General features: G+C 49.6%; 2 protein-coding genes and 1 pseudogene across 2 annotated transcripts; 1 reads left to right on the top strand and 2 right to left on the bottom strand.

Moving 5' to 3' along the window:
- Window positions 1–21,829: 21,829 nt before the first annotated feature.
- GALNT2 (polypeptide N-acetylgalactosaminyltransferase 2) lies at window positions 21,830–200,485 on the bottom strand. The gene is made up of 16 exons (XM_060107649.1): window positions 200,272–200,485; window positions 108,139–108,232; window positions 88,576–88,729; window positions 59,793–59,891; window positions 59,488–59,555; window positions 59,162–59,227; window positions 52,413–52,534; window positions 50,327–50,414; window positions 46,467–46,554; window positions 45,311–45,414; window positions 40,847–40,973; window positions 35,690–35,782; window positions 35,274–35,357; window positions 33,245–33,371; window positions 28,674–28,793; window positions 21,830–24,391 (listed from the first exon to the last, which is right to left on the bottom strand). Exons 1-16 carry the CDS (start codon window positions 200,395–200,397, stop codon window positions 24,236–24,238), a joined length of 1,716 nt encoding a protein of 571 aa, XP_059963632.1. The 5' UTR covers window positions 200,398–200,485; the 3' UTR covers window positions 21,830–24,235.
- On the bottom strand, window positions 179,518–179,815 carry LOC132483923 (mitochondrial import inner membrane translocase subunit TIM14-like; annotated as a pseudogene).
- Window positions 200,486–204,185: 3,700 nt separating the features above from the next.
- Window positions 204,186–205,393, top strand: LOC132483918 (actin-related protein 2/3 complex subunit 1A-like). The gene is given in 2 exon segments (XM_060089805.1): window positions 204,186–204,485; window positions 204,487–205,393. Coding segments are annotated over 2 exon segments (1,068 nt in total). The 5' UTR covers window positions 204,186–204,297; the 3' UTR covers window positions 205,367–205,393.
- The last annotated feature ends 49,619 nt before the right edge of the window (window positions 205,394–255,012 follow it).

Below are 255,012 nucleotides of genomic sequence, written 5' to 3'. Positions count from 1 at the left end.
TTCTGCAGAAGACGGGAATGTTCAGGTTTGGGGAGCGCCGAGGCAGCAGGTGGTCAGGTTAGGCTGAGAGGGTCTGTTCGGGGCAAGTCCCAAGGGGAGAGTCGGCCCAGCAGCTCCAGGGACCCACGACAGCCCCGTCTTCAGCCGGGCTGTGCGGGTCGCGAGGGCTGCTGGGCCCATCCCAGGCCGAGGTTGGGCGCTGTGGGTCTAGAGCAGCAGCGCCCGGTGCCCTTGGGGAAGAGCAGGACCTGAGGCCGGACAGGCTGCGGTGGGGGAGATGACCAGCCCAGCAGGCCAGGGGAGGCTCACTCAGGGAACCCGGAGGGTGTTGGAGCAGAAACTAGCGTCATGCTTTGCACGTAGCAGGCATTCAATGAATGTTAATAAAATATAAATGCACTCCTGCATTTGGGTTAGAAGAAACAACTGCACAGGATAGAGGAGACCGACTTCAACAGTTTCATGGCTCACTTGACTCTGCTGATCCACTGTCAAGAGGAAGTGGTTCCTGGATGTGGGGAGGGGAGGGGGGAGGGGAGGGAGGGAGGGGGGAGGGTGGGGGGACGGAGGGAGGGCTGCGGGCTGGGCCCCCTCGAACAAGCTGCCGTGGTCTCCGGGTGGTCTCAGCTTCCAGAACCGTCTCCTCCTCTGGGGTCCCCCCTGGGAGAGCCAGGTGAGCCTTGACTTCTGACTGGGAGTCTCCCTGCTTCCATTTTGGCCACAGCCCCAAAAGGCCAAGGAGAACATAGAGTCTGACCCCGCAGAGTTGGTGGGTTCAGCATGGGGCCCCGACGCCCTTTGGAAGTTTCCAGAGGGCGTCCTAGAGCTCTCTGCGTGTCCCCTTGTGTCCCTGCAGCCTCAGAGGGGCAGCCTGGAGCATCTCAGGAGCTTCCCCCCACCATCGTGGCAGTGGCCGAGTGGGAACGGAGGACAGGATGCTGCAGGGCCGGGCCGTCCGGGGCCCACAGGGAGGAGGGGCGGGAGGGAAGGTGTCTCCTGTGAAGCCCAGGTCCTGCCCACCTGTACAGCCTGGCCCTGCCGCGGGGGTCCCAGGGATCCCGTACTGGATGACCCCCTGCAGGGGGGATGCTCTCTGAGGCTTCGGAGCTTCCAGCCGAGCACAGGCTCCGCCCTGAACACGCCCACTGCCTCTCTGGGCCTCGGTTTCTGGGGATGAAATACCTGCCTGGCTTCCTTCCCAAGGTCACCCTGATGATGTGAGGGGTGTAGACACCCAGGCACTGCTGCCCCCATTAACGACCGCGAGCTTGGCCGGCTGAGTGACAAACCTGGTGACACTGGAGGTCAGCTCTGTCCCAGGCCTCCTGCTCTCAGGCCCTCCGGGGGCCTGGTGTGCAGCTACGCACACCCCCCATTCCCCCACCTCCCCACCCCCCGGTAATGGAAGGCCAAGTAAAGGATGGAACACTCAGGGCACGTTCCAGGAAGAGGCCGATTTTTCCAGGGTGAAAAGTTAGACCCCCTGAAAGATGAGATCCCGGCGGGGGGGTCATGGGGGATCTCGTGTCCCCTTTTTCTTCCAAGCCGTGCAACAGCAGAACCCGGTGGAGACACAGTCCGGCTCCAGCTGGGGTTAGGGGAGCCAAGGGGCCCCACGGGTCCAAGGGTTGTGGGCAGCGGGACGACGGCAACTGGCAGGGCGCCGTAGGGGGAGTTCCCTGTCCAGATATTAGGAGCGGGGAGGCCAGAACAGATTTCGGAAGCCTCCTAGGTCCCTCCACCCCCAGCCCTGTAGGGGTTCCTTTCTTCTAAATCTGTGTCTTTCACCAGCCGCCCCTGCTTTCAGAGTGCCCACCCTTCCTCCTGGTAACAGGCGACATTTGCTACTAAAAGGTTCACTAATGTGTGCACATCTCAGGGCACAAGAGAAGGTGCTCAAAATATAGGGATGGATAGAGGACACCCAGGGACCCAAAGCTGACTGTGGATGTCCAGGTGCTTTCAGAAGAGGGTCTGCCTCCAAGTCAAATCAAAAGGCTTTAATTAGGTATTAGGACTGCGCTCTCTTGACCAAGTACCACCAGAGTCCAAAGTAGAAAGGAGAGGAGTCTCCAGGCTGGTTTCTGCAGCCGCTGCACCATTTTTCATCCTCACAGAAGATGTCCAAGGCTCCCAATTTCTCCACATCCTTGACAACACCTGCTGTCTTTGTCTTTTTGATAATAGCCAGTCTAACAGGTGTGAGGTCTCACTGTGGTTTTGATTTGCATTTTGCTGATGATTGCAATGTTAGCTCCCCCCCACGCCCCATGTACCTGTTGGCTATTTGTATGTCTTCTTTGGAGAAATTAAAAATAGAACTGCCACATGATCCAGCAATTCCATTTCCGGGTGTGTATCCAACAGAATTGAAATCAGGATCTTGAAAAGACATTAGCACTCCCATGATGATTGCAGCACCATTCACCACAGCCAAGATGTGGAAACAACCTGACGTCCACCGACAGATGAATGGATTAAGAAAATGTGGAACATACATTGTTGATGAAAAGTTAATCAATGGTCAATCTAAGAAAGAAGTGGAAATTTTTATTCAAGCCAACATGAGGATTATAACCCAGGAGATAGTCATTCAGAAAGCTCTGAGGACAAAGCACAGTTGTATACATTTTTGAGACAAAGTATCCCACATCACGGTAACATATGGACAGAGTACATACTCCAGCAAGGTGAGTAGCGGGTCACTGTGACCCCTTACAGGATTGAGAAAGGAATGTTATCTCCTGAACACTTACTGTGATGGCGCCAGGAGGAAATTGCCTTTTTCTTTTGGCGAGCGGGCTTTCCTGTGTCCTCTAAGGGACGTGGTTAACATGTAATGCAGATGCACCACACACACTAAAGAGGGACAGGGCCCAAATGGACAGAGAGGATTTTATGTTTAAAACTTTTGCTTGTCCTGACTTCAAAATAATTTTTATTTCATCAACATAAGATGGAATGTTAGTCTTCGAAAAGAAGGATATTCCGCAAGAGTGACAATGTGGATGAACCTTGAGGACCTAAGGCTTAGTGACAGAAGCCAGACACAGCAAGACAAATATGGCAGGACTCTACTTACATAAGGTCCCTAAAATAGCCAAATTCACAGAATCAGGGAGGGGAATGGTGGTTGCTGGGGCTGGCGGTGGGGGGGGGGAATCGAGTCGCAGTCAGTGGGCATAAAGTCTCAGGGGGGCGGGAGGAGTGGGCGCTAGGATCTGCCGTACAACATCCTGTGTCACGTTGGGCGTGGTCAACAGCACCGTGCTGGACGCGTACAAACCCATCAGCTAGCAGGCTCGCGCTCCCGCTGTGCTCTTACCACAATAAGATAAAATGTAAAAACAGAAGACGCAGCAGCCAGACACCCAGCAGGGAGAAGCCATGCTCCCCACCCGTCTCCACTGTGTGCTGGGCTCCACCAGCTGAATCAGCAGGGCTTCCTTGCCACCCAGGGGGGCTGCGGCCTCCGGGATGTTGCAGGAAGGACTGGGTGTTCTTTCAAGATGTCTTTTGGGACAAGCGTAAACAAACATCGAGAATGAACAGCACAGACACAGGGACCTCGCTGGTCTCTGATTACCTGAGGATTGGCTCACTCAGCAGGGGTGCGTTAGAATAAACAAGTTCTCTGCTCCTGCAGACAGCGCCTGAGGGACAGTCACAGCTGACACCAAGCTCTATGCAAGGAGGCCGGCAGTGGTCAGTGGGCAGGGTGGGCCTCACCCCTATGATCTCATAGACCCTGCACTGTCCCCTGCCTCCCTCATTGCCCACCGTCTCCCATTTAAGATAAAAAGTCCCGGGCTTCCCTGGTGGCGCAGTGGTTAAGAATCTGCCTGCCAATGCAGGGGACACGGGTTCGAGCCCTGGTCCGGGAAGATCCCACATGCCGTGGAGCAACGACGCCCGTGCATCACAACTACTGAGCCTGCGCTCTAGAGCCCACGAGCCACAACTACTGAGCCCGCGTGCCACAACTACTGAAGCCCGCACGCTTAGAGCCCGTGCTCCGCGACAAGAGAAGCCACCGCAATGAGAAGCCCACACACCGCAATGAAGCGTAGCCACAAATAGAGAAAGCCCGTGCGCAGCAACAAAGCCCCAATGCAGTGAAAAAAATAAAAGAAAAGAAAAAAATTTTTAAAAAGAACAGCATATTAAAAAAATAAAGTAAAAAAAAAATGTCTTCCATTAACTGTTTAATGTGAATTAGTTCATTGCTATCATTCATTCAATGCATTCAAGCAGTCATTCAAGGAAGAACCTTGCACAAATAAAGGATTTTAACTATTTCCTAAATGCCAGCGACAACCCTCGGTGAGACCCAGATCCTCCACAGCAGCGGTCCTGCCAGGAGGGGACCTCCTGATGCAGAAGCGATGAGTACTTGCAGACTCAGGTGAGAGTTCTGTGCAAAGTGCCTTGAAACCTGAAAGCCTGCCCTAGGGAGAGCAGGTGACTGAGAGGAAGCTGGGGCTTCAGGGGAACGTGCTGCGCCACCAGGAGAGATGTCCACTGGACAGCCATTGTGGGGTGAGGGAGCGCTGAGAAAGGGACCTGGTGGTGATGGCAGGGGCAGGGAAGGGTTTGCTCGGCTCAGCTGTAGGGCAGGAGCAGGGCCTCCAAGGGTAAAGGAAAATAGTGTTTTGTGTATGCATATGTTTGTTTTTGTTTTCTGGAAAGAAGGTTGTAGAATTGATCCGATTTGCAAAGGAATCTGTAAGCACCCCTGCCTTGTGTGAGGGCAAGACTTTGGGAGCTTTTGAGTAGCGGTGTGTCTGTACAGAAACACACCACGCTCTAGAAGGCCCGGCAGACAGCTGTGTGGCCAGAGCAGGACGGCGGCAGTACCACGAGCATCCGGGCACAGACAGGCCTTTCCTCCTGGACCTCAAGACCCCTGGGCCCTGTGTGAGGGGAGGGCAACACTGACCTGGGTTGTTATGAAGTTGCTGCTGTTACAGCATCAGTGGAACCAGCTCTTTTGTTTTTATTTGTTTGTTTTTGATCGATTTTATTTGTTTGTTGTTAATCGATTCTTGCTCAGAGGCCCGAAAACCAATTTTTTTAAATGTAACTTTTTAAATTTTTTATGCAATTTTTAAAGATTACTTCCCATATACAGGAACCAGCTCCTTTGTAAGGAGAGGCACTCGTTCTCTCCTCGTGTCCTTGTCTATGTGCCTTTGGTGTAGCTTACTGTACCGGGCCTGGGCTACAGGGCAAGCAGGCATGGGATGGGCCTGTCTGAGGCTCTCGGCTCTTGGAGGAGAGACACGGGGAACACACACACAAGCAGGACCATCGTGGGAAGGGAGAGGGACCGGAGAGCCACCAGGAAGGGCTCTCCTGCGGGGGAGTGGGGGAGGAGGCAGGTACTAAGACCTTGGCAAAGAGCGTTCTCAGCGGAGGGAAGGCTAAGCAGGGTGACTGCAGAGAACACGGCCAGTGGTGGGTGGTCGGGATGCGGCCAGGAGGGGCCCTGAGCAGGAGGGAGGGTTGCAGGCTAACAGGATTGCGAAGCCATCGGGGGGCTTTCTTTTTGTTTTTTAAAGTTATCTGATGTCTTTTTAAAAATCATTTTTTTATTTTGAAATGGTTCAAGACTCACAGGAAGTTTCAGGACTAGGGCCAAGATTTCCCACGTACCTTTCACTCCTGGCCCAGTGAGAAGAGCAAACACAGCCACGGCGCACCGTCCAAAGCACGAGGCTGGCGTTGGTGCAGTGCTGCTAACTCAGGCACAGCCCCGATTTGGATTCTCTGTGTACAGCTCTGTGACGCTACATCACGTGTGCAGCCCCCAGATGCCACTGCCACTAGCAGGATAGTTCCATCTCCACAAAGAAATTGCTCATTGTTTTCTTTCTTCTTAAGATAGAAAACATGTATGGTAAGTTGTGTCAGTTGCACTAATCTTAAGAGTATAAGCTGTCAAATAAAAAAATAAATGGCTACAAAAATTCACGTTTAGTGTATAGCTGTATTAAGACGTAATTTAGATGCCCCAAATTCCCCCATCTGAAGTATATAGTCCAGTGGGTTTTTTGTTTTTTGTGTGTTTTTTTGCGGTATGCGGGCCTCTCACTGTTGTGGCCTCTCCTGCTGCAGAGCACAGGCTCCGGGCACGCAGGCTCAGCGGCCATGGCTCACGGGCCCAGCCGCTCCGCGGCATGTGGGATCTTCCCAGACCGGGGCATGAACCCGTGTCCCCTGCATCGGCAGGCAGACTCTCAAACACTGCGCCACCAGGGAAGCCCAGTCCAATGGTTTTTAGTATATTTATAGGGTTGCGCAGTCATCACCGTAATCTAATTTTAGAATGCTGTCATCATCCCCAAAAGAAACTCCCTACCCATTAGCAAACAGTCCCCTCTCCCACCCCCGTCTCACCCTCTAACCCTGGGCAACCACTCATCTACTTTCTGTCTCTTATAGATTTGCTTATCCTAGACATTTCATATGATGAATGGGATCAGACAATACGTGGTCTCTTGTGACTGGCTTCTTTCACACAGCATAATGTTAGTGAGGTACATCCATGTATCAGCACTTCATTCCTTTTTAGGGCTGAGTAATTCCTGTGTATGGATACACCACATTTTATTTATCTGTTCATCAGTTGATGGACATTTGGCTTATTTTCACTTTGACTATTTGAATAGTGCTGCTATGAACATTTGTGTACAAGTTTTTATGTAGACATATATTTTCATTTCTTTTGGGAAGATGCCTTGGAGTGGAATTGTTGGGTCATACGGTAACTCTATAGCTAACCTTTTGAGGACCTGCCAGACTGTTTTCCAAAGCAACTTTGCCACTTTACCTTTCCACCAGCAATGTGTAAGCGTTCCAATTTCTCCACATCTTTGCCAACACTTATTATTATTGTCTTTTATATTATAGCCACCCTAGTGGGTATGAAGTGGTGTCTTCTTATGGTTTCAGTTTGTACTTCCCTAGTGATTACTGAGGTCGAGTATATTTTCGCTTGTGGTCTCTTTCTAACAAACCCCTTTAGATGTTGGGGAAAGACAGTATTGAAGAAAGGCAAGCATAGATGCAAAGAGGCCCATCTCGGGGCTGCTGGCTGGCCAGAGAAGGTAGGGGCTTGGTCTGGGGTAGCTGAGGAAGATAAGCACCACCCCTGAATTGGGGTATGTTTTGGAGGAAAGAGTGATGAAGGCTGACTCCCAGGCCTTGGGGAGCATGTGTGGACTGGGGGTCAGAAGCAGAGCCTCTGTTTCTGGAGGTACATGAGCCTGGCTGAGGGGCCTTGAGTATGTTGCTTAACTTTTAGCGAAATCACTTATTCTTGACTTGTAACTTGGAGCACCACTGTGGACCCTTGAAGAGCTCCTAGTTGTCAAGTATTTGAAGTGCTGTCAGATGAAGAGCAAATGGACTAATTCAGTAAGCGTAGTGGTCAGAGTTAAGGGCAGAGTTGGGCTCCGTGTAAGAGAACTTGTTCTGATAATGTGAAGATCTGCTGTGGGTTGTGCCACCCTGGCAGCTGGGAGTCTGTTCACTGAATGGTGAGCTGCTGGCATGGTTCGGAAGGGCTTTTCTCAAAGAAAGTGAGGGTAGACTTGATGGAGGGTGAGGTCCACTATGACCCCAAGCTCTGGACTCTTCCTAGACTCCACTTTCACCATCCATAGACGGAGAACTGAGACCAGATGCTATGTAAAGTTATGCAGGTGCTTTCACACAAGTGTTCTTTCTGAATCATTAGTAATTACTGAGTGGAGACACTGGGTGCCTAGTATATTTCTGGGTGCTGCAGGGCTTATAGAAAAGTTTAATATAACAGCTGACATTGTTTTCATACCACTTATTAAGCACCACACACTATATTAAGGGCTGTACATAAATTAGTTCTTTTTAATCCTGCCCAGCAGCAGGCACTGTCATGGTCACTAATCTATAGATGAAGACACTGAAGCACAGAGAGGTTATGTACTTGGTCAAAAATCACACAGCCAGTCAGTGATGAAGCCAGGGTGTGAACTCAGGCAGCCTGACCTCACCTTCAGTTATCACACGGCATCATTAAGATGTGGCTTCAAGTCCGTTTTAGCCAGTTTGGGAAAATCAGATTTCACCGTATAAGACGATTTAGAAAACACACAAAGCAACACAAAATTCAGGTTGGTTGTTGTGGCTTCTTAAAAATGCAATTTAGGGACTTCCCTGGTGGTCTAGTGGGTAAGACTCGGTGCCCCTAATGCCCCGGGTTCCATCCCTGGTCGGGGAACTAGATCCCACATGCACGCCCCAACTAAGAAAGATCCTGACTGCGGCAACTAAGGCCCAGTGCAGCCAAAATAAAAATAACTAAATGAAAATGCAATTTACGTTGAGAGAAGCGAAGGTTCAGAGTAAGAGCCCCTGCCCCATATAGTGAGGGGTAAGGGGGCCTGGGAAGCTGCTTCCCTAAAGGAGGGGGGCTGCGGGAGCCCTGGCTCAGCTCCGGGGGGCGGGAGGCTCCAGAAGGGCATGGAGACAGGACCCCAGCCCCACGCCCCGGTCAGCTGGCTCACGCCGGGCATCTCAGGACAGGGGCCCAGTGGGTCTGACCGCACCACCTGACCCCGCATCCCGAGCAGCCTGGGAGCCAAGGAACCTCCGAGAGGCGCATGGGAGGCCTCCGCCCCTCGGGACAGAATCTGGCCCTTGGCCCCGGGGGTCGGGCCCGGGACACAGCATCGCCCAGCACCCTTGCCCCCGCCGAGCTGTGACCTGCACATGCGATTCTGTCACCAACCGGTGATGCTAAAGCTTCGCACTGAGCAAAACCTCCGCTGTTATTTTTCTTTTCTTTTTTTTTTTTTCTGGTGGAAGTTCAGAGGGTGGAAGCGGGGGCTTTGACCCCTGACTCTCCTGAGAGGTCAGCCATCGGCCAGCGCCTCCCTCTCCCCAGGCTCTGTGAGGGGAGGAGGTCTGTGGGGCTTCCTGACCCCGGAGAGGTGGGATGGGGGTGGGGAGATGGGAGGGTTCTGTTAATACAGCCCCAGGAGGCCGGAGCTGGTGCTTTTTCTTTCACAACAACAAATTTGAGAACATCCTCACCTGCACCTTTCTCGGGGCGTCTCTAAGCAGGGGTCTCCCGGATCCTCCCTGCACCACAGCTTCCCTCATACAGGAATCCGATCTCTCCATACCCAGAGGCTTCATTTCTCTTCCTAAAGTTGCAGGGATTTGTGAGCACAAATTTCTGCCTCTGTCTTCACATTGCCTTCTCTTCCTTGGTGGCAACTCTCCCCTGCCTCTCTCTTTTTTTTTTTTTTTCAGTACGCGGCGCTGTGGCCTCTCCCGTTGCAGAGCACAGGCTCCGGACGCGCAGGCTCAGCGGTCATGGCTCACGGGCCCAACCCGTGTCCCTTGCATCAGCAGGCGGACTCAACCACTGCGCCACCAGGGAAGCCCCTGCCTCTCTTTTATAAGGACATTTGCTATTGGATTTAGGGCCCTCTTGCACAATCTAGGGTCATCTCCCCATATCAAGACCCTTAAATTAATCACAACTGCAGAGACCTTTTTTCTTTATAAGGTAACATTTACAGGCTCCAGGAATTAGGAATTAGGACCTAATATCTTTGGGTGGCCATTATTCAGCCAACCTACAGCAGTCCATCCTCTGGCCCCTAAAGTTCATGTCCATTCCAATTACAAAATATATTCACCTCGTCCCAACATCCCCCAAAGTCTCAATCCATTATAGCATCAGTTCAAGTTGAAAATCTCATCTAAATCTCATCAGCTCAAGAGCCTCAAATCACAACATCTAAATCAGGTTTTGGTAAGACTCTGGATGTGAACCATCCTGGGGGCAATTTCTTCTCCACCTCTGGACCTATGAAACTAGAAAATAAATTATTTATTCCCAAAATACAAATGGTGGGACAGGCCTAGAATAACAGCTATAGAAATTCTCATTCCAAAAGGGGGAAAATGAAAGGGGAAAGGGGGCCACCAGTCCCAAGCCCTTTGGAAACCCAGCAGGGCAGATTCCATTAGGTTCAAGGTCTGGGAGTAATCCTTTGGGGCTTGAGGCTCCATCCTCTGGTCCCGTGGCTCAGGCACCAGGGATTAGGACCTACTATCTTTGGGTGGTTATTTGTTGACTCTGCTGCCAGCACTATGCTGGTGTCAGTTGATATTATTGTATCAAAGAGTATCTTTATTAAGAGTATGTTAGAATACATTTTAGCACAATTGTATCTTAGTTAATAATAGACAAGCCTGACTTGCCTAGACAAGTCTTGACTTGCATGATAGACAAGCCTATTCTGCAGGCCGCCTGGCCCTTACTGAACTAAACTTTCCAGCCCCTTTTTCTTTCTGGCCTGTGGGTCAGCTCTGGGGTAGCGGTCCACAGCAGTTTCTTTCCCTTCTGGGCAAGGGCCTCGGCAAATGTAGCCACCCCAGCCCTCCGCAGGCCCCCTTGGATGCTGAGGAGGAGGACAGGGGCAGGGGCGCCCGCCTCTCCTCAAGTGACCACCTGTTTGCTCACAGCAACCTGTGAGGCAAATCACTTTGCACAGGGAAGTGACCGCTGAGCTGGGCACCCAGCCCTGCCAGGCCAAGTCTGAGCTCTTCCGTCACCCTGGCCCCCAAATTTCTCAGGAGGAGCCCCACAGATTCCTACGTGAATGACAGACTCTTGTGAGGCCCCATCCACAGCCTCTCCCGGCACGTGGTGCCTTGGAAGGACCCAAACGTCACATGCTCTGAGGAAGCCAGCCGAGTCCAAGCAGGGCAGGAAGGAGGCAAGTTGGGACGTGGCCTTGTGGTGTGAACGCTCCTGGGAGCAATGGGCCCAATCACAGGTCCATCTCCTATTCAGCTACCATGAGACCAGGATGTCCCCAGTCCGCAGGGGTGCCCAGGGCTCTGCCCTGCAATAGTGTCCCCGCTGCCCTCTGCCTAGCATCTCACCTTTGCCTAGATTTCTCTCCAGGTGCCTTCATGCTGCCCTGTGTCCCCTCAGCCTCTTCTGGGTGCCTCCTCAGAACTCACCTGTCTGTGTCCTCAGAGCCCGCAGGCTAGTCTGGATGCCAGCATGGCATCTGGCTTAGCCTTGCGTGCAGTGAGAATCCGTGCGTCTTCTTAACAGGAAAATGCCTTAATATAAAATGTCTTAGGAAGAAGCTTTTATGAGCCTCCTGGAAGTGAGGGCTCTTCATTTCCATGATGACGGGTGACTCAGAGAAAGAGCCCTGGGCCAGGCATCGGGGCACAGGCAGCGTCTGTCAGGACCCCCATTGCCCCATCTTGTGATTGAACGGGGGTTCTGGCTCTCCTGCAGATGTCTGCCCACTCTCGCTGCCTGTGAGACTGTCATCTGGTTATCAGGGGAGCTCGGTCTGTGAGTAGTTGATGGTCAAGTTAAAAAGCACCGTGGTCCTCCCTTCTATAAGCCTCTTATATCCATTGAGGGACAACTGATTTTAATGATAATACTGCTGGTGGTGTGACAGATTGACAGGTAATGATAGTTTGAGGTGAGGGGATCTTTTAAAATCCCATCGCCCAGGCAACCTCTCTGTGTAAGAGCTGGCTTTAGACCCTGGCCACTGGAATGCAGACACGGACCTCGCCATCTGGTCCTTCTGCAGTGGTGTGACCACAGGCATGCTGGAGGCCCTCGCTGCCACAGTGGGCTTCTAACTATTGGAGACATGCCTCACAATCTGGATCCTCTGTCTCTTGGGTTGACTTGGCTAAAATAAAAGGATGCAGCAGTGAAAGACTGTGTTGGGAGGCAAAGTCTGAGTTTTCACTGAGTGAGAGAGAGAGATGCAGCTAATAAAATTCAGGTCCGGTATGTGAGACTCAAGCTGATGGTCTGAGTAGCTCTTTCCCCAAAACTATCGTCATGAAAAGAGACTTGACAGACGAGAGCATTTATCACTTTGGCAGCTCTGTTCCCGGCCCTCCCTGGGTGGGAGCCACCGGCCCTCTCAGGAGCCCTGCTGTCCCAGGAAGGAAGACAAGGACACGGTGGGTGTTTCTCGGAGGGAGGGGTCGGCTCGGCCAACATGCCCAGGGCCTCAGGAATGCATCTCCTCCCCTCTCCCACATGCTCCTTGCAGCCGAGAGCACGGGGTAAAGGCCAACCTTTATTACAGGGACAGAGGGACACGTGGTGAGTTCTGGCTGCAGGGCTTGTGAGAGCAGCCACCCAGAAAGAGGACCCGTGTCCCAATCGGATCCTCACTGCTTCCCCTAAAGAACTGGCCTGAAGTCCATATGCTTCCTTAAGGAGTTGATACCAAAAAAAACTGATTCAGCTATCAGCATAGACCAAAAGAAGAACCTGCACTAATGTGCTTTCTTTAAACACATTTCTCAGTTCTACTCCCTCCCCCTTTGAGAGAGGTGATGGGAGTGGTCCTGTCTATGTTAGTTTATTTATCACCTAAGTTCCCGATCCAGCAGGGCTGGTTAGAGGTGTCAGAGATACACAAAGACCTTCTCCCAGAGTCCAGGAATGAGCCGTTGGCCTCAGGCCTGAGCTCTGGAGCCACATGGAACTGGATTCTCTGGTCCCTGCTCCGATCAAGCTGTTCTTTTCCCCCAAGAAGCTCTCACTGTCTATATTTGAATGCTTTCTGCAACCCTCATTCATTTTATTGACTACTTTATCTTTATGATAAGTTCTGTCACTCAAAGTCCTCTGACCCTAAGGATACTGGCTTGCAGGATCTTAGTTCCCCAATCAGGGACTGAACCCGCGCTCTCGGAGCTCATCATGGGCTATGAGCTTAGAGGCCCTGTCCAGTGCTGTGGGCTGTCCCTGCAGATGTGTGCACCCTATGGACATCTGGTTTGGAGCTGGCAGGAGGCCAAGCTGAGCTGCGCATGTGGCTTTGGGGATTCATGAGAGCAACAGCCTGTATTAGCCAGTCAGGACTGCTATAACAAAGTGTAGTGGTGGGGCAGGCACAGGATAGACATTCCCATTCCAAAAGGGAGAAATTGGAAGGAAGAAAGGGGTGACAGTCCAAAGGAAGTCTGAAACCTACCAGGGCAAATTTAAGAATAATCCTCTTTGATACTGCAAAGAAAGAAGATTGCAGGTCAATATCTTTGATGAATATAGATGCAAAAATCCTCAACAAAGTATTAGCAAACAAATTCACCAATATATAAAAGGGATCATACACCATGATCAACTGGGATTTATTCCAGAGATGCAAGGATGGTTCAATATCCTCAAATCAATCAACGTGATACACCACAATAACAAAAGCAAGGATAAAGATCACATGATTATCTCAATAGACACAGAAAAAATATTTGACAAAATTCAACATCCATTCATGATAAAAATTCTCATCAAAGCTGGTATAGAGGGAACATATCTCAACATAATAAAAGTCCTCTATTAAAAACCCACAGCCAACATCATACTCAACAGTGAAAAGCTGAAAGCCTTTTCTCTAAAATCAGGAACAAGAAAAGGATGCCCACTCTCGCCACTTTTCTTTTTTCTTTTTTTTTTTTTTGCGGTACGCGGGCTTCTCACTGCTGTGGCCCCTCCCGTTGCGGAGCACAGGCTCCGGATGCACAGGCTCAGCGGCCATGGCTCACGGGCCCAGCCGCTCCGCGGCATGTGGGATCTTCCCAGACCGGGGCACGAACCCGCGTCCCCTGCATAGGCAGGCGGACTCTCAACCACTGCGCCACCAGGGAAGCCCTCGCCACTTTTCTTGAACATAGTATTGGAAGTCCTAGCCATAGCAATGAGACCAGAAAAAGAAATAAAATGTATCCAAATTGGAAGGGAAGAAGTAAAACTGTCCCTATTTGCAGATGATATGATACTATATAGAGAAAACCCTAAAGCCTTCACCAAAAAAATTTTTGAGCTACTAAGTGAATTTAGTAAAGTTGCAGGATACAAGATTAATATACAGAAATCTGTTGCTTTCCTATACATTATAATGAACTATAAGAAAGAGAATTCAAGAAAACAATCCCATTTACAATTGCAGCAAAAAGAATAAAATACCTAGGAATAAAATTAACCAAGGAGGTAAAAGATCTATACTCTAAAAACTATAAGATTTTGATGAAGGAAATTGAATGATACAAAGAAATGGAAAAATATCCCATGTCCATGAATTGAAATAATTAATATGGTTAAAATGTCCATACTACCCAAAGCAATCTACAGATTTAATGCAGTCCTTATCAAAGTACCTCTGACATTTTTCACAGAACTAGAATGAATAATCCTAAAATTTATATGGAAACTTAAAGACCCTGAATAGCCAAAGCAATCTTGAGAAAGAAAAACAGAGCTGGAGAAATCAGGCTCCCTGACTTCAGACTATACTACAAAGCTACAGTAATCAAGACAGTATGGTACTGGCACAAAAACAGAAATAGAGAGCAATGGAACAGGATAGAAAGCCCAGAAATAAACCCATGCACCTATGGTCAATTAATCTATGACAAAGAAGGCAAGACTATATAATGGAGGAAAAGACAGTCTCTTCAGTAAGTGGTGCTGGGAAAACTGGACAGCTACATCTAAAAGAATGAAATTAGAACATTTTTCTCACACCATATACAAAACAAAAACAAAAACAAAAAACCCTCAAAATGGGTTAAAGACCTAAATGTAAGACTGGAAACCATAAAACTCCTAGAAGAAAACATAAGCAGAACACTCTTTGAGAGATACTGTAGAAATATTTTTAAGGATCTGTCTCCTCAGGCAAAGGAAACAAAAGCAAAAATAAACAAATGTGACCTAATTAAACTTAAAAGCTTTTGCCCAGCAAAGGTAACTATGGACAAAATGAAAAGACAACCTACTGAATGGGAGAAAATATTTGCAAATGATATGATAAGGTGTTAATATCCAAAATATATAAACAGCTCATACAACTCAGTATCAGAAAAACAAACAACCTGATTAAACAAATGGGCAGAAGACCTGAATAGACATTTTTCCAGAAAAGATATACAGATGGCCAACAGGCACATGAAAAGATGCTCAACATCACTAATCATCAGAGAAATGCAAATCAAAACCACCATAAGATATCACCTCATACTTGTCAGAATGGCTATTGTCAAAAAGTTAAAAAATAACACACGTTGGCGAGGATCTGGAGAAAAGGGAACACTAGTACACTGTTGGGGGGAATGTAAATTGATGCAGCCACTATGGAAAACAGTATGGAGGTTCCACAAAAAACTAAAAATAGAACTACCATATAATCTAGCAATCCCATTCCTGGGTATATATCTGAAAAAAATGAAAACAGTAATTTGAAAAGATACAAGCACCCAATGTTCATAGCAGGATTATTTACAATTACCAAGATATGGAACCAAGCTAAGTGTCCATGAACAGATGAATGGATACATAAAATATGGTATATATATGTATATGTGGTATATATGTGTGTGTGTGTATAGAATAGAATACTACTCAGCCTTAAAAGAAAGAATAAAATTTTGCCATTTACAACAACATGGATGGACCTAGAGGGTATTATGTTTAGTGAAATAAGTCAGACAAAGGCAAATACTGTATGCTATCCCTTATATGTAGAATCTAAAAAAATAAAACAAATGAATATAACAAAACAGAAACAGACCCACAGATATAGAGAACAAACTAGTGGTTACCAGTGGAGAGAGGGAAGGAAGATGGGGCAAGATAGGGGGAGGGGATTAAAAGATACAAACTACTATGTATAAAATAAATAAGCTACCAGGAAATATTGTACAGCACAGGGAAACATAGCCATTATTTTATAATAACTTTAAATGAAGTGTAATCTATAAAAATACCAAATCCCTATGTTGTACAACTGAAACTAATATAATACTGTTAGCCAACTCTACTTAATAATTAAACGAAAATAATCCTCTTTGGCTCCATGCTCTTCTTTCTGGGTCCCCCAGGGTAGCAGCCATGACCCTTCAGCCCTGGAGTGAAATAGAGGACTCAGCTCTGCCCCCCAACAGTGCCCCGGGCCGTGTGACCGGCAACCTTAAACCACTCTTCAGGGTCATTCTTCCCTCTGCCTGGAGGATGAGGCATGTTTGCCGGGCTGGCACTATGGTCCTGTCCTATAGAATCCTGGACAGCCTTTCCTTCATCTCATCCTGTCTCGGTCTCCTTCGTCCAAGCTGGTGGCATTTCTGCTAATATAAAACTCTCAGAAACCTTGGGTCTGGTGGGTCTAAGCCACCAAACAAGAGGGTCTTCCACAGATCTCCCCTGGAGAAGTTCCCCTCTACCCTGGCTTCTGCTGAGATGGCTGATTGGATCCATCAGGCACATGCCCATAAGCTTCTTAGCAAACACTGCCCAGCATCACTCTCAGCGCTCTCTCCAGAGCACAAGCTTTCTCATTTTTTATAGTGTGGATCGGTTGGGAATTTTCCAAATCTACACGTTCTGGTTCCCTCTTCCATTTATCTCTTTCCTCTTGAATTTTACTATAGGCAGCAAGGAGAAAATAGGCTGCACCTTCAACACTTTGCTTGGAAACCTCCTCAGCGGGACTTCCCTGGTGGCTCAGTGGTTAAGAATCCACCTGCCAATTCAGGGGACACTGGTTCAAGCCCTGGTCTGGGAAGATCCCACATGCTGTGGAGCAACTAAGCCCGTGTGCCACAACTACTGAGGCTGCGCTCTAGAGCCCGCGAGCCACAACTACTGAAGCCCACATGCCTAGAGCCCATGTTCCACAACAAGAGAAGCCACTGCAATGAGAAGTCCACGCACTGCAACGAAGAGTAGCCCCTGCTCGCCGCAACTAGAGAAAGCCCGCTGCGCAGCAGCGAAGACCCAACACAGCCCCCCAAAAAAACAACAAAAACAAAACAAAACAAAGAAAAAGAAACCTCCTCAGCTGTCCATCCACGCTGGTCACTTGCAGGTTCTGCTTCCACAAAACGCTAGATGCAGCCGAGATCTCTGCCACTTTGACAGGGAGCACCTTCCTCCAGCTTCCTTTCCCCTTCCCATCTCTTGTTCCTCATTTCCGAGACCTCACTGGGGGCACCTTCAACATTCATGTTTGTACCACATCCTGTCTGTGATGGTGTGTGTGCTCCTCCAAGACAAGAGAGGCGGTCTCTGTAGGCCCCCTCTTCTCGATCACCTTTCACACGCACAGCTTCTTCAAGGCGACCCAGGCTTTATCTAACACGCTCCTCGAAACTCTTCCATTTCTGCCCACTATTAGTTCCAAAGCCCCTTCCATACTTCTTAGGTATTTGTTACAGTAGCACCTCACTTCCTGGTACCAAGGTTGGCATTAGTTTGTTAGGGCTGCCAAACCAAAGTACCACAGGCTGGGTGGCTTAGTCAACAGAAATCTATCTTCTCATGATTCTGGAGGCTAAAAGTCGGAGATCAAAGGGTTGGCAGGTTGGTCCCTTCCAAGCCCTCCCTCCTTGGCTATTAGACGACCGTCTTCTCCCGTGTCCTCCTGTTGGTCCTTCCTCTGTGCTTGTCTGCGTCTTAATCTCCTCTTCTTATAAGGACACCAGTCATACTGGATTAGGGCCACCCTGATGGCCTCATTTTAACTCCCGTCTTTAAAGACTGTCTCCAAATAGAGTCACATTCTGAGGTCCTGGGGGTTAGGATGCTGAGGTCCTAACTTCAACATATGGATTTGGGAGAGGACACAATTCAGTCCCTAACGAGCCTCCATACACTTTCTACTTCCGAAAAGCTGGCCCAGTGGCTTCGTGTCGTCACTTGTCAGCTGTGTCCCCCCGACCCCAGCTCTTCAGGTCCCTGTTGTCCCTGATGGTAGACACGTGGGCCACGTTCTCGCTGTGGTCGGTGGCGCGTGGCCACGGGGAGGGGAGCCCTGGAAACCCAGAGGCGCTTAGCCACCCTGAGTCCCGGCGGCCGTCCTGTCGGAGGGGCTGGAGGGCAGTGGGATCCATCCTCCCTCCCTCCCTTCTTCTGCAAAGCCTCCGGGCCGCCAGCCTGGCCCACAGACCCCAGCCTGACTGCGTGCGCGGCCTCTGTCCGCCCACCCCACGCGCCGTCACCCGCTGCCCGCTGGTCGTCGGCCCTGGTGGCGAGCCCACGCGCTTGTCCCTGCGCCCATGATCGCTGGGCAGCGGCCGGGCCTGGCTTGGCGTGCCCCTTCCCTGCCTCGCTTGGCCCTCGTCGGGGTCTCTCCTTCCCCGGCCGGGACTCAGCCTCCCCGTCGGGGCCCGTGCCTCCCGCCTCCTCTTCTGCGGCCGCTCAGGGGCGACGCGACAGCAGGCTCCACGCCCCCCAGTCAGGCAGTGACATGTCGCGGGCAACTCAGCACCTGTAACAAGCCTCCCGCGGGGCCCGTCCAGGCCCCTCCCTGTACGACCGCAGGCGCCCACCGTCGCCCGCCGTGAGGCCCGCCTCGCCGGGGGTGCTCTTCCATCTCACGGGCCGCATCTCGCCGTGACTGTGACCCTGTGAGGCGAGCAAACTGCCCCCCCCCCAGACCCGGTGAAGTGACTTTCCTGTGCTGACCCGGGGGGCTGGGAGGCAGGAACGGCGCTGAGGGCCCCTCGGCGCTCACCGCACACCCCGAGCTTCCCTCCCCACGCTGCCCCGCCCCCCACCAGCTTTCCCTGGCGCCAGCCCTCCCACCACGGGCGTCCTGCCCGGGCTCCTTGCCCTCCCGCTGGACCAGGAGTAGGACAGTCTCACTGCGAGTAACCTGGGAAACAGGCTTGTCCCACTTGGCCCTCAGAAAGAGGGCTGGAGCCAGGCCCAGGGTCAAGGTCAGCTCGGGCCCTGTGCAGCTCCCGACTGCCCTGCCCTGCGGTTCTCCCCTGCTTCGTGCTGCCCCACCTCCTTCTGTCCTGCAGGGAGAAGACGCGGCCGCCGAGGCGCAGAGCTGGTCCCAGAGCACAGCTGTGGGTCACAGGTGTTATCTACTCCGAGATTCTTAAGAGTTTTCCAGAAGCTTTATTTTGTTTTACCTCCAACTGAACGTACGTAGCCAATGAACTGGAAGCTTGGTCACACACACACACATCACAGATATCTTCACATCACATTAATTGTAGAGTTTTCAAACTACTGCTTACGCTAATCACTACTTGGAAATTATGGCAGCTATCAGACATGAGGCCTCGTTATTTAACGCATTCAGAAACACATATTTTGATAACCGTCTCAATATCATTCGTCTTTGCGACCCCAAGCCATACATCTCACTCATTTGAAAACGAAGAGGCCCCACGTGGCCAGCAGACACCAGAGGACCAGGGTGAAGCTGCCTTCCACCGAGGACGCAGGAACCTGTGACCGCGTGGCCGGCCCGGCCGTCCGGCCACTTCCAGCCGTCTTTCAGGGACGGCGAATGCGGCAGGTGCTGCGCCCGCCCGAGCGGCTGCCCCGCCCTGTCCTCTCCGCCAGCAGACCCCACCCCAGGACGCAGGGCGGTGGCGCTGGGAGGGGACTGCTGCCCTCTGCCCTGGCACCTGAGTGCTGGGTTCTGGGCAGTGGGGCCCGAGAGGTTCTGTGCAGGTGGGGTGATCACTGGGAAAGGGGTGTCTGCGCTGGCGGGAGGGCAGGAAAGAAGGAGAAAGACGCACAGGGCAGCAGGAAATGCTTCCTTCTCGCTGAGGGTTTTCCCGCGTCTAGGGGGGACGGGGGAGGGCACGGTCGTGCAGACGAGGGTAGTTGCTCATGATGAAGTCACGTCCCAGGACCAACCCAGAACCCTGTCACATTGGGCCTTCCTGTTATATGAGATAATAAATGTCTCTCAATTTATACTACATTCAGTTGGATTTCTGACACTCTTCACTGAAAGTGCTTCAGTGGAGAATTCTGCACACTTCAAGAGCACCATGGACAGTTAATTTCTGGAAGTTCTTCAGTGAGACTGCACCGGCCACTCTGAGTTCTCACATCTTGGCCCTCGACGGTGAACAAAACCGCCGCCCCTCAACACACCCCCTGCCCCCCCCCCCCGTCAACCCCGAGGATTCCTTCCATGACCTTCAGGAGGCCAGCACCTTTCTGTGACTCAGTCTATTTTCCTGTGTTCAAGATCTGGTTCAAAGTCGGACTCCCCTGGGGGTGTAACCTGTGGCAGGGACCATGACGATCTTTTCCGCAGCCCCTGCCCAGCACCCAGGGCCAGGCCCGCGGGTGCTCAGGTGGGAACTGCTGGAGGAATATTTCTCATTATTTCTTTGGGACCCCACAGATGCAAAGGCTTTTTGACACATGTTTATCACGTGAAGGCACACATAATACATAAAATCAAATACATAAATATTGTATTATTAGTAAGTTGCTCAGGAATATGTAAGAACATCTAGGAAGAAAATTTTCTTTTTTCTTTCAGGTAAGTATGTGGACAGAAGAGGACGTGCAAACATCTTATTTTTCTGGTTGAATATTTTTTAAAACGTGAAATATAGTGCAGAATCAAAGAGCCGAGGTGGGTTAAGTATTTTACTCTAAATATATTTTTAAAAATATTTATTTATTTATTTCGGCCACGCCGGGTCTTAGTTGTGGTGCGTGGGATCTTTAGTTGCGGCATGCGGGCTTCTTAGTTGCGGCATGCATGCCGGATCTAGTTCCCCGACCAGGGATCGAACTCAGGCCCCCTGCACTGGGAGTGCGGGGTCTTACCCACTGGACCGCCAGGGAAGTTCCTTACTCTAAATATTTTTGCAAATCTGATCCTCCCTGCTCTAGTCCAAGGCTCATATAGCTCCCCTCCCCCCAGAATCGGCCCAAAGTCTTTCCTCAGCATGCCGGACTCCACCTCTGGCCAGACTGACCCAATCCTGTCTCCAAACGCCCCACCCTGAGCCTGCCAGACACTCTGCTCATCCTCTTCTTCTGGCATTTAACACGTTCCCCCTGCTCTTAGGTCTCCAGGGCATCAGGGCAACATAGAGTTTCTCAGAAAATTCCTGTTGTCAAAGCAGGAAACACACACACACACACACACACACACAATTCCTAAAGGCCTCTGATGGGTACTGCACAATTATGCTAAGAGCTCTTCTTGTTTCTCAGATGGCAGTGGAGCAAATTTTGGTTGTCTCAAATAATGCAGAAAGGATGCAGAAACAGGGCCTCCAGAAGGTTCAAAACACTCATTGGGGCCATCTTTTCAGCCTCCCCAGTTGCAACCCAAATTGCTAAAGAATTGGTCAGTATTGTGTTTCCTTGACACACCTGTGGGGTTGACCAAAGGAAGGTATTTTTAAAGGCCCAGGAAGAGGGGCAAGGACTCAAGTTTGCCTGGGATGGAACTGGAGAGCCCGGGTAGCTGGTAAATAGTATAAGGATTTAAAATACTCTAAAAGCTGTGACGATATTGGCCCTTCAGCCTCTCCCCTGCCCTGGTTTGGAGGGCAGGCTTTGGCTCTCAGCGCCTGAGGCTGGCCAGGGGAGTACTTAGGAGTGGCGTGACCTTGGGCAGGTTAGCCTGTGACCCTGAGCAGGCCAGCAGCTTCAAGCACCAGCTTCCCCAGCCAACTGTAAAACTTCCCCAGCCAACTGTAAAATGCAGCCCATAATGCTATCTCCCAGGTTACTGTGAGAAGACAATGAGGATGTATTTAAGCGCTTGGAGTGCGGCCTGGCACATCATAAATACTCCACAGATGATAACGGCTATTATTCCAAATAAGAATAAACATCAAAAGGCGCAGCAGTAAAAGGTGAACCATTTTAAAAGTGTGATAAGATACGGTAATCGAGCAGCACCCCTCTCCCAAGAGAGACCATAATCACAGTCCCCAAACACCAGTCAAGTCCATCCTATGAAGACCAAGAGTGAGTGCAGCCGCCAGCAGAGCGTATCTATAAAGTATCTCCTCTTTATTTAAGTTAAACAATTTTCAAGGATGGTTTCCATCTATAAAATGGACGAAGTACAAGCTCTGTACAGCAGTTCTTTTTAAAAATCAACTGAAAAAAAAAATTACCAAACTATATTTTGAATTTGCAAAACATATCACAGATACCATCATTTTAGCTTTTATGAAGACATAAGAAAGACCAGCACAGAGAAGACAACTAACTTCGCCACGCTTTGCTCCAAGGGCTTTTAGGAAAGAATCTTTACTTGTAAAAACAAGAGTGGGAGAGGGGGACAGTCCCGATGACTAAAAAGTAATGCAGCCACAGTAAGTCACTTTGGCACACTGTGTCATGTAAACATAGCTCACCCAAGGGAGCCCTCCCAGCCCACCTCAGCTCACAACGCCCACACCATCCAAGGCCGCCAACCCTACCACCTCAGGGATGGGGAGCTGCCCCCCAAGGGCCCGGGGGGACCCATCTCAATGGTACAAAGGTTGGTAAGACTTCTGGGTGGGGTGGAGGTGTGTGGGCAAAAAATTTGTCAAGAACCTGATTAAAATTTGTGTTACTTTAAAGCCAAATTTGTTTTCCGTCCATGGGATTTTTTGCCTAACAGTAGAAGTTGCCTAACAACGGAACCCAGGGGCTTGGTGACTGCTTCCTGCCCCACCTGTGCTCAGCAGCCTTGCACAGGTGCCCAGGACTCTCCCTAAGGGCCTACTGGTGGCCATGATCAGCCTCTGAAGATAGAGTTGTGCCAAGTTAATCCAGCTATGGCCTCCCGGTCCACCGAAAATACACCTGGTTGGTCGGCAGGGGGCAAAAAACGCAGGACAAAGTCACCCAGCCATGCCTCCAGGCCCGAGCCCACCGTCATAAAGCAAACACATGGGGGGCTTCTGCAGTGGGGGAAGAAAGACCAACGTCCCCTTTCCTAGAAGAAACAGGCAGTTGAGAGCTGCACTTGGCCACTGTCAACCTGGCAGAACCTTCTGGGGCCACTTCTCTGTGACCTCCCAGGCCCTCCCAGAGGGACCTGAAGGTGTGCCCGTGTGACACCTCTTGGACACTGGGCATCTGTGTGACGAAGTGCTGGGTGAGGGGGGCGCAGGAAGGCAGTGACCACGAGAGTGACTGGGGCGCCCTGTGGGGTCTGCGGCTGGGCTACCCCTGCGTGGGGGCACCTCGGAGGCAAGGAGAGCTCTGCGGGGACACGCCTGGGTGTCAGGGCAGTGACCAGGCCTCTCTTCCTGCTTTGCTTTTAGTTCACGACAGTCTTGTGGTTTATACTGACATACGCCTCCTAAGCCACAAAGCTCCTGTTTTGTGCCCTGAATCCTAAGCATCATTGAGCGGGTGTTGTTTGGTTTTCACTTTTCCTAATTCTTGACCCAAAGCCCCTGAGGCAGGCAGGACTGGGCCCAGGTGGCCTTCACAGTGGTGCCAGCACACCAGGGTCCTCACCATGAGCCCAATGCTGCCTGTGACAGCTTCCCACCATCACTGGGAGCTGGCAAATTCTTTTTTACTCATTTTATCCTTAGAGAAAAGAAATGTAATTTACAAAGACCCAAAGCAATAATTTGTCAAATTAAGTAACCCATTCAGGGTTTACAGACACCAAGGGCACGAAAAGTGGATTCCGACACAGAGCATGACACGACTCCCAGCTGAAGCCAAACCGAGATGCCGCTGGGGTCCGGGCCTCGGGGCAGGGCTAGCCTCCCAGGGTGGCGGCCACAGCAGGACCTACCCACCTATAAGGCTCCGGGGGCAAAGGAGGCGCTTCCTCCCTCGGGCCCCGAAGGGCTCGGCCCCTCCTCCTCACGCTGTGATCTGCTTTGTGGACAACTTACAGGATGAGGGTGACCTACAGAAACCATAGGAACTGACCGTACGTTCTTTCTTCATACATGTCTGTGTGCAGTGTCCCACCACAGCAAAGTTCATATCCGAAGAGAGCAGGTACGCCACGTGGAAGGGGGTCTGCGCCGGGAAGACAGCTGGGAGGGCGGGGTAGGGCAAACGCCGTGACGTGACCGTGGCCGTGACCCGGATGTAAACCGGACGTGCTGTCGGCGGATCGAAGTAGAGGCTGGAGAGCTCCGCTAGCTGTGCTGCGGCCGCTGCCCCTTCCCTCCCGGTCCTGCCGCCCGCAGGCGTGGGGCTCCCGCATCCATCCGCGGGGCGCGGGGCGCGGGGCGGGCAGGGGCGGCGGGGCCCGGGGTCGGGGTGGGCCAGCTCCGCCTCCTCGCCGACCCGGTGCCGCCCGCCCCGCGCCGAGGTCCTCCGACCTTCAGACCGTGATGGAATACTGAGGTATATAGTTTCTCCAAAAGTTTAAGAAACAGAATCAATAACGTCGGGCCCGACGGCGCGGGCGGACGCGGGCGGCTTCCTCTACTGCTGCAGGTTGAGCGAGAACTTCCACTGCTGGGACAGCGCGGGGCCGCACACCTCCACGCTCAGGCCGCCGTTCTGGGCCCCGCGGCTGTCCAGGCACAGGTTGCTGCCCACGTGCCGCAGCTTGGAATTGCCCTCGATCTGCTCCCATTTCTGCAAAAGACAGGAGAATACCTTACAGCAGGGGCGCCGCCAGGAGAGGGCACAGTGGGGCTGCTCTCATAACAAGGTCTCTGACCAGGATGGACGGGCATCCGCAGCAGCCCGGGTGAAACCACGCACCTCAGATTGGGACGTGAACCCACGTGGCCGGGACTCGAACCCGGCCAAAACCCTGACTGGGACCTGAACCCATGCGGCTGGAACTCCAACCAGGCCAAAACCCACAGTCTTCCAACTGAGATCACACACCTTGTCTCAAGACTTCATGAAGCTCAGGTTCCTGATGTCTCATCGCAGAAAGAGTTCAGCGAGAGACAAAGTGATAGGTAAGAAGTGGATTTATTTAGAGAGGAACACACTCCACAGACAGAGTGTGGGCCATCTCAGAAGGCGAGAGTGGCACCAGGGTTTGGGGCTGTCAGCTTTTATAGGGGTGGGTAATTCCATAGGCTAATGAGTGGTAAGAGTATTCCAGATGTTTTGGGGAAGGGGCGGGGATTTCCAAGAATTGGGCCCCCGCCCTCTTTTTGACCCTTGTGGTCGCTCTTGGAACTGTCATGGCACCTGTGGGTGTGTCATTTAGCTTGCTGATGTGTTACAGTGAGCGTATACTGGGGCTCAAGGTCTAGTAGAAGTCGACTCGTCCGCCATCTTGGCCCCATTTGGTTCTTAGAGGTTTATGTCGTGTCCTCAGGCTATGTCATTCTTTCAAAGGTTGTGCCCTGCCCCCTTCCCTCCTGTTTCACGGGAACAAAACATTGTCCGCTGAGGGCCCAGGAAGAAACCAGCACTCTCAGCTTAGTTCGCAGCCCCAAACCTCCTCTCCCGGCCCTGATGGAGACCGCTTCCCTGCCCCATCCTTCCCCCTCTTCGGGCATCTCCTCGACCAAGCCCCATGCTTGGGCCCCTGCCCCTCCTCAGTCTTAAGGACTCGCCACATGGGGGAATTTCCTGCAGAGACTTGGCATTCTTTCACAAGAAGGCCTCATCTGAGGATATTTCCCCTCGAGGAAGCAGCCACAGGAACCAGGCCAGCTCCAGGAGGGCCCAGGCTGCCTGCCCCTGGCTGTTGAAAGCAGCCCTGCTGAGGCCGATGCAGGGCCCGGGCCCCTCAGCGTGCCCGCCTACACGTAGGACCTCGTGCTGTGCCAGAGGGATGGGGTGAGGCCAATGGGAGGGAAAGGGATGCCTGTGTGGACAGAATGCCCTGCTGCGGAGACCACCTCTCCACTGTCTGTCTCTCCACCCTCTCTACCTTGCTGGGTGTGTGGAAGCGTGTCTCAGCTAGCCTAAGTCCCCGAGTGCTACCTGCCGAGTTCTGCGTGTGCCACCTGTACAGTCCAGGGCGTAGCACCTTTGTACTCCTGTGGGTACGCACCTGTGCCCCACTAAACCCAAACCAGCCAGGCAAACCAGCGAACAAGCCCACAACCCAGCCGTGGGAAACCTGAGGGCCTCTCATGCTGTTATTTATCCCCATGTAACAATCTCCAATGTTTGTTCTTTACAAAAAAAAAAAGTAACATGCTTGTTTCTTAGAAAAGCTCTCCCTTCCTTAATGCAGTCTGTCATTATAGTTAATTTTTTACACTGTATGCACAGAAGCTCCTTTCTGTTGGTATTTTTGCAAATCCTTTGGACATCGTGGAATTACATTTTCTTACTCTTGCTTTCCTTTCCCCCTTGACTCTGCAAATGCACACCTAACACAGACGTGCCTGGAAAGCCAATGTTCCAACTGGCAAGAGGAGTGCAGCTTCGAGAGAGAACTAGCTGAGGAGCCTCCTCTCAAAGGGCAAGTGAATGAGGTGGGAAGGAGGCAAAGCAAGGCAGGGAGGGGCCCTGCAAGGATGCTCCCGTGGGGACCCTGGGATGCTTGCTAAGCCAGCCTGCCGGCCTGGAGTTTTTGCCAACAGTGAAACGCAGTGCAATCCGATGGGCACAGGGAGAGGGACCGCCCATCACCTGTCCATCACCTCCTCCTTCATTCCTGTTCCCTCTTTGCTGTCATTCCTCCTGCTCTGTCATGTGAAGCGTGTCTGTGCTGCCGACATCCGTGTGTCACTGAGTAGCCAGGGCTTGCTTGACAAAGAATCTGGAATGGGTGGACTTTGACTCCATTCCCTGGGGAGCTCTGCCTGTGTCACAGCATCAGCCAGATGGAAGGCCTCAAAAACGCCCAAATCCCAGCTCCGTGCGTGGGAGGCGGCCTCGGCAGCCTGGAGCCCTGGGCCCAGAGGGCTGTGGTGGGGTGGACAGATTCCCAGATGCAGAGGCTCTACTGAAAGGGCCACACCTTCTCTACCGGGCAATGAAGGGCTCTGGGTTGACAGTTTAAGAGATCTCCACTTACGTACGCCACACGCCCAGAAGAGCTCATTGTTTGCAGGCCTTTCTCCCTCTTATGACGTGAGCCTTTCGGGGTGAGAACCAGATGGTGGCAGGAACATTTCAGCCCTTGACGTACAGCAAGCTCTCACTAAAGGAGACCCCTCCAGAGATGGAGCATCTGTCTGTTCTTAACAAAGGTTTGGAGCCCAGATAAAGTCATCACTTTATCCCTCCTTTACCCTAGACGCCCCTGCCCTTACAGCCAGGGCAGGACACCTGGCCCAGCACCATGCTCACCCGACGCAGGTCCCAGGAGGCTGGGGCTGGAGACAGTGGCCTCCGTGTTTACCAGCCCCTCCTTCTCACTCAGGTGCCACAGCCGTCAACATAGATGGGCATTTAGGGACCTGCTGGGGTTCCGCAGAGCAGGGCGGGGGGCACCCGGAACCAGGCGGGGGGGACAGAGGAGAGACGGCCCTTTTCAAGTGTTTCCTGACAACTGGGCTCCAAGCAGGGGACCTTGGTGTGGGCCTCAGTGCTCCTGGGGGACCCTGGAGAGGACCCCAGGCTCTGGGCCTCAGCTTCCCTTCTGTGAAAGGAGTGGTGGGTGGGAAGCCCACGTGGGCTCCTGGCTCCAGCCAGCCCCAGGCCTCAGTTTCTCCAGACCCGTGTGTCTCGTGAGGAGGGACAGAAGATGACAAGCCCAGCTCCCGTGTGGGCACATGGGAAAGTCCTTTGGGGGTTGCACTAGCCACTCCCCCTAGGCCCAAGAAAGGCTCTGCCCCCAAGGTACCCCCAGGGCGCAGGTCAGAGAAAACCAGCCAAAGAGGTAAACATACGTTCTGAACCGTTTGGAAAAAAGTAACATGAGTGTGCGTGTAACGTCTCATCCAGTTGCACCTTAATCATTTACAATTTGTAAACTTAAAAAGGAAAAATACTTAATGAACAAACAAAAACACGCGGAATTTCTCTTTAAAATGGCCAGTGGTGTGGGGAGGAGAATGAGAACATAATCGGAAATAAGCCACAGCAGGCCTCTGGCTTCAGAAATAAAGGCCTCTTTATATATATTTTTATAAAATATAGGTCTTCCTTTCGGGCTTGGGGGTTCATCAGCAATGGAAGGGAACCAGGGTGAAACACTCCCTCTGGAGACATTATCGTGAACCTCAGTACCTTTTCTAGGCTGGTTTGTAGGTCAGTGTTTCATTAGCTTCTCGTGAGTAAAGTCATACATTTTCATTTTTAAAGCAAAGCTGAACTCTCGCTGGTTCGGGCCAGCACCGCTCCTGGCGGGGTGCACTGGCTGGGCTGCTCCAGCTACAGAGAAGCCAGGGGCCAGTGACACCGCTGGGCACCGCCCCCCATCCTGGACCAGGGGTCTGTGCCTCCGTGCATGGGTCGGTGGCGTGCTGACCCACGCACACTGGCCACCAGCATCCCCGTCCCTTGGGTGTTCTTGGGCATCACCAGACAGAGCCTTTCTGGGCGCAGTACCCACGCCCGGGCACAAGGGCCACGTCTGAGGAAGGGCCCCGCCCGGCTCAGCTGGCTGCCAGGGTGAGGGGAGCCGCCTCTGGTGTTGGGACGCCCCCTGCCCCAGTGCCCAGCCTGGGGAGGCCCTTACAGACCCGCGCAGGAGCTGAACACGCAGCCTCAAAGCACAGCCCTGCCTCTACAGCCTGTTAGAGGACAGACCAAACATAAACAGATGGATGCAGAGGGGGAGGAATAACCAGGACGGTGACCTCCCGGCAGAAGGACCAGCCCGCGCCCTGCGCCCCTCAGGCATCCCAGCGCTCGCCAGGGGCTCCACGCGGGGACGCAGAACAGCACGAGTCAGAAGGTGCCACCTGTGAACACCCAGCGTCCCCGCTTGATCCAGGCCCTGGGGGGGACGGGCAAGCTGGGCCTGGGCTGGTCCCCGGTTGGCACCTACCTGCCGGCTGTCGTTCTCCCGGCAGCCCTGCAGCTTTATGAGGGAGCCAGGCGCCCGGTCCACCACGGTCAGGCACAAGTCCATGTGCTTCACCGACTTCTCCTTTGTCAGGGCCCATTCCTGCAACACAAAGCCAAGGTCAGGGCTCGGCCTGCGGGGCTGCGGGGTGAAGGATGCAACAAGGAAGGGCCCCAGAGGGGACGGCACGCGGGGAACAGGCTTCAGAAGCCCTGACCAGCTCAGGGCCAACAAAGGACTTTGTGCCTAAGAGCAAGTCTCCAACCAGGGGTGTCGGGGAGCCTCATAACTAACTGAACACTAGGCCAACAGCAGGAAGAACTTAAGCCCAAACGCAGGTTAGAGCTCCACACCCCGTCTTCCATCATTAACTGTGGGCTGCAAATGCTGCAGCTCCAGCTTGGTCACCCACAAGGTGGACAGTTCAGGGTCAACATTTCCTTGGAATGACTCTGCCCCAACACGGGTGTGGTTTGGAAACAGCATTTATGACTGTGGCTTGTCACATGTGAAATTATAAACCACGTGCGGCACACTTAGCCTCATCACTGAGCACTAAGCTGGCCTACTGATGCTCGGGAAGATCTGTGAGGTCCCTAGGAATGGATCCAGGTATTTGTACCCTGGGTGCCTATGATGTGCCTGGCACTGTTTTAAGCCCTTTCAACAACAGCCCTATGAGAAGCTATTATTATCCCCATTTTACAGATGAGAAAACTGAGCCAGAGTGCTGAAATAACTTGCCTATCATCTTAAAAAATAGACACACATCCCTTAAGAGCTGAGAGCAGAACTACTTATTCTGAACACTAAACAAGAGCGTCTGAAAGGGCAGGAGGCTGGGGAGGGGACACGATGGGCGAGTGGGATAACAGGGTGGAAGGTGGGAGAGGAGGTAGGGAGGCTGCTCTTGGCAGGGCTATGGCGGAGACAGGAGGGTGAGGCTTCTGACCGTCACTCGAGGACTTGACACTTGCAAAGGGATAAAATCCACATGAGACCTCAGGATCTAGAAGCAGCGAGGCCTCTTCCAACTCAGAATCCCACAGGGGGTGCCCTCCCCATGCCCCGCTTCTGCTGTACGCCCAGGAAAGCTTCTGCAAGTCATCTGTCCATCTGTCCGTTCATCCACCCAGTGACTGTCCGCCGAGTGCCTGCAATGACTCAGACTCCTGGCAGTGAACACACAGGCCAGGCCCTGCCCTCTGGAGGCTTCCTCCCCCGTGGGAGAGCAGGTATCACACTAGTGCTTGTGTCATGTAACTTTAGGCACGATTAAGTGCTAGGGAGAGGTTGTTTTTCTTTTTTCTGTCCTCAGGGGACAGAGCTAAGGGAAGGAATACAGAACGTTCTGAGAAGCCTCACTGCTCAGTACCTGAATCACCTTGGAGCAGATGCTCTGTTACCAAGAAAGCATTAACTGCAGGTTCTTATTAGTCATCAATTTTACACACATCAGTGCATACGTGTCAAAAAAACAACTAATACTAAACTTTCTTTCGGTTATTTGTATGGAAATATGTTAATATAAATGTTTCAGACATTGCATGAAATTTCTAAAAATCTTATATGTTCTGTTCTGGTATAATGTTAGAAGTCATAATTCTAGTTATTACTTTAAAATGTATATCTCAGAAATAACTAAATTTCCTTGTCAATGGCATCATTATGAACTTTCATCAAATCTTAAAAAAAGAAAGCATTAACACCTGGAGGCCACACGTGCACCCCTCCCCCAGCCAGTGGTGAGACACAGGTCCAGCTGGGAGGGGTGGGCTCGGGCCACTGTCCAGGAGAGGAAGGGCAAGCCCCTTGGCCTGTGGGCGGGCTTCCTTGTCCCCTAACAGGGAGTCAGACTGGGCAGTCCCCTCATCTTCAACTTTCTCACCTTTTTTTTTTTTTTTGCGGTACGCGGGCCTCTCACTGTTGTGGCCTCTCCCGTTGTGGAGCACAGGCTCTGGACGCGCAGGCTCAGCGGCCATGGCTCACGGGCCCAGCCGCTCCACAGCATGTGGGATCTTCCCAGACCGGGGCACGAACCCGCGTCCCCTGCATCGGCAGGCGGACTCTCAACCACCGCGCCACCAGGGAAGCCCTCTCACCTTTTAATTAGGGTTTCTCCAAGAGTACTCTGTGAGGAATTCTATGAAAAGTTTATTCTAGGTCAAGTAAATTTGGGAAACACTGCATTTGGACCCTGTGTCTCTCTTGCAGATTCACTAGTAGCCCGTCAAAGGCTCTGAAAGATCCTGGGGTAGAAGAACCTGCCTGGTCTGTTTTCCACCGTTGCTCAAACTTGGAAGCCCTGTGCACACCTGTGCCCACCTGTCCCCGGGGGGCTCTTGGATCTGAGTCTGCAGAGCCTTCTCAGAAGGGCCACATGCCGGGCCCTGAGGGTTGGTTCCAATCTTCCACGATGTTGTCCTTCCACAGGGGGGTGGGGCGGAATGGGGTGCTTTCAAAGCACCACCAGGTACCACAGAGGTCCCAGGAAGCAGCAGACCATCTGTGTGATCCAGTGACAAAAAGACCCCGTCCCCACTTGGGTTAAGAGGAGTGATGGGTGGGATGACTGTACGGAGAGGGGTTTTCGGTTGTTCTTGGAAGCAGGTGTTGGAAGGTACTGGGGGCTTTGCTGATCCCCAGTGAAAGCTCACGTTTGAAGGTTTCTACAACCTTCTTGCTATGGCGTGCTTCATTATTTTAAAGCAGGTTTTACACTGAATTCCAGAAAAACTAACTCAGCTCTGCAGACAGCAGAGACAGCTGCCACTTTCTTCTTCTGGCGCATTTCAGTTATCTGAATTTGCAAAATAAAGTGCATGAATATTTAGAAACACTTTTTTGAGCTGCCACTCTTAAATTTCCCCGTTTCCTGTGTGTCTGCTGAGGCCCAGCCAGAAACCAGATGACACACCTTATTCTTCCGGAGCACGGGCCCGATTTTCCATAAGAAAATGCCGTTTACCCCTTGTTTCTCATCCCCGGGGCCCACTTGCCCTCGGTTCAGACGGGACTCGCTCTGGAAGGTTCGCAAGGGGACCACCTGAGGCAGCCACTGCGGCCCTGGCTTCTGACCTCCACAGGATGCTTCCCCGGGGCCCCAGCCGCGCATGGCTAAGCGAATTACAGTTAAACAAAGTGAGAACTGTACATCCCGTCACACTCGCCACCCACAGGTGGCTGGTGGCTGCTGTGCTGGGTGGTGCAGATCTAGAACATTCTCGTCAGCCACACAAAGGACTACTGGGCGGCCTGATCTTGGAAGCGGCTCGCTGGCCCAGACTGGTCATCGGGGGACGGCAGGGCTGGAAGCGGCGCACCGCCTTGCTGTGACCTGCCCCTGCATCCTTCCTGCTCGGAAGCCCTCCCTGCCCAGCGCTCACGTGGGGTCACCCACCCTGGGGGCTTTCAAATACCCTGATGCTCTCTGACCCCAGACTCATGAAATTAGGCTATGCGGGCGGGGGACCTGAGACCCATGTTTCCCAAAAGCTCTTCGGCTCGAGAGCCAGGGAGGTCATCTGCCTGGGACAGTGGCCAGAGCCAGATGGGGGCTGCCCCCTCCCCATGCCTTGCTTGTCTAATCTACCAGGCCTGGGCCATGCCGGGCAGCTGCGAAGACAGCACCACCAAGAAGAGACAGGAGGCCAAGAGTCTGGGGCTGCCGTCTGCCCAGACGCTCCTCGGGAGGATGGGAAACAGCCAACTTCACACAAAGGCAGGCGCCCTCTTTTGAAACAGTTCTATTTAAAGGAGGCTCTGGGATACACTGAGTTAAAGTGCCTTTGTTTAAAACGGCAGGCCCGGGCTTCCCGGGTGGCGCAGTGGTTGGGAGTCCACCTGCCGATGCAGGGGACACGGGTTCGTGCCCTGGTCCGGGAGGATCCCGCGTGCCGCGGAGCGGCTGGACCTGTGAGCCATCGCCGCTGAGCCTGCGCGTCCGGAGTCTGTGCTCCGCAATGGGAGAGACCACAGCCGTGAGAGGCCCGCGTACCTCAAAAACAAACAAACAAACAAACAAAAAAACGGCAGGCCCCCCAGAGTAGGAGACGAGCGTACCCAGCATCGCCCGGCCATTTTTGTGTACGAGGCCCTCATTTTAACAAACACCTGTTACTGTCTCATGGGAAAAGCACCTTCTAGAGCCCTGTTCTTCTGGGACACACAGGCCATGGCTGGGCCTGTCAAGCCCTCACTTACCTCCCTCCTTTTCCACGAGGACCGAGGGGGTGGGCGTTTCAGATCTAAGCTTCTATCATCTAATAGGCAGCCCTGGCGGCCATGGTTAAGCGTCTGTGAGCAGGGACATGGGCAGGTGCTGACGCAGACAGGGGCCCTGGGATGAGCACACGGCCAGGCAGGACGGCAATGGGGAGGGGAGGCCACGTGGCCCTGCAGCCGCAGCCCAGCCCGCCCGAGGCGGAAGGCAGCTCCAGGAGATGTCCCCTCTGGCCCCGAGGCCAGCTGTGAGGGGGCAGCCATCGCAGGAGGAGGGTGGCAGCGGGACATGTGGCCTCGGGCCCCCTTCCCTGGTGCCCCCGTGCACATACCTGGTTCCCTCCAGCGTTGTGACACTCATAAACTCCGACAACACCGTCAGCAAAGTGTCCCAAAGTGTCCAGGCAGTTGGTCCCCTGCTGCAAGGCCCCAAAAGCTATATCCTGGTGGTCGGGAACCCTGAAACCAAGGAGACAGTCACTTGCTGGGCTTGAGGGCCGCGGGCTGCGTGCCTGCCCCCCACCCCCCCGTGCTCAGAGCCCTTGTCTCACAATGGGGCCGGGCGGCAAGAAGGCTGCCACCAGGCCACGTACCCCCAGTGCAGGCCTGGCCGTGCCCCCGAGACAGCATGGCTCTGAGCCTCTCGACTCCTAACCCTAAGTGCAGGTTTTAAGTCTAAGCATTCTTTCTATCTTGTACCAGGGACAGTTTTCGGGAAAGAAAAAGCCCCTTGTCTCTTCAGGGTTAGTTGCTGACAGTCATTTAGGAAAGCAGTTAATGTGGTCAGATCCCACTGCCTCGAACTTTCCAGTAGACTTAGGATTGGCCTTTACCTAATAGACGGGAGACCACAGGTGGGTCTGTCAGGTGGCCTGGTACAGACAGAGCAAGGCAGCACAATGCAGGACGGGGCAGGCTTCGAGCCCGAGCCCCGCCTTGGCTGCGGACCAGCCGTGCGCCGGTCAGACTCATCCTCTCCAGCCCCGTGCCCTCTCTACACTGTCCTTCTCCGCAGGGCCGCCGCGAGAGCCATGGAGCACCGCACCCTGGCACTCAGCGCAGGGCCGGGCCTATGGGAAGCAGGCGGTGGATGGCAGCAAGTGTCACTGACACATGCGAACATCAGGCTGGCATCCCCCTTGCCCGGCATGGACAGGGCAGCAGGTGCACCCACCGCCGTGGTGTGAACGCTTGAGATGTGGTCTCAGGTGGTGCAGGGCCCAAAGTCGCCCCAAATCACAGGGACCTCAGGGCGAAACTGTGCTTTAATGTCACTGCATCAGGCATCTCGTCACCAAGTCACAGGCCACCGTGACAGCAAAAGTGAAGTGAGCGCCATTAGGGGCTACAGCCCACTGCTGTGAAGCCTCTGGTCGACCAGGGGAGAGGCAATGACCAGGGGCGTCCCACTGGTGATGTCCTTCCCAGAGGGGACAGAGAGAGGATGTTCTGCTCCCTCCCCTTCCCCTCGGGGCATGGGGGGCACGGCTTCCCTTTAAAAGCAAAGGGAGCCAAAGAGCGATGGGAGTGAACAGCAGGGGACAGGCCGCGGGACCTGACTCTCAAATCTCTGCGACAAGAGCTCTGAAGGGCCCGTCAGCACACAAGAGGATGGTGGTGACTCCTGCAGTCACAGTCCCTGTGCTCGAGATACGTGACCTGCTATAAAGTGCATGGAATATTCGGGAAAAGGAATGTGCCACTTCGAGGCAAAACCCATCTGGCAAGCCCTTTAAGAAGATGGAGTTCAGGTGCGGCCAGAAGCCCACAGACCGTCAGGTCCTCTGATGAGCATCAGCGCTCCCTCAGGCCTCGAGTGGGCAGCCGTTTAAAAGGGCAGGCCAGGTGTAGAGGGCAGCTCAGGAGTATTTCTGTGTCATCAGTCCTCGTGGAGGGAAGCAGGGGGCCAGCGTGGTTACTCCCGTGACATGAGGTCAAAACCAGCCTGGAGGAGGGGGCACCCCGGGCAGGCCATCCTCTGGGCCTCTGCTGGGCATCGTTACCTGCTGGCCCACAGGCGGGGAGGGGATGGAGCTGGTTTAGCCTGGGGTCTCCAGGGCAAGAGGAGCCGGGAGGATGAGGCCCGTGCAGGGAGGGCCTGAGGGCTGCCCCTCTGGCCACTCACAGAGCCCCGTCATCTCGCCAGGGGGACGAGCTGCATGAAGTGACACCTGGGAGGGTTTCTAGGTCTGTGAGGAACAGGAGGGGAAGCCCCAGAGAGCGGCAGTTCAGGGAGCCCATCTCGGGGGGCCTGGGGACAGCGCTGGGGCCCCGCTCCCAGCCTCTCGCCCCGAGCACGGTCTGCACTCCACCACCTCCAGGCCCCGCGCCCGCTGGCAGAGCCCGGCCCCGGGACCTCACCTTAGCTCTGGGTAGACATTTTCCAGGTACCATTTGAAAGGTTTGCAGCTAAGTTTCTTCCTGAGCTCCAATCGGCTCTGAATACTGCAGAAGGGAACAAGATTTCTTTATAAATGTAAAGAACAGACGGGCTCTACGTCAAAGCCAGAGATCTGCCGATGAGACAAGAGCTGGGGCAGGCGGTGGAGACCGGACCGTCCACACTTCTGTCCCCAGGACCCCGCTGTCTCCCACGCACCTCCCGAGAGGGCCCTCGCCGGCCTTGGGTAGGGTCCCCCTTTAACACCTGGTGGCTCTTCTCAACTCTGGCCACAGAATGCTGCTTGGGGTGTGGGCTGACCACCCTGCCGACACACACACACACACACACACGGATCCCAGGCAAAGCAGCAAGAGAGGGCACGAGTCACACTTACTTTCCATACGGGACATTTCTGGCAGAAGGCACTGCTGCGTAATAGAAGTTTTTGTATTCGTCCATCCAGACCTCTGCTGCCCGGCGGGTGTTCCTAGAAACAAAACACATCTCCTTGAGCTGTGCGTTGCCATCTTTCTGTCAGTGGCGTCCCGTCTGCACCGAGGAAGTGCTGCTAAGGAGGGTGCTTTGGCGGGGAGGGGGGCCTGATGGCCCAGCGGTGGTGCTCGTGGAGCAGAGAGCAGGCTGCTCCCCAGCCCCCGGGTTGTATATCAGGGTAGCTGGCGTTCTGCAGACGCTCACTGAGCAACAGAAACCGCGTCCTCGTCTTTCACAGAACACAGATTGTCACAGAGCCCAAGTCCAAGTCAGAACTACAGCACAGGCAGGTATTTTACAGCAGGGACTGCTGCGGCTGTACCATCGAGAATGACAAAAGTGAATCACTCTGCAATAACTCTTACTGTGCATCCCCAGAAGGCTGGTGCCAGGGAGCACGGCCAAGAAATCCTTGGCCTCTTCTCTGCAGCCTTTCTCATGTGGCTGCGATAGAGAGCTACTACTAGACAGCTCACACCACGGTTACTCCTAAAATTACTTTTGGCAGAGCTGAGCTGAGTGAGTGTCCCGTTTGGACCAGGAATGGTGGGGGACAGTAGTGTGTGCCCCACATCTGGGGTTCTTACTGCCCTGCGCCGGAAGGGGAAAGACGGAACAGGCTCCTCTAGAAGGCCCGAAGCATCCGTGCTTACATTTCACAACTGTGGACAGTACCATGGCCCACGATCAACAAGGCCACCGGGACAAGCTGCCTTCGAACGTGTGACATGTATTAAAGGCTGCCACACACACATGGCATCAGTATCTTCTCCTGCCGGAGTTCTCTTTAGAGCATCTGTGAAGCAGCGTTACAACAGTGAGTCTCTGTGCTCCGTACCCCGGACTCTGGTCCAAAGTAGACTCACACCTTAGGTTTAGATAGAGCCAATGCTTTTTCAGAACCTGTATAGAAGGTGTTCTCTTCTTCCAAGATAAACACGTTAGGAGGCAACGTTCACCTTTTACAAGAATACCTTCCCTCTATTAGAAAGGTCTCTTTTAAATGGTGAGCCTTTCAAATCATCTGAGTTACAATTACTAAAATAATTTGTTTGGGGCATATATCCCTCGTATAAAGTGACATATGTACCTAGATGGATTGCTGTTTAGAAAGCCCTGTAAGAGGCAGACAATTTGAGAGCACCTGTCCTCTGATCCAGCAGTTCCCACTTCTAGAAATTTACCTCAAGGAAATAATCAACCAGCAATGAAAATACGCTCAATTTAGCACAGTTTATATAATGGCAGAAAAAACAGAAACTATATGACCGTTAACAGTAAAGTGGTCAAACACATGGACTCCTCCGTGGCCATGAAAGATACTGGTGTACATGCTGCCTGTTGCCATGGACTGATGGCCCTGACTTGATGGGTGAAATTACAATAGATCACAGAACGGTACAGAGTCGATACGTGTGTGGAGGGAAATGAACGGTGGGGCAGAGAGGGATGGAGGGAGAGGGAGACTGAAGGATGTTTTCACCAAATTATAAGGTTTTATGAATTGCAATCACACAGTGGTTTTAAGTCACCTAAGTCATTAAGTGATTAAGTCATTTCTCAACTCCTAAATGCAAAACCACCTTTTCTCTGTCTACTTAATAAAAAAAGATACGTAGGTAGCTTCAGAGAATGAGCTTCGTGTGCCGCTCGGCACTAGTTTCAAGTCATGTATTCAAATGTTTCTTAGGCGCCTCCTCTACGCTACGCGGTCTTCCAGGGGCTGCAGGTACTGGGCACCTGGGCCCACTCTCGTCTATCCGGGTTCTTCCCGCCTTTGCTCCCTTCCTGCCCCCACTAGGTGCAGGTAAGGTAGCTCTAGCGGGAAGCAAGCAGGAGACAGAGAGGGTGGAACTGGCCAGTTACACTGCCTGGTGGTAACAACAGAAAAAAGTCTAGTAAGAGAGTAAGTTTAAACCGCTGTTGCCTGTATTTAATTTATTTGTAGTTTCCCTCGCCATGAATTAGTCTCACCATTAACTACTCAACATGAACCCAAATATCCTTCTAAGGCACCTGCCCCACGGCTATTCTGACTGGGAGCTCCCCTGGCCCTTGGGTAAACTCTAATCCACGTGCACACGCAAGCACACACACGACACTCTCCAAACAGTCTATTTAAGAGGCTTGTAAGGGGCTAACTGGAAACGTAGCTGTGTAAACAACAGAGGCAGGAACCGCCCAATGGTTCTCTCTCAACTGGTCTCCAGGGACGTGAGGTGATGTAAGAGCCTGCATGTGTGTCATCACCTGGGTCTCCCTAAAGCAACAGGCGCCCAGGGCACACCCAGGGTTGGGGGGCAGACAAGGCAGCACCCCATGAGGCCACTTCTCCATTCATTCTTTCTTTCCTGCTTCTCTTACACAGTGACCCTACACAAATGAGATGGTCCTCTACCTGCTACGCTAGAATGCATTTTAGAACCTGTACCTCATCCCTGAATTCCAGCAGCCTCAGGCACTAACTGTGCTTAGGGATCCAGATAAAACCTAACATGGACTCCAGAGCCAAGGGGCCGGAGATGAATCTCACTTTCCACCTGCGTGAACTTAAGACAAAGGAACCAAACCTTTTTGTGCCTCAGTCTCCCTTGCCCCTAAAGTGCAAATTAATAATAGTACTTAATTCATAAGGTTTTTTTTTTTTTTTTTTTTTTTTTTTTTTTGCGGTACGCAGGCCTCTCACTGTTGTGGCCTCTCCCGTTGCGGAGCACAGGCTCTGGACGCGCAGGCTCAGCGGCCATGGCTCACGGGCCCAGCCGCTCCGCGGCATGTGGGATCTTCCCGGACCGGGGCACGAACCCGTGTCCCCTGCATCGGCAGGCGGACTCTCTACCACTGCGCCACCAGGGAAGCCCTCATAAGGTTTTATAATGAGTACGTAAGTGAATATTTGTAAAGCACTCAACAGCCTGGCACACATGAAATACTCTATAAATATTAGCTATTGCTGCTATGTCCCAATTTTTAGTGGCGAAATACTTATATTATACATTGAATGCCACATATTAGAGGAAATTAAAGAGAACTGGAAAGGGACCTCGGAAATAACACATTCCACCTCTTTATCTTTTAGGTGAGTCAACTGAGAGAGAGAGAGAGGGAGAGGGAGGGAGGGAGGGAGGAAGGAAGGAAGGGAGGGAGGGAGAGAGAGAGAGAGAGAGGGCGCAGGGGCCGCAACGGCCTTGCTGAAGGCCTAACAGACTCACACTGCCCCCTAGTTCTGAAGCCTGGGTCCCTTTCCTCCCCACATCTCCAGTGTATGGGACTCCCGGGCTGTAAAATACAAAGGAAAAGTTTTCTTTCTAAAAACGAGTGCCTCTTTTTTTCCTTTAAAAAAAAAGTGCATAAAGCAATGTTTTGTGCATTTTAACGGACTGTTTTCTGAAATCCCACGCTTTGCTGGTAGATCTCAGTGCTTTGATTCCAAGTATTTGATATGTTTCTACGAGAGGTTTCTGGGAAGTATCTCATGCTGCCCCAGGGGAAAACGTACATTATCACTGCTTGTTTGATTTTGTAGAGTTCTTCCTATAAGAGCATATTTTTGTTTCTAACAGAGCAGAAATGATGTTTAGACAACATTCGGGAAAGGATACACTTTTGGGGAGAAGGTAATTTGGTCAGAAGCATCATTTGATATTTGGCTTCTATTAAGGTTCCCTAGAAAGTTGATACGCTACGCTAAGAATCCAGCTTCTGTACAAGACAGGTATACTTATAATCTGTACTTAATAGAAGTTTTCAAATGCCACATGAAAGATAAGCTGGCCATCCTCCCCCCATGCACGCCCACCCTGCTCTGAGGTTTCCCTGTGTCCATAGGGGCATCCCGTTAGCAAAGTGTGTGACCGGCAGCCTGGGGGTCACCCTTGAGTCCCCCCCGGCCCCCTCCCGTCCATTGGTAAACACGCCTGCCTGGGGTCGCAGCTGGCACCTGGCCCTGGCCACCCGGCTCAGCCCGGCCCTGCAGTGGAGGGGGGACACGTCACTCGCACCATCGTTTCCTCCTGGCATCATCCTCGCGGCCCTCCGCCCAGGGGCCAGAAGGACCCCCTTAAAGTTCAAAACAGAGAAGTCGAGCATCTGCGTAAAACCCACAGGAGCTGCCCCTCCTCCTGCATCGAAAGACACCCAGTTTCCCTCAAAGCGCAGGGTGCACACCTGGCTGGTCTAGTCTCCTTCGGTGCCTACCGTGCCTTCGTTCTCTGGGCTCCAGCCATACTGGGCAGGCTTCTGTTCTGCAGGCTCATCTCAGCACTGAGGACCTGCTCCCCACGGGCTCCTGTGGCTCTGGGACAAGCGCCCGCCCACCCTGCTGGCCTGTCCTCCTGCCCCAGCATGTCGGCTGCGTGACCACATTCTGCCTAGCTCGCAGCATCTCTCGGAGTCTGAAGCCATCTTTTCAGCTGAGCGCCCCTGTCTCCCTGGGCCAGGCTGGCTGGCCTGTGCATGGTTCTGTCTTTCGCATCTGAAAGAATTCCTGAGGAAAAAACGTCATCCCCCACACTGGTAATTTGCTGTCTTCTTCTTCAGAAAATTCTTCATTTGGTGTCTTCGTGTTTGTAAAAATCTACCTATTATCTATTGTGTATTATCTGCCTCTATAGCCCAGTGAGTCTTGGGCTTGAATTTGTGTGGCTGCCTTTAGCGCTGTTCATATACTGCACCTTGAAGGGTAATGTGATTTAAAAAGTCCAAGCACTCCTCTCTCCTATCTCCCCATTACATGTTTTGGGCACACGGTTCGGTGACCAGTCCCACTGGCCCGACCCTGGCCTGCGCCCCACCCTCACCCCCAGCCACCCCAGTTTGCTCTCCATCAGGACAGCTGTGTCCCTCTGAGGCTGTCCTGCATGTGACCTCGTGCCCCATGGAACCTGCTGAGACCAGCATCTGTCACTAGCAGGATGCCGCTGTCCTCAGTCTCCACAGTTGCCCTCGTCACTGCCGAGCGGCGGGCCCCTTGGAGGACACGTTTCCACACAGCCCACGGTCAGCCCTGTGTGTGGGGTGGTCAGCGGTGCTCTGGGCCCTCCTCGGCCTCTCAGTCACTTACCGGGCAAAGACGGTGCCACTGCCGCCGGGGAAGGTGTAGGGGTGCTGCTTCCGGAACACGTGTCCCACGCGGCTGCAGGGGATGATCTCCAGGCTGCCGCCACACTGCCACACGCGGAACGAGATCTCTGAGGTGGTGAATGACACGGGGTGACCGAAAGCCCGGGCCACCCCCATGGGGTGTGGATGCCCGCCCTACCCCCGTGGCCTCAGGTGATGATGAGGGAGCACCCCCTTTCCAGAGGGTCCTGAATGTCCCACGTGGGGACCTCTGACACCACATCTCTAGGCTCCAGGGCACAATCAAGAAAGTATGTGTGAGGGGTATGGGACAGGGCGTGCCTAGGCACGTCAAACCATCCAGCTGTATACCGGAAGTATGTACGATTTTAAGTTGTCACTGAAACCTCGATAAAGGTGGAGGGAAAAAAAAGATTGAATGAAAGGTCCTATTTCAGTTCACTAAGAGGGTGTCTGCACAGCACAGTGTCGTTTTACAGACAATGTAAAGTAGTGGAGACAAAAAGAAATAATTCATGCCAAACAAACTACCCACACTGGGACATGTACTCCCTTAGATTTTAGCACTGATCAGAATTACAGATGCCAGCTCTACCTGTGTCACCAAATCCCATGTTTTCATGAAAGAATTCTATCTGAAATTTAAAAAGAAGTAGGAGTGAGCCTACAGAAACATTTTTCAAATTCAGACTAGAAGCTCTGAGACAAGAGTGATTCCCTGGTCTACTGTCCCTGTAACGTCACAAACACCGTGCATGAGACATGGCCCGGAACTCCTCTCTGATCATGGAGCATTACACGTGCCTTCTGGGGATCAGCACTGAGTTAGAAAAGGCAACGGACAAACCACGCATCAAAAGGCATGAAATCCCACAATCAGCCCTAAGGCAGATGTAACAGGCAATCATATACGCCATCTTCCTCTAAAACTTATTTTAAGGGCCCCGAGCACCAGCACGCACCTGGGCTTTCTCCATCCAGGACAAAAACAACCTCTTCCCTTAAATTGCAAAACTTATGTCATCCCTGCACACCAGCAGGCGTCCAGCCAGCCGGCCAAGTCCAGTGACCAAGGGTACTCGAGGAACTGCCAGGCCTCACAGCCAGCCCGGCTCTCAGCAGCCGGTAACCAGCAGGCTGGCAAAGGCTGCTCTTCACCTGCGTCAACATAAATTCTACCCGCTGAGTCAGGACACGCGCAGAGCAGGCGCTGGTCACGACAACATGCGTACACGTGCGGCCCAGAGCATCCACGCTTGGGAGAAGCCTGGACAGGCAGGCACCCAGTCAGGCTCCTGTCCTGATTGCCAGCCATTCCGAGGCTGCAGCCTGAGCCAGAGGCCCGACTGAAGGCGAGAAACAGGTTAAATAAGAAAATCAAGATAGAATATTCTGGAGGGTTAGATGTCTTTTTTTTTTGGAAAGACTTCACGAGGTTGGTATGGAAGTGCCTTTCCTCTACATCACCCTGCCTTCCTGACAACATGCTGGGGAGTGAGACAGAACGGCAGAGTCAGCAGTCACGGCAGACAGTGCAGACGGAGCAGAATCAGGCGCGATTCGTGTGGACCACAAGGCCTCATGTGGTAGCAGGTGCCGGGCTGCGGCAGAAGCCCCGTGACACCCACTCAGGCGCCAAACAGCATGAACTTCTACTTGGATCTGGTGAGCCAAAGCCAGAAACACCTCCCCAATAGGAATGAGTAAGATACGCAGCAGTTCTGGGACTTTAATGGCCATTTCCCTTGTCGTATTGAAAACACGTGGTCATAACCACCAAGGCTGAGCAGAGTGTCAAACAGAACTTGACTAGGAGGCTCTCTGTATCTAAGGAAATAAAATTCAAAGATACAGTTGCCTACCTGGAAAATTCAAAATCGGGGCCCATGAAGGCCCCCTGGCTTCTGTATGGGGAGCCTATTAAACCAGTAGGGAGCCATTCAGAGACTTGGTGGGAGAGTTTTAAGGCCAAGGACAACTACAGTTATATTCAACTGATTTCTTTTTTTTTTTTTTAATGTATTATTTTTTAAATATTTATTTATTTATTTTATTATTTATTTATTTTGGCTGCACTGGGTCTTAGTTGCAGCATGTGGGATCTTCAGTTGCAGCATGCAGACTTCTTAGTTGCAGCATGCAGGCTTCTCAGTTGTGGCATGCATGCGGGATCTAGTTCCCTGACCAGGGATCAAACCTGGGCCCCCTGCATTGGGAGTGGGGAGTCTTACCCACTGGACCACCAGGGAAGTCCCCAGCTTGGTGGCTTTTTAATTAGGCCGTTTGTGTTTGCATTTGGCTCTGCTAACAACCAGCTCTGAGACCTCAGTCCTTCCAGAAAGCATGAAATGAGATGATGCAATGGGGGCAGTCAGCATTCTTCCTAACGCTGCAGGGACGTGCTGAAAAGGACAAATAATGTTCCCAAGTAGCCTAACCCCTGCAGTTCACAAGCGCCAGGGATCGGGTTCTTCGTCCTTTTAAAATTTTTATTTATTTATTTTCTTTTCTGGCCACGCTGCGCACCTTGCGGGATCTTAGTTCCCCGACCAGGGATTGAACCTGGGGCCAAGGCAGTGAAAGCGCCGAGTCCTAACCGCTGGACCACCAGGGCTCTTTGTCCTTTTTAATTGCTTCAATTAGACTTACACTGTTGGTCAGGAAGTCTGGGAGCACTAGTGGATTTGGTGGGGCACACCTGGAGGGGGTGTTTGGATTTGACTTGGGCATCCCTGTCCCCTGCCTCTCCTAACTCGGGCCCACACAAGCCCTCAGGCTGGACAACTGCTGGGGGTGTGCAGGCAGCACCCAGAAAATCAAGTCTGAGCAGTACCAAGAAGACTCACATCACAGACTCTTTCTGCTGAAACCCTTGTGCCTGTTTAACCCTGATGAGAGAAGACCCTCCAGAGCGGCCGTGTCAGAGCCTGTCACAGGAGGAGGTGCCAGGATGCTCAGGCCGGGTGGCCCCAGCCCCTCCTCCCCGCCCACCGTGTGTCACCCTACCTGAGCCCCTTGAGCCCTTCCAGGGAACCTCGCACACGGCACAGCTACATAAACATACAAACCAAACCAACAATAAACTAGGTAACAGAAAAGATTATTTCCCCTCCCGCTGGTCTCTCGGTGCAAGGTCTCCTTTGATATGTAAATCAACACTCTCTCTACAGCCTGACACAAAAGGCCACCTGCCCTCCAACCACGTAAGCCTAATGGCACACACTGTTGCAAACCCCACCGCGTTTTGGTCCTCCCAGTGGTGGTCCTGGCTGGCTGGGCTTCCCCAGGGATGTCTGCAGGGCGAGGGTGACTCAGAATTCCCGTCAGAAGGTTAACAATCCTTCTGAAGCCTTACGTGCTCCACAGCCTTCAATCAAGCCCTGCCTAACTGTCAGTGTACTGTTAAAAAAACCAAAAGGCATCTGACTCTGATCCTTCATCCTGGTGTAGTTACTGAGTCTAAAGAAGCTTTCAGAATCAACCAAGGCAACAAGCTCTCTCCACAGATGAGATGCTATCACTAACATTAATATCATAAAATGAGAGAAAAATAATGGGCTTGTCTAGTCTCTTAAACTTAAAAAAAAATGTCTCTGTTACAAGTAAAAACTACTAAAAGTGACAGTGGCATCCTTTTTACCTCCTTTCCTCGCCCCCCTCCCCTCCTCCCAGGGTACCGTCTACCCAGGGCAGAATGTCATTCATCAGCATCCAATAGCCAAGGAGACAGCTCAAAAGCTTCAAGTGAAACAAACAAAAACCCCTAAACAAACAAACAAATTAAGAGTCTTTTTATCTTTATGGAGTAAATACAATGCAGCTACCAATAAAGACCAAAGTCTATAAAATTTCAATGTCCCTAAACATAGGTAAAATGATGTGTATGCATGATTACAAAAAACAAAACGAAACAAAACAACACGAAAACAAATTAGAACCATTCACAAAGTAGTCAAGAAGGGACGAGGTGCCACGGCCTCTCCACCCCATCTGATTCCCGTGACTACAATTCAGCCAGTCCGACAGGCTTCGCCAGGGCTCACTTTCCACCCTATGTGGCTAAAAATGAATCTTAGAACCTGAAATACTCCCCCTATTTTTGTCAGCTTGCTTTCCAGACCTTGGACTCAGATGACATCAAAAAGTGTGCATTTTCCTTCAAAGACTTAATATGTATCTAGCATAATGCCCAACCCAAGACACTTTTAAGAATAAAAAGGGTGCTATTTATACCTTATGGGGGACTAATTATGTTCAGTAAACGGTCACTTTAATGTCTTTACAAACCTTTTCCAAGTGGCACCCTGCGTACCACAAACTCTTGCTTAACAGTCTTTCCAAAGCTTCCACTTTATTTCTACCCCTCTTGGTGGGCAGGAAAAGACCACGGTTTCAGCAGAATTGGAAACGCTTTGGTGTCCGAAGACACAAGGCTCATACGTACCCAGGTTTTCTCCTCCCCACACATCCATCATCATGTCGTATTTCCCCAGTTCTTCAAAATAGAACTTATCCATCACGAACAACCCTCCAGCAATCATAGGGGTTCTAAAGAGGCAGAGAGGGTAGAAGGGAAGAGAGGGAGAGGTCGAAGGTCAAGGTTAGATGGCCAGCATTCTAATGCCAAGGTCAAGCCTACAGGCCGACCTTAAAAACAATAGCACAGCCATGGTCTTTGGCTCAGAGCTCTGGGTGCCCCTCTGCTTAACCCCTGCTGTCTTCAAGCGCCCCCTACTCGCCCTGCTCAGATGCTCCCAAGAGCGAGGGGCTGCGCGGAGCCTTCCTAGAGAGAGCAGCCGCTGGGGCTGGGACACTCGCTGACAGCGCCCTAGGCCCGTGCTCGGCTTTTCTGTGCCGCGGTCTCCTTGGAGGATTACAAACAGTAAGACGCTAAAGCGCCCAGCGCATGTAGGGAAAGCTTGATGATGGCAGCTACCCGCGTCCTCATCCTCATCCCGGGGCAGCTTCCTCCTCTGTTGGACGGGACCGTCATCTTCTCACGTCCCCATCAGCCTGGGGACAGGCCAGCGACAGGACCCCAGCCCTGTGCCTGTGGAGTCACCGTGAGAAGTCAGGGCCCTGGGCCACACATCTGGAGCTCACTGCCGACGGGGGACAATCACCACAGTGCAGACGGCACTGGCATCCGCAGGGTTCCCCGTAACCACGGGTCCCTGGGGAGGCGTCCTCACCCAACCCGGGCGCGGCTCAAGGCCAGCTGGTAGTGATACCAGTGCTTCCTCCGGGGGACAGGAGGGTGGAGCCCACCGAGGAAGCGGAGCCCACCGGGGGCAGACAGGAGGCTCCCACTCGCTGCCCACCGCCTCCCCAGTCCCCGAGGGCAGCCCGAGACCCCACCCTGTGCGGGAAAACGCGGACGTGGAACTGGCAGATTTGATACACGTACATAGAAAAAAAAAATCTCAAAATACTTTACCCTGTAATCTGGAGGCAGAGACTCTCCCCTGAGCTAACAGGAGGGGAAGTGGGGGTGTGGCTGGAAGGTGAGCGCTCGACTAGGTCCCTAGGGAACATGGGGCCTGCTGTCCCATCTTCCACCCCAGAGAAGGGCACCCGAAGGACGCCTGCCTGGCACTTACTTTATGGGGGCGACCGGGTTCCCCTGCCGCGACCGTCTCTGCTCAGGCGTCATGTAATCCCATTTGAACACCAAGTTCCAGTCAAAGCCTGCTGGTCACAGAAGAGAGAGGAAACACAGGACGCTGTGAGAACAGGCTGTCTGCTCCCTGCCCCACTGTTCCTCACAGCTTAAAAATATGTGGGGGCTTCCCTGGTGGCGCAGTGGTTGAGAGTCTGCCTGCTGATGCAGGGGACACGGGTTCGTGCCCCGGTCCGGGAAGATCCCACGTGCCGCGGAGCAGCTGGGCCCGTGAGTCATGGCCGCTGAGCCTGCACGTCCGAAGCCTGTGCTCCGCAACGGGAGAGGCCACAGCAGTGAGAGGCCAGCGTAGCGCAAAAAAAAAAAAAAAATTGGTATTTGGAATGGACTCACTGTAACCCAAACAAAGGAAAAACAAACAAACAAAAACGATGCAGAGGGAAGAGAGTGACTGGGGGGGGGGGCAGGGAGCTCAGCGGGGAGGACGCACACTGAAATCTTCTTTCCCCAAGAAGCTTACCCAAAACAGAAGATGTGGGTCAGACTTTTCTAAAACCAAAATGCATAAGAATAAATGTGAAATAAGAGAACTGGAGTCTGTGAGGGCATATCCAAGGGCTGTAAAGAGGCGAGAAAGAAGAGGGATGGATTTAAGAAAAAATCTGCCAGGTGCCCCCTGGAGGCAGGGAGGGTCAAGAGTAGGTGGAAACGAAGGGGCAAGCGAGCTTCATTTCTGATAACATGGCACCTGCCCCAGGTCACTTCTAGAATCCACAGGCCGTGCCGGGTGGCAGAGCCTGGGCCTGGCCCCTGGACATGGTTTCTGGCTTCCGCAGGCCCCTGGTCCACAGCTATCAGGTCTTGTCCTTACTCAGAAGGTACCCGGCACACCCCACCTGCGGACGCTCTCCACAGCATGGGCCGCGTTGCCCAGGGTCTGACAGCCAAGCCTCACTGCTCCAGGGCCATCCATCCCTCAGCCCTCTGCCATCAGGCTTTCTGTCCGCAGGGCTGGTGCAATGCCTAAGTTCAGACTTTCCGTCTGTGTGCTCTGAATCCAGCATTTATCTGCCCTGACAGCCCCGGTGCCTGCAGCCTGAACAGGGTAGGATGGCACAGGGGCTCGGGGGCTCCTAGGCCAGCGTGGCACACATCATGGCTCAATCAGAGGACAGAAAGGTGCCCCAGCTGTCCCTGTAGAGCGCAGCGGGCTGGCAAATGGGGGCGAGGGGCTGGAGGGCCAGGCACCAGTAACGCACGGAGAGGAAACAGACACAGACCGATTGTCTGAGGAGCCCGGCTCTCCCCAGACACAGCCTGCCGCGCACACAAGCACCGCCAGCCAGGGAAACACAGACGTCCAGGCTGCACTGTTGACAGAACACAAAGGCCTCGACTGGCCAGCTGATGTAACATTACCTGCATTTTGGGGGGAATGTTCATTATTATTTAGTTTATCAATTTGGTCCGAAGAGCCAAAGGTATATTAGATTTTTAAAAATCTGCTAAAAACATCATCCTTGATTTTTCTTTTTTCCTAAAAGGGGTTTGGTAAAATGCTCTTAGAGTGAATCTGGCCTGGCGCCGGGGCAGCGGGAGGCCGCTCCCACGCAGGGCGTCTCACTGTCCCGCACGGGCTCCGCCGTACGCGGCTGCCACGGGAGAAGGAGAACTGTCACATCTCAGCTCCAGCAGATCCTCGGGGGGGACACACTGTGGACACTGACGGTTTCTTGACAGCTGAGGCTCCGAATTCTTTACAGCCCCAGCGTGCTCACCATCTTCTAAGACTCTTCTGACTCTTGTTTCCCAACCTAAGTGCGTCCTCCCAGCATAACGGCCCGGTCAGAGGCCTCTGGGGAGCTGCCTGGTCACAGCCCTGCCCTCTTCCGGCCGCCCTGTGCGGCTGCACGATTATCAACCTGTTTCTCAGACAGGGACGCCGAGGGGCAGAGGGAAAACAGCTCCCGTGGCGACACAGCCTGGAAGAGGCACCAGAGCCCAGGCCTCCCTGGCCGGTCCCAGCGTTCTGCTTTCTGAGGTTCCATCCAAGGCCACGGTTCTACTGTCTTCTTTTTTGGATGTCAGTTGACCCTCAGTCTGTGTGTCTGTCTGGAACAGTCCATCTCCTAATCAGCTCAAAATGTTGGAGATGGGAAAAGAAGCCCCTCATTTTACAGAAAGAAACAGCAGTGCTAGGATGCTGGAAGAAGAGTTCACTCATCTCAGGTGTGAAAAATCAGTAGTGAATAAATTACACACGGAAGGCAAAGGCTCTGACATCTCTTTTATACCTCTCTACAGCAGGCTATGCTGAATTCTTGGCTCTCAGCCGAGGTCTGAGAGGCAAGGCTGCCGGCCAGCTGAGATTCAGAGCATGAAGCATTTACTGGGCTGTGTGGGAGCCCTGGGGCCACAGGTCACCCCCACATACACACAGTCCTGGGGTCACAGGGGACCCTGGTGCCACAGGTCACCCCCATACACACACAGTCCCTGGGACACAGGGGAACCTGGGGCTACAGGTCACCCCCATGTACACACAGTCCCCGGGAAACAGGTCACCCCCACATACACACATTCCCTGGGACACAGGTCACCCCTCATATACACACAGTCCTTGGGACACAGGGGAGTCTGGGGCTACAGGTCACCCCCATGTACACACAGTCCCCAGGACACAGGTCACCCCCATGTACACACAGTCCCCGGGACACAGGTCACCCCCATATACACACAGTCCCCGGGACACAGGTCACCCCTCATATACACACAGTCCAGGGACACAGGGGAGCCTGGGGCTACAGGTCACCCCATGTACACACAGTCCTGGGGACACAGGTCACCCCCATGTACACACAGTCTCGGGGACAGGTCACCCCCATGTACACACAGTCCCGGGCACACAGGTCACCCCCATGTACACACAGTCCTGGGGACCCAGGGACAACAATAGGATCCTGCTCCTCAGGCGGGGCTAGTGTGACTCCCGTACACCCATCAGCTTCGTGAAGCTCCTCACGAGAACAGGGTTTCCCCAGGTGGGGTTCAGGAGCCCCTGGGGTCCTCAGGCCCTTTCAGGGGGTGTGTGACGTCAAAACTGCCTTCAGATTTATGCTAAGGCCCTACAGGCCCCTTTCAATCTAATTTTTCCAAAGTGCAGGAAGGAGTGTTCCGGAAGCTGCAGGACAGGCAGTGCCCGTGTGGCTATATCACCTGGTGTTCTCACCGTTTCTCAGCCTTACCTTCTAACACAGCAAACACTAATCGGTACGGCCTGATCGGTACGTGAACAAAGCCCTTTGGGGCCTTCACTATGAATTTTTAAGAAGGTAAAGAGAGTATCAGACAACTCACTGTGGGACCCTGTGGCAGGAGGGTTTGAGGGGTCACACTTGAGCCGCGAGGACCCCCAGGAAACCGGCAGGTCATTCAGGTAAAGTTTCCCCAGAAAGTTCCAACACGGCGGGACGTGGGTGGCCCGCGGGCAGGAGAGGCTGACGGCCAGGCCGCGGGGCCCAGGAGTCATGGGTGAGCGGGGCAGATGGGTTTCCAGCAGGCGATGGACGCTGCGGTGAGGGGGAGGGTGGGCAGGGCAGACCCCCATCGGCCTGGCGTCTCCACACCGGCTCCCACGGGGCCGGCTCTGTACGCCAAGCCGGTGCCAGGGACGGGAACCACGCCTACTGTCTAGGGGAGGCAAGGCCGTTTCTGTCCCCCGGTGAGCCCCGCCAGCTGAACACAGGGGCGCTCTTGGTCGCAGCCCGGCTCAGCCGCGTGCAGGCGCCATCGCTGTCCCTGGAACCCGCACGGACAGGCTGGGCACCGCGCAGCACCTACCGCCTTTTAAGTCCGCAGATGCGCCCACGTACTGAAAGTTGTCCATGTTGATGACGTCGATGATGGGGGACACGACGCGGGTCCTGTCCTGCAAGGCAGCAAAGGCAACAGCAGGTGTCAGAGGCAGCCGGGACCCGCACAGGCGGAGGCCTGAGTGTCACCGCTCACGGGGAGACTGCCGCGCCGGTCCCCAGCCACCCCATACCCTGGGGTGCCCGGCTGGGCACCTGCAGCCCTGAGCTGCACTGGGTGTCAGGGGCACAGAGGACGCTGCCCCCCCGGAGGCGCCCGAGTGCACAGGGCCGCCCTGCGGGTGTTCACTGGCTGAGGGCAAGCCTCTCCCGGGACCGTTCCTGAGTTTTTTTTTTTTTCCCCCTAACAGCTAGGAGCAAATGTCAATGTTTATTAATTCCAAAGAAGGAGTTCTCAGAGGGAGCCAGCGTGAGGCTATAGTGTATTATTTAGTGTTTTCCCAAATGTCAAACCTCAACCATGGAGTAACTTTCATTCTAACAGGATCTAAGCTCGGCTGTACTTAAACATCAGTAATCTGCGAGCTGCAGGAAACCTCAGGAAAGGACTCACGGCTGAGATGCCCACACAGATGTGACCACGGGCCTGGGAGCCGAGTGTGGCGTAGAGGCTCCAACCTCATCTCAGCAGACGGTGACCGAACTGACTAGAGAACCTGGAGCCCGAGTCTGTCTTACCCGTGATTCCACCAAACACAAAATATTCCCTTAGGCTGAGGCCTTTCTTTATGCCACACTGTCACTGCTCTGGTTAGTTTGTGAACACAAGACCTTTGAACTCTCCTGCCCTCTGACGCTTCCCTGAGCCATGGGAAGAACCTGAATCAGCCAGAGAAAGCCTTCGAAAAACAAATTAGTAACAGGGCAAGCAGAGCTAAGAACATAACACATCAGAGGACTACGCTCAGAGAACAGAGGGAAGTTCCACCACCACCACGAGCAGGTTTACAGTGTGGAGCCCCAAGCGCAGAGGGTGACGTCCTCCATGCCTGGCTCAGCCCGGGGATGGCGCCACAGGTCGTAAACTGCTCCACGTCTAAGTCCACTCCCTTTATTTTGATTAATTTTGATAGGACTAGAATGAGGGAGAATGACCATTCTCAACTCTTCCCATTCTTTCTTTAGGAGGTGGGGGGCTGTTTAAATAACCCTGACAGTCTGACCACGAAGCACGCAGCCTCCACGTGCCTGGATATCTTGTGCAGCTTTCATTTTGCCTCTGCGTCCCTGGAACACACAGCCTGGTGGAGTGAGCAGCCGGGGACGGGGCCCCCAGGATGGGCATGCGTGTGTGTGTGAGGGGACTCAGGGAGGGACTCAGCGAAACCCGCTTTGCAGCCTGGGCTCTGCCCCCTGTATGAGTTTTGGTTAAGTGATTAAAGTTCACTGAACCCCAGTTCCCTCAACTGTCAAATGGGGGTGAAACCCTGGATTAAGGTGACGTGTTAGCGCTCAGTAAACGGCAGTGAACATGAGGGTCACAGCACTAGTAGTTTGTCTTATTCATGTCTCAGGACTCACTGTCCAACCGCGATCCCTGCTATGGTGCAAAAAGAATGACTTTACTATTTCTCTAGTACTTTCATCACATCTACTTTACTGTCTCAGGGAAGTGCTTTCTTAGTAGGGAGGAAAGAAATTCGATAAAACAAGCAGAAGGCAAGAGAGATATCACAAGAGGCCAAAGGTAATACGAGTGATGATGTTTCTAGAAGGCGAAGGTGCAGTCTCGGGTCAACTGACAGCCTCATGCCTCCCTGTGTGGTTGGGACTGCCCCTCCCCACGAGCCACAGCCTGGGTCTCAGGGCAGCACGGCCGGGCTGGGGACCCTGTGGCCTCTGTCCTCAGCTCTCTGCCCCCTCTGAGCTCAGAGAGTCAGTGCAAAGCTTCAGGCAGGGAAGGAAGACCCCCCTAGGGGAAGGGTTGTCTTAGCCTCTGCTGACCCTGGCCTCCTCCCTGACAAATGAATTTCCCCTATTGATAGATTCCTGCGGTGGATAAAATCCTCGTAGGACAATGTCGCGGAGGGCCCTCCCCTGGGCCGCATCCTCACCTCGGCCACCCTCTCCAGGAGGGGCTCCAGCCAGTGCTCGTTGCACTCGCAGTGGCTGTCCAGGAACGTCAGGACCTTGGCCTGGGCCGCGTCGGCCCCCCGCACCCGCGAGCGCATCAGGCCTGTGGAGTGAGTTCAAAAACACGTCAGTGGGGAATGCCCAGGGAACGCGAGAAAAAGAAACAAGAACTGTACCCCCAGCACCTGCACTGACACCTCCTCACACAGCCCTCTTGCTGGGCACAGAGTTTATCGCCAACATGCGTGGAGGAATCAATACCGCTTTGCAGTTACCCAGGTAACAGTTCTGCCAGGACCTTTTTTTTTTTTTTTTTTTTTTGCATTACGCGGCCCTCTCACTGTTGTGGCCTCTCCCGTTGTGGAGCACAGGCTCCGGACGCGCAGGCTCAGCGGCCATGGCTCACGGGCCCAGCCACTCCGCGGCATGTGAGATCTTCCCGGACCAGGGCACGAACCCGCGTCCCCTGCATCGGCAGGCGGACTCTCAACCACTGCGCCACCAGGGAAGCCCTGGGACCTTTTTTTTTTAAAGTAAATTGGATGACTGAGAAAACAACTTGGAACTACTGCCTTAGGAGGAAGGCTTTTCCATAACTGAAGTCTCCTTTATCAAGCAATTGAAATGTGGAACTTCTAAAACTACTGTCCTCTGACACAGCACCAGAGTTTTCTAATTAACTGGGCTAAGGCACGTGTCACCCAGACACTTCAAGTGCTAATGGGGCAAAATTTAATAGTGATAATTTAATGATAACAGTGTTGTGAATATCTGTGTGTTCTAAGCCTCGTCACAAGCCAAATTTACATAAATGATGATAAAGCCCAGTTGTTTGGCTTTTACACAAAATTAGTTACACTGTTGGTCAAATTACACAATTTATATAGCTGTGATCTGTTAGTAATATCATTTTTTATTATCACACATAGTAATATTCATCCCTAGATGGTGTGGTCATAAGTGGCTTCCGCTATGTACGATGGCCTTTTATCTATCCATGGAGATGTGAGATTATTCACAACCGGTAAGGACAGGGCTGTGAGTTCTTTATGCAGCACAGTGGTCAGAAAGGGTTTTCCATGATTCTTAAAGAGCTGCATGCTAGAGTAGGAAAAAGGGCAACGATTTCTAGTTCTGGTATTATGGAGCAGCTTGTAATAGGAAAACCCTCCCTCAGAGAACAAGTATAAACTGAGCAAAGTAAAAAATGCAACTATAGGAAAGGGCTAGAGTAGCCAAGGGCAGGCAGAAACTAGAGGGCAGTCAACCCTTAAAAGAAGAAAATCACACAGAGCGAAATCCCTGTAAACATGGTATTTGCCCCCGATGTTACTCTCCAATCCACTGCAGTGCAGCCTTTTTTGGCTCGAGGTGTCAGAGGGTAGAGTTTGGGGCTGGAGAGTGGCTGGAAACAGAAGGAGGAGATCCTGGGAAGGAGCTAAGTCCCAAATCTGGTGATAACTGCCCTTAAATCCTTGGCTGATGCCTGAACCTGCAGGCACAGGGGAGACCCCAAGGAGTCCATGAAGAGAAACAATTAGAAGACAGAAAGAACTAAGATTTCAGCTGGAATCAGGGACACAATTTTTGGCAATTGAGTTGTGCCTAGAAGGACTTGGCAAACATCTCATTTCTACAGAAACTCCAGAGGGAACACATTTAGGAATACAGACTATGTCTCAGGAATAAGGGATTCATCCAAGATACACTTATGCTAGCAAAGTACAAAGACAAGCCTACACAGGTTCAAAGTCATGAGCTAGTAATTTAATTGCCCAGTATAACAAAGATCAACACCCTAGAGAAAGATAACAGAATCTAGTGTCTCTACAACATACCATGCACAATATCCAATATAAAAATTTAAAAATTAGTAGACAAGAGAAGAGAAAAATGTGATCCATATCCAAGAGAAAAAAAGTCAATAGAAACTCACTCTGAGATGACTCAGATGTTGAAATTAACAGATGAGGATTTTAAAGCAACTATTACGATAACTATACCCAAGAACTCCAAGGAAATGATCATTGGAATGAGCAAACATGGAGAATCTCAGCAGAGAAATGAAAACCACAAGAATTAAATGGATATTCCAAAACTGAAAACTGCAATTTTCTGAAATGAAAGAATTCACTGACTGCCCGTAACAGCAGATTAGAGATGTCAGAAGGACCAGTGAACTTGAAGATGGATCAATAGAGATTGATCTATCTGGTGAACAGAGAAAAAATACTGAAAGAGAAAAAAAGCCTGAGTAACCTATGGACAATATCAAGTGGTATATCATATGTGCGCATAGAGTCCAAGAATGAGGCATAAAAAAATATATGAAGAAATAAAAGGCCAAAAATTTCCCAAATTTGGTGAAAACTTCAACTTACATATTTGAAGGGATCAGCAAACCTGGAGCAGGATAAATAAAAAGCAAATCAAATCTAGGCAAGTCACAGTCAAACTGCTAAAAACCAAAGATAAAGAGACAATCTGGAAATCAGCGAGAGGAAACAACCCATAACATACAAGGAATCAACAATAAGCTGACAGCTACATTCTAAACAGAAAAACAGAGGCCAGAAGACATTGGAATGACATTTTCAGAGTGCTGAAAGAAAAACTAACGGTCAACTCAGAATTCTATTCAGAGAAAATACTCTTCAGCAATAAAGGAGAAAGAAAGACTTTTCAGATAAACAGAAATTGAGAGATTTTATTGCCTACAAGAAAAAATAAAGTTCTAAACGTTCTCCAGGCTGAAGGGAAATGACACTAGATGGAAACCTGAATCTATGGGAAAAAATGAAGTTACTAGAAATGAAAAATACGAGGATAAATTTTAGAGTTCATTTATACATTCTAATTTCTTTATAACTGATTATTTAAAGCAAACATTTTAACACTGCACTGTGTGGTTTAAAACATCATTAACAACATATGAAGGAAACCACATGACAACAGCAGTACACAGGACAGGGAACAGAAATGGAATTAAACTGTTGCAAGGTTCTTACATTTAAGGTAAAGTTGTATGGACTCTAAATAGACTGTTATAAGTTAAAGATGCATGTTGTAATCCTCAGAGAAACCACTAAAAGAAATGTATAGCTAAAAAGCTATGAGAAAAATTAAAATAGAACAGTAAAAAAAACAAAACAAAACACAAAACATCACTTCAAACTACATTACAAAGCTATAGTAAGCAAAACAGTATGGCCTTGGCATAAAAACAGGCACATAGATCAATGGGATAAATGGAGAGCCCAGAAATAAACACACACACATATGGCCATTAATTTACAACAAAGGAACCAAGGATACACAATGGGGAAAGGACAGTCTATTCAATAAATGGTGTTGGGAAACTGGACACATGCAAAAAAATGAAACTGGACCCCATCTTACAACACACACAAAAGTCAACTCAAAATGGATTAGAGACTTGAACGTTAAGACCTGAAACCATAAAACTCCTAGAAGAAAATATAGGTAAGCTCCTTGACATCAGTGGTGGCAATAATTTTTTAAATTTGACACCAAAGCAAAGGCAGCAAAAGCAAAAGTAAACAAACAGGATTACATCAAACTAAAAAGCTTCTGCAGAGCAAAAAAAAGTATTTACAAAATGAAAAGGCAACCTATGGAATGGGAGAAAGTATTTGCAAATCATATAACTGATAAGGGATTAATATCCAAAATATATAAAGAACTCATACAACTCAACAGCAAAGACAAAAACAAAAGCAAAATAATCGGATTAAAAATGGGCAGAGGAATTTAGAGACTTTTCTTTCCAAAGAAGACATATAAATGGACAACAGGTCCATGAAAAGGTGTTCAACATCACTAATCATCAGGGGCTTCAAACCGAAACTACAATAAGATATCACCTCACACTTGTCAGAATGGCTGTCATCAAAAAGACAAGAGATATCAAGTGTTGGTGAGGATGTGGAGAAAGGGGAACCCTTGTGCACTGTTGGTGGGAATGTAAATTGGTGCAGCCACTGTGGAGAACAGTATGGAGGGTCTTCAAAAATTAAAAGTAAAACTACCATATGATCCAGCAATTCCAAGGAAATAAAACCACTATCTTGAAGAGATGTCTGCACACCCATGTTCACTGCAGCATTATTTACAATAGCCAAAACACGGAAGTGTATTCAAAAGCTGCTAAGAGAGTAGATCTTAAAAAGTTCTCATCACAAGAAAAAATATTTGTCACTGTGTGAGGTGATGGGTGTTAACTAAACTTAGCGTGGTGGGGCTTCCCTGGTGGCGCAGTGGTTGAGAGTCCGCCTGCCGATGCAGGGGACACGGGTTCGTGCCCCGGTCCGAGAAGATCCCACGTGCCACGGAGCAGCTGGGCCCGTGAGCCATGGCCACTGAGCCTGCGCGTCCGGAGCCTGTGCTCCGCAACTGGAGAGGCCACAACAGTAAGAGGCCTGTGTACCACAAAAGAAAAAAAAAAAACTTAGTGTGGTGATCTCTTCACAATATATACATATATCAAATCATTATGTTGTACATCTCACACAGTGTTATATGTCAATTATATCTCAATAAACTGGAAAAAAATAAATTAATCAGGCAGAACAGTGGGAATGGAGGAATAAAAAGCACACAGGACAAATAGAGAACTTGGCCTATGAACACGGTTTTGGCTCCACTACCATTATTAAATAGCTGGATGACCTTGAAAAAGACACTTAACCTCTTTCAGCTTTAATATTTCCATCTGCACAACAAGAAGGACTAGGTTTTCAACCTTCAAAGTACATCAGTATTATTGAAATGCAGATGTCCAGGCCCCACCCCTAGAAAAACAAAAATTTTTATTCAATTGTGGGTAGGGTCAAGGCATGGCCTTCTTTTATTTTTTTAAAATTATTTTTATTTACTTATTTTTTTGCAGTACGTGGGCCTCTCACCATTGTGGCCTCTCCCGTTGCGGAGCACAGGCTCCGGACGTGCAGGCTCAGCGGCCATGGCTCACGGGCCCAGCCGCTTCACGGCATGTGGGATCTTCCCGGACCAGGGCATGAACCCATGTCCCCTGCATTGGCAGGCGGACTCTCAACCACTGCGCCACCAGGGAAGCCCCATGGTCTTCTTTTAAATTCCCCAAGTGATTGTAATGAATAGCCAGATTAAGAATTGCTGGCACAATTAAATCCCCAGCACTAAATGAACCCAAGGCCATGATTTTATGCAACGGATTTTCTCTGTCACCTAGTAGCATTGCTATGAGCATTTGTGTATACGTTTAACTGTTTGGGATATACACACACACAAGCACACATACATTTGTGTGTGTGCATTTTCTCACTCGACTGTCACATTCCTCACTTGTTCCATATAGTTCTACCATAATCTGGCTTCCCACAGCTGCCTCTCTTCATTCCTTCCCAAAACAATGCCTCCCTCAATGTGGGTTCTTACCCACAAGAACAGCCTCACGTAAAGCAAATGCACAATTTATATTTAGAAGGACTGCTTTTGCTTTCTAAGCAGGTTAAAGGCCCTCTCTGAAAGCTAGCACATGGTTTGTCAGTTACAAAATGCCCACATGACAGCTAATTTCTTTCTTTTATTCCCTCCTCCCGCCTCATCTTCTTTTTTTCCCCTGTGCCAGCAGACACTGGGTTTGAATTCAACAAGTTATCATGTAGTTTCTTTAGGGGCAAATACAATGCAAGATTCTGGTTTAATCTCAGCTTGGGGGGCAGATGTGAGTCCAGCAAACAGCTTGCTTAGGGGCAATGCTGACCCCATTGTCTATGCATCTTGAACATCTGGATTGATGACCTTAGTTGGTTAAAATACGGTGTTAATGACCTCGCCCTAACGGGCTCACCCACTTTATTGGCTGATGAGATTCTTGCTAAGAAAAACTGTATTTCCCGACTCTAGCTGGATTGCACAGGGGACCAGAAGATAGACAATGTTCGCTGACCAAAAGGCATAGCCACCACTCCAGGATCAACAGTCATCCTCAAACAGCAAAAACGGCACATGTTTTAAAGCTCTGCCATTTTCCTACAGAGAGATTTCTCAGGACCGTGGAGGCGCTGAGAATCCAGCCACCAGCTCTGTACCAGCATGGATGCGCTGGATGTTAATTACATTATGAGTCTGGCTTCCTTTCCAGACCCTTGAAAGTAATGCTTTCCTCTCTGGAGCTTCTCTTATAACTACCAATAAAGTGGACTCGATGAGCCCAGTTCCAGCAAAGACAAGATTGACAGCAGGTTTCGAGGCTGGCATTTGCCAAATCCAGTAAGCACGTAATGCTGGTGCTCTTTCCCTTGTTTTGGATGGTTCACCTTGGGCAGGCTGTCAAACTGGAACCCCAGTTATTTTATCAGATGCCTGCACCATGGAGTCATTAAAGTTCTCATTGCTAAATCTCTGTTTTTCTTCTAAATTCTAGTACTCAAGGGACTGATAAGACTTGTAGGTTGTGAAAGAAAGAGAGAAGCCAGTTTTCTAAATACATAAATAAAAGCGTAAGCTGAACTCTTGCCCTGGTGCACAAACAATTTCAATTAGTTAAGCTTTCGATATCCTTCCTAGGTTTGCTGGGAGAGGCTCCCAAGAGGCTCTGTTGGAGGAAGGCAGACAAAACACGAGACAGTTCATTGTTCTTGGAGCTGAAACGCTTCTTCACATTATTACTGGGCTCAGGAAAAGTCAGAATTCAACTGTCTTGGTACTGAACTGAGAAAAGTCTTACCTTCTCGCCGATCATTTCTGAGAACCCGCACTTTCTCAATTTTCCCCAAGAGTGCCCCGTCTTCCGCTAGGAAAAGAAAAGAAGCAAAGCTTTTGAACCTCAAGTTAACTAGCGGAGGGCCCGGTGGGCAGGGACGGTGATTGTCCATCACCTTCGGGCTGGTGAGCCCCTCGGGGCATCAGGGAGGCACCCTCTTTCTGCGGCCCCTACTTCCGGCCTTTTCTTGAAACTTGTGCTTAGCACCCACAGCCCAGGAAGGCTGGCACCCAAGAGAAGGGCCAGACGGAGGGGGATGCTGGGGCGGGGGGAAATCGGTCTCTACTTACGGTCATTGCTGTAGTCGTCCACCAAAATGATTTCTTTTATCAGGCGGGGTGGGCTTTTCTTAAGCACGCTGAGAAAAGGCAGAAAGATAAAGCTGCAGGCATTTCAGGCTGTGACTGGGGTGTGCAATTCTCATCCCTTGGCCCCTGCGGGGCTGCACAGTCAGGTGACCTGTCTGCACCCCCAAAGACAGCCCCGGCCCAGCTGCGCTGGGGACCTGGCCCTTGTTCAGCGTCCCTGCTGGGGGACATCCCCTGCCCACATGAGCGGCAGCGGGTGGGCAACGGATGGTAGCTGCTGGCCTCACCTGACCACTGTCCTCAGCAAGGCCGACCTGGCTTCATTGTGAAACGTGATCACCACGCTGGTGGCTGGCAGATCTACCCGCCACTGCTTCCGCTGACACCTGAAGGAGGAGAAAGAGCGACCTGAACGATGAGCCCGGACCAGCCCCGGCCAGGCGCGCCCCCAACAGTGCGGGCAGGTGGCCCTGCAGGACGGGCACTCGGGGTGGACCTGTCGTCTGCAGGGGGCCCTGGCCTATTCCGAGATACAGTGACAACGGGACATAAGGACACAGAAAAACACAACCAGAGCAACATTTTAAAAGATGAGAGATTTCAGTGAAAAGTAACATATTGAGAACATCTTTCTAACATGTTGAAAAAAAAAGTGTGTTTCAAAACAGTGAAATCCCATTTAGTCTCACATGCAGATACACCTCTATAGATGTGCTTTTCACAGTTCACAGTGGTTATTTCTGAGGGGTGGAACCAACTGTGCACCGCTGCTCTTTTCTCATTTCCTACTTTGCCTGCAGCAAGCACGTGGACCGTTGGGATTCTTCCCAAAGTTGTATGTGGAACCTGGCACTAACCCACTGACGGCTCCCCCGATCCTGGAATGCAGGACACATGCCCCTCACCTCGCCAGACTGCCTCCACACGACGTAGGTGACAGCGGTGCAGGCTGCCGCGAGCGAAGGAAGGATGGGTGGGCGTCAGAGCCCGTCGGCTCCCCCTTCCATTTGCGGCAGTACTGAAAGAACCCAGGACCGCTCTGAATAAAGTCGATTCAGGCCTGCAAACTATGGGCAGATTACAACAGGCACTTGTCACGTCTGGTCCCTGCAGACAGACACAAGGCTGCCACGGCCCTGAATGGCTGCTTGAAAACACAGGACGCTATAGCCCTAGGTTGAAGATGCTGAGGCATCACCCACTAGGCGACAGAAAGGACTCATAAAGGGAGACTGGGCTCTGCAGAACCCATCATTAAGGGACCCTTCAATCCCCTGAAGGCTCCATGAACTTGAAGAACATCCCAGTGTAGAGGTGATGCTTCCATGAGACAACAAGACCCTTGGGCGGGCTTACAGCTCACGAGGACGTCTGTGAACAGTCAAATCGTGGCGTGAGTGCATTCAGGGAGTTACCAGGCTGGTGGTACTACTGAAGCCGGGAGGGGGAAGGGGTGGGACGGACAGCTAAAGTATCTTTGGCCTCTGGAAGCAGTTCTCAACCAGTAATTTTGTACCCAAGGTGGAGAGGGTGACGGTCTTGCCTGCAGTAGGGTAGGGAACACCAGCCGGCGCCCAGGACGTGGTCCCTCCAGGCTGCGCTCACCATCTGGGGGTCCCTGCACTGGTGTCACTCCAGTGGTTTCCACTGGAGAAGCTGGAAAACCTTTCATGGGGCCAATACATCTTCAAGAACTTGTTTTACTCCTTAGCTCTTAATGGAATTGACCACAGCTATAAGTGACCTGCTCCCAGAATTAAAGGTATCTACCTTAACTGCGAAATCAGTAGGAAAAGGAGAAAGAGTTAAAAAAAAAATCTTTGGTGCTCAGCTGCGCCTCAGAGGAAAAGTCAACAGACGCTGATTTTCCCTCGTGACTGGTAAAACTACCTCAGAGAGCAAATTCTGAAAATGAGCAAGAAAAGCAGCAAAATTAAAAAGCAATTAGGTCAGATCACAAAATGGGCTTCTTTTGTTTATGTTAGTTATGTAGATAGCTGGATTTTAATTAACCATGAGAAAACAACATAATATACCAGTCGCTGTTGTTTGGGAAAAGAATGAATTCTGGAATTACTGTTGTTGATCATTATAGCTCCTGACGGCTAAGTATTTAATGACAAGTAGATTGATAAGGCTGGGGTTTTGTTGTTGTTGTTGTTGTTGTTTAATTTCAAGAATTCGCCAACTGTTAGATTAAGGAAGTAATAAGTAAGACTCTGCAAGGTTCAACTGTAAACAAATTACCAATGAATGTCATTCCCAAGAACCCAATCTGTAATGCTAATGAAATAAGAACCCCAGAATAGGACGCCCTCTGCAATCAGGCCCCAACCCACCCAGTGGCGAGGGCTGAGCTGAGCAGACAGCGCTGAATGACTTGCTGAGCTCGGGCTGGAGCAGCCACGTGAGAATCAAAAGGAGAGAAGGAAGCATTTTTCAGGCTCAAATCATAGTAAACTCAGCCGATCCAATCAGGTCCTATTCTCTCATTTTCTGTTTCTCTGCAGGAAGCCTCGTCTCCCAAGAGCACTTGGAATTCTCAAGGGGCTCTGGAAACAGTTTTCAGAACACACAGGGCTGCTGCATTCACATCGTTTTATTAAAATTCCATAACATAGGGCATCAGGCACCTAGTTTTGCTAGGAACTGGCGATCAGGAAATTTCAGAGGTATATCCCATTTCTAAGGTAAAGAGGGATGACAAGTAAAGACTGAGGAGTATCTTATACCCCGTGAGTCTGAGTGTTATAGCTTAGTATATGAATTCAGATCCTAAGTCCATACACTGTGCCAAGATAAAAGGGGGTGGTGGTATTTGAAGAATTTCTTTAAAAAGAAACAGAATAAATCTTGCATGTAAAGAGCGCTGTCCCTGCCAAGCAGAATTCTCTGCTCCGGAGCTGGGGGAAGAACACCCGCCTGATATAGAAACCTGCCAGGAGAGCTGGCTGCCGGGGGCACCTTCATCCTTGAGCTTCTTTGGGAACTGATAGAAGCTGGGGTTTATTTGGAGTCAGCATCAAGGAGAGTCTGCAGTCAGTTCTGTTCTCCCTCCCGGACGATGCAGCTGAAGCAGCGTGATGCTGAAGATGGGCTTTGGGTCAAGTTCACTTGGGTTTCCAAGGGTCATTCTGGTAACTCCCTGTCCAGTAAAATGGGGACTTGAAAAAACTGGACACAGTGATTTTTTAAAATCTCTAATTTAGCTTTAAATTTCTCTGAGACTAGATGGCCATCAAATCTGAATTCTGCATCAGCTGAGGTCAAGTGCAGGGGGCTCCTGAGCCCTCGGGGTGCAGAACGAACCCGGGGAGGCTTGTCTCTGACGCAGATGCTACACTTGCAGTTGGTCAAGACACTGATGAAACCATCAAACACACGTCCTCAGACTGGGAAGCTAGAGGCTCTGTTTAATACGGTGGAAGGCTGCTCCGTGGTGTGGAGAGGGGCACAGAAACACACCCTCTACCCCACGCCCCCAGGGTGCCTCCCCAGCTCCTCTGGCCTGTGGTAGCCTTGGTAACTGAGTGATCTGAGACACTTCATCCCTGTAAATCATTTCTTTTTAATATGTTATTATTCTTTTTTTTTTTAATTAAAAAAATTTTTTTGACTGCACTGTGTGGCATGTGGGATCTTAGTTCCCGACCAGGGATCGAACCCGTGCCCCCTGCAGTGGAAGCGCAGAGTCTTAACCACTGGACCACCGGGGAAGCCTGGCCCTTACAATCTTGCCTGGTTGTTGGGACAATCAAATAGCAAAGAAGGACTCTGAATACTGGAAAGGTCCCTGTCGTCCTAATGAGGGTTACCATATGCACGTGGCAGCTGTGTGCCAACAGTGCCTGTGGGGATTACCTAGGCATCTTTCCCACCCCTCTGAAGCCAGCAGGGTCCCCAGAGAGGGATGTGTAGACCCCACGACCCTAAGCATTCAATACTCAGCCTGTGTTCTGATCATGCTCTGGAGGCCCCCGTAGGAGGAAACCTCTGGCAAATGGGGACCCTAAGTGTCAGTCTCCATGGCAGCGACTTCTTACTGTGTATCCACAGCAGGTCTTCCCACCATGTCTCAGCTTCCCAGGAGACACCTCAAGGGGAGACACCAGGATCAGTCACGGTATTTCAAGGTTCCGGTTGTTGTCATATGCATTTCTCTTTACAAATTATTAAACAGGCATTCTGGATTCATTCAGCCTATGATTTTAGTCTGAGTGTGCCCCTGAGAGAAAATTTAGCTTTGATTTGTTGACAACAAAGCAAAGCAAAGCAAAGCATGGGGGAAAAAAATAAACAAGCAAAAAAAAAAATGTATTTCCCTGGGTTCACAAAGCTAAGGATCAAGTCTTGGATCGTGATCAACTCAGTGTGGTAACGAATGTCCTGTGGCCTGTTGGGGAGAGAGGCAGCTGGCCTGTTTTTCCCCGGTCGTCACCCCCATCATTGTGGTTATGTGTGCAAGATATTTCAAACATAAAACCTAGAAGATGGGGCTTCCCTGGTGGCGCAGTGGTTGAGAGTATGCCTGCTGATGCAGGGGACACGGGTTCGTGCCCCGGTCCGGGAAGATCCAACATGCCGCAGAGCGGCTGGGTCCATGAGCCATGGCCACTGAGCCTGCGCGTCCGGAGCCTGTGCTCCGCAGCGGGAGAGGCCACAACAGTGAGAGGCCCGCATACCACAAAAAAAACCCCCAAAAACAAAAAACCTAGATGTCATACAAGTGCCCATGCACCCTCCACTCAGCTTTTTCAAATCTTAATATTTTGCATCCTTGGCATTTGATGCAGATTTTTCTTTTAGCATGTTTCAAAGTTTTATTTTACTGTTATTGAGAGTGCCACAAAGAACTGTTTTTTTTGTTTTTGTTTTTTTTTTGGCTGCGCTGGGTCTTCGTTGCGGCACGTGGGGCTCTTCATTGCAGTCTTCTCTCTAGTTGAGGCGTGCATGCAGGCTCAGCAGTCGTGGCACGTGGGCTCAGTTGCCCTGCGGCATGTGGGATCTTAGTCTGAACCGGCGCCCCCTGCATTGGAAGGCAGATTCTTAACCACTGGACCACCAGGGAAGTCCCTGATTCAGATTTTAAAATGAAACAAAACCTGACATGTAATAGTTGTAGTCCTGGTATGTCCTTCCCACCTCAAATCCCATCTTCACCAGCAGTAACCACTACCCTAAATTTGATACATCAGTATTCCTATGTGTGTTTTCAACGAACTACATGTGTACATCTGCACAAATAACATAGAGTGGTGTTCTGCATATATTCAAAACGTGTATGGGTGACACTGCACTGTGGTTTGCTTTCTCCGCCTTTGGGAACGTACCTGTTTTGACACGCACGGCTCTATTTCATTCACACCCACTGCTGCACAGCTGTCCCTTGTAGGAACACACCACATCCAATCCCTTTCTGCTGATGACCAATTTCTCTCCGTTAGGAGTAATGCAGCCATGGACACTGTCTTTTTACATATGTGAGAAAGTTTCTCTGCATCATTTGCCCACAGGTAGGACTACTAGATTTACTTGATTCAGCAAGCTGATCTCCAAAGACTGTTCCCAGCTTCATCTCATCCACAAGGGTACACACGGCTCCATATTCCCACCATCTCTTGATAGCATCAGATTTTTACATTTTGCCCACCAGGTTGGTATGAAATAGCCTCTTATTATTCTAATTTTCATTTCCCTGATTACTAGCGAGGGCACACATCTTTTCATATGTTTATGAGCTGATTAGATAGTTTCTGCTGTTAATTGCCTGCTCATACCCTTGTCCACTTTCTGTTAGGTTTTTAATCATTATTATTATTTTAATAAATTTATTTATTTCATTTTTTGGCTGTGTTGGGCCTTCATTTCTGTGCGAGGGCTTTCTCTAGTTGAGGCGAGCGGGGGCCACTCTTCATCGTGGTGAGCGGGACTCTCACTATCGCGGCCTCTCTTGTTGCGGAGCACAGGCTCCAGACGCGCAGGCTCAGTAGCTGTGGCTCACGGGCTCAGTTGCTCCGCGGCATGTGGGATCTTCCCAGACCAGGGCTGGAACCCGTGTCCCCTGCACTAGCAGGCAGACTCTCAACCACTGCGCCACCAGGGAAGCCCCATCATTATTATTTGATGATAGGAATTTATATATTCTGGATAGTATCCTTTGTCAGCCATATGCACTGCAAAAATCTTCAAGTCTGTGGCAGATCCTGTAATTCTGTTTAAGATGTCTTCTGTCAAACATATTTTTAAATTTTGATTTCTCAAACTGTGGCCCTGGGGCAATGTTCAGAAAAAGGGTTTCTAACCTAAGGTCTCTAATATAATTTAGTAGATTTTCTTCCAAATAGTTTAACTTTTACAAATGCTTTTAACATTGAGGTTACCCATCTACCTGCCTAGACATATTTTTATGAATGATATGACTAAGTAATCTCATTTTTTCCCGTATGGTTAGTCTGTTGTCCCAGGTGTCATTGAATGGTTTACTACGTCATTGCCGACTTGTGCTGTCACACCACATTTTATGCGTGTACACTGACCCCTGGTCCACTTCTGCTCTGTGCATCTCTGTACTCATCCCCCACTGCTGCCTGGCTGTGGCTCTGAAGTAGGCCTTCACATCTGACAGGTAAGCTGATCCCCATGTGCTGCTCCTCAAGACTTTACTGGCTATTTGTGGCCACCTGCTTTTCCTTACGAATTTAAGGATCAGGTCTTTAAGCACTGTATGATACTGCACTGAATTTATAGATTAATTGGAAGGGAATTATTATAATAATTTCTTTATAATATTGAGGGTTTTTTTAACGTCCTTCAGTTATGTTTCGTAATTATCTAATTTTCTCCATAAAAGCCTTACACATCTTGTGTTGCATTTGCTCTTAAGAGCCTCACAGTTCTGTTGCTACAGTGCACGGGGTCTCTCCTCTTACATTTGCTCACAGGCCACTGCTGGCCCTGGTTTGTGTCTGTGGACCCTGCACTCAGCAACCTCACTGAGCTCTCTTAGTTCTGAGAATTTGTAGGTTCTCTTGGATTTTTTCATTCATCAATTCATCCACATTTTGTCCTTTTCTTTACACTTCTTCTACATCTGCGGTTCTTGTCTTAATAAGGCACTGCTCATGGCGTGCAACACAACATGCAATAAAAAAGGTGGTAGAGAACACCCTTGTCCTGGTCCCATCTTCAAGGTGAATGCAATTAGGTTTTCATGAAGTGTAATGTTTGCCATAGATGTTTTATAGACACCTTTAATCAGGTTAAGGAAATTCCCTTACCAGTGCTAAATTTTATGATTTTTTTCCCTTGCATCTATTAGGGGGATAATATAGCTTTTCTCCTTTAATCCGTTGAGAAAGAATAGTATATTAATATATCTCCTGCTGTTCTGTCATTCTTGCATTCCTAAAATAAACTCTACTTGGCTATGGTTTTTTTAAAAAAAAATAGAGCTATGTTAGATATGCTAGTATTTGGCTTTGAATTTTTTCAATCTATAACCGTAACAGTAATCGATCTACAATTTTCTGTTCTTCTACTTTCTTTTTCCAGTTTCACAGCAAGGTACTCCTGCTCTTAAAAAGCAAACAGGGCAGCTTTCCCTCTTTTTCTAGAAATTCTCTAAAATAGTCTGTGTTATATGCAAACCCATTTGAGCCTTGTGAATCTGGGGGAGGCAAACTTTTTATTGCTGAAAAGGTCTTTCATGGCTTGTTTGTATTCATATTTTTCTATTTCTTGAATGACTCTGGTAATTTTCATGTTCCTAGAAAATTAAGCATTCCATATAAGTTTTAAATGTATTATATTTGCATAAAAGTATGCTTACAATTTTCTTACGATCCTTACACTCTATCTATAGTTATATTTGCTCTTTTATTCCTGATATTATTTATAATTAATTAATTAATTATTGGCTGCATTGGGTCTTCATTGCTGCGTGCGGGCTTTCTCTAGTTGGGGCGAGCGGGGGCTACTCTTCGTTGTGGTGTGCGGGCTTCTCATTGCGGTGGCTTCTCTTGTTGCTAAGCACAGGCTCTAGGCATGTGGGCTTCAGTAGTTGTGGCACGTGGGCTCAGTAGTTGTGGCTCACGGGCCCTAGAGTGCAGGCTCAGTAGTTGTGGAGCACGGGCTTAGATGCTCTGTGGCTCGTGGGATCTTCCCACACCAGGGATCGAACCTGTGTCCCCTGCATTGGCAGGACAGATTCTTAACCACTGAGCCGCCAGGGAAGCCTTCCTGATATTTTTTAACTGTAGTTTTTATTTTTATCAGTATTCTTAGAGATTTCTAATTTTTGAAAATCAAGCTTTATATTATTCTCTTATTGTTTCTTATTTTTCTAGTTCATTAATTTTTTCTTTTTCCTTCATTATTTCCTTCCTTCTATTTTGAGGTTTACCCTGGTTTTTTGTTTTTCTTTGTAACTTCTTGATTCACAGAGCTGCCCTACAGCTTTAAGTCCAACTGAATTCAATCACTGGAGAAACAAAGGCAGTTCTGTATTCAACAGAGAGGAGGGTAGGCTGAACTGGGGAGAGGTGCCAGTAGGTGTAATGAGTAGCTTTAACTCTGGTAAAGAGCGACATGGCACCTGCCTCTGCCCTGCACCAAGGTACACACGTAGGGCGGTGCCTGGGGAGTTGGACAGCAAACAGAGCTCTGGGCTGCTCTGACCTCGGTCTCTCCAGCAGACCCAGCACCTGAAAAGGTGCCAGTCTCCACGTGTACCCTCAGTCCAGGTGAGACAAACCAAAAGGGCTCGTTTGGGGGTCAAGCTCAGATGGCAGGGCCAGGAGGGTTCAAAAGCCAAAAGAGGGCTTTCCGGGTGGCGCAGTGGTTAGGAATCTGCCTGCCAGTGCAGGGGACATGGGCGCAGGCCCTGGTCTGGGAAGATTCCGCATGCCGCGGAGCAACTAAACCTGTGCACCATAACTACCGAGCCTGCGCTCTAGAGCCCATGAGCCACAACTACTGAGCCCACGTGCCACAACTATTGAGCCCGCGTGCCACAACTACTGAGCCCGCATGCCGCAACTACTGAGCCCGTGTGCCACAACTACTGAGCTCGCATGCCGCAACTACTGAGCCCTCACGCCTAGAGCCCGTGCTCCGCAACAAGAGAAGCCACGGCAATGAGAAGCCCGAGCACCGCAACAAAGAGTAGCCCCTGCTCACCGCAACTAGAGAAAGCCCACACACAGCAAAGAAGACCCAAATTTATTAAATAAATTAAAAAAAAAAAAGAACCGATCAAAGTAGACTGTCACTTCTCAGGCCCTCTGCCCCCTGCTCGTACATGGTGGTGTGTGTGTAGGGGTGTTACCACACAGGGACCCTGGGATGCAGGCTCTGAACAGCAGGTGACCCAGATGAGGCCCCGAATGCTCCTTCTGCTCCCTTGCCCTCACCCCCAGGGAATGCCGACATGATTTCCTTTTCAAAGGAAGAAAGGGGCAGGTCTGCTGTTTGAGTGACTGTGTCCTGGTAGCTGGACACAGCTGTCCCCACAGGAGGTGGAACTTCCCATACAAGCTGTGCAGCCGGGGGGCACCCCCCGTCTGGAGCCAATCGTGGGCTGGGCACACTCATCAGGGAACACCCTGCTTTGGCAGCTGCCCTGGCATGAACTCACGGTCACCACAAAGCTCGGACAGTTAGTGAGTGCCAGACTCTCCCAAGAGCATATTATTAACATGCAGACGCCTGGGCTCTGCCCACATAAGTAGGTCTGGGTGATGCCTGGGGATCTGAGTTTTAGAAGCTCCCTCCCTGTGCTGCACCCCTCAAGTCCTCCCACCTAGAGAGTTGGGCCTAAGGCCTTTGAATAAGGCCCCAGCACTCGGGACCCTTTGGAAGGAGATCAAGTCATAGCTGGAGGATGGATTCACAGCAACGGGGCCGTGCACCTGAAATGGGCCATCCCGCCCAGCTCTTCGGAGTAGGAAGAATCCTCAGAGCCTCAATCTCAGGTACCTCTGCTCCGACACAAGGAAAACAAGGGGTCAGTTTCACACTGCAGTCTCCATGGGGCGTTTGCTCTGGAGGGTCTGGGGAGGATGGGCAGGCCGGGGGATAAAATGGGAGTTGGAAATGGAATTAAAATTTAAACAAAGCAGGAAGGAAAAAAAAGAAGGCTAACAGCTATTGTATAATGTTCATTTAATTAAAATACACTCTTAATAATCCTTCAAACAGTGATAATGACCTAATATTCCACCTAATCAACTAATTTCTGATCAGTTCTAATAGCTAAAGAGCTTATTCTACAGAGGTCTTTTAAAATGGAAGAGAACCAAATCCTAAGATATTTTAAAACCTCTGCAGGACCCATCTGGAATTAAGCTTCTTAAAAATCTAGTTGGCAGGAGATTTGAGTAAGCCCCAGGAATCATGGCAGGTATGTCTCACTCTGAAATTCTCGGTCTGAAGTCGCGTTCTGGTGCCCTGCGCTGTGTCTGACACAGGAGTGTCTTCTTAAGGACCTACCCTTCCCAAGACACCAGAAATGGGAGCCTGTCGTATTTACTGCTCTGCCTTTGAAGTCCTCCGATCCCCTGGAAAAGCCAAGGGCTCCAGAGGCGAAAAGGATAGCAGACAGTCCCGAGCACGGGCTCATTGCTGCGCAGTTACTGCAGCACCAGCCATGGAAAACACACACCACCCTGAACACACAGGGTCCTCCCCTCGCCTGGAGGGGGCGGACGTCAGGTTTCCACGTGCTGCTTCCAGCCAGCACCTTTTGGTGAAAGAGAGCTGTTTTCTCCTTCAACAAGCATCACCTGCCCTTTTGCCTCCAGTTTTACAGACACTAAATTTTAACTGACAACTTTTTCAAGAGTCAAGGGCTATTGAAAGTTGTGAAAATAACAGCCGTGGATGAGGCCATCTGAACTTCCTAATGCCTCCAAGTTCACTTCAGGCAGGACCTCTGGCTCACCGCCGGGGGTGGGGTCAGTGCAGACAGAGGCCACCCAGTGCTTGAGCCTCTCACCCCTCCCGATGCCGGGAGCCGCCCTCTCGGGACGATGAGAGGCGCGGGTCCCTGCCCCCACCCCCCAGACTCAGGGCATCTCCCGGAGCCTCAGTCTCCCTTCCGGACCGCGCACTCAGGTTTCCAAGCTACTCTCCGCACTGCTGTGAAAAGACGTGCTCCCTGCTGTCTCAACAGAGCCCCTCTGGGGCTTAGTCAGGGGCTTTCTTCTCTGCCCTGCGTCTTTCTCTTTCAGTCCTCCCCGCAAACCCGAGTCAAATAACTGACTTTGTGCGGCCACTTAGCAGTGGTTCTGACTTTTAAGGACGCTGAGGTACTACCAAGGATGATGCTTTCGGGTACTTTTCAAAGACAGTTAACTGCACTATGTTGCTGGGTTTTTTATAATACATTTATTTTATTTTTATTTATTTTTGGCTGCGTTGGGTCTTTGTTGCTGCGTACGGGCTTTCTCTAGTTGCAGTGATCGGGGGCTACTCTTCATTGTGGTGCGTGGGCTTCTCATGGCGGTGGCTTCTCTTGTTGTGGAGCACAGGCTCTAGGCACGCGGGGCTTCAGTAGTTGTGGCACGTGGGCTCACTAGCTGTGGCGCACGGGCTTAGTTGCTCTGCGGCACGTGGGATCTTCCTGGACCAGGGCTTGAACCCATGTTCCCTGCACTGGCAGGGGGATTCTTAACGACTGCGCCACCAGGGAAGCCCCTGCTCTATGTTTTTGCTTGTTGTACAAAGATCAACTTTTCACTCAATGACACTGTTATTAGTAATCAAGGGTTGCATTGGACCCATTTCCTCACAAGGACGAAAGGCAAACAGATTGTCCTGTCACTGGATAAGTACTGATACAAGGATGTAAATAAACTGAAAGCAAAAGAGTCACTACTTTAACCCCCCTCTTTGGCTCCAGCCTATCAGGGTTCCATAGAAAGAAACGAACAAACACCCAGCATTTGGCTTGGCATGGCATGATCCCATCCACTCCAACAAAAGCCAGGAGGATGTTTGGTTCCTTTAGACTTTGCTCATGTCAAGTGTAACTGCATCCTTTTGGACTCTCAGGAGAAAAAAAATTAACTTCTAGTTAATGACAGAATGATAAGGTTATTTGATATATGCTCCCTGACACTGACAGTTACCGATTTATGTTCGGTGCTTCTGACTCTATAACATCGTGGAATTTCTTCTGTACCCACCTGAAGAAGAGTACACCTATCTTGGTAACACAAAAATCATTCCCCTCTTGCTCCTTTCTTACAGATGTTGTTTTGGGTGAATTGCAGAGCCCCAGAGGTGAGTCCTGTTTGGCCAAAGACAAACTCCTTTCCCTAGCCCCTATCATGGTCACAAATAACCATGACTTAGTTCTGGCCAATGAACAGTAACAGAAAGTCTGCAGGGGGCGTCCAGAAAAGATGGATTTTGCTGATAAAAGCAGAGAGTCACTAAAGAAAAGGCCATTTCTGACCCCTTTGCTTCCTGCCTTGAAAGTGACCATGATGCATGGAGCTATGGCAGCCTTCCTGCAACCAGACGAGGCAAAAAGGATGAGGCAGAGAACCCAAAATGCAGAAGAGGGTGGTAAGGGAATCAGAAAGAGCTCCCAGCCCAGTTGAAGCAGCCTTAGAGGACGACCTCCAGACTTCAGGCTAAACAATTTAATAAAATGTCTTTTTTGCTTTAAGTATCCTAACTGAGAGAATAAAATAAACGAACAAAATCGGAATGGCTTCAGGCTTCTCAGTGACAGCACTAAACAGAAAACAGTGGAACAACGTATAGAGTTTCAAAGGAAAAACAGACCCGCCGCAACAATTCTATGCGCTGTGAATTTACCATTCTTGTATGAAGGGAATGGAAAGTAGTTCTCAGGTAAGCAAGCCAGGGAAGTGTTTCAGTTACCTGAGCCATCTGAAAAACCACGTGAAGATCTACTCTCAAAATAAATAACTAAATAAACAAACCCAAGAACTCAACTTATGACATAAAATGTTAGGATGCATTAAAACTATTTCAGCAGTATAGTCTAGTAGACGTGTGTAAATATGTTTATACAAATGAAAAGTTTCTTAAAAGAAGATACTTATATAAAATATAATTTTGTTAAATAATTACATAAAATATAATTTTAACAATAAACAGTATCTAAGTCCAGATAAATCAACAAAACTAGAAAGTGGGTGGGAGAAAGTATAAACATATTCATTCTTCATCTTAAAATATATGTGGTTTTATTCTTGGTATTTATTCTTAGCATTAAACCAACATTTCTCTAATTTTCAATGTTTTTGTTGAATTTTTGTAAACATGAAAAATTGCAACTAGTTGCATTAAATGTAGGAAACAAACTTTCTTAAGCCCTGGAGAAAAAAAAAACTAACAAAACTAAGGACCGGGCTTCCCTGGTGGCGCAGTGGTTGAGAGTCCGCCTGCCGATGCAGGGGACACGGGTTCGTGCCACGGTCCGGGAGGATCCCACATGCCGCGGAGCGGCTGGGCCTGTGAGCCATGGCCGCTGAGCCTGCATGTCCGGAGCCTGTGCTCCGCAATGGGAGAGGCCACAACAGTGAGAGGCCCACGTATCGCAAAAAAAAAAAAAAAAAAAAACTAAGGACCAACAAAGTAGAACACATTTTCCATGTAAGAGAAGAATGAAAATGGTAGAAAAAGCAAGGAAGCAGGAAAAAGTTGAATGACATAAAAAATTAGATAAAAGACCAAACACGAAAATGTTTTTGTCCTATTAAACTTCAGACTGTCATGTTGATCTAAAAATAAAAATACAACACTAGGTTGCTTACAAGGGGCAAACTTAAATCAAAATGACACCCCAAAAATGAAACTCATAGAAGACAAAAACGGGACTTCCCTGGTGGTCCAGTGAGTAAGACTCTGTGCTCCCAATGCAGGGGGCGCGGGTTCGATCCCTGGTCAGGGAACTAAGATCCCACATGCTGTGGGGTGTGGAAAAAAAAATTTTTTTTAAAGTAAAACATATAGAGAAAAGGAAAACACTAGATGCAATGCCAGAGAGTCATTCTATGCTAATAAAGGTACACAATATAATTTCTATTCCCCAAATCATTGTATTCAAACATATCCAGCAAACACTCAGAAATAAGCAGAAGTCACAAAATTGCAGCAGGCACTTCAAACTCTCCTGTCAAGTGGACGGTAATAAGAACCAAGGTTTTGAATGCAGTTAATCAGGTTGGTTTAATGCGTAAATTCTGAATTTTTGAAACAATGACAGACACTACTTGCCTTTAAAAAAAACACCCATCAAATATCGATTGAACCAGGGACAAAAAGAGAAGCCACCGCAATGAGAAGCCCACGCACAACAACAAAGAGTAGCCCCTGCTCGCTGCAACTAGAGAAAGCCAGTGTGCAGCAACGAAAGACCCAACACAGCCAAAAATAAATAATAAATAAATAAATTTAAAAAAAAAGAAAGCTAGATTTAAAATGTTTCCTATGTAGTACTGAGTGAAAAAAGTAGGCTGCCCAACAGCAACTGCAGTATCGTGTTGTTTATATAAAACGACATGCATCTAACTACTGGAGGATATAGGAGACAGTTCAGGAAGGATCTACTCTCTTAGCAGTTTTCAAATACACCACATGGCAGTGTTAACTACATCACATCCCCAGAACTTGTTTATCTTATAACTGGAAGTTTGTACCTTGTGATTACCTTTATCCAATTCCTCCGCCTTCTACCCCTGCCTCTGGTAACCAAATCTGATCTCTTTTTCTATGAGTTTTTTTTTTTAAGAGTCCACATATAAGTGAGATCATACAATATTTGTTTTTCTCTGTCTGAATTATGTCACTTAGCATAATGCCCTCAAGGTCCATCCATGTAGTCACAAACAGTAGGATGTCCTTCTTTTTATGTCTGAATAACATCCCATATTGTGTGTGTGTGTGTGTGTGTGTGTGTGTGTGTGTGTGTGTGTGTGTGTGTAACGCTTTCTTTATCCTTTCATCCATCAATGGACATTTAGGTTGCTTCCATGTCTTGGCTATTTTAAATATGCTGCAATGAACACGGGGGTTCAGATTATCTCTTTGAGACAGTGATTTCGTTTCCTTTGGATGTATACCCAGGAGTGGAATTGCTGGGTTCCAAATGGTAGTTCCATTTTTAATTTTTGGAGGGAACTCCACGCGTTTTTCAGAGTGGCTGCACCAGTCTACATTCCCACCAACAGTGCACAAGGGTTCCCTTTTCTCCGCATCCTCACTTGTTATCTCTGGTCTTTTCGATGAAAGCTAATCTGAGGTGTGAGGTATCTCGCTGTGGTTTTGATTTGCATTTCCCTGATGACTAGTGATGCTGAGCACCTTTTCATGTACCTGTTGGTCATCTGTATGTCTTCCTTGCAAAGCTGTCTATTCAGGTCCTTTGCCCATTTTTTAATAGGATTATTATTATTATTTTTTTTGCTATTGAGTTACATGAGTTCTTTATATATTTTGGGTATTAACCCCTTATCAGATATATGATTTGCAAATACTTCCTGTCGGTTGTTCTTTCATTTTGCTGGTTGTTCCTTTTGCTGTGCTTACCACCTGTTTATTATTGGACCCTCGACCTTGACCTGCACACTCCCTGACCTCCATCCTTTCTCTCTATTGCATTTAACATTGTCTTATTCCATATAATTTGATCATTTATTTTATTCTCTTCTACTTTCACTCCCTCACTGTAAGCTCTATAAAGGCAGAGATTTTTTTATCAGTTTTGTTCACTGCTGTTTCCCCAGTGACCAGAAAAATACCTGTCACATGGCAAGCACTCAAATCCTTGCTGAATGAATAAAGGAATGCAAGAATCAAAAGAAATCAACACTGAATAATATAAAATTTTGAATCCAAGTGCAATATTCCTATTGGGATATTTCCTTTTTTAATAGTCTGAATTTCCAAAGACATGAATTTTCTCTCTTCTTCTCTCATCATCGTCAGATGGAGGAAATCATGGTTCATCCAATATAGTTAAGATGAGTGTTGATGGTGGTGGGATTGGCAAATATATACTAATATGTATAAAACAGATAATTAATAAGAACCTGCTGTATAAAAAATAAAAAAAAAGATGAGTGTTATTTTAAGTCTGTACTTTTACAGATTGAAAAGGGGATCTGGGTTCTTGCAGATTCCATCACTAGCACTTAACACCTCAGAGTACGTGTGGACGGGTCAGTTCCACAAGTGAGCAGGCAGATGTTCTGGGGTAAGAGTGTGGGTACATCCACTGACAACACTGCTGCTTTCAAGCTCAAAAGAAAAGTTAAAAGGAATCCCTGAAATCATACTGTTTCAGAAAAGGTGAAATGTGCAGCCTAAATGACTGACGAAGTTGAAACACATTTTATACTGCTTTGGCTATTTCCTAAAATATACAAAAGATTTTTTTTTTTAATGGTTCCATGGTGATGGTGAAGCAACTCATTTAAAAGTGTGGCTGAAACAGGATGGTTTGTTCAGACCCACAGAACAAAGCAATACTCTGCTGACCCCATTTTAATTGTTTTGATTTCTTCTGAAATAGGTAGGATTGCTGTTTCAAAGGTGTTTCTCTTTTGGTCAATAATGAAACCCTCCAATGTCGCACGGCAGTGAGAAGACCCAGGTGCCCCTCAGTGTAACAGGTGTCACACACTGGAGGCTGAATGTCTGCCACATACACGTCGGGAGCAAAGCTCAATAGAGTAACGGTTCACTCTCTACTCAAAGACGATTTCACACACTCACATGCCACCAGGCACATACAACAACAACAATACAATTACATCCTATGTTTGTGTCATTATTGGCAGTTTATGAAGTCCTTTCATAGACATCTGAGCCTAAGAACAATGTGTAAGATGGGCAGGGCAGGCGTTATTGTTTTGTACATCAGAAATCCAGGGTTTAGAGAGATTACTTCCACCTTCGTCTGGGAGTAAGCGGTAGAGCCATTAACAAAAACTACGCTTCCCAAAGAGGTAGAGCCATTAACAAAAACTACGCTTCCCAACTTCAAGTCCACTGCTATTTTGATGCACTCTCATTTGGGACGACATTGCGGCTCAGGGCAAAATTTATGACCTGTGAACTACATACTGAATTTAGTTCCAAATAAAATACTCAGGTTTTTTCTTGCTCTCAGTGATAGTCAAGTTCCTTGCTGTAGACCAACCTACCTTCTGAAAGCAACTAGAAATTTTTGATGAAACACACCAGAACATCTATTTGAAGGCACCGGAGTTTAACAAGGCAGCCTGGGGCTGTAGGGCCAGGTGCCAGGAAGGAACAGGAGCCCTGAGAATGAGTCCAGCACTCTCTGATCTTCCTCCCCCAAGCGGTGTGGAGCCCAGAGGCTGAACCAGCCAGGAGAAGCGATGGCTTTGCAGGTGGCGGCCACGCCGGGCTCCTGCAAGAGGCATGGGGCTGGGGGGTCAGGGCGCCGAGGAAGAGGGCCTCTGATAAACAGCCCAGACTTCCAAGGAGGATCCCAAAGGGCTGCTGCCCAGCAGCACAGAGATCTGGACGCTCACCAGCTCTCTCACAAAAGACAGAACCCCAGCTCTATTCCAGCTCAATTCCAGCCTCGATCAAGGCCATCTGCCCTATCCTAACTGCCTGCCAGAGAGCAAAACTAGATCCTTTTCAGACAATGGAAACATCAGCTACGGACTTTAAATATCTCCGTATCTGTTCATACACAACAAAATATAATAACTGAAATTAAAATTCAATCGGTGGATTAGAAAGTAGAATAGATTTTCAAAGCAGGGGAAAGAATTAGTGAACTGGAAGGAAGGCCAATAGAATTATATGTCCAGACTGAAGCTCAGGGAATGAAAAAGGATATAAAATATGTGAAAGAGCATAAGAGGGACACAGGACATGTGGAAATATCCAGGAGTGGGGAGAGAAGATGGGGCACAAGAAAAACTGACACAGACATGAAGCTACAGATTCAGGAACAAGTACAAACCCCACCCAGGCTCAACACACAGACAGCATTAGGCACATTCTAGTGAGATGCTGAAACCAAAGACAAAGATAAATATCCTCAAGGCAACTAGAGGACAAAGTCAAGATGCCTTCAAAAAGCAACAATAAGACTAACAGTTGATATTTCACCATGGACAGTGGAGGCCAGAAAACAAGTAAATGACGATGTGCAAGCACAGAAAGTAACCGTCAACTTGGAAGTCTCTGTTCAGTGTAAACACTCTTCAAAAATGAAAGTGAAATAAAAGATTTTTTCAGGCAAATGAAAGGATAGAATTCATTGCCAACAAACTGGCACTAAGAGAAATACACAAGTTGGATGAGAACTGGGGAAACAGTCTCAGGGGAAAAATGAAAAGGTAAGAAATGAGGAAAAATGGAAATAACAATATGCAGATAAATCTAAAGGATATTTACTGCAAAAAAAACAATAAAAGATGTCCAGTAGGGTTTACACATAAAGAGGGAAATAAACCATATGACAATAAAGCATAAAAGGGAGAGGAGGGGAAGTGGTCTGTGCATTGTCCAGGAGAAAACAAGAGTATTCATTTATATTAGACTCTAATTAACAAGCTAACAGCTGGGGAGATACTTAATCTAAAGGAAGCATGAAAGGAGAGGACAAGGAACAGGAACAGGTGGGACGAATACAACCCAGACAGGGAGACGCTACTGTTAACCCCCTATCGCCCACCAGCACTTGCGCTAAAGGAGAAAGGACTAAATACTCCAATTAAAAGACAAGACTGTCAGAGGGATCAAAATCCAAAATCCAACTATCTGCTACTTATAGGAGATACATTTGAAATATATATAAGGACACAAAATGATTGGAAGTTGCAAAAACACTGAATTAAAGCAAGGCAGTGTGTCTGCATTGATGCTGAGCGAGACAAAAGCATTACTAGTGATAAAGAGGGCACTTCATAAGGACAAAGAGTCAGTCCCCACAAACACAAGAGAAACTCACCAACAGGTCTAAATACAAAGGCTAGAGAGAGCTCCATGAAGCCCAATGCAGAGCGGGGTGTCACCCCTCCTGCTTCTCCCCCCCGAATGGCCAGCTCCTGGAGGACACAGATGATGCTCCTGCCATCGCTGGGTTCCCAGGGTGACGGTGGGAAGGGGCACCAAAGATAAAGACACAAGATTATATTGCTCGTTTAGAGCGATCTGACCATTTCTGCCCCAATGCTAACCCAGAGGCACAGCTGGGAAACGGGGCCACAAGTGTGGACAGGCACTCAGGGATGAAGCTTTGCAAATGTTTGCTCACGGTCTTTCCAGAGACCTATGCTGGGCCCTTCAGAGACGCTAACACAGACACAAGCTGGATCGCTATTGTATAAGCCTTAGACTCTCTCCCAGGCCCAGAGCATTCTTTAAAAAAATTTTTTTTCAAATGAAGTATAGCTGATTTACAATGTTGTGTCAGTTTCTGCTGTACAGCAAAGTGATTCAGTTGTACACACATATACATCCTTTTTCATATTCTTTTCCATTATGGTTTATCAAACGATACTGAATATAGTTCCCTGTGCTCTACAGTAGGACCTTGTTGTTTATCCATCCTCTATATAACTGTTTGCATCTGCTAATCCCAAACTCCCAATCCTTCCCTCCCTCACGCCCCCTACCCCCTGGCAACAACAGCTCTGGTCTCTATGTCTGTGAGTCTGTTTCTGTTTCATAAATAAGTTCATTTGTATCATATTTTAGATTCCACATAGAAGTGATATCATGTGGTATTTGTCTTTCTCTTTCTTATTTCACTTAATATGATCATCTCTGGGTCCATCCATGTTGCTGCAAATGGCATTATTTCATTTTTTATGGCTAAGTAATATTCTAGTGTGTGTGTGTGTGTGTGTGTGTGTGTGTGTGTGTATACCACATCTTCTTTATCCATTCATCTGTCGATGGACACTTACGTTGTTTCCATGTCTTGGCTATTGTGAACGATGCTGCTGTGAAATAGGGGTGCATGTATATTTTTGAATTATAGTTTTGTCCAGATATATGCCCAGGAGTGGGATTGCTGAATCATATGGTAACTCTACTTTTAGTTTTCTGAGGAACCTCCATACTGTTTTTCCATAGTGTCTGTACCAACTTACATTCCCACCAACAGTGGAGGAGGGTTCCCTTTTCTCCACACCCTCTCCAGCATTTGTTATTTGTAGACTTTTTAATGATGACCATTCTGACCGGTGTGAGGTGGTACCGCATTGTAGTTTTGATTTGCATTTCTCTAATAATTAGCAATGTTGAGCATCTTTTCATATGCCTGTTGGCCATCTGTATGTCTTCTTTGAGGAATGTCTATTTAGGTCTTCTGCCCATTTTTCAATTGGTTCTTTTATTTTTCTGTTGTTGAGTTGCATGAGCTGCTTGTATATTTTGGAAATTAAGTCCTTGTTGGTCGCCTCATTTGCAAATATTTTTTCCTGGTCTTTAGGTTGTCTTTTCATTTTGCTTATGGTTTCCTTTGCTGTAGAGAAGCTTGTAAGTTTGATTAGGTCCCATTTGTTTATTTTTGCTTTTGTTTCTATTGCCTTGGAAGACTGACCTAAGAAAACATTGGTGTGATTTACGTCAGAGAATGTTTTGCTTATGTTTTCTTCTAGGAGTTTTATGGTGTCATGTCTTACATTTAAGTCTTTAAGCCATTTTCAGTTTATTCTGTGTATGGTGTGAGGGTGTGTTCTAGCTTCATTGATTTACATGCAGCTGTCCAGCTTTCCCAACACAACTTGCTGAAGAGACTGTATTTTTCCCATTGTATATTCTTACCTTGTTTGCTGAAAATTGACCATAGGTGTGTGGGTTTATTTCTGGGCTCTCTATTCTGTTCCATTGAGCCATATGTCTGTTTTTGTACCAGTACCACATTGTCGTTTTATTTTATAAATTTATTTATTTATTTTTGGCTGTGTTGGGTCTTCATTGCTGCACATGGGCTTTCTCTAATTGCGGTGAGCAGGGGCTACTATTCGTTGCAGTGCATGGGCTTCTCATTGCGGTGGCTTCTCTTGTTGCGGAACACAGGCTCTAGGTGCACGGGCTTCAGTAGTTGTGGCTCGTGGACTCTAGAGCGCAGGCTCAGTAGTTGTGGTGCATGGGCTTAGCTGCTCCGCAGCATGTGGGACCTTCCCGGACCAGGGCTCGAACCCATGTTCCCTGCACTGGCAGGTGGATTCTTAACCACTGCACCAGCAGGGTAGCCCCACATTGTTTTGATTACTGTAGCTTTGTAGTATTGTCTGAAGTCTGGGAGGGTTATGCCTCTTGCTTTGTTCTTTTTCCTCAGGATTGCTTTGACAATTCTGGGCCTTTTATTGTTCCATATAAATTTTAGGATTATTTGTTCTAGTTTTGTGAAAAATGTCATGGGTAATTTGATAGGGACTGCATTAAACCTGTAGATTGCCTTGGGCAGTATGGCCATTTTAACAATGTTAATTCTTCCAATCCAAGAGCATGGGATATCTTTCCATTTCTTTGAATTATCTTCAATTTCCTTTATTAAATGTTTTGTAGTTCTCAACATGTAAGTCTTTCATCTACTTGGTCAGGTTTATTCCTAGGTATTTTATTTTTCTAGATGTGACTTTAAAAGGGATTGTTTTTTTACATTCCCTTTCTGATATTTTATTGTTAGTGTAAGGAAATGCAACCAACTTCTGTATGTTAATTCTTGTATCCTGCTACTTTGCTGAATTCGTTTATCAGTTCTAATAGTTTTTGTGTGGAGTCTTTAGGGTTTTCTATATATAGTATCTGGTCATCTGCATATAATGACAATTTTACCTCTTCCCTTCCAATTTGGATACCTTTTATTTCTTTCTCTTATCAGAGTGCTGTGGCTAGGACTTCCAGTATTATGTTGAATAGAAGTGGTGAGAGTGGGCATCCTTGTCTTGTTCCAGATTTTAGCGAGAAGGCTTTCAGCTTTTCACTATTGAGTATTATGTTGGCTGTGGGTTTGTCATAAATAGCTTTTATTACATTGAGGTATGTTCCTTCAATGCCCAGAATATTCTTTAATCGAGATGCAGACAAGGCCTGAAACGGTCCCAAAAGAACATATAAAGGGAAAAAAAGAGCGGTCTGGTGCTAAAAACTTGGAGTTGGTTTTATAAGAACACTAAAAATAATAAAAACAATTGAACAAACAGAAAGCAAAGCAGCAGATGATGAATAACAGCATGGCTTTGGTCTGAATTTTGCACGTAAGGTGCATGTTAGCCCCTGCACTGAGGTGGGGGGAGGTGTGAAGCAAAGAGCCTTGCAGTTGGCCCCCTCCCACTGCCTGGCCACACCGGCTCCTGCACCTGCCTGCCTCTCACACCAGGACAGGGAGGTCACACTGATGGCGCACAAGCAGCAGCCTCACCTCCCTCAGGGCACGAGAATGTTCCAGGGGAATGGAAACAGTGCATTCTGCCATTACACTGCCCTGGAGAACCCAAGGCGGGAAAAAGAGGAACAAAAGCCTCGGTTCTTCTCAATTTCTCGGGATTCTGTCAGCATGTGGTCAGCTGGGAACACAATTTCTCAGGAGTTTGGCTGCAAGCTGCCAACACCCAGGCCTTCTTGCTTTCTGGGTGCCTTTGGGCCTCATGCCAAAGACTCCTGCCTGAAAACTGGGAGCAGACAAGACACTTGTGCAGAGCGGATGGCGAGGCACCGCGTCTAGAACGTAGAACTGTCAGCAGGAACCTGGCCACCAAGAGCTCCATCCCTCCTTCCCTCCCCTCCCTGTGCGACCTCAGGCAGGTGGTCCCACGCTGCAGCGGTGGCCCGGCTCTCCCACCTGCCGTACGGACCGCGATAAAGCACATGGCACAATGACAGTAACGTCCAGGACTCCCGGGGAAGGGCTCCAGACACAGAGGGGCGCCTGGACAGGGGCCTCGGGCCATCTCACCTGCCTCTGCCCAGCAGGCCGGGGCCACCCTGAGCGGCCCTCCCGGACGTGGGCTCCGCAGTCGGGGGCCTCTGGGGACTGGCGTGCGATGTCACCCAGAGAAGAATCTCCCTGCTGACTCCGAAGGAGCCTCCGCTGACTGAATAAAGTGAAAGCACATAAAAGCTGAGTGCAGGCCAGGACACCACCCATAGTCCGACAGTGCGTGGCTGTGGTCATCATGGAACAGGCGTTTAAGGCTCACTGCCCCGACAGCCACAGACGCCTCCGAGGCCAGCGAAACCCAGAGCAAGCAGCGGGCCCCGCTCCGCAGAGCGCCAGCCCCGCCGACCAGGACCCTGCCCACGGAGCATGGGCTCGGAGGGGGTCCGCCAGGCCCCCGGCTGGCCCTTCGAATGGGGAGCAGGTCGGGCAGCGGCCACGCCGGAGGCTTGGTTGTGCGTGCTGATGAAACACGACTTTCGTAAGAAAATTATAATGAGCAAACAAGGCTCTTGGCCCCCGAAATGAGAGCCCCTCTGGCACCCCACTGACAAGAAGCGGAGACGCCCTTCGGAGCTGGGCTTCCTCTTCCTCCCCCAGATCTCCTGCTTTCCTAAAAATAAAACAGAATCTCACAATGATGGCCTTCAAAGCTTCACACCAAGCTGCTGAGTTTACCCTGGGAACTTTTCCTTGGCTTCAACAATGTTTACTCTTCCCAAATAACAGTGAAGAGTCTGGATGGCATCCCTCTTACAGCCCTTCATCCTGATGAGCCGCTCTCCTAAGACAAGCGACACCACCCGGATGCTCCACCAGAGCAATCAGCACAGCCCATTACTGAAGTGCCTGCCTGCTGGATGAAATTTTCTAAAAATCAAAAGAAAAGGAGAGAAGAAAAAAAAAAAAAAACAGCCCCTCTCAAGTTCTGATCTCTGTTTGGGCGGCATTAAAGCCAGACATTTAAAAAACTGGTCAAAACAGAGTCCTTTAGTGATTCTTTTCAAGGAAACAAAACAAAACCTTACGACTGTAATTTATAAGTTGAGTCAACACAATATGTCCTTGATGGAAAGGCTGCCGGATAAACCCACCAGGTGTGGGACTTGGACAAAGTCCTCTCCCAGAGAAGGACCCTCGTGGGGTTGTGGTTGATTGAGGCAGATCTGGTCTCAGGAGCAATACTTCAGTTTTAGACACAAAGATGTTTCAAAACCCTTCATTTTTAATTTCATGACAAAAGGGAAAGATGGAACTCTCACGATTTAACTTTTGAAAGCTGAAGGAAATCTGTTTCTTGACCAAGTGGTTCTCATTTTTAAAGGACTTAATACATAAGTAAATGAAAAGGAACAATGCTGGCTGATGGGGGAGAGAAGAAAACAAGATAATGTTTCTCCCCCAAGGGTTTATTCGATTTTACTTACATAAACAATTTTAAAGTAAACCAGCTCGGGCCTCCCTGGTGGCGCAGTGGTTGAGAGTCTGCCTGCCGATGCAGGGGATATGGGTTCGTGCCCCGGTCCGGAAGGATCCCATATGCCGCGGAGCGGCTGGGCCCGTGAGCCATGGCCGCTGGGCCTGCGCGTCCGGAGCCTGCGCTCCACAGCGGGAGAGGCCGCAACAGTGAGAGGCCCGCGTACCGCAAAAAAAAAAAAAAAAAAAAAAAAAAAAGTAAACCAGCTCGAGCTCTCCCAGGCAGACAGAATGATGTTCCATAAACCTCCCGGGCTCCACCCTACTTCTACACTTCACTTCCCCATCAGACGCAACTCTGGACAAACAAACAGAACACCAGAAAACAGAACACAACACAAAACCCTTCTGAGCCAGATTCTGGAAAGGCTTTAGCAGGGAGACGACCCTCCCCTCACGACAGCTCTGCTCTAAAAAGGCAGCAGAGCATCTCTGCCGGGGCCTCGGCACCGCGTGAGGTCTGAGCCCCTGCAGTGTTGGACTGGAATCCAAGTCAGCCTGGGCTTTAAATTCACTCTCAGTGTTGGAGCATCCAGAGCCGGTCCTGGGCCGCTCTCCTCCCTGTCTCTGTTCATTGCCTGGGGGATGATGCCCCACATCATGGCTTTAAGTACCACCTGTGCATTGAGCATTCCCAAACTCACATCCCCACTAAGACCTTTCTCCTGACACACTTCCAAACGCCTACACAGCAGGTCTGCCCACCTTAGAGGGTTAATGCACCTTGGACTTAACGTGTCTGGATTTCACCCTCTGACGTGTCCCCTAGACCTGCTCACCCACAGCCCCTCCGTCTCACGAGGGGCCTTGCTCCGAGCCACCTTCCTTATCCACCCATCAGCCCATCCTGTTGGCCCTGCCTTCAGAATACGCCCAGGTGCGACTGACTCCCACCTTCAATGCTGAGTCCCATTACCTTTTGCCAGGACAGTAACAAAAGCTTCCAAAGGTGAGGGGGGGGGAGAAACAAGCCATCTGAAAAAGGCACCTTCGAAATTCCCATTGGTTTAATTTGCTTTTAAGTCTCTATAATTTATTTGAAATTTCAAATAACATTAAATGAGGTAGAAAATCTTTTTTTTTTCTTTTGTCTTTTTGACTTCTCAACTGTACTTTCAAGACTAGGATGGGCTACCATCTTTCTAATTTCTAAGAGACTCTAAGAGTTCTTGTATGTCGTATCAAGTATTCACTCACAGCAGGCTTTTCTATGCTTCCTCCTTCACGTAAATATTTTTTCTTGGCACGTTATTTGTTATATACTTAAAAAAAGCTAAATAAAGCATAACCCCAAAGTATGGGGTTTTTTGTTTGTTTGTCTGCAAGGCTCTGAACCTGATTCCTTGGATCTACCCCAGAAGACAGTGAAGAAGGGGTAGGTTGTAACCGTGTCACTTTCCAGTCCTGGGAGAACCCGACACAGAAGACTCATCTTGGGGGTTCATCTGATCTCCCTTACTGCTTAAAAATCTCCCTTTCATCCGCCTTTGTTCTTTTATGACTCTTCATATTATTAATGCTTTACAGGGCACTCACCATATGCTGGCCACTGGGCTAGGCAATTCACTCACTCAACAAATACTGAGTTTACCAAGTGCCGGGAGGTGGCCGAATAACAAGCCCGGATGTAGCCCACGGCTCTAACGAGTACATTCAAATGATCATGTAAATAGGTAAGACACATGCTGTGTAGGTGGTGATAAGGGTCATGGAGAAGAATCAGGTAGGGAGATGCTGGGGGCCGGGGCCTCACTCCTAGGGCAGGAGATCAAGGGAGGGTCTGGAACAAAATCTCAGGGGAGGAGGAGCCAGCCCTTGGGAACATTTCTTTAACTCTCACGGTAGCCAGACGTCATCATGTTACAGCGTCTCATGAAAGACAAAGGCCGCAAGATCAGGAACTGGAGAGTCAGGACTGCGACCAAGGTCTGCATGACTCCAAATCCCTTGTTCTTAATTAAGCTCCACCTCCACTGCTGTCAGATTTATCACAAGTGAAGACTGAACTCTACAGGGCAAGCATGTCCATCGGTCTATACAAAGAGAGACACTGCAGAGCCAAAAACTATTGTATTTATATAGGAAGGTCACACACTTTAACAGCCCTCTGTTAGATATGGAAGGAGATGGGATGGATGCAGAGCAGTAACTTGATCTCCTGAACCTGACAGTCAATAATATTGGTTGTTCTAAAGCTGATACTTTGAAGACAGGACATGGCCTCAGTTCCAGGCATCAAACTGGCTTTGGGGAGATTTTAATTTAGCCCAAACCCAAAGAACGTGGAAGGCATCCCAGCTGCTACTTTCACACATGCAAATGAACATGACACAGTAGCTGGAACTAAAATTAAAGCCACCTAAAACACAGCCAACTGCGGGATGAATATTCAAACATCTGTTTGGACAAACTTGTATTTCAAAAACTGAAAAAAAAAACTATATATATATATAGTTTTGAGGACACTTAAGGGACTTGCAGTGGAGTCAGAACTCCGGCCCACACGTTGATGAGCCATCAGAAAGGACACCCCTTTCTCTCAGCTCTGAGGGAAGGTTACAGCAGGAAAACAGCTCTTAGACCAGTGAGGTGAAACCAACACCATCTCATGGAGATGTAATTCAAAGCGGTCAATTCCAGTCGCCAGGTACGATTTTTGAGCTAGATTCTGCTAGAACCTGAGCCCGCTCCTGAGTTTAGGCCAAGCCCCTCTGAAAAGCCGCGCTAGCCCTTTCTGGCCTTCAGCCACTGCTCCTCATCCATTACCGGGCAAGTTATGGACATCGCTCTCTGTGCAGCAAGGACAACCTTCGTGTCCCGTCCATGAGCTGTGGGGAGCGGCTGGCACAGGCTGGGTGCGGTGGGCCCAGGAGCCTGGGGATGAGGGTGGCGGGTACGCGTGCATCTGGGACCCTCCCCTGACGTGCAGGTGGGCACCGCCCTGCGGCCGTGCACCCAGCTTCAGGACTCTCCTGGAGCCCACGCGGTCCCTGGACCCCTGCTCAGCAACCCCTATTCCAGATGGGTGCTTACCAGTTACCCGTGCTGACTTGAAGCAGCAGCCCGGTACAGGGGCCGAGTAAAGCTGCCTTAAATATAAATTAATGGGTTACAGGGAATATTAAGCAAAGACAATCTTCTGGGCTGGATTCAGAAAAATGATGAGATTCTTAGTATCATGTGCAATATATAATATGTTTATATATCAATCATATGTTTCACATAGTATATCACACACACACACACACACACACACACACACACATCCTGAGTCTGAAAGAACTGTAATTCCACACCCCTGTGAGCTGTTCTGGGTACACAGAGCTGACTACAACCCCAAAAAAGCTTGGTAAGAGCAGGGAGAGAGCACCTGTGTGGTTAAGTGGTGCTTACACGGTTACAAAGTTCCCCTGAAAGCACGAGAGAAGAGGAAAATCCTTTCAAGGTGTGTTATTTAACTCAGAAAACAAAGCCAAGCGTCAACACGTGTTCACGTGGAGCTTGGTCGCTCCTGTCTCTCTTCAGCTCACCTGCCCCTCATTCCCGGGAACTCACACCCGGAGAAATGGGACCTGGCTGGCCCTTTGGGGGACCAGGGCTGCCTGTCACAGCCCGGTCACTGGCCTCCTGCCCAGATGCCTCCAGCTCAGGACTCACCTGGACTCCCGTCACCCGGGTGCCCTGAACGCGCTGGACTGGAGCAGACTGTCCAAGGGCAGTGCTGCCCCTCACCTCTTGTCACCCCGTCACCTCCCCATCCGCCAGAGCAGGAGAGGCTTCTCTGGCTGGAATCCCGGGACCTGAGTGCAGCGTCTGAGTTGCAGTGGACGTGGCATCCATGTACCTTTACGTGATGGGTGAAGGACTCTACAAGTAACCAGGTGAGCAGGAAGGCCTAGTGGCACCCAGGGGCAACAGCTGCCCTCCAAATGCGGCTCCTTATTTTTTAATAGAACAAGACTAACCGTCTAAGGACCCCACTTCCCAATGAAAGATCGTTACCAGCAAGGTTCAGAGGTACAGAGTGGCAGTGAGGGTCGTGCTATCACTTTCCTAGTCGGTGGTGACAAATGCACATCTGAGCGTCTGGAGGCCCGAGAACCCCCAGGTCCCCGAGGAATCTAGGGAAGGACGTAGAGCAGAGCCTCCCACCAGCCCCGGCACTCGAAGTGGGGAGATGGCCCTGGGCCCCCGCCTCCGAGTTCTGCTCAGTTTAACCTCGACCCTGTGGGGCTGTTTCTTTCCCCTGTCTGGTCTCTAGAACATTCCCAACTAAAGCTTCCCAGTAAGCTAGACTTTAGCACTTCCTCCCACTGAGCTTGTGAACGATGGAAAACGATTTTGTGAATGGATTTTAAAAACAACGAGCGACCAGTACAGACGAGGGCAGTCACACCACTTTATCTCGGTGACTCTCAGGCTCTGACCAGCAGCCTGCAGCCTCTGGACCCGCCAGGGGCGTCGGGAGGACTGGAACCTGGCCCCAAGCGGCCCTTTCACATCCTGTGGGTGAAGCTCCATGACCACGTGCCTCGGAATTTTCCGAGTTTTCCGGCCCCGTAAAGACACGGCACACGCTGTTTTGCAGAGCGACAGAAAAAAGGAGCATCCCAGGGGAAGCTACTCACTGTGACGTAGGAAGTGGCCAGGGTGGCGCCCGGCCGCGGGCTGACACTTACTGGTCATGCCTGGTGTCGGGGACGGCTCTGTCCATCTGCAGCTTATCGCTCTCCACTTGGTTGAACTTGTTGCGGGCATAGGGGTCCTGCCCGGAGCGGACCATCGTCCCGCCAACGTAAGCCTCCTGGTTAAAGTCTCGCCATCGCACTTTCCCTGCAAGGAGCAGAGCACAGGGTGTGGGAGGAGGGCGCGAGGGCGCGAGGGCGCAGCCCCGAGGCCACGCGTCGGTGCGACGTCAAAGGACAGCACCGGGGCTGCCGCTGCTGGCGGTTCTAACCAGCAAACCACCTGAGAACAGGCAGCATCATGCCTGTACACTGGCAACCTGAACCGTGACCGTTTGCAGCACGAAAGTTAAAACCAAGACTTTGAGTATTTGTCCCGGGAACAGAATTCTATGCCAGTCAAAGTATCCCGGAGAATGGCACCATTGACTCCATACAGAAGGAGATAGGCTCTGCTTGTCCCACCTTTCCAGGGGCCACAGTAATGCCAAAAAGCACCTCAGACACGGTGATAAGGATCCTGAACAAATGAAAGTAAGGCGCCCCATCGTATGACATCAGGCGGCACAAAATAAGTGTTTACACAAAAATAACACCCCCAAAGAACAGGACACCAAAACAACCCCGGAGAGACCTCCTCAGAGATACTTCCCGCAGCCACTGCCACATCGACCCCATGACATGGTATGTGAAGCCTTTTCTGGCACACTCACACCCTGGCACACTGACGTCCTAGGACACACACGCCCTGGCAGCCTGACATCTTAGCACATTCACACCCTGGCACACACCCCCTGCACAGTCACATCCTTGTACACTCATGTCCTGGGACACACATGCCCTGGAATGCTCACACCCTGGCACATTCACACCCTGGCACACATATCCTGCATGGTCACATCCTTGCACACTCAATGTCCTAGGACACGCATGGCCTGGAATGCTCACACCCTGGCACACACCCTGCCACATTCACCCTGATCACATTCACACCCTGGCACACATATCCTGCATGGTCACATCCTTGTACACTCATGTCCTGGGACACACATGGCCTGGAATGCTCACACCCTGGCACGCTCACCCTGATCACACTCATGTTCTCAGTAGGACGGGACAGACACCGAGGTAGTCTGGCCTGTCCACACATACGTTAGCGTTGACTCCACTGCCTGGATTAGCTGTTGCAGCTCCAGGACCCAGCACAGGGTTCTCTAAGAACACGCACTGGCCTGGGAGTTTGTGCCAGGGTCGGGTAGGGGCAGTGCTGGTGCAGCCTGGGATCTGGAGGGAAGGGCACTGCTGGGTGGGGCGAGCCTGGACAAGCCCGGGCGCGAGAAGGCAGAGAGATGAGCAAAGGCACCGATGCTCAGAGGGAGAACAGTGGGAGGAAAGAGCGACTCGAGACCAAACAGTTGGAACTTACTATCCACCTGCCCCGCCCCGGGTTGGAATCTCTGTTTACCACTTGCTACCTCTATGATCTTGGGCAAGTTATTCATTCTTTGAAACTAAGTTTCCTAAAAATAAATAAATACATAAAATGAAAAAAGATTTTTCATGAGGATTTAATGTGCCAATTCAGTAGATGTGCAAACTCAAACCAAATTAACAAATAAAAAAAAAAGGGAAAGAAAAACAGTAACAACAACCCCTGTCCCCTTGAAGTGGTAACGCTCTAGTGGTCACAGTGCTGAGACGAAACAGAGAAACAGGAGGCCAAGGGGTGGGCAGCTGGGGGCTGCTGTTCTACAAGGGCTGGTCTGACTAGCCTCATCTCATCACAGCTGGTTGCCATGGAAATGATGCTCGGGGTCACAGTGGTCCAGCCTCTCAAATAGGAAAGCAATTCCAAAACCCACAAGCTCCCAGGCTACGGGGTGATCCTGTGCCCCTGATAAATGTCTGGCTACGGGAGCTGGCCCGCGTGCCCGCATTCTCTCCCATCTAAGATGAAATGTTTCCAGCACACGTTTTCCACGCTGACAGCCCTAGAGATACCTATGGATCATCCACTCTCCCCACCTTTCTGCCTTCACCCTGTGCTCCAGCACACCCGCGCCTCCTCCTCACCACACGACCTCACCCCTCACAGGCTACACGAAGCAGGAGCCTCGGCCAAAATCTACCCCAGCTGCGCCGACCACAGAATCCAAATGAGCTGGCTCCCACTGATTTGTTTAATGGCCTGAAAACTCTTCACTGCAACAAAGAACTTGGAACTACATCACCCCATCCAAGGCCAGAGGAAGGACCATAACCCAAGAGATGCTCGTCTCTAGTTCTGCTTCTTGCGTGGAGAACTGGGGTCAGCAGGAAGAGGGCTGGTCGTCGGGCGTCTGTGTGTGTGTGTGTGTGGGGGTAAGGCCTCTGCTGAGCTCCTGGACCTTCAATCTCTTTGTGCCATCAGACCCCCGACCCCTTTCTGCAATAAGGCAGCACAGGGTTTCATGGATGCCTCATGCCAATCAGCTCTGGGGCTGGGGTTTTCCCTGCCTCGGCCCCAAGCCATTGCTGTGTACTAAGTGTCGACTACATGCTAGGTATCTCACTGGCTCCTGTGGGTACAACAGCGAACACGGAGCTGATGCCCACCTGTGGAGATCACGCTCTGGGAGACTGTGGGGGGCTGCAATAGACAAGAAGATAATGACCATGGTTAACAACTGCACCACTGAAGCCTAAGTGCTCAGATGGTGAGGACTGTAGTTCTATGAAAGCACCTAACGGAGGAGCCTAGTCTGGACAGAAAGGGGGGGCCGGGAGGTGAGAGGCTCCTGGGGAAGGAGTATCTGAGCTGAGAGCTCAGCAGCCAGCAAAGCAGTGGAGAAGAAGCCCTCTGTGACTTCACAGAAACACATCTTTCTTCAACCTCCAAAGAGGGTGTGATCACTGCCCCCACCAGCAGAGGCACCCCACAGTGACCCCTGCCCTCTGACATGACATCCTCTATAGCACTCCTGAGGGCCCTGCCTGGCCCGGTGACAGTTAATTTCCCAAGGCACACACCATTTTACTGGAGACAGATTATAAATGACTTTATAGCTTAGTGATGTGTTAGAGCGCAGCAGGGACTTTCAAAAATGTTTGACTAAGGGCCTCCCTGGTGGCGCAAGTGGTTGAGAGTCCGCCTGCCGATGCAGGGGATACGGGTTCGTGCCCCGGTCTGGGAGGATCCCATATGCCGCGGAGCGGCTGGGCCCGTGAGCCATGGCCGCTGAGCCTGCGCGTCCGGAGCCTGCGCGTCCGGAGCCTGTGCTCCGCAACGGGGGAGGCCACAACAGTGAGAGGCCCGCATACCGCAAAAAAAAAAAAAAAAAAGTTTGACTATGACATACATCTCACATCGTGGCCCGGACGTCATGCTGTAAACACACACACAGCTGAAACGAAGGTTTTCCCCTCGCTACATGTGAACACATAATATTCTATTGTTTTAGTGGGTGTGACTCATAAAACTGGCTCCACGCTCTAATAATGGGTCAGACCCACTGGGCTAAAGAACCGTTGTAGAACTCAGTTATTTCTGTATTACACGGAATTGCTAGGGCTGGAGCAGCGTCAGGAAAAAGCAGCAGGAGCAGGCTTCTCAGAGGGAATATATGCCTGGGTCCAACCCCAGGCAAGAAGGAAAGCAGCAAGTCAGAGGCTGGAGAGGAACCATCAAAACCGTAGATACTGTGTCTGAATATACTGACTTTTTAAAAAACGACACTCATAAAACATCTTGTATTTTTATCACCTCTTTAAAATCTTAGAAAGAGCATTAGAATAAGAGTTTCCAAAAAATACACAAAAATCTAGTGAAAAGGGACTTGGCTAAGCAGAAGCAGTGGATGGAAAATACCCCCCAGATACGAAACTTCTCATGAGAAGACAGAAGCCAGCTTCATCACCGAGATGACAGGAAAACAGAACAGGGGCTGAAACAACAGTGGGGGAGGAAGGGACCTTCACCCTGAGAAGGGCTGTGGAAACCGCTCGCTTATTACACTAGGTTCTGAAGGTCTTTGCGAGGAGATTCATTTCCAAAAGACAGGCCTTCCTAGATGTGGTCTTTGAAGCTGAAAGAGGGACTGTGTGACCCTGAGTGTTGACACCTCTGGTTCTGTATGAAGGTGAGGCTTCCTGATGGTTCCGTCAAGCTGACACCCCCCGCCCCACTGACAGCCCTCAGGCAGGCTCCCAGCCCCTTCCACAGACACCCGTGGCCGCTCAAGTCCCCCACCCCCCACCCACCCTTCGAGGCCAAGATCGTCCCGATGTCCCTGTGGTTCCATTTCTCCCAGGGTCAGGAAGGGGCTCCCTGCGGGCAAGGACCAGCCTCCTGCTTTGCCCGCGGCCCGGGCTGATGGTGGGGAAGCGCATCTCTCAGAAGAAGGCCCGGCTCCCACACATGGTCTCCCACTGCTGATACCCACACCTGAGGACTGTTCTCGAACGCGCTGGACGTGGGCCCTAGACCTCCTTCCACTGGTTTACAGGCTTTTTCTAAATGGCGCCCTCTCAAGCCGGCCTCCCGTCCCCTCAGCCAGGAGCCACCGCAGAACCCGGGCCCCAGGGACAGGACCTCTGGCTCTGTGAACATTAATGACAGAGATCGGATCACCATTCTGGCCAGCTTTGCCCCTCGGCCCTCCACGGGGCAAGGCCTGTGAGCTCTTACTAAACCCTCCCTGACCCACCATTCACGCAGAGCCCAGGCGAAACTGCGACACTAGAAGGCAGGGCTGTTTGGTCTTAATGCACTTACTCCGCTCTGCCAGCTGCCAGCAGCCAGTAGCCTCCCAGGGCAGCCACCTCCTCCAGGAAGCCTCCCTGGCGTCCCCAGCTGCAGCCCCTCCCCAGGGCCTTCCTCACTCTCTGCTCCATCCTGACAAAAGCTTTCTCACACACCTATTGTCGCAGGGCTTCACAGGGTTTACCACCCCTCCATCTAATAACTAACTCAAAATCCCACCAAGGCTCACCTCTAACTGCTGTTTGCCCTGCTCTGCCGGCACCTCACCAGCTCATTGGTCCCCAGGAACCATGTGCCTTATCTGTTTACGGTCTGGACTCGGAGACGCATTCATTTAAAGCATCTGAGGTATCTTCAGCCGCTCAGCCTTCAATATTCTCCTAACAGCATCGTTGTAGGCTCTCCAGTCTGGATATCGAGGTCTAGATGGAGAGGCCGGAGATCAGCTCGGCTTCCTCTGCCTCCTGCCGGGGGGGGGGGGTGGGGGGGCGCTGGGGCTCAGCCCGTCGTCCCACCTCCTGCCCCCCTGCTGGCCCCAAGCACCTCCCTCGCACGGTCACCTGCTCGGGGACCAGCCGCACCCCCCCCCGCCGTTCTCTGCTTCTCCGGAGCCGGAGCCGACAGGGCTGGAACCCGCCGCACAGCACACGTTTAATGACTGTTTAAAACCACACCCTGCAAAGCCCACGTCCGACCTCAGCATCCCTTACAGCCTCAGATAGTTCTGTGGACGCACCCAGAGACCCAGGGCCCCGCGGTCACTCTGGCCTCCTCTTCTGCTAATCTGATGGGAGCTCCTCACCCAGCGGCCCCGAACCATCCAGGTAGGCAGCAGGAAAGGGCGTGGTGCAGCCGCTCCGGCCCTCCAGCCGAGACACACAACGTCCAGAGGCAGGGAGAAGCCGGGGCCCGGGGCAGCTGCCTCTGGGAGAAAAGGGCCAGGACCTGGAGAAAGGTGGGCGCTGGGAAGACGGCTTCCTGCCACCCCTGCCGTGGTCCCCTCCGCAGGACACACACCTGTCTACTGGCCGCCCCGCCCTCACCACCCGTGGCTCCCTGGCCCAGCAATTTCTCCTTTTCTTCCTTTTCCATCTCCGACTTACTTGGCCACTAACATTCTTCCTCTGTCACCCCTGCTGTCCCTCACAAGCCTTTGCACTTACTTTCTGGAACCCAGAGTCTCTTCTCTCTCCCCTTATCCACCCACCAGGCCTTGAGCTACACCTGTCTTTCCAGAATCTTCTTCTTCCTAGTGGAGTTTTGAGATTTCCCCTTCTGCCCATCTTAACCAGACTACAGACCAGCACAGCATCCCTGGAGCAGAGGCCAGCCGGGAATCACAACCACGCATGGTCCATGGAGCCTGCACGGGGCGTGGAGGTCGGGGCGCCCCAGCTCTGTGCCCTGTGGGTTCAGGGCAAGGCTGGCTCACGCAGGGTCCTAAGTGCCACTCAGGACATCACTGCCATGAGAAAGCTCATTCTAGGCTCCTAACAACCAGTCCTCCAATTACCTTTTAGAAAAGACGTTTTTATATTCAAGAAACGGCTTGCCTTTGGATGACTTGTTCAATTAACTTTAAAATAAGTTTAAACATTTCCAAACACCATCATCTCTTTCTTAAAATTTTCATTTTTACTAAACCTCGTATTTAAAGAAACAATGATGTAAATCTATGAAAATGAACGTTCAAAGGATTAACCCCACAAAACATATGGAAGCACCAAGACACACGTGGTCTTCAGATTAGAGACCGCTCAGGTGTGACAGTCCTTTGGGGGATCAGGACCCTGCTGACACACACCCTGAGGGCAGCCTCGTTGTTCACACCCACAGGCGCACGAAGGGAAGGCAGGGCCCTGATGTTGGGGTCCCTCTAGCCAAGGGTCGGGGCGTCTGGATGCTGTGCTGGCAGCACGGCCAGGCTGCAGATCTTCACTCAAGTCCTCCCCGGGAAGGACGGCTTAAACAAACTGAAAGCTAGCCTGTGTGAAACCGCAAGCCTCTTCTGGGAAAGGGGCTGAGGAGGGAAATAGAATGAATTCTAAATCAAAGGACAAAGCTCTCCGATTTAGTTTAGCCTCTCAGTTCATCTCAGATTGAATGTAATTTTACTATGCTTAAAAGAAAAAAAATTCCTCATATTCTTCCTCTAGAAGGTCATAAGGCTACACCACGAAAGAGAAGACCAGGGCGAGGCCGGGGTTACAAACAAATATATCCATTTCAATAACAAAGATATGTAAATAATACTTTATTATTTGTCACTGGATAGCTGGTATGACAGGCTTGTTCACCTGTGAGAAACTGTCTCCTGAAATAAGGGATCCTACACAATTCATTTTTAAGGGTGAAAAAATAGAAAATTCAAAGGAGTAATTAAAAGATAGTTAGAAGAAAATATAAGAAAAAAATCAGACACTATAGGGTAAATACTCAACTTATTTAAAATTCTTTGTGCTGTCAAAATAACTAAAACCCACCATGAAAGAGTCTGATTTGCATTATGAGATCTACACCTGCCTTGAAGTCACAGAATCTTCCTATACGTATTTCTTTTCCAAATTTTCAATAGAAACTCCTCTCTCTCCCTCTATGTGTGATAGTGTCTAAACACAATAAATTTAGTTTGTTGTACATGGTTTTTCATCCCAAATATTAGTAAAAATATCAAAGTGAACCTACAACGCAGAATTGGGGCTGATACTTGAAAGGCAGGATGACAGAAAGAGGGCGTCGTTAACCAGGGCCCACAGGACAGGTGCTGCATACAGACTCAACGCAGCACACCATCACCCTGCAAAGTACATGTGACCACTACTGTTTCCACTGTACCTACTGGGCAAGTGAGACTTGGAAGTTAAACTAAAATGATGGAACCATGGCACTTCCCTAGTGGTCCAGTGGTTAAGACTCTGCACTCCCAACGCAGGGGACCTGGGTTCGATCCCTGGTCAGGGAACTAGATCCCACATGCCACAGCTGAGAGCCTCAACTAAAAAGATCCCTCACATGCAACGAAGATCCCGTGTGCCACAACTAAGACCCAGTGCAGCCAAATAAATAAATAAATATTAAAAAAAAAAAAAAATGGAACCACAAGTCAAACCCGGGTCTCTCTCTTCCCAAAGCCGAGTTCCTTCCACTGCGGACGACAACTCACTCTGAAGTGGGTGGGATGGCAACCAAGCACCAGAGAGCGGCCTCACAGTGCAGGTCCCATTCCTTCCCCAGGGCACCCGCCCCCCCCGCCCCGCCCCGGCCCAGTACATTCTGGGTGGAGGGCGTGGGGCCTCTCTTGAAGGCGGACATCATGTGCTGCTGGAGGCAGAAGGCCCCAGGGATGCACGTGTGAAAGTCTCTTCACTAAACCCCTAACATGAAGCCAGCTGGAGCTGCCGGCCTTGGTTCCCTTCTACAGCAACACTGCTTCCCTGCAACTTCCACTCTCCAGAGTCTCAAATAAAAGGAAAACGACGAGCCTCTCTTCTGTGGCACCTTTTCAAATATTTGGGCATCACGATCCCACTTCGCCCTTCTCGGCCCTCCGTAAAAACACCCATTTATTTTAAGCGCTCCTCATCGGACGCTGTTTCCAGCCTCCTGCCCATCTGAGTCACCATCATCTGGACCGACTCGAACTTACGAGCATCTCTAAACACCCTGTGCCCAGAACAGAACGAAATATTGGAGGGGTAGGTGACAGCACGGAGGGCACTGGACGCTACCGGAATTGTTTTGGGCGCTATATTTCTACTAACCCAGCTCAAAATCATGCTCTTTTAAGAGCTCCACCCCTTTTCCGGCTACCGACCTGACCTAAGTCCTCGGTTTTGCTTTCTTACTCATTGGAATGGGGGAAGGACAACAGAAGATTTGTTTTTTTGGATTTTTTTAAAAATTAATTAATTGATTAATTCATGGCTGCGTTGGGTCTTCGTTGCTGCGCGGGCTTTCTCTAGTTGAGGCGAGCGGGGGCTACTCTTCGTTATGGTGCGCGGGCTTTTCATTGCGGTGGCTTCTCGTTGCAGAGCACGGGCTCTAGGCACGCGGGCTTCAGTAGTTGGAGCACGCGGGCTCAGGAGTTGTGGCTCGCGGGCTTTAGAGAGCAGGCTCAGTAGTTGTGGCGCACGGGCTTAGTTGCTCCGTGGCATGTGGGATCTTCCTGGACCAGGGCTCGAACCCGTGTCCCCTGCATTACCAGGCGGATTCTTAACCACTGTGTCACCAGGAAGTCCACTGCTTGCTTTTGCGATGTTTCTCTCGGAATACTCAGAGGTACTTCTTTTCCTGGCAAGGACACTGTGCAGACCCCGGGGCCTCAGGCCCGGGTCGCAGGAGCCCGGTCGCAGGAGCCGTGTGGTGTTAGCTGCCCTCCCGCCCCCAGGTGTCGCACGTGCTACCCAGGAGGATGTGCTCACAGCGTCCAGGTGCAGAGGCGAAGTGGAAGAGTGCTCAACCTTGAGAAGGAAGGAGACACTGACAAACGCTACCTACTACACGGAGGAACCCTGAGGACGCTGCACCAATGGAAACAAGCCAGTCACAGGAGAACAAATACCGTATGACTCTCCTGTATGCAAGGTGCCTGGAGGAGAGCGGGGAAGTAGATGGTGGGCCAGGGGCTGGGGAGGGGAACGGGGAGTCAGTGTTTAATGGGGACAGAGTCTCAGTTTGGGAAGATGAGAAAGTTCTGGAGAGGGATGACGGTGATGGTTGCAAGACAAGGTGAATGCACTCAATGCCACTGAACTGTGCACTTGAAAATGGTTAAATGGTGAATTTTATGTTATATATATCGTACCGTAATTTTTAAAAAGCACAGTGCTGCAACCCACAAAACCCCGCAGAATGTAACAGGGAAGAGCTAAATGGGACTCCACATTGGATCTGTTTCTTTGACTTTAACCTTTGCTTTTCGTTGCTTTTGTTATTATAATCATAGACAATGGCCTGCCTCAGGGAACCCTGTCCACCTGTGGATGGCTGCAAGAAAAAAGAAACTAACACATCCCCTCTCGGAGGCTGGCCATTCCAGGAGATGTTTTGCAAGATTGATGGCCCTTTTACTTTATACTTCCTCATCCCCTCCCCCACCTTCTCTGTTCTCTAAAAGAAACTGGCATCCAGACCCCAATACGATGGTTTGTCAGAGACACCAGTCTACCATCTGCTGCGAATAAAGTCGTATTCCTTGTCTCTGATTCACTGGCGAGCAGAGCGAGCTTGCACTTGGTAACAAGAAGGGGGAGAAGTCAGGGGAGCACTCTCCCCCAACCCTGCAGCGTTAGTACTGGAAAACCTGTTTGAGAAAATGTACAGTGGAAATTCTGGCCAATTCTATTCAAGGTCTTCTAACTAATCTGCAACATCACTGGTTCAAGTCAAGTTTATCATATGGGCTGAATACACACACAGGTGGCTCACCTCTCCTCTCTTCCAACAGCTGGGAAGCAGAAGAACTAAGTGATGGTGAGCATCAGAGGCAACTCACAGCCGGGATTTAAGACCTGTTCCACACTTCGCCATTCCCATTTCATTCATCTTTACGTGAACGTGAGCAATTTCTGTTTTGAGACATCAACTGTCTTGGGTGATGAAGCAGCAGCGCGTGTCGGGGGGGCGGCGGTGAAGACCTAGCCAAGGATGGGAGGGACCTCCCGGGGACCCAAAACCTAATCAGGACTCTCCTTCCTCAACACTCTCCCTACCTGCTCTCTGAGGCTCACCCCCTCACACGAGGTTCCCAATGAACATGATGAGAATGACCCTGAGGTTTCATAAAGGCCAGAAGAAAATCTGCTCTCAAAGGCCACGTCTTCTAAGGATGGGAGCTCCCTGGCTCCCTCCACCCACAAGCCGTCCTCAAAGCCAGACCTCGGCCCTTCAACCCCTGGCTGGCCTGTTCCTTCACCGGTCCTTCTGCGTTACCACTACCCTGCCAACTGGTCTCACCAGTCAGATCAGAGATGCTGCAGAGACAAGAGGAGAGGATACAGGAGGGAGAATTACTAGGAGAAACTGATTTTCAGACCCAAGGGCTTTTTTCTGCACACAGGAAAAAAAAGATAAAACTCATCTCCATCAGATAGATTTTCAAAAATAAAAAACTGACAAATAAATATTCCATTTGAAACAACACTTTAAAAATCAGCATTGAGGGCTTCCCTGGTGGCGCAGTGGTTGAGAGTCCGCCTGCCAATGCAGGGGCCATGGGTTCGTGCCCCGGTCCGGGAAGATCCCACATGCCGCGGAGCGGCGGGGCCCGTGAGCCATGGCCGCTGAGCCTTCGCGTCCGGAGACTGTGCTCCGCAACGGGAGAGGCCACAACAGTGAGAGGCCCGCGTACCAGAAAAAAAAAAATCAGCATTGAAAAAAAAAAATTCAGTGGTTCAAGCTGGAAAACATGATGCTGAATTAGAAACAATAATCACGGAATCTAAGGGCAAACATCCTCCACCCTGGACCTGCAATGTGGAGCAAATGATTTTGCTCATAGGGTGAGTGGTTAAAAAAGGTTGGAGGCCATTGCCTGGGGCTGTTCCTGCTGTCTTATATCAGGCTCTCCATCTGCCAGGGGATTTCCTGGCCACGTTGGACTGAGTGCTACCTCCTCCCATCCATCCGTCTACACATACCAGATACCCAACACCTAGAACACAGGAAGCCGCTGAGTTCCTGAACAGCCTACTCACAGAGTGGAAAGTGCTGTGACCATAGTTCCTTGCAGACCACAGAATTCTGGCTGTGCCCATGATTCTTGGGGAAAATGTATTTCTTAACCACAACAAAATAGTTTGTAAAGGAAAAAAAATCATGTGTATGATGGCTGAGTAAAAAAAAGGTTTCAATAAAAAAAAGAAGATAAAGTCCTTCAAAGGCAAAATAAAAGGACATGGTGCATTCATCAAAGGTTATTAGTAATAACTTAAAATAAGAAAACCAGTACATTCCTATCTCTTTGAAGATAGGGAAATCAACTGTATAACAGTTAAGGACATGAAAGCCCGGGTCAATGCTGCATTGATTTTAACTATGGGGTCTGACTCTAAGTGGTCACGTCTAGGACATGCCCTGACCATGGCTTCTCCCCCACTCCCCACATATGCCTTAAAATTCAAGAGAACACTTGGTTTTGCTAATAGGAGACAACCCACAGGAAATCTCTCATTAATCCACACAGCAGAAGTACATCCTATTATTATAATAAAGAAATGCTTAAGAGCTAACTCTTCCATTCAGATACGCTCTCCACTGCGCAGGGAATGCCTATCACATAGGAAGGAACTGTGGCTCGGGGCTTCGGAGCCGGGGGGAGGGAGGGGGCAGACCTGATGGAGACATCTAACGTACACACACGCTCCCAAGTCTAGTGCAGCTGGGACATGTGGAGGGTGTAACACAGGAGGGTCTGGACTCCCTGAGCTGACGCCGTCCCTCCCCAAAAAGAAACGCTAACAATCAAATTCTCTGTCACCATCAAAGCAAAATTTCATGAACTAACTTCCTGGTTCCAGTCCTGCATGTAAAGAGTCTGGAAGTCATCACTCCATCCTAACAAATAAAAAGCTAAACAAGCTGAAAAGTCAAGTCCTCATAGATCCCTCAGAGAAGTGAGCTCACAGGGCAAACTGCTGCTCCCAGAACTGGGGAGACGAGCAGGGGAATACAGAGGGTCAAAATTTCTGGGGCAGCAAGTTCTGCAGGAGGTAAAGCCGGGGAGGGATCCGAGCTGCAGAATGAACCCCCAGAGGCTCACTGTGGGTGAGCCTGATGGGTAAGAACTCCGGTGGGGGAGGCCCAGGGACCCCACAGTTCCGTGACTTTTACCCTTCAGGCCTCCAGTGGCGGGGGGAAGGAGAGGTTATGAAATAGCAGAAGCACTCCGTTGTTAACAAGGCCAGGCCTCAAGAGAGCTAATCAATCTGGAGGAAGGGGAATGCCCAGCTCCGGGGGACTCTAACCATCCTGTCCCACCTGAGTGGCAGGACAGCTGAGCAGCAGTTGTGAAGCTGACACCTGGGGCGCAGGCTCACTAGGAGACTGACACCTGCCACATAAGGACAGCACGCCTCCCCTCCCCCACACTTTATCAGCACATCCCCAAAGGCCTGGTTACTGGGGTTCTTTTTACCTAGGACATCTTATCTGGGTTTCTAAGAAAAAATTACAAGGCACACTAAAAGGCAAAAGCATAGTGTGAAGAGACAAAGCAAGCACCAAAACCAGACTCAGATATGGCAGGATGTTGGAATTATCAGACCAGGATTTAAAGCAACTATGATTACTACGTTAAGGGCTCTAATGAAAAAAGTAGACAATATGGAAGGACAAATGAATACTGTAAGCAAAGAGATGAAAATTTTAAGGAAGGATTATAAAAAAAATGCTAGAGGTTAAAAACACTAACAGAAATGAAGAATGAGTTTGAGAGGCTCACTGGGAGACTGGCCATGGCTGATGTGAGAACCTCATGGCTTGAGGCTATGACAATAGAAACTTCCCAAATAAAAAGCAAAGATTAAAGAAAAAAGATTGAAAAAAAAAAAAAGAAGCCCCAAACAAAACAAAACAGAATACTTAAGAACTGTGGGACAACCACAAAAGGTGAAACGTGTGTAATGGGAATACCAGGAGAAGAGAGAAAGGAATAGAAATATTTGCAGCAATAATAACTGAGAATTTCCTCAAGGTTAATGTCAGACACGAAACCACAGATCCAGGAAGCTCAGAGAACACCATGCAGGATAAATACCAAAAAAACTGCACCCAGGCACAGCATATTCAAACTGTAGAAAATTAATGATAAAGAAAAAAAATCTTGAAAGAAGGCAGAGGGGAAAAATACCGCTTTAGAGAAACAAAGGTATGAATTACATCCAACTCCTCAGAAACAACGCAAGCAAGAAGTGAATGCAATGAAATAACTCAAGGGTTGAGAGAAAAATTCATCAACCTAGAATTCTGGACCCTGTGAAATTAATCTCTAAGAGTGAAGGAGAAATAAGGACTTTCTCAAAATTGAGGGAATCTGTTGCCGGTAGACCTGCTTTGCAAGAAACGTTAAAAGAAGCTCTTCAGAGAGGAAAATGATTTAGGTCAGAAATGCAGCTCTCCATAAAGAAAGGAAGAGAATCAGAGAAGGAATAAGTGAAAGTAAAATTACACTTGGAATTTTTCTTATTTTTTTTAATAAATTTATTTTATTTATTTATCTTTGGCTGCACTGGGCCTTTGTTGCTGCGTGCGGGCTTTCTCTAGTTGTGGCGAGCAGGGGTTACTCTTCATTGCGGTACACGGGCTTCTCACTGTGGTGGTTTCTCTTGTTGCAGAGCATGAGCTCTAGGCGCGCAGGCTTCAGCAGTTGTGGCACACGGGCTTAGTTGCTCCGCGGCATGTGGGATCTTCCTGGACCAGGGCTCGAACCCGTGTTCCCTGCATTAGCAGGTGGATTCTTAACCACTGTGCCACCAGGGAAGTCCCATTTTTCTTATTCTTAATTGATCTAACAGATAACAGTTTGCTCAAAATAATAATAGCAACTGTGTATTTGATTCTGTATGCTTATATATGTTTATATGTATGAATGGCGTATGAAATGAATGACAGCAATGATACAAAGAATGGGAGGGAGAGATTCATAATATTTTGCTGTAAGACACTTGTGCTAACTGTGAAGCAGGACAGTGTTGTTTGAAGTTAGACTTGGACTAGCTGTAAAAAAAAAAAAAAAGGTAAAAAAGGGAGAAAATGGAATCATATAAAATGTTCAATTAAAACTACCAAAGGCAGGGATTTCCCCGGTGTCGCAGTGGTTAAGAATCCGCCTGCCAATGCAGAGGACATGGGTTCGATCCCTGGTCCAGGAAGATCCCACGTGCCGCAGAACAGCTAAGCCCGGGAGCCACAACGACTGAGCGTGTGCACTAGAGCCTGTGAGCCACAACTACTGAAGCCCACAAGCCCGTGCTCCTCAACAAGAGAAGCCACCACAATGAGAAGCCCAGGCACCGCAATGAAGAGGAGCCCCCACACACCGCAACTAGAGAAAGCCCACGTGCAGCAACGAAGACCCAATGCAGCCATAAATAAGTAAATAAAATTTATATTAAAAAAAAAACTATAGGGCTTCCCTGGTGGCACAGTGGTTGGGAGTCCACCTGCCGATGCAGGGGACACGGCTTCGTGCCCCGGTCCGGGAATATCCCACATGCCACGGAGCGGCTCGGCCCGTGAGCCATGGCTGCTGAGCCTACGCATCCAGAGCCTGTGCTCCGTAACAGGAGAGGCCGCAGCAGTGAGAGGCCCGCGTACCGCAAATAAATAAATAAATAAAAAATAAATAAAAGGCAGAAAAAGAGTAGAAGACAAAAGAACATAGAAAAAGGGCAAGGAATAGAAAAGAATAACAAATATAGTAGACATTAATACAACTATATTAATAATCACTTTACATTGTCAGTGGTCTAAATACACCAATTAAAAGACAGAGATTGTCAGAATGGATCAAAAAACAAGACCCAACTAACTACATGCTGCCTACAAGAAATCCACTTTAAATATAAAGACACACATAGATGAAAAGTAAAGGGATGGCAAAGAGATACCATTCTAATACTAATCAAAAGATGGCAGAAGGAGCTATACTAGCTTCAGACAGAACAAACTTCACAACAAGGAAAGTTACCAGGAATAAAGGAGGGCAATATGTAATGATAAAGAGGTCAATTTGCCAAGATGACCTAACAATCTTTCATGTGTATGTGCCTAACAAGAGCATTAAAACACATGAGATAAAAACTTAGAAACCTGCAAGGAGGAACAGATGAAGCCACTATCATAGCTGGAGACTTCTCTCTCAGGAAGGGACAGATCCAGCAGGCAGAAAATCAGTAAGGACACAGGCGAACTCAACACCACCATCAACCAACTGGTGATATAACTGACATTCATCCAACAGGAGAATACACATTCTTCCAAGCTCACATGGAACAGTCACCAAGACAGACCACATCCTGGGCCATAAAACACACCTGAACACATTTAAAAGAACACAAATCATATAATATCTGCTTTAAGACCACAGTGGAACTAAAAATCAATATTGGAAAACCTCAAATTACTTAGACTTTCAACAACATACTTATAAATAATGTACAGGTTAAGAACAAATCTTAAAGAAATTAAAAATATTTTGAACCAAATAAGAATGAAAATACAGCTTATCAAAATTTGTGTAATGTAGTGAAATCAGTGCTTGGCAGGAAAACTGAATACAATATGGAAAAGAAGAAAGACTTGAAATCAATCATCTAAGCTTCTACCTCAGAAAACTAGAAAAAGAAGAGCAGAATAAATCCTAAGTAAACAAAAGAAAATAAATAATAAAAATTATAAATCTAAGAAATAGGAAAAAAACCCTGAAAACTGGTTCTTTGAAAAGATTAATAAAATCAATAAGCCTCTAGCCAGGCTAACTATGAAAAAAAGATAGAAGACAGAAGTTAGAATATGAGAAATGAAAGAGGGGACATCAGTACAGATCCCATGGACATTAAAAGGAGAATAAAGGAATACTATGAACACCTCTACGCCTGCAAATTTGATAACCTAGATGAATGGACCAATTTCTTGAAAGACAAAATCTCCATAACTAGGACAGGAAAAAATAGATAATTTCAACAGGGCTATATATATTTTAAAAATTGAATCAACAATTATTAACCTCCAAAAACAAACAGCACTGGGCCCAGCTGAGTTCATTGGTGAATTCTACCAAACATTTAAGGAAGAAATTATACTAATTTTCTACAATCTCTTCCAGAAGATAGAAGCAGAGGGAACACTTCCTACCTTATCCTATTAGGCCAGCATTACCCTATTAACAAAACCAGACAAGAAAAGAAAACTATAAACCAACACCTCTTGTGAATATAGATGCAAAAATCCTCAACAAAATATTGGCAAATTGAATCCAACAATGTATAAAAAAGGACGGTACACCATGACCAAGTAGGATTTATCCCAGGTATGCAACTCTGGTTCAATAAGAAAATTAATTAATGTAATCTACCACATTAAGAAGTTAAAGAAGGAAAGTCACATGATCATATTAATAGATGCAGAAAAAGCATTTGACAAAATTCAACACTCATTCATGAATAAAAACTCTCAGCAAACTAGGAATAGAGGGGAAACATCCTCAACTTGATAAAGAGCATCTAAAAAACCCCTTCAGCTAACACCATATTTAATGGTGAGAAACTAAAAGCTTTCCTGCTAAGATCAGGAACAAGGCAAGGATGTCCTCCCTCATCTCTCCTTTTCAACATCATACTAGAAGTCCTAGCTAATGCAGTAAGACAAGAAAAGGGAACGAAAGGTATAATATAGATTGGGAAGGAAGAAACAAAACTGTCTTTGTTTGCAAGTGACATGGCTGTCTAGGTAGAAAATCTGAAAGAATCAACAAACAAAAAAATTCCTGGAAATGATTAAGTAATTATAGCAATCCTTGTTATAATTGAAGGGTACAAGTTAAATATACAAAAGTCAATTGCTTTCTTCCTATATATGAAGAATGAACAAGTGGAATTTAAAATTAAAAGCACAATACCATTTACATTAGCATCCCCCAAATCAAAATACTTTGGTACAAGTCTAACAAAATAGGCACAAAATGTATATGACCAAAACTATAAAACTCTGATGAAACAATTTAAAAAGAACTAAATAAATGGAGAGATATTCCATGTTCATGGATAGGAAGACTCAATATTGTCAAGATGTCAGTTCTTACTAACTTGATCTGTAGATTCAACACAATCCAAATCAAAATCCCAGCAAGCTATATTCTGTGGGTATCAACAAACTAATTCTAAAGTTTACATGAAAAGGCAAAACAAACAGCCAAACAAAAAAAAAAAACCAGAAAAGCCAACACAATACTGAAGGGAAAGAACAAGGTTGGAGGACTGACATTACTCAACTTCAAGACCAAATATAAATCTAAAGTAATCAAGACAACATAGTACTGGGCAAAGAACAGACAAATAGGGCTATGGAAGAGAAAACAGAGCCCAGAAATAGACCCACATAAATATAGTCAACTGACTTTTGACAAAGGAGCAAAAGCAGCACAATGAAACAACCATGGCCTGTTCAACAATAACACTGGAACAACTGGATATCCACATGCAAGAAAAAAAAAAAAATCTAGATACAGACCTTACAACCAAATGGATCACAGACATAAATATGAAACAAAATGATAAAACTCCTAGAAGACAACATAGGAAAAAAATCTAGGTAACCTTGGGTATAGCGATGACTTTTTAGATACACTGAAGGCATAATCTACAAAAGAACTCATAAAGCTAAACTTCACTAAATTAAAACTTTCTGCTCTGGGAAGGACGCTGTCAAGAGAATAAGAAGACAAGCCACAGACTGAGGGAAAATATTTGCAATCACGCATCTGATAAAGGACTATTATCCAAAATACTCAAAGAACTCTTAAAAGTCAACAATAAGAAAAGGAGCAACCCGATTAAAACGTGGGCAGAAGACCTGAGCGGACAGTTCCACAAAGTTTTACAGATTAGGGAATTGCAAATTAAAACATCAATAAGCTACCACTTCCAAACTATTAGAAGGGCCACAATAAAAATAAATAAATAAATAAAAAACTGTGACAATACCAATTGCTGGTGAGGATGTGGAGCAAAACAAACTCTAATTCATTGCTGGTGCGAGTGCAAAATGGTGCAGCCACTTTGGAAGATAGTTTGGCAGTTTCTTATAAATATAAATGTATTCCTACCATATGATCCAGCAGTGGCACTCCTTGTATTTACCCAAATGAATTGAAAACTTATGTCCACACAAAAAAACTGCACACAGATGTTTACAGCAGCTTTATTCATAACTGCCAAAACTTGGAAGCAACCAAGATGTCCTCTGTAGGTGAATGGATAAATTGTGATATATCCGGACAACAGAATACAATTCAGTGATAAAAACAAAAGTGCTACCAAGCCGTGAAAAGACATAGATTAACGCTCAATGCATGTTACTAAGTGGAAGAAGCCAGTCTGAAAAGGCTACGTCTGATCTGATTCCAACTATGTGCCATTTTGGAAAAGGCAAAAACCAGGGAGACAGTAAAAGGATCGGTGGTTGCCAGGGATTGGGGGAAGAAGGGATGAATAGGCAGAGCACAAAGGAGTTTTAGGTCAGTGAAACTACTCTGTAGGATACCGTAGTGGTGAATTCACGTCACTGAATATACAATAATGAGTGAGTCCTAATGGAAACTATGGACGCTGGGTGATGATGATGCATCAGTGTTGGTTCACTGATTATAACAAATGTCCTATCTCGTGGGGGATGTTGATAGTGGCGGAGTCTGTGCACGGGGGGCGGGGGGTCTATGGAAACCTCTGTACTTTCTGCTCAATTTTGCTGCGAACCTAAAACTGCTCTAAAAAAATAAAGTCTCTTAAAAAAACAAAAATCTGTGAACCGATACATCCCATCCTGTATTTTTTAGTTTATTCTACTGATATTTTTTCTTCCAAGAAATTTCTGTCACCTCCCAGTAAACTCATTTCACCACCCACTAAGGGCCTGAAGGAAGACAGCAAAACATTGTTCTAGGGCAGTGTCTGCAGCTGCCCTAGGAAATGCATTCCCTACCCCACAGGCGATACACTCCAGATGCCACATTCAGCTCATTCACAGTTAGTGGGCAAGACAGGTCCCCACCACCCACCAGCAGCCCAAGGCTGGCCTGGCCCTGGGAGCTGCTGCAGTACCTGGAGGGAGGGTCTCCATGCTCTGTGCTTTCTCATCCCCGTTGCTGTGATGAAGGTCTTTCTTTTTAATTGGGTCAATGTCATTCCAGTCCTCCTGGGGGAGCAAAGACACCAAATGAGTCGACAGGTTCCTGGAGCCCACCTTCATTCATCAGGTCAATAAACAATGAGTCCTCCCATCCAGAGGACCGCACCCCAGACCTGCTCAGTGGTGGAGACCCAAGGACAGAAGTGACTCTGTCCAAGTTCTTGGCGTTAACTTTCCAAGGAAGGACCTGAGTTTCTCTCTCCATTTTCTATGTGTATCACTTATCTATGGAAAGAAATACTCTGGAAACTCCCTGGGCTTTGAGGATCTGGGAGGGTGGAGAAGGGAGATAGGGAAACTGGATGAAATAAGAGAATTCAATAGTGGTTAAATCAAAGCCATTAAAATAAGGGTAGCTCTCCAGATGCCTTCTATGGCTTAAGGGCACCTTAGGACCAGAGTCTCCCTCAGGGCCATTGAGCCCTGCTCAGAGGTTGTTAAATGATTCCTTTCATCCCACTGAATAACAGCGGAGGAAGGGCAAAGGATGGCGGAGCTTTTCCTCCGCTCCTCTAGAAGGGCTGCCAGTGGAAGAGAGCTGCAAACTAAGGGCTTAATGTAAAACCAGAAGAAGAGAGACGCTCTGGTAGAATTTATTCAACTCATCTGCACGAACAATTTAATCTATCAACATTAATCAAACAACCCCATGACCACAGAGCTAAATATATTTTTCAACCACTTGGGATCTGATTTCTGTGAATATAATAAGAAAGGTTTCTGTATATAACCCAAATAAGAAATACCCCACGGCTAGTAATTTTCCCACACAGACTTTGGTGGGCCAAGCGCTGTCAACTGGCCATTTCCCCAGCAGATGCTATTAGGATGCTGGCGGCCTTAGGTCCCCTCCCTCAGGGGAGACCCAGACAGCTCTGCTCAGGTTTGTTCCACTAACATTCCTCCAACCAGCATGGGCTGCGTGACCGCTGGGGGCATTTTGGCTCTTAACTGGATGTGAAGCAAGATCTGCAGGAAGCGTTAATTCTCAGGGGCTAGGCCAAATCAGACATCTTTTTCCCAAAGGCAACTTGCTCTGCCAATAATCTGCATTTTTACTTAAAAAGTAGAGTAATTAAAGAGAAACGGCCTAAATCTCCTCTGGAGGCCAGCTTTTCCTTCAGTTTCTTCTGAGGTGAAGTGAAGCTGGTTTACCCCCTCAAGGCCACCATGGGGATGATGGGCGGGGGGCACTGGGAGGATGACTCCCTGTAGACACAGTGCGCAGGTCAGGAAGGCCCTGTACCTGGGTGGTCCTAGCCCACCCCGGCAACCTGTCACAAGGCCTTCTCAGGCTTTCAAGGGGCCCAGTGCTCTGACTTTTGAAGATCCTAGCCCACATTGTAACAAATGTATTAAAATGCATCTGTATCCCAATTTAAATACTTTTTGCTGTGAAAAAAATTTTTTGAATTGTGATTTGGCTTTGGAGATGACTTGGTTATAAATAAACTTTCAATTTACTATTGGCAAAGATTTCCAGGCAATCTTGGCACCTGCAATGGAGTGAGAGAATCTGACCTACTCTCTGCCTTCACGATATAAAGAAACATGCGAACACTAAATCCAGCAAGTAATGAAGTTAGCAGAGTCACACTAGGTAGACTTCTAATTAAGCTTATTAATATTTATTTTGCAGCTTGCTTGTAACATTTTGTGGCTAACAACTTTTTCCCTCAGGCATCTGGCCTACTACATACACTGGCTAACGGATCACACCATTTAACCTTGTACTCGAATAAAATCGAAAGTGAATGAAAAAAAAAAGTGAACATTGCTGGTGTGGCCACCGCACTGTAATATTCACCAAATCAACATCTGTAAGTCAATCATCAATGTTTTCTTAGAAAATAAATGTCTCCTTCTTCCCACAAACAAGATTGACTAGTCCATATGTAACACTCCCTAACATGTCTCCCCTCCCCGCCCCCACTCCCCAGGACAATGAACTGAGTCCACCATAAAACTAAGGTCGAGGATGAGGACCTGCTATATAACGAGGGCACCACAAAGTCCCAGTAGGCAACATGATGCTAAGTGCTATTTATGAATGTCTACTATGCACCAGGCACTGTACAAAGATACTTTTTCATCCTGGCAACAAGCCTGCCATTTTATAATTCCTATCTTACAATGGGGACACAGAAGATCAGAGAGGTTACGCAAATTGTCCAGGTTACACAGTGGGCGAGCAGCTCGAGTTGGACCTTTATAAATCAGGATGGGGATGGCAGCCCAGGGCTCAGTTTGAACCAAGTTACAAGAGCCTGATTCTCACAATGTTATAAAAATCCCAAGAATACGTTTCTAGGGAGTCATCCACAAAGGACTGTTTTGTTCTGGACTCCAAAGTCAAAAAGTGCAAATCACCATGTTCACTACCAATTCCCAGAGTAGGAGGGGGAGGGGGGGAGGAAGGGGGGAGGAGAATGAGGGGAGAGGAGGAGGAGAGGGAGGAGGGGAGGGGGAGGGGAGGAGGAGAGGGTGGAGGAGGGGAGGGGGAGGGTGGAGGAGGGGAGGAGGGAGGGGAGGGGAGGAGGGAGAGGAGGAGGTGGGGGAGGAGGGGAGGAGTGAGGAGGGGGAAGAGGGGAGGGGAGGGAGAGGAGGAGGGTGGAGGAGAATGAGGGGAGAGGAGGAGGAGGGGAGGAAGGGGAGGGGAGGAGGGGAGGGGAGGAGGGGAGGAGGGTGCAGGAGAATGAGGGGAGAGGAGGGGAGGAAGGGGAGGGGAGGAGGGGAGGAGGGTGCAGGAGAATGAGGGGAGAGGAGGGGAGGGAGGGGAGGAGGGGAGGAGGGGAGGGGAGGAAGGAGAGGGAGCGGGAGGGAGAGGAGGAGGGGGAGGAGGGGGAGGAGGGGGAGAGGAGGGGGAGGGAGGGGAGGGAGGGGAGGGGGAGGAGGGAGGTGCAGGGGAAGGAGGGAGAACACCTCTGCCGCTAATACAGGGCACTTCCTAGGTGCCCAGCCCCATTCTAGACCCTGCCCACAAGTTCATCCTCCTTATGGCGCTAGTACTGCCCCATTCTACAGATGAGGAAGCTGGTGCACCGAACACTGGGTCACACAGAACACACAGTGAGGTCAGAGATGAGCCGCAGGAAATTCAGTGCCGGAGCCTCCAGGGTCTCGATCATCCCAGTGCCACGCCCTCGGAGAATACAGCTCCCCTCCAGCACCAAGGCAGCCCAAAGTAGAGGAAAACAGTGCATTTCCCACTCAGAACACGTCAGGTCACTATAAATTCCTCTAGTTCGGGCCGGCCCACCTGATCCACCGGCTGAGACGGTGCCCGCACGACCGCCTGCCACCCGCCTGTCATGCCTGCTCTGCCTGTCACCACCCCGCGCCTCTGCAGGACGTTAGGGAAGGGCCGAGGGCCCAGGGGACACCCCCGTGGGACAGCATGGCCCGTGCCCCTGTCACCGCCCCTCAGCAGAGAGTCCGGACTGGACCCCACAAGAGAAACAAGGCAACAGAACGACAGGGAGGAGAGGCGAGACACTCAGCGACTTGAGACTCGTGCTCTGGAAACGTCACTCTGGTCGTGGTGAGGGGGAGATGGAGGGGACAGGAGAGGGGCCAGGAGGCCCGAAGGGCGAGGCAGCCAGGGAGGGGCGGCACAGCTGGCAGGGGGTGACAGTCACCCACAAGAAACGGGGGAAGTCGTTTGGGTGGGGGAGGGGTGGCGCCTGGAAGTGAAGACCGGTCTGTTCTGGAAATGCTGGGGTTACCGCGAGATACCAAGAGGCGGAAAAGAGATGGGGACCGGTGACTGGAGCTCTAGAATGGCCGGGGGGGGGGCGGGGTTGACCCGAGTGAGGACAGGGTCCAGGGTGGCAGGAGAGGCCAGCATTTCAGGCACAAGTAGGACCCACAGCACGGCCTGTGAGCCAGAGCCTCGGGTTCTGGCCACGGCTCTGCCGGTGACCCTGGGGGGCTGAGCAAGTGGCCTGTCTTCTCGAAGGCAGGGACAGGGGCTAAGCGCCTGGAGGTCCCCTCGGAGTCCCGGGGAGCAGCCCCTCGCAGGAGCACTTGATCACTCGTCCTACTTGTAATCCGCTAAGGGTCGGTATCTAGAAGCACTGCAGGTGTCCTTTCCAGGTAGGGGCTTGGGTACATTTCTTTTGTACCCACAAAAGCGTGGCGGTGGTCTTAGGGTAACTGCTCAATAATAAATGCAGCTGAAGAAAACCCTCATCCTATTTACTCAGATTGATTTAACTGGCTTTGCTCACTTTGCAGTGGAAGCTTTTCATTACAACCATCGCCCTCCCATACATTTGCATACGTTATAAGACTAATTTACACCAGTGGAGGCTCCGTTTAAAAATGGAAATGCACCGAATACAAACATATGGAGAGGCTCTCTCGCCCAGTACCTGCTGGTATCCAGGACCCGCCACAACTGAGCTGTTGGTTTTCTCTGTGTTCAGAGACGCAGGGACAGACAGGTCCTCTTTTTAGTGACAACCATAAACTGCTGGGATTAGAGGAGTAATGATGTGGTTTGATGCTGGGTCAAAAGTTGCAGAGAATTCAAAGCCTGTGATCTGATCCGTAAGTCTGCTATTATTTCCCAGGATGCAGACCCATCTCTGCTTTGCTTCTCCTGCCCTCAGAGGGATGCTGATACTATGAATACGTAATGACTCACCCACACACAGAAGATGCTGCAGACAAATGCAGACCAGAGAAGGCTCGCTGGTTCTCACTGAAAACTGAATTCTGTCAGGAAATGTAACCCGAGAACTAGGACTCTCCACCGACCAGACTGAGAGGACGCCGCTGCCCCTCTGCTCGACTTTACAGCCTTGGCTGCTACATCCACATGCAGCCTCCGGAAAGACCCAGAGAGCCTCGACTAGGGCACTGAGACCCTCTCTTCCTTGTTAGATGGCATTTGGGCCAGATACTGCAAACGCTAATTCCTCCTACTCACTAACTTACCTAGCTGGTAGCTATTATTATTAGATATTTGAATTTGGTTAGTTTTCAGTCCAAGAGCCCAAGGCATGCATTATTCTTACAGACGCATACAACAGAAACAGTCTATTACCTGAAGCACAAGAGGAATTAAATCAGGCCATGAGTGAGACCAAATGAAAATAAACGACTGAGGAACGTCTATTTATCTACCATAATTAAAGAGTTCGGCTGACAAAATCCATTCTAAGTAGGTAAAGCAGCAACAACTTTTAACAAAATGATGTTATTTTCAGAAACAGTAAATCCGATAGGTTGGTTTCTTGAACAGTTATGAAAATTAAGTGTAAATATAGGTTTAGTTATTAAAATAGTTTTCTCCACTCTATTCCCAATGTGATTTGTCTCTGTTTCAAAATAAGAGGAAATAGGGACTTCCCTGGTGGCGCAGTGGTGAAGAATCCGCCTGCCAATGCAGGGGACACAGGTTCGAGCCCCAGTCTGGGAAGATCCCACATGCCATGGAGCAACTAAGCCCGTGCGCCACAACTACTGAGCCCATGCTCTAGAGCCCACGAGCCACAACTACTGAGCCCGAGTGCCACAACTACTGAGCCTGTGCTCTAGAGCCTGCAAGCCACAACTACTGAAGCCCGTGTGCCACAGCTACTGAGTCCGAATGCCACAGCTACTGAAGCCCGCGAGCCACAACTGCTGAGCCTGTGCACCGCCAACGGAAGAGTAGCCCCTGCTCGCCGCAACTAGAGAAAGCCCGCGCGCAGCAACGAAGACCCAACACAGTTAAAAAAAAAAAAAAAAAAAAAAAGAGGAAATAAATAAAATGCGCGCTTGGTTTTTGCCAGAGACAAAGTACCAGTCCCGGCGGTGGGTGGGCCAGGGCCAAGAGGGAAGGGGGTGGGACAGAGGCGGGGAGGCTGCCGTGGGAGGGGTGGGCACAGCCGGCTGGCAGGTCTGGCCCTGAGGCTCGGCAGACAGCCGCCAACTTGTTAAGGGCACTAGGCCAACCCTCATGTCACAGATGAGGAGAGAACCAGAAGGGCCAGGTGACTTCTTATGTTCCCACCTGCTGCCAAACCAACCCCCTCAAAACTGAGTAACTTAAAACAGAAAGCACTTAGTATCTTGCACAGCTTCAGAGGGTCAAGAATCTGGCTGGATCCGGCCCACAGTCTCTCGTGAGCCCACGAGTCAGCCAGGGCTGCCGCCATCTGAAGGTCCGACGGGGCCCAGGGATGCTTCCAGGACGGGTCCCTCCAGGGCTGCTGACTGGAGGCCCAGTTCTTCACCAAGGACTCACCCACAGCCGCTGGCTTCCCCCAGTAAGTGACCTGGGAGGGGAAGAGGGGCAGGGGAGGCGGAGTCGAGGGAGAGAGGAGGACCCCAGGCCCGGTCCTGGAAACCACAGGTGGTCGCAGCTCCGCGTCATCCATGAGAGGCGCGTCACCAGTCCAGTCCAGCCCGCACCCAAGACGAGGGGCCTAGACCCCCTGGCGAGAGGAGGTGCACAGACTCTAAAACCACCAGGTTCACCGACGCCGTAAGACTTGACAGTGGCAGCGATGAGGCCAAAGTATCTATCCCGCAGGCAGACAGAACACCACTGTACCCCGACGGCGATTCGCGTGTGCAAGTCTGTGCAGTAAAAATGTCATTCCACCTCACGCTGCCCTCTTACCCACCACCCAATATAAAGACTATTCCCGCCTACGGTAACGTGTTTGAATTACGAACCACCACCAAAATAAACATGCCTACACATGGGAAAACTAGATAACAAAGAATAAATGTATACAGCTAAACCATCAACGGCTGCCTTCATTAAGTTTAAATGCCTAACGCTTTATTTGTTAGCAAAGGTAAAAACATCGCTGGGGAGGAAAAAAGAAAACAGGTTGCTTTCACTCTCCGCTTATGGAAATACATTTTGTCACCGTCAAATTCCTTCAGCTGACTAGACCGTATGCTCAGAGGCAGATCAAGTTATCAAATACACCATCTGAATGACTACTTGATTCCTTTCTCATCAATTGTCTACTTTTCACTGTTATTTGATGACTGTTCAGTGATTACCACCACTGTGACCAAGCTGTACAGCAACATGCCAGGTTGGGGAAAGAAAGCCAGGTTGCCAGATGTGTTAAAAAGATGTGATAATTTCTCTTTCCACAGCCCACTTCTTAAGAGCGCACTTAGCCAAGCTAAGACACTGAAAACTAGTTAAGTGGTTTGCTTGAAAGCACATTTTCAAGAGTGGATTTAGTTTCCTGCTGAAGACCTAGACCCTCCCCGCCCAGCATTCTCCCTCTGAAGTGACCACAGGGGAACCACAGAGGCTTGTCCTTGTTTCTAACTGGTCAGGGTGGGGAACAAGCCCGAGGTCTTCTCTCCAGAGGGTGAGGAAGCCTCTGATACAAGGTGACGGCATCTAAACCTCTGTTTTCTACCTAGGGCATGTAACCCACTGACAAAGTGACAAAGGTAGTTTTAACTCACTGGGAAAGGGTCCTGAGGAAAGAAGGCCGGAACGCCTGGGGAGGCCCCTCAGCTAGGCTAGGCGTCTCCTAAAACTGGGAGCCTGTAGTCCGCAAACACCCGTATCTCTGCATTTATAAAGTCAGAGCGTGGTTGCTGCTTCTAAATAAGAGACCTGCTGGAACGGTGACTTGGTGTAAGAGGAAGAATGTCCTCCTCCCTGCTGGTCGTCACTGGAAGAGGAAGGGGTAGTGCTGGGCCCAGGCACCCCACTGCTTCTGAGCACTGTGTGGGTGGCCGTGAGTCCTGGCCCAGCCCATCCTGTCTCATCACTTCGGGCAGAGCTGGTAGAACAGGCCGCAGGAGCTGGAACAGCTCAGGTGAGCTTCCAACAGCAAGCTCCCACCAGAGTCCCAACCCTAGAGGGCAAGGCCAGTCTCCCCGAGGCCTGGTTCTGCCCCCACCCGCTTCATCCCAGCCTCCGGGCAAGGGGTCCAGCCGTGGGTGTTTTCTGGAAGCTTCCCAGGCAGCTCTAACGCGCAGAGTTGAGAACCACTGGCTTCACTGATGTACTTAAAGTTTCCCACTCCTCAATCCAACTTGGCCCATGAAACTCAACATTGCTAAAATGGGAGGGGGCGAGTTTCTCCTGTGGGTTCAGAGCCACAGACGGCTTCACACAGATTCACTTGCTCACAAATAAGACATGTGTTACGATGAAGGTCATCACCTCATTTATTTTACTGGGTAGCCTCAGAGAAAAGCAGGCTGTGAGAGACAGGGTGGGACCGTTCCATACTGGGGAGCTGTTACAATCACGCATACTGCAGTCACGAGCTGCAAGAACACCGCTACCCATCCCCTGCTATCTAACTTTTCTAACAAGCAGAGGGCCTAGCGCATCACCCTGCACACTCACTCCACACATGGTCTGCCAACTGCCTTAATTTAGTGAAAATCTTCCCATTTGAATCCCTGAGGCCATACAGATGAATGTCCATCAGTGAGGCACTCCTCAACCTAGAAGCCTGACACCTGAAGCACAGGAGGCGAGGGCTGGAAATGTCAGTCCCGGCCCATCTCTATCACCTGAGCCTGCCCAGGGTGGCTCTCTGGGACTCAGTTTCCCAATGTGTAAAATGGAAACTTAAAGAGACCTCTATCCCATCCCCTGAAATGATGTAAGTGGCAGGGCCCCATTGGACTGCAAGGCCTTATATTAGTTAGTCACTGAGTCCCATCACTGAGAACATTTAACCTGCCTTCTTCCATTTTGAAGGCCCAGTCTTTACCCCTCTTTTGATTTCCTGCTCCGACTTCTAAACTTCCTCCTTTCCGTCCCATAATTAGCTCATTCTTGGACTTGTTAAAATGGATGCATTTGTTATCTCTGTGGACTATCCTCCCCAAACCCACAACTCCAGTCTAATCGTGAGAAAAACATCAGACAAACCCCAGATGAGGGATATTCTACAAAATCCCTGACCAGGCCTCCTCAGAACTGTCAAGGTCATCAAAACAAGGAAGGCGGGAAGCTGTCACAGCCCAGAGGAGCCTGAAGAGATACGATAACTAAATGAAACGTGGTACCTGGACAGGCTGTTGGAACAGAAAAAGGACATTAGGGAGAAACTCAGGAAATCAGAATAAAGTAGGAACCGTAGTTAATAATAGCATTATCAACATTGGTTCTTTAACAATAAGCGAAACTGGTTATGGGATGCATTGGAACGCTGCACTATGTTCCCATTTTTTCTGTAAATCTAAAACAGCTCTAAAAATAAAGTGTGCCCGTAGATCTTATTTACGTAAAAGGAAAATAATCATATTAAACACGCCTGAGCCAACACCTATCAACCATGTATTTCCAGGGTGTCTCCATTTTTAATGGCAATTTTAAACCCTCTCCCTTCAGGGAACTAAGGTGTGAGTCAGAATTTCCTGATTTTAAAGCCAATTTTGCAATGAGACACACACCCAGGGGCAACCTATTTCACGCCACAATCCTCTTTCAAGAGCAATCCATCAATCCTAACCCCTGTGCTCACAGCAGAGCAGCAGGTGGCCCTGCGGGGTGGGCAGGTGGGGAGTACAAGCAGGGCTATTAACATTCCTTATTCCTCGCAAGAGTTTACGATGCAAGACGGCTCCGGGTCCCAAAGCAGATGACGAAGGAGAGCCCACAGCTGAGCTATGCGCCTGACATTTATGGCCTCCTCCTTTATCACGTGCTCTCATTCCACCTCTTTCTTCCTATAAAGAGAGAAACGGCTTCGCCTGTTAGGAGTCTTGGACAAAACCCCTTCTTAACGGCTGCCCCTCTTGTTCTGGGATTCTCAACATTAGCTGAAGCAGGTTCTCTTACTTGAGGCAAATGATGAATTTCAGCAAACTTGACTAGAAAATGTCTTTTTACAAAAAACAAAAAAAAACCCAATGTATTTTAGAAAATTCTTTCCCCCGTGACTTATGTAAAAGTCAATTGTTTTTTAATATTGAAGAACAGTAATTCCCAATAGATGAGGAAAAAAGTGGCAGGAGAGAGGTTAGCATGTAGCCGCCTGGCCAGGCACTGAGCAGAGCTGCAGGGAGAAGCAAGCGCATCCTCGGCGGCCCTGCACCACCATGCCCTCCCTTCCACCTCCAGAGGCCACGCCGACGCCACCCCCCTCCCCGCATTCTCATCTCCTCCAGGACCCCCTCCACGCCTGGCCTGGCGGCATCGATGCTCTAGCATAGCTGCTTCCCCACTTGCTTGGGCTCCCAGGAGTATGTGGGGTCGCAGAACCGGCTGCAATGCCACCCTGTCACCTGTAGGTGCCGCCAGCTCGCACTACGTCCCCTCCACTGGGGCCTCGGGTCCTCATCCCACAGGTCCCTGCCCTGCTCAGCTCGGTAAACACCTGAGTCAGAACTGGCTCCAGGGAGGGATGGGTGAGACGAGACCCTCCATGTGCACCAGATCTTGAGTCTTCTGAAGAGCGTCTCCAGAGGAAAAGTGGGTCCTAGAATGAGATGCGAAGGCTCCAAGGGGGCCCAGGGTTACAAATGAAATGGAAAATTTGTAACTAAGTGTCTTTCCCCTTCTCTAATCGCAAATCCTCACAGAATCATAAATTCCTAGCAGTGTGGCCCAGGAACAGCTGACCAAGCATGAGCGGGAGGGCCTATCACCCACTGACGCCCAACGCACAGGAGCAGGTAACCGCCCACCACGGTGCACGGAGCCGGTCCTCGTTGGAAGAGTCTCAGTTCAGGGAGAACGTGGATGTCGATCCACCTCTCTTCTGAGACAACCAGAATCAGAGAGACCTGGCCTCGGGAAAAGGGAAGATGTGGTGCAGTAGCGGAGGGAGGCAGCTTTCCCAGAGCTGCTCTGGGAGAGGGGAGGGCAGAGGGCCCAGCCCACGGCCAAGGCCAAGACTAGGCAGGGCCGGGCAGCCTGAAGGTGGAAGGAGGAGGTGTTTGAAGAATATGTGATAATTCACGTCAAGGTCAGCAGGTAAAATGACGGTGACCACGTGGATTTTTTTAAAGGGAACTAGTGAATGTGCCTAGAGTACCAGAAACACCACGTAGGAGGTACATCTCAAAGATGCATGTCACCGCAACCAAGGAAATAAACTCGTGAGCATCTCAGTGAGATGGTAGGGAGAGATTTTCTTAAGTTTCTAGCACATGAGCAACAGTAAATGGGAACTGTTCAGCATTTTTATTAATTTAAAATTTACATGTTCTCATCAACATTCTCTTGATTTAGAGTTCACCTTGCCAGGTGAATATTACCCATACACTCCAGAAGGGCTGTCCTAAAACTGTTTTTCTCATAAGCTCTTTATTAATTACAAATTCCTCTTTCACGATGGATTTGTGCAAACTGAACACTCATGCATCATTAGCCCATTTCACAGAGAAGTGACACCTGGGAAAGGGGGTTGATGCGGTACCACTGGAGCCTAGATTCCACTTAAGCCTGTTCCAAAATGCTGGTTTTTCCACAGTGCCAAGCTTTTTTCCCCCAAGGTTGTTTAGATCAGATTACAGAAGCCAGGTGGACCATTCACATCCAGCCCCTAACGTGAGTGACCAGCCCCTAACGTGAGCAGAACTGTGTGGAGAGACCTGCCCCCATGAGCAGGAAAGCCAGCTCTGCTGGGCACTGGCCGCCAGCAGGTTCCAGGGGTGCTGTTTGCACAGAAGCCCCTCCCTCTTGTGTTCTGCCCTGGGACAAGGTGCATGTCCCAGTCAGGGACAGGCTGCTTGATTCTTTACCTCTGGCACACTTATTTACATGTCCATTCTCTGCCTGGGGCACTTTCCACATGATTCCAGTATGTGCTATTACAACATAGGCTACAGATATCTCACTAACTTCTTTAAAAGCAAAAGGATATGAAGGGTAAGCTGGGACAAAGTAAGAGAGTGGCATGGACATATATACACTACCAAACGTAAAATAGCTAGTGGGAAGCAGCCGCATGGCACAGGGAGATCAGCTCGGTGCTTTGTGACCACCTAGAGGGGTGGGATAGGGAGGGTGGGAGGGAGGCCCAAGAGGGAGGAGATATGGGGATATATGTATACAAATAGCTGATTCACTTTGTTATACAGCAGAAACTAAAACACCATTGTAAAGCAATTATACTCCAATAAAGATGTTTTAAAAAAAAAGCAAAAGGATAGAGTGTAAATTAGTTGAATTTGACTGGAAAGCAATCTGACACCACATACCAAGAACTAGAAAGACACGTAACCTTTAAGCTGAGAAATGTCATTTCTGTGAATTTATCCTCATGAACTAACCCAAAATAAGGAACAAATTTTATGCATGGATGTTGCAGCATTGTTTATAAAAGAAAAAAAGAAGAAACTTAAAACATTCACCAATAAGAGGTGAGTTAAATTATGGTACAGCCCCTCAAAAGAATATGCAACCATTAAGAATTATAAAGACCACACAGCCATATGCAAAATGTATATAATAGGGCTTCCCTGGTGGCACAGTGGTTGAGAGTCCGCCTGCCGATGCTAGGGAACACGGGTTCGTGCCCCAGTCCGGGAGGATCCCACATGCCGCGGAACGGCTGGGCCCGTGAGCCATGGCCGCTGAGCCTGCACGTCCGGAGCCTGTGCTCCGCAATGGGAGAGGCCACAACAGTGAGAGCCCCGCGTACAGCAAAAAAAAAAAAAAAAAAAAGTATATAATACATTAAATGGAAAAGCAGGAGACAAAATTTTATGTACACAATGAAACAAACTATATAAAAAAAAAGGTTATCCATATAGATTAGCCTGGAATGAAATGCACTAAAAAATGGTTGTGTTGAGAGTGGAGAATGAGTGTTGTCTTCCACTTCTCAAAACTTTCCGTCATATTTTTAAATTACCTTCATGAATAATAAATTTTAACACAGGCGTGTTTAGGTTGGAATTTCAAACCTGCACACTATTTCATATCGTTAAGGCACCAGGCTCACGTCTGGCCTAAGGCTACAAAAGCTGCCCAAGGTCTAGAAACAGGTGTGAGCCTGGCCCTGCTTTTAAGGTGTGAAGTCGAGGCACTGTTCTAGAACCCGCGGAGGTCTCCCCTGCCCTGGAATTGGGAGACAGGCCCAGAGAGGGCTGCTGTCCAGGCAGGGACTGCTGGACTCTGCCCCGACAGGCAGAGGGGCCCAGCTCTCTGTGTCCAGCCCTTTCCCTACTGAGCACTTTTTCCAAGAAACTGGACAACAAAAGACCGAACTGATCTTGTGTGCTTGTGGCCACGGCTGGCACTGACCTATTAAACTAAGGGGCAGCTGGACCTTTCCACAAGTTCCCCGGTGACTACGTACAGAGACCAGAGACCAAAGCCCATTGTTCTACCAGGCCCATCCCTAACTGGACAGAGAACGCGGGGGCGGGGTCCCTAACTCGACAGAGAACGTGGGGGCGGGGAGGGGTGTGTGTGGAAATCACAATGGCAGTGATGCCGTCTTCACAGAACTGACATTCACTGAGCACTCCCTGTGAGCGGGGGCCCTAGAGCAGCTGCGTGCACATATTTCAGTCACTCTTCATGGCATCCTTGAGGGACAGTATTAATGTCTCCATTTAAAAGACAAGAAAATTGAGAACCAAAGAGACTGAATCAAGAGCACATAACAAACGGGCGTGAGGGGAACAGAGTCACACCCTGGTCTGACTGGCCCAGGGTCCATGCTCCGTCTACAAGGCCAGGCCAGCTCTGGGCAGACTGATGGCCCCCCAGAAGTTAGAATAACTAAGCCCAGCTCCGCTGCCTGACGTGCCCGGCTGGTCAGACAGTAAATGGGGGCAGGCTACCCTCCCTCTTCCTTTATTCAACTTCAGAAAATTAGCATCTTATACTAATATTTGTTTTCCAAGGTTGCTTTTCCTGCCCACACACTTTATCTTGTTTAATCACAAGGAGAAATGGGGTGAAGGTGATTTGCTGCATGGAACTCAGGGCTCACAGACAAATTCTGATTCCTGTGCTGGAGCTCAGAGCAGTAGGAATCATGACTGCTACCCAAGGTGACGCTGCAAGAATTAAGTGAGACAGGGTGTGAGGAGGATGCTAGCCGAGTCTGACACATAGTAGGTTCTCAATAAAAAGTAAGCCATGTCCCACACCACGGCCTTGGAAGGTTAAGGCACTCTATTTTAGAGCAGAGCAAAGTAAACCACAAAAAAAATCACCCAAATTACTCAAGATCCCACAGTTACAAACAGCAGTCATGAGACTTCTATCCACTGCAGACCCAGAGTCTGTAGAATTCAGGAATCACCACCAAGATATGCCAACCCCACGGAGTTTGTTCTAAGCGGTGCTTGCCTCTCACTGCTAATGCATGTTAAAGTCTGAGAATTGAACAACCTCTTCTGACATAGGTATTTTTAAATGTTGAGTTTCAAAGAGCCAGTTTACCTGCTCATTTACTCTCTGCAGCCCAGAGATTCACGTGTCCATTGGCTTTGAAACTAGCAAGAACGAGATTCAAATCTGGGTTCCAGAAATTTATAAATTATCAATCTTTCGAATTCTCAGTAGCATTACCCAGAATGCTAGATTTTGAGAGGATTAAAGAAAGTAAATGTGAAATACTTTGAACACAGTAGACGTTAACACCTTGAGGATGTGTTGGACCAGATGAATTAAGTGCCGGAAAGAACTCATTAGAAAGCGGGTGGGCCTTACATGGGTGTGAAACCGCAGAGTTTAGCAGAATATGCAAACTCACTCTCATTCATGTGCACCCACGTCTACGCAACAGCATATAACCCTGAAACCCACCAGCAAAACCCATGAACTGGGAGCGCCAGGATTAGTTTTTAAAGAAATTCTGCTAGTGAGCCTCACCAAAAGGCTCATATTCTTCCAAAAGGGACTGGGTGGCTTAGACCAAAGATCTAAATAGAAACACAAAAGAAATGGAACATCAAGATTGAGGGAATGAGGAAGCAAATTTGAATTCTCACTCTGAGCTTCCCAGAAACAGAAGTAAAAGAAGTAACAGCAACAGGAATTAAGATGTAATGAGAAGCAGTCAAGGGCAAGGAATCTGCCCAAGGTGCACAGGACACGATCAGGCAAGAACCCAATCCAGACCAGACATTCTCATCACATGTGAAGTGCTAAGTACCTTAACACACACTGGATTTCTGGTGGAAAATCCTAAAATCTGTCATGAACGAAATGGATTTGGAATCACGGGTGGTGGTGGAGGAAAGAGGCTGCATTTCTTTTCTTTTTTTATATACATTTATTTATTTATTTTTGGCTGTGTTGGGTCTTTGTTGCTGCGCGCGGGCTTTCTCTAGTTGTGGCGAGCGGGGGCTACTCTTTGTCGCGGTATGTGGGCTTCTCACTGCGGTGGCTTCTCTTGTTGCGGAGCACGGGCTCTAGGCGCGCGGGCTTCAGTAGTTGTGGCTCGCGGGCTCAGTAGTTGTGGCTCGCGGGCCCTAGAGCGCAGGCTCAGGAGTTGTGGCGCACGGGCTTAGTTGCTCCGCGGCATGTGGGATCTTCCTGGACCAGGGCTCCAAACTGTGTCCCCTGCATTGGCAGGCGATTCTTATCCACTGCGCCACCAGGGGAGTCCTGAGGCCTCATTTCTTCGCTGCTCCCCCTGCCCAAGGAGCTGTAGTGCACGGCCCCAAGCCACCTGGACCCCGGGCTGGGCCCTGTGACTTGCTGTAGCCGACTGTGTGTCAGCAGCCAGGAAGCAAGGAGGGGCTCGTCAGCCCCTCAGAACACGGCCCTGTGGTCCCCACACGTAAGAAAGCCGGCTGAGGACCCTGGAGAGCCGAGGCGCCCCAGACAACAGCCAGCAAGGACACGTGGGTGAGGCCGTCTTCGAACAGCCAGACAACTCAGCTGTCACTTGACTGCAGGGACGCAGGTGAGCCTTGGGGAGCCCAGCAAAGAACTGTCCGGCAACCTACAGGATCGTGGGAAGTCATACACCAGCACTGCTTCACGAGGGTGGGCTGGGCAGCCACAGGTAAGGGTGACAAGGATGCAGGACGAGTCCAAGCAGGAAATCCCCAACAATGGCTCCACGGCATCAGGAAGCCACTTTTGTATGGCTGCTGCCCACAGACACCCTGGGCGTAGACATGCCAGGGCAGTTCAGGCAAAGGATTCCACGTGGAACAAAACCAATGCCAAACACACAGCTTGAGCAACAGCCTGCATTTTGAATATTATACCCCCCTTGGAAAATATAAAAAAGCATCCGAGGGAGCCAGTGCATCAGCAGGGCTAAAAAAAAAAAAAGAGAGAGAGAGAGAGAGAGAGCGAGCTTGAGTTTTAGAAGCCGTCTCTGATATAACCAATTTATTCATTTAACAGATATTTTCTTGAATGTTTACCATAGGCCAGGTCCTCTCCTAGGAGGTAGAGACGAAGAGATCATTGTACATGGTCAGGCCCTGCCCTCAAGAGTATCAGACCCCTGGTGTGTGATCCTGGGCACATCTGTGCCCGCCCTGGGGACAGCGGTTAATGGTCGCTGCACCGGATCTCTGCAGGCTCTTGGTCTAGTGTCTGACACATACTACGTGTGCAATAACACTAGTATCGATACTAATGTTACCAATGACACGTGCTACATGTTCAGTAACACTAGCATTGATACTAATGGTGGTATTGTTGCACTATGACACGGAGATGGGCTGGAGAAGTTGCAGGAGGGAGGACATGAGGAGGGTCTGTCAGCAGATGGCAGCGGTCCGCCTGGGGGAAAAGAGAGGAAGGTCTGCTGAGGGCGCAAAGACTTAGGACGCTGGCCCAGGAGTCAGAGAGGGAGAAGCTGAGGCCAGAGGTGGCCAGCCTGGAGGGAGGAGGTCTCCCTCTGTGCTGACCAGGGCTCAGCCGGCCCTGCTCCACGACTGGCAGCCTTCACCCTGCACAGGCTTCCCCTCGGGTCAGTGATGCCGCCTGCCTGGACAGGACCAAGACGGCCCTGAGCGACCTGGCACCCTGAGGCCAGAGCACGCCCCAGGGTCCCCGAAGACTCCGTGTGTGGTCCTGTGCAGCACGCAGCCCTAGGGCCAAACACAAGCAAAGAACCCTCCCTCCCCCGAAGAGAAAAGTCGGGCACATCTGGTCCCAAACTAGACTAGTTTTCAGTGTCTTCTTCAGACTGGGCCAAAATGCAAAGCAGGAATCCAGATAAAGGAGTGGAGTTGGGTGAAATTCTCTGGTTGACCCCGGCCTCACACTGAGGGTCCGGAGACCCTGCTAATAAACTGAGGGGAGCACTAAACACACTGGGAGAAAAGCAATAGAGGCACTTGGTGTCATGGGCAAGTTCAAGATGTCAGGTGACAGTACACGTTTCTATGGAGGAAGGGGCAGCTAGTGAGAGAAAAGGAAGTTCCCAAGGTAAACAAAACAGCACGTCCACAGCGGCCAAGTGCAGGATGGAGAGTGCCCTTTCCAGGGCTGGGCAACCGCAGAGCAGAGTTGACAGACTGTGGGTCAGAGGGTGTTTTATGCGAAGCTCTATGTCACCTGCTGCCCCTCCCCGCCACCTCTAAAAGAGGTGTGGCAACCTCGCCAGACACGTGGAAGCTGCCCTTTCACCCACTTCAAACATCCACTGTCAGTAAACAAATCCCCATCCGGCTGTGGAGACCTGGACAGGGAGGGGCTGGGGCGCTACTCAGAAACACTCTGGCGCCAGAGGCTCACAGCTCTCTGCGGACGTGACAAGCCCTCCAGGCAGCATTCATCCAACTAACTCTGAGGCTAATGGTCCAGAATCTGCATCCACGACTGGGACGGAAAACGCGAGGGCTCCTGAGGGAGAGAAAAGGACAGGCCCCTCAAGTCTGTCGGTTTGCGACCTGATGTGATTTAGACGGAGGGAGGAAAACGGGAACCCCTACAGGAGGCCCAGCTGCCCGTCTAATGAGGAGCTCAGGCTCTGCGGCTTCAGCCGACCACTTCTGCTCTTTGGCCAACAGGGGGGTCCCTGGCGCACATCATCCTGCAGACCATCCACTGGCCCAGCGTCCAGCAGAGTGTCCTGGGAGGCCTGGCTTTCACTCCTGTTTCTGGCGGTTTTTCCAAAACGAAGGTTGGTGACTTCACGGCTTAGTTTCCCCGTCTAAGGAAGGGAGTCCACGTTAGTGGCAGCCTCATGCCTCCCTACGGTCCCCTGCTAGACGCACTGTGTTCAGGCCTCACCCACGTGCTGGAGAAACACACCGGCCCCTGACTGGGCCCTTATCCGTCCTTGCACAACACAAAATGCCACCCTTACCCTGCCACCCACTGCCCGGGCAGTGCCAAGGGCTCACCGTGTTACGTCCCATCAGGTAGAGCTGCTCCTTCGATGTCCCTGCAGCCAGACCCCAACTCCACCCCACCCACCTGAGCTTATTTCTCACGGACCCCTCAGGAAGAGGGGCCAGTTCCCGCAGGTTCCCCGGACACACCGAGATCGTTCCCACTTCCTTGCCCAGGCTCGAGATTTTCTTTTTCATTTTTAGAGTAAGGTATAAAATACAGTGAAATTCACTATCATGTACAACTCTGAGTTCTGACAACTGTTCACAAGCACCATCCCAAGCAAGATACAGAGCCGTTCACCACCCAGAAAAAGTCCCCGTGCACCTTCACCCCACCCCAGGCAAGCCCGATCTGTGTCAACTCTAGAGCGCTGCCTGTTCTAGAATGTCATATAGACGGAATCAGGCCGCATGTGACCTTTGACCCTGGCTTCCTCGGCTCGCCCGACGCCCCGGGATCCACCGCGTGTGCTGCTCCCTCGTGCTGTGAGGCCGTCTCCACCGCCAACCGCCGCATCCCATGTACAGGCGCCCATGGCTGGGTCATCCACTCCCCGGAGGGCCAGTTAAGGAGTTTCCAGTTTGGGGCAAATGCAAATAAAGTCTTGTGAATTCTGGGAGCACATACATTTCCACTTCCCTCAGATAAATATCTAAGTGGGGTTGCTGCATGGCCTGGGAGCGTGTGTTTAACTTTGTAAGCACTGCCAAACTGTCCTCCGAACCGCCTATGCCGTTCTGCACTCCCACAGCAGGGTGTGACATCTCTACTGCTCTATCCTCACCATACGTGCCGTTACCATTTTGGTTTTTTATTAAGTCATCCTAACAGGTGTATGTGACATAACGCAGTTTTCTTGTTTGCTGCAATTATGCTCAGTACACACCAAGTACTATGTTAATGGCTCACACATATCTCAATTAATGCTCATTTTAACTCTATACAGGTAAGTGCTTTCAAATGAGGACGCTGAGGTGACCCCTGATCCAGGGTCAAATGACTGCAAAATCCACGGTCTCCAGCGAGATCTCTCCCAGGACGACCTTATTTATTCCTTCAGGGAGTATCCACGTTCTTTCGTGCTCCGGCTAATACTCTACCTCCTGTGTGACAGTTTCTCCAAATCCTAACATAATACATCCCAGTCTGCCATTTATTGCACTTGATCAGTTCCCTAATTTGCTTCACTGATCTCTAGATAGAGAACCAAAGTATTCTCAAAATAACTCACGTTTCTGGTCTCCCAAGCAAGATGCTTCTTCTTGGGGCCAGAGCACCTGTCTCCCCACCACTACCTTTCCATCTTGTGCATCTCAGGGACTGACAGAAATGCATCAGAACATGTAGAAGGTGTGTGGAGACCAAGGGCAGAGGTGTGCTCTAAACAGCAGGCGCTGCCAACCTGCGTGCCACGGCCCCAGGGTCCCACAACTTGCGGGTCACATCTGCCCCGCCAGGGGCGTCAGATGGTTAGGGCAGGTGAGTTGCAGAAAATGTGGTAGGTTTGGGGTCAAGGTAAAGCCCCCCACACCCCACCCCTGAAAACACCATTAACTGATCCATGACACATGGCAATAAAATACCCAGTCTACAGTGCAGGGTAAAAAACAGCTGTTGACATCATGAGGGAAGAATCACTGTTTTAGAAACAAACATTAAAGGCAAAAGAAACACAAGACGGAGCCTCCTAGAGTTAATTAACCAAATAACATCCTCCCAGGGACAAGCAGACACCCCAGGATGACGATGGAAACCAGGGCTAAAGCCAGAAACGGTCCTGACAACACAGCCGGCCGGCCTCGGCCCTGTCCCTGGAAGGTGATGGAAAACAGACCCACTGGAAGCCCCATGGTGCACGCAGCGAACCCTCACGTGCTGTCCCCATGAGGTCACTCTTCCCCTCTTCCCCTCAGGACGCAGGAGCCAGGGCTTTCCTCCACGCCCACCTCTCTAGACTCTGCCCCTCCCCCTCTCCCAAGCCAGGCCCCAGGGCATCACCTCCCCAAGGCCAGGCCTACTTGCTGTTCAAAGCAGTGACCCCAAACACATGCCCTCGCAGCTGAAAGAAACAAGAGCCTTATCCTCTGTCTATTATCACCCACAGAAGCCCCTGGCACCCTTCCCTCCCCCCACCAGGGACCCACGTTTCACAGGTGCCAAGGCAGTCTCCCTCTCAGCACCCAACGGGCCACTGCGCCCCAGTCCCCGGCGTGGACTCGGTGTTTCTCCCTGGCCTGACTCAACGGTTCCCTCCTCTCTTGTCTAGCGAGCCACTATGGAACCAGGCCCCGGGAAGAAACACTCTCAGCCCTGCTCGGGATCCCCCAAGCAACCATCTGCACGCTGAGGCTTCATTTCTCTGCAACCCCCGCGGCCCTCCCTGGACCCGGCTGCTCATCTCATCGCTCTCCTCTGGTCAGTCTTGAGCTCCTTTACCTGGCTGTTCACTTGGGAATCCCGCTCTGGGCTTATGAGCACGCGAGCTCAGGAACCGTCTTCGGATTACACGTGCTGCAGCCCCCCACAGCCTGGCTCTGCCTGTGGGGCTGTGTTGAGGGTCCCGCACTGCCGCCACCGGCCCCTGGGACGCGACCCTGTTTGGCCGTCAACCCCTCCACCCGTAACACTCAGGGGGAAGGGGACTGAATGACCTCTCCCAAGGCACCCCAACTCCTGACCTGTTTCTGAAGGTCCTGGAATAAGCTAAAATTTTATCTTAGATTTCTGTGTTAACGGCTGTTCTAAAAAAGTTCCTGCCCAGCTGCAGCACTGCCCAGGAGTCAGAAGGGAGGTGTGACTGGGACGGCGGGCGGAGGAGGCCCCTCTCTGGAGGCCAGAGGCGGCAGGAGAGGCCAGGAGAGCCCAGCTTGGCACCGGGGCTTCCACGAGCCTCAGGCAGAGCTCGGGCTGTCGGCATGGGGGCGGGGGACACTGCCCTCTGCTGCCGTGTGGTGATGCTCTCAGACAGGAGGGAACCCACGGATCTGGGGAAATACTTCTAGAGAAAACTGTACAGAGGACGGCCGGAGGCGGTACACTTAAGCTGAAGTACGTACTGAGAACCGAGCAGAGAGCCAGCCCTATCTGGGAGGGCCCTGATGTGGAAAGCAAAGCCCCAAACCAAGGCCCCACCTGGCAAAGACCCTGCGAGGTCACAGCAATCTTTTAAGTACTAGTGGTTAAATACCGTAGCTGCAAGAGGTCTTGGACCGGCATGCCGAATGGTAAAACCTTCCATAAAGCTGATTTATGATAAACTGACAAACACTCCCTGAATGCGTTTGCTGGGGCTGCCATAACAGAGTACCACACCACAGACTGGGGGTGCTTAAAAACAGAAGTTTACTGTCCCAATTCTGGAGGCGAGAAGTCCAAAGTCAAGGTGTGGGCAGCGCTCGCTCGCCCTGCAGGCGCGAGGAAAGGGTCTGTTCTGGGCCCCCAGTGTCTTCATATCGACTTCCCTCTGTGTGTCTGTACCTGTGTCCAAATGTCCCCTTTTTATAAGGACACCAGTCCCAATGGAGCAGGGCCCTCCCTAATGACCTCACTGTAACTTGATTATCTCTGTAAAGAGCTTTCCTCCAAATAAGGTCACATTCTGAGGTCCTGGGGCTAGGACTCCATATCTTTGTTTTTTTGGGGAACACAGATAATACTCTCTCTCACTGACCTGTGCTATTTGTTCAGGGACCATCTGACTCAGGAGTGTTCCTTAGGACTTTCCTGGGGTCTCAGTGGTTAAGAATACGCCTGCCAGTGCAGGGGACACGGGTTCGAGCCCTGGTCCGGGAGGATCCCACATGCTGTGGAGCAGCTAAGCCCACGTGCTACAACTACTGAAGCCCACGCGCCTAGAGCCCGAGCTCCGCAACAAGTGAAGCCACCGCAATGAGAAGCCCGTGCACCGCAACGAAGAGTAGCCCCCGCTCGCCGCAACTAGAGAAAGCCCGTGTGCAGCAACGAAGACCCAACACAGCCCAAAATAAATAAATAAATAAACAAACAAATAAATAAATAAACACTGTTCCTTAAAAAGGTGGGTGACTCGGGCTCTGAATCTCCTAGGGAAGCTGGAGCAGCCAGTGTGCTAACGGGCCGAGGTCCTTCTCTATTAAGAAAGTGTCCCACCTGGAAAAAAACCCGTCATCACCCACCATGCGACTCGGGCTGCAGCTTGCCTTCAAGCACAGGGTGTGCGGCTGCGTGATTTCTGACGAGACTGGACATTCAAAAATTTAAAACATACAAAATACACATTCTCCTTGCACAACAGGGATAAGTTCTCGGGAAGCAGCTCAACAGGCACTCTGATTATGCAAGCTCTTTTCAAAAAGCTGCGAGCCTCCAAGAAGCTAATCTGACAGAGACTTATTATTCTCTCCAAATAATGGGTGAAAAAAGAAACCATTTCTGAGTCTTTGTAAGACAGACACCCAGGCAGACAGGCCCACACAATCAATCTGCATAAAAGTTGGTAAGAGGGCCGGGGCACCAGTAGCTTTTATTAACGTATCAATTCCACCAGCCCCCGCCCCAAGAAGGGAATCGACTGAATGATAATGAATGGAATGATAAGGGGTCCCGGTGGGAGCCCCCAGGCCCTCTGGCCCCCTGCTGCTGCCGGCCTGCCAGGAGGGCTGGGCTGCAGGACAAAGGCTGTAATCCATCTCACCAGAGTGGGGAGCAGGCCGCCGGGAGACGGCTGAGCTCACTGTGTCTGACAAAGGAAAGTTCACAACCGAGACCTTGGGGCTGGAATTATGAAAAGACAGCAGGGCTGGGGGCTGGGAGGGCACCATGGGGGGCCGATGACTGGTGAATTAGAAGGCGTCCTCAGACAAAACTGGACGTTCTCTACAAATTATTTTTTGAAAGGACTGGGTAAATTAACACCAAGGTCATTGTAATGCTAGTTTCTATGTAGAAAGTATTATGGGTATTTTTTCCCTCTCTTTCCCTACAAAGAGAATTAAAGTGTACTGGCCGAGATTTAAAAAAAGAGAGACAGAAAAACCTCTAAAATGTTTAAGGGTGAGCCCTCATAAATGACTGTTTCAGAGTGTTTGTCAAATCTGACTACAGAAATACTCCTGTATGTAAGAAAAACAGAATGGACCACCAGTGAATATCTGCAGTCCCAGGCATGGCACCAGGCATATTTGGTTTCATTAGCTCGTTTAATTTTATCTCATTTAAATATATTTAGAAGGACTGAATGCATTAGTCAAGTATTAAGTTTTACTCACAGCGGTGGACAAAAGACCCTAAGGCACAGGAAGATGGGAGTGATTTCCCAGAAGCCAGAGCCAGGACGAAAGCAACAGAACAGGTAACAGGGCAGGAAGCCGGAGTCTGAGAACGTAAGGCCCCTCCTGCCAGTGCTGGGGACCAGGAGACGTGGGGGGACAGGTGGGCAGTAGACAGACCCTGCCCCATGAAGACAGGTGGATCTTGGGGGTGGACCGGGGTTGGGGAGGTGTATGACACTCGTCATGCACAAAAACAAGAGGATGAGCTAGCTCCCTCACGGTCTCTCCTGGCCACGCACCAGCAGCCCAGCAGCTGTCAAACTTTTGTGTCAAAACGCACAGTAAGAGATAAATCTGATGTGGAGAAACAGCACACAATTTATATAATAAATATACATTATAGATATACATATATACCCACACATATGCACACACATACATAAATATGTAACAAGCTTCATAAAATACTACCTGCGTTTACACTGTGCGACGTGCTAGTATTTTCTCTCTTCTCTATTTATTTTTTTCTTTTAAATACTCCTAAGTCAGTTTCATGATCTACTTAGTGGGTTGAGACTTACAATTTGGGGCTTGCCCTCGTCTTTGGAAAAGTCATGTTCAAGATTCTAGCCTGTCCACTTACACCATGAGTCCACGTCCGAGGCAAAGAGGTAGAAGAAGCCACTGGTCTGAGCCCTTGGGGAGCCTTCTTTTTATTCCCCCGTAGCTGAGATCGCTGTTCGCCCGTCCTCAGGCCTTCCCCACTAGAAAACCTGCCAAGCAGGGAGGATGCCCCAGGGAGGGTAAGTCTGAGCTAATTAGAGAACAGGAAGTCCACCACCTGGGGGGCCATGGTGGGGAGGACAGGGGTCAGGATCTTAGAGCTTTAGGACTTCGCATTATCTCCTCTGTGGCACCCTGTGCTCTGAAGGCAGTTTACGTTTCTGGCAGGGCCATCACCCCTGGCTTCCTGGGGGCACCTAGATGGAGGATCAGACCCTTTATCACCTTTATTCTCACCCCGGTCTGGATCTAAACGTGCAGCCCCGTGTTTGAATGGAAACAGCAGTCAGAGCAAGAGACGCACAACTGAGGTTCTACTGGGACACCCCCAGTGCTCGTCCCCGCAGGGGGACATCCTGGAGGCCCTGTGAGTTGCAATGGATGGAAGAAGCAGAGAGAGAAGACAGAGGCCGTGGGGATCACCACCTGTAACAGGGAAGAGCTAGATGGGACTCCACGTTGGATCTGTTTCTTTGACTTTCACCTTTGCTTTTCGTTGCTTTTGTCATTATAATCATACATAATGGCCTGCCTCGGGGAACCCTGCCCCTCTGCTGTTCAGCTCACAGGGAGATCATCTGACCCTGTCCACCTGTGGATGGCTGCAAGAAAGAAGAAGCTAACACATCCCCTCACCGAGGCTGGTCATTCCAGGAGATGTTTTGCAAGACCAATGGCCCTTTTACTTTACTCCCTCACCGCCTCTCCCTCTCTGATGCTATTCAAGAAACTGGCATCCAGACCCCAATAAGATGGTTTTCCGGAGACACTAGTCTGCCGTCTTCTCGGACTGCCTGCTGTCAGAATAAATTCGTATTCCCTGCCTCAGCACCTCGTCTCCCAATTCATTGGCCTGTCGTGCAGTGAGTAGAGGAAGCTTGGACCCTGTAATGATTATGCTGACAAAGAACAAAGTCCAGCCCACGAGGCCACACAAAATCCTGAATATATTTCCGCAAGAGAAAGAACACACCGCTCCAGGGAGCAACTCGGGTAGTGTAGCTTAAGTGGAGAAAAGCTGAGTGGACACACACAAAAGCACACCAGCACTCCCGCTGCATCCAGCCTGGTCCTCAGAGCTGCAATCAGCGGCCCTACCTGGGGGTTCTGTGAGTTGCTTTGAGGCCACAAGGACAGATTCCCCAGGGAAGGAAGAGCAAAGGTGGATTCCTCTGTGCTCAGAGGACAGCAGGCTTCCATCCAGAGCCACACAGTCATAAATGAGCTGCAGAGCCCCAGCTCAGAAGGCTGACTGCCTGGACGGCTGCTCCTGTGCCCCCGTGCCACAGGGGAGGGCTGGATGTCCCCAAACCTCCTCTGGTGGACGGCCAGACTCCGCAGCCCCTCTACAGAGGCGCCCTGGACAGAATGGTAAGTGGAGCGCAAAGTCTCAAAACAAGACAAAGCAAAAAAGCCCCAGAAGAACTCTGAAACTACTGTAAAGGGAAAAGGGAACTCTGTAAGAAAGGCTCATGCCATAGAGGGGATGAGACTTTACTTTCAGAATAAAATAAGACGCACGTCCCCTCCCAGTCCCCAGTTCAAACTCCAGTGCAGACATGCATTTTTCTGAGAAGGCTGCGGACAAAAACAAAGCATAAGGACAGAGGAAACTGAAGTTGTTTTAGTATACCTTCTTAAAGTGGCTTTCAGAAATATGTTCAAAAGTTTCAAAAACGGATTTTCGTTTGTCTTGTCCAAACGTAAGTTTCTGGGAGATGTATGAAATACTGCCTGTGAAGTCTCTCCTGGTTGTCCTATCTCCGGCCTCCTTGGTGAGAATGAGAGGAAAGAGAAATGGAGGCACATAGAGGTGGGCCGCCGGCCAGGCAGCACATGAGTCACCAAATGAGCTGATGCTCCCTGCTCTGAAGCCCTGGGATGGGGCGCAGCCCTGCAGGGCTCTGAGCCCAGCAGCCATCCTCTGAGCCCGGCAGCATCCAACCCTTGGGGGCTGTCACACTCTGCAGCTGTCACTCTACATGGTGGCATAATTAGGGAAGACGCCGGCGTGATACGAAGTGTTTCTAAGGATTAAATCGAGGGTGGGAGGCCCGAATAGGCACCCTGCACGTCAGGATCCGTTCCAGTGATCTGCCTGGGGCCGGGTAGTCCTCCGGAGGGGGCACGACCGGAGGCAGTGTCCTGGGGGCTCCATCCCACTGCGCTGTTCTGAGCATGAAGGGTGCTTGGCTGCAATTTCCCACCCTGGACATGGGATTATTCAATGAATTTGTTTATATTTACACAGCTGAGACATAAAACAAAACCAAAACAAAGCCTGCCACCTGTCTCATTAAGCCGACCCAGGCAGCACATTGTGCATCACACACACACACACACACACACACACACACACACACACACACACACACACACGTGTGGTTTTCTCACTCCTCTTAATATAAACAAGGGTCCTGGAACCTTCTGCTGACTCCCCGTACACCAAAGGAGTCCAGTCCAGCATGGCCCACCCAGGACCACTGGGAGGAGGGGGAACCTCCCTCCCCAAGACCCAGACCCAAGCGTCACCCCAGTAACTACACACACTGCAGACAGCTGATGGAACAGCACCCTGCGAGCTGGCGACTAGGCAGCCACCATGACCTAGGCTCCTACACCCTAGGTGGTCCCGCACTGCCCCTCCCAGGAGAGGCGAGGTCCAGTCAAAGAGCAGCAGCAAGGATCCCCTGGTGGCGCAGTGGTTACGAAGCTGCCTGCCAATGCAGGGGACATGGGTTCGAGCCCTGGTCCAGGAAGATCCCACATGCCGCGGAGCAACTAAGCCCTCAAGCCACAACTACCGGGCCCGCATGCCTAGAGCCCGGGCTCTGCAAAGGAGAAGCCACCGCAGTGAGAAACCCACACATTGCCACGAAGAGAAGCCCCCGCTTGCCGCAACTAGAGAAAGCCCGTGCGCAGCAACGAAGACCAACGCAGCCAAAAACAAATTAATTAATTTTAAAAAAGCGGGGGGCGGCAGCAGCGTTTGCAGCCAGGCGGCTGAGAATCAGACAGGAGAGCCTGTAAGAGGCTGAGCACCGAGCGCTGGCTTGGAGGGAGGGGGGCATCTTCAGGACGAGGCCTCCGGCTGCCTCTGCAGCAAGGAGGGTGGGGATGGAGGCAGCACAAGCCTGCCAGACAAGGGCTGGTCCAGTGCTGTGGGGTTGGAGGACACACTACCCGATCATAGACTCCAAGGAGGACTCCACAGTCACAGACTGTGCTGAAACGTCTGGAGCTGAAGAAGGCCCCCGCCAGCACTCGGCCCCTGCAGAGCGCACGGCACATGAGCTTCCCGGGTGACCTCGCTCCTCGCGGGAGGCCTTCACGCTGTCCATCGCCCACCTCTTGGCCAGATGGCGTCTCTGTCTTTTAAGACTTGAAGCCGAAAAATGGGGAAGGAGGCCTGTGTCCCCTGGGCCGGGCACACCAGCCAGGTGTGCAAGAGGTCGCACCTGTATTTATTACTGTCAACACCCGTCCTGGGGTCAGCAAGAGGGGACAGTTTCAGGAACAAAGAGGGATGACGCACGGGGGGTGGGGGGTGTTTGCAGTGAAGACCTGGGCTGCAAGCTCTCTCCTGAGCACTTGTAGGGCAGCCTCGGGGAGGAGAAATGGCACCTCGGAACCCAGCTAACTGCCAGCCCCCGGTGAGGCTGAGGCATCTCCCGTGAGACAGAAGCCCACCACGAAAGGGAGGAACGTGGCAGGGCAGAGGGGAAGGCAGCCTCAACCGCCAAAAAGGAGTGGGCGAGGTCACCAGCCAGCAAGCTCCGCGGGAGATTTTATAAGGGAAGGGGAAGGGGGAGGGGAGGAGAGGGGGGAAGAGGGGGGAGGGGAGGGGGAGGAGAGGGAAGTGGTCTGGGAGGGGAAGAGGTCCGGCAGGGCCAGGGAAGGAGATGCACACAGCAGGATAAGTCCTGGGGCTCCTCTCCTCCCTCCCAAGGAGAGGCACTCACCCGCCTCAGATCACGGGGCCATCCCTGCATGACGAGCTCTCCAGTAATTTCCACCAGGAGTCAAGGACCCGCAAAGTGGGCACACAGGCAAAACCACACCTTCACCTTGAAGTAGGTAGCATGCGGTGAAATGTTTTCACCATAATGAATGTTTTTAATAAAATGAGATCGTTACGACTCATGGTCAGTTAAACTAGGAAACGAGACGCCCGAGGAAAGGGTTTTGGGGGTGTCCGTTTTAATTGCCGTATTTATCATCCAGTGCCAACATCCAGGAAGGAGCACAAAAGCAATTCTTCCAAACTGAGGACGGTGTCTAACCTCAGAACCTCACGTGGGATCTGCCCTACTGTTTCCCCGCCCCCGGCTCTGTGATGCCCCTACCCAGCCCCAGTCCCAGACCCCATGCCACACCACCCGTCCAGCTGGACGGACTCGGCCTCCTATTTCTCTAGCTCCGGCCCCTCCCTCCCGATTCTCACGGCCACACTGAAGGCCCATCTGCTCTCTCACCTGGACTCTGCCAGACCCTCCCAATGGCTCACCTGCCCCCAGGCCGGCTTCCCTGATGCCCTGCCCTCCAGTGCTGCCAGGGGGAAGACTGCAGAGAGCCATCCACACCCAGGGCCCGGCACGATTCTCACCTCCACCTTCTCGCCGGTTCGTTTCCAAGGACCTGGCTCCGCAGCATATGAGCGAAGTGCCAACAGACCCCCTCCCCTCCGGCCCCTGCCCCTCCCCCGGCATGGACCAGCCCTCTGGCTTAGCCCTGATCACACTGCACTGTAATCCCTTGTTTTCTTGCCTTTCCTCTGAGGTCAGCCCCCCGTCAGCAGGGTGGGCTCCCTGTGGCAGTGTGCAGGGCACGCGCAGCAGAGCTGCCACGGCAAAGGTGCGCACAGGTACCTCCGGAGCGGGGTGGCCTTCCTCTTCCCGAGATCCGCCCGCTTCCCTCCAGCCTGGTGGGAAGGGAGGGGCCGTGGCCTCAATTCACACTTAAACGGAAAAGTTTTCTCAAAGAAAGTAAAGAGTCAGAAATATGATTTAGTTATTACCAAAAAGTACTGGAGAAGGAGGGGTGGTGTACAAGGCCCTGGGCTGGCAGGAGTCGGTGCTCAGGCCGGGGGTGGAGACTTGGGACCCCCCAGTCCTAACCCATGGACGGGGGCTCCCCACGAGGCACACGGAAGGGGAGTCACCCATCGGCCTTCAGTTTCCCGGCGCCTCGCGCGTCCCAGTCCAGACAGCGGAAGCATAACCACTGTCCTTCTCCTTCTGAGCCCAGGAGGAGGAAGGGGGAAAGTGCTTCTTTTAGCCAGGCCAAATCCACAGGCCTCCACAGCTCAGTGAGCAGCAAAGGAGGAGAAAGGACCCACCAGAGATCAGGCCGCAGGGGCACCGGCAACGTGGCCTGAGGCAGCGCGACAGGAGGCAGGCGCTGACTCTCTTCTCAGCTCATCCCCAGACCCTGCGAGCCAAAGGAGCCTCCGAGGAGCTTCAGGGAAACACACCCTGCCCAGAGGGGTGGGCAGTACGGCCCGCTTTCTCTGTGATTAAGTTCCTTACATAGACCTTGTTTCAAACGTGACCTTTCCACGTCCAGACAGAATCACGGCCACGGGGATGACAGCTGATGCTCTGTGGGGCTTCCACCCACTCCCCCCTCCCAGCACCACGCAGCAAAGTCCCACTAGCTGTGGATCAGAATCCACTGGCCAATGCCCCAGCCCTAACCCTGCAATGGAACAGCTGGGTCTGAGGACCCCCAGGGGATTCTGACGGGCTGAGGACCACCAGCTTGGCTGCATCTTCTCACCCAGCACCAGAGCGTTCTAAGCACAAAATATAACAGGAGCTGGAGACTGGCTTCGAACACCAGACACATGGGGAACCACAGGGTGCAGAAGAAGAGATCCGATTTCCAGGACAAAGCACCTTGGCAGGCCTGGGCTAGACCCAGACACCAAGCTTTGGGTGCCCAGGGGGAGCTTCAAATGCAGATTTCTGGGCCCACTCCCAGGGACTGTGATCCCAGGGCCTGGACCGGAATCCGCCTGTTCTCAAGCAACACGGGTGAGGGGTGGGGCACACTCTGAGAAACGCGTGGTCCCAGGACAATCCTGGTACCAAGGGGAAGGAGGATGATGAGTGAGAGTCTGGCCATCACACAACAGCCGCCCTGGCTCTGGGGCGCCGCCAGGGCTGCTGCTGGGACCTCGGCCCCTCCTCTCCTGGGTTCCACAGGTTACTGAGCAAGACAAGCCCGACATCACTCCGAGATCTCTCCCAAAGGCCCGAGGGCAGGTGTCTGAAGGTTGCAGAAGATTAACTCGGAGTCACATCATCCCCACAATAAGTCTGGAAGCCACCATTTCAGAAACACTCACTGTACCCCCTGCACCAAACCAGCCACGTCCTCTCGTAAGTTTCTTGTACCTCATAAATAGAGCTTCTGGCCTCTCACTAATCCTCCTGTACTTCTGGCCCCATATGAGAATTCAGACACAGGTTAATGATTCAGTAAGCATCACAAGAAGAAAAACAAAGCCTGGGACTTGCTTGCAAGTACAGTGGCCAAAGGGGGAAGAAAAGCATATACATGAAAAGACAAACCAAGCACCGCAAAATCCTGATGGCTGCCGAAGGGGGGTGGTGGCTACACAGGAGTTCACAGCATCAATTTCTCTGGATTTTCCATAATAAAAATATTTTAAGGAAAAAATGCTAGGAGTCTATAAAAATACTTTAAAGAAAAAATGCTAGGAGTCTGCAACCATAATTATAATGCCAGGCAGGGGATGGAGGCCACTGGATCTGTGGTCATTTGGTTACAGACAAGTGACCCCCATCGTCCTGGCCTCCAGCCACTGTCCTCGTGTAATTAACAACCCATGGCCTCCATGCTCAGAAGCACCTGGTTGGACACTGAACATGGGGAACAACAGGGTCACCTCTGAAATGTGGCCCCAAAGCAGCACAGTAACGTCTACCCCCCCACCCATGCTGTACACAGCGATCCAGGTCAAAATGCCGCCAGGTCTTCCCTCACACACCCACCGGCGTCAGGCTGCAAAGCATTCACGGGTGGTGCTTTTGTAAATCAAGTACATTTCAGCAGCTTTCGGAGCATTCAGATTTCTGAACGTTTTAAAAAGAACCACCTCTGGGCTTCCCTGGTGGCGCAGTGGTTGAGAGTCCACCTGCCAATGCAGGGGACATGGGTTCGTGCCCCGGTCCAGGAAGATCCCACGTGCCGCGGATCGGCTGGGCCCGTGAGCCATGGCTGGGCCCGTGAGCCATGGCCACTGAGCCTGTGCATCCGAAGCCTGTGCTCTGCAACGGGAGAGGCCACAACAGTGAGAGGCCCGCATACCGCAGAAAAAAAATAAAAATAAAAAAAAGCACCACCTCTGTTGGAAAGGGTGCTGTTTTTAATATGATTAAGATTTAAAGGTTAGCAATTAAAGCCACTAAAAATAACTCTTGGAATCTGACAAATGCCCAAATGACCGGAGGGACACCACCAGGGAGAAACAAAACGAGCTGTTTACTGCCGAGCTCGGCGCCAGTCAAATGCGCCTGAAGAAACATCCGTGAGCAGCTGTCGCAGCTGGAAAGTCTGGGCGTCTCACGGACGACCCCTATGTGGTGTCACAGATAAAGGCAGGCGTGACACCCTCTGAATGATGAGAGCGCAGCAGAGGCCTGGGGGAACCAGCGCTGCAGTCACGCGAGTGGCAGGGAGGCCGGAGGAAACAGCAGGGCCCGGCTGCCGGGTGCCTTCCTTCGTGGGCCCCTCTGCATCTGTCACACCCTTTACAGAGCAACAGTGGCACTGGCAGTCACAGGACGCCAGCTGGCCCCGAGTGGTGCCTTTGGGGTAGGAGGGTCACCTGAAGGGCGGGAGCTGCCCACACCCACACATCCAGGACCCGGCTCTGTGCATTTCACCCCCGGGCAGGGCGCCCCTCGAATACCTTACCAGGAGGTAACTATGCATCACAGAGCCTGCCGGGTTTGTGCTTTCAGGGGCGGAAACCAAAAGCAGGAAAGTGGGGACCCTGCCCAGGTCACCAGGCTCCCGGGCAATGAGGCAGAGTGGCCTGGCCCCCTGATTCTCGGCGTCCACCGCTCAGAGAGACCCCTGGGGGTCCTGCCTCCAGACCGGGCTCCTGGATACTGGGGTCACGCAGAATGGCCCCTGTCCCTGCAGCCACAGGCACACAGGCAGCCCTGCAGCCCACGCCTCCCACGTGGTTGGGCAGCTCCCGCCAGGGTGCCAGGGTGCAGCACCTCCTCCAGTGTGTACCCAAGCTGACCCCCGCTGTGCACATTAAAAGGATAATTAAGAAGTGAGTAGTCAGGAAAACCAGCATACGCAGGCCCCCAGGTAAGGCAGGGGGAAGAGAAGTCGCAAGTTGCTGTCCTGTATGTAAGTACCTAGAGAGCATTCAGCAAATAAGCGAATGTATTTTATTAAGGAAGTGAACAAAACAGGCAACGCTCTGCTTATAAAGTTAAATTCCAGACTTCCAGGCTCAGCAGAAGCCAGGCCTGCCTTTACCCACAGCAGAGTCCCTGCTTAAATGGTGCTCCCCCGTGCACGGTAGGTGCTTCAGTTAAACCAGCTGAGGTGGGCCTCAACAGCCCCATGGGCAGGGACTGCTTTAGTCCCATTCACACAGGAGCAACAGAGGCAGAGAGGTTAAGCCACCTGCCCAAGGGTGGAATGTAAACTCAGCCTCTGGCTCCAGACCCCAGCCTTGACCCCTGACCACACGGCTCCCCCCACCCCCCCCCCAGGACTGCTGGGGTGCGTAAGTGCTGCTTTAAGAAACACCTGGAGTTTCTTCAGGTGTGGAAAGGAGACTGGCTGAGAGTGCACCATCCCACCCCCACCAAAGCCTGGCAGATGGGGCTCCCCGGCCACAGGCCCCGCCTGTCTGCAGTCTCCCCCTCACAAAGGCCTCTGTCTCTTCCAGCTCTGGCCTCCGCTGGGCTTCCTGGTCCTGAAACACAGCCCTGTCTCTTGCTAAGCAGTGCATGGCTTTTCTGGATGGACTGACCGACACCAAGACCAAGTACGATGATTCTCCAAGTTCCAAACAACCAACTCACGGAAAAGTGAAAACCCTTTATGGACCCTTTGAAGTCACTTGCCTCCACCTACCAGCAGGACACGGCCCTGGGGTGACAGCAGTGCTGTCATGGGCCCTCAGCGGGCGGCCACATGGGAGGGTACGTGGGGTGCAGTCAGGGTCTCGCCTCCGCGTCCCTGTCCACAAGCTGAAACTCAACACAAACTGCTTGGCAAGGCTTTGGATTGTTTACCAGGCTCTGAGCCCTTTACATGTGTTAACTCATTTCTTTCAACAACCCAAGGTCAAAAAGCAAAGTAAGCCTACCAAAACCCCCCAGAAAATAGCAAGTGTTGGCGAAGATGTGGAGAAACTGGAACACCTGTGCACTGTTGGTGGGAATGTAACATGGTGCAGCCACTGTGGAAAACAGTATGGAGGTTCCTCAAAAAGTTAAAAGTAGAACTACCGTACGATCCAGCAATTCCACTCCTGAGTATATACCCAAAAGAAGTGAAAGCAGAGACGCCTATGCTCAAGTTCACAGCAACATTATTCACAATACCCTAAAGGCAGAAACAACACAAGTGTCCTCTGATTGGAGGAATGAACAAACAAAATGTGATATATCCATACAATGGAATGTTATTCAGCTTTAAAAAGACAGGAAATTCTGACACCTGCTACAACACGGACGAATCTTGAGGACATGATGCTCGGTGAAACAAGCCAGTCACAAAAGGACCAATACCGTATGATTCCATTAATATGAGGTACCAAAGTGGTCAAATTCACAGAGACAGAAAGTAGAAGAGTGGTTGCCAGGACTGGGGGGAGGGTGAAATGAGGAGTTAATGTTCAATGGGGACAGTTATAATTCGGGAAGATGAAAAACTTCTGGAGGTGGGGGACTTGCCTGGCGGTCCAGTGGTTAGGACTTCGCCTTCCAATGCAGGGGGTGCAGGTTTGACCCAGAGCTGGAGGCTATCCTAAATGATGGGTAAGGTCTCTCCTTTCAGCTGTAAGGTTAAGACCCCATGGCACACTGTTTCCAAAACATATCAGCTCCTACTCTTCTCCTGTACCGGGACCTAATGCACCCAACCACCCACCCCCTAAAAAAAAGAATGTTGTTAAGAATCTTTATGTACATAGCTATGCACTCTTGCTTAGTTTGTAGTTTGTTCCAAAACGTACATGTTTGCAAGGAATGCTGAAATTTTTCCATGATGACACAAAACCAGAGAAATAAGGATACAGCTCTTTCAGACCCCAGGAAAGCAGAAGTCTTCATTTTTCTTCCCTTCAACACCACCATTTGGTAATCTGACAGGAGATCCTCTGAATAAATTTAAATACTGTATAAGTGGGTATATAAAGGCACATACCCCTGAGAGCCACCTTATTGTACATTACGCTTAATGACTTAGACAATTCATTTACCACTGAGGCGCACACAGCCTCTCCCCGAGGAACAGGGGAAGGGGGGCTTAGGGGAGGTTCGTAAACAAGATGGTATCTAAACACGATGCAGAAAGAATTAGGGTAGGAGGGGGAAGGATGAAACCATAATACATTTGTAAAAAAGCCTCCAGCGGTGGGAGGGAGCCAGCCTGAAGAAATGACAAGTTTCCCCAGCACCCCTGCATCACTCCCAGTTACGATTCTGAATTTCTATAGCAACAGGCAGTGGGCTTCAAAGGGACGTCACAAGTCACTGTGTTTCCATCCCTCTTGGCACCCAGAGGCCGAGGTGCGTCCACTCGGGCACTGCTGGACACAGACCGTGGTGGGAAGGACAGAACTCGGCCCAGGTGGCAGAGCCAGGAAGCGGCAGGGGTAGAAACCAAACACAAGTTCTCAGCCAAACCTCCCTGGCAGGGACTGTGGGCTAGTACATGAATCTCCGCCGTGCACAGAATACTGTACACCATCCTCCCCTCGAGGCGGGGGGAGCGGGATCCACAGCCCAGAGCAGGCGTCTCTGTGCAGCCCATACAGCTGGGGGTGGCGACGGGGGCAGCAGACACAGATGGATGCACCCCTCGTCATCAGAAAGACACAGACAGGAAAAAGCGCTCGGGCTTCAATGCCAAATCACGATTCTTCAGATGCAGCAACGAGACCTCAGTGTCCTCACCTAAATTTCCTGTTTAAATATACAGAGATGGGGGGCTTCCCTGGTGGCGCAGTGGTTGAGAGTCCGCCTGCCGATGCAGGGGACGCGGGTTCGTGCCCCGGTCCGGGAAGATCCCACATGCTGCGGAGCGGCTGGGCCCATGAGCCATGGCCGCTGAGCCTGCGCGTCCGGAGACTGTGCTCCGCAATGGGAGAGGCCACATCAGTGAGAGGCCCGCATACCGCAAAAAAATATATATATATACAGAGATGGGGATGAATTACCCATTTCACACAGTGAGGAAAGGGATCAGGGAAGTGAGGTGATTGCAATGGTCCATGGTAAAGAGCAGCTAGAAAAAGCCTGAGGCTCCTGGTTGGTCCCATCAGGCCACAGTCCCTTGGAGAGCGGATACCGGGGGTCATCACCGACAGCTGATGGCACCATGGAGGGGGGCTGCAACCAGAGGACTTGGGAAAGGTGTCAGCAGTGACAGGCAAGGGCTTTCGATCAAGCCGTCACTGAACAAAGTCCAAGGAGAAAAAGGTAAAAGCGATGAGAGAAGGACTGGAATGAGGCAATTTGTTTGGTAAAACAAATCACAACTAAAATAACAGGGGAAAACAACGATGATGTTGAAAGACTTGAAGGAAATCTTCATTTCCATAAAGTCAATAGAAGTCAAAGGAGAAAGTGTTTCAATTTTCATTCATGAAAGAAAATAAAAGCTGAACCCTATACAACATCAACCCTGAGGCAATCTTATTTTATCACTAGTTCCTCCCTCCTTTCAGTGTGTTTAGTTAAGTGGGTTGCAATCCAAGCTGGACACCTCCAGAAAGGCCGGAAGATACCCTCGGCTGTGTCAGGACACCGGGGTCTGCAGCAGTGGGTTCCTGACACTCCGGCCAGGGAGGGCCCCAGAGCCAGGAGAATTTAACTAGAGAGCAATGGCCTTTCTGCAAATAATTAATTCACATCCACCCCTCAGCCTTGGGAGAGACAGTGATTCTTTCCCTGGTTGCTGGAACAGCTGCTGCGGGCTGCCCAGCTGAGGGCAGGTAGCCCCTGGGGCGGTAGCAGGTGAGGAAAGGCAAGACCCTCTCCCCGGCCTCGGCACCTGGCCAAGTGCACCTTCTGGGTAACAGCGCAGGGTGACATCCGCCTGAGCACAGTGTGACTCAGAATTGGACGCGGCTCCCAGCGAAATCCTCCTGTTGCATCAGCCACCCCTGCACAGCAGGGATCCCAGCTACCCCGCTCCGGGGTGGGCCCGGAGCAGCCAGACGGACAGATGGCAGCGACTCATCTGCACAAGCGTCCTGCCTCCGCCCTGCTCGCACTCTGGCCAGGAGCTCTGCCCCAGGAGAGGGGTGTGAAGCAGAAGCCCGTGGGGCAGGACCAGCCCTCTGCCTGGAGGACAGAGTCTCCTAAAGCAGGAATGAGCCAGAGGCGGGGGAAGGCAGGGAGGAGACAGCTGAGCGGTAGCAAAGGCTCTGGGTCTCAGGGTGATTTCCACACGCTCTTGCAGGATGACACTGGGCCAGACGCTGACAGTCTGGCTTCCTGTAAAGGGCACGACCAGGAACATCCTCCCGCTGCTCCGCTCCAAGTCCTGGGAGGCTCCAAACCAGCGGTGCTCTGAAGAGTCTAAGGACGGCATCAGAGCAGACTCGGCCCATCATCTCCATGGGGCTCTGGTGCCCAGGTCTCCAGGGCGAGCAGGACCCCCGAGTCTGTGATGTGACGCTCCCCTCTTCAGGGTGGACGTACTCTCCCAGGGAGGGGAGGCCGTGGCCTGGGCCAGGTGGCGGTCGGGAGGCCACACCACCTGCTAGAAACCACGGCGGGCAGGGAACCCGGGACACACAGGCCTTAGGGACGCAGCGTGCCTGAAATGCTCGGTTAAATGTAAAGCGTACAACCCGACACCTAATCAACAAGGTACAGACCCCACCTCCCTCGGAGCTCGATGGCAGGGTCATCTGCAGACGGCGGGCAGCCAGACATGCCTGGACGGTAAGACAAGGAGCGAACGGATCAGGCGTGTTCTGATCCGGTGTTAAAAATAAGTACGGGCTCAACAGCAGTTACGAGAGTGGGACTTACAACCCCTGCTCTCCGCTGTGTCGCCCCCAACTCCCAAGACAGGCGAGAAGGAAAGTGATGCTTATGCAGTGTCTCCTGAATGTCCAGGGTTTTACACCCTTCAGCTCACTCCATTCTCCTGACAAGGTTCCTGAGTAAATCTTTTTAGCCTCATTTTACAGAAAAGAAAACTGAGGGTCAGAAAGATGCCACTTGTCTCAGATCCCTCAAGCAACAAATGACAGAGACAGATTTCACACATTCTCAGCCAAGCCCAGCAGGCTCAAAAGGCCCTTCCGCCCCCCACCCCCACCCCCATTCCTGCAGGGGGCAGGATGAAGGGCGAGTCACCATCACCTCACCTCACCATCACCGGGTCATTAAGAGATGTCACCTTCCCGACACCTCCCTCCACGGGGAAGGCAGGTATGATGGCGGCATCTGTGGCCTGACAATTCAAAGGAAGAAAGGGGGAAGGCACCTGGGCTAAATTCAGAGTTTCTCTGTCAGCACAATGGAAGTGAGGTGAAGAAATCTGGAGAATAGTTTCTCCTCTCAAACAAGCATCACCAAGTAGAATCACAAAGAGAAAGATCAAGCCTCAGGAATCGGTGCAAAATGAAGATTCTTTAGTACGGGTTTATCGGTGACTGTTCTCCTCTGCAATTCTTACACGAGCATCCAGACCCAAGCCTGCGTCCAGGACAGGATCTCCACCATCGCTCACTCCTCAGGAGAGTCAGGATCACACACCAAGTGCCACCTGCTCCTGGATGCAGGACTGTTCACATCTCAACAGCTCTGAAATGAAGATGAGTCTGAACACTGCCCGTGGGACACTGTGTCATGGTCTATTTCTTAGAGATAATAAAATGAGGGTGCAGCTTACAATCCCTCACACCTAAGATTGAATTTATGTGTTATAATGCTTTGAAATTATATACCATTTCATTCTTTAACATTTAGATTATTCAAAACCCTCTCAAATACTCTGTCTCATTGGAGCTTCACCAGAGGTAAGTCAAATAGGTTTTTTAATTCCCACCGTTCTTAAATAAAAGTGGAGAAACAGAGGCAGACTGCTCGGGGATTTTCTTAAACAAGTAGGAGCACCAAGACTGGACTGAAATTTTCTGAGCTGGGCCCGTGGGGAGGAGCCTGGAAGTTCAGCGTAGATGCCGCAGGTAAAATGCAGGTGCACTGGCGGCTGCCTCACCCCCTCACCCCCGTGCCACGTGCCGTCTGAAGATCAAAACCAAGAGACCTCTTGTGTGCTGACCCGGGGGGGCAGGGGGGAGTGTACAGAGCCGGTCTCAAAAGAGGCTGAGTCAAGGAAATCATCTCCCCACCGAGCCTGGGAAGCCCTCCACCTGGCCCCAGCCCGGAAGGATGGGAGAACTGGGGAGGGAAGGTTGGAAATGGGCCGTGAAACAGAGTGAATGGCTGTCATGTGTGGACAACAGGGTAGCTACGGGGAGTATGGTGGACTTAGAGCTTGCCTTCCCACAATATCCAACAAATGCAGGTGGATGAAGAGTTAAATATGGAAAGCAAGCAAACAAACCAAACACCAGAACACTGTCTAAGTAAATATGAGATATCTGATTTCTAGATGAGAAAGGCATTTCTGAGCTTAAAAGCAATGGAAGAAACCACGAATGAAAAGAATGAGAATTTAACTATACAAAGTTAGGCCTCCTGTTTAAAAAAAAAGAAAAAGAAAAAAAAGTCAGGGGAAATATTAGCCCTTAGAAATAGACAAAGGGATCTAATCTGTAATATTTATTAAACAGCGAATACAAAATAATGAGAGAAACAGGCTATGAGATCAGTTAATACGTGTGGGAAGCTGTTCCATTCAACAGAATTAAAGAATTGAAAATGGCCATGTCAACTACCATGTACACGATGAACAAAGATTTTATTTGCAAATGTTGACATTTATTGTGGCAAAGGTACAAAAGAGTCTTCTGGTCCAAGGATAAACTGGTACAACCTTTCTGAAAAGAAGGTGACAACATCTACCTCGGAAAAGTTCAAACTCTCTGACCCTGTAACTCTACTCTTAGGAAATTTATTCTAAAGGAACAGTGAAAAATGCAGCCAAGGTTTGTGTAAAAAGGTGTTCATTGTAAGTTAAATGACCGACAGAGAACTAGCTAGGTAGATTGGGAGATATCCTCACATTGTTAAAGCTTTTCAGATCAAGAAAATTTACTTATGATGTACTGTTAAAATTTTCAAGGCAGGAAAAAAACTGTACATGTTATTATCTCAAGGATATTAAGAAACAAAGAGAATAAAGCTTAGAAGGAGCCATGGTAGTGCTGCTTTTGAGGTATGGATTACGTGTTACTTCTTGCTGCTTCCTACGATGCTCTTCCATATTTTTATAATTAAATGCATCAGTTCTATAACGGGGGTGCGGGTAAGGGACGAATATCCTTATCTTCTCATCCAAGGCAAAGGGAGGCTGTCACAACAGACACTAGAATATTTTTAGTGGTATTCAGAAAGAAGAGAAACATCTAACATAGTAGTTCTTTATTTTGCAACAAACCGCTCAAAACATTTTAAATCACTGCTTTACAATTCTTTCAACCACTGGCTCTACCTTCAAGAAATGCACAGACGTCCCTTTTCTTAATTTAAGTACCACCAACCTCTCCTTCTTTTCCCCAAGTAAGCGCCAAGACACTCTGCAAGTCACCAAGCTCACAAAGTCCCTTCCTTAAGGCTCCTTTTTTCACATTTATCAGCAAGACCCAGCCTTGCAGCAAAACTGGCGACGGGGGCAGGGCAAGCTGGCAGACAACTCTCCTGCCCCACAGCCATGCTGGGGGCCAGCTGGAGGGGCCTTCCCCAGGTTCCAGGAGCTTCGATGCCCACCAGGCAGCCTGCCCCACTGTGCGGACCCCAGCATCAGCCGGACAGACAGCCACCTAGCCCTTCCAGGGAGAGGAGTTGGGATGTTCTTTCCCCAGAAGCCCCCAGGTTCTTGGGTTGGAGGTCCTGGCGTCCCCCCATCTCTGTCCCCTTTGGGGCTATGAAACCAGATCAGAAGAGGGCTGGACCCGCACCTGGCCCGGCCAAGCCGCCGCTGTCTCTCCGAGACTCACCCTCCAGCTGTCCGCTCCCCTGAGAAACAGAGCGCAGTCAGCTGGGGGTGGGGCATGGGGCCAGCCCCTCTGCTGCTTCTGCCCCCATCCCCCCAGCTTCCATCCTGACCCGGTTTGCTGCTCCGCTGGTGGCCCACAAACTCATCAAAGTGGGTCGGCCATCCTCAGTCAAGCTCGACTAAACACACAGAGCTCAGACCTCCAAATCTGGCTAAGCGGAAATTCCAGACCAGAGGACCCTCGCGGCAGGCGGGCAGGAGCGCCCCACGCGGGAGAAGCGAGGCCCGTCGCGCTCCAGACACAGTGCCACGCGAGCCGGCTGCCTCCCCCGTGGACCCCGAACTTCCTGGCCTGTGTCCCCTGGGTGCTCCTTGAGGCACCCCACCCAGTCGTGGGCTCCACACAAGGCATCCAGACCCCTTCCAGCCGGGCTCCCAGCACAGCGCGTCCTTCTCCCGAGCCCACGCACAGCAGCAGCCAGAAACGGGCATTTAATGAGGGCTTCTCTGAGGCCACTTTATTTCCTTAACACGGAAGGCAGTCGTGGCCTGTGCTCTGCGTGGATGGTCAACTCACATACAAAGGGCTCTGGCCCCAGCTCAGAATCCGCCAGGAGCACGCAGGTGGTAGGCCGTGGAGGGGCTGCTGAAAGAACTTCTCAAACCCTAAAATGTGAAGGAATTAGAGACGTTCAGCTTACAGAGGGAAGATGTGGGTGTCCGGGGAAGGTGGTGCTTTCCAGATATTCAGGAGATTTTCATGCGCATTGTCGTGGGCATTAGGAGCGCAAAGTTCCACGGTGGTAGAGATCGGCCAGCCAGAAGCTTCGGAGACAGAGAGGACTGTCTACTGAGCCCTGCACTTTATAGCTCGGAAGACTGAGGTCACACAGACCTTCCCGCGCAGCCTGGACGACACGGGACTGCAGTCCTGCCTACTCAGGATGTTCCAGCAGGAGAGTCCTCAGGGGAAACGGCTGCACTGTGCCCAGCTGTGGGAGCTCGCAGAGCTAATGCTCTGATGCTGAATGAGCAACAGAGGGAGGAACCGGACATGCAGCCACTCCTGAAGGACACTTGGGCGCACTGTCTCCTCTCGGAAGACTTAGGTGTGTGGATTTTGTCCCCAAATAGCATATAGGCTATAGGACAGGAAAGAAAACAAGTACTAAGAAATAGAAAAATTCACAGCATATCTGCAGTCAGAATTTGGCTTTAGGGCTTCCCCAGTGGCGCAGTGGTTGAGAGTCCACCTGCCGATGCAGGGGACACGGGTTCATGCCGCGGAGCGGCTGGGCCCGTGAGCCATGGCCGCTGAGCCCGCGCGTCCGGAGCCTGTGCTCCGCAACGGGAGAGGCCACAGCAGTGAGAGGCCCGCGTACCGCAAAAAGAAAAAAAAAAAAAATTTGGCTTTAAACCCTGGCAACATAATCTATTTTGAGCATGAGACAAGTTTGCTAATTCCCGATGAGCCAGATTAGAAACAGACTACAAATGAACAGCAAACTCATCACAAAACTACGAGAGTGCTCAAAATACATCTGTCACTTGACCTGTGTCCCGGGGCCTGGGAGAAAAGGTGCAGAAGTAGTGCTGGTCCCCCAGAAAGTCTCCCACTACCCCGCTGACCCCATGGGCCCAGGATGCCTGGGCTGAGCGGCCCTGAAAGGCACGGGGGGACAGGAGAGCACAGGTGCTCGGCCCCGTGGTTTGGGGCACCAGCCCAGATTTGGAAAGACGGGGGTTCGGGAAGGCTGTCCTGAGCGGGGCCCCTTCAGGAAACAAGGGGAGCACGCCAGCATAGGGAAGAGGGGGTTCCAGAGAAGGGGAGACTGGAACTTGAGCACGGAAGGGTCTGGGAGAAAGAGGCTTCCTAGCCGAAGCTCAGGTACTTGGACCACTCAGGGAGACACACCCAGGAAAGAGCCAAGTCCCACACGGATGTCCTGGCAAACTCCCTTCTCCGCTCCAAGACAGTTTCCACTTTTCTCTCCCCGCCTCTCCCAAGAAGTGGCAGCTCTCTGGAAACAAACTGGAACCCAGTGGTTCCAACCCAGGACATGAGAACCAACTGGGGGTTTTTATTCCACAATTGGGAACGCAGATGCCTGGGCTCCACGGCCCCATCGCGGGGACACTCTGGGCAGCACGGCGTTGACCCCCGGCTCCCGGGCCAGCACCGAGTGCCCCCAACCCCATCATCGCTGGGACCACCGAGGTCCTGCAGAGGCCCTGCTCGGGTACCCCGGCACTTAGGAGTCCGGGCCCATGATGAGTGGGGATGATAGTCCTGCGCCCACGGCCTAGAGGACGCGGACACGACTCCCACAAAGATGAGACATGCCAGAAAAGGGACAGAAGCATGGGGACACCCTGTCTTCTCCTGCAAAGACGCACTCTGTCACACGCCGCGGAAGCAACGCTGTGGCCACGAGTGCGTCCAGCACGATGACTGACCCCTTCCAGAGGCCCCGTGCCCCCCGCACCGGCTGGAGGGCACTAATGAGTGGATGGGGCAGGCAGGCGGCCAACGGCAAGGAGGGCACGCAGCGAGGGCGGCTATGGCCCGTTCTCTCGAAAACTTCATAATCAATCTGAAATCAAACACTAAGGCCTCCAAAGCAGGCGACCAGGAGAGCCCCCGAGGGGACTCAGAAAGGGTCAGCCTGTCACAGAGCGGGACTCAGCGGCAGCCTCTGCTCTGGGCCCTCTTCCCAGGGGTGCCCTGGCCCCTGGGCTGGTGCAGCCAGCCTGCAGGGGCAACGTGCGCTTTCTGCCTCTTGTTCAGGCTCTGCTGATGTGCAGAGATCTGCATCCTAAGAGAGAGGAGACACTCCCGGGCACGCCCACGACCGGCCACCAGGAACAGGAAGCCCAGCAGGAGCAACGGGGCTGTGCGTTTACAGAAGGGAAGGGCTGAGGTCTGGGGACAAACTCAGCCCTGCCTCTCCTTCCTCCTGACGCCGAGGGCAGGGCCGTCCTGGGCACTGTTCACCCCGCGCTGGACGGCGTCATCCCCCGGAGTCCCTCTCCTGGCCTCAGGGGAGGGCACCGCGGAGGCCAGGTGCGCCCGTGAGCTGACAGGTTAGCCCACCCGAGGGTGCGGACCCCGGGGTTCGGTTCTCACGCCTGCTCTCTGGCCCGGGAGCACCAACAGATTTCTTCCTGCTGTCGGGTGGGATCGGGGGTCCTCTCCTCCTCAGCCCAATCTTCTCACAGCATCAGCATCCATTCGTCCTCAACTGCAGCCCCTTTATGATCCAAGAGCCACACGGTTCCCTGGGCTGCAGCCTCCATGTCCCACTCCCACTCAACTCCTCAGAGCGCCCCAGGGAGCTCCAAAGCCCGCAGGCTGACCCCCGTCCTGGACCACACTCTTCATCAGGCCCCTCTGTGCACCTGGCAGAGCAGGGGGTACCTGCCTCCCCCATCTCTCCCTGACCGTGCCCCCACTCTGGGCTCTGGACCACGACGAGCTCCGGGTGCCCACCCCTGCCCAGGCACCTCGCCCTGTGAGGTTCCCCATCCCGGGGTCTCCCTTGGACTGCTCCATGAGCCAGGACTATCTCATCCCCACCCACTGGCTGGGTAATGCCCCTCATCGGGGTCCCCTCTCCAAGACGCTTCCCCATCTCCCTCCCTATCAGTCCCTTTATCACATGTGGCCTCGGTCAGCCTCTGGGCACTTGGAGACGCCACCCCCTTCCCCACTGTCTGGCAAGTTTTGGCCATGGAAACACAGAATTGAGGAAAGACAGGAGAAGAAATCAGAACACTGACAAAAATCCTTTCTAGAAGGGCTGGGCAAATGTGTTCCAGTTCTGAAGAAAAGATGGTATGAAGCATGACAAGAGTGTTTAAAACGAGCTTAGGTTTTCACGGAAACGGAAGACAGGAATGTCACTGTTGGAAACTCTCAGAATTTTCAGTGCCTGAAGGCAGCGACCAACCCCCTCTAACTGCACAGCTCTCCTGTCACCAAAATTTACGACCTCTGATGAGAAACTCCCATTCTCCTGCTATACAACTTGGGATATTTTCAAAACTACTGACATTTCCATACGTGCGATATTACAAGATACAAAATTTAAGACACAGTCTTGGCTGAAAGGCTCACAAGCCAAACGCAGTAAGTCAACCTTTCATCTTTCATTATTTGATCTGCCTTTAATTTAAAACTCGTGATGCTATGAAACTCCAGCCCGGCCTGGCGTGACACTCCTCAGGAAGAGGCTGAGGGGCGCCCAGCAAACTGCAGAATCTGAAAAGCAGAGGGACCTTTTACCAGATGTTCTTGCTTCCTCGGCACCTTCTCTCCACCCTGTACAACATCCTTGGCCCCATTTCAGTTTGTTTGATTTGGGGAAAGGGAGCCAACACTGTAATTCTGCGATGGGTTATCACATCTTCAAACGTTTGGCCGTCTTCTCTTGCCGTCTATTGACTTTAAACCAGGCTTAAGACGTCTTCCCGTTTGACAAGAATAGAGAATAAGGACTTGGTGGAAATCAGGTTACATGATGAGTCAAGTTTTTCCAACTTCTTCAACCAATAAAGCAGAATCTGAAGGGAGGTGGTGCAGAAAAACTGGGATCTTCCAACACTCAGACCACTGACTGGAGTGCAGTAACCTGGATTTAATAACCACACAGGTGGGTTCTGGAGGGAAAGACCATATTCCCAGACCAAATGGACCCTAACCTGCCACGGGGGAACCTAGGCGGGGCCGTGAAAGCAGGTCTCGCCCTCCCCCATGACCCCCATTTTGGTTGCTGGATTCATGGAAAGGACTCCGACCAAAAGTAAGTAGAAGGTTCCAAGACCCTGGCCTTTATTTCTCTGAGGACCTGAAAGAAGTCAGTGTGTTCAGGAATACTGCACGCACCTTCCAATCTAACGAGAACGGCCACCTATCCCTGGGAAGCATCCAGAGACCTGAAATTAACCCCCTTTACGCTATGCTTCAGCTACTTCTGGACACAGTGCAAGCAGGGAGATTTTTCATGCCATGGGCAGGTTTGGGGAGAATTCCTAATTCTACTTTCTTTGCTCTGTAATAACGTTTAATAACACTAGTGACAAGGGGACATGCCAGTGTGTCACAGCCCAGTACAACCACAGCTTGGCTCAGAAGGGCTCTTCTGGTCAAGGGACAGCCCTTTCAGCAATGATCACCAACACAGCATCACACTGCATTCTGCAGAGCTGGCAGCGTCCCCTCTCCCCACCTCCAAGTTTGCAGCAAAATTAAAGGGAAGGAAATAATCAAATTGACTCCAAGAAAGTACCTATCAGTGTTTTGACTTAATTCCATCTAAGTCTACACTGGGTAGTACTGTTTACACTGTACAGATCTGATGACAGCATCTTCCTTTCTTTTCAGATTTGAGCTGGGCACCTGGCTAGTTTAAGTGCTGCCGGAAGTCCAGAGGGCAGGGACCAGCCTCTCAGCTCACCTACCAGCCGCCATCTGCATGTTTCAATTACACGGTGGGAACTGCGCTTTGGGGCCTCCAAAGTTCACCAAGTGAGCAGAAGACTAAGAAACCAGCACGACGGTGTTCTCACATGTTCAGAGTGCTCGCACGGTGTGGTTTCTATAACACATTTGCTAGGGTCATTTTCAAAACTGCAGATGCCGAGAAACAAACAACAGTTATGATTGTGGGGCTAAAGGAGACAAAAGAAGGCAACTGAAACATTCTGTTTCCCACAATACAGGAGAAGGGTGAAGTACACTTGCTGACTTGTAACTATTATATATTTTCCCCCTTTCCGTATCAGCAGAAAACGAAGAAGCACAAAAGACCTCCAAAAAATGAAGTAAAGGTCTTTCCCAACATGGGCTCGGGCGGGACCATCCCAAATAGGTACAGAGTGAAAGACAAGATGGACAGTGGTGAGGGACCCAGCCCTCAGGGGCCGGAAAGGCTCAGGAGCCTGCACTTAACTCTGAGAGTCAGTACAGGTGGGCTGCTTTCAGATCCTGGAACTCGTATGCCGGTGGTGGGAACCAAACAGTGCCAGGGTAGACCTCTGGCACGCCCGGGATGGTGCCATGACTCAAAACATTTCTGGAACTCCTCTCAGAGCCCAGAGCATAAGTTTCATCCTTTAAGGCTTATTTGGTTTTCTGGAAACAGCTAATTAACTGCTCAGAGCCAAGAGTCATGAAGAAGGTGGGTGACTCAGCTCAGGAATTTTTTTCTTGGTCAGAAACTCACAGTGGGCTGAAAACAACCAGTGCGTGTTCTCAGACGGCTCATAACCCAGCTGTGGTGGTGACGCCGAGAGCAGCCCTCCAACCTCGCTCTGTGCAGGGATACTGCAGGGGGAGGGGGTGTCCTCCCCAAGCAGGATGTGGGGAGGTCGCCCCTTCTCTGCACCCACGCATTCCGATGAGTCTGAAATCCAGCCCTCTGGTTTACAGTCACCCGTGATAAATCACTACTGCACACCCTCAACTCAATGCAACCCCTCACGAGTTGTTATTAACGAGGGGACACCGAGCGCTTGAACCGGTAATCAAGGTCAGGAACCACAACGCTGCAGAGACGCCAGTGCCCCACGGGTGTAAGCCAGTGCCCAGGAGCACGTGCAGACCCGGTATGCATTACGTACGGGGGCAGATATATAACGCTGCACAGACTTAACAGCTAGCTCATCCCAATCATCTTTAGTGGGTTATATCCTAAATATAGATAATAAATTCAATGTTAATAATAGCTGAGACCTTTAGAATCCTCTGGAGGAAAACACACGCAGCCCCACCTTTCACATCCCTCCACACTGACTGACTGGCTGTGGTTTTCTGGTTTCTCTACACCTGGAAGAAAAAAATCTGCATTAAAAATGTGCAACTGGGCTTCCCTGGTGGCGCAGTGGTTGGGAGTCCGCCTGCCGATGCAGGGGACGCGGGTTCGTGCCCCGGTCCGGGAAGATCCCACATGCCGCGGAGCAGCTGGGCCTGTGAGCCATGGCCGCTGAGCCTGCGCATCCGGAGCCTGTGCTCCGCAACGGGAGAGGCCACAGCAGTGAGAGGTCCGCGTAACACACACACACACACACACACACACACACACACACACACACACACACAAGGTGCAACTAAGAAACATGAGATAAAGTGCAAACACAAACACTAATGCAGGACCTCCCCAGAACACCTGCTTCCCAACGTGAAACTGTGTGGGTTTCACGGAGAAGACGGGGCTGGGGGAGAGGCAGGGGCAGCAGCGGGGGTCACTGATCTGGGAGCCTCAAGGCTTGGGATTCAGATTCTGTAAACCTGGATCTAATGGAGAGTGAGTTTTTTCAAGGGAAAGTTACGCCACTTTCTTCCCCAAGAAAAGACACAGCTGGGATCCAGCCAGCCCATCTTCCTTATGATGATGTCACAAGTCCCCCCAGTGTGGCCCTCCTCCCAGGGGACACATAGCACTAGTGGTTCCAAAGGTCAGACCATCCATCTCCAAGAGGCTTAACATGAAGAAAAGATCTCTGCCCAGAACTGAGGCTGACGCTGGTGCCCCTGCAACAAACACACAGCCCTGCGAGCCGCCTAACTGCACATTTGCCTAACCCTCTTCTCCGACCCCCGCCCCAAGGATGCTGGGACAGCACTAAAGCTCTCCTTGTCAGCGACGCAGCCAATCAGAAAACTGATGAACAAAAGGAAGGAGAGATCCGGAGAGTGAAACTCGGATTGCGGCAGAAGCAGAAGAATAAGAGGGGGAATCAGGAAAATGAAGAGAAGAGGACAGGAAGCAATCAGAGTTGTCTGTCCATGGGCGAAAACCCTGCTGGTGCTTCTTCCAGCGCTGGGCACCTCCCTGGCCCGGGGCAGAGACAACACTCCTCCAGGGGGCTCTGGGACCTCTCACGTCCTTGCACGGAGGACCACTGCCCCAGCAGACAAGAGGGATGAGCCAGAGTGGACGCCCAGGTGGACAGGGAAGTGGCTCCATTCCACGGGGACGCTGGCTGCAGCTGCTGTAAGGTCGCCCCTACACGGGGACTGCATGGCCAGCACAAGGCAGCGCCATGGAGAGGCACCTGCCACGCACCCATCCTAAGGGGGCTTCTGATGAATGTGCAAAAAGGTGAGACACGTAAACCAAGGTTAATCAACATCTAGCCTGGCGCCTACATCAAAGTTTGCTGATGAGGCACTCGGCCTGCTGAAAAGTAAGGAAATGACCGGAAATTGTATTTTAATCACAGGGCAGAAGCTGTGCTGGTACAGCCTCGCCATGTCTGGCCACGTTTGATGACCCGGGGCGTGGCCACTGGGGAGCAATACCCTGGATGGGGTGTGTGTGTGTGTGTGAGGGAGAACCGTCTCTCCCAGGAAGCCTGGGGAGGGGAGGAAGGGTGAGCGCTGAGTCCTGTGGAGGGAAGCGCAGAGGGGAAGGTGAGGGAGCAGCTGTGTCCGGCTCTGAGCCACGAGGGCCTAAACGGTGCGTCCAGCTGGCCCGGTGACGCCAGAGGGGAGAGGCGCACAGGCTCCATTTAACACAGAACACAGCGCTCTGCAGAGCAGAGACTCGGAGAGGAACGGATGGGGCTCAGACACCAGGAGGATGTGCAGCCTGGCAGCTCCAGACACACGCCCTGGGCAGGGACCACATCCTTCTCAGGAAAAGTCCTGGCCAGGCTGATACGGGCACAGGCGCTTGTCCACAAGGCGGCGCGAGACCCAAGCACCTCAAAGGCTGCTAGTGAGCAGCGCCCGGCACGATGGATGGGACTGCGTGACAGCAGTGATGCGCTGAGAACCCGAAGGCGGACCAACCTGACACTGAGCCGGGACACGTACATCTCAGGAAAGGACCATGAGGATAAGAGATCATCACGTTATATGGCGGCAGTGCCCGCAGAAGTATCAGCCGGGGCACAGAGAGCACTGGGGAGGAGGGCCCAGACAGGGGCTGCAAACACCACTCCCTAAAAGAGGCCGATTCCAGGTCTGGGGCAGGAAATACACAACGTGACCCCGGGAACCCTGTCATAGCAGACAGCAAGACACGAGGATCACACCGAAAGGACCCAGGAGCCACCTAAAGACGCTCCCACTGAGCAAAGCTGGGACAAGTTTAACGTGAACAAGAGCAGTAACAGCAATCAACGGAAACACAACTGTTTCAATCCACGAGTTCATAATGATACAAAACCAAACCAAACACACAGCCCTACTTGGTCACCACTGACTTGAAACTGATAAATAAGAGAGAAAGAACCCAGAAGTGTGCGGTCTTTACCAGCCAGGCAGAACCCCGAGGTGAGCAGACAGTCGGATGAGACAGAGCTGTCCTTTGCAGACGTCCTCTAACAAGGAAGTAAAGGGGCTGAAGAATGAGGTGCTGTAACCCAGGGAGGGGGGATGCAGGCACGGACGTCAACAGCGGCTCAACTGGAGACTCCAGCCTGAAGAGCACAACCCCACACACGAGGGCGGCTAGCCTACCCCTCCAAAATCAAACTAAAACCCAAACCTGAATCTCACCATACTTCAGATCCAAGCTCCAATTTGCAGGGCATAAAAGAGCACGGAGGCCTTCAAAGAATTAGGTAATATAATGACCTTAAATCTAAGATTTCTTGAAGGCAGCAAATGAAGAAAAATATGTAAGACACTTGGCATACTTGGAATATAGAGTTAATAAATGAGAAAAATAATCATCATCAAGAAAAAAAAAAAAGAGTACAGAGGAACTGGCTAAACTCCACCCTGAGAATGCACCCTGAAAAACCCAGACCACGGTAAACAGTAGGCAAAGCCCAGCCAGCTTAACAAACACATCACAAAAACAAACCAACAAGACCAAAACACACAAGAGAGATAAAAGAGGCAATTGTGATTTAAAAAAACATACACACTTCAATTGTAAAGGGTGACTCTATCCAAATTTTGAATTCTATTTTACTTATTTTTTTATACAGCAGGTTCTTACGAGTTATCTATTTTACACATATCAGTGTATACATGTCAATCCAAATCTCCCAATGCATTCCACCACCACCTCCACCCCCCGCCGCTTTCCCCCCTTGCTGTCCATACGTTTGTTCTCTACATCTGTCTCTACTTCTGCCTTCCAAACCGGTTCATCTGTACCATTTTTCTAGATTCCACATATATGTGTTAATACACAATACTTGTTTTGCTCTTTCTGACTTACTTCACTCCGTATGACAGTCTCTAGGTCCATCCACGTCTCTACAAATGACACAACTTTGTTGCTTTTTATGGCTGAGTAATCTTGCATTGTACATATGAAACACATCTTCTTTATCCATTCACCTGTCGATGGGCATTTAGGTTGCTTCCATGACTGGGCTATTGTAAATAGTGCTGCAATGAATACTGGGGTGCATGTGTCTTTTTGAATTATGGTTTTCTCTGGGTATATGCCCAATAGAGGGATTGCTGGGTCATACTGTAATTCTATTTTTAGTTGTTTTTTTTAAATTTATTTATTTTATTCATATTTATTTTTGGCTGTGTTGGGTCTTTGTCGCCACGCACAGGTGCAGCGAGCAGGGGGTGCTCTTCGTTATGATACGTGGGCTCCTCATTGCGGTGGCTTCTGCTGTTTCGGAGCTTGGGCTCTAGGCACACAGGCTTCAGTAGTTGTGGCACGCGGGGTCAGTAGTTCTGGCTCGTGGGCTCTAGAGTGCAGGCTCAGTACTTATGGTACACAGGCTTAGTTGCTCCATGGCATGTGAGATCTTCTGGGACCAGGGCTCGAACCCGTGTCCCCTGCGTTAGCAGGTGAATTCTTAACCACTGAGTCATGGGGGAAGCCCTATTTTTAGTTTTTTAAGGAACCTCCATACTGTTCTCCATTGTGGCTGTATCAGTTTATATTCCCACCAACAGTGCAAGAGGGTTCCCTTTTCTCCACATTATCTCCAGCATTTGTTGTTTGTGGATTTTCTGATGATACCCATTCTAACTGGTGTGAGATGATACCTCACTGTAGTTTTGATTTGCATTTCTCTAAAAATTAGCGATGTTGAGCAGCTTTTCATGTGCCTCTTGGCCATCTGTATGTCTGCTTTGGAGAAATGTCTATTTAGGTGTTCTGCCCATTTTTTGATTGGGTTCTTTGCTTTTTAACTATTGAGCTGCATGAGCTGTTTATATATTTCAGAGATTAATCGTTTGTCTATTGATTTGTTTGCAAATATTTTCTCCCATTCTGAAGGTTATCTTTTCATCTTGTTTATAATTTCCTTTGCTGTGCAAAAGCTTTTAGGTTTCATTAGGTCCCATTTGTTTATTTTAGTTTTTATTTCCATTACTCTAGGAGGTGGGTCAAAAAAGATCTTGCAGTGATTTATGTCAAAGAGTGTTCTTCCCATGACTTTCCTCTAACAGTTTTATACTGTCCGGTCTTACATTTAGGTCTTTAATCCATTTTGAGATTATTTTTGTGTATGGTGTTAGGGAGTGTTCTAATTTCATTCTTTTACATGTAGCTGTCCAGTTTTCCCAGAACCACTTATTGAAGAGACTGTCTTTTCTCCATTGTATATCCTTGCCTCCTTTGTCATAGGTTAGCTGACCACAAGAGCATGGGTTTATCTCTGGGCTTTCTATCCTGTTCCATTGATCTATATTACTGTTTTTGTGCCAGTACCGTATTGTCTTGATTACCGTAGCTTTGTAGTATAGTCTGAAGTCAGGGAGTCTGATTCCTCCAGCTCCGTTTTTTTCCCTCAAGAATGCTTTAGCTATTCGGGCTCTTCTGTGTCTCCAAACAAACTTTAAGATTTTTAGTTCTAGTTCTGTCAAAAATGCCATTAGTAATTTGATAGGGATTGCACTGAATCTGTAGATTGCTTTGGGTAGTATAGTCATTTTCACAATGTTGATTCTTCCAATCCAAGAACATGGTATATCTCTCCACCTGTTTGTGTCATCTTTGATTTCTTTCATCAGTGTCTTATAGTTTTCCGAGTACAGGTCTTTTACCTCCTTAAGTAGGTTTATTCCTAGGTATTTTATTTTTTGTTGCAATGGTGAACGGGATTGTTTCCTTAATATCTCTTTCTGATCTTTCGTTGTCAGTGTATAGGAATGCAAGAGATTTCTGTGCATTAATTTTGTATCCTGCGACTTTACCAGATTCATTGATGAGCTCTAGTAGTTTTCTGGTGGCATCTTTAGGATTATCTATGTATAGTATCATGTCATCTGTGAACAATGACAGTTTTACTTCTTCTTTTCCAATTTGTATTCCTTTTATTTCTTTTTCTTCCCCGATTGCCGTGGCTACGACTTCCAAAGCTATGTTGAGTAACAGTGGCGAGAGTGGACATCCTTGTCTTGTTCCTGATCTTAGAGGAAATGCTTTCAGTTTTTCACCATTGAGAATGATGTTTGCTGTGGGTTTGTCATATATGGCCTTTATTATGTTGAGGTAGGTTCCTTCTATGCCCACTTTCTGGAGAGTTTTATCATAAATTGGTGTTGAATTTTGTCAAAAGCTTTTTCTGCATCTACTGAGATGATCATATGGTTTTTACTCTTCAATTTGTTAATATGGTGTATCACATTGACTGATTTGCGTATATTGAAGAATCCTTGCATCCCTGGGATAAATCCCACTTGACCATGGTGTATGATGCTTTTAATGTGTTGTTGGATTCTTTTTGCTAATATTTTTTTGAGGATTTTTGCATATTCATCAGTGATACTGGTCTGTAATTTTCTTTTTTTGTAGTATCTTTGTCTGCTTTTGGTATCAGGGTGATGGTGGCCTCGTAGAATCAGTTTGGGAGTGTTCCTTCCTCTGCAATTGTTTGGAAGAGTTTGAGAAGGATGGGTGTTAGCTCTTCTCTAAATGTTTGATAGAATTCACCTGTGAAACCATCTGGTCCTGGACTTTTGTTTGTTGGAAGAGTTTTAATCACAGTTTCAATTTCATTACTTGTGATTGGTCTGTTCATATTGTTTATTTCTTCCTGGTTCAGTGCTGGAAGGTTATACCTTTCTAAGAATTTGTCCATTTCTTGCAAGTTGTCCATTTTATTGGCATAGAGTTGCTTGTAGTAGTCTCTTAGGATGCTTTGTATTTCTGCAGTGTCCGTTGTAACTTCTCCTTTTTCATTTCTAATTTTATTGACTTGAGTCCTCTCCCTCATATGAGGAAATAGTCTTTTCAACAAATGATGTTGGGGCTACTGGATATCTAAATGCAAAAGAATGAAATCAGACCCCTACCTCACATCATACATAAAAGTTAACTCAAAATGGATCAAAGACTTAAATGTAAGAACTATATTAAACCATAACGCTCTCAGGGAAAAAAAATAGGTATAAATCTTTGCGACACGGGATGAAGCAATGGGTTTCTCAGGTATCTTTAGCTTTTGCTTGTCTGTAGAGCTTTTGATTTCTCTGTCGAATCTGAGTGAGATTCTTGCTGGGTAGAGTAATCTTGGTTGGAGGTTCTTCCCTTTCATCACTTTAAATATATCGTGCCACAAAATTTATTGTGCTACAAGCAGAAAGTCTGGCTTGTAGAGCTTCTGCTGAGAAATCAGCTGTTAACCTTATGGGAGTTCCCTTGTATGCTGTCATTTTTCCCTTGTTGCTTTTAATAATTTTTCTTTGTCTTTAATTTTTGTCAGTTTGATAACTATGTGTCTCAGCCTGTTTCTCCTTGGGTTTATCCTGCCTGGGACTCTCTGCACCTCCTGGACTTGGATGGCTATTTCCTTTCGCATGTTAGGGCAGTTTTCAACTATAATTTCTTCAAATATTTTCTCAGGTACTTTCTCTCTCTCTTCTCCTCTGGGACCCTTTTAATGTGAATGTTGGTGCATTTAATGTTGTCCCAGAGGTCTCTCAGGCTGTCTTAATTTCTTTTCATTCTTTTTTCTTTATTCTGTTCCACAGCAGTGAATTCCACATTCTGTCTTCCAGGTCACTTATCTGTTCTTCTGCCTCAGTTATTCTGCTATTGATTCCTTCTAGTGTATTTTTCATTTCAGTTACTGTATTGTTCATCTCTGTTTCTTTGTTCTTTAATTCATCGAGGTGTTTGTTCTTTAAATCTTCTAGTTCTTTGTTAAATATTTCTTGCATCTTCTGTATCTTTGCCTCCGTTCTTTTTCTGAGGTCCTGGATCATCTTCACTATCATTATTCTGAATTCTTTTTCTGGAAGGTTGCCTATCTCCACTTCATTTAGTTGTTTTTCTGGGGTTTTATCTTGTTCCTTCATCTGGTACGTAGTCCTCTGCCTTTTCATTTTGTCCATCTTTCTGTAAATGTGGTTTTTGTTCCACAGGCTGCAGGATTGTAGTTCTTCTTGCTTCTGCTCTCTGCCGTCTTGTGGATGAGGCTATCTAAGAGGCTTGTGCAGGCTTCCTGATGGGAGGGACTGGTGGTGGGTAGAGCTGGGTGTTGCTCTGGTGGGCAGAGCTCAGTAAAACTTTAATCCGCTTGACTGCTGATGGGTGGGGCTGGGTTCCCTCCCTGTTGGTTGTTTGGCCTGAGGCGACCCAGCACTGGAGCCTGCAGGCTCTTTGGTGGGGCTAATGGTGGACTCCGGGAGGGCTCACACCAAGGAGTACTTCCCAGAACTTCTGCTGCCAGTGTCCTTGTCCCCACGGTAAGCCACAGCCATTCCCACCTCTGCAGGTGACCCTCCAACACTAGCAGGTAGGTCTGGTTCAGTATCCTATGGGGTCACTGCTCCTTCCCCTGGGTCTCGATGCGCACACTACACTTTGTGTGTGACCTCCAAGAGTGGAGTCTCTGTTCCCTCAGTCTTGTCGAAGACCTGCAATCAAATCCCACTAGCCTTCAAAGTCTGATTCTCTGGGAATTCCTCCTCCCATTGCCGGATGTTGGGAAGCCTGACATGGGGCTCAGAACCTTCACTCCAGTGGGTGGACTTCTGTGGTATAACTGTTCTCCAGTCTGTGAGTCACCCACCCAGCAGTTATGGGATTTGATTTTACTGTAATTGCACCCCTCCTACCATCTCACTGCAGCTTCTCCTTTGTCTTTGGATGTGGGGTATCTTTTTTGGTGAGTTCCACTGTCTTCCTGTCAATGATTGTTCAGCAGTTAACTGTGATTCCAGTGATCTCGCAAGAGGGAGTGAGCACACGTCCGTCTACTCCATCTTGAACCAATCTCCTTGTCTATCCGAATTTTGAATTAAGGAAAAACTATAAGATAAATTTATGATATTTATGAACCAATCTCCTTCTCTATCTGAATTTTGAATTAAGGAAAAGCTATAAGATAAATTTATGACATTTATGAACCAACTGGAAATGTGAACAATAATCGAATATTTGATAATATTAAGGAATCTGTTCATTTTGGGGGTATGATCTACAGCATTATTAGGTTTTTTAAAGAGTCCTTATATTTGAGAGATACATACTAAAATATTTACGGATGAAAAAAATCATTTCTGGGGTCTGCCTGGAGTGGACCTGGGTGGGGGCAGGAGTGACCACAGGCTGTTGGTGATTTCAGCAGGGTAACAGGTGCGTGGGGTTCATAATACCATTCTGTCTACTTACGTCTATGTGAACTTCTCCATAAGACCTCTTTTTTTAAAACCAGGCTGGGCTAAGAGCAAGGTCCTCCCAGAGGAGGTGAGATCTGGACCAAGTCCTGCAAGATCAGAACTGCAGGCTGGGGTGGCATCCTCACAGACGTGGCTTGAGTACAGGGCAGGAAGGGCTACACGAGAGGAGAACCACCAGCCTGCCCGCTGCCATGAGCACGTTTGTGTCCTCAGATTCACAGGTGGAAAGCCTAACACCCAATGTGTTAGGAGGTGGGCCTTTGGGAGGTGATCAGGTCATGAGGGGGGAGCTGGCACGAATGGGACTAATGCCCTCATAAAGGAAAGAGTCCTGTCGCCTCCCCTGTGAGGACACAGAAGCCTGCAACCCACAAGAGGGCCCCGCACAGAACACACCCCACTGGCCTGAGCTCAGCCTTCCAGCCCCCAGAACCTGAGAAACCAATGTCTGCTGTTTACCTGGTCTGCAGTGTTGTATCACAGCAGCCTCAACAAACTAAGACATGGTCCTCACAGGGTGGAAGGGGGGCCACGCTGAGGCTGGGGAGGGCAGGGAAAACCTGGTCACACAGGGCCCTTCCTCCCAAGCAGTTAAGCTGGGACTCCGCGATGGGGAGACTGGCCTTATTTATGATTCAAATACCACAGGTCACTGTGGCGACCCTGAAGATGGTGGCACCAGTCACTACGCATGACTAACGCCCTTTGTCAATGGCTGGCCTGCACGCTGGAGATGGTGGCCCGTCCTTACCGCTATTATTAATGCCACACCACATTCACCATAGAGATCAAGAGCTCAATCCTGTGTTCTAGACCAGACGGAAAGGTGGGCTGAGGACACGTTTCCCGGGTCAGGCGCACACTCCACCGCAGCAGGCCAGCTCACTGTCAGGTCCAGGACCACCAGCTCAGTGGACTTCTGCCCGTCCCCCTCCCACCCCATCACCAGCGTTGAGGGCATCATGCTGCCGCTTAAGCCCACTCACCCTCCTCTGGCTAAGAAATACCTCCACCTCACTACCACTCAAAAATAATTCTTTCAAAGTTAAAGAGGTAATAACATGGAAAATCTCTGTCAATTTACTAACCTCACATGCCTTCCTGAATTTCAGCAAGGAAGATTCACTTGGGAAAATTCCTTCACAAGTAACAGCCTGAAGCTACCAGGTGACCGCAGAGAAAGGGCAAGAATGACTAAACCTCCCACTGGAATGAGGTGTGAAAAGAACAGGAAACTCAACAGAAAACCTGATGTTCAATGTGGTCAAAAAGGAATCACTGTGGCCCATTTCAAAAACCTCAGATTACCAGGGATGCAGTTCAGTGCACGGAAACCTCCAACTCTAATGGAAGCCAGCTCTGAACTTAAAGGAAACAGACGACAAAACGGGTTTCCCTTAGAATGAGACTCTTGACACCCAAGGCTTGTAACACAATGGGCTTCGTGCTGTCACGTCAAGTGCTGCACAGAGAAGCACAGAGAGTAAGTCCTTCGTCCACGGCCTCACCTGTGTGCCAGGTGCACAGCACATGTCAACATTACTCTGCAAAAAAGAAACCAGCCTTTTGCCGTGGCGATGAGTCACAGCAGCAACGGGAAGAGAGGCCCCACCTCCCAAATCAGTGCCCCATCCCGCAAGCCCAGCGGCACCAGTCCCCTCCCCCCAGAACCTCCTTCTCGGAGAACATGCACTCTTACCTCATCAGGCACAAAGAAGCTGCCAGCACTCCCTGGGCTCTGAAGGCAACTGGAGGAGCATCTGAAACCCCACTGCTGTCTGCGCTGGGCAAAGTCCCAACGGGCACCTCTAGCTCCCAAACGGCACTCGGCGATGAGCTGGTCCCGTCCCCAGCCCCTTCTGCACTTTGCATGGGATGCTTCTCTACATCTTCACAAGAGCTCAGCTCTTGCCCCAAGACGGTCTCCAGCTGCTCTGCACAGGCTTCTTGTCCTTGAGGGAGGGACCCCCGCAGCCCCTCCCAAGGGCTCCTGGCAAGAGTGGCTGCACCCTTTGGCTCCGAGTATAGACTGGACAGAGAGGCCGGGCAGACTAGATGCCGAAGAAGGGAGGAGAGACAGGAAGAAGCTGCACACAGAAAACTGAGGCCCACAGGAGAGCGAGGCCCACCCTCCCCGGCTCCCCGGCTGGACTGTCGCAGCCCCTGGCAGAGCCCTGGGCGTCACGCGAGGGGACCAGGCCAGGCCACCCCGCAGCTCTCGGGCTCCCTCCTGCCAGACGCCAGGCCCCACGCACTGCGACCTTCTCGCACCCAGCTTTCAAGCCTGGCAGGGGAAGGACCGTGTGGGTCTCTGTCCAGCTGCCGCCCAAGCCATGTGGGTGCAGAGCTTCCCGCGAGGCCCGCAGCACTGGAGGAGAGCCTCGCGCTTGGGAACACACGAGCATGTGTGTGGTCTCCGCGGGGCCCTGTCCCGCTCCCAGTCATCAGAGACCCCAACAAAACCCTGGGCAGGGACTTTCCTGGCCGTCCAGTGGGTAAGACTCGGTGCTTCCCATGCAGGGGGTTTGGGTTCGATCCCTGGTAGGGAAGCTAAGATCCCGCGTGCCTCGCGGCCAAAAAACCAAAACAGAAAACAGAAGCAATATTGTAACAAATTCAATAAAGACTTTAAAATTGGTCCATATCCAAAAAAAAAAAACCTTAAAAAAAAAGTCCTGGGCAGACCGCAGTGACTCTGGCATTGCGGGGGTAAGTGAAGACACTGTTTCCTGGGAGAGACACCTGTCCCGTGTAGGTTTTTGCCCCGGCCGACAGCCCAGACCTGGACCTCGAGGGCTGACTGCTCCCGGGCAAGCCTGTGCAAGGTGGCCTGCAGCTCAGGGAGCCCGACAGAGCTTCCTCTCAGCCCGCCCACCCCTCCCGCCTGTCCCCTCGTAGCCCTCCCACCCACACAAGAGCAGAGGCGGACCAAGGACAGAAGAAACCAGCCATAGGAGTTATCAGCAGATGCCCTCTCATGAACGCCTGGCACACAGGAAACGCACACTGGTCACTCATTCCTGTTACATCATCCTGTCCCACCTCAACCCCCTAAAAGCCCTTGATGTCAAGTGAAACGAACAGGCACTAAAGCCGAACACAAAACCAAAGCACTGAAGCACCTCCAGGGGTAGTTGGGTTTCCAAGGCAGTGGCCAAATGACCAATGGTTTCAGCAAACTGTAGGGACGCAGGGCCTCAGGTGTCCAGGGACCCACCCAGGCCCCAAGGATGCTCCAGCTCCCAGAAGCAGGCACCATGCTGTTATCTCCAGCTGGTGCCCCTCCTCACCCGCAGCTCTCTGGGCGATGGAACCCCCCTCCCCCACAGGCATGGCCAACCTCACAGAGAGGAATAAGCGTGCTGTCCAGAGGTACGTGCCTCATTCACGGGGAGAACCCAGAACTCTGTTATCACTCAAGAGTCCAGGAGACAGAGGACGATGCCCAGTCACCATGCGTGCGCAGCCCTGAGCAGGAGAAGCTGGCATGGAGTTGGCACGTGGTTAATACGCAACTATCGCACAAGACCAGCCTCTGAGCAGTCAGGTTCGAAGACTGACCTAAAGAAATGAATCATCTCTACTGCATCCGCTGTGACGGCCGCTGAGGCTCCGACAGGGCTGAGGAGAAAGGTGAGTGGGAGAGGCTGGAAAGATACAGTGCGCGCGCTGACAGGTGACAGGCCTGGATCTGGCGTCAGACGGAGCTAGGTCTCTGTCACGTACTAGTTGTCCATCCTAAACGAGTCTGCTGCCCACACCCCAACGTGGAAAAGAGGGGAAATCATACTTATGAGCCCCTAGGACACTAACCCCGAAGCAGATGCAAATACAGGTCAGTGTCCTGTAAAGCCGCGCTGCAGTGGCACCCACAGAAGCCCTCATTTTTGTACGCTGCTGTGTACCTTCATCCACGCTGACCACCATGAGGGCAAGGTGGCTCAGAGAGACCACGTCCCCACCAGAGCAGAGGCAGCAAAAAGCTCATCGAATCCAAGACCCATCAACTGCAGGGCCGTTAACTTCACCTAACACTCAGGAGGAAAAATGTTAGCAACCAAACCATGAAGCACCATCCATGACAAGATGCAACCTGATTTCAGAGATGTTAAAATGTGAGCGGGAAGATATGCATTTTCGAATCAATGAGGCATGGTGCGATGAGAATCCCAGGGGGCCCTAGAGCTCAGGGTCTAGTCCTGATTGGACAACGTCCAAGGCCAGTTTGAGCCCATGGAGAGGTGGCGTCCAGCAGGGGCCGCTCTTCAATAATCCTGGACCTTGTTTGAATTCCAGGCTCCCTGTCCCTCATGGAGGTTCTCATTCAGTGGATCTGGGCTAGGGACACGCCACGCTCTGGAAGGGGTAGAGGGTTCCTGCCGCCCACCAGCCAGCCCTCTCATGCCCCGCCCACTGCCATGCCCTGGGCTGAGAACGTGCATGATGTCTGTGCCTACGGCGCCCTGTGCCCGTCAGTATGCGGAGCCCAGCAAAGCCAACAGGAGGGACCACCTGCCTACCAGAGCCCCCCTTCTCCCCCTGGCCTCCGGCATCAGGACACCCCTCTGGTGAAGAAAGGCCCACCAGAACAGAGGTGTGGATCCAACCCAGCACGTTCTGTGGTCCTCCCACACCTCACTCCTGGCTTGTCTCTCCTGCACACTTTCCCCGATTCTGATTCGTTTTCGAAGTGTGCTGCTGCAGACCTCCAATTAGAACGGGGGGCTGGAGGCGTGCTAGGCAGCATTTCCCTAAGTTGGCTGTGACTCAGCCTGGCAAAGCCCCAAGCGCCGTTACAGCGGCCGCCTTCTGCCCCTTTATTAGCTCTGCGAGCGGCAAAGCCAGTAATCACAGGCCGATCACTGCTCAAAGCACATTCGCCAGCACCTCCTGAGACCTAAAGAACAGGCGCGCAGCTCCTTTTTCCCAGCTCGGCAAAGTTCATTTGCATTTTGAGCAACGGGGACATGGGTGGGACTCCGTGGCTCGTGAATGATGCACTCCAGGATTTCTGAAGCCTATTAAGAAAGGAGAGCCTCCCTGGGTAGCGAGCACGATGCAGCTCCGGCCACCTGTTTCCCTCCTCCCGCCTTCACTCAGCACATCTCACTTACTTTATAACTCAAGGCATCCAACTAGGCAGGGGTTTTAAAGCTTCCCATTTCTGAGGCTAGAGAGCCAGGGGGCTGAATGCCTGAGGATCAGGTTGCAGTGACAGCCACCTCTCTCTGAGGCCACCAGCTGCCTCTGATAACCTAGTTTACCATGATAGGAAAGGATTCCAGGGCTATCTATGCCCAAATCCCCCAGAAAATAGGATTTCAGCCTTTTTAGATAGTGGTTCCATTAAGCTCTGGAGAAAGGAGTGGAGGAGACACCGGGGGGGTTGGGGGGTGGGGAGAGAGGCCCCCGCCCGGCTCCGGCTGCCCCTTCCAGTCCCAGAGCCCCCAGTCTGTGCAGGTCCAACATCCTACATCCTGAGAGAATACAAGGAGCTTAAGGATGCTCGGGAGTTAGAGGGAAAAGGCCGCTAGTTACTGAGCAGGGGCAGGGTGCGCGCCCAGCACCGTGGGTGTCCAGGGAGCAGTGGCTGAATCAGTTAATGACACCAAGTCCGTGGCTTTTGGGGGTAAGCGTCTCCACCCTGAGCAGCGAATCCTGCTGGAGGAGGGAATTGTCACTCGGGGAAGGTCAGGTCATCACTCGCCAACTAAATGACATGGGGAAGGGGAAGAATAAATAACAACCCATGACCTGATAAAGGGTTTGTCTACATCGGCTGACTCATTCCAGAATTGAGGCCAAAATCAGGGTTAACTGCAACAGGGCCGACACGATAATTACGTGTTTGTTGGTTTTGGGTGTTTTTAAAAGCCACCAACTCCTTTCCTTAGAGCCACACACAAAATCCTGCAGGGAGCTCTTTCCTGGAAGTAGAAATGCATCCTCGGAGAGCCCCACTGATGCAGGCAGCCTTGTAGCCCACCGACACCTGCCCCAAACCGAGCAGGAGAGCTGACTGGCATTTCTTCCCAACCCTGGGGCTGAGGATGGAAACGTGTTCGTGGCGGTGGACGTTTGTCCTGGAGGAAAGACCGCGAATGCGGGAAAGCATCTCCACGCTCACCCCGCACCAATTCTTGCTGAATAAAAATAGTCACCTTTGCACAAAAGCAGGGTCGCTCATGGATACAAAGTAAACCACAGTGGAGAGAGTAAAAGCCACACTAAGGGTCTCTGCTGTGCAAATCGAGATTCCACGAATGTTATTAAAATCTATTAAGTGGATTTTGGCCTCCGTGAAACCTAAGGAAAGATTATTAAAGGAAAAAGGACCACAGCTCTCTCTCTACCACTGTAAATAGCTCTTTCAAGCAACTGTTTTTCTGGACAGCCTCACCCCGGAGGAAGTTGAGGCTGTTACAAATTCTGCAAAGCAAATGACTAGGATGATGAGAATCCCTAACGTAAAGCGTTGTGCTCTAAACACAGTCTCAGGAAGACCAACAGATGCCGGTCTCAGCCTCAGTGAGACCCATCGAAGCAAAAGGTCACTTCTTCCAGCCCCAGAGGGAGTCCTCAGATGACACCTTGTCCATGCTCCTCCTGTGGCCCACACCCTCCCCGGCCCCCCCAAAGAAAGAGTCCCTTGGAGTTCCACTGTCACAGCAGCTGGGTGTTTTCACTCTCCACTACCCAACACTCTCTTTGTTTTTTCCCCTATGGCATCTTAGGGAAAACACCGGGAGTGCCTTAGTCTGCTCTGTCTCTCCTGGGGGGGAAAAAAGCCACAAGCTGTCCTGAGTTATCACATGAAGTGCACGTCATTCTACCCAGACGCAGAGGCAGCTGTCACAAAGCCCGTGCGGCCTCACATCAGATCAATAAGCAACTTCTACCTGGCTTTTGCAAATACGAATACTCCAAAGACCCCAAATTGGAACCCCTGAGGTATAAACTTGCTCCATAGAACCACATCTGCTGCAAACTCTTCCAGAAAATAACTGGAATTCTAAAACAGGAAGTCAACCATTTAGGCTTATAATTCCAGAGAGACACAACTTCACTCTTGAGACCAAAACCGCTGCATTTGTTGTGAAGCTGCAGTTACTGTCTCAAGCAGGTGCTCCCTTCATGGCGCTTTTTCGCTCCTACGTTTACAGCGTGGAAAACCCGACCTCCCACCAAGGGTTGGGGGTGCCCACTGTGCCGGGGACCAGTTGGGCTCCGGAGATTCAACAGTAAACAAGACATACCTGTCCCCAAAGGGGCTTCAGCTCATCTCCCCTTTCCTGACTTTAAAAGGAAGAGTCGAGCTTGTTTTTCAGGAGAAAAAGAGATTCTTCTAAGAGAACCAAAAAGTTTTGAGCCTTGTAAGCCCTTAAAACGTACTAGCACTTAAAATTAGCTCCTCGGACAGACAATTTGTCTTTGCACTTTCACACAATGCAGACGACTCAGGGGAAGGGCGAACTGTGCCTTGCCAACCAAGCATCGGGAACCACCGGGGAGAGTTCATCTCAGTAGGCAGCATCTCATTCCATCCACTCTTTGCACTTCTGTTTGGCAAAGGGGCAGAACAGGAGATAAGGAAGTTGTCCCCCAAATCTCTGCTACAGACTTCAATCCTCGGTCCCAGGCCACCCTGCTCCAAAGGACCAGGAAAGGGGTCCACATTATAGAGTTTCATGTGGGAAGAGAGGAACATATCAGGAACAGGAATCATCACATACAAAAACAGCAGGAACAATAGCCCATCACAGATTTACAGAACCCACAGTTCCACTTATGACACATTTTTATTTTCCATCGCCCTTACGTTGTTTATTAAACATTTATTCGTGGTCCTGAGCTTGGCTGACCAGGACCTGAAAACTTGTTAAAACACCATCAGGATCATGTCAAGAAGCCTTTAAGTAGTCTAAAAAAGGCATGTTGTTTGTATCTGTCTTGACAGACCGGGAGTATATTCTGCAGGCTTAAGAATTTCAGTTCAATAAACACATGCTGGCACCTGACGCACTTGGGAGTGGGGAGGGCGTGGGTGTGAGCGGCCAGCCCCCGGGAGCCCTGACGGAGCTGACCACAAGGCCCGAGGGTCCCAGCCCCTCCCAGGGAGGAAAGAACGGGCAGGGGTAGAGGGCGGGGGGAAGATGCTTATTTAACATTTACTGCAAAAACCGGAATTACAAGGAGGCACCCCTGGCGTGACATGTTTAGGAAGCAGAGGGGTGGATTATATATACATACACACGTATACATATATACATACATACACGCACACGTGTACAACACATTTAGGAAGTGTCAGGGGAAATATACATCTACACACACATCTACATACATGTGTATGGATGGATATATACACACGTGTGTATGTACATGTATATAGATGTGTATATTTCCCTCCCACACTTCCTAAGTGTGTCCTGTGTGTGTGTGTGTGTGTGTAGGTTTGTGTGTCCATGTATATTTCCCCCAGACACTTTCTGAGTGTGCAGATATACATACGTACGTACACGTGTATATACATATACATACACAGGCTGTGGAGTGAGGCAGACCTGCATTTTCATCGTTGTAACACTTCTCTGCCGTAAGAGCGTGTGACCTTGAGGAAGTTATTCAGCACCTGTAGCTGCTCATTTGCAGAATCGGGTCCGTAATACCTATGCCTCACAGGACTGCTGATGGCGAAAAGGAGCGCTGGGCAGGCCCCACTGTGCACAGCACGAGGCACACAGTAGGTGCACAACAAGGAAGCCTCTCCCATGCCCTGTGGAACCATTTGAGGTATATTAGCCACACCTTAGAATTTAGAAACCTGAGGCACGGAGTGATGGGGTAAGCGGCCTGGAATCGTAGCAAATTAAAACTACTTCCAGGACTCAATTCTTCATTGTTTAAATCATTCATTGAACAAACAAGATACTGAACCCCTGCTCTTCTCCACGGACCGTGTGGGCAGCTGGGACGAGCCAGCAGACAAACCACAGGCCTGGCCCTCGAGGAGCTGCAGGCCTGGTAGCGGGGGAAGATGCTAAGTATTCACTTGTGCAGGACTGGTGACGCCATGGGTATGGCAGCTCCTGGGGGTCAGATGCCTCAGACCCTAGAAGGGACAGAAGCCGAGAAGAGCCGGGAACCAGACTGGCCCCTCCTACAGGCGCCAGGCCCAAGGGGAGGGCCGGGCCCTCAGGCCTGGGTGCGCAAGGCCATCTGCAGGGCCCCAAGGGCGCGGGGACTCCAGGACATGACTGGGGGGAGCCCCCCTGGCAGCCGTCACAACACAAGGAAGAAAACGTCTCCTTCCAGGAACAAAGGCCAGAATGTCATTCAGCCAAGCACCCTCTGCTGAGCCTCGGGCGGCCGCGGCGCCTCCAGCCCACTTCCAGCCGGCCCCTCCTGGGCATCAGAGCTCGGACGGCGGAGGAAAGCCCTCCCGGGCGAAGCCAGAGCTGTGTGGACTCGCTGGAGGTTCCGGAAACACACTGGGGTGTTAATGATTTCGAGAAACTCGCAGCAATGAACGCACTAGCCTCTTGACGGCCTGAGACGCCCAAGGACAGCGGCCCCGACCCCGGGCCCTGGCCACACACCCTCCACCCCGGCCCCAGGCGCCCCGGGCTGGCTCCCAAGTATCGCAGCTGGCCCGGGTGCCCTCCCCCCGCCCCTGCCAACAGGGGTGAGGAAATGGGTGATCCTGGAGCACCGACACTGCTGCAGCCCAGGGCAGCCCCCTTCCCTCCCCACCCCCCACCCCGTCCCGGAAGCACACGGTGGCTGCTTGCGCTCCATGGAAACACCCGCATCAGAGAGCACCCACCGGTGGATACGGGCAACAGGAGAGCAACTCTTCCCAGAAAGCAAGCAAGCAAGCACGTGGTCAGAGGACGGCTGCGGCGAGGGCTCAGACGCTCCTCTCCTCCTGAGGAGGTGATTCAGCACGGCCGGGAGCATCTGAGCTCCCGAGGTGAGCCAGGGCGGGGCGGGTGGACTCCCCTAATGACTGGGTCTAGACACCACCTCAGCTAGAACTGCAGCCCCATCGTGGAGTGAAAGCTGCCCCGCCCACCGCCCTGCCTCACCTCGGGCTCAGGAAGTACATTCCTGGAAACGGCCCCTGCAAATCCACAAGCTACACAACTCAAAACTCACGCCCACAAAGTCTAAAGAGACGCTGTCTCACGGGAGGGGCTGCACACTGGATAAAAGCAGACAAACCAAGTGACGGGGAAGAAAGAAGGCCGATTCGGCGGGGGAGCACTGACTCCAGAGAACCTACATTGCCTCCAGATAGGCCTCCAAACCTCCCAATCCCACGAACTACCCCATGCAGTTCAAGTCTGTGCTAAAAGGAGTGAGTGTAAGGGTTTGAAGTTTCTGGAAGAAGGAAGTTATTCCAAATCTCTACTATGAACATCTGCTCACCAGAATACAAACAAGAAGACTCAGAATTTATTCTGGTATTAACTACTAAGAATTATATACTTCTTTTTACATGATACACTCATACATATTAACTCCTTTTTACCCCTGAAACCTTAGTAGAATTAGTATTATTATCTGTTTTATCGATGCCAAACCTAACGACTCAGAAATGTAAAAGCTGCCCTAAATTGCCAGCCAGTTAAATATAAGTGACACAATGTACATTTGGTAATGTTACTGTAACTTTCCACTATTAAAAAGATATTCTAAAGTTTGCTGATATAAAGGAGAGATTAAACTATGATGTTTCATTTTCATGCTAAAATATAAGAAATAGCAATATTCACAATAGCCAGAAGGCGGAACTAACCCAACTGTCCACCAACGGATGAATGGATACATACAAGGAAATATTATTCAACCTTAAAAAGGGAATTCTAACACATGCTACATCATGGATAAACCTTGAAGACATTATGCTAAATGAAGTAATAAACCAATCACAAAAGGACAAATATTCTATGATTCCACTCATATGAGGTCCCTAATTTAATAGTCAAATTCATAGGAACAGAAAGTACAGTGGTGGTTCCCAGGGGCCGGGGTGGGGTGTGGAGTTAGTGTTTAACGAGGACAGTTTCAGTTTTACAAGATGAGAAAGTTCTGGAGACGGATGGTTGTGATGGCTGCAGTAATACCGTGAACCTACTTAATGCCACCAAACTGCACGCTCAAAAATACTTAAGGAATATTTTATGTTATGTATGTTTTACCACAATTTTTAAAAAATTTTAAATATTTTTTAAAAGAAAATGAAAAAAGGTAAGGAAATCTACTTGGTTCACTGAAAACTGATAATCTCAATATGATAAAAATTGTATCTCGGGGCTTTCCTGGCAGCGCAGTGGTTAAGAATCCGCCTGCCAATGCAGGGGACATGGGTTCGAGCCCCGGTCCGGGAAGATCCCACATGCTGCTGAGCAACTAAGCCTGTGCGCCACAAGTACTGAGTCTGCGCTCTACAGCCCGCGTGCCACAACTACTGAGCCCGCGTGCCACAACTACTGAAGCCCACACGCCTAGAGCCCGTGCTCCACAACAAAAGAAGCCACCGTGATGAGAAGCCCGTGCACCACAACAAAGAGTAGCCTCCGCTCGCCGCAAGTAGAGAAAGCCTGCACGCAGCAACGAAGACCTAATTCAGCCAAAAAAAAAAAAAAAAAAAAAAAAAAAAAAGTATCTCCTGAGCAAGCACACAGTGTTTTAACAATTTGGATCAATGGTTCATTAAACTAAGAGTTTGGTGTGTAAGGTGTCCCGTGATCCTGGGTCTGAGCTGTGAAATGCCAGACAAGCCCTTTCATTTTTGGTTACTTTCCTTTCCCCCTTCTCAGACACAGCTTTGGACAGTAACTTAGTATGATCCTGATGTTCTCGTAACAAATTTAATGGGAAGAGGGAATCATTCTGTTTGCTTCTAAACAAACCATTCAGACAGAAATGAAAGAATTACTCATCCTACAGAATCTGTTTACCATCTGCTGCTGAAGGGAAGTCTTCACTGAACTGGAGGACCTCTGCATGAATTAGACCCAAAAAGAAAAAATGCCTTTGAGGTTTCAAATCTCTTTGATTCTGTGATTGTACATACTTCAGACCAAACCGAGTCTATCTTTGAGAAGAGAAGGGATATTAAGGAGACTCAACAGGGGCAGCAGTTCCCAGCCCAGCACCCCCAGGCTGCTAAGGATTACCGGGGAAGGCTGGAAAAATGGAATTAATTGGGAATTAAGAAGGGCTTTGCCTAATAGATAAAAAAAAACTTCAAATAAGATGAGGGTCAAAGGCAGAAACATTTAAGAGGTCCTGGTGAGCAAGAGGGAGGGAGGGAGGGAGGGAGGGACTGAGGAGGGGAGTGAGCACCATCCCCGCCCTCAGCAATAAGCAGCCGTCCCTTCTCACAGTCACACCTGTCCCTTCTCACAGTCACACCTGCCACTCACGGGATTCACGTTGACAACAAGATCCTCGTATTAACAAACACCACATTGAAATCACTTAAGCAAATGACTGATCTGCACTGATAAGGAGTTCTTTAGTCATATTTACCACATATAAGTACGTTTTTAATATGTTCGGTTCAGTCATTAAAATCTTCTTAAAGGGGATAATTTTCTACCACGGCTCAACCTAAATTGGCAGGTCCTAGAATGAGAAGATGCCACAGATGTAGTTGGTGTGTAGTTCTTCTTAAAACGGAAAGCCAGCCGGGCAGGAGCTGACACGGCTCAGTGAGAAGTCACTCCAGCAAACACTCCTTCTGACACAAGGCTGAGTAGGGTCCTCGCTCTGCACGGCGTGTGCCACAAGAGAAAACAGCCGCGGTTTCCTGCCTCTCAGGGCCCTGGGGCCGCCCTGTCCTCCTGCGGTGGCACCTGGTGGGGGCGGAGCCTCTGCTCCATCCTCCCGGGGCGGGGCAGCTCGGGGGCTCCCTTCTCTGGTGGAGCAGCCTGGACGGCTCACGGCCGGAGGCTGGGCTCCAGGAGAGCAAAGGGCAACTGCCAGGCCTCTCAGGGCAGGGCCGCGCCAGCCTGGGGTCACACCACCTCCCGCCCCACCAGCAGCCACTGGGCAAGGAAGCCACCAGAAGGCCGGTGGATGGGGAAGCAGCGGGCAGAGCGCACAGGCCGGGGGGAGAGGGGGCTGCTGGGACAGGGCCGGACGGCCTCTGCCACCACGGGCACCGGCGTGGCCGTGTCCCGCAGGCCACTTCCCCCCAGAGCTCTCCCTGCGGGCGGCTGGTCTGAGTGGGCGCTGGGCAGAGCGCAGCGGAGAGGGTCAGTCTGGGGCCGGCAGGGGTGGGCTCCAACGCCACCACGTCCACGCGAGCGCCAAGGCAGGCCATCAAGCCTTCTCCACCAGGCGGACACTTCATCCACAACCTGGGGATGACAGTACCACCTCGCAGGGTCTCATAAGGACTAAATGCGCTCATGCGCACACACACGCACACACGCGCGCACACACACACACTGCTTTAAAGAGCACGCGGGCACTGGCCCTGCTTGCAGTGAGCGTTGCTTTTTATTCGCCGCTGCAGGGGTCACACTGTAAGCCCATCCAGGGCAGCAAGGGCAGCCACAGACCCGGGGGCCACCTCCTGCAGCAGCTCCCCACCGGCTGGGGGCCTGGGGAAGAGCCAGCCTCTACCCAACCCCTGGAACCAGAGGCGGAGGGGCGATTCAGAAGCCAGAGCAGCTTGAGCAGAGGGGCCAGAGTAGGTTACCATGAAAACCCAGGGACCATGGACTCTGCGAGGGGGCTCCAGCCCGAGAGCCGTACCTGAATATCTTTATTTAATCCTCGCCACCACGAAGGGGGCTGCAAACACACCGGACGCAGGGTTAGATTCTGCATGTCTCAGCCTATTTCCCGTCTAAAAAGCGGGAATAACATGTACCAGGCACCTAACCGCACTCAGGGTCAGCCCCCGCCCGCCCCATCTTTATCGCCCCTCCCCAAATTGTCGGGCTCTGACTGTTTATGTCTCTTCTGATAGTTTTTAGTTCTACCAGATATATTCCTTTCAACATAAGCTCTCCAGATGTTTCAGGAAAAGCACATGTATTTCGATCCAAAGAACCGTAACGCTATGATCGCCCCCATTTAAGAACTGCCGAAGCTAAGGTTAGAGAGATGAAGCACCTCACATGGCCAATAAATGGTGCAGGGTGGATTCAAACCCACTTCTCAAAAGCCTGCCCTCTTAGCAACACGCTTTGCTGCCTGTGAGGAGTGAAGTGACATGGAGGCTGAGGGACGCAGCCCACGTTGCCCTTGACCAGGTCAGAGCTGCGGGTCTGGCCACTGACAGAGGCACCGTCTCCTCTCCACAGACCTGCCTTCACACGACAATGACCCAACGCTCCCGCCTCGGCTCCAGGTACCGATTTAAATAAATGGCCACGTCTGCACCTCTGCATCTGGTGTTTGGTATTTTTTTCCCCAACGCCATTAGGATGTTCACTGATCTTAACTAAAGTCTACGAGATTCTTATCAAGTATGAGGGCTAAGAAAATGTTTATTATTCACAAGAAATGCTTCATTTTATTAGAAAATGAAAGCTATGCAACCCCCCATGGTTCCCATGTGCTTCGGCTACCAAGGTACAAGTCTGCGTTCCACTGAAGAACCTGCCCTGGTCTCCTGGGTGCAGGCCTGCCGAGAAGCATGGCTACACAGCCCTGCTCGGCCGGCTCTCTGGGGCCTGGGGTCCTGCTCTCTCAACGGGGACCGCAACCCTACCCCGAGGGTTACGCTGAGTACCAGACTCAACACAGACAGGAACACCCCCAGGACCTGCCCAGGGAGACACTCAGTACCGGTGCCCCTTCACCCTTTCTTCTCCATCCTCTTCTTTGCTTCTTCTCCTTTTTCTGCCCGCTCTACCCCTCTCCCCCATTATATGGCCCTAGATTTTTTTTTTTTTGGTATGTATTTATCCATAATTATTGAGTATTAACCTATAAATATTCTATAATCCAGTTTAAAATTCTCGAATGTAAACAAATTTATACCAAGGCTTTGATTTAGCTTGTGCTAAATCATTTTTAAAATTTGTAGCTTTATTATAAAAAGCTGGTACTCATATACATAAATGAATAAGAACTCAAAATTCATCATACATTTACTTCACTTTTTAGCTTGACCTTCTAGTAAATCTTTAGCGTCACTGATTTTGGCTGCTATATACGGAGATCCTCCCTTGTCTGGGTGATTTAAAAGCACAACTCATCGATGAGCATCTCTTATTTTTCCTTTATTAGCTGTAGGGCTTACACCTAGTATTAATGCTGCTTCCCGCTTTGTCATTTGGGGTTCAAACCCACCTCTGTAATAGCCACCACTGAAGGCAGATTTTGGTAGACTTTGAAAAACTTGTTTTACTTGAGGCTCCATATGCTTCATGGCTTGCAGAGCGTAATGGCCTACAACTCCTGCAGCAGCAATGATCAGTCCAATTGCTACCACTGTACTGGCCGTGGTTCCTGCTGGGCTCCCGGGCACCACATGGAGAGCGGTTCATCCCCGCCCGCCCACCAACTCTATGCCTCTACCACAAAGCCAGCCCTAGATCTTTGAACTCTTGTTCTAATGAATCTGTGTTTACACATAATATGCTTTTTTCCCATAAAGTGCCTCAAATCTTCTTAGAAGTATACGTAGCTTAAGTACACAACAGCCATCATCTAGAAGTGGAAGGAAATTTCAGAGCTGTTCCATAATGGACACAGAAGTGGGAGATACGGTGGTACAATGTCACCCTCCTAAAATAAAGCCTAAGAGAACCAAAAGAATGAATGATGCGAGCCATCTGTGGCCATCTTTCGAGGAAATAGCTCACTCTAACCTCACAGAAGAATCGAAGCAAAACACCCAAGGAATGTAAGGTAGGCTGTAATCTAACTATAATACATTTGGGAAATAGTTCTGCTGACTGCTTACTGAAGAATGTTAAGAAGAATGCCAGATGCGTCCGTCAGGATCCGATTTCTAGAATTCAGACGACGGACAAGCTTTTAAACAGAGGCTTCACCATGAATCGTTAACTCTGTATCAAGCTGTTAACTAGGTAACTGAAAGGGCACAAGGAAAACTCCAAGGTATCAGGCAGGCAGCAAGTGCAGGAAGCAGCCACCACCCCTGGGCTGGAGGGAACCAAGGGAAGAAGTGGAATCAGTGAGCCTTACAAACTCAGAGGAAGGGCCTGAGGCCGCCCCGAGAAGGGGGTCTGCTCAGCTGGTGCTGGGGTCTCTAGGATGGCGACGAGGCTGTTTCTTTCTGTGCTGGGAGGAGGGCACAGCGGGTTCTCCGTGGCAGTTAAGGGGGAGGCGTGTCCCCGGGGGCTGCTCCAGAGCAGGAACAGAGAGGAGGGACCAAGCCCCTTCCCTGCCTACCACCTGGCTGGTGCTTGGACCGCCCGTCCCGGAGGGCACAAATGTGCTGTGCAGAGTCCTAGCTCTGGCGGCACAGAGCGGAGTCTAGAAGGATTTGGAGCTGAGACAACAGTTTAACAAGCTACGCACTGGGTTTTTGAAAAATGAATCTCCATCAGCACCCCAGGGAGAGGGTATTGATTCTATGCACGGAAACATCCCCAGAATGAAGGCCAATCCAGCTTCCATAGAGGGAAGGGAAACACGCCTAGGAGAACAGCTGCTCGCCCAGCGGTGCTGGTTTCCTGAGCACACGCACCCCAGAGCCCTCTCCCCCAGGCTCTGCGCCCATCATCAATTCATGACCCAGAATCTTTATTTACCAACAGTTTACAATACTGGTTCATGGAAACCCCGGGCTTATGATTGATAACCTTCTAGATGAACTAATACCATCTAGTTTCCAAACCTATGAAACCCAGAGACCCAAGGTGATTCTCTCTCTAAGTTCTGTCTGAAACAGCTCGCTGTGGCCTCTCTTTACCCACTGGAAAACTGACCAGTGGGCAAAGAGAAGTCTTTAGAAGAAAATAATCATGTAAGCCTCGACTGTTTCTACAAATGTGTTACACACACACAATGGTACAGAAGTAAAGAAAACAGACACAGAACTCCCAACTTCCCCCTGGAAAACCTACTTCAACATTTGTAAATTCTGTGCAGTTTATTATCCTCCAACAGAGGAATAAGCCCAAGTCCAGGGACGTCAGAAACCTCGGAAGCACGGGTGCTCCACACGCCCCCCTCACATCCAGCCCGCACCACCTGATCCTTCCCGAGCGAGGGTCTCGGCTCCTGGGCAAAGGACCCTGCTGGACAGCCTCTACTTTCACACAAGCGGGCACATGCAGGGCTATGGGGGGAGCAGACGGGGTGCTGTGCGGGGCACTGAGCGTCACCCACCAATTCCAGGTCAGACTGGAAGGGATGGCTTTGTTCATTTCCCCTGAGTGGCTGGTAGGACACTGACGATCAGCGTCCTCTAATCATGAAAAAGTTCCCAATGCTTCCTTCCAATCAGCTGGTACTTGATCCAGAGTTTTCCTTGACAATTACACCCACGTGGCCACTGACCCTCACATATGGGGTCATACCCCCCCCGCGAACAACAACGAAAACAAAGCAACCCCAGATTAAAATAAGATAGGAAAATAAAATCCAAGATTGCTCGACTACCGAACACCTCAAGCCACTCCCGATATCCATTCAGTCCAGTAAGGAAGTTGTAGTTTCTTTAAGCTCCAAACTGTCATTTTCATATCTGTTGTTCGTTACTTTTATTGTAAACAGTAAGCTTCTCAGAGCTTCCTGAATAACTGCTTATGACAAGAGCACCACTCAGTAATCCAACGGGCACTTCATTGTATGCCCATCAATATTCATCCCTGAATATAAAAGCAAGCACCCAAGTTTTCCAAAAGAAAGACCAAACTCAAGCTCAAAGCCTACAACATTGACCAAATATATATGTGAGGACTCCATGAGTTTTCTTTTTCCCCACTCTGGCCGAGTGGCATGCAGGATCCTAGTTCCCCAACGAGGGATCGAATCCATGCCCCTTACAGTGGAAGGGCGGAATCTTAACCACTGGACCACCAGGGAAGTCCCTGGACTCCATGAGTTTTTTTTTTTCTTTTTTTTTTTTTTTGCGGTATGCGGGCCTCTCACTGTTGTGGCCTCCCCCGTTGCGGAGCACAGGCTCCGGACGCGCAGGCTCAGCGGCCATGGCTCACGGGCCCAGCCGCTCCGCGGCATATGGGATCCTCCCAGACCGGGGCATGAACCCGTATCCCCTGCATCGGCAGGCGGACTCTCAACCACTTGCGCCACCAGGGAGGCCCTCCATGAGTTTTTAAAAACACACTTCAGCTCAAGAGCTGACGTTCTGATTTAACTGGTCCGGGGTAGGTTCTAGGCATCTGTATTTTTTAAATCTCCCTAGGTGTTCCTAACGTGTGGCCAGATTGAAAACCACTGGTCTACAGTGTGAATTGGGGGGAGTGGGGTGCAGCACCCAGGCTGGCGTAAAAGGATGAAAGACACAAGCTGCAAGGAAAACCGACAAAGACCCAGGGGAGAAGGACGAGGGCGAGAAGAGAGAAGGTGACAGCAGCCGGTCTGAGGCTACTGCAGTCCTTGAGATTTCACTTCAATGCAGCAATGTGAGTGCAATCAACAGGCAAAGTCCTTCACCCTGCAGGTTTTTCATATGTGCAATTCAGTAATTAGGGCTGCTCGTCAGATGAGACAGCTCTTAAAATATGAACCCTAAGCACGCCCTAACAGGCGGGTCCCTGCTCCCCGGGGTCGTGTGTGCTGGGTTTGAAGGGGCTGTGTGTCCAGCACGTGAAAGAAGAGCGCGGAAGCCAGGACCCAGCTGGGGGCCTCCACCTGCACCTCTGCCGGCACCTTCCCAGGTGAAACACGTGGCTCCCTGGGATGGAAGAAAACACGCTGACCTCCACAAAACAACTTTGCATTTCTAACGGAATTTGCCGTGTACGCCTTTTTTGGCCAGGAAGAGGAAAGAGGCATGCACATGTCGGCATCTGTGTGCACACGTGTGTGCGCACGCATGTGCACACGTGTATGTGTCTCTAGCTGCAGACATAAAACAACTTTCCAGCAGCCGAGTTAAGGTGCGAGCACACACACGCGCGCGCACACACACCCCGCCGGGCCCCCTTCACACACACAATGTACGGAACACTTTTACCGATGGGCAAAGGGTTAAGAGTCAACACCTCACCTAATCCTGGTAACAGCCCTGTTAAGTAGGCCCTGTTCCTGTCTCCACCTCGCAGAAGGGATGACAAGGCCTTGGAAGGGCACCTGTGCGAGGACACAGCAGGAAGGAGGGCTGAGGCTGGATCCAGGGGGATCCAGGGACCAGGCGCCCTCCGCCCCCTCCCCCAGGGCGCACTCAGTGTCCCGCAGGCACCACAGCAGGGCAGACACACAGCTGGGAAGGCAGGGCTGTGCCCTGAGCAAGCCCGTTATTAATGACAAGCTATGACCCACTCCAGGAGATCCCGCCCAGAGAGCCAAGCTACAACTGAATCCTTGTCGCTGCAAAAGTTCTGTGCTGCATGTGGGTGAAACGAAGGAGGAGGAACAAGGGGTGAAAAGGAAAATAAATCTCCTGAGCACACAAAGAAACCCGCTCATTTTACAGCTCTTTTCCTCCTCGGCCAATAAAGAAACACCCGCCCCCCCCGCCGCAAAATGTAAGAGAGAGAAAGCCTGATGTCCAAAGGGTGAGTTGTCTTGCTGTAGGAAGTCCTCCCCTCCTGTGCTGCCCTCCTGTCTCTCTCTCCTGGACCTATGCATTTTCCCAAGCCCCATGCCCACCACCAAAGGACCGGGAGAATAGCTAGGAGAAGCCCTGCTAGTTCTTAGAGGCCGAGCTAACCACTTCCGAGCGCAGGGCAGAGATGCTGCTGCATCACTAACCGCCATCAGCCCCTCTCGCTAAATTCTCGCTCCAATGACGCCAGATGCCATCGGCTCATAGGACTCTGTGCTCCCCTCTCCAAATAACTGAGGGCACAATTTTCTCAGTTCCTCCTCTCACACCTCAGAACACCAAGTCCCGGGATAAATCCTGTCACTGGTTCTCTACAGTCCATGAAGGTGGACAAATCTCGCCGGTCCCCCCGCACATGTCTGGCGGCTCGCGTGTTCCTCCCTTAACTTGGGAGGCTGGCTTCAGACCCTTCACGGGTCGCTTGCAGCATTCCAACAGAGGCTACCGAAGGGCCCGCTGCCTTCCGCAAATGACTTTAGGGGCGCTGCCTGAAGTGCGGACTGGGTGCCCACCCCCAGGGGTTCCAAGTGTCGCCTAGAGGTGCCCCAACATTTCACAAACATAAATCCACCTCCATCCTGTCTGTCCAATGTCCCTGCAGCTCCAAGCCCCTACACCACCAGCCAGTAGTATATCCAGTTTTACAAGTGCTCATCCAAGGCACAGAGCGTTAAAATGACAAGGCAGGGGTCGCTCCAAACACTCAGGAATGTAATGAATACAAGAACATCAGATGCCTAACCACCAGTCTAGCGGTCTGTCCCCACAAAGGCAGGCCAGGCTGCTCAGAACCCACTGTAACCAGGCGTCTGTCCAGAGATGACCATCTAAATGTAGAAGCGTTTTACGATGATGAATCGGTGGAAGGAGGGTTAACAATGAAAAACTCTTTTCTAAACACAGCCGGAAGGGACTAGGCTGCTTAAACACAATTTAAATCCTGTCACCCGCGACCTCTCTCCTGTCCCCCGAGTCCCTGCACAGCCCCCTGTCCTCAGACAAGGTGAAGCGGCACCAACACCGATTAAGGGGCGATGATTTAAAAGCTTAATCTACAAATAGAGCCAGGCCCATGCAGCTGCAGCATCAACGCAGCGCCTTTGGAGGGAAAGGTGGACGCTGTCCTTGTCTTCAGGTCCACATTCTCGCTGCAAGTGCAGAGAAGCCAGATCCGCACCCAGAAATGACGGCGACTTCCTACGCTGAGCACTTCTGCCAGACCACGGCTGTCAAGGATGGGAGGCTCGGCTGTCAAGGACAGGAGGCTCGGCTGTCACAGACGGGAGGCTTGGTGTGAAAGCGGCACAGTGACTCTCTAACCCCAGGCTGTAACAGCCGGCAGGAGCAAAGCCCAGGGGAGAGGGACAGCAGGGCCAGGACGTCTCACAACAGTGCAGAAGACCCTCTGCTGAGCCCAGGCTCGCGGCCCTTCTCACCACCACGACCCCACCAGTCTGAGCCTCATTTCGCTCACCGATATTACAGAACACCAACCAGAGCACCAACGATGTGCCGGGTGCCAGGCCACACCCAGGGAATATGGTGACATGCACAAATAAACTCCTAAATGCATACCATGCCCTGAGCACCCTCTGACCCTGTGTGGCCCTTGCCCACCATGCTTCTATTCACTGACCTTTTTGCTTTAGACTATCCAAGCACACCAAGTTCATTCTGGCCCCAGAACGTTTGCACATGACGTTCTCCATGCCTGGACAGTCTTCCACCACATCCTCATGGCTGGATCCTTCTAGTCATGAGCTCTCCCCCAAAGGTGCCCTCCTCAGTCCTTTGTGATGAGTCTGTGAGCTCCCTTGGAGCTCCACACAGAGCTACCCAATGCTGCCTTGGTGGCCCCCAACCCTCACCCCTCCCAGAACACACGTTCCCAGGCCCGCATCTGCCTCACTCCCCTGACCGCCCTGGGGCAGGTGCATCATGGCTGCTGCTGAATCTCCATGGAGAAGCAGAGCTGAAAGGGGAGCGGCTGCGCAGGTGCCAGCCCTCAAGGCGCTCACAGTCTAGTGGATGCAGATGCTCAGCAGCCTGCGGACTCCTGGGGGTCAACAGCGGCGCCTGGTGAGGGACCCAGAACGACGGGGGGCTGCGAGCCCTGCTCTCTGCTGGACCAGCAGGATCCCGGAGATGCAGACCCCCAACCCGTGCGCACCTGGTCCAACATCTGAGGGCTGGTGGAGCAGAGCTCAGGCCCACCCACGGCTCCAACATTCCGGGTCCCTAATTAGCACTTAAAAGTGCATGGTCTGGGGATGTCCCTGGTGGCGCAGTGGTTAAGAACACGCCTGCCAATGCAGAGGACACAGGTTCGAGCCCTGGTCCGGGAAGATCCCACATGCCGCGGAGTAACTAAGCCCGTGCGCCACAACTACTGAGCCCGCATGCCACAACTACTGAAGTCCGCACGCCTAGAGCCCGTGCTCCGCAACAAGAGAAGCCACCGCGATGAGAAGCCCGCGCACCGCAACTAGAGAAAGCCCACGCACGGCAACAAAGACCCAACGCAGCCTAAAATAAAAAAAATTAAAAAAACAAAAAAAGTGCATGGTCTGTGCATATAGCCCCCCGACTGTCAGCTGGGGCAACGGCCAGGTCTCTAGGCTTCGTCCACTGTTTATACGTGTGCAGACCTCTACAACTAATACTCTCCTCACAGCTCAAACACTCCCTTCCCAGAATAAATAAGTAACCAAGAAAATACGGAAGGTACCAGAACCAGACTGTCCCCCAGCTCAGCACTAAGGGGGAGGGGCATGGAACACGGGGATCCCGTCGGGGGGCGGCTCTGAGTCCCCGGGAGGAGACCGCCCGCCGGAACATCTGCGAACTGCAAAGGCAGTACTTGAAGCCAGACGCCCACGAAACTACCATCCCACCAGCTTGCTCCATCACGCCCATTAATCCATTAGGTCTGCTTTGCTCTCGGGGTCCCTGGGAACATACACTGCACTCTGGCCAAGTACAGTCTCTCTCTCTTAAACGTGCCCCAAATGTGACATTTCTGGCCCCGCTCAGCACCACAGCTTCAACTTGAACAAAAACAGGGAGCTTCCCAGGTCCACGGCGATTCCACAGGCCCAAGAGCGGGAGGGAGAGCACAGAGGGCGGGAGAGCTTCCTTCCTCAGGCTTCTGCCCTGATTTACATCCTAGTCACCGACGCACACCGTGAAGCTACCCTCCACCTGGGTGTCTGCCCCCAGCCAGGCCCCTGCTCCGCCAGAGGGGCCCACAGTCACCCCAGAAGCATCTGTGAGAAAGAAGAGTGAGTACACGCGCCAGTGAAAATAAAAGGAGCCCTCATTAAACTGCACCGGCATCGTCTCCACCAACTCACTCATTTCCATCAACCCCCTTCTCACAGACAAAGACACCAAGGGTCACAGGCAGTTATGGCGGCATTTGCATCCGGTTCTGACGTCATGGCCAGGCTCCTTGGATTATCATAACCAAACGCCAGGTTTTCGTGTGGATTTCTCTCCTTGAAATCATCTATTAACCTGCAATCTAGTTCGAAGTTGTCTTAATCAGAGCCATCAGAGAAATCACATGAACAGTGATCTAACTGACAGAACTAGTCCTCGGCCCTCACAGGGGTGCTTTGCGGTGTTGCCACGATTATTAATTTGTCTTCCACTTGTCACTCACCTACGGTTTCAAAAGCAAGTCAGAAACTGAACTCATGAAACTAAAAGAACGTTTACTGGGACTTCCCTGGTGGCGCAGTGGTTAAGAATCCGCCTGCCGATGCAGGGTCCATGGGTTCGAGCCCTGGTCTGGGAGGATCCCACATGCCACGGAGCAACTGGGCCTCTGTGCCACAACTACTGAGCCCGTGCTCCGTAACGCGAGAAGCCACTACAATGAAGAGCCCGTGCACTGCAGTGAAGGGTGGCCCCCGCCTGCCACAACTAGAGAAAGCCTGCACACAGCAACGAAGTCCCAACACAGCCAAAAATAAATAAATAAAAATAAATTTATTAAAAAAAAAAAAAGAACGTTTACTGATTAAAACCCTGTGGGAAAGTTTCCAAATAACATGCTGTACTCAGATAATAACAGCTCAAGATATAGAAAAAAAAACAATTGCCAATTAGTTTTTAAAAATTAATTACACAGCCACGTAGTGAAAAACCACGTCCCGGAACAATTTTCAAAGACAAGAGACTAAGGGGTAAAACTGGGAAACAATATCCTGGGGGCAGGCGGGGGGCATCGAGAGGGTTCTGGCCTGCAGCTTCCTGTCTCTCCCTCCAGAGACCTGGGGTCCACTTGGCGTTCAGCCACTCTCTCTGGGGCTCAGTTTCCTCACTAGAGGGGCAAGGGGTGCAGGCCTCCTGGCCTCACCGTTGTTCCAGGGCAAAAGCCCCGGGCAAGGTCCACAGAGGTGGAGGTGCTTCCTGGGAAAGGAGGCTCCTGGCTTAAACACGGCCGAGGGCTGGCTCAGTGGGCACAGATGCCCTGGGCTGGTGATGCCAACCAGAGGATGGCCCAGCCAGCCGGGGCACCAGCCCCTCCTGCCCTGATGCCAGGAGACTTCACATCCACACTTATGCCATGGGTACCAGGCCCTGCTCTGATCTATTCCCCGTTGAAAAAAGTGAGGAGATGGGTACATGAGGAAACCGAGGCCCAGACGGCTTGAGTAACTTGCCTGAGTTTACAGAGCCAACTAGAGAAGCCAAATTCAAACCCAGGCGGTGGCCCCTGGGCGACGCATCCTGTGGGCCCCTTCGGCCTCATCGCCTGGGCCAGCCACCCACCCAGCAGCATCGCCCTGGGCTCTTCCTGGCAGACCCCTGCGCCGGGCCAGAAGCCAGACGGACAGTCTCCGAACGCCCGGCATGGGGGCGCTGAGCTGCCCCTCAGTACCCGGGGGCGCCTAGGGCATCAGACTCACCGAGCAGGCAGCGTCCCTCTCCCGGCAGAAACCTCAGCTAAACTCTCCCAGGAGCAGGAAAGCTTGCCTTTCAAACACCCCTCGTGCGGCGGGAAGGAGGGTTAGGTCATCAGGAATCAGGAAATCCCTCTGGGACAAGATGCCACCACACCCTCTCCACTGGTGACCGAGAAAAACTCTTTAAGCTAAAAATTATACCTTAAGTACAAACACTTACATGCCACATTGGATTCACTCCCCAGGGATGGGATACTTCGCCTACATTCCTTGTCTTTTGAAAACAAGAGTCACATCTTGATGCAGACAGGCCTGGGGCCTTGTAACTCACCAAGCATAGACGGAGGACAAGCCTCAGCAGCCCTCTGCACGGGGAGGTCCTCGTGAGGCCTCATCTGCCTCGGCGGGCCCGTCCCTGAGGCCTGGACGGCCAATCTGGGTGGCCTTTCCTGCCACCCAGCCTGAGACCCACAGCTCAGACCACCCAAGCACAGCGGGGGCTGGCTCCTGACATCAGCACTTCGCAATATAAAGGTTAAGGAGTGATCACAGGCCCAGGTAATCAGCACCTTCCAGGTTGAAGTGGCAGCTCCGCATCCGCAAGAGAGAAACCTGCCATTCGTAAGCTGATGGTGACTCAGGACTGCAGTTCTGAGACCAGGACGGCTGCAGCCGACTTTCTTCGGCAGTTTGGAGAACGTTAACATTCCAGCCCGGTTAACTCACTTTGTTATACAGCAGAAACTAACACATCATTGTCAAGCAATTATGCTCCAATAAAGATGTTAAAAAACACATTCCAGCCCCAACCCTGCTACCACATGACCGGTGGGGCAAGTAAGAACCTCGGGGTCCACAAGACACTGCAGTGTGAGTGCAGAGGGCCGGGAGGAGAGATGGATGAGTAGCGGCTCCAATCAGGTGTCTTGGTGACAGCGCTGGAATAAGTTTGCAGCACCAGGAATTTATACCTTTTGCAGAAAACACGCAGCTCCGTGTATCTGTCAAAACCCTCTTATTTACAAATACAATGTAAAATACGAGGCTTTCACATTAATATCCTGTTGGGGAAACAGACAGGAATAATATATATTTATTAAAGGTCTCCCACTGTGGCTTCCCAAATCATCCACAGCCCGAATGGGTCATGTATGATAGCAGGCAAACTGCCTGCGATGTGTGAATGTACAGGCGTGCGCGTTCTGCCCTCTGGATGCCTGTCACATGAGAAGCAGTCGGCAACGTAATAGAACATCCACACCGAACGCTGCTGTGCGACAGGGTCTCTGGGCCACTAAGCAGTTTGGTCAAAAGTAAGCAATCTGACAAACTACCTAAATTGCTACTCTACCATCAAAAGGTTCACAAGAAGTAGCAATTTCCAAAGAATTTAGGTAATTCTTAGAGAAGAAACAGTACCAAATGTAAGAATATATTCCTGGTGATACAGGTGACAATTCAGGATCTTAGGCCACCTCTGAAGTATCCTTTTAAAAGAATCATCGCTGGATATTCCTAAATTACAGAAGATATCGAGGCTGGTGTATGTTTTTACTGACTGTGATATTTTGATTTATGAGAAATATATATTTGGTCATTCAGATGACCAAATATATATTTCTCATATGTGTATTTGGTTTTTGTCCCTGTTTCTGATTCTCAACTCCCAAAACCCTTGGAATTTCCTGAACAGTAAGAGCCACAGGAGCATCTTTTGTTCTGCTTGGTCTCTTGTCCTCTGAGCCACAAAGGTTACATGGGTGTCTTGTTATTCCACCACTACTGGGCTTATGTCAATGAGGTTTTTGGAAGCACCTGCGGATGGGGGCTGGTTGCCAGGGGAACCAACTGTAAACAGAGGGGTGCAACTTTCAGTGCCACCCCCTGATGTCCTGGGAGGAGAGGGGCTGGAGGTTGACTCAATCACCCATGGCCTATGACTTGATTAATGATGCCTATGGAGCGAAGCCTCTGTAAGCACTCAAAAGGATGGGTTCAGAGAGCTTCCGGGTTGGGGAACCAGAACACGTCCATGTGCTACCATGCTGGACCCCAAGAGCCACGAGGTACCTCAAGCTGCTGTGTGTCTCTTCATCTGACTGTTAATTTGTATCCTTGAATAATATCCTTTGTAACAATTCAGAAATCTAATAAGTAAACTGGTTTCCTGAGTCCTCTGAGCCACTCTAGCAAATTAATCGAACCCAAGGAGGGGTTCATGGGAACCTCTGATTGATAGCCTGTTGGTCAGAAGTACAGGTGACCACCGGCGCTTGCGAAGGGCATCTGAAGGGGCGGGGGAGGGCGGGGGGCGCGGTCTTGTAGGAGTGAGCCCTTAACCTGTGGGACCTGATGTATCTCCGGGTGGATAGTGTCAGAACTGGCTTGAACTGCAGGACACTCAGCTGGTGTCTGAGCACCGACTGGCTGTATAGGGGAAGCCTCCAGCCCCAAGACACACACACACACACACACACACACACACACACACACACACACACACACACACACACACACACACACACACACACACACACACACACACACACACACACACACACACACACACACACACACACACACACACACACACACACACACACACGAAATTGGGAGTAGAAACCTTTCACTGACCATATTACAAAGCCTTAAATTTGCTTTTTAAAAAAAGACTAGTTTTCTGCTGCTTTGCTAATTTAAGCTACATACATCTATAAGCCTTGAAGGTCACAGAGCAAGGTTCTCAGTCAGTGGGGAAGCCCTTGAGGCAAGAAGGACCAGGGCTATGACTTGAAGGCTGCCACGCCGAGCCAGCCGGGTCAGCATCCAGGACAGTCACACACAGGCCCCCACACAAGAGTCAGCGTTAATTTACGGGCGTCGCTAAAACACAGGCCTTTACTTTGCATCAGCTCCTAAGCTCCCGCAGGGTGAGTCGTGTGAAGTGCTCCCCTTCTGGAGCAGCACCCTTTCAGGAAGAGATGCGCTCCCTTTCTGGACCGGCCCCTGAAGCGGAGACGAAGAAACCTCGAAGGGCTCCCGAGTCTGAGGCCTTTAAAATGACCTTTTCTCTGCAGCCACATCCACGTTCTGGTTTCTTATCCAGAAACACGCTGGAGGCACGGCACACACCACACCCCAATAAGGCATCTCACAAATGCCAGTGGCTACTATGAAAAGCAGCTGGATGTTGGCCCTTGAGAACCAGGAGGACCTGCGATTTCCCACCGTCCCACTCCCTAAAGGGGCTGTGTGCAACGAAGTCACACGTCCATTTTATTTCCCACAAATATCACAAATCGCAGTGCTTCCCCACGACCCCACTGCCAAGAACAACCTCTCCAGAACCCAGGGACCGGGCAGGCCCCTGACCTCCGGTTTCCTGCAGATGAGAAACCCACAAGTCCCATCACCACAGCAACTCGCCGAGACGCCATCCTAGTGGGGAACAGCGGGACTTCTAATTAAATGGTGTGTGTGGAAAGCACTCTACAAACGAGCCATGTGATTGAACGGTGTGCCTGACAGTGAACAGGGTATGGATGCTCGCCCAGTCCAGCCCGGCCCTGCAGAGATCAGCTCAGAAATCACACCACAAGACTGTTCCACAAGCACATTCCACAAAGTCAAGCAGCAAATGAACCTGCGGCACCTAAAGCAGTCCCGGGCCCCAGGTGGGAGCGGGTGGCCTGGGTTGGGGGGGGGGTGTGCATTCCGCGTTACTAACCAGGATGAGAACGCTCCTCGCCCAGGACTCCGTGTGGAGCAAGAATGTAAGACCCCATGTTGCCACGGGATGGAGGAAACTCCACCACTGGGAGACCAGAGGCAATAGACTCCCGGAAAGAAAAGCAGCTCATTTATTTAGCAAAGGAAACCAAGGAACATAGAGAGCACCCAGCAGGCTGGACACCCTGAAGCCAGGGGCTGCACCCGGGCAAAGTGAACCAGGGACTCACCTGCTCTGGGTCTCGGCTCCAACCTGCTCAACCCGCACCTCCCCACGGCGCCTACGGGCCCCGCACTCACTGTAACCTTCCCCTCCCCTGTTCCTGACCCCTCCCACTGCCGCCCCTCAGCCCCTTCCCACACTACATCATTTACTACCTACAGTGCTTAGTCCAGCTGCGCCCAGGGTGAAAGCTCCCCAGGGGCCGAGATTCTGTCTCTGTTCTATTCACTGCTGCACCCCAAACACCAAGCAGTGCCTGGCACATAGTAGGTGCTTGATAATACTCATTGAAAGAACAAATGAAAGGGACCCCAGCCTGTTTGCATGTCTGCTCCTGCCCAGGGGCGGCTGAGGACTTCAGGACAGGCAGAGACCTGAGGACAAGAACACGTGAGACCTTTCACAGAGCACATGGTAAAAATGGAGAAAGGACCCTTCCATGAGAGGATGACTGTGGGCGCATCTGCTCCAGAACCCCTTCCAGGAATGTCCCACCACCATCAGCAGGACACGGGCACTGCCGGCGCACAGCAGGGGCACGGGAAGCCTGGGAAGCCAGAACAAGCCCCATCCCACCCGCTGGCCGCCCAGACCACCCTGGGTGTGCCACCCACTAGCTCTGCAACCTTGGGAAAGTGACTGAACCTTTCTGTGCTTCAGCCTTCACCAGTAAAATGGGAGGAATAAAAGGACTGTGATGAGGAGTCGATGAATTAGTATCTGTAAAGTATTAGGACTGTGCCTGGCACATAGTGGAGGCTAATAGTGTGTTTATTAAGTTGAAACCCTTTCCAAAGGGTCCACCCCAGACCACACAGAGAGGCAGTCCGGCTCCGTGAAGACAGCAGAAAACAAAAAGAAATCACACTTAACACTGACTACGGCAGTGCTTCTTAAGGGAGGGCGACCCTGCCCGCTGGGGATACCCGGCAATGCCTGCAGATGATGTCGGTGGCTGCCACTGAGGGGGTGTGGTACCCCTAGCATCCAGTGGAAGCTGCTAAATGGCAACAGCGCACGGGGCAGCACCTCCGGCCCCCAAAACAAACATTACCCGGCTCAAAGTGTCAACTGTGTGGAGGTTGAGAGGTCCTGAGCTAGAGTGACCGCTGCCCCCCCACTCCGCCAAGCACCCTCATCCCTGCCAAAACGCTGGTCATGATTTGGGCTCTGGGAATTCAGCGACTCTATCCCCAGCTGTCCAGGCCATTCCTCCTCCCAAAGAGTCAGCAGGCAGGACCAGGTGGCCAGCAGGAGGGGCCTGGGAGGCCAGGGCAGGCAGCCCAAGGGCAGGCTGAGCCACGGGTGACCAGGCAGCCCCCGTAAGAGCCGTAGCAAGGGGCACAGGACTCCCAAAGCCGAGGAAATCTATTTAAATGGAAGGCCAGGAGTGAGAGTCAATGTGACCATTTTTGGTTTTTTCAAATCCAGCCACAGTGAATCACTGCCGTCTTCGTCCCAGCATGCTAAGAAATCCAACCCGTGCACAATGACACATGCTTCCCAGGCCTACGATACCGGTGATGACTAAATGCAGAAATGCCAAGTGCCTCAGCCTGCCCCGCAGGAGGCAGATGCGGGCAAGGGACGCAGAGGGGGCGGTGCCCCCCAGGGAAGGACTTGGCTCCTCGAGCCTATGGGGGAAGCTCTCCCGACTGGACAGATAAACGGGAACCTCCACACTGGGGGTTCACCCTTAAGCTCAAGCACGTGGCCAAAGGTCAGAGCGCCCTCACAGCAGGAAAGCAAGGTCAAGTCCTACTGCGAGGGCGGGCGTGTCCACGGGAGGCTTGCACCAGTGCACTCAGCGTAACTCTCCACGGAGAAGGGCTCCTCGCCAGGCTCGGCCTGTGCCAGATCCCACCTGGGAGGTCTGCCTGTGGAAGTGCCAAGAGGCCCTCCCGAAGAAACCGCACCGTAGGGCAGTGTGGAGGCAAGGGCCCAAGACCACAGCACTGGCACAAGGGTCCCCGGCGGCAACACAGAGTTAAAGGTGGCCTCAAGGGGGAGGCCACCTTTCAGGTCATGGCAGTGAGACCAGGCCAACACCTGCTTTGATTCGAGCAGCATCTCCACAGGAGCCATGCTCAGCTTGTCTAAGCACCACTGTGGCACGGGCACGGAGGCCAGGTCCAGGAGGCCCTGCAGTGGGGACGGAGACCATGGAGTGGGGGTCCCAAGGGAAGAAGAGCAGGGCAGCTGGGGGCTGCCAGAGAGTGGTGTTTATTTAACATCCGTACGACAGGATCTCACTATGGCATCTGTGCAGCGTGCCTGTGGGTGTGTTTCCACCTGGACATCCACCCGGCTTGTATGCCTCAGCATCACCCACGCAAGCAGAGCTTCCAGGACAGGGTCCATGAGGAGAAAAGTGGAAGAACCGAAAGGGGGCGTGGGCTTGGCCAGGTTTGGCTGTTTTCTCACCCCATGATTTCTGCTGGGCCAGCTAGGAGACTTTACAGATTTCTCCCAGGAACACCCTGCCTTCCCGGACCTCAGCCAGGATCTCGGCCATAACCTTGGCAGTCAGTTCCTGTGTGTGCCTGGTCTCTGCCCCAGGCGGCCTCACCACGCCCCTCCTTCCACTAAGCCAACAGCCGCTGGATCTGCTGGAAGTTAGGCAGCGGGGCACTGCCTGCTTTGAAACTCACACCTTCCCAAAGTGACTTCTCTCTCCCCAAAGATCTCAGAAACATGAATGGCAGGAACAAGAAATTATACACATGAAACTACATACGTATGTATATATCTCCCCGCTCACCGTCCCATTGTTTTTCTGGCCTTCTCTCAAATACCTCTTCCTCTGATCCAAACAGGGGACCAACCACTTGCCAGGAGTTAGGGTGGGGAGAGTCACAGGGGGCCTGAAGCCCTCCCCACACCACTAACAGCCCCCGGGTGCCCCGGACTCCACCCCGAGGTCTGCCGCAGCCCAGGCAAGCTGGCCCACTCGGTGCTGGGGGCGGGAGGAGGCAGGCTCTTCTTCACTCTCACCAGAGGGCTGGGGGAAGAGCCCATCACTTCTGCACCATCAGCCACAGCCGGCTTCCACCATGTGTGAGCCCCGGAGGCAGGATGGCATCACTCCAGAAGAGCGAAACTTTTATTTTCTTTAGAGAAAAGTTTCTCACAGAGGCCGTGTGTCAGCTTCTCTGGCTCTACGGTGGTTTTCCCCCAATACTGCACTCCCGACCTCAACTTCAAACTCTCCTTTCAACTGGAGTTTTTTTTAACTGACTCTAGCTGGCCGGGTGTGGCCTAGGTCGCCCTTCCCAACCGCCACCCCCAGCAGACACATTCACAGATCTGCTGATGCCCACGAAAGCACGTGGGTGATGAGAGCCACCTCCCCTCCCACCAGGAGGGGCAAGGCTGCGGGCGGAGGGCGGATGGGCACCCAGAGCCTGGAGGGAGTGGGGAGCAGGCCGGCCTCCTCACCGCGGGAGCCCCACTCAGGGACATGACCAGCAACACTCCCATGGTTCACACAACCACCAAAAGAAGGCGTGTCCTGCACCCACTTTCCCACGGGCTGTCCACTGACGGGAACCCCGCTCTGACACCACGGCTGGGGACAAAAGAGCCGGCAAGACGTCCGGGCCACTTCCCAAAAAGGCAGTCCTTGATGTCAGTCGGGGTCATGCTGCCAGCCCAAATGAACCAACCAAATCAATCTGGGAGGAATGCATGAGGGATTTAAAAAAAAAATTCCAGAGATCAAGAAGAGGACAGTTAAGAGTCGCAGTTCACTCCATTTTCAAGTAGATAGTTAGGCTTTCTTCTTTTCCCCCCAGCCCTCCAAACAGCATCTATTCTGCGCCTAGTATTTGCCACCACCTCCTAATGGCAGTTAGTCTTTGGCTACAAGAACTATCCCCACTATAAAGATAAGCAAACTGAGGGTCAGAGAGGTTCGGTAAATTAGTAAAGGTCACTAAGCAGGAAGGAGCAGAAAGCTAGTCTTAGTGTCAATAAACGGATTCACACCATTCCCCTTAAGTGTCCACCGCCCAGCTCAAAAAACACAAGTGCTTCCCTGTGGTCAGTCGAAGTAAGAACCAACAAGTCAGCTTGGCATCCGAGGCCCTCTATGATTTAGTCCCAAACTCCTCCAACTGTATCCTCCACGCGTACCCGCTCCAGCCAAGCGAGGCCCTCCACCGCCCCAAGAGGCCCAGCCCGCTCTCCCAGAAGGCCTCCTCCAGGTCTTACCCAAAGGCCTCCAGCACCCACTCATCGAGGAAGGGCGGGTGAGTAACCGGCCCCTGGCCGTGCCCCTCGGGAATGCTCTCCCTGCCTCCCAAGGGTGTGGGGTGGGAGCACAGACCAGGGGTCCTGGGCGTCACACACTCTCTCTCAGGAGAGACCGTTCTTCACATACTGAGAAACCCTTCCCTCTCCAACCTAAAGAGCCACACTTCACCCAGAGGCAGGTTTATTTCGACAGAAATCTCTTCCTCTCTCTGCAGGTCCATCCACTGCCAACATACCAAGGCCCAGGGGAGAGTTAACATGATTAAAATTTTAAAGCATTTAAGATGCTCAAAGGAAAGGCATCCTTGAAGTGCAAATCACCAATTTAGGGGGAAAGAGCAAAATATGGGGGAGGGAAGGCTCTCTACCAATGTAAATAAAATATAATTTCAAACAATATTATGCATAAAATGACTGACCACACACCCAGAACTTCAGCGCTGAGTCCTGAGTAGGGCAGCACCTGCCCCTGCTGAGTTTATTAAATCTGCAGTGTGACGTGAGCGGGCTCTCTAAGTTTCTCCAAATGGAGAATAACCATCCTGAGGGGAGTAATTTAACAGGCAGGGTCATTTAACAGTGACAATCCCCAGCCGGGTGCTGAAGCAGCAGAAACTCTAGTCAGGCTCCCATCAGACAAACAATCCCCCAAAGCCTAATACTGAAGCCTGGTACCCTGTGAAAAACATCAGGGCGAAGAGAAATTGGCTAAATATGGAATTCGAGCCTTGACTTGAACGGTATGAAATGAGAGAAGAGATATAAGTCCACTTACACCTAAAAAACTACAGCTAGTATTTAAATTCTGCCTTTACACGCATGCTACATTATCTTTTTTATGTCCATACTTTACAAGCTAGAAAATCTATATATTTCCTTTTATCACGAGGATGAACTAAATTTGAAGAGACTTTCTGGTCTCTGAATCCATGGAAACAACTCAGGAGGAAGAAAGACTATGCAGCTTTATCCCCTAGATGAGGAAATTCAGGACAGCAGATTCTACTGGCCCCTCCGGAGACAGTCTCAGGGCGGTTACTTTAATACCAGGGCCAACACTATGCTAACGAGTCTCCTCGTTTCAAAAGCTATTGCATGTACATACCTCTTCCCCAACTGACAAATCACCAATCCATGTATAATTGTTCATTTCGCACACTTTTATCTATGAGGTCTCTGTACCTTCCTACTGCCACCAGGCCACAAGGAGTTCTCGGATTTTTTTTTTTTTTTTAACTAAGGATCAAATGGAAGACCCCTCAAGAACCATCCACCAGCTGAAGCCCACCAGGGAGAAGCCAACCTCTCCAGATGCTAATGCCACCCTGTTGCTGTTTCCAGATGCTAATGCCACCCTGTTGCTGTTTCCAGTCACATGTGCTAATGAAAGCGGCAGACCAAGGAAAGGCGACACTAAGCATGGCTTATGTATTCGGTTTTCTTTCACATGAAAGGCAGGAAACTCTGCCAGGTCTCACCAGCACACCAGGCTACGTGGACCTGCGAAAGCACAGTTTACTGGGAAGCAAAGCTTTTGAAATAATTCCAGTTGAACACCACCACGGTTTTCAAAGGGCTGCACTGCTTCCGCTGGGCGCACTGCTCTTTACCATTCAAGGATGAACGGAGACTTCATGAATGTGAACAACAGTTCCCTGGATTAAAATAGGGGAAAAAACAGGGCTAAGAGCACATGTCAGCTCAGAAATAAGCTAAGCCAATTCTGCGCATGGAAAGACTTTTCATTTCTGCCCCTCTAGATAAAGCAAGCCTACGAAATTTACCATGAATCTAACACCTTCAGCTAAGAATGAATGAAAGGAGGAAGGAAGGAAAGAAACCTCTGAAGCAGCTGAACCTCAGCGTTGACGTTTATGGGCTGACTTTAGGGCTAAAGTCTTTTCATCCAGTTACTCTGGCTTGCTCGTTCCAGGACACCATTCCCTGGTTCCTGCCCAACCCACGGTCCACCTCCATTAACTGAGAATTTCCTGGGTTTGCGGTGACACCAAATGTCACAGCAGAGGGGTTACACCGTGTGGAGGCCGCTTTCAAAGCCTGGTTGCCACCAAACCCCACAAACACCGCTGGCGGCAAGTGCACAGCCCAGAGCCCCGCTCTCCCAGCGGGATCGCAGGGCCCCGGCGCCCTGCGCGCTCCATTTCCTCCCGAGGGCGCCCGGCCGTCCAGAGCGGCTCACGCGGTGCCCACGGCCCACCCCCTCGGCCCCTGGAGCCCGCCGGGAACACACACAGCAGAGGGACCACCCCGCGGAACGGGGGCGTGGGGCTGGGACAGGCGGGCGCCGGGGGCCGCGCGGGAGGGCCGGCCGAGTCGGGCGCGGGGGCCGGGAGGGGACGGTCGCGGGGTGTGGGTGGGTGGCCGGCCTCGTCCGGGGCGCGGGGGCGCGGGGGCCCTCCGCCTGCATCGCCGGGGAGGTCCGTTCCGTCGGGCGCGGGGCTGGCGGCACCCCCGTCCCCAGAGGTACCGGGCCGAGACCCAGAACTGCCCCCTCCCCGCGGCGCGGCGACAAGGGGGAGGGGGCATTGCAGCGGCTGGTATCAAAGGGCTGAAAAGAAACTTGGACTCCTGTCTCCCCAGGTACGTGACACGTCGCAAAGGCGGCCGCCTCTCGTCCTCCCCCCCGCCCGCTTTTGTGCTTCCCAACATCCCCACCCCCAAACGTCCCACCGCAGGGGACCGGGCTCCCGGCAGCCGGACGAAACTCAACTCAAATTACGTGGAGGAGAGAGCCGGGGCAGGGGGCGACAAGAGGCGTTGGCGGCCCCAGTCCCGGGGGCTGCGCCGGGTCGCCCTCTCCCGAGCCAGGCGAGCGCAGAGGGGCCGGGGGCGCCCCCAGCCTCGGGGACACGGCCGAGAGGCCCGGGGCGGGTGGCCGGAGCGGAGGTCCGGGCGGAGAAGGGCAGGAGGGAGCAGGAACCCCCCTCGGTGCCCCGCGGCGCGGCCGGGGCGCGTGGGCGCCGGGGGTTCCGGGGCCGGGCCGCGGGCGGGCGCCCCACTCACCTTCCTGCCGGCGCCGCCGCCCGCGCCCGCGGCCAGCGCGGAGCCGCCCCCCGAGTACATGTAGTAGGCGATGCCCAGCACCCACAGGAAGGCGAAGCAGAGCAGCATCCGCGAGCGCCGCCGCATCCTCCCGACTCGGCCGCCGGCCGCGGCCGCTGCTCGCGAGTCTGCCTGGGGCCGCGGCGGGCGCGGGCCGGGGAGGAGCGGAGGAAGGGGAAGGGCGCGGCGGCTCCTCCTCCGGCGCGGCTGGCGGCGAGGGCGGTGCGCGCCCGGCGCCCGAGCTCCGCCCCGGCCGGGAGCGCCGCGCCGCGCCCGAGCAGGAAGCGGCGGCCGCGGAGGCGGCGAGGGGGTCAGGGAGCAAAGGGCGACCAATCGGCGGCGGCTGAGGGGGCCCGGCGCGGGCGGAGGAGGGGATTACCGCGTCTCCACCGCGGCGGCGCGCCGGCCCCGCGAGGAGGGCCTCCACCGGCCGCCGCCCCGCCACCCCCGTGAGTGACAGGTGGCCGCCGGGCGCCCGCGGGGCGCGCGCACATGTGCGCACACACACGGGCGCCCGCACCAGGGACCCCCGGTCTCCGCTGTCGCGCGCTGCCCGGCCGGGAGCGCCACTTCCGCGGTCCTCGGTCTTTGGGACCACCCCAGCCCCCCGGCAGGCTCGCTCTTATTGGCCCACCGACCTGAGTTTTTTGGTGCAAATCCCCCTCCGGGACCCGACTTCGCTGCTGCTCGCTGCAGTTTTCTTACTAATCTTGCAGCAAAACATCCCTGGTGGGGATGGATCCCCAGGTGTCCATTTTATTTATTTATTTAGGCAGAGGTGGCGGCCTGGAGGTAGAAACCGAGAGGTGATTTTTCAAGGGAGCATGTTTCCAGGGATGAACGGAGTGCTGAATAGCGGGGTTTTCTTTTTTGTATTTAAGTAAACACGAAATGAGGAAGAAGGAAGGCAATATATATTTTTAAATTTTTTTCTTTGTGACTGGTTGCTGTATTAAAAGAAGAATGAAGAGGCAGCACACGAAACAGCTTTAAAGATGCAAGAAGACAGATCTGTCTTGTAACAGAATCTGTGTAACCTTGACGATGCCCTTGTAACAGCAAAGTTTCCAGTGTTCCTAGGAAAGAAAGAAATGTTACTTAGCGCGTGATATTTTAAAAGGGATTCCGGAAGCTGACCAGTCCAGAGGACAAAGGCAGCTGCCTGCATCTGAATCTCTACTCACATCCTCAATAAAACACAAACACAAACACAAACAAACAAACAGGCCTTCAGCTCTACTAGGAGAGCGAATGCCATGAACTGAACTTCAAATTACTTCTTAAGTAGAAGGAAGAAAATACCTCAAATTCCAACAGAGCTCCCTCCACTGTTGCCAAGGACTTAAGTGAAACCCAGGCTTAAATCCTTCTATGAAGAGAAAGTCCAACACCAAGAACTAAATACTGAACACAGGTTGGGTACTTGACTGGAAAAGAGAAGAGCTTTGAAAGAGAATGGGACAGGAGGTGGCAGCCTTGAAGAAGCCTTGCTTCTGGGAAAAGTCAGATAAATAGAGAAAGGGCAATGCCCTTCGGAGGTCTTGTGGTGAAGGAAAAGAAGGAAGTTAAAAAAGAGAATTATAGATCCGCAGAAATAAAAGACAACCAATCCCTCCCTCAGTGAGGTTATCTATTAAAAACTGCACTTCAGTATAGTGAGAAGAGGACATTCTTGAACTATGAACCCTGTGTCAAAATGTCTAGTAGCACTAAAACATCAAAATAGCTGCATATAAATCTACTGCAAAAAGAAAAAAAATACATTTCTTATGATGAGAAGATGAATCATAACATTTCACCTGATGAAAATCCCCCCATCGATAAAACGACAAAGCAGAGGAAAATTGTAAACCTTAGGTCAAACTCTCAAGCTGAACAAAGTATCGTATATTTGGATACACCACCCCCCACATACACACACACACAGCTAGAATCAGATATTCAAAACCTAAGAATATATCAGGCAAAAATTAGGAAGAAATACAGCAGGAGTTGATAAGATTCAGGATAGAAATTGAAAATAAAGACAAAACTATCCCAGAAACAAAGAAGAATTACAAGACGCCCAAGGGAAAATATATCAAAAACAAATATGTAAAAAGACACTGAAGAATGGCAAGAAAATATTCAAGAAATTGAAAATAAGATAAAGAAAGGAGTAAAAAGCTTTCAGAGATAAGTGGTTGAAATGAAAGCCAGGAAAGAAGAACCAAAATACATGTCACTGGAGTCTCTAAAGTAGAAACACCAAACAGTGAAGCAAAATGAATATTAACACCGTCATCTCAGATGTAACATACAGCATGATGACGATAGTTGCCACTGCTGTATGGTACTTTTGAAGGTTGTTAACAGAGTGCGTCCTAAGAGTTCTCATTACCGGGAACAGAATATTTTTTCTTTCTTTCCTTTTTTTGTATCTAAATGAGATGATGAATATTAACTAAACATTGTGATACTCATTTCACAATATATGTTAGTCAAGTCATTATGCTGTGCACAGTGCTATATGTCAATCATATCTCAATAAAACTAGGGGGGAAACTATAATCCCAGAAAATAAGCCAGAAATAAGAGAAAATTTAAATTATATATTGAAAGTACCTTCCATGTACCTTGGAAAACTGAGTGGAATAATCAACTCCAAAACATGTTTTAGTAAAACTATTAGATTTTAAAGGCAAAAAGATCAAATTACTTATAGAAATGAAAATATTTAGGCTGGTAACATACAGAGCAATGCAACAGTGAGCAGTATTTACAAGACACTGAGGAAAGAAAGTACCAGTCAAGGATTTTTGTGTCCAGCCTTTAAGGATCAAAGCTATAGACAAACAGATGAGAACTGAGTACAAAAATTTAGAGAGCATCCTATGCCTTTCCTGGAGAATGAGCTTCCCCCAAACAAGAGATAACTGAGGAAACCACCAAATGAGGGATGGGAAGACTAGTATATACACATACTTTCTAATCAAATAGAACAGGTGCAACTGAAAAAAACTGAAGGAGAAGGGAGAGAGAAAAGGGGAAACATAATCATGTAACTGACTGTTAAATAGGTAATAGTTGCTAATCAAATGACACCATATAAAATGGACAGACCAGATGTTAAAGGGTTAAGAAAAAAGAAAAGAATTAATGTAAAAATATAAAAACTTAACCACTAAAGCAAAACATAAATATTCCAAAATATTGGAAACCCTGTTCCAAAACCCTAAAAGAAAAAAAATTTTAAATAGCAAAGAATACACACCAAATGGTGAAAGAAACACAATAAGTATACCATAATACATGCAGTAATTATAACAGAAAATAACAGGACAGAGTGGAGACCAAACCATACCAGTATATGAATTTACAAATGCACTTAATTTGCCTGTTAAAAGATTTTCAAATTTGGTCATAAAGGAAAACTCAACTCTAAAAGAGCAGAAACTGATCCTGGTATCAAACAAAGTAGAACAGGCTAAAGAGCATCTGAGGTGAAGAAGGACTATTTATGGCCAAAGCTTCAACTCCATTGTGCATGGCAGTGGGTCTGAAGGCACGGTAGTTTGTAAATCTGAAGTCAGAAGAAAGGCTAGATGTGACATGGGGAAGCGTAAGGACAAAGAAACTGCAAGAATAAAGTAGACCTCATGACAGCAACTAAAATCCATGAGGGCAAACTGGAACCTACCTCCAACATCGATAATGCAAAAAACAAAACAAAACAAACGCCACAATGAGATATCTCCAATAGTATGGCTATTCTTTTTTAAAAAGCAAAAACAAAAATGAAAAACCAGAATATAACAAATATTGAAAAGAATGTGGGCCTCGGTCCTATGCCCACGCCCGCCGGAGCCTGTTCATGTTGATTGACCAGAGTCCGGGAATTTAACACTCCGAGCTCGTCCGGACGGCCCCGACCCCCAGCTTTCTGTCCTTTGAAAACACTAAGAATAATGTCCCTGCGTCAATTTTTACTAGAGCCAATCACCTGTCATGCCTGGAACAGGGATCATACCCATCGCCCTTAGCCCCAATAACCACGAAATCCACATCTATAAGAAGAACAGGAGGCAGTGGGTGAAAGCTCATGAACTCAAGGAACACAACAGACATGTCACAGGTATTGACTGCTCTCCCAAGAGTGACCGCGTCGTCACTTGCGGGGTTGGCTGCAATGCCTACCTGGGGTCAGAAGGATGGTGTCTGGAAGCCAACCCTGGTGATTCTGAGAATTAACTGTGCAGACACTTTTGTCAAGTGGTCCCCGCTAGAGAACAAATTTGCTGTGCGCAGCGGAGCACGACTCATTTCTGTTTGTTACTTCGAGTCCGAAAATGACTGGTGGGTAAGCAAGCACGTTAAAAAACCCATTCGCTCCGCGGTCCTCAGCTTGGATTGGCATCCCAACAATGTCTTGCTGGCAGCAGGATCCTGTGATTTCAAATGCAGAGTGTTTTCTGCCTACATTAAAGAAGTGGATGAGAAGCCAGCCAGTACGCCCTGGGGCAGCAAGATGCCTTTTGGTCATCTGATGTCAGCGTTTGATGGCAGTGGCACTGGCGGCTGGGTGCGTAAGGTCAGCTTCTCCGCCAGCGGGAGCAGCCTGGCCTGGGTCAGCCACGACAGCACCGTGTCCGTTGCCGATGCCTCAAAAAGCGTGCAGATCTCAACTCTAAAGACAGAGTTCCTGCCCCTCCTGAGTGTGTCCTTCATCTCGGAGAACAGCGTCCTGGCTGCTGGCCATGACTGCTGCCCCATGCTCTTTAACTACAACGACCGCGGCTGTTTCACCTTTGTCTCCAAGCTAGACACCCCGAAACAGAGCATCCAGAGCAACATGTCGGCCATGGAGCACTTCTGCAACATGGACAAGCGGGCCACGACCGAGGACTGCAACCCGGCCCTGGAGAGGCTGCACCAGAACCGTATCACTCAAGTGTCTCTTTATGAGGTGGACAAGCAAGATTGTCGCAAATTTTGCACTACTGGCATTGATGGAGCCATGACCATTTGGGATTTCAAGACCTTAGAGTCTTCTATCCAGGGCCTTTGGATACTGTGAAGCTGAGTGAGCCTCCCAGATCCAGCATGAGGATAGACAGGCTGCACCGAGCAACTCCGCCATTCGCATGATGGGGAGGAGAGCCAGCCGCCAGGAAACACTGAAGACACATATGGCGCAAACCTTGTTCTGTGTTTTGTTTGAGAATAATTGCTGAAAGTACTGGTTTTTTAAAAGCAGCAGAGATTTGGGTTTTATTTTTTGTTTTTTTGTTTTGCTATTTCGTTCCATTATTGACCAAAGATTCTCTTTAAGTAGTTTATTATGGAAAATTGTCACACTAACTTAAAGGAAGGGGTGGGGGAAGTATGTAAATTGTCTGCTAAAAAATTAAATAAAAATACTGAATGTGGAAAAAAAAAAGAAGAAAAGGATGTGGAGCAATTGGAACCCTTGTGTGTTGCTGGTGGGAAGGCAAAATGGTACAGCTGCTGTGGAAAACATTTTGGCTGTCCCTTAAAAAGTTAAACCTAGAATTACCATATGATTCAGCAATTCCACTTCTGGGTCCATACCTAAAAGAAGTGAGAGCAAGGACTCGAACATGTGCTCCCATGTTCATGGCACCGTTATTCACAAGAGGCAAAACATGCAAGCAGCCCGGTGTCCATCAACAAATGAATGGATCAGTGAAATGTGACATACAATGGAATATTATTCAGCTTTAAAAAGAAAGGAAATTCTAAAAAACAAAATGGTTCTGATGCACCTAGGGGTAGGACAGGAATACAGACGCAGACGTAGAGAATGGACTTGAGGACAAGGGGAGGGGGAAGGGTAAGCTGGGACAAAGTGAGAGAGTAGCACTGACATATACACACTACCAAATGGAAAATAGGTAGCTAGTGGGAAGCAGCCGCATAGCACAGGGAGATCAGCTCGGCGCTTTGTGTCCACCTAGAGGGGTGGGATAGAGAGGGTGGGAGGGAGACACAAGAGGGAGGGGATATGAGGATATATGTATACATACAGCTGATTCACTTTGTTATACAGCAGAAACTAACACAATACTGTAAAGCAATTATACTCCAATAAAGATGTTAAAAAAAAAAGTAATGCATGCCATTAGAAGAGCTCAATGGCCACACACCCCTTTAGAAGACAAGTTGCCTTTGTTAAAATGCTCTGATTTTTGAGCATTGAGATATAATTGATTCATTTTAAGTGTAAGGTTCAGTGATTTTTATTACATTAACAGGATTGTGCAAACATCACCAAAATCCATTTTTAAGCATTTCTAACATTCCAAAAAAGAAACCTTGTACCCATTTATAGTGACTCCCTCTTCCTGCCCCTAGCCCTACATAATGAGAGACCTACTTTCTGTCTTTACAGGCTTTATGATCAATGCTTCATGAATAATTTGTGACTGGAACTATGTTTTCAGTTAAATACAAGTTTGGATTCTGTTGTTCAAAGTCTTATAATTAAATAATTTTTAATGTCTGGGAAAAAAAAAAGAAAAGAAAGGAAATTCTGACGTAAGTTGTAACATGATACTAAGTGAAATAAGCCAGGCACAAAAGGACAAAAACTATGAGCCCACTTACATGAAGTACATAGAGGAGTCAAATTCACAGAGACAGAAAGTAGAAGGATGGTTGCCAGGGGCGGGGAGGGAGGAAGGGGGAGTGATTGTTTAATTGGTACAGAGTTCCAGTTTGGGGAGATGACAAAGTTCTGGAGATAGACTCTGGTGCAGAACTATGTGAGTACGCTTAATGTCCCTGAAATGTACACTTAAAAATGATTCAGGGACTCCCCTTGTGGCACAGTGGTTAAGAATCTGCCTGCCAATGCAGGGGACACGGGTTCGAGCCCTGGTCCAGGAAGATCCCACACACCACGGAGCAACTAAGCCTGTGCACCACAACTACTGAGCCTGCACTCTAGAGCCCGCGAGCCACAACTCCTGAGCCTACATGCCACAACTACTGAAGCCCACGTGCCTAGAGCCCATGCTCCGCAATAAGAGAAGCCACCACAATAAGAAGCCCATGCACCGCAACGAAGAGTAGCCCCGGCTCGCTGCAACTAGATAAAGCCCTCACGCAGCAACAAAGACCAAGGCAGCCAAAAATAAATAAAATAATTAATTAAAAAAAAATGATTCAAATGGTAAATTTTATATTATGTATATTTTACCACAATAAAACGACATGACAAATTGGAAGAAATTGTTTCCACACCTATCATAGATAAAGGGGTAAGGTAATATCACTAATATATAAAGAAGTTAAACATTGAGATGGGCAAAACACATAAACAGACAATTCACAGTAAAGATCTTATGAGTTCATAAATATGTGAAAAGAGGTTAAACTTTACTCATAAAAGAGTTGCAAATTAAAACTACAGAGATACTGGTGATCCCCCCCAACAAACTGGCAAAAATTTGAAAGCTTGACCAGATACTGTATTGGCAGGGGTATAAAAAAGACTAAGGAAGACTTTGTGAACAGATGTGGAGTGATTTCCAGGATATATTATTAAATATGAAATGAAATATTAAATGCAAAGTGCAATAGCTTATATATTGCATGCTACTTTTTGTGTAAGAAAAAAGGGAAAATAAGAAAACATACACATATCTGTTTATTTGGGCAACACACACACCAATGATAAACCAGAAAACAATGAAATGAGTTACCTGTAAGGAGTGGTAGGAAGAGGCAGAAGGGACAGGAGGACTGACACCTGTCACCTTTCTTCTAGGCTTGACTTCTGGAAACATGTTAATGTCCTACATATTCAAAAGTAAAGTAAACACAGCAAAACTATGGGGGGAATGCTAAAAATTGAATCCAAACAGAAATGCCTGAACCCAACTATATTGCAAATGTATAACATAACTAGATTGAAAGGGGATAAAGGGATTAATAGGAATAACTTTTAAGTAAAGTACTTGGGCTATATACCCTCAGCGTAGAGAACAAAAGAACTACAAGCAATTTTTGAACTCTTCTTTATGGCTTTTTTCATAATGTTATGGTTGTCTCAATTAAACTATTTTATGCATATTGTGCAACTGTGCAAATCAGAAAATGCCTTGCTTCAGACATCTAGGGTTTTCATCATGGAATAAGGGACATACAGCATGGAATGAGAGAAGGCAAGGAAGATTCCTTTGGAGTAGATTTGGAATCAGAAGAGTATGAACTCATTGTTTTATATACACATGTACATATACTCACATATCTATGCTCATCTATGTGTCCACATGTAAATAAATATTTCTACATATACCATATGCACGTATGTACATATTTCCTAGAACTGCCCACTGAAAGAGCGCAGAGCAATGATACACTGGTAGCAATGAGCACACCTGGCAAGCAGATCTTGGTTGCTAAATACCAATCTCCACTAAAAGAAGGTTTCCTTGGAGCAGAGTTTGATCCATGACTGGAGCCTAGAAGGTAAGAGAGAAGCCTAGAACATCTTGTAATAGAAAGTTAGGAAGAGTTTAAAAAAGGTAGAGGGACTTCCCTGGTGGTGCAGTGGTTAAGAATCTGCCTGCCAATGCAGGGGACACAGGTTCGATCCCTGGTCCGGGAAGATCCCACATGCCGTGGAGCAACTAAGCCCATGCATCACAACTACTGAGCCTGAACCTTAGAGCCCACGAGCCACAACTACCAAAGCCCGCGAGCCTAGAGCCCATGCTCCACAACAAGAGAAGCCACTGCAATGAGAAGCCCACGCACCGCAAAGAAGAGTAGCCCCCGCTTGCCGCAACTAGAGAAAGCCCGCATGCAGCCAAAAAGAAAGGGGGAGGGGCTGGTTAAAAGGTCACAGGAGCCAGCTTGAAAGGCACCCATTGGCTAAATCTAGGACATACATGTGTCACAATAAATATTGAATAAAATAGAAATCTATGAGTACATGCTGATAATTAATAGATAAATAAATGGAGGAGATGGGAGGGCTCTTTCAGTAGAACGTCAACTGATAAAGGTGAAGGGAAGGTGAAGATGAAAATCACTGTTTTGCAACCATCATAGTAATGATTGGAGAAGACTCATCAATAGATTCTAAAGTGTGTGTGTGTGTGTGTGTGTGTGTGTGTGTGTGTGTGTGGCAGGGCTTGCAGGGGAGGAACAGGGGAGTTTGATGAGAGGGAGGATATTTACAAGGTCTGCAAATGTCTTTCATCAGAATACTTATTAGTTACAGAGGGAAACCAGTAAATGTACAGTGGAGAGACTGGGCAGCGCTCTGGCCAGGTGATCAAATGAATCACTCATGAGGGTCAGGTGGACACCCTGTGTCTGCAGAAATACCCTGAGAAGGACACGACACACCATTTTGGTATTCTGGCCAAGGATACATAACTTGAATCTCATAGCAAATCAATACTGAAAAAAAAAAATTGAAGAACAGTCTGTAAAATAATTGGCTTGTGTTCTTCAGAAATGTCACTATGATGCAAGACAAGTAAAGGGTGAGGAGCTGGTCCAGACTAGTGGACCTAAGGAGACGGGATAACTACATGAGTACGTGATCCCCTACAAGTGGCTGAAAACGTGACGAGGACAATTTACAAAAGTGGATGAGAGATGCAGAATAGGTGATAGCATAGCTCAACGCTATAGCACATGACAGCTTACGTAGAGGGTTACGTATTCTGGTTGTGATAGCTGTAACAGGATTACATAGGAGACTCTTGTTCTTAGGAAATAGGAACTGAAGTACCAAAGGTTAAAGTGACATGATAAACACAAGCCACCCTCAGGAAAAATATAGACAGAGGATAACAAAACAGCTATGGCAAAATTTTTAAAGGCAGTAAGTCTGGGTAAAGAACGTATAGGAATTGTTTTGGCAAATTTCCTGCAAGTCTGATTTATTTTCTTTAAAAAGTGATTTAACTGACAGTGTGGTTGAGCTTGATGATTCGCTGCATTTTACAAATTAGGAAAGATGCAGAACCCTGAAATCATCTGGGTAAAGCTACCCAACTCAGGCCTCTAAACTTCACTGGTCTTGGTTCCCTAGGCAGCTCGCATACATAGAACTCTCCTTTCCTTTTCTTTTGCCTGTTTACCTTCCCGACACACCTCCACACACACCTGCTTGTGCACAGGTCCTGTGTTTTTCTCGGTGATGGGCCGAGTGCAAACTCTCCTTAAGTGCTGCCTTGTCCTTTGCTCAGTCTGGGCGGCTCTGTGGCTGTCATTCTTCCGGGTCATCTTTTTCTGCTGGAAGCCCTCAGGCATTTTTCTTGAGTGTATGAAACAGCAGGAACAGCGCTTACTCAGAGCAACACATCAGTGCGGCAGAGGTACTTCCGCAGCCGTTCATCGCCCCAGTTGCTATTGGTAGAGATGTCAGGAGCCTTGTACAATTTGCTGGTATATTGTGTCTTTACACAACAAGAACCTTTTTTGTAATCTGATTGTTCAATTTTCCTTTTTCTAAAATATTTTAACAGGAGGAAAATAAGGAGAGAAATTAGGAGAGAAAAGAAGAACAAACTTATAAGTGCTTAAATAGGACTAAAATATTATACACTGAAATTGGATAATCAGAACTCTTCCCCTGCAAAATTTGAAGTGTGTTTATACAGAGGCTATTGTAAAAAGAAGATACTAAAGAGTGCTGCCTGGGTCCTACCATGAGCTGGCTTTAATGCGAGGGGACACTTTCAAGTACAGCCGTCCCATCCATGGCGAGTCGAGGACTGCTGTCCCTCCCATACCCAGTGGATACGTACACTGACCACCTGCTATAATCTTCCCAGAAATTTCCTGACTTGAATTGAGACTGAGAAATAATTCATCGATGTCATTTAAGTTAAAGAATTCAATTGCCCTGAAAATGTAAACATTAACGACGTGCTTACTACACACTAGGCATTTTTCCAAGTGCTGTTCATGTATTACTTTCCGTGATTATTATTAATCTTCACAACAGCCTGATGAAGTAAACACTATTATTATTCCAGTTTTATCATGCGGCCCAGCGCTGTTGTGTTACCTGCCCAAGCCAGCTCAGCGAGCAGGAGAGTCTTTGGGGAAATTGAGGACCTTTTGGGTTTGGGTCTGGGCGCTGGTCACCGGCTGTGCTGAGTTTGTGAAAAAGTCCAATGGACTGGATACCTATGACAGATGCACTTGCTATATGCAAGTTATGCTTCAGTAACATGATCAGAAAGGATGAGGAATCACTGCCTCCCTTTCAGTCTCTGTAAAGCATCAGTGAAACTCAGCCCCGCTTATCAGCCTCCGTCCAGAACCCTGGCAGCACGGCCGCCCCCGTCACCACTTCCCGTCCTCACCAGCCATCACAACCCACCCTCTGGGAACAGAGCATCCCGGAAGCGTCCACACGGCCTCCTCGTCCCACGTTAGGGGAACATCAAGCCATGGGGAGGCTACACGCCTCATCCCTGCTCTTCATTCTGGATCGTTCTGCCGGGGGTCACTGCAGCCTCTCCTGGACCAGACTAGAACTGGGGAGTCAGCACAATGGCCCCTTTCGTTCCAGATGGCTCTTCCCCCACTGAGTGCCTGGGACAAGGAGAACATCGCCACGACAGCCCCGTTGTCAGCCCAGGGTGTTCTTCTCGCCCGCCTCCCGCCCATGTGAATCCTCTCACCCAGGGCTCCCAGAAAACCCATCCGAGGGGGGCGGTGCCACCAGCGCTCCCTGCAGGGCCATCTCTGCCGGAGCGTGTGCAGGGCGGGCTGCCCTTGGCTAGAGTGAGCCTGAGAGCTGCCGAGGAAGCACCGTGGGCCTTGCCCTGTCCACCCTCCACAGAGATGCTGAGTTGTCGTACACTCTTGTATTGCACGTCCTGGGCGGGAGCTTGGGGGAGAACCTTCTGGTGACCAGCAGCTCTACTCCCCTAACCTCGGAAGTGCTCTTTCCCCTCCTCCCCTCCAGCCCACGGTGGCTGCCCTCCTTTACGACGGGCTTCTTCCCAGGAGGGCTCTCGGTTCCTGGGGTACCTGAACCCCTGGCACATTTGCCCTAGCGGTCCCCTGCATAGACCTGGGGTCTGGGTGAATAGACCTCCAACTTGACTGGACTCCTACTGCATCTTCTATAAAGTGCTTTCACAGGCACATCTCACTGAATCCTCATGAGGCATTACTCTGCTCACCTTGGAGGACCACCTGAGGCTCAGAGAATTCAGGTAAGTTTTCCAAATCGTCCATGCAACTACAACCTAGCAGGGCCAAGTGCAGAACCAGGTCGTTCACTCTAAGCTCACAGCAACGCCCCCTCCCTGCTTCAGCTGCAGCGTCCCAAGACTGGAACGTGTGCATGGTGTGCTGGGAAAGTCTCTCATTTATTTATAGTTTATACACCACTCACATCTGAAGATAATTGGAATCATCTTACAAAACCCACAAACACATACACGTAAGATGTAGAGAGAAGTGTTGTGTGGGCAGACCGTGTCATGGGGGTTTTCCATTCCCCCTCTCCCCCCACCAGATTTCTAATCCTGGAGAGCTTTGTAGAAATAAGATGTCCTGAGATTCCCACCCCACACCTACCAAATCAGAATTGGCAGAGGGGAGCTGGCTTGTTTACAGTGTTTAAATTCTGCAAAGCAAGTAGGTAAAGGACACTCGTAACAGATTGAAGAGAGAGCGAGGTCATACACTTACAGCTGTAGGGCTCAGAGCCTGCAACAGCCATGTGGGATCCAGGCAGCCCTCAGTGGCCCAAAACAACACTCCTGCTCGTACTTGAGGATGGACATGGCCTGTTCGAGAAACAACCCATCCTTTGGGCTTGACTAACCCATTATCATCCCAGAACCAGAGACTGCAATGACCTATAGTTCTTTCCCACCCCTGTGAAATCTGGTGAATTTGTAGGGAACAGTGAGTAGAATTCAATTTTGGAAAACAAAGTCATTGTGTAATCAAAAGGCAAACATCTCCAATTGAAGAATAAATGAAGGGATATTAGATTATATTTTGAAATGGTTATTACTTTTTAGCTCTGATAATGCCATTGTAGTTATGTAGACAAATGTTCTAATTCTTAGCAGATGCAGGCTGAAGTACTTAAGGGGTGAAGTGTCACGATGTGTTCACCGTTCTTTCTTTTTTTAAAAATAAATTTATTTATGCAACTTACTTTCAAATGACCCAGCAAAGATGTATGTATAGACAGTTATAAATATATATAGAGAAAACAAATATGGAAACATGTTCATTGTTGAATCCAGGTGGAGAGCATAATGGGGTTACTATCCTATTCTTTCAACGTTGTTTATTTTAAAATGTTCAAACTGAAAAATCGGGAGAAAAAAAGAATAAAGAAAAAATAAGGGAAATCTGAAGAATAATTGCAGTGAAAATAATCCCAATTTTTCCTTAAAAAGAAAAAACTCAGACGTTGCAGCCAGACAGAAACATCCGGCTATCAGTCAATCAGTTACTCAACACTTGTTTATCACAGGTCTGTGCTGGGTTTAGAACTTCTCTAAAGAGTGAAAGGGAACCAAAAATGTACACTACGGGGTTCCTGTTCTCGAGCTGCTAAGGATTAAACTCAGATTTTTTTTGCTCTGGATCTAATTCCTTCGGAGGTTCACAAAAAGCACCTAAATTATCCATACCTCTGTTAGCAAAGCTGTTTCATCCCCAGGAAGAATGTCTTTTTAGAAACTTCTTAACCAGGAAGAGAAATAATCCAGGATGTTCCAGAATGTCAGAAAAGAGAGGTTATACTAAGCTAATTCTCGAATCAGATCCCAAGTGAGGCCAAAGGTGCTGTACACGTGCCGTGGTGTGTCTAGAGGTGCCAGGAAGGAGGTGAGGGCAGAGCTGGGTCAATGTTAAGGATGAAGGAGCAGAAGAAAGGTTTGACTTCTGTAGGGGTGAGGGACGGGGGAGTCCTGGAGAGAAGAGGGCCACAGGGAGAGGCCTAACGAGCCTGCAGGCTGGTGATTCGGCTGGTGGTGGGGACGCGGCCACAGCTAGGCCTGCTCCGAGGACCGGGCAGTGAGCAGGGCAGGTGGCCGTGAGGCAGTGTCTGGGAATCAGCTCACCCCCGGCCCGGTCAGGCCAGCTACAGGATCAGGTGAACAGGCCTAGGGGTCATTTTTGGGGGTATTTTTGCTTAAAAAGTTACAGGAAGGGAGAACATTTCTCCCCCATGAAGAGAATTCCTGAGCATTTCATTGAGTAATGGGGGGTAAAGGGTTCAAAGTATAAACTCCCACTGAGCTGAGCCACCCATTCTGCAAAGAGTTTTTTGAGTATGCACTTTTTGCCAAGCTCTATTCTAGATTACTGGGAACATGGATGAAGAACACAGAGAAAAATCTCTGCCTTCAGAAAAATCTCATACCTTCTAGTGTAGTGTGTACAAGGCAGAGGAAATGGGTTTCAGTTCATCACCAAACAGAAAGGGCAGCCCCCCAGGTCCCTCTGCTCCAGACTGGGCTGTGGAGTGGGGAGGTGAATGTGGGTCCCGAACATCAGCCCGAGAGGCCTGAAGAGGGCGCTGCTGAGGCTGCAGATGAGAACGGAGAGGCTCCAGGCGTCCAGGGTGAACCTCCAGACTCCCACACCCCCTCAGCAGGCCCTGCTGACTCCAGGACAGGTAGATACAAGCAGAAAGAGCACTGAAGTATCTCTGACATGCAGCTGTAAGCAGGCAGCTCTGCTTAGAATGACTTATGAAGAGGGTTTTTTAAATTATTTATTTATTTATTTATTTATTTTTGGCTGCATTGGGTCTTTGTTGCTGCACACGGGCTTTCTCTAGTTGCTGCGAGCGGGGGCTACTCTTCGTTGCGGTGCGCGGGCTTCTCTTGTCGTGGAGCACGGGTTCTAGGTGCGTGGGCTTCAGTGGTTGTGGCATGCAGGTTCAGTAGTTGTGGCGCACGGGCTCCGTTGCTCCACGGCATGTGGGATCCTCCCGGACCAGGGCTCCAACCTGTGTCCGCTGCACTGGCAGGCAGATTCTTAACCACTGAGCCACCAGGGAAGTCCTGAAGAGGTTTTGTTTTTATTTTTGAACATAGTTGACTTTGAATAAATGAACTTTGTTCCTGAGGAATTTCTAATCAAGGTATCGCTCTATAAAATAGCCTTTACCCTCGAGGAACTTATTGCCTTGTTTGAAAGGCAGAACACAGACACAAGGAATAGCTAGGAAGGCAATAAATAAAGTGGCAAAATGCTGGGCAAGGATGATTAAGAGGTCAACAGAAAATTTTAAATGCAATGTATGTGATAGAGAGCAAACCAGGTTTCTATCAAAGCCTCATTTGGGTTTCCAAATGAGAAAAGGTTTGCTGTCCTTAATCGGCCGCTGCATTGATCTGGCTTTAAATCAGAAGGTGCCCTCAGTTGAGGTTATGAGAATTCAGAAAAAGCACAGGTGAGTGCGGACTGGAGTGCCCGGGAAGGGTCGTGAAGGAGAGTTTGAGTTGGGCTTTGAAGGATGAGTATAATTTAGCCCAAAGTGTGAGCATTCTGCGAGGAGGAGTGCAGGATGGGGGACACAAAAAGTGGGACAGTTGACAGGCAGAGAGGTGGCGGCGACGGAGGTGTGCGGACAGCTGCACTCCGGGCGGCCCCTGGATGGAGGGCCTTCGTAGGTGGAGGCTGGCCCGCAGGCCTGTAGTCTGAACTTGATCCAGTGGGCATGGGGGGGCGGAATGACAGACTAAAAGCAGCTCAGGGTTTTCAAAAAGATTAATAGATGACTTCAGGACGTACTGCGGTTACGCGCCTGTCAGGGTCGGCTGCGGTGTGTCTGACCTTGGGTGGGCTCCCAGGCAGGAGTGTCAAGGGCAGGCTGTGGAGAAGCGGGGGCTGGTCCCCATGGGGGAGGGTGTTTCTGCAGGGCTGGAGGACAGTGGTGGGCGGCCTGGGTGAAGAGCTCTGCTTACTTGTTCAACCAGTATTATGAGGTGCATGCCCGGCGCCGGGTGCTGTCTCGGGAACTCGGGTAACATCAGAGCACCAAGCGGCCCGGGTTCCCTCTGGGGTTTACATTCCAGCACAGCGATGAGATGAGCCATGACACTGACCGGGAGATGACACGGAACGAGTAAGGCACTTAGTGAACACTGCGTTGGAAGGTAGAAGTGGGGTGGACGGAAGGGCAAGCAGAGTGCGGGAGGGCACGGGGGGTGGTCAGGCTGTAGCATGAAGGGGTGACCCGGCGGGCCTCGCCACGCCCAGACGGGAAGTGGGTGAGAGAATTAGCCAACAAGCCCCGGGGAGGGCCTTCCAGGCACGAAGCTGGAAGCTCCCCACGGGAGCTTGTCTGGCCTGCGGGGTGAACAGGGGAGGCCGGTGTTTCTGGAAGAAAACTGGAGTGGAGGGAAGGAGGTCAGACCTGGGTCAAAGGTTGCAGCGAGTGGGGCACGTGGCACCCCACGGGCTGCCATAGGGACTTGGCTTCTACTCTGCCTAAAACGAAAACCTTGGGGAATGTGGGGGCAGAGGAGACCTGATGGATGCTGGCTGCTGTGTTGAGGTCTGATGGCGGGGCTCTCGCAGGACAGGAGCAAGAGGGTCTTTCAGGAAGGTTCTGAGACCAGGGGGTGGCTCAGACCAGGGTGGGGATAGCAGAGGAGGTGAAAAGGGTCTGCTTCTGTGTGTTTTGAGGGTAGAATCAACCAGATTTCCTGCAGGTGGAAAGTGGGGTCTGGGAGAGAGAAAGAAGCTAAGGTTGACGCTGATGAGGACTTTGCCCCGAGCTGCCCTCAGCAGAGCGGGAAGGCGGGAGGTAGGGCCGGTTCTTGGGAAATGACCAGGGGCTGCTTGCTGGATGTGTTGAGTGCAAGGCATTGCGGAGACTCCCCTGAGACGTCACGGAGCCATGGATGTGAGGGTCTGCAGTTTGGGAGGGAGGCGAGGCCTGAGCTGGACATGTGAGTCCCGGGCACGGAGGGACGGCTGAGGACACTAAGGACGCAGTGAGGCTGGGGACATGTGGCCGGGGACCGAGCTCTGGGCTCTAACACAATAAAATACAGCTGAAAGTCTAACATCAAAAAAAAAAAAAGAGAGAGAAGGAGGAGGGGAAGTGAGGGAGAGGATTTAATGAACTCTTTGGAGCTTTGCAGTAAGGAAGACCAAGGAAGCGGGTTGATAGGAGAGTTAGGAATCCGGACACTCATGCTGTGTTTGGTGACGGGCATTTGTTAGGGGAGCTGGTGGGAGGCCCTCTCGGTGGGAATGTCAGTCAAGGTCAACCGTGCTGTGCTCAACTGAGGAGGGCAGTGTACCACTGAGGCCACCGGCGGGGTCTGTAGGGTGAGAGAAAATGGAAGCCACGCACCGTAGCCGGCCAGCACCTCACCTGGGCAGGGAGGTAAATGCGTGAGTTGGGGCAGAGGAGCCTGGCAAGGTGATGGCTCCCAGGTACGTTGGAGGGGCAGCGACTCCTTGAAGGGCCAGGGGTCGGCCTCGTGGGGAATGATGTGAGCAAGCCCCAGGCAAGGAAGACGGAGGTTTATAGTGCTGAGTCCACTGGGGCCACCATCCAAGCTACACACCAGGGGATTAAACAGCTATTATCTCCCAGTTCTAGAGGCTGGATGTCCAAGATCCAGGTGTCTGCAGGGCTGGTTTCTCCCGAGGCCTCTCTCCTTGGCGTGTAGATGGCCATCTTGTCCCTGTGTCTTCACATGATCCACCTGTGATTTTTCCTCTGTGGTTGCCTGTGTCCTAATCTCCTCTTCTTATAAGGATACCAGTCAGATTGCATTAGGGCCACCCTGATGGCCTCATTTTAACATAATTACCTCTTTAAAGGCCCTGTCTCCAAAGAGAGTCACATCCTGAGGAACCAATTCAATACATGAATTTTGGGGTAACATAATTTAGCCCATAACACATAGAGATCAGATTAGATCCGATTTCCTCCTGAGAAGGCAAAGCTAGAGTCGGAGAAAGCTGCAGTTAAGAGGGGGGGCAGAGGCCGTCAGCTACATCTTCCCACCAAATTAAAAGTGAGGTTGACAGCAGCAGTGGTTATGGGGACAAGACACAGAAATCCCCCAGCATAAGTAGGCAAGGGCGAAGACAGGCAATGGGACCAGGCTGCAAAGGGGCTGACTCTCAGGGCGGAGATCTCCACAAGCCCGGCATGCCACCACCTCTCAGAGTCTCCTGGGTCTGCTTCACGCTTCTCTAAAGTAAAGTCCCTGCTCCCTCTATCTCAGGGCTGATGGGCCAGCTGTGGCCCTCCCAGGCCCAGTCCTGCCACCTAGCAGATTTTAGGGGTGATCTCTGAGGCTCAATTCCAGATCCCTAGGAACTGAAAATCCGATTGGCTAGATTGAGTAAAATGCATCCCCCTCCCCAAACAGTTAAGCGCATGGAATACAAGTATGGCTGAAGGGTCCATCCTGGGATGCCCTCGGTGAGGGCCGGTGTGGGCAGGACTCTAAGGACCCTGCTGGGGAGGGTAGGGGCAGGGGCGGGCGGGGAGGAGTCAGAGCTGGGCACTGGCAGGGAACCCGGAAGAGCCCCTGTGCGGAGCAGATGGGAGCTGGTGAGGGATGAGGGCAGCAAAGATGGCTCTGCATGGTATGGGAGGGTGAGGTCCAGAAACGCACAGAAAGGAAAGTGAAGTTTCCGCTGGCGAGATGATTTAGGCAGGTGATGAAGTTCTACGGAACGTGAGTGCATCAGCCTGAGGCAGAACAGCAGGGAAATGGATGGGGCCTCAGACACTTTCAAGGGGTTGATATGGGTAAGTTGCTCTGGTATTGCTCCTTTCTTGTGTTTAGAATATGTCGGGCAACTTCAGGCCACTTAGTTCTTTCTCTGTGGAATAAAAGAAAAAAAATGCCACAAAGAATGCATTTATCAAGTATTGACAGCTTGGCCCTAAAGCAGAAATCAATCCACTGCAGAGTGAAATGAATCTGCCCAAAGAAGGGGAATATTCGGAAATATTCAAACAGTTAAAAATGATGAACTTTGTTGTTACTGATTGAACTTTAACAAATAAGACGAGTTCTGCTTCCTTTCTCTGCCTCTAACCCGTGAAAGGCAGTCACCCGTGACAAATCTTTTCTCACTGGGCCTTGTCTTACTCCCTGCAGATGATGGTGAGTCACACTCCCTTGGAGTCTTAGTTTACTCGTCTCTAAAACGGATATCACACTACCTGTCCTGCCTGCCTTGCCAGGCTACCTGAGAGCATGGTAGAAGGATCTGGCAAAGAGCAGAGCTAATCCATCCCTCAGCCCCTCTGCCCCTCTGCCCCTGAGAGTGGGTGGATGGCATTCCCTGGTGGCTTGCGCTACAACTGTTGCTGTCAGAGGTAGTGGTCGGCTGCGGGTGGGAGACCCGCTGCTGTCCCATCAGACAAGCCCCAAATGGGGCTTCATACGGGGTGTCACTGCCCTGCAGGCTGGGTGGCTGCCTGCCCAGACCTGCAGGGGACTCGTCCTGTCACGTGTATTTCAGCAGCAACTGTAAATGACGCTGACTGGCATGCGTCAGCTGCTGAATGCACCGCGAGACAGTCTTATAAACGATTTGTGAGACCCCGCCTCCTGTGCCCCTCCTCCACTCACATGCTGATTCATGTAGATCTGTGCTCAGGGTCTTCTAGTTTATTGCTTTGTCGTCTGGACCTTGGCGCCAGAGTCAAAACACCATATTCACAGAAAGTTGGCCCAACTCACTCTCATCGAGGGTTAAAACTTTAAATCTTGTCTCATTTCATAAATAAAATAAATGTTATTACTTTCCCTTTCTATCGACTCAACTTAGTTTTCACTCCTTTGTCCCAGCGCCCCAAGGTACAATGTGCTAGATCTGCAATCCCAGGAAGAAAGCCACGTGACCTACCCCCTTGTGAATATCAATGGGGCAACCTCTCCCAATCCAGCTCAAGCTGCCAGAAAGCCTCCTGGCTCAGGTGGGATGCTCTGGCTGTAAGCCCAGTTAGAAGTGGCTAAGGCTATTGTTCACGGACCTGGGAAGCCTGGAGATGGTGGTTTATTGTACTTTTGTCATTCTCAGCTGAGCAAAAGCGCTCAAACACCCTCCCCGCATTTTGATTTTTGGTCAGGCAGTGAACCCCACCTTTGCAACCCAGAGGCCCCACCTCCTTCCTGCTGGCTGGCATGGGTTCTGCCAGTCAGCTGTGCTCTCCTGAAGACTCGACTGGATGGTGGGTGACCAGCTGTCCTGGTTTCCCTGGCACTGATGGTATGTGAGACTTTCAGTGCTGGAATCGGCAAAGTCCCCGGCAACCCTGGCTGATCTATCCCTAACTGAGGCCTCCTGTGTGTGGAATGGACGGGGCCTGGGCACCCACTTTGCTGGCCTGGGCGGAGGTGGCCTGGGTGGATGGTTTTAGCAGCTCCCTTCACACCAGTCCCTCAGAGGAGTGTCAGGAGTTGTGTCTCGAAATGCACCACAGGCCCAATTTCCCAGCGTTTTCTGGGCTTCTGAATATTCTCTAAGATTTCATTTCCTTCGAGAGCTGGAGGGAGCTCTGACCAGACAGAGAGGCTTCAGGTTTAGTTCATCAGAGGCTCAGGGGTGGCACTGAAGACTGTTTCTATTTCTCCAATTAGCTGTCCAGCTTAGGGGGCTCCCCTGTGGTCGTTGGATGGCTCACATGTGCAAGAAGACAGCAGACTTTTCTCATTGGTGTCCAGTGGGAGAAGCAGTGCTTCTGTCCCAGAATCCCAAGCAAGACTCTAGAAATTTACCCTGATTAGACCCACATGGAGCATATTCCCCACCCCCAAAACGATGAGATGGCCAGGGGAATGGAAGCTGCTGATTGGCTTAAGGACAGTCAAACATTTCCTAAAGCACACGGACTGTGTTGGCAAGAGGCAGATGCCAGAATTAAATCGGTTTTCTGTGAGGAAGTGGAAATGTGAGGGAAATGGGGGCAGGGGAGGCGACAAGAAGTGCTTTTGCTGCCCATGAAACCTGAAATTCAGCTCAGAGGTGGCCTCTGGCATAAGCCCTGCTGCACACCCAACCATGGGGCTTTCTTTTATTTTTTTAATTGAAGTGTAGTTGATTTACAATGTTGTGTTAATTTCTGCTGTACAGTAAAGTGATTCAGTTATACATATATATATATATATGTATTCTTTTTCATATTCTTTTCCATTATGGTTTATCACAGGATATTGAATATAGTTCTCTGTGCTCTACAGTAGGGCCTTGTTGTTTATCCATTCTTTATATAATAGTTTGCATCTGCTGACCCCAACCTCCCAGTCCATCCCTCCCCCACCCTCCTCCCCCTTGGCAACCAACAGTCTGTTCTCTACGTCCCCACAGGGCTCTTTCTCCTCCCAGCTCTATTCTGCCTGCTCGGTACAGCATGCGCGCATATAGCCCATATGTTACTCTATGGTACCTATTCCTGTACCTGTTCATCTCCCCGATAGTACTGCTGGAAGAGGCCAGGGCCCTGCCTTGCACATCTCCAAGTCCCCTTCCTACAGACCATGGTGCACCCAACAGGAGAGAGGGGCTGCTGAACACCCAGTCCCTCCAAGTTCCTGATTCTAGCCCCTCCTGGGAGTCTGAAGACTGGTCTACCAGAAACTCCATTTTGTGAGAACTTGCACTATGGAAATACGAACATCTCAACTTTTTGTGGTTTTTTAAAGTGCATTGCACAGTGCTGAGGACTCAGGCCTCCAGATTTCCCCGGATGCTCTTCATCCCCTGTGACCACTTCTCTCCTTAGAGGTCAGTCACCACGGAGCATCTTTATCCCAGGAAGCAGAGCCCTCACCTGCTCATTGCAGATGGAGTGACGCAGGGTGGGAGACCTGTTTTGTTGTGGAAGGCGGCCTCCAGTGGGATCAGCCGAGCACGCAGTCTGGGGTGGAAGTGGTGATTCATTATTTAAAAGGTTCTCCTCCCCAACGTGTTCTTTCACTGGTGGGGTGGGGATGAGAACTGAGAAGAGGACTTATCTTAAAGACAGCTTTAATCAAAGAGTTCAATAAAAGGGCTGGAAGAGAAAACCCATCATTTGGAAATGAACAGGCCAGTTGTTTCAAAGGCAGGTATTAGCACATTTCAAGAAGAGCATTGTTACAGCAGGTTTGAGAAGGCACAAGCGGGACAATCAACGCCGCATGTAAACAGAGATCACCCAGGCCTGGTGCTGAAGGGGCTGCATCCAGAGAGCAGCAGCCAGCATCCGGTGTGATTATTTCTCAGCTTCACAAGACGCTGACGTGATCGCAGAGAGGCCCAGGCAGCTCCCCCTCACCTGAGGGCTCCCTGGTGACAATCCCTGATAAAGCAACAGCGGGAAACAGGCAAGATGAAGATCCATGCACCAACTTTCCCCAAGAGTGTTCTGCAGATGCTCTGTAATCAGGTAAGTTTGGGAATTGCTGCTCTCCAATTCCCCTGCAGGTGTATTACAGGTATTAGCATAATAACAGCCCTGAGAAGTCCAGCAGCAAAGGAGTCTGTTTAGCAGCTTCTAATTTCAGATTTCTCAAATATATTTGACCAGATGGATTCTTTTTTTTCATCCGTAAAATGCCCTGTGGAACTAGTGTTTCACAGGACTGACAAAATAAAATTCATATTTTATGGCAAGACGAGAAAGATTTAAGCATAGAATTTTAATTTAAGCATTGAATTTTCTCTGCCCGTTTGGGCCTCCTCCCTCCGCTCTAGTGTGTATTAACCAGACCTCCTCAGGAGATATCCTTCCTTCTTAATCCTGCAAGGGCTCATGATGACCCACTCCTCGCTTTATACACACAGAGCTGGATTGTATAAACTGTCAGTATGTCATTCGATGTATTGATATAACCCTTCGTCTCAAAAAATTATGTAACTCTACTTTGACCTCTAGCAGGCAGAATAATCCTCATAGCTTTCTGAAAGACTGTCTCCCGGGTTACAATCCTCAGGCTGGCGCAAATAAAATGGTCCATTTCTTTCTTAGATCTATTGTTGATTAATTTTGTGTCAAAAGGACACGATAGAGAAATATTGCCTTGGCCCATTCCCAGGCCTCGTTTTTGGCTATCAGCTTCAGACTCTTCTCCTACCAGAACTTTCTCAAAGAACTGAAGTTTGACATTGGACTTCCACGTTTTCATGTGTCAACACTCCCAGGCTCTAGGGTGGAGCTCAGGAGGAGGGGAGGATCCCAAAGCAAACGCTGGGGTCAGGAGGATGCCCAGACCCCACAAGCAATGAAGTCCTCTCACAAAGACCCTGCGAGTCAGGCTCAGGGTCAGGGGAGCTCTGGCAGCCTGCGGGGGAGGGGTCAGAACAAGGCCAGCTGATCAGTGTGGGTTTGAAGGGCATGGCCCGGGCTCCTTTGGAAATGGGAGTGGCTAGCAGGAACACGGAAGGGTGGAAGGCCTGGCTGGTCGTGTGGACTGACAGCTGATGGTGGGGTGGGTGGGGAAGCCACAGCTCAGTTCCCATAAGGGGTCCCAGGAACTCAGGTCACCGCACACAACCTGGACGGCAGACCCTGGCAGACACTAGATTCGCACCCCCAGTAGAGAGGCGGTTTCTCCCAAGATAATCCTTGTCCTGACCATCACTGGTTCAAGGATTAGCAGTACGAAGCAGATAGGCTGCAGGTATCATTTGGAAACCTGGGTGGGATTGGGGCCACCCTGGGGGATCAAATGAACTGACTAACAACAACCAGCAAATTAAGAGTCTGGGGACCTGCCGAGCAGGCAAAGCCACTCTGAATTGTTAATACCAAGAAAGAAGTCAGGGAAACAAGGTAAGAAGACCAAGGGCACGTGGCAGCTGTGTACAGGTGTGTGGGTCATACACTGTGCCAGGGCAGCTGGCCAAAGAGGTGGGCAGGGGCTGAGATCTAACCTCCATTCCACCTGTGAAGCTAGGGGCCCTCACGTGGGACTATGCACACTTACAAAAAAGGGGCACATTTTACTAATTCATGCAAAGTCTGGAAGAGCCCCTGATGGGATGCCAGATCTTAGCTTGTGAAGGAAAGAATGGGGACCTGGCTGGGGACGCTCAGACACTTGTCATATAAAATTTGGGCAAACCTTGGGTAATAAACAGAGAATATAGGCAAATCCAAAGCTAGAGCTGGTGAGGACTGCCAGGCAAACTAGGCCCAGAGGAAAGGCCTCGTGTGTGGTCCATACAGGTGAAACCAACTGGTCTGTCCACCCAGCGCCTCTCTGAAAGCTCCAGCAGCCCAACCCCACCCCCGCAGTGGGTGCTCTTTCCCAAGAGTTAAAGGCGTGTTTCTGACCTCAACGTCTGACCATGGATGGACTCTTCTATTTTTAGTAGAGTAACAAGAGGCAGGAATCCCAGGAAGGCTTTACAGCCAGACCTGAGAATGGGGCTGGGAATGTAGCCCCTTTCACTAATGTGCATCGCCCTTGCTTGGGTGTCTGGTGGCTGAGGCAGCCCTGAGAGTGACTTTCATTAGCACTCAATGTATATGAACCTTGGGTTTACTGAGCAGTGATCTCCACAGTCAAGCACATCATTTCAAACAGGGTTTGCTCCTGCCAGCCCACTTACCTTTCTCCTTGATTGGCATCATTACAAATGTACGCTTTCCAATATGGGTCCTCTAATCTGGTCACCAGTCTGTTTTTATCTTCCCTAATTAGCTCTACTTTGCATGCCTTGCCTCCACCAGCTGCTCTCTAAACCTTACGTCTTTTACCATTTTTACTGGATTACTGTAACTCCCACATCACAGAGAAAATAAATGTCACCAGAAACGAGCATCTTGGAACTTTCTGCCCAGTATTGCTGTGATATTGTGATATAATAAGAAATGTGTATTTTGGTCTTTGTCCCTGGCTCCTGGCCAGAGCTCCTAAAACCCTGGTAATTTCCTAAGTGATAAGAGCATTCCTAAGTGATAAGATGCTCTTGCATCTTTGGTTATAATATTTGGAGTGGAGTGATAAAGGTGAAAGGAACCCCTTTCAACCATACCCAAGTTTATGTTAATGAGGTGACTTTTGCCTTGTCTCTGAGGATGGGGCACTCTTTGCAACCACCATATGATTAGAGGGTTGGAACTTTCAGCCCCACCTCTCACTTCTAGGAAGGGAAGAAGTGCTGAGGTTGAGTTGATGGATCACTGATAGTCAGTGATTTAATCAATTGTGTTATGTCATGAAGCTTCCATAAAAACCCTAACCGAAGGGGTTCAGGGAGCTTCCAGGTTCCTGACCACACTGAGGTGTCGGGAGAGTGGTACACCTGGAGATGGTGTGGAAGCTCTGTGTACCTTGACCCCCAGACTTGCCCTATGCATCTTATCCATTGGCTGTTCCCAAGTTATATCCTTTATAATATATAAAATACATAAGTAAGTGTTTCTCTGAGTTCTGTGAGCTTCTCTAGCAAATTATTGAACCCAAGGAGGGAATTGTGGGAGCCCTGATTTACAGTTGCTTGGCCAGAAGTGCAGGTCACAACCTGGGACTTGCAATTGGTGTCTAAAGTGGGGACAGCTTTGTGGGGCTGAGCCCTTAATCTGGGGGGGGGTCTGTGCTAATTCCGGGTAGTTAGTGTAAGAATTGTCTAATGTACAGTGTCAGAAGTACTGTGAGGGTAGAGAAAAACTGTTGTTTTTTTTCTTTTACTTGCAGACTTTAGCTCTAATGGTATTTATCCTTTGTTCATTCTCTCTTGCCCACAGAAGGAAACATGTTTTCCAACAGAAAGAAAAAGTTTCCCTTGCTTCTGTCTAAATTTTAAGCTACTGTTTCTCCCCCCGCCAACACAAAATTTCTTAAAAGAATACCATGGACTTCTGCTTTCTCCCATGATAGAATACAGGGACTGGATTTACTCTCATGCTTTAAGCAAAGTGTCATAGAAATTTGTACAAAATTATTTTTTAAATGTTTTTTAGAAATCAGACAGCAGGCAATACATGATTGATATTGCTGAGAGAATGGAATCAAACAAGATTAGCCTTACAATTGCTCCAGCTTAGTGCCTGCAGACAATTTCTAGGTGGTATTGCAGGGAAGGGGTCCCAAACAACCTGAAAATCATGCTGAGTTCAGGATAAAGAGATCAGAACTGGGGGAGGTGGGAAGCAAGGTGACTAGAATTTGTGGGACAGAATGCTGAAGGAAAAAAAAAAAGAGCTTACCAGAGAAAGAGTTCTCTGGTATCTGTAGAAGGAACCACTCCAGTGTCTAGATGAATGCTGATCTGCCTCTGTGTGAAAGGAAGTTACTCGAATCTGGGAAAAGAATCCTCCAAACAAAAAGCTAAACATTCTTAGAGTTCATATGTGGACAAGAATAACCTGTGTTTTCAACAGTGAGACTGGACAGACTTTGTAACATGCAGAATATCAGGTTCAATTCTCAGGAAGATACACCATAGTAGTTGGGATAAATTAGACCTAGACTAAAGACTGCTTGAGACCTGCCCTAAGAAAACTTAACAGCAAGGCATGAAAGGAACAAAGATATTCCATGGAACTTAACAGCTTTCTATAACAAAGTCCTACACTTTTTAAAGGAACAACAACAAAAAATATCTAGCACCCTCAAAATGTAAAAATCACAATGTCCACTAGCTAACCAAAAATTATTAGGCATGCAAAACTGAGGAAAATGTGGACTATTATTAGGAGAAAAAATAATCAGTAGAAACACACCTGGAAATGACAGATATGATAGAAATAGCAGACAAGGTTACTAGGAATTATAAATATGCTTCATTGTTCAAGAAAGTACAGGGAAAGACAAATATGATGAGGCAAGAAATGGAAGATATAAAAATATCTGAATGGAACTTCTAAAGATGGAGAATAAAATATCCAAAATTTAAAAACACACTAGGATTAACAGTAGATTAGATATATCAGGAAGAAATATTAGTGAATGTAAAGACATAGCAATGGAAACTCTTCAAAATCGAGTACAGAGAGAAAAAAAGATTGGAAAAAACCCCCAGAGTATCAGTGATGTGTGAGAAAATATCTAGCAGTCTGATAAACATGTAAGTAGGGTCTCAGAAATTGTGGAAAAGAGAGAGAGAAGAAAGGAAATAATGACCAAAATTTTCCAAACTTGATGAAATCTGTAAACCAGAGATTCAAGAATATCAACAAAACCCAAACAGAAGAAACAAAGAAAACTACGTGAAGGAACATCATAATCAAATTGCTGAAACCCAGAAATAGAGGGGAATTTTTTCAAGCAGCCAAAAGAAAGAAGACAGAGAGAAAGAAAAGTAAGAATATCAGAAGAATTCTTGTCAGAAATTATGTCAGCCAGATGACACTGGAATGACATATTTTTAAATTTTTTTTTTTTTTTTTGCGGTAAGCGGGCCTCTCACTGTTGTGGCCTCTCCCGTTATGGAGCACAGGCTCTGGATGCGCAGGCTCAGTGGCCATGGCTCACGGGCCCAGCCACTCCATGGCATGTGGGATCTTCCCGGACCAGGGCACAAAACCGCGTCTCCTGCATTGACAGGCGGACTCTCAACCACTGCGCCACCAAGGAAGCCCATTTTTCTTTTTTTAAAATTAATTAATTTATTTTTTGGCTGCGTTGGGTCCTCATTGCTGTGTGTGGGTGTTCTCTAGTTGTGGCAAGTGGGGGCTACTTTTTGTTGCAGTGCACAGGCTTCTCATTGCAGTGGCTTCTCTTGTTGTGGAGCATGGGCCCTAGAGTGCGTGGGCTTCAGTAGTTGTGGTGCGTGGGCTCAGTAGTTGTGGCTTGGGGGCTCCAGAGTGCAGGATCGGTACTTCTGGCTCATAGGCTTCAGAGCACAGGCTCGGTAGTTGTGGTGCATGGGCTTAGTTGCTCCACGACATGTGGGATCTTCCCAGACCAGGGCTCGAACCCATGTCCCCTGCATTGGCAGGTAGATTCTTAACCACTGTGCCACCATGGAAGCCCCTGGAAGGATGTATTTAAAGCACTGAAAAAATGAAACTGTCAATCTAGAATTTCATACCCAAGAAAAATAGCTTTCAGAAGTGAAATAGAAATAAAAACTTTTTCAGATAAACAAAATCGGAGCTATTTATCACTGTCAAACCTGCACCATAAGAAATATTACAGGAATTTAATTCTTCAGGGAGAAAATGGTACCAGATGGAAATTTGGCTCAATACAAAGGAATGAAGAATGCAGAAACATTTAGAAATTAAACCACATACTTCTAAATAGCCCATGGGTCAACGAAGAAATCACAAGGGAAATTAGAAGATATCTGAGGAAAAAAAGGGGAAATATAACACATCAAAATTTGTTGGTTTCAGTTAAAACAGTGCTTAGAGGAAAATTTATAGCATCATATGCTTATATGATATAGATAGCTCCAAAAAATCAATGAACTAGGCTTCCTTCTGAACATACTATAAAAAGAAGAGCAAATGAAGGCCAAGGTAATCAGAAAAAAGGAAATAAATAGTAACAAAATGAAATGAATAAAATGGAAAATATAACAATAGAGAATAATCAATGAGACCAAATGTTAATTCTGTGAGAAGATCTATAAATTTTATAACCCCCTCAGCCTGACTGATAAATAGACATTAAAAGGATAAGAAAAGACAGAAAAAATTAAAAGAGAAAAGACACAAATTACTAATATTAGGAATGAGAGAGGGGCAGTATTCCAGATTCTACAAACATGAAGAGGATATGAAGGAATAGTATAAACAATTTACATCAACAAATTCAATAAAATGGGCAAAGTCCTTGAAAAACACAAACCTAAGAAGAGATAAGTTATTGATAGCCCTATATCTATTAATGAAATTAAATTTATAGTTTAAAACTTCCTAAGAATGAAAAGAGTAAATTTACAGTGAAGAAACCTGAAAAACTCTATCTCAGCTAGGTGATCAAAGTTAGTATCAATAGTGATGTTATGTTAATAGCATGTGCCCTTAGTATAATGTGATGAGAATGGTAATTTTACCTCTGTGGTCTTCCTCCCCCAAACTCATCACCCCAGTCTAATCATGAAAAAACATCAAACAAGTCCCAATTTAGGGACATTCTATAAAATACCTTGACTAGTACTCCTCAAAACCTTCAAGATCATGAAAAAGAAAGAAAGTCTTAGAAACTGTCATAGCCAACAAGATCATAAAGTGACATGATGACTAGCAGTACTGTGGTGCCCTAGATGAGATCCTGGAACAAAAAAAGGACATTAGGTAAAAAAATTTAAATATGAATAAATTATGAACCTTAGTTTATAATAGTGTATCAATATCAGCTAATAGTTATGATAAATGCATCATATTAATGCAAAATGTTAACGGTAAGATATATTTGATGTGGAGTATATGGAAACTCCCTGTATTATCTTCATAGCTTTTCTGAAATCCAAAACCATTCTAAAATAAAAAGTGTATTTTTAAAAAAAACACTTATAAAGAAAACTCCAGACACAGAGGGCTTCACTGGTGAATTCTGACAAACATTTAGAAAAGGAATAATACCCATACTATACAAACTCTTCAAGAAAAAAAAGAGGGAACATTTTCCAACTCATTCTGTGAAGCCAATGTTGTCCTGATAACAAAACCATACAAAGACATTACAAGAAAAGAAAATTGCAGGCCAATATCCTTCAGGAACATAGGAAAATTTTATTTATTTATTTATTTATTTATTTATTTCTGCTGGGTCTTAGTTGCTGCAAGCAGCCTCCTTAGTTGTGGTTTGCCAGCTCCTAAGTTGCAGCACATGGGCTCCTTAGTTGTGGCAGGCAGGCTCCTTAGTTGTGGCTCCAGGGCTCCTTAGTTGCGGCTCACCGGTTCCTTGGTTGTGGCATGCATGTGGGATATAGTTCCCTGACCAGGTATCGAACCCAGGCCCTCTGCACTGGAAGCACAGAGTCTTATCCACTGCACCACCAGGGAAGTCCCGAAAATTTCTTAACAAGTGTTTAGCAAATAAAATCTAGTAATATGGTCCAGAATACATCATTACCAAGTGGGGTTTATGCTAGGAATGCAAAGTTTGGTTAACATGTAAAAATCAATGGAATTCACCATGTTAAAAGATTTGAAAAGAAAAATCATTTGATCATCTCAATAGATGCTGAAAAAGCATTTGACAAAATTTAGTACCCATTTATGATTTTGAAAAATTCAGAAATAAATGGAATGGAATAGAAAGCAGCAAAGCAGGAATGGAAGAGAATTTCCTCAACCTGATACCTCTAACAATTATACTTAGTGATGAAAAACCAGATGCTTCACCCCTAAGATTTAGAGCAAGACAGGAATATCTGCTCCTGCTTTTTCCATTTCACTTCATACTGGAAGTGCTCATTGGTTCAGTAAGTCCGGAAAAAGAAGTCAAATGCATAGACATGAAAAGCAAAAAATAAAACTGATTACATTCACAGATGATGTGACATGATTATACATGTATAAAATATTAATGAATTTATAAAAATGGTAGTTAAACTATTAGGTGAGTTTAGCAATATTGATAGAAAAAATCAATTGTATTTATATATACTAGCAATGAACAATTATATTTAAAATATAATGCCATTTATAATGACATCAAAAACATTCAGTGATATATTTCAGAAAATATGTGCAAGATCTGTTCACTGAAGACTACAAAATAGTGTTGAGAAAAATTAGAGAAGACTTAAATAAATGGAGAGATATATCATGTTCATGAGTTGGAAGTCCTGATATTTTTCAATGTCACTTTTCCCAAAATTGATTTATAGATTTAGAGAATCCTAATCAAAATCACAGCTGGCTCATTGGGTAAACATTGGCAGGTCATATCTAAAATTTATGTGTAAATGCAAATGACCTAAAATAGCCAAAACAATTTTGAAAAATAAGAACCGAGTCAGAATACCCATGCTACCTGATTTTAAGATTTACTGTAGGGCTTCCCTGGTGGTGCAGTGGTTGAGAGTCTGCCTGCCGATGCAGGGGATACGAGTTTGTGCCCCAGTCCGGGAAGATCCCACATGCCGCAGAGCGGCTGAGCCTGTGAGCCGTGGCCACTGAGCCTGCGCGTCCGGAGCCTGTGCTCTGCAACGGGGGAGGCCACAGCAGTGAGAGGCCCGCGTACCGCAAAAAAAAAAAAAAAAAAAAAAAAAAAAAAAAAGATTTACTGTAAAGATACAGTATTTAAGAGAGTGTAGTATTTGTGTTTAGATAAACATATAGATCAAAGAGACAGGTTGGCAGCAAGAATGGCAGAGTAAGAACCTCTGAAACTCTTCTCTTTCATAAGGACAATGAGACCACTGGGAATATTTGTCAGATTCAATTTTTTCTTATCCCTGGAAATTAACCAAAGACTTGCAGCAAATCGGGGAGTCTTTATTAAGAAAAATAGCTGAATTTCTGTAAGAACACAGTCTTTGTGATGTTTAACTTACCCAATTTCCATGCCCATTTCCCCAACTCTTCAGTAGCTTTGAAAACACACAGCCCACAATCACAGTGAAAACCAGCAGCCTGACAGCCACTAGACGGGGCAGAATGGGGTTGGAACTCTTTTGAAGCCTCATTCCCAGAGATTATCATTACTGGACCCATTTGGTGGCTCCCTTAAAGAGACCACTCACAAACTTTTTCTTCATTTGACCTGACTAGGAGCTTGCCCAGTGCAAAAAGCCTTTTCCCCAGGGACATTTGTTGGAGACAGTCAGAAGCAATTGTTTAACATTGCAGCTGTCTGAAGGAGTGATTTAGCATTTGGGGTAAAGAATGTGTTCCCCAAAAGTTTTAAGTAAAAGCTGAGCAGTGAGATGGCCATAGGAGGCTTTGAAAAGCTCTGACATATGCCCATGTGGGGCTGTATTCATGCTCAGAGCTATGTGCATCCTCAGGAAAAACCTGAGAAGGCTCTCTGCTCTCACCTCTGGCTAACCTTGAGGCTATGTGCAAGCAGCAAGTGAAGGCCAAAGCAGAAATGTAGACTGTCTGGCTGAGTGTTGAATGTGTTCCCCAACATACACACAGAACTGCACAGCTAAGACTGGGAGACATCGGTTCTAGGCATTTAAGGAAATTTCTGATGAGCTGACCTGTAAGCTGACCAAGCAAAGACTTCAGAGTGCACACATGATCAAAAACTACAGACTCAACAGAATGAGTTCAGAAAAGTCACTAAACAAACCATCAACCATAAACCCTAGAGAGAGAGAGATTCTGACTTCCAGAATTGCCACATTATATCATTTCAACAAAAAGCTTTGAGAGATGCAAAGAAAAAAGAAAGGATGGCCCATGCACAGGAAAGAAAAATCAGTCAACAGAAAACTGTCTCTAATGGAGTCCAGACTTTAGACTTAGTAGACAAGACTTTAAGTCAGATATTTTGAACATGTTCAAAGAACTAAAGGAAATTGCATATAAAGAACTAAAGGAAAGTATGAGAACAGTGTTTCAACAGAGAATAGTAATAAACAGATGCAATTATGTATGTATATATCTAGTGTAATTATATATGTATATATACACAAATAGAACTTCTAGAATCAAAGAGTATAACACTTGAAATGAAGGGCTAGATGGACTCAACAGCAAATCTGAGCAGGAAAAGTATCAGCAAACTTGAAAATACATTCATTGAGATTATTCAGTCTGAGGAAGAGAATGAAAAATGAGCGAAGAAAAATGAACAGAGCCACAGAGATCTGTGGGATACTATCAAACATACTAACATATGCATAATGGGAGTTCTGAAAGAGAGGAGAGAGAAAGCAATAGGCAGCAAGAATATTTGAAGAAATAGTGGCTGAGAACTTCCCAAATTTGATGCAAAACATTAATCTACACACTCAGTAAGCTCAACAAACTTCATGTAGGATAAATTAAAGAGATCAACACCTAGGTACCTCATAATCATACTGCTGAAAGTCAAAGACAAAGAGTGAACCACAAAAGCAGCAAAAAAAAAAAAAAAAAAAAAAAGCAACTCATCAGTATGGAACCACGTGAAGATCAACAGTGTACTCTTTACTATGGTGGCCAGAAGGTGGTGGGATGGCATAGTCAAAGTCCTGAAAGAAAAAGATTGTTAATAAAAAATACTACATGGGGCTTCCCTGGTGGTGCAGTGGTTAGGAATCCGCCTACCAATGCAGGGGACACGGGTTCGAGCCCTGGTCTGAGAAGATACCACATGCTGAGGAGCAACTAAGCCCGTGCGCCACAACTACTGAGCCTGAACTCTAGAGCCCGTGAGCCACAACTACTGTAGCCCGCGAGCCACAACTACTGAAGCCCGTGTGCCACAGCTACTGAGCCTGTGTGCCTAGAGCCTGTGCTCCACAAGAGAAGCCACTGCAATGAGAAGCCTGCACACCACAACGAACAGCAGCCCCCACTCACCACAACTAGAGAAAGCCCGCGTGCAGCAACGAAGACCCAAGGCAGCCAAAAATAAAAAGTAAAAAAAAATGTCTATTTAGGTCTTCTGCCCATTTTTGGATTGGGTTGCTAACACATATATATGGAATCTAAGAAAAAAAAATGTCATGAAGAACCTAGGGGTAAGACGGGAATAAAGACACAGACCTACTAGAGAATGGACTTGAGGATATGGGGAGGGGGAAGGGTAAGCTGTGACAAAGTGAAGAGTGGCATGGACATATATACACTACCAAACGTAAAACAGATAGCTAGTGGGAAGCAGCTGCATAGCACAGGGAGAACAGCTCGGTGCTTTGTGACCACCTAGAGGGATTGGATAGGGAGGGTGGGAGGGAGGGAGACACAAGAGGGAAGAGATATGGGAACATATGTATATGTATAACTGATTCACTTTGTTATAAAGCAGAAACTAACACAGCATTGTAAAGCAATTATACTCCAATAAAGATGTTAAAAAAAAGTAAAAAAAAAAATTCTATATGTAGCAAAGTAATCCTTCAAAAATGAAGGAGAAATTAAGACATTCTCATATAGCAAAACCTGAGGGTATTTGTTTCTAGCCACCCACCCTACAACTACTGAAGGGAGCATTTCAGGTTGAAATGAAAGGGATTCAAATCAACATGAAGAAACAAAGAGCTCCAGTAAGGTAACTATGCAGGTAAATATAAAAGACTATATAAATGTACTTTTATTTTTCTGGCTCTAATTCTCTTTTTTCTCTTGACTGATTTAAAATACAACTGTAGAAATCAATGATTAGATCAAAGAGAAAAAATAGAGACCAGGAAGGCAACCATATGTATATGTTGAATTGATTTTGGGCAAAGATATAAATTCAATGGGGAATGGATTGTCTGTTTAACAAATACTAGAACATCACATAAAAATGAATCTAGGACCATATTCAAAGTTAATTCAAATAGGATAATAAACCAAAACTTAAGATGTAAAAATATAGAGGAAACTCCTAGAAGGGAAAAATAGGAAAAATCATGAACCATAGAAGAATAAATTGATATACTGAGTATCATCAACATTAAAGATTTTGCTATTTTAAAAATGCTGATAAGAAAATGAAAGGCAAGCCACGGCCTGGGAAAGAATATTTGTAAGCATATATCTGATAAAGAATTTGAATTTAGAATATACAAAGAACTTTTACAACTCAATAATAAGAAGACAAAGTACCCAATTAAAAAGTGGGAGCAGGGCCTCCCTGGTGGCGCAGTGGTTAAGAGTCCGCCTGCCGATGCAGGGGATACGGGTTCGTGCCCCGGTCTGGGAGGATCCCATATGCCGCGGAGCGGCTGGGCCTGTGAGCCATGGCTGCTGGGCCTGCGTGTCCGGAGCCTGTGCTCCGCAACGGGAGAGGCCACAACAGTGAGAGGCCCACATACCGCAAAAAGAAAAAAAAAAAAAAAAAAAAAGTGGGAGCAATTTTTATTGACACTTCACCAAATTAGACATATAAATAAGCCTATAAAAAGATGTTCAAATTATTTATCAGTAGGGAAATGCCAATTAAAATCCCAGTAATGGTCTACTACATACCAATTAGAAAAGCTAAATTTAAAGAAGTTGTCAATATCAAGTTTTAGCAAAGATGTGTAGCTCTTTGCCAAAACTTAATATTTTTGATGGAACTCTCACCCATTGTTGGTGGGGATGCAAAATTGTACAGTCACTTTGTGCACAGTTTGGCAATTTCTTATAAAGTTAAATGTAAACTTACCTTATTCCCAGAAATCTTTTTACTAAGTGTTTATCTAAGAGAAATGAAAAATATATGTCCACATGTTCTCATATTTCTAGCAGTTTTATTCATAATAGCCCCAAACTGATAACAACCAAATGTCCATCAACTGGTGAATGGATCAGCACCTTTTGGTATATTCATGCTAAGGAATACTATTCACCAAGATAAAGGAGAAAGCTGCTGAAACCCACAACAACATGGATGTATCTCAACAGCATTATTCTAAGTGGAGAAAATCAGAAAAAAACACACACATACAAAAAACATGATTCCATTTACATGAAATTCTAGAAAAGGCCAAACTATAATGGCAAAAAGTAGATCAGTGTTGCTAGGAAACAGGATTGACTGAAAAGAGCACAAGGGAACTTTTTGGAAAAATGAAATTGTTCTGTAACATGATTACGGTGTCAGTTATACAACTACAGTTGACCCTTCATATCCACGGGTTCTGCATCCTTGGATTCAAACAACTTTGGATCCAAAATATTTGGAAAAAAAAATTCCAGAAACTTCTAGAAAGCAAAACTTGAATTTGCCACACAGCTAATTACACATCATTTACATTGTATTAGGTATCATAAGTAATCTAGAAATGATTTAAAGGATACAGAGATTCTGTAGGTTATGTGCCAATACCATGCCATTTTATTTAAGGGACTCCAGCATGTCCGGGGTTGGGGGTAGGGGCTGGGCCCAATCCTCCGAGGATACTGAGGGATGATTGTATATACACATTTGTCAACAGTCATCAGCATGTACACTTAAAATTGGTGGGTTTAACTGGCTTTAAAATTATACCTTGGGCTTCCCTGATGGCACAGTGGTTAAGAATCCTCCTGCCAATGCAGGGGACACGGGTTCAAGCCCTGGTCCAGGAAGATCCCACATGCCTCCCCTCACAGGATCTCACTCACCACTTCCAAATATAACAACCCAGACCCAACCCAGTCTTGGTACCCCAGGGTGTCTTAAATTGTCAAGGGATAGAAAGAAAACCTTAAGAGAAAGGAGTTTAAACTTGCTTTAATTTAAACCCAATATATACTGTATAACTAGACAGGATGTGTGAGAGATATCAATACATGATCATAGTAAAAATCAAATGAACATTAGTGTTGCAACTCCAATGAAAGTTTATACTCACTACCCTCCAGTCTAATCCAGTATAAGGTTTACAGCCACATAGAGGAGACCCCCACCCCCCATAATATGACAGCATTAATGTGCCTTGCAACCCCTATCCCCATCCCCATGACAGCTCCATCCCTTCTCCAGCTCAGCCCTTGGCACATGTGCAGGGATGATCATGAGACAACATGCCCACTGGGACCTTTGTCCAGACAAGCAAGCCTCCCTTTGCTATTCATTCTTCTTTTGGTTCCAGGCTGCTCTGCAAACCAGGAATATACTTCATAAAGCAATGTGCCAGCTACCCTACATGAGTCAAAGGAGCATGTCACTGTGAGTTTAAGAAAATAAAATCACTGTCCACAGTAAAATGGATTTAATGGTCACAGTGGTGTTCATAAAACACCTCTCCTCAGCTTCTGAAGCACAGACTTTAATAATTTAATGTTTTTTCTGCCGTGACACTAAGATTTTCTGAAACAGAGGGAAAGCCCGCAGTAAGAAGCCTACCTCTCCCCCATTGTCATGGCAGCAGAAATAATGCCTCTTCTGCCACCTTTATATTGCTCCTCTGTGCAAAGTCTCTTCACACCAGGGCACTGATTTGGGATGCCCATCTCCTCCCTGGCTGATCAGGATGAAAGCTCCAGTTCTTGAAAAGTTTAGCAAAGAAAAAGGATTTCAGTATTTGCATTTGACCTAACTAGTTTATTTTAAAAAGTTTCAAATTCTGAATCCTTACCCTAAAAACAAAAATAACTAACATATAACAACAAGATAAAAGCAAAACAAAACACCTGTTATCCTGCCATACTGGTCAGATATATGTTTCAGAATCACTTTCCCTATTATGGGTTTAATATTGTTACTAAAAATTTCCCAATTAAAGCTATATACCCAAGGTTTTAATACATTAAAAATATATAAACACTTTTTAAATATAAAAAGTAATAAATATTCCCTCTGAAAATTTGGAAAACAGAAAATATACACACACAGAAGAAAAACACAATAGCCATAATTCCACTGGTGAAGAATTATTGTCACCATTATTTTATAGCTTTTCAGTTTTTTTAATGGACATGTACACAGATTTACCTGTTTATGAGGTCATACAATATATGCTATTCTATAATCTGCTTCTTTTAATAATTCACTGTCAGCATTTAGTCATCATATAGTCCTCAAAAATAGTATTTTTAATGTCTTTGTAGCATTAAAGACATTATAACCCAGATCCTATTTTTTGAAAAATGTTTCAGTTGTTTCTATTTATTTGCTCATAAATAATACATCCTCGTATATTTATCTTTAGTACATCTCTATTTCTGTAGGATGAATTCCTGGATGATATGCTGTAATTTTTGACAAGATAAACGTAGGATTCTGAAATTCCCTTGAAGGTCTAGGACATCCCAATTAAGAGCCTGTGCATCTACTAAACTTTCCAATAATTCTTCTTACGGCTCAGCTGAAATTCCGTCCTTTGCAGGAGGCCTTTAAGAGCATGTACTGAATTAGATATTTATTTCCAAACCTGGCATTCCAAGACCCTTCTTCTAGTTATGTATCAGGCTCTTTACCATTCCTTACAGTGGACCAAGCCTGGTGGTATCGTCTTATTGTCAGTTTATAAGTATGGAAATTGACATTGAGAGAGGTTTAATCACTTACCCAAGGTCACATCACTAATAGATGGGTCTTTGAATTCAGATCAGTGAAGCATGTGTTCTTTTCCTAAGTGACCCTCACTAACGTCCACCTAACCTCCAGAGGAGGGGCAGGCATCGCACTGCAGGAGCCAGTCTGTCTGGATTTGAACTTGCCTTATGTCTAGTCTTGTGACCTCTTGCAAGTATTGTCCTTGTTGTATTTGCTTCCTCATTTCTAAAATGTGGATAATAACCGTACCCACCTCATAGGGGTATGGAGAGGGTTAAATTAGTCATTATACTTGAAGTGCTTAGATTTGTGCCTGATACATTGGAAGTATTAATTGCATTTATTATCATCGTTGTTTTTACTGTTACATTTCAGGCAAACCAGCCTTACTGGCCATTTCCCAAACACAGCTTGGTTATTGACCTATGCCTTTGTTCACAGTTTTCTACTCTTGGCATGCTTGCCCCATGTCTTCATACAACTGACTCTATGGCTAATATTTATTGATGAGGCTGGTGAAATAAATCCTCTTCATTCTCCCAAAACCATGCTCTTCCTTATTGTTCATGATCTCTCCCTTTCTCTTACACTACCTGTAACTCTTTTATATTTTTCATCCTGTCTGGTTTTAGAGTTGTGTGTGTACCTGCTTACTTCCTTACTAAACCAAAAGCTTGCTGAGGGCAGAGACTGTCCAGTGGGGAGGACACTGCAAGGACAATGCCAGAGAGTCCATGTTTAATCTCAGGTCTGCCCCATTACTATACTGTGCATTATTTAACCTCTCTGTACCGCAGTTTTTCATCTGTAAAATGGACATGATAATAAGACCTACTCCATAGGTTTGTGGGGAGGATCAAATGCATCAATGTATGTAATATGCCTGGAATTGTGTCTGGAGCATAGCAAGTGCTCAATAAATGCTAGTTGTTAAAATTTTACATAGTAGCCACTGAGTAAGTGTTAGCTGAGTGAATGCCAGCACACATGAATCACATTTGTCTGAACTGTTCCCTTTTTCATATTTGCATGTAAAGCTGTGCAGACTCTCTCTAGCTATTATTTGGTACAATCAGGAATTATTTCCTAAGATTAGTCTTCTCATTTGTGATTCTAATGGGGTGGGGGTAGTAGTCGTAATTGTTGAGCTCTAAGCTCTGGGTCAGAAAGTGAAGATATCGGTAAATCAAAAAAAAATAAACGAGAGGGCTTTCCTGGTGGTGCAGTGGTTAAGAATCTGCTTGCCAATGCAGGGGACACGGGCTCGTTCCCCGGTCCGGGAGGATCCCACATGCCGCAGAGCGGCTGGGCCCGTGAGCCATGGCCGCTGAGCCTGCGCGTCCGGAGCCTGTGCTCCACAACGGGAGAGGCCACAACAGTGAGAGGCCTGCGTACTGCAAAAAAAAAAAAAAAAAAAATTATTTGCTCAACAAATGTCTATTGCGTGTTTGATCTGGATCAGGCAGAAGAGCAACCACCGCGAGGCAAGAATGTGCAGCGCATGCTGGGAGCCTCTGAATAGAGCTGTGAACGCACCAGAAGAAAGAGTGAGAGAGAGAGGGGAGCTGGCAAGTTGCGGTGGATCAAGGAGCTGGCCTGCGTGCGCGCAACTTTGATTCAGAGGCGCAGAGCCACTGCCCTTGAAGGCAGATTCAAGGAGAATGAATAAGTCTCTCCTCGGTTTCGGCGGATGCTCACCTCGCTGTCAGGGCTGATTCGGGAGTGGATTAGGCGGTGCATGGGCAGCAGAGTTCCCGGAGCAGAGGCGCTTCTGAGGGTTCTCAGATGGAGCCCAGGGGAGGTTCCGAGCTGCCCCCGGGGCAGGCAGCCGGATCTCACACATGCGCGCGCGCACACACACACACCACACACACACACACACACGCACACACACACACACACACACACAGCTGGCTCAAGCCTGGGGCCTGATTCTATGACCCTTGACCTAGTGGAAGTCCTGGTCCCAGCTCCCTGAAGCCTCTATTTGAAGCTTCTTAGGATGCAGAGGATTCCAGGGAACAAACCACACCTTTCGGGGGGTGTGGGAGGGTATTTGCTGTCAAGGCAAAACCACGGCCCTGGTGCACATCCCGTCAGCCCAGTTGGGCGAGTGAGCGGCACCTACCGCCAGGGGGTGGGCAGAGACGCTCAAACCTGCTTGCTCCCAATGCGTCCTCGGTTTGGGAATAAGATGGGTACAACCCAAGCCGTTATTGTTCCTCCATACCCCACATGCACTGGGCAGAAGTAAGGGAGGGTTCTCACTGTCGGCTGAATTGGTACATTGTGGAGATGACCAGAGGCTGGAGGGATCCGGAGTCCTGGAGTCCCTCGCGGCTCCCTGATTGGCTGGTCTTACGACTTTGGGAAGTCACCTCGTCCTTCTGGGTCTCCGTTCACTCCCTTGTAAACTGGAGGTGTTGGGTTAGAGCTGTGGTCCTCACCTGGAAGGTGGTGATGGAGGGATGGGCAATCGGCCTCGCAGAGGAGGATGGGGGAGGTATGTGCACATGAGCACTCCCACTCTGTGCCGCCTTGACCCCTCCCCGCAGCCCCTACCCACAGGTTCTAACTCGCCCACCCCAGGTGGGTGTGGGCTCTGCTGGAAGTGTGCTGCTTGGATGAGGATGAGGACGCTGGGGCCCCAGGGAGCCTGTCACCTCACCCTGCTGCCCTAAAACCCGTGTTGACTTTTTAAACTCCCGACCATTTCCTGTGTGATCATTATCCTCCCCAAGGCAAGTACCGCAGAATTGATCTTCCTGTCTCCAAAGAGGAAATCAATAAAAAAGTGGCATTTTCCAGGAAACAGCTGAAAGAATTTATTATGCAGAATACGGTGCATAATAAATCTGCAAGAATGCTGAGGTACAAACCACTAATCCCCAAATTTCAGAACGTCACCAAGTTATAATTGAAACAATTAAATTGGCTGTTAGCCCTGACACTAGACTGAAATCCCCCCCGAAGGAGTGACATCTCATGAGCCTTCTTGGAGTTGGGGGGAAATTTTCAACCCTGGCCTCCTCTCCAGCTTTGGTTCCAGCTCTCAGGCGCTCGGCAGTGTGTGGTCCCCCTCCCGGCCTCTCCGCCCTCCTCCCTCCCCACCCAGCCCCCCTCTACGCCTGTCCTTCCTGCCCTCACCCGCTCCCGAGGCAGTGGGCACCTGGCCAGGTCCCACGGGCCCTGCCCGTCTGGTCCCAGTCCTTTCTCTCAACGCTTCCCGTCAGGATTTCCAGCTTTGCCACTTTCCTCAGACCTCCCCATGCCTTGTCTTACTCCACAGAAAAAGCGGGGCCCGTCGGGAAGCGACGTCCTCCCGTCCCCCCTGCTCCCCGTGCACAGCCAGGGCCCCCTCCCTCCGGCCTCAATGCCTGCGCCCTGGACCCCTCTCTCAGCTGCCGCATCCCCTTCAACTCGTGAGCACCTGGCCTGGGGAGCACTTACAGGAAAGAATGATGTGTTAACAGCAGAAGAGCTGTGCCTGGCAGTCAGGAGACCCACGACCCCAGGGCGGGGCAGCCTTCCTGGGCCCCTTCCAGTCGCCTCGGCCCAGTGGAGCCTACCTGGAGAGGATGCCCTCTGCCTCCTCCATCCTGTCCCTCCCCTGGCTGTGGCCCTCCGCCCTCAGGTCCTGCAGCTCCTGGCTCTGGGCCTGGGGCCAGGGTGCTGGCTCCAGAGCACCACCTGGTCTCCCTCCTGGGCTGGAGGAGGATGCACGGCTCTGGGCCCTGAGGGCGGAGGGAGGGGATGGAGGTAGATGGCTCATCGTGGTGCAGCCCCCAGATGAAACACACATAAGGCAAACCAAGCTTTCTTTCCTATATATTCATAGCATAATTCTGTTCCACGAGACTGTCTTTTTCTCTCTTTTCTCAGACTTTTCTCACTCTCCTTCCTTGGCATGAGGGAGGGACGCCTGTGTCTCCAGGGCACAGCGGAGGGAAGAAAACTCCCCCTTACAGAGGAATGCTGTCAGTGCCGAGGGAAAGCAGTCCTCCTCTGACCTCGTTCCTGCTGCCCTCGGCCTGTCCTCTCGGCTCCCTTCACCCATCATTCCCACCTGGAGACCCTGGAGACTCCCCACATCACACACACGTCCTTGGTACCTTGCTCACCCCAGCTGCTCGCTGGCCCACAACACCGTCCTCTGAAACTGTCCGCGCCCCCACCCCCGTCCCTCCGGTTGTTACACCCAATGCAGAGCCTTAAATTCCTTTTTATTGGACTCTTCCGGCTCCTGGGGCCGAAGCTATCCTTGCTTTCCTCTCATCTATAGGCTGTCCCTTCCGGAATTCTCTGCCTCTTCGATGTGAGCATTTCTTGTCTGCTCTCTTGACTCTAACTGCCTTCTGCTCCCTTACAGTTTTCAAACCTCAGTGCATGACTCGGAATCTCCCCATGCAACTCCAGGCCCTCAAAGCTCAGTACCTATTACATCTCTTACCAAATGTCCCCCAGGCATTTCGAACTCAATCTGCCCCAAATTGAACTTGTTGCCCTCTTCTCTAAATATCCTCCTACTATTTTTTCTCTTTTAACGAATGCCACCATCGTTCACGTCATCACCCACACTCAACTCCATTTCTACTCTGCCATCTCCTCTTCACGCCTCGCCCCCCCGCCCCGCCTCCCAGCACACACCTTCTCTGAGGCCTCATCACTCTCCTCCAGGACACGCTCTGAGGTGCTGCCAGGATGAGCTTCCTGAAGCCACTCCTGGGATTTAGACCCTTCCATGGCTCTCTATTGACTCCTGTCCCCTGAAACCCAAACCTCTCGTCGGGGCTAAGAGGCTCCTCTCATCTGAAGAAGACGAGAAGCCAGGAGACCCAATGGTACCCAAGCTTGACAGTGCCCTCTGATGCACCCTGCTTGAGGCAACATCCAGTGTAAAGAGTTTGGGTTTGCTTTTTACTTATTTATTTATTTTTAAATTAAAAAAAATTTTTATTGGAGTATAGTTGATTTACAATGTTGTGTTAGTTTCTGCTGTACAGCAAAGTGAATCCATTGTACATATACATATAGAAACTCTTTTTTAGGTTCTTTTCCTACATAGGTCATTACAGAGCATTGAGTAGAGTTCCCTGTGCTGTACTGTAGGTTCTTATTAGTTAACTATTTTAAATATAGTAGTGTGTATATGTCAATCCCAATCTCCCAATTAATCCCTCCCCCTGCTTACCCCCTGGTAACCATAAGTTTGTTTCCTACATCCGTAACTCTACTTCTGTTTTGTAAATAAGTTCATTTGTACCCTTTTTTTAGATTCCACATGTAAGCAATATCATATGATATTTATCTTTTCTCTGTCTGACTTACTTCACTCAGTATGACAATCTCTGGGTCCATCCATGTTGCTGCAAATGGCATTATTTCATTCTTTTTTATGGTTAACAATTCCATTGTATATATGTACCACATCTTTATCCATTCCTCTGTTGATGGACATTTAGGCTGCTGCATGTCCAGGATATTATAAACAGTGCTGCAATGAACATAGGGATGCATGTATCTTTTCAAATTATGGTTTCCTCCAGATATATGCCCAGGAGTGGGATTGCTGTGTCACATGGTAGATCTACTTTTAGTTTTTTAAGGAACCTCCATGCTGTTCTCCATAGTGGCTGTATCAGTTTACATTTCCACCAGCAGTGTAGGAGGGTTCCCTTTACAGCACACCCTCTCCAGCATGTATTGTTTGTAGGCTTTTGGATGATGGTGGGTTTGCTTTTTAAATAAAGGAGACAAGTAGAGATACAGAGGATCCACAATGACCAGAGGATGGACTTGGGCCTCCTGGGAATAACGTGAGCAGCGGACTGTGGTAAGCAGGGCAGCCTCTCGGCGTATTTAGGTGTCTGCCCCCAAAGCTTCTGCACTGACAGCTTCCTGTGGTGTCCCTATTCTTTTCCCATTAGGGTCACTCTTTTGAATGCATCTGTTTTTTGTTTTTATGTTTTTTGTTTTGTTTTCTTTTCTGAAATACCCTCTTGTAACTGTGATATAGCCCTCCCATAGTATATGTTTAATAAATACATTACATAGTCTTTGAAAGGATGGATGGATGTGTCTCCTGGACCAGCAATGTGATAGTAACCCAGTGGTACCCAACAATAAATTAGCCTGGATGAATTCACCCTAGAAATCCATGATCAAGTGGTGGGACAAAAGTCACAGACTTTTCTGGGGGGAGGGGGAGTGTGTTCAGGGAAAGACAGGAAGATCCGTAACAGGGCGTGATTCCAGGGGCCAGGCTGGGACAGGCCCAGCGAGGTCCCATAGCGAAGGGCCTCTGGAGGCACAAGGTCGCCAGAGTCTGGCAAATAGTGGAATGTGGTGGAGTTGATGCAGAAAGATAACAAGCGGGCGTGAGGCCCCCGGCCTCATCTCAGCCTGGGCCTTGCCAGGTGCCAGGGATGGGCCCCTGAGGCCCCCTCTCCCTGCTGCAACCGCACTGGGCTTGGTAGTTTCTGGACCCACCAGGTTCTTTGATTTTAGTGCTCTCGGTGTCAGGAGTGCTCTCTTCCCTTTGTTTTAAGCTGTAGGTTTCATCACTATTCAGGTATGGTGAGGCCAACAGATCAGGAGACGACTGCCATTGAAAAGAGTCTGCTATTGCTGTGGACTGAAGGTTTGTATCTCTCCTTCAACTCCTATATTGAAAAAGCTAATGCCCAGTTCGATGGTATTAGGAGGTGGGGCCACTGGGAGGTGATCAGGTCATGAGGGTGGAGCCCTCGTGAATGGGATTAGTGCCCTGACAAAAGAGACCCCAGAGAGCTCCCTCACCCCTTCTCCATCTGAGGACACAGTGAGAAGAACCAGGAAGCGGGTTTCACTGGACACTGAGTCTATTGGCACCTTGATCTTGGACTTCCAACCCCCAGAACTGTGAGAAGTAAATGTCTCTTGTTTATGAGCCACCCAGTCTGTGGTTTGTTGTTACAGCAGCCTTGAGACAGATATAGTCAGACAGTTGTACTCACAGATCCCAAGAGAGGGGGCCACACCATGTCATGGGTGGGTGGGGGGCATGTGGGGGAAGCACGAGGGTCGGTCAGGAGGCAGATGTGGGGGGGAAACATTGGCAGGAGACTTTACTGTGGTTTCTGGGGGAAGGAACAAGTGAGGCAGGGTCAGCAGCCTCAGGACTGGCTGGTTTGGATCATTTCAGGCTCTGGGGCATAGGAGCTGCCCCTGATTGTCTGGTAACCAGCCCTGGTGCTTAGGGCAGGACAGTGGCCTGGAGAGTGAGAACCACAGAGGAGGTGGTGGGTTGTGGGCTTTGGGTGGTTGGTTTGCATTTGAAAGGTGCCTTCCAGGAGAGCTGTCCACTCTGTAGGAAATGCGCAGCTCAGGGGGCAGTGCCTCCGTGGTCAGCAAGGCCCAGATGTCAACACATCAGAAAACAGAAAATAAAAAACATGATTAACACAGCTTTGCTCCTCTTAGCTCCACCCTTCTCCTCTTTCCAGGCTCAGCCTAAAAGTCACCTCCTTGGAGAAGGCAATGGTCGGGGAAGGCTTTTCCCTTTATTTCTTTCAGAGAACCCAGCACAAGTTAAGATTATTGCCTTAGCTTCGGTTCCCTGGAAAACAGAACGAGGCCAAGATTTAGTGGCAACGTTGTATTCGGGAGGTACAAGTTCGAGGCAGTGAGAGAGAGAAAGGAAGAGAGGTGGGGGGCAGGCGTCACGTGCCCGGTGATGCACTGCTCGCTGGGGCAGCTTCTGGGGACTTCAAGGGACACAGCCGGCCACTCAGCAGGAGCCCCTGCTCCGCCCCCAGCACAGCGCTGCTGCCAGACAGGCTGCCCAGAGACAAGGGAGCGTGGGGTCTCTGCCCTGCTCTCTCTCCACTGGTCCCTGGGCTGCATGGTCCGGCCACTTGAAGCTGGACTTTCAGACCAGTGTGGTGGCCTTTAACTCAAGTCTGGAAGTGGCAGGAGAAGACATCAACTCCGAACCCAAGGAGAGAGCCGGCGTTCCCAGGGCAGTTCACCGTGGGTCTGTCCCTGGAAGGTCCAGTGGGTGTTGGAACCAAGAGGTCTAGAGATACGCCTGACCCAGGTCCCCCACTGGACTGGAAGCATCTTCCAGAAAGAGACTGGGTCTGCCTGATTTTTACCTTGTTGCCAGGCCCAGTGTAGTACCTAGAGGAAAGTAGGTGCTGAACCCAGGCTTGCAATTCCAAGTTCAACTTCCCAGAGTGAGCTGCTCAGGCCATGTGCTCCCCAAGTGATGTGATTCACTGTTGTCTCCACAATATATTCACAGCTAGGCTGTGAGGACCCCAAGGATGCACAGCATTTTCTTTTTTCCTAGTTACTAGCTCAGAGCCTCGTATGTAGTAGGTGCTCAGCGAACATTTGCTGTCATTCACACACAGCTGAATGAGCAGATGCAGCCTGCCGAGGGGAATGGCTAGACCTTCCGGATTATTTTATGGGTGGGCCCACTTGACTTGCAAGATACTTTCCTGTGTGGCTTGTTCAGATACAGTGAAACCAAGATGCATTTGTTCATTACTCACTTGTGATAGCAAAGACTTTCTTTTCTGGCAATATGCTGGATTAGACAACCTGAAGACTTTCCTGCTTATAGAAGGTCCTGGAAACAATGATCAAAATATTACAACTGTAACCGAGCTGAACTCTATGGGTCCTTCCCAGGACACAGCCCCCCATACCCTCCACCTGCCTCTTGCTTGTAGAAAACCTTAGTCTCCCAGGCCTCCCCTAAGTCACAAAAGCCTGGCTCAAGAATTAATGGTCAAAAGAATGTGAACACATAGTAACAACAAAAAAACAGCAGTAGGGCCAGGAGAAATGATAACAATTTAAAGTATAGATCAACCATATAGCAGTCACAGAATCTTTACTTCCTCCCTGAAGAACATAGATAACAGTGTCTGGTGCACATTCCTGAGTTGTTTTACAGGGTTTTTTTTAAAACCCCCACCAGATCGAAGAAGTTAACTGCATGATGACCATGAGCACATAGCCAGCAGACTGGCTGGAGCCTGAGGATTGATGATGTGAACCCCTGTAACACCACCCTGCTACCTCTCCATCAGCCAGTCAGAGAACTGTGCATGAGCTGATCACATACCCTGCGACGCTCCCCCTCCCTCACATGGCCTTTAAAAATGCTTCCCTGAAGTCCATCAGGGAGTTCCAGATTTTTGAGCACTAGCTGCCAATACTCCTTTTTTGGCAACCGTAATCAACGCTGCATTTTCCTTCACCACAACCCAGTGTCAGTAGACTGGTTTTACTTCATGCAGGCGAGTGGACCCAAGTTTGGTTCAGTAACACAACTGTTTATTGAAAGGCATAATCAAGCTTTCAAGCAACTAGGAAAACTCCCCAGAGGCAAAACCAAATGACTACAGTTGACCCTCATTATTCGTGTATTCCATACTTGCTAACTTACTTATTTGCAGCATTTATTTGTAACTCCCAAATCAATACTTGGGGAGCCACCATGGTCATGTGCAGATGTGTGCAGATTAGCAAAAAAAAAATGTGAGTCACCCTGTGTGCACGTCCAGCTGAGGCTGATCAGGGTGATGCTCTAGTCTAGGCTCTCACACTATAGACAGGTGTCCTTTCTACAGTCTGCTTAGTGCTACATTTTCACATTTAAGTGCTCTGTGTTGTTGCTTTCATTGTTTAAAATGGCCCCCAACTGTCATGCTGAAGTGCAGTCTGGTGTTCCTAAGTGTGACAGAGCTGTGGCATGCCTTATGGAGAAAATACATGTGTTAGGTAAGCCTCATTCAGGCATGAGTTATACAACTGTGGGCTGTGAATTCAACTTTAGTGAATACACAAAAATATTTAGTAAACTATCCTTAAACACACACACACACACAGACAACAAAATTATGTGTTGATCAGTTGATGAAAATGTTGTGACCAGAGGCTCGCAGGAACCGAATTGTATTTTCCCTGGGAGCAATGATTCAGTATTCATTAATGCAGTGATTCTCGACTTTGCAGAACGTGACTACCGCAAATAACAAGAATTAACTCTACCTAATAGGACTTTCAAGAGAGAAGAGGGAAAGATTGATGTTTGAAGAAAAGTGGCTGAGAATTTTCCAGAATTGATTTAAGACACACATCTTCAGATTCATGACATACAGTGTGTCCCATGCAAGATCAGGGGAAGTAAATTCATGTGTTGACTCGTCATACAGAACCTACAGAATACCCAATATAAAGCTCTAAAAAACAAGAGAAAAAAGACACCTAGTATAAAAAGTAAGTATTATTAGATTGACAGTACAATTCTCGATAACAACAGCAGAAGATAGAATACATTGGAATTTCATTTCAAAGTACTAAAAGAAAATAACTGATATCCTAGAAGTCTATGTCAATATAAACATTATTTAAGAATCAGGGTAAACAAAGATATTTCCAGACAAACAAGGACTAAAATGATTTTCTGTTAACAGAAACTCGCTGAAAGAATGACTAAATATATGTTTCAGGAGCAAGGAAACTGAACCCACAGGGAAAGAGCAAGTTGCCACAAAGGATGCGGAAGAAGGAAATTTATCAGCAAAGAAGTAAATCTACAGAAATACTCCATGTGAAACAAACACAGAGAGAGCATGAGCAATATTCTCAACATTTGTTCATTCAATAAATATTTATGGAGCATGTAAACTGTGCCAGCATCTCTTTTAAGTGTTGGTAAGATAATGGTGAATAAAACAGACCAAAAATGCCTGTCCTCATGAAGATTATAAATAAATAGATAAAATATTCAGTATGCTCCAGGATGATACATGCAATGGAGAAAAATTAAGCAGGGACAGGGGAGAGGGGAGGAGTGTTGGAAAGGAGGACAGGGATAAACAAGGCTCCATCCTCACGTTGGAATCCAGTCAACTAAAAGGTCACGTGCAGAGCTGTAAGAAGCTACCTGAAAGTTGAGTGTAAGAAACTTTGTTCCTATCTCTGCCTTCACCATCTTAGAGGCAAGACTGCCATTTTTTTTCCTCATCCAAAGTGACTTAAAAAAAGAAAAGGTCACTTCCAGCAGCCACCTTGACCTCCTGGCAAAGGGGTAATCTGTGACGATTAGTTCAAGTGGCAAAGTCGCAGGAAGTAAAGGCAGTCACCCTCGGGCAGTTTGGGAGTGGAGGTTGTCTGCAGCCAATTGGTTCTTCCCAGCTTTAGGGAAAATGCAACAACCTAACTGGGCAGAACCCCACGGGACTGAGAGGGTCCTGGTAAGTTGAAGCATTATTAGAATTCAGCATTTGGAAGCATTTGGGAAGAAGGGTATTTTTTTTTTAACATCTTTACTGGAGTTTAATTACTTTACAATGGTGTGTTAGTTTCTGCTGTATAACAAAGTGAATCCGCTATATGTATACATATATATCCATATACCCTCCCTCTTGCGTCTCCCTCCCTCCCACCCTCCCTCTCCCACCCCTCTAGGTGGTCATAAAGCACCGAGCTGATCTCCCTGTGCTATGCAGCTGCTTCCCACTAGCTATCTATTTTACATTTGGTAGTGTATATATGTCCATGCCTCTCTCTCACTTCGTCCCAGCTTCCCCTCTCCCTTCCCTGTGTCCTCAAGTCATTCTCTACGTCTGCATCTTTATTCTTGTCCTGACCCTATGTTCTTCAGAACCTTTTTTTTTTTTTTAGATTCCATATATATGTGTCAGCATACGGTATTTGTTTTTCTCTTTCTGACTTACTTCACTCTATGACAGTCCCTAGGTCCATCCACCTCACTACAAATAACTCAGTCTCGTTTCTTTTTATGGCTGAGTAATATTCCATAGTACATATGTGCCACATCTTCTTTATCCATTCATCTGTCAATGGACACTTAGGTTGCGTCCCTGGCTTGGCTATTGTAAATAGAGCTGCAATGAACATTGTGGTACATGACTCTTTTTGAATTATGTTTTTCTCAGGGTATATGCCCAGTAGTGGGATTGCTGGGTCGTATGGTAGTCTTATTTTTAGTTTTTTAAGGAACCTCCATACTGTTCTCCACAGTGGCTGTATCAATGGACAGATCATCCAAAATGAAAATAAATAAGGAAACACAAGCTTTAAGTGACACATTAAACAAGATGGACTTAATTGATCTTTATAGGACGTTCCATCCAAAAACAACAGAATACACTTTCTTCTCAAGTGCTCATGGAACATCCTCCAGGATAGATCATATCTTGGGTCACAAATTAAGCCTTGGTAAATTTAAGAAAATTGAAATCGTATCAAGTATCTTTTCTGACCACAATGCTATGAGACAAGATATAAATTACAGGAAAAAATCTGTTAAAAATACAAACACATGGAGGTTAAACAATACACTACTAAATAACCAAGAGATCACTGAAGAAATCAAAGAGGAAATTAAAAAATACCTAGAAACAAATAACAATGAAAACATGACGGCAGGCAGATTCTTAACCACTGCGCCACCAGGGAAGTCCCTGTTTAGAGAGCTTTTAAATGAATGTCGAGATCTTAAATAAAAGTAGCTTTCATTAAACAATTTCCAGGATTTTACTCAAATATACAGATATTTGAAGAAGCAAGCCAAGCATATATGCATAAGAATGGTCCTTGCAGCATTGTTTCTCATAGCAAGATCTGGAACCCACCCAAATGTCCATTAATAGGCAACAGTTACACACATTACGGTAGAACCACACAATGGACTAATAATAATCCAACTGTTAAGAAGAATGAACCAGATCTATTTGCACTGACGTGAAACAGGGTCTGGAGATGCTATCTCATGAGAAAAGCAGCATGTATGGTTGGAATTCATTTTGGGTAAAACAAAAGTGGGTAGACATAGGTATTTGTGTTTTTATGTGCATAGAGTACTGAGAAAAGAATGCAAGAAACTGTAAAATGGAGTTCCTTAGAGAGTGGGAAGAAAGGTTTGGATAAGAGAGGCATCTTTTACCTAGTTTACATCCGACAATCCTATAAATGATTTGAATTTTACTATGATCGTGTATTTCTTTCATAAAACCAAATAAGGCGAATAAACTAAAATAAGGAAGTAAAGGCTTACCCATATAGACGCTCAGCTGCTGTGGGAACGGTGGCCTCATTTTCAGGTCTCAGGCCCTGCAGCAGTCGCCCCTGGAGTGCCCACCGGCCCACCCTGGAGTTTTGTTGCAGGCCTGTGTGCTTCTGCTTTCTACCCCAGACCCTGACTGATGCCCTGAGTTTGAAGTCCGGGGGATTCAAAGCCCCCAGGAGCCACGTTGATGGAGAAGTGGGTGGGTGAAATCAGCTTCCCAGAGAGACCCCCCCCCCATGTGTCTCCCTTCCCAAACTCCTGCTCTGGGTCAACACCCAAACAAACAACCTGCCCAGGAACCTGGCTCAGGGTCTGCCTTGCAGGGAACCCGGTCAGAACTGCATGCTCTTGGAGGTCCCCGTCCCTAAGGCTCTGGCACGGCCATGTGGAGAGTGTGAGCTGTCCTGACAGCAGCGGTGACATTCAGTGATGAGGACTCGGTGTCAGTGTCACAGCAGGCCCTCCTCCACCAGGGGCTCTCCGGGACTGCCCCCATTTCATCATCCCTACGACCTGCAAGGCAGATGCTATTCTGATCCCCATTTTACACTTGAGAAAACTGGGGTGGCTGCAGTCACCGAGTCCAAGTCTCAGAGAGCTGGGGTGGACAGGTGAGCAGTGTCCCAGCTTTATATGGGCCACCTTGTGCTCCTTGGGCTCTTGCTTACAGAGTAAAGGGCTTATAGGCCATGTCCTGCGGGGCTCCCGGTCAGTGGAAATAAGAAGCTGATTGGCAAACCTAAACTGGGCAAAACCAGTTTAAGATGCCAGAGACAAGCAGTTTGAGAACAGGGGGTAGAGATCTAGAAAGCATTTCTTCCCAGGAAGCAGGAAGGTGACCTGTGGAGGAATGCCTTCAGCAGGGGTCCAAGGGACCACCCCTTTACGCCGTGTCCACGTTCTTAGGCATGGACCTGGGTGTGGCCTGCAAAAGGCGGTGAGGGGCAGGGGAGAATGGCGTGGGAACAGTCGATCAGCCCGACCGTGAGAGACAGCTGTGTGACTCTGGGTCTCAGGCTCTCAGGGAAGAGCTGGAGACTGAGAACAAAGCCCAGTTTGAAGAGGGGTCCACTGCTCCACCAAAGCTCTTGTGGCCTTGAACTCCCTCCATAAACACCTGTCAGACAAAGAAGAATATTCTGCAAGCAAAACCATTGTGTTTGCTGTGCAAATGTGGCTTCAAGATGAATCCCCAGCTGTGCCTTCCAGCACGGATGCCACCCCAAATCCCCCTTCCTCATAGATAATTTGGAGCTTCCTTTGGAGATGGCAGGGGGTGCTCAGCAAACTGGTCTTGGTCTGTGTAGAAATTCTAGCAAGGCTCTCTGGGGCTGGGCTCTCCGCAGGCATCACACGAGCCATGTCTCCGAAGACGGCCTTCTGAGTTAAGATGACAGCTGCTGCTAGATGCAAGTTCCTTGCCCCGAACCACAGGGTGTCCTTCTGAAATCTCATGGATGAGGGGGTCCAAGAAGGGTACCAAGCAGGAAGGCAGTTTAGAAGAAGAAGGGGAAACCGTTTTATTAGCAGAAAACTCCAGGAACAGATTATTTGTTCTTTTACACTGACCAAAGCTCCAAGTGTTCTTTGAATAATATTAATTCAAAGGGATGTTTTAAGTGGATAGACCAGCAAACATCTGAACCTAGGATTGACTGAAATTCTCTCAGGGGAAATAATCCTGGATGTGGGTCCTGCCTCTAAGGTCTCCAGAGAAGGGAAGCACAGCTGGTCTAGCAACGTGCTGGTGCATTAAGATTTCTGGTGCTCCCCAAAGCTCAGATAAGCCCTGACAGGTGCCTAAGTTTCCAACCTGGAGCTTCCTCCAGCTTCCTCCAGCGGCTGGTCCTCCTTTAGTGTGCAAATAATGGGAGGCGCTGGGGCACTGTGGCTGTTAGCAACCCTTTATTCCTGCTGGGAATGAGGGTTTTGAGAAAAGGTTTTGAAATAGAGAGAGGAGGGCTGTTATGGGTTGAATTGTGCCCCCCCAAATTCACATGTTGAAGTCCCCCCAGCACCTCAGAATGTGACCTTAATCAGAGGTAGGGCTGTTGCGGATGTCATTCATTAAGACGAGGCTGGGCCCCTAATCCAGTATGACTGGTGCCTTTATAAAAAGGGGAAATTTGGACACAGGCATGCACACAGGGAAAACACCACATGATGATGAAAGCAGAGATCAGGGTGATGCTTCCACAGCCAAGGAGCACAAAAGATGGCCAGCAAACCCCCAGAAACTAGGGGAGAGCCCTGAGGTAGACTTCCCCCTCAGCCCTGGGGAGAAGCCAACCCTGCCGACACCTTGGTCTCCGACTTCCGTGCCCCAACCTGTGAGAGAGTCAATTTCTGTTGTCACCCAGTCTGGGGTTCTCTGTTACCAACACCTTGTGCTACCAAGTCCAAGCTTGCAGTGCTTGCCACTCGACAGGCCAATAAATCAGGAGATGAATCCTTGGGGCAGGGAATAGTGACTTTATTCAAAAAGACAGCAGTCGGAGAAGATGGTGGACTAGTGTCCCAAAGAATCATCTTACCTGAGAAATAATTTAGGATTCTTTTATACTAAAAGCAGGGGAAGTATGGTTGGGTTCGTTGGCGCGGTATTCTTGGTGCAGGAATCTTCCGCCACGTGGGTCAGGTCACCATGTTCCTGTAAACCTCCAACAAGGCAAATGTTATTCTCTGTTCTGCAGCTATATATCTATATGAATGGAAAGTGTTACACCTTTAAAGGTCAGGGCCTTGAGAATGGGCTACCCTGTATATTTCAGGCTACAGGCAACATCCTTAACTTGTAGCAAAAGCAATAGAATACAAAGTATAAGAATACAAAGTAAAAGAAATGTCCAATGTGGAGTCAGGTTTGTTCTTCCCTGTTACCCTAGCTGACTAATAATACAAGGGATATGGACCCCAGGGGTGGGGGGATGGGGCACATGGGAGGACAAAGGCCACACCTGGGGAGCTGGGGCCACAGGGCAGACTGCTCCGGGCTGGTGACCGATGAAAGCACGTAGTCCTGGGGGACAGTCAGGGGCCAGGCCAGGGAGTGGGGAGAAAGTTTGCCTCCCCTACCTTCAATTCTGAGCTGGACATTCACCCATTGGCACGTGTTCAAGATGGAAAGGAAAGCTAAGGTCCTCCCATCTCCCTCAGGCCATTTGCTCAGGCCGAGAAGCAGGAAGTTCAGATGACTCATTGCTGTCTGAGGCCGAATGGCGACAAACACTATGGGCGGCAACCAGCCCTGGGAAGAAATAAGAGCTCCTGTCACGTCCAGCCCACTTTCAGCAAAACTCAGTATTCTGTCTACTTCTAACCTGCTGTCTTTTAGGATTTGCTGATGAAGTTTGGTCCTCATGCCATGTGGACCAACCCAATGGTGACTCACCATTTTTCCAAAGAGTCTCCCTGAAAGAGGTTTCATTACCTAGAATTGTAGTTTCACACTGGAGTCCATAGGAAAATCCCAGAGCGCTGAATGTGACTCTGCAAGACAGACATCCGTGATGGGCAGAAATGGCTCTGGTCTGGTCTGGGGTCACAGAGCTCTGGGCAGCCTTCTCGGACACCAGACTTTGATGGGAGTACCCTCTGAGTGGTAGGCTGAGGGCAGGGACATGGTACCGCCAGTGCTGAAGCCCAGCGACCTTGGCCTCCCCC

Source organism: Mesoplodon densirostris, chromosome 1 (assembly GCF_025265405.1).
Source record: "Mesoplodon densirostris isolate mMesDen1 chromosome 1, mMesDen1 primary haplotype, whole genome shotgun sequence".
NCBI lineage: Eukaryota > Metazoa > Chordata > Mammalia > Artiodactyla > Ziphiidae > Mesoplodon > Mesoplodon densirostris.
Note: the sequence above shows the minus strand (reverse complement) of the source record. Positions and strands in the feature narration are given on the sequence as shown.

Excerpts from the sequence above, each read along its gene's own strand:
- GALNT2 (XM_060107649.1), bottom strand. The coding sequence starts at position 200,397 with ATGCGGCGGCGCTCGCGGATGCTGCTCTGCTTCGCCTTCCTGTGGGTG. Across the intron at positions 45,415-46,466 it reads AACCCGGTCGCCCCCATAAA|AACCCCTATGATTGCTGGAG; the intron begins GTAAGTGCCAGG and ends CTGCCTCTTTAG. Across the intron at positions 35,358-35,689 it reads AGAAATGTCCCGTATGGAAA|TATTCAGAGCCGATTGGAGC; the intron begins GTAAGTGTGACT and ends TCCCTTCTGCAG.